Source organism: Mobula hypostoma, chromosome 4 (genome assembly GCF_963921235.1).
Source record: "Mobula hypostoma chromosome 4, sMobHyp1.1, whole genome shotgun sequence".
Classification (NCBI taxonomy): Eukaryota; Metazoa; Chordata; class Chondrichthyes; order Myliobatiformes; family Myliobatidae; genus Mobula; species Mobula hypostoma.
Genome location: NC_086100.1, coordinates 111,506,378 through 111,794,735, shown reverse-complemented (window position 1 = coordinate 111,794,735; position 288,358 = coordinate 111,506,378).

Here is a 288,358-nt window from a genome sequence, read left to right as displayed (position 1 = left end):
TTGAATATTCTAGGTAGGAGCCTGATGTATTTTCTTAAGGTCTTACAATCTATGTAAGCCATAAATTAGGAGCAAGAAATTCCTGCTTCTTTGCAATACCGTGAGTTCAATTTTTCTGATTTTAGACAGTGACAAGGAGGTATAAAGAAGTAAGACAGGTCTGGTGGTGGAGTGGTGTCACAACTATAACCTTACACTCTTCATCAGTAAAACCAAGGCATTTATTGCGGACTTCAAGAAGGGAAAATTGGGAGAGCACATAGAAATTCCTATCGAAGTGTCAGCATTGGAAGAATGAGCAGAGTCAAGTTCCTGGCTATCAACATCTCTGAAGGTCTATCCTGGGCCCAACATATTGATGCAATTACAAATAAGTCATACCAACAGTTATATTTCAGTAGGAGTTTGAGGTGATGTGTACGTCACCAAAGACTCTAACTGATTCCTATAGATGCACAGAGTAGAACATTCTGACTGGTTGCATCACCATCTGCAAAAAAGACACTAATGCGCTGGATTGGAAAAGGTGGCAGATGGTTGTAAACTTAGCTAGCTCTCATGGACACTAACCTCCCTGGCATCGAGGGCAATACCTCAAGAAAGAGTCATCCATCCAGAAGGACTCCAACATCCAGAACATTCCTGCTTCTCATTACTACCATCAACGAGGAGGCTTGAAGACTCACAATCAACATTTTACGAACAACCTCTCCCCCTCTGCCATCAGATTTATGAATGGACCATGAGCCATGAACACTGCCTCACTATTTCGTTATATTTTCACACTCTTTGTTTATTTGTTTATCTACTCTTATTGTAATTTATAGTAATTTTTAATTGCACTGTAGGTCTGCACAAAAGAACAAAATTCAGGACATGTGCCAGTGATAATAAACCTGAATCTGATTCGGTGTTGCCTCTACGCCAGACTCACCCTATCTTACCCATTCACCAGCTCTGCAACAAGAGATTCAGTACTGACATTCAAAAGGAACTTGCATAGGTACTTGAAATTAAAAGAAATGCTGAGATATTTGAACTACTTGCATATCTTTATATCCAGATTGGCAGTTTAACCTTATTTTGTGCTGTATCATGCTAGAATTGCACCTAATGCACTTATGGTAATTACTCTCTGAAGTGGACTTGTATTTTATCAAAACTAAACAAAGAATAGTGATTCAAAAGGCAACTTGTAATAACTCTCAGAGATAGAAATGATATCTTTGCTAACTATAATTGTGCTTTAATGATAACTGAAGATGACTGAGGATTAAGTTTATATTAATTTAAAGTAGGAAGAAAGTTATTTTTCTATAATGGAATAAATTCCCTGAGAGGAGAAATTGACGACGTCTTTTCAATGATTGTTTTGAAAGAGAATAAAGTGACAGGATACCCAGGAATCTTTATCGAACAACATTAAAAACGCTTAATCAATTCAAAAGGATAATCAACAAAGCCAAAAGAATATTCAACCACAATTAGGAAACAAATCGCCAGCTCAGAAAATGGAGGATTGCTGAAGAAAGCAAATGTCAAGGCTGGTAAAAGCAGGCAGGAGAAAAGTGATAGATATGATAGGATGGATAGTTTGAAGTGTGTGCATTTTAATGCCAGGAGATGGACTTAGAGCATGGATCACTACATAGAATGATAATGTTGTGGCCATTACAGAGACTTGGTTGAGAGAGGGAGAGGAATGGGTGCTTAATGTCTGAGAATTTATATCACTAAGACAGACTTAACAGAGTTCTTCATCCAAAACTATCCTCTGCATGTGAAAAAATGTGATGTTTGGATAAGAAGCTTAGCTTGGAAGTTGAAACCTACAGGATTCCAGAAAGTTTATTTTTGGAAATGTAGAAATTTAATTGTGTGCGCAAACGAATACTCAATAAGCTCTCACTGAAAGTGGGGCCTGTCTGTTGATGGTGCTGTAACTATAGTGAGCAGTGGGATAGACCTACACCTTGGAGATCTGAGCATGGGCCATGCTCAATTTTGGCTGCATCTAAACTTTAATGCCATTGCCAATTGCAGGCATGCAATACATTTTTCAGCAGGCAGCTTACCTGATCTGAAGATGGGATAAAGGGTCTGTCAATGCATTACTAGTTCAAGAGTGAAGGATAGGATCAAAATACATTTCTGCAGTAAACATCCCATGTTTGCAATCTATAGCAGTAAATTTGGAAGTCTTTAAATTCCACACCCACAAGTGACTGCCTCCTAAAAGTCTTTTGGACCCCAGGTAAACATCTCTGCTTGTGGTCGATAATCCTGTTTAACGTTCTCCGCAAACGTTCCATGGTTGGTTTCTGAGGAGAAGCAAGAACTGATCGTGCTCAGGCAAGCTGAAATGATAATGATGTCAGGGTCCTAAATGTGAAATCTGACCTTGATTATCATTTTCTTTTTGTGAGAGCCTTTTCAGAGAGGAGCTCTGAGTGTTCGGGTCAAGATCCTCACAAAAGTTGCAACATCAGAAATGCAGGTATAGAATGACATTTTCATTCGTTACACAACTTTATTCTATTCCTAGCATATCTTTACGCACAAACAGAACATTGATGACTTAAGGCTTGCTCCAGTGACTCTGAATTCAGATCCCTCCATCCACCTATTGCTACGATTTGATTTGTATAGCCCTCACTTTAATAAGAGATATTTTGCAACGCATTTTCTGAGCATGGAAACAGGGAGCCTTTAATATCATTTGATTCTGAGAGCCTTAAACTGAAATGCAATGTTGCACTAATTATTTGTCTTCATTTCATTAAGATTATTTCAGGTTGAAACTGGTCAATAATCAGTTATTATAGATCAAATTTACTGCAAATTTTCCATTTTGAGGTTGAAAAGTCTTCTATTTTCCTGCAGCTCCCAAAGTCAATTTCAGGAAAGATAAAAGGGATTTCCTTTGCTATAAGATAGAATTATAGAAATTAAAGCAATCAAATTTTGTTTTAAGTTGACAGTAATTTTTTTGATATGTTACATCAAAGCCTGGGAATGTAATTGCCCTGAATAATTTGCAATTGTGTGTTAGGCAAAGCACTGAATTCTTCTTTAAAAGCTTCTGAAGTAAGCAGTGCCTTTTTTTTACCTAATCAGTAATTAGTAAAATTATTCACTTATTTGCATGCTGCATCTAATACCATTCCATAGTTCTTATAATAGATAAAACATGTCACTTCTGTTGATACAAAGTAAATATTCTAATAAAAAATTTCCTAATTTTCAAACCCAATGCTGCAGTAAACAACAAAGAAATATTATGAAAATGTAAAAAGCAAAGAGATTATTTTTTATTGGTTTTTTTATTTAAAAAAAAGCAAGCCAATCGATCAAAATGCTTGTAAATTATCAAGGACTTTTACTTGTCAATTTTGTGCAAAATGACAGCTTCTGGGATGCACAGCAGCATCCACCCTTAACAGATTGCGTTATTTCTCCTGCAGTTTGTCAGCCAGGCCTCACTTTGACAAGATAATCCAAAACTAATCCACGACGTTCAGTTTTCTTGTTGGCTCTCATGCAAGCTGCTTACACAAATCCAGCTACCTGTCAGACCTCCTGTGTGTGCAAACCTGACTGCCAGCCTAACCCCTTGGGAAAGAGGGAAAGACCTGGGGAATTAACCCCTACTTCCCTTATAACATTCCCTGTAAACATCCCTGGTCTTTATAGGCTAACTGGACTAATCAGCACAAGAGCTGTAAAATCTGCTTCATACACCATTTTAAGAACTGGAGATTTGTACCTTGCAGCTACTGACTGATAGGGACAAGAGCAAATGATAAGCACCTCTGAACCACCAAGTAAATGAGTCACCTAGGGAGAGTCTAATCCCTTTCAAACCATAAGTGCAAATACATTTAACTTTAATCACAGATGCAGAAAGCACAATCCTGTTTAAAATGTGAAATTAGGATTTACTTCTTACTTTGTGTTAAGGCATATTCAATGTCACAAAAATATGCACTTTTCTCTTTGGATTCAACTTCACTTTGTTGTAATTCTAGGCACATCATCCAATCTGATTTAAGAGCTTAAAAAGCTGCCAAGGAAAATGATAACTTGCATGAGCACGATATGCTTTAAAACCAGCTGAGCCTTCCACATGAGTAATGTAATAAAAAGTCTGGTCCTCTTCTCAATCTCTTTATTTTAAAGTTACATGGTCTTGTGTCCAATTTAGTATTTGTGGTGAGGGGGGTGGTTTGTGAGGTGGGGGTAGTGTGAAGTAAAGAGGAAACACATGGGGAGGGATTGAAAACTGTCAGAACATAACAGGGCAGTCTATTGTGCAAACCTGATAAGATAATTTGTTGTACTCTTGATTAAAGAAATTTTATACTTTCTTTTGATGAATCTGCTAAGTAGTTCAGTTTTTCTAACCCCCTTTAAAGACCCTTTCAGTTGTCGAGGAGATTAGAATTTACTCTTTAAATTTTGTTAATAAATATTGGAAAGGTTTGGGTATTTATCTCAATATATCCAATTTGAGATTCCTTCAAACCAAGATAACATTAGCTATTAGTTAAATTAAGGGCTCCTTTTCATTGCTGTAATCACATTTGAAATCCATCCAAAATCCACACCCAAAGAATTATGAAAGTTTACAAATTTATGATCTTTAGAGTATTCCATTCTTTTGCATATACTACCAGAAAAACTTGCTTTCTTCTGGAACCTCAGATGTTAAAAATTACATGCTACTTAAAGGAATATGGTTAAGTTGAAAATGTGACAAAAATCTCCTATTTTAATTATTGTACAACAATAATGGCTGTTTCAACAATGTGTAATTTACAGCTGTTGAAGTTACTTATTTAAATGATGTTATGTGACGGCTGGTTGCTACACTACCTAATTGTTCCATCATGTTTGAATCTAAAAAAAATTTGAAATTTAGCTTTGGAAATACTGAATTATGCAAGTTATGAGATTATTCATTGCAAGGAGAAAACTTTCAAATAACCTGTCCAAGTCAGGCAAATTACAGGAGAAGTTTGAAAGAGATGAAAATGTTGTAAATGTTTATATTGGGCAGAGAGGAGTGTGTGCTGATGATTAGTGCTGGGGCCATAGCAGGGAATACCCAATTACTTTGACTGTGGAAAACACCTTCTGAGATCTCATATGATGTTCTTTTCAAGATAAAAAAGCAAATCAAAATAAAATCATTCATTGAAAACGCAAAATAAAAGGTGAAAAGCAATTTTTACGTTAAACTATACATTAAAGTCCATTTTAAATCAAAAGTTAGATCAGAAAACACTGGAAATATTCAGTAGATTAGGAAATAACTTTCATATTTCTAGCATCGACAGTGTTTATTTAATATCCTAATTTTTAACTGGTTCATAAGGACAAAATTATCCCCCTTGCTTCTCCAATATAAATCAGGCGAAAGGCATTGTTTCATTTGTTTCATGAAATGTTTTAAAGAGAAGCACACCTAAGGGAACTGCCACATCAGATTAAATCTTATAAAGGGAACAATCTTTTAGATTTATTAGTGCATCAAAAATACCTTAGCCCCATTTGGCACATTCCACCCATAAATCTGATAGACAGCAGTAAGACAGAAAGCTCTTGACTGAGGATAGAACTTGATACACCAGATTATTATACTTATATACATGCAGCATATCTTTTGTTTATTCTGAATGCACTCCTTTGAGTGAAAAAAGATGTAGCTTGTCTGAGATTTCCCTCCATCCTGAAATCATAACCCTCTTTGAGCACAAATTGTTTATCCATTGTTGAGACAAATTGATGACAATTCTGAGTTTGTAATGTAATCTTCTTTTAAAAAGAATATGAAGTTTGAATCTCTGAAGGACACAGTTGAAATCAATGTGTGGCTCTTTCAACAAGCGTATCCAGGTCTTCCTGTGCTGCAACCACTATTTCCATCTCAGTATGTCACAAAGAAGTATCTGGATCATCTCCACATCTAATCTGCTTAATATAATTATCTCAGGAGTAGGTGGGGATGGTGATGTGGAGGGTGCGGTTGCTGGTGGTACAGGGTTCTCCGCTGAGCTTCCTGCATACAACTATGATAAAAGATTTGTTCAAGGGTTATAGTTGTTGATTTGAATGAGAAATGGATAAGACTTGGTCATTTTCCAGTTCTGTCAGAGAAAGTCAAGTGCTTGGCACAGGTAATCATGGATGCCTTTGAATTTGCATATATCGTCCAGCTAAATGGAAAGCTCAGGACATTTTTCGTGAATTGCTTTAAAGATATGTCTACAGGAAGTATTGGAGAAATCTGTTCTACTTAAAATGCACATTGTGTAGAACGGTCACTGATGGTAATCATTTGAAAGTCCATAAAGCTATTTAAATTGTAACGAGCATGTTGACCATGAAAAAGTTGACCCAGATCATAGAAGACACTAACAATTGTATTCTGGACTATTTGGGAGTTATGTGAATATAATAGATATTATTTCAAACAAGAACCAGGTTTCAGTTCTTATTGTAAATGTAAATAAGTTCAAGAAGCTTGTAATTAGCCTTCAGCATTTTTGTAAATTGTAAGCAGTAAATTGAAGGCTGCTGAACAAGGCTCTCCACAGACTAAGTGACTGCATATGTAAGAGCCAAATGTTAAGACAATGGAGTTGTGTTAATTGGCTTGAATTGAACCAGGCAACATGGCTAAGTTATTTGCACCATTGTGACTTGAGTGCTAGCTAGCAGACCAGACAGATGTTGTCACTTATCATATCAAAAATGGTCACAGTTTTGTGTACTTACCATATTTCAGCACCTGTCAAGAGACAGGCCTGACAACATTAATTTTGGGTGTCTGGTTCTCTGTCGTCAAAAGGTTTCAGAATGTTTGTGTTAATTTTGTTTCTCCCAAATGTGTATGCATCTTCAGAATTGTCTTATCAGTTACTGCATGCTTCCACTATATATCTCAAAGGAACCATTTGTCAATCCAAAGTATTGAAGTACACCCATGGTTGTGTAGCTAAGTTTCCATCGAACTCAATATATAGTTTGCTGATGACACAACAATTGTAGGCTGTTTCTCGCGTAATGATGAGTTTGAGTACAGACAGGAAATTAAGAACTTGGTGGCATGGTGTGAAGACAATAACCTATCCCTCAACATAAGCAAGACAAAGGAATTGGTTGTTGACTTCAGAAGGAGTAGCGGACCGCATGACCCAATTTACGTCGGTGGTGCGCAAGTGGAACAGGTAAAAAGCTTTAAATTCCTCAGGGTCAATATCACAAATGACCTGACTTGGTACAACCAAGCAGAGTCCACTGCCAAGAAGGCCTACCAGCACCTTTACCTCCTGAGAAACTAAAGAAATTTGTCCTGTCCCCTAAAACCCTCACTAATGTTTATAGACGCACCATAGAAAGCATTCTTCTAGGGTGCATCACAATCTGGTATGGAAGTTGTCCTGTCCAAGACCGGAAGAAGCAGCAGAAGATCGTGAACACGGTGCAGCACATCACATAAACCAATCTTCTGTCCTTGGACTCACTTTACACCGCACGCTGTCGGAGCAGTGCCGCCAGGATAATCAAGGACACGACTCACCCAGCCAACACACTTTTTGTCCCTCTTCCCTCCGGCAGAAGGCTCAGGAGCTTGAAGACTCGTACGGTCAGATTTGGGAACAGCTTCTTTCCGACTATGATAAGATTGCTGAACGGATCCTGACCCGGATCTGGGCCATACCCTCCAAATATCCAGACCTGCCTCTCGGTTTTTTGCACTACCTTACTTTACCTTTTCTATTTTCTATTTATGATTTATAATTTAATTTTTTAATATTTACTATCGATTTGTAATCCAGGGAGCGGGAAGGGCAGAATCAAATATCGCTGTGATGATTGTACGTTCTTGTATCGATTGTTTGGTGACAATAAAGTATAAAGTAAAGTATAAAGTATTCCTGAAATCAGCCTGTCCTTGATTATACATTTTCACTGAGCGAAGTGTGCAGTGTCATGTACTACTGAACTTTGCAGATATGGCCCACAGCCAAATCTTTTATTAATATGCTGTTGGAAATAATGTTTGTTGCACACATTGAGTTTATGGAGAAATATCGTGCAGGACGCAGAAGAACCTTCCTCCTGTTACACAAGTTTTATGTTCATCCTGGAGGACCAAGAGGATCTCCATTTAATCCAGCCCTCAAGGATGGCAAGAACAACTTCATCATTTTTAAGCATTACTAATTCCTGCTGAACACTTTGATATGTTCTGCCCTAACTTTTCAAAGATGCCATGTTCTTTTGCCACAATTCTTCTTGGGCCCTTAGCTCCCAGCAGAGTATAAACCATTGATGACGTCCCATCTCCATCGTCCAAAGTCAATGGTATGGTTGGAGTTCATCAATGTTTCTGTAATCCATTGTATCCAATGTACAGGGGATTGGCCTATACAGCTTCGCCAGAGCCCTGTTGGCCGGCCTTGCCCATTTCCACCTCACAACAGAGATGTAGGGTTGGACTTGAGAGACTTTGATACAATTGTCCCAACAAAACTTTCAGAAAATCAGCTCTAAAGTGTAATGTTTGATAAATAGCTAGAGTTCAGTATAACTGCAGCATTGTAATTCACACACGTCTTATTCCTTATCTCCAATGGCTGGTCTACTGCTCACAAACATCATCTGAATTTATAACCATTGCAATCAACAGAATTTGAAACAGGTCCTCTAATGCTCAGTTGCTCTTTTTAATTTCTGAATCACAAGGAATATTATACCTGCACAAAAGGAACAACCTTTATGTCCCTCCCATCTGCTGGCCTTTTCTAGATAGAAAAATGGATGAGACTACCTGGCATCCGCAGAGAGCCACGTGTAGGCTGTAGACACTCTATCTTCTCTATCTACCTAGTGGGAAACAGGTTAGAGGGAAATATTACCTGCAGCAGCAAAGTGAAGCTGAAGGTGCACAGGATAGATCTGGGAAGTTAAGTGCTCCCAAAGATTCCAATGGCTAAGCAAGTTTTTCTCAGGGTTGTTGCTTTCAATATAATATTCCTGGAAAAATGGCATAAACCTGGATTATTGGTGGGCATTGCTCACAATGTGACACGTGTACTGGGTCAGTGGTATCAGGAAGTTGCACGAAGGCTGTCCACTATACATCTGCCCGTCTTGTAGTATGAGGAGTGGCATTAGTTATGGAGGCAGATGTGGCTGGGTAACAAACATACTGGTTTAAATGGTAGGAGTGGGCTGTAGTTAGATGTACTTTATGCCCAGCACTAAAGAAATGCCAAAAGTTAATTATTAAAAAGGATTCATGAAATCATTCTATAAGCATCCTTTTAAGTGTGAAAACGCTTCAGGTGAGAATATGGGGCCACAAAAACAGTTCTTAAAGAGACACTGCCCTATTTCTGATTCTCATTTCCTCACCTCTTCCCCACCACCCAACTTCCCTGGTCCATCCTGGGAGATAGAAGTTTAAGATTTGCCTACTATTTTGAGCAGTTGATAGTAGCTTTATGAAGGTTAATGTTTTGTAACATTGCTCCTGAATGGAAATTCTGGAGTGAGATTGCACAATTATTGAGATCTATTATTTATTTCATGTAAATGTCTTTTTCTCCGTCATTTGTCAATATAAATGTTAAAAATCTATAAGATAATTAATACATATTGGGTATTCAAACAGCAATTAACATGTTTGTTAATGTCCACATCCACAATTCTGTGCTCATATTTAGTGGAGTTTCTGACAATAAAAATGCTTATAATTTTACTTTGGTTGTGAGATGATCCTCATTGAACTTATTAATCAGGATCACAGACAAGGGAAGGTTTCTTTCATCACAAGCTTTGTTAGGATGATTTATAAGCATGCTTACTTTTATTTCCTAAAGCCACTGAAACTTCCATACACAGCACTCGTTGACATATCATTGTGATCTTATTGATGTTTTAGGCTCAAATTTAGAATTGAGGTAGACAGCTCTTTCCTTGCTAAACCCATTCAACCTAAATTGAACATCAATGTGAATTGCTCCATACTCATTTTGTCAGGCCTGCACAGGCAACACCGTCCAGTTTCTGCCCAGCCAACAGGGGTCACCTGCCACTTGTTTCCAGCTCATCACCTGCAGCCTTTTTAAACCCAGCTCTCATCCACAATCCTTGTTCACTCATTGAACCAGCCAGCCTCAACCAGCTGCTCCTATTCTTCAGCTATCTTGTGCTACGTATCTATTCTCTCTTGTTTTGGGATGCTTGTGGTTTGTTATTTTGCAGTTTATTATTCAAGTGATCACCACCATTTAATTATCTCCACTCCTGCACTGCATTTGGGTTAAGCCTCCTCTACGTTTCCTGACAGGATGAGTGAACCAGCAGTTCACCCAGCAGAGTTTGCTTGCCTGACATGAGTACACTGTCCAGAAGCTGCAGGAAGCCATTGGCTTTCTGCTCGCCACTCTCAACTAACTCTGTCTCTCTACAGCAAATCCTGCGCCAGTCAACCTCCTCCGTTAGAGACCTGGATTCCCGTGCCTGAACCTTTTGTTGGATACCCAGCCTGATGCTGCAACTTCCTGTCCCAGTAGGTCTTGTACTTTGGGCTGCAGCCATCCTCTGAGTTCTATGGGCCGAGCAAAGATTGCCTTCATTATCTCTCTCTAGATTGAATGAGCTTTGATCTGCGTTGCCACTAACTGGGATAAAAAAATCACTATCTGCAATAGATATGAGGAATTCACCTCTGAGATCTGCTGGGTTTTTGATCATCCAGGAAGTGAAAGGAAGGCAGCAGATTGGATACTTTGCCAGTGTCAAGGCTTACATTTGGTGTTGGATTACACCTTGGAATTCAGGATTCTTATGGCGGTGTGTGGCTGGAATGTGGAGGAACTGCTGGCCCTTTACCATCACTAGCCTCCTGGAATGCTCGAAAGACAAGCTGTCTACCCAGAAGAAGCCCAGCCTATTCGATCTGTATGGACAAGCATCTTATGGAATGACCCTCCAGATCATCAGCAAGACCCCAGTTCCATTCCCAGAACCCTTTCCTGCTGCAGGAGCCTCATCAACAATACCTCCAGAATCTACGCAGTTAGGGAAATCTCTCTTAACCTTCCAACAATGTTAACCAAAGTGGAGAAACAACACGTGCATTTATTGCAGAGCAGCTGAACACCGATACATCAAATTCCCACCACGTATTGGAAAACAGCACCAGCTGGTAGAGATGAGAAGCCTTCTATCTAGCAAGCTGCCCCTGGTGGCTTATTTGGGCCCCAAGACCTGATTCATTCGCTCTGTCCTCCTTCACATCCTGACAACTCTGTGCACAGGAGGTGCTGGTGGGTTCCATCACAGTAGGCAACTTCCTAGACCAGACCCTCTGTGCAACTTGGACTCCGTACCAAGCCTATCTCACACCCCTTGTCCATCACGGCTATTGGCGGACATCCCTTGGGGTCTTGGATATATATTATATCAAGATGAGAAGCACTATGCCAATCAGAGAGTTTATGTGTGAATGTGATTAGAAAATTGCCTGTAGGATATTTTAATGCTGCAACTCTGCAGGTAAAAAGACGTAAATTTTACTTTTGAGGGGCAAAGGTAAAGAGACTTTCCTTCACTTTAACTCAAGTTATGTTGAAATACCAATGACATAGCAACATCAGACCTCAGAAGTTGCTATGTTATTTGAACAGAAATGAGTTAATTTGAAGGAAATTGCAATGCAACGTTATTGTAATATATAAACAAACCATGGTCTATCATATTTACAAACAATTTAACCCAGGATAAGCTTAGCAACTTCTCAAGGCCAATAAGGTCCCAGTAAACAAGTAGAATTGTTTATTGCCTCATAGATAAGACGGATTGATCAATGGCCACACAGCTAGTGAAACCAAATAGCTCTTTGAGGTAATTCTAATTCTTAGCACTGATATGAGCTAGACAGCAATAGATATTTTTATATTTTCCTGTTTCAACTTTCCTTCTTGTTTACCATATGCCACTGTTAGTAGGCATCATTTGGGAAAACCAAGCTTTGCAGAGATTCAGAAGTCATGTACTAATTCATTCCCCAACGCTAAGAGAAACAGCTTACTTCCAGCACCTGCAGTTTTTTCATATTTCCATGCACTCTTATCTAATGCAGTGACATTTAAAATAAAATAAATGCAGAAGTACTCAGCTGGTCAGGCAGCATCCGAGGAAAAGGAAATAATTAATGGTTCGGGACTGTGACCCTTCATCAGAACTGAGAGAAAGATAAAAGGTCATTCCAGTTGCTTTTGTTGGTTCCATTACTGGCCTCACCAGGAATACAGGCCAGCTAAAGATAGTAGGTCCAGAAGCTTTCAGAGGGGTAACATTTTCATGTGTTTTCACTGTTTGTATGTGGAATGGAAGCAACAAGGAATCTAACTGAGGTCTCCTCTTTTCAATTCCCTATGGCCCAACAAAGTCACTTCTAAAGCTTCACTCTGTGAGTTCCCTTTGCATTCCTTGTAAGCCGTGTGTAATCTTTTATTCCAAGATATCCCTGGTGCCAGCCTCCTGCTCACCGAACTTGGGTAAGTGTCGCGGTCAATTTTAATATGGTTCCGGTATTAAAATAACCCAAGACATATGAAAATCCTTGAACTGACCTGTAACTGCATGTCAAAATCAAGACTGCAGTTTTGGCACCTCATTGCTTTCGAGCAACTCGCTGATGGGATAGTCCTGCAGGACTTGATATTCTTAGTATCCAGCAGTTACTTGGTGGTGATCATATTGTATCATGTTAGCTACACTTTATATACTAGGAGCAAGATGATTTTTCTTCAAAAATGCTTCCACTCATTGGTTTCGCAACCAAGGAACTTTGTAAAATTGTCATGACTTGGAGAACCACATTGAAGTGGGGAAATGTGAGCAATTGTGACTTTGCTTTTTCCATTTGTAAAGCTGATAAAACATCTCCTGATTCTTTTGTGCAGTCTCCCTCTCCAAAAGAACATGACCTAAGAGCCTGCTATATTAATTTCTAATGTGGAAGCATGTTGAGAAGATGGTGGTAAGCCCAGATGCAGTGGTCACCACTGGTGTGATCAAAAGTGTAGGTGTTTGTTTTGTCCTTTTTACGATCATGAATCATTGCTGGATACTGAGAACATCAAGTACTGCAGGAAAATTGCTCTCATTTCCCCACTTCACAGTAGTGCAGTGAGTTGTACGACAGCGATGGAGCTGGACTTGCGTACAGCTGTTGTGTTATCACCTGGACTTGCCGTGTGTTGTTGGCTGGTGCACAGTGTGAGTGATTGTCTTGGACATTTTTATTGTGATATCAAGACCCCGTTGGACATTGGGAATGTAAAATACTGCGAGTTGAGTTCATTGGATGAGACCAACGGAGGGGGATCTGCGTTACCTTGGTTGTGGCAAGGACTAGGCCTGCGCTGTGGGGTAGCCTCTGGCAGTTGCTCAGTGGTGGAGACACCAGAGGCGGTGTGGGGGAGAGCAGAGGCCTTTGTGGTGCACTGGAATTCATACTTGGATTGTGGGCTGGCTTCTGCCCTCAGTGCTGCCCTCTGGTGTTAGCTCAGTGCTGCCTTCCAGTGTTCATTCTATGCTGCCCTCTAGCGCTCGCTTAGTGGAAGAACAAGCTGTACCAGGACAACTTACCATCAATTCCACAATCATGCTGCTCAGGGTTGTGGGCTTTACATTTTTTTCTTTGTAACTGTGTTTTTTTTGAAATCATGTGCATTGTGCAGTGCTGTTGGTAATGTGTTCTGCACCTTGGCCCTGTTTCATTTGGCTATATACATGTATGGTTGAATGATGATTAGAGTTGAACTTGCTCTTTAGAAAGTTCTACCTTGAATTTATTTCTTATTGGGGTAATGTTCTTTTGGCTCCTGTGCTTACATTAAAACGCAATTGAGTGATGGGTAAATATTATGTCCTGTACCTTTGTCGTCAGTAACAGTTCCAGATGTCTATGTCAAATGTAAGAGCTTTACATCTTGCTACACAGTTATTCATTTTACATTCAAAAAGGGTGGGAATTTGAGGATAATTTTGTTGTTCAATCTGTTCAGTATCTTCATTTCCTGTGAATTCAGTTGCAAATGTTCTATTTTGCATGTTTACAGTAACACTGTTCTGAATATTGCTGAAGGGAAGGAGTTCTCCTACTCATTGTGTATGTATCCTATTATCATACACTTGACTGCTTTGCATCAGCTTCCCTGAAAACATCCTGGAGCAGATCAGTACAATCATGTATGCTGCTGTGTAACTACACTGCAGATATGGGACAGGAAAAGACCTGCCCTCAATAGCAGTAGGAAAACCTTTGATATGATGGACGTTGTCGGCCAGAATGTGTGGCAACACTTGTGGCTGCCCCCAGCACATCCTTGTTGTGCAAGTTTTTAAACACAAATGACACATTTCATTATATGCTTAATGGTATTGGTCCATGGTATAAAAAAGGTTAGGAACACCAGATTTAGAGACATCTCAAAGATCTTTAAATAATTTAAAAATACATAAACATAAATAGGTGAAATTAATGTAATTTACCTTATTCTGATTATCTTTATGAATGTGAAACCTCCAAAATTCGAGTAATTTTGCCAGCTCAAGTGCAGCTGAATCATAAGTCATTCTACGAACTAAGCCAGTGTTGTTAGGTTACTTTCTCTACAAAAGAGTTGTGGCATCCCAGCAGGTTTGTGATTCCACTTCTGCGGTGTGCAGTGGGGAAAACCACTGGCAAGTTCACTGGCTGGAGTCTGGGAACGGGTCAGCGGATTTTGTGTTCAGAAATCCATGTAGTGTGGTTCTGAACTCGCTCTATTTGGATATCAGCAGTTCTTCGTGAAACTACCAGCATTTCCAAGCCTGACACAGCTAATGGATGCTGCAGCATAAATGACAGACTTGTCTAAATGGCTGGAGGCACCAAAGGATTTCTAATGTTGAATAATTTTATTTGATATAACAAATTATTATGAATAATAGTCACAAAATTATTGGTGAACAATTGAATTATAACATCTAACACTAACAGTGAATCTATAGTTGAATATAAGACCATAAGATGTAGGAGCAGAATTAGGCCTTTTGGCCCATTGTGTCTACTCTGCCATTTCATCATGACTGATTCATTTTCTTCTCAGCCCCAATCTCCTGCATTCTCCCACCACCCCTCCCATATCCTTTCATGTCCTGACCAATCAAGAATCTATCAACTTCTGCCTTAAATATACATAAAGACTTGGCCTCCATAGCTGCCAGTGGCAACAAATTCCATAGATTCACCATGCTCTGGCTAAAGAAGTTCCTTCTTATCTCTGTTCTAAAATGAAGTCCCACTATTCTGAGACTGTGTCCTCTGCCTTAAGACTCTCCCACCATAGGAAACATCCTCTCCACATCCACTCTATCAAGGTCTTTCACCATTCGATAGTTTTTAATTAGGTCCCCCTCATTCTTCTGAATTCCAGTGAATACAGAACCAAAGCCATCAAATGCTCTTCCTATGATAAGTAGTTCAATTCTGGAATCATTTTCGTAAACCTCCTTTGAACACTTTCCAGTCTGAACTTCCTTTTTAAGATAAGGGCCCAAAACGGCTCGCAACTCTCCAAGTGAGGCCTCACTGGTGCTTTATGAAGTCTCAACATTCCATCCTTGCTTTTATATTCTACTCCTCTGGAAATGAATGCTAACATTGCATTTGCTGTCCTTACTACAGACTCAATCTGTAAATTAACCTTTAGGGAATCCTGTACAAGAACTCCCAAGTCCGTTTGCACTATTTCCTCACTATTTACAAAATAGTCAACTCTAACATTTCTTCTACCAAAGTGCATGACCATACACTTCCCAACACCATTTCCCATCTGCCACTTATTTGCCCATTCTCCTAATCTGTCTGAGTCCTTCTGTAGCCTCTCTATTTCCTCAGAACTACCTGCCTCTCCATCAATCTTCATATCATCTGCAAACTTTGGAACACAGCCATCAATTTCATCATCCAAATCATTGACATATAACGTAAACAGAATACACAGTATGTCTTTTCTTGGATTATCCATCCTGAACATGAAAGGTAGCTGCAGGACTATAATTGATTTAGTGGCTTAACATAACCTGTTTTTTAGCCCTGATCACTCACCAGTGGCTCTGTTGGAAATGTATATTGTGAGACCATGGTTTGAATTGCATATTGATGTTCACTCTGATTCATGCAAAAACAATAACCATTTAGAAAAGGTAGAGGTCGCTTTGACCAGCTTTGGAATTCAGAAATCACTGTCAGTCAGTAAAGAAGGTGGAACTAGAGTAAACTGAGCAGCACTTCTAATATTAGAACAATAAAGAATGTTTTTCCTTGCTTTGAGACCACCAGTGTTGATTTGTTCTTTGCATAAGAAATATGCAGATATGTATATGCTACATCACCATCTTTCTTTTAACTAGCATAAAATTATTTTATTCTGGATATCAATCATATGAAAAATTAGAGCCCAAGTTTTTCACATCAATATTGAAGAATATCCAAGCTATTTAGCTATGTGTTTAGCTAAACAAAAACTCAATATCTTCTTGGTGAATGAGTTGGACAACAAAATATCTTGCAATAAATTCTATGAGGATCCTACAGGTACTGCATGCAAAGGAATTTCTTGCAGAAACATAGTAAGTCAGTATGAAAAGTCCCAGAGGCAGTGAAAAATGCCAGATTTTGGGCGATAACAAATCACTTGTTGCAACAAATCACATTGCCTGCTATCAGTGGCTGAGTCACAGTGTGACTGATACCTGATTAGCAGAGTGGCAACTCCTCTGCTCTTTGCAAACATTTATATGTTTCATTTATCACATGCCTTGCCATCCTCCATCATGTTGCCTATTTTAAGAACGAATTATAACAATGTTAACATTTCTTATCTTGACATCAGTGGGTGAGGAGTGACAGAATAAGATGCTCAATATTAGCTTGATGATTACATTGTGTTTGCTCCTACTTTATCCTCCAATCGCCAGCTACTAACAGCGGCTATAAACAGAGATCTGCAAGTAAGCCTCTAATCTTAAAGTCAACTAAAATAATCTGATTTTGTGATATGAGCATGAATGAAATACCATTTATACTACAATAACAAACTATCCAACATACTAACAGCTATGTGTATGGATGCATTTGGCAAGAGTCTGAAAAGTACTAATCCCTAACAATAAAAGCCATAGTGATAATCTCTTGTAGAGGTTGTTCTTTCTAATTGATCTGTTTATATAAAGTTAGGTCCAGGCGGGAAGGTGTGATTCATCAGTGCCACGTGAAGGTCGCCATATCAGCTATAAAGAGAATCATTAGCTGTGTGGAGACAAAGGATTCCAGGCATTCCACATTAACTAAACAGAAACCACAGAGGGATGATGTTAACACCACCGTTGTCATAAAACACGCTTTCATTCCCATTCATTTGTTTCAAAGTGACATTCTGCTTGGATACTCAGTCCAAGACATTTGCTCTTTCAAAAAATTATTTTAAATTTTGTTAAGGACATTTAGTTTAGGAAATAATTCAGATGAGTGATATCACCAAAGATGAAAGGCAGCAGTGGCTGGAGTTAAACAATCCATCTGTTTGCCTCATCTCTTTCTTCCCTATTTTTGTTTTGTTGTTTTTCAATCCTTTCCTCAGTGGGATTTCTTTCCACTGTTATATACTGCTCATTTTTTTCTGAGAATCAAAAATTTCACACAATAAACTGGAAACCCCTTCATCAGGACTGGAAAGGAAGGGAAAGGTAGCTAATTTCCCCATCCTTCCCAGTCCTGATGAAGGATCTTGACACGAATTTATTCTTCTCCACAGATGCTGCCTGATTTGCTAAAACATACAGCATAATACAGGCCCTTTGGCCCACAAAGTTGTGCCGAACTTGTCCCTACCTTAGAAATTATTAGGTTTACACATAGCCCTCTATTTTTTTAAGCTCCATGTACCTATCCAAAAGTCTCTTAAAAGACCCTATCGTATCTGCCTCCACCACCTTTGCCAGCAGCCCATTCCACACACTCACCACTCTCTGAGTGAAAAACTACCCATGACATCTCCTCTGTGACTGCTCCCCAGCACCTTAAACCTGTGTCCTCTTGTGGCAGCCATTTCAGCCCTGGGAAAAAGCTTCTGACTATCCACACGATCAATGACTCTCATCATATTATATACCTCTATCAGGTCACCTCTCATCCTCTGTTGCTCCAAGGAGAAAAGGCCGAGTTCACTCAATCTATCCTCATAAGGCATGCTCCCCAATCCAGGCAACATCCTTGTAAATCTCCTCTGCACCCTTTCAATGGCTTCCACATCCTTCCTGTAGTGAGGCAACCAGAACTGAGCACTGTACTCCAAGTGGGGTCTGACCAGGGTCCTATATAGCTGCAACATTACCTCTCGGCTCCTAACTTCAATTCCACGATTGATGAAGGCCAATACATCGAATGCCTTCTTAACCACGGAGTCAACCTGCGCAGCTGCTTTGAGCGTCCTATGGACTTGGACCCCAAGATCCCTCTGATCCTCCACACTGCCAAGAGTCTTACCATTAATACTATATTCTGCCATCATATTTGACCTACCAGAATGAACTACCTCACACATATCTGGGTTGAACTTCATCTGCCACTGTCAGCCCAGTTTTGTATCCTATTGATGTCCCGCTGTAACCTCTGATAGCCCTCCACACTATCCACAACACCTCCAATCTTTGTGTCATCAGCAAACTTACTAACCCATCCCTCCACTTCCTCATCCAGGTCATTTATAAAAATCACTAAGAGTAAGGGTCCCAGAACAGATCCCTGAGGCACGCAACTGGTCACCGACCCCCATGCAGAAAATGACCCATCTACAACCACTCTTTGCCTTCTGTGGGCAAGCCAGTTCTGGATCCACAAAGCAATGTCCCCTTGGATCCCATGCCTCCTTACTTTCTCAATAAGCCTTGCATGGGGTACCTTATCAAATGCCTTGCTGAAATCCATATACACTGCATCTACTGTACTTCCTTCATCAATGTGTTTAGTCACATCCTCAAAAAATTCAATCAGGTTTGTAAGGAATGACCTTCCCTTGACAAAGCCATGCTGACTATTCCTAATCATATTATACCTCTCCAAATGTTCATAAATCCTGCCTCTCAGGATCTTCTCCATCAACTTACCAACCACTGAAGTAAGAATCACTGGTCTATAATTTCCTGGGCTATCTCTACTCCCTTTCTTGAATAAAGGAACAACATCAGCAACCCTCCAATCCTCTGGAACCTCTCCTGTCCCCATTGATGATGCAAAGATCATCGCCAGAGGCTCAGCAATCTCCTCTTTCGCTTCCCACAGTATCCTGGGGTACATCTCATCCAGTTCCGGCGACTTATCCAAGTTGATGCTTTCCAAAAGCTCCAACACATCCTCTTTCTTAATATCTACATGATCAAGCTTTTCAGTCTGCTGTAAGTCAACTCTACAATCACCAAGATCCTTTTCCATAGTGAACACTGAAGGTAAAGTATTCATTAGGTACCTCTGCTATTTCCTGCAGTTCCATACACACTTTCCCACTGTCACACTTGATAGGTCCTATTCTTTCATGTTTTATCCTCTTGCTCTTCACATACTTGTAGAATGCCTTGGGGTTTTCCTTAATCCTGCCCGCCAAGGCCTTCTCATGGTCCCTTCTGGCTCTCCTAGTTTCCTTCTTAAGCTCCTTCCTGTTAGCCTTATAATCTTCTAGATCTCTAACATTACCTAGTTCTCTGAACTTTTTGTAAGCTTTTCTTTTCTTTGTAACAAGATTTATTACAGCCTTTGTACATCACGGTTCCTGTACACTGCGATAACTTCCCTGTCTCTTTGGAACCTACCATGAGGAACTCCACACAAATATCCCCTGAACATTTGCCACATTTCTTCCGTACTTTTCCCTGAGAACATCTGTTCACAATTTAAGCTTCCAATTTCCTGCCTGATAGCCTCATAATTCCCCTTACTCCAGTTAAATGCTTTTCTAACTTGTCTGCTCCTATCTCTCCCCAATGCGATTGTAAAGGAGATAGAAGTATGATCACTATCTCCAAAATGCTCTCCCACTGAGAGATCTGACACCTGACCAGGTTCAATTCCCAATACCAGATCAAGTACAGCTTCTCCTCTTGTAGGCTTATCTACATATCGTGTCAAGCAACCTTCCTGAACACACCTAACAAACTCCACCCCATCTAAACCCCTTGCTCTAGGGAGATGCCAATTGATATTTGGGAAATTAAAATCTCTCACCACAACAACTCTGTTATTGTTACACCTTTCCAGGATCTGTTTCCCTGTCTGCTCCTCAATATCCCTGTTACTATTGAGCGGCCTATAAAAAACACCCAGTAGAGTTATTGACCCCTTCCTGTTCCTAACCTCCGCTCACAGAGACTCCGTAGACAATCTCTCCATGGCGTCCACCTTTTCTGCAGCCGTGACACTATCTCTGATCAACAGTGCCACACCCCCACCTCTTTTGCCTCCCTCCCTGTCCTTTCTGAAACATCTAATACCCGGCACTTGAAGTAACCATTCCTGTCCCTGAGCCATCCAAGTCTCTGTAATGGCCACCACGTCATAGCTCCAAGTACTGATCCACGCTCTAAGCTCATCTGATTTGTTCACAATACTCCTTGCATTAAAATAGACACACCTCAAACCGTTGGTCTGAGCGCGTCCCTTCTCTATCACCTGCCTATCCTCCCTCTCGCACTGTCTCCAAGCTTTCTCTATTTGTGAGCCAACCGCCTTTTCTCCAGTCTCTTCAGTTCGGTTCCCACCACATTTTATGTGTTCGCTTACAACTTCCAGCATCTGCAGCATCTCAAACAAGAGAAAATCTGCAGATGCTGGAAATCTAAGCAACACACACAAAATGCTAGGGGAATGCAGCGAGCCAGGCAGCATCTATGGAAAAGAGTACTGTTGATGTTTTGGGCCAAGACCTTTCATCATGACTAGAGAGAAAAAGATGAGAAGTCAGGGCAAGAAGCTGGTTGGGGGCGGGGTTGGTCGGAAGAGAGGAATAAAGACAAGATGATGGGTGAAACTGGGAGGGAGGGGGAGAGGGGTGAAGTAAAGAGCTGGGAAGTTGATTGTTGAAAGATATACAGGGCTGGAGAAGGGGGAATCTGATAGGAGAGGATGAAAGGCCAAGGAAGAATGAAAAGAGGGAAGGAGCACCAGAGGGAAGTGATGCGCAAGTAAGGAGATAGGGTCAGAGAAGGGAATGGGAATGGGGAATGGTGAAGGGGAAGGGTGCATTACTGCAAGTTCGAGAAATCAATGTTCATTCCATCAGGTTGGAGGCTACCCAGATGGAATATAAGGAGTTGTTGCTTCAACCTGAATGTGGTCTCATTGCGACAGTAGAGGAGGCCATGGACTGACATGTCGGAATGGGAAATGGATATCCCGTTTTTTCTGGTGGACAGAGCATAGCGAAGCAGTTTCCCAATCTACGTTGAGTCTCACTGATATACAAGAGGCCACACCCAGAGCACCAGACACAGTAGGTGACCCCAACAAACCACAGGTGAAGTGGATGTAAAGGCTGGTGCAGTGGTAGGCTACAGAATCTCCAGTGTTAAAACATGTTTCTTACCTTCTGACACCTTATGGATGTTTCAATTTTGTGTCTGAGACATTTGGAGGGGAACATGCAGAATGGATTAAATAATATTTTGTTCTGCCTTTGCCCAAAATTATGTTCTGTGCTGTGGAATAGGACCTTTTTAGAACAATGTAACAGTTAAAACAATGAGCCTTCATCAGCAGCAACAGACTTGCATTCCACTATGATCAGCACATTTATAGCCTGATAAATTCAATGTTGAGGATCAAATAGGTTTCTTTTAGGGGTGTAGAAGGACATGGGAGAAGCTTCATTGGATGTACCTCAAAACTTGGCAATGTGCAACATAAGAGTGCAAAACACCGGTAGCTGAGATGGGGTAACCAACCTCACCAAAATCAGTCAGGCCCAGGTCTAGCTTCTCTGCCACATCCCTTTAGAAATACAGTATACAATGAGCAGTGTCAAATCATCCTGGAACATTCTTAACTTTGAAGGTGACTGACGACTGCAAGTGAGCAACAAAGACAAGGTTACCGCTTTAACCATAAATGCTGAGTAGATTGTTTTTTGTGGCTTCTATTGAAGTCCCAGTTGTTACCTGAAAGAGATATTCAATTCATCTCATGTGATATGATAAAGTGACTGAATGCAGAGGATGAAGTAATATCTATAAGATCTACTGACTGTTGTGTTAAAATTGCATTCCAGAGTTAACTGCCCCACTGGCTCAGCCGTTTGATGACAGTTTTAATGCTGGTATCTGCCCAAAAATGTGGAAAATTCACCAGATATATTTCAGGATAAAGCCAATTGAGCCACTTACTACATCTGCCTGGAATGAGTCATTGGCCGGGCTCCAATATAGTATTTAGCTCACCAAGTTTTACTCATTCTCCCCAATCACCACACAACCTCAGCAAACGCCTGCCAGTATTGAAAGACTGTTTTGAACCTTTATAAACACTGAATCAATATTTGCTGTCATGGTCAGATACTCATTTTTATACTACAACTACCGGGCCCAGCACAGATGATTTGACTCCTTGCTGGCTGTAACTGGTTTATTTCAGGGCAGTGATGGAAGCTCCCTCAGTGCAAGGAACAGCACAGTGCTGTCTCATTAAAGTTACCAATTTAAATATTTGAAGATCTGAACCAAACAAATCTCTGCCTTTGCTGAATAAGTTCAAAAAGGAATGTTGGAGGAATCCCACTGAATTCCTTTTGTCTGAATCCTTCCATAGGCATGCAGGTTGCAATGAAACCCTCTTCCTCAAGTAGTTATTGCATTATCTCTATTTCTTCCAAATGTATACCTACCCTTCTATATGGCAGTCCCCATATCTGTTGTAATGTAAGTCACAGAATGAGGCCATTCAGTCAATTCCAATGGTTACACAATGTGTACACAACCTAACTACACCTTCCAGCAAAAAGTCTGTAAATTTATCAGGTCATGATTCTTCAAGTACACCTTGAAGTACTGATTAAACAGGACAAGGGCTTCTGTCTCTACTACCCACAGTGAAATCCAGACCTCAGCACATTTTACCTCATCTCCTTTTGAATAGTTCTTGTAAAGCTCTGCTTGCCTTTTGTCTTTTCTGCTCAGGAAAATACATTCCATGACCACTTCATTAGGTACCTCCTGACCCTAATAAAGTGGCCACTGAGTGTATGCTCGTGGTCTTCTGCTGCTGTCGCCCATCCACTTCAAGTTTTGATGTGTTGCGCATTGGGAGATGTTCTTCTGCTCACCACTGTTGTAACGTTTGGTTATTTGAGTTACTGTAGCCTTCCTGTCAGCTTGAACCAGTCTGCCCATTCTCTTCTGACCTCTCTCATTAGCAAGGCATTTTCACCACAGAACAGCCATTCACTGTTGTTCTGGTATTTGTTGTTCTCTGCACCATTCTCTGTAAACTCTAGTGACCGTTATACCTAAAAATCCCATGAGATCAGCAGTTTCTGAGAAACTCAAACAACCCCACCTGATCAACAACCATTCCGCAGTCAGTCACTTAAATCCCATTTCTTCCCTGTTCTGATGTTCGTTCTGAGCAATTGAACATCTTGACCATGGCTGCATGCTTACGTGCATCGTGTCTTCCATACTTATTCTAACTCAGTCTCTCTTAATTTTATATACCACAAATATCTCCCTGCTATTTCCTTTTGTTACAAAATAGTCACTCTTGAATTTTTTTCTTCGAAGTTAGTTTCCCAGTCCTTGTAATGTACTGATAAACCATCTTTACGTCCCGCTTAGTGCAATGATATCTTTCCTACCATGTGTTTATCAGAATAATAGGCTTTAATTGTGATTTAATGGAATGGAAATCCCTGGGAAACAATGCATCATACCGTCTATTCATTTGTCAGCAGAGTGTGTCAAAGAACTCTTCAGTTGTGATGCCACTAAATTGAGTGAAGGAAATTAAACCAAGTGCTATTGAAGTTGTTTCAAGATTGTTTAATAAGTAGATTGTTTCCAGTACACGAGTAAAAGAAAACAAAATAATTATTATTGGTGATCTGATGTAGCACATAAATGCATAAAATGTTGAAGAATGTAATAATGAAAACATAATAAGCATAATAATATAAAAACATAAGATAGCTTATATATGTAGATTGACTGCACGTCCATAAAGTGACATTAGGTACAGTAGTGTCTGTACACGGAGTAACTGACAGGAATTGATAAAATAGTGGTGGTGGGGAGGGTGGGTTAGTGGGTGGAGGTGTTGACCAGTCGTACTGCTTTGGAAAAGTAACTGTTTTTGTCTCTATCCTGGTGTGAATGCTATGTAGCCTCCTCCCTGATGGGAGTGGGATAAATAGTCCATTATCAGGGAGGGTGGGATCCTTCATGATGTTACTGGTACTCTATTGATACTTTTCTGTATATATGTCCTTGATGGCAGGTCGGCTGGGGCCAGTGATGTGTTGGGCAGTTTTGACTACCCGTTGTAGAGCTTTCCCATCTGTCACAGTGTAGTTTCCGTATCGTGCAGTGACACAGCATTTTAGGCTGCGCTCTACTGCGCATCCGTAGAAGGGCTTGTGTATAGATATGCATAGTCCTGGTCTCTTCAGCCTCCATGAAAGTAGAGGCATTGGTCAACTTTCCTGTTTGTGTAAGATGTGTTCTGGGACCATGAGAAGTTGTGCGAGATGTGCACTCCCTGGAGTTTTAGACTGCTCTGTTTTCACTGCTGTGCCTCTGATATAAAGAGGAGTGTGAGTGGTGAATTCTCTTGAAGTTGATAACAATCTCCTTTGTCTTGTTAACGTGGAAGAAGTGGTTATTTGCTTGGCATCAGACCTCATGCTGTTCCACTTCGTCTCTGTAGGCCTCATCATTGTTGATGATGAGTCTTACCGCTGACGTATCATCAACAAACGTGACAATGTGATTATTTGGTTGTTTGGCCATGCAGTCACGTGAGCAGATTGTACAGTGATGGGGTCAGCACACAGCCCTTGGGGACACCCGTGTTGAGGATGGTGGGTAGGGTAGAGTATTGTGCATTGTGACTCTCTGAGGTCTGTTCATTAGGAAGTCCTACACCCAGTTGCACAGGGATATATTTAGACCAAGGAGTAGGAGTTTGTTCACCAAGGTCACTGGGACAATAATGCTGAATGCCAAACTGAATTCCAGAAACAGCGTTCTGACATAAGTGTCCTTCTTTTCCAGATGTGTCAGGGCTGGATGCATGATGCATGACAGATGCTATGACGTATTTCGAAGAGCGGTTCATTCGGTAAGTGCATTGGTGACTGTCCAGTGTGGCAGGGCACCAGCTGTTCAAAGCACTTCATGATTACTGTCATCAGTGCCACTGGGCAGTACTCATTTAGTTCCGAAAGTGTAGATTTATTTGGTATAGGGATGATGGTGACAGATTTGAAGCAGGCTGAGATGAGTGAAGTGTTGTGGGCGTCTGGGAAAAGTTTGTCTGAATGACAGCATGCTTCTTATATTTGCTGTTTATTGGAGAAGGCTGTTTAGTTACAACACATTTTCTGGGCATAAATTGTAGAGCTTCTGGTGAAATTCAGGAGATCGGTATGTTGAGAGAAAAAGAAGTGGTATGTATGATCTGAAACCACAGTGTACCTGGGTTTATAGGATGACATCCTACATCCTGGCAACTGGCCAAAACTGAGCTGAAGAATCATGACCACAGCATTGCAAACCAATGTATGGCTATTCACTATGCATGCTTCAACAAATTTGTTGCTGAACTCCATTTTAATTTTTCTTACAGTATATTCAGGTTTGGTTCTTCTGATGCATTTTTGGCTGCTCTTGTTTTATCTCCTTAATTTGAGGTAGTCTAAAACCCTACTGGCTCACACCCTCCAAAACTTATATCACCATTAATTTTTATTTTAAAATCCTCATTCAAATCCCACTAAGACCTTGCCATGGTTAACTCTGAACTTTATAATGCGCAAAGATATTTGTGCTCTTCTAGTTTGGTCTCCAGATAATCCCGTGTGTTATCATTCCATCACTTTGGTTTCACGATCTTTAAACTCTAAATTCTCTCCTTAAATCTTCGCCTCTTTACCTTCTTTAAACGGTTCTTTAAAATGTTCCTCTTTAATCTCCACTAATATTTCCTTTGTCTTACTGCCATATTTTGGGTTGAACTTTATCCGTAGTTTCTTTGGAAATGCCAGCATTGACACTTACTGTGCATTACGCCATTGGTTTTCACTACTGTCAGTCATGCATGTCCCGAGTAGAGACTCAAGAATATGATTACACTCAGATACGGAAGCATTCTTCATCACTGTTTCTGTAACAATTTTGTTTTACCGGTCAGGGTTGTTATCTCTGTGCTGAACCCTTGAATCCAGTGGACTACTCTTGGTCAGGCATCTACCCTTTGACCTGTTTGGCAAGGGTGACTCTACCAAGAGCCAAAGCATAAAGCCCTGACTCCAGCAAACATAGCTCTCTGCGTCATTGAGGCACAAAAGCCTCCAAACCACAACAAGGTTGTGGTCCTCTCGCAGGCAACATCAGCACAGGTACTATTAAATGTTGCAGTCCAGGATTTCCTGGAGGATTTGAGGTCAAATGTGTTCCATGGTAGGCTCCAGAATGGCTCAGATTCCTCAGTAATATAATGGAGATAAACAGTAAAAATGTATGCCTGGTTAGACACGGCAGGATCAAAATAAAACTTTGATTTAATGAGTGATTTTAGAACAAAGTCATTAGAATATACAAAATAGGTAAATTATAGTTCTTTCAGTAAGTGATTAAGTACTTTTTAAATCTGAGTTTCAATATTTCTACATTAACTATTATTTGCTTGTCATATTTTTGACTATCTGTGAATGTCAGAAACACTGAAAAGAAACTGTTGAGAGTATGACAGCTTTTACAGTTTGCTAAGCTTTGTTCACAGATCTCCCCTTCAGGGGCAGCATCTCTGCACAGTGTCATCCCTGGCTCTGCTGCAGTGTGGATCTCAGGCCAGAGAGGGGTCAAGGTCAGAGCATCTGGGCTTCAGCCCAGGTAACACAGGTGCAGACAGACCATGGGTGACATGTATAGCTAGAAGGCAGGTCAGTGTGATACAGACCAAATTTTGTTGATGTATCTGGTTTCCACTCCAGTGATAGAAATAGCATTTTGTTTTTCACTGCATATGGTCACACCCATTTCCAATGAATTTTGTTGTACATATTAGTTATGCATATGGAGGGTTTTATTAGATTAACTTATGTGTAGCATTTTAGCAGAAACAATACAAAGAATGATCTTCAAAATGTATTTCTTTTAGACAATACAGTTGTTTAAAATGTTATGTGTCATGAGTTTCACAATAACAATGCATTAAAAATATAAAGGCCAAAACAGCTTGATGTTTTACTGTTTCCACTGAAAGCCAATTAAACCGTCCGTCTGCAGCAGCTTAGCCCCAGCTCCTGTGTTTGCAACAGAGCTGGAGGTCTGATACTGGTGTATCTGAGCTCCCACTCCTCTGCTGGACTCACTGACCAGCCAAGGAATAGGAAAGTGACTTGTTGTCACTGGATGCATCACCCTACTCCATCAGTTTTACACTGGTGATAGTTGCCATGTGTAGAGTGATCTCATTCACTTGAAAGGAGTTCCCAACCTTAGTTGTAAAGATAAATGCAGGTAAGTAGCTGGTTTACTTTTCTTTAAAATGGTAAGTTGGTTTATTTTTGCATACCAGAATCAGAATCAGGTTTAATATCACTGGCATGTTCTGAAATTTGTTGTCTTTGCGGCAGCAGTACAATGCAATACATAATAATAGAAAAACAAGGAATTACTCTAAATATATATATATACACACACACGTGTGGGCACGTGGCCAAGTGGTTAAGGCATTCGACTAGTGATCTGAAGGTCGTGAGTTTGAGCCCCAGTTGTGGCAGCGTGTTGTGTCCTTGAGCAAGGCACTTAATCACACAATGCTCTGCGACGACACCGGTGCCAAGCTGTATCGGCCCTAATGCCCTTCCCTTGGACAAAGTCAGTGTTGTGGAGAGGGGAGACTTGCAGCATGGGCAACTGCTGGTCTTCCATACAACCTTGCCCAGGCCTGCGCCCTGGAGAGTGAAGACTTTCCAGGCGCAGATCCATGGTCTCACAAGACTAATGAATGCCTTTAATATATATATTAAATAGTTCAATTAAATAAGTAGTGCAAAAATAGGAAAAACACTGGTGAGGTAGTGTTCACGGATGGGTTCAATGCCCATTTAGAAATTGGATGGCAGAGGGGAAGAAGAATTCCTGAATTGCTGAGTGTGTGCCTTCAGGCTTTGGCACCTCCTTCCTGATGGTAATAAGGAGAACAAGGCGTGACCTTGTTGAGGGTGATACAAAACTCAATTCATCAGAACAGTGCATTGAGGTAGTACAAGATAAAAACAACAATAGAAAAAGCGCAGTGCAGATGGACAGGAAGGAATGTGAGGTCATAATCAAGACATCAGACAGGAGAAAAAAATGTGATCTAAGTGACTTTGACCATGGAATGATTGTTGGTGCCAGATGAAGTGGTTTGAGTACTGTATCTCAGAAACTGCTGATCTCCTGAGTTTTTCCACACACTACAGTTTCTAGAGTTCACAGAGAATAGTGCGAAAATGAAAAACATACCCGGTGAGTGGCAGTTCTGTGGCAAAAACACTTAGCTAATGAGAGAGGTTAGAGGAGAATGGCCAGTCTAGTTCAATCTGACAGGAACTTAAATAATCACACATTACAACAGTAGTGTGCAGTAGAGAACCTCTGAATGCACTTGTTAACCCTTGAAGTGGATGGGCTACAGTAGCAGAAGACCGTGGACATACAGTCAATAGTCACTTCATTTGTACAAAAAGCTTCTAATAAAGTGGCCACTGAGTGTGTGTTTCATCAATAAGTATCTGATTACATTTAAATTGTAGTATTACCTTTGTATTCACAAGTTTGTAAGAAGCACTTAACTAGAATTGTTCCCGAGAAACATTTTCAGTAAGTAGAATTGTTCAGTATATCTGAAGCAGATTTTTCAAGATGGCTGTGAGTTATAGACTTCAAATGTTATAAGTAATGGCATTGTCATAATAAATCTGCAAGGATGAAAAGTAATAATTAATTTAAGGTGCCTGTTTCTTATGAATAATGTACATTCATATGATTGAGTAAAAACAAAATGGAGATCCTGAAATCCATTGTAAAATACATTAATATCAATGAAACATTTCAGTGCCAGGTATGTCTATCTGTGACTAACATCAGTTTATATGTGAAAGTTTTCACTTAAAAAAGTACTGTGGGCAGGTGAAGACTTAGATCAAAGACACCAGAATAGGACTGAGGGTTGAAGTAGGACTTCAATTCAATTCAAATTTAATTGTCATTTAACTGCATATGAATACAGCCAAATGATACGGCATTACTATGGGGTCGAGGTGCAAAGACACATTACCAACAGTCACACACAATAAACACACACAAGATCACAATCTTGTGTAGGAGTCCTGAGGCCCACATTAACCCTTCCCATGATATGATGTACTCAAGTCAATAAACCCATGTAGAATATCAGTGAAAATACAGTGATGCAGAATATGCAGGTATTTATAGTCAACGCCCCATTCCCCGCCCACCAATATCATCTGTCGACTGTACCCCGACACCGGCTCGGCGACATTGTGGCTTTGAGGCCCAGTCTGCGTCCTGATGCCTGACTGCCGCTTGACGAATCCATGGCTTTGAGGCACAGTCCTCGCATATACAAGAACATATAAAATATTAAGAAAAACATAAGCAGACAAACATATACGTATATAGTCCAGACTCCGTAGTCCATCTTAGATCTTCAGTTGCCACAACTGCGCTACGCTGCCCCCGATCAAGCGCGATGGCTCGGACGCCTCACCTGCGGCGGCTGAAAAGCCTGTGACCCCGCAGCTTGAGGCCCGAGTCCAGTGAGTGCCACTAAAAAATCCACATTCAGCCACGACAGAGCTTACCGTCTGCCAAGCGAAACCCTGGGAGGGCAGCTCCAACTCCGTTCAGTCACCGCGCCGCGCCATCCCCGGTGAAGCGCATCGGCTTCGTACCCTCACTCTGAGCAGCTGCAAATAGGCAACACCATAGTTTCAGGCCTAGTCCTCACTACGACCGAGGAGAAGCCACCCGCCCCTGCTCGTATCCGATAAATCAGTGAATCGAACTTGCAGTGTACCAGATTAACAATGTCCAAAGGGGCTTGCGATAACAAGAAAAGTGACTGTGACGGCCATTGGCTTTTTGACTGTAAGCCTCCATCGACTCAGGCAGCAGCTCCTTCATTATCTTTGCCAGTGAGCAACTCGCTGACAGTGCAGACCTGCAGTACTTTGGGTTTTTAACATATAGCAGTGTCTTACGATCGCTTAACATACGGCTAAGTAGAAAAGTAACAGCTTTTGTTGATCCCGGAGAAGCTGCAGCGACCAGTTGTGCCGCCATTTCGCTGGAAGCATATTAGACAACTGCCACATATTCAAAGCATGGGCTATAATTCTAAAACAGATTAGGTAATCTGATCTATTAATTAGAAGTTATGGAAGTGATTGTTGGAAATTACCAGCTCTTTGAGTGGGTAGTTTTGTGTCCCAGCTGAAGTGCATGCAGATCTCTGCAACTTTAAATTTACAATCATTCCAGGAGCCATACAAGCTAGTCCCTCACAGAGGTGCTGAGCTCCCAGGGAGCTTGAAACCTGCAAGCTTTGCTCTGGTGGCTGGTCTCCACTAATAGTGATCGAGAAAAGCTGAGTTCTCTGAAGTCTATCGGGTAGGGTGGGCATGCTTTGAATACTACTTTCAGTCTGGAAAGCCCCTGCCTGGAAGGGACAGGCTATTGGGCCTAATTGGGATTGTATGGGTGGAAGTAAAGCCTGAGCGTTTTGGACTTCCTGCCTGTTTCCTTTCAGCCACACAAGAGATCTGCATTTATTATAACCAGATTTTTCCCTGAATACTTTCTCTCACTTCTTTGACGTGACACATTGACTCTGTTTCTCTTTCCATAAATTCTGTTTAACCAACTGAGTATTCCCAGCATTTTCTGTTTTTTTTCATGCTTTCTTTTTAACTAAAAAAAATGCATTTTCTTTCATATGTTTCCACTTCCTCCCAGAGTAGCTTGTGCCTTGTGGTGGGGCATTTACTAGGCAGGGGGCTTAGTGACATGACCAAAGGGCTGCATTCTCAAAAAACAGACACTGTGAGGAATGTTGGCAAAACTTTCCATGATAATTGTTAGGAATTATTCTGGATTTGTGGAATTATGGGTAGTAGATATTAATTAAACTGACAGCCAATCTTTCAAGAAATAAAACCTTTTCACAATTTAACTTCAACAAATATTTTAAGGTCATCAAAACCATTCACTGGATGTGCGATAATCTGAATCTGTACCAATGAAACATCGCAGAGTAATACAATAGCAACAATTTGAACAAACAATGCCGTTGCTGGCGACCCCATGGATACTTATCTTACATGATATACCCTCCAATCAATCCAATGATAATGTTCCAAGAAGTCAAAGAAATGTATTTGATCATTTATTAACAATTAGCAAAACATACAATCTTGAAGCAATGAAACTTATGAAACTAAAACTAGGAACGTTAAATGTACTTGGGCGGACTTAATTGAAGTTAAGTAGAGTTAAGAGATTTCAAGTGTAATTAAGAGAAGTTGAGCGTAATGAAGTGGTCAACAAAAGATACGACATCCGTCCGCCCCCAGCTGTAAAGCTATCCAGAATAAAGCATGAATATGTGATCAACCCTTCACTTTTAACACACCCCAGCCCACCCATGTGACTAATTACCACAATAAACATAATAAATGCACAACACAATACAATGCAGATAGAGAACAGAAACAAATACAATAGATGAATGTTCATGTTAGATAGTACTCACAGGAAAATTCAGAATGAGATCAAGGAACGTATTAAAGTAGACATCTCTTGTATTAAAACATTGTTAAAGATAAATCCTGCCACATAATTTATGCTTCAGGACTGGCCTCTTCTGGCTAGTTGTATACTGTACTAAGGAAACTATTTCTCAACACTATAAGAAAATAGGTATATTTTGGATATAAAGGTTGCTGGTGAACGCAGCAGGCCAGGCAGCATCTCCAGGAAGAGGTACAGTCGATGTTTCGGGCTGAGACCCTTCGTCAGGACTAACAGAAGGAAGAGCTAGTAAGAGATTTGAAAGTGGGAGGGGGAGGGGGAGATCCAAAATGATAGGAGAAGACAGGAGGGGGAGGGATGGAGCCAAGAGCTGGACAGGTGATTGGCAAAAGGGGATATGAGAGGATCATGGGACAGGAGGCCCAGGGAGAAGGAAAAGGGGGAGGGGGGGGAGAAAACCAAAGGATGGGCATGGAGTATAGTGAGGGGGACAGAGGGAGAAAAAGGAGAGAGAGAAAAAGAATGTGTGTATATAAATAAATAATGGATGGGATACGAGGGGGAGGTGGGGCATTAGCGGAAGTTTGAGAAGTTAATGTTCATGCCATCAGGTTGGAGGCTACCCAAACAAAATATAAGGTGTTGTTCCTCCAATCTGAGTGTGGCTTCATCTTTACAGTAGAGGAGGCCGTGGATAGACATATCAGAATGGGAGTGGGACGTGAAATTAAAATGTGTGGCCACTGGGAGATCCTACTTTCTCTGGCAGACAGAGCGTAGGTGTTCAGCGAAATGATCTCCCAGTCTGCGTCGGATCTCGCCAATATATAGGAGGCCACTTCAGGAGCACCGGACACAGTATATCACCCCAGCCGACTCACAAGTGAAGTGTCGCCTCACCTGGAAGGACTGTCTGGGGCCCTGAATGGTCTTGAGGGAGGAATGTGTTGGACCCGGAGGCTGGTTGGCTTTGTGGAACAATCTATGTTCCAAACCTATTCTGGAATCAGTCCCCCACTTTTCCTTCGCTACATCGATGACTGCATTGGCGCTGCTTCCTGCACACATGCTGAGCTCGTTGACTTCATTAACTTTGCCTCCAACATTCACCCTGCCTTGAAGTTTACCTGGTCCATTTCCGACACCTCCCTCCCCTTTCTAGATCTTTCTGTCTCTATCTATGGAGACAGCTTATCCACTGATGTCTACTATAAGCCTACGGACTCTCACAGCTACCTGGACTATTCCTCTCCTCACCCTGTCTCTTGCAAAAATGCCATCCCCTTTTCGCAATTCCTCCGTCTCAGCCGCATCTGCTCTCAGGTTGAGGCTTTTCATTCCAGGACGAAGGAGATGTCCTCCTTTTTTAAAGAAAGGGGCTTCCCTTCCTCCACCATCAACTCTGCTCTCAAGCGCACCTCCTCCATTTCGCGTACATCTGCTCTCACTCCATCCTCCCGCCACCCCACTAGGAATAGGGTTCCCCTTGTCCTCACCTACCACCCCACTAGCCTCCGGGTCCAACATATAATTCTCTGTAACTTCCACCACCTCCAACGGGATCCCACCACTAAGCACATCTTTCCCTTCCCACCTCTCTGCTTTCTGCAGGGTTTGCTCCCTACGTGACTCCCTTGTCCATTTTTCCCCCCCCCATCCCTCCCCACCGATCTCCCTCCTGACACTTATCCTTGTAAGTGGAACAAGTGCTACACATGACCTTGCACTTCCTCCCTCACCACCATTCAGGGCCCCAGACAGTCCTTCCAGGTGAGGCGACACTTCACCTGTGAGTCGGCTGGGGTGATATACTGCGTCCAGTCCTCCCGATGTGGCCTTCTATATATTGGCGAGACCTGACGCAGACTGGGAGATCATTTCGCTGAACACCTACGCTCTGTCTGCCAGAGAAAGCAGGATCTCCCAGTGGCCACACATTTTAATTTCACATCCCATTCCCATTCTGATATGTCTATCCACGGCCTCCTCTACTGTAAAGATGAAGCCACACTCAGGTTGGAGGAACAACACCTTATATTCCCTCTGGGTAGCCTCCAACCTGATGGCATGAACACTGACTTCTCAAACTTCCGCTAATGGCCCACCTCCCCCTCGTATCCCATCCATTATTTATTTACATACACACATTCTTTCTCTCTCTCTCCTTTTTCTCCCTCTGTCCCTCTCACTATACCCCTTGCCCATCCTCGGGTTCCCCCCGCCCTTTTCTTTCTCCCTAGGCCTCCTGTCCCATGATCGTCTCATATCCCTTTTGCCAATCAACTTTCCAGCTCTTGGCTCCATCCCTCCCCCTCCCGTCTTTTCCTATTATTTCGGATCTCCCGCTCCCCCTCCCACTTTCAAATCTCTTACTAACTCTTCCTTCAGTTAGTCCTGACGAAGGGTCTTGGCCCAAAATGTTGACTGTACCTCTTCCCAGAGATGCTGCCTGGCCTGCTGCGTTCACCAGCAACCTTTATGTGTGTTGCTTGAATTTCCAGCATCTGCAGATTTCCTTGTGTATGAATATTTTGGATATTGTGAGTTTGTGCTCTGAAGCTTTCAGACTGGTCACCTGTATTTGTACATTCAAAGGAGTTCTGCTCATCGGTATGTGCTATCATATATAATTCTGTAAAGTTACATGCAGCAGTCAGAATGTTAGTTAAATACCTGATTACAGCCAATAAAACTGTACTTAATTTTGCACTACACACAAAATGCTGAAGGAATTCTGCAGGTCAGGCAGCATCAATGTATTTAGTGTGCAATGCTTTGGATTTCCAGCATCTGCACACTTTCTCTCAGTTAATCTTGTATTGTCTTTATGTTTAAAAAGTATAAAGCATCATGTCGGGTGATTTTTTCCAGAAGGTCGGCTGTGTGGAGTGAAAACTTTATTATATTTCACAGCCAGTCTCCATATGGCTCAGTTTGTAAGTCGCAAAAATAATCACCGGTGATATACAATAAATTACATCACAAGCTGTGATCGAATGACAGAAGATTCAATAAGTCAAGTGGCCTACTTGTTTATGGTCTTACGATGAGTGGACAAGGACTAGTTATTTGGTCAATGAAGTCCGGATATGGCAATGAAATGGACAGTTGAATTACATATGGAAAGAATTACATATGGAAACTTACAGGATTGGTTAGGTCTTGGAGCATGTTATGACCCTAACTGTGGAGAAAAATGCCAGCAAGAGAAAGACCAGGAGATATAACCAAATGTGATTGGAGATTAACTTCTATATTAAATATATAAGAAATAATTTTAAACATAATTAATGAACAATCAATCATTAATCCCTAGTCCCCACAGATGTTGTATCATTGCATGTATGGTGTTCAATGTGCATCTTGCAGTGTTAGGCTTCATAGTCACATCTGGGGCACCAGTAAGGAACTGCTGAACTAATGAGCAAAAAAGACGTAGAAGTGGAGATTGCGTGTTTCCATAGATATAACTAACCTTCATCTACCAGATTCCACTTCCTATAATAATTTACAGTCCCAGAATAAGTTACAGTCACAATGCAGCTTTCCAGGTGGTGCGAGAGTGAGGAATAGGTTAAGTCCCACAACTAAATAGTAGATTGAACAGAAGCATTGCATTCGAAATACATTACATAACATTAATCTTTGGAAATACATGGGCCAATTTTTACCAATGATGCTCGGTAGCATTTATACATGCAGAACAATTTAAAGCAAGGAGTAGGTCCACTGTTAAATACAAACATCCAAGAGCTGGAACCATTCTATCCTCTATTTTCTGAAAAAAAAAGAACCTTTCTGCACGATTCAGCATGGTTGCTTTATTTGTAGAGAATGTGTGAATGTGGGGACATTCTGATAAATGGTCATTAACCTGAAATGTTAACTGTGCTTTCCTTCCTCATCAGGTGCTGAATATTTGCATCTTATGGAAAATTACTAGAATGTATCTATAGAAAACCAAGACTGGAAACTGTTGGTGGGAGAGTTTAATACCTGTATTTAGAAGATAAGTGGGAAGAAGGGTAGGTGGAATCACTGTATCTATTTGAGATGACATTATGGCAAGATAAAGTAAGCAATACTGTGAACAGGAATACAGAAATATAATTTATATGGCTAGAATTAAAGATAAGAAAAGACAAAGATAAGCCAAGATGCATACATTGGAATGCTTTTTATTGACCATATCTTGGCATTCAATACGGTCATCCTCTCAAAAATAATTAATAACCTTGGCCTCAATAAATCCTAGTGAAATTGGATCCTCTATTTCCTTACTCGCATATCACAGTCGTGTTGTCAAGAACATTTCCTCCCCCATCTCCCTCAGCACAGGTGCATCACAAGTCTGTGTGCTTAGTCCCCGCTCTACTCCCTTTACACTTGTGACTGTGAGGCTAAGCACAACGTCAATGCCATATTCGTGCTTGCTGATGAAACCACTGTCGTCGGCCAAATCAAGGGTGGTGACGAATCAGCATATAGGAGGGAGATTGAAAATCTGAGCTGACTGGTGCCACAACAGCAATCTCCATTAACAAGACTGATAGGGAGCCACCAATGTCCTTGAACAGAAAATCCTACAAAAAGAGGTGGACACAGCCCAGACCATTATGGGTAAAGCCCTTCCCACCTTTGAGCACGTCTACATGGAGGATGGTCACATGAAATCAGCATCCATCATCAAGGACCCCCACCACCCAGGTCATGCCCCCTTCACATTGCTGCCATCAGGAAGAAAGTACAGAAGCCTCAGGACTCACACCACCAGGTTCAGGAACAGTTACTACCCCTCAACCATCAAGGTCTTGAACAAAAGGGGATAACTTCACTTGCCCCATCACTGAAATGATCCCACAATCTATGGACCCATTTTCATGACACTTCATCTCCTGTTCTCGATATTTATTTATTTATTGCTTGTCTGTCTTTATTTATTTATCTATTCATCTACTTATTTATTTATGTATATATATCTATCAATCTATTTATTATTTCTTCTTCTCTTTTGTATTTGCAGTTTGTTGTCTTTTGCATACTGATCGTAAGCCAAATTAGTGCGATCTTTCATTGATTCTGTTATGGTTATTGGATTTATTGAGTATTCCTGCAAGAAAATGAATTTTGGGGTTGTATGTGGTGACATATATATACTTTAATAATAAATTTACTTTGAACTTTGAACTTTGAAGAAACATCAATCGCATAATGGGGAAGTCCACAGACCACCCAATAGAGCTGGGGCAGTGGGTAAACAAATATGCAATAAATTAAGCAAGATAATAACAGAAGGCAAAGGCTGGAAGATCCCAACTACCTCAAATAATTATGACAAAAGTGGTAGGTAAAGGAGATAAGCAAATAGTGTTAATTTAACTTATACTTATCCCCAGGGTCTCAGAAGCCCAGTAAAGTGAAATTCATAACTGATAATAGATTAATCACAACAGAGATGAAAAGTAAAAGCATAACAAGATCCAGGAAATAGTGACCATAATATAATAATTTCTTTACACTACAGAAGCAGACATGAGGTTCAATAATACTATGCCAACTCTCAAAGCACAACCATCTCCCATCACCTGATGTTGCCCTGCAGCATATCCTGCCCTGGATGCCCATCTGATACTCCTGTCACCCACTTACATTAATGGTAATATACCGCAGCCACCTTCAGGATTTGGGATGAAACTGGGATTCCAGTGGGAACCAATGCAAGCACAGGAAGAATATGCTCACTTTACAGTCTGTACCCTGGGCTGGGATCACCTGTGAGGGAGCAGAACACCACAATCACACTCTTATAGGATAATAACTGAGTGACCAGCTGATTTTCAAAAGGCTGGGGAAAGAAAATGGATAAAAAATTGTGAAACACTAACAGGTAACAGAAGTGGAAAGGAAATATGGCCGGTGCAGTAGTGAAGTCAGAGTGGAAGTCCAGACTCACAGCTACAGCAACCCGACTTCAATCCTTGCTGCTGTCATCTGTGTAGCATTTGCGGGTTCTCCCTGTGACCATGCAGCTTTCTCATAAGCGCTCGGATTTATTTCGACATTCTAAACTGTAAGTTGCCCTGACTGTATAGGTGAGTGGTGGAACCTGATGAGAGTGGGGGAGTTGGGGGTGGGGAAGGAATAAAATAGGATTAGTGTAAATGGAAGTTTGCTGTCTGGCACGGAGTTTTTGGGCTGAAAGGCCAGTTTCCTGCTCTGTGACTCCTTTAAAACAGCTTACAAATAGGCTACAAAAAAGGGAAGGAGTTATGAACATAAGGAAGTCTGCAGATGCTGGAAATCCAAAGCAGCACACACAATGCTGGAGGAACTCAACAGGTCAGGCAGCATCTATGGAAATGAATAACCAATCGACCTTTCGGGCTGAGACCCTTCCTCAGGACTGAGAAGAAAGGGGGAAAAATCAGAATAAAAAGGTGGGGTCCCCTCGTTCTTCTCTTCCTCCTTTGGTCCAATTTTCTCTCCTGTCAGATTCCTCCTTCTCCAGCCCTTGACCTTTCCCACACATCTGGCTTCACCTATCACCTTCCAGCTGGTCTTCTTCCCCTCCCCTCCTCCCACCTTTTAATTCTCATGTCATCGCCCTTCCTTTTCAGTCCTGAAGAAGGGTCTTGACCCAAAATGTTGACTGTCTATTCATTTCCATGGACACTGTCTGACCTGCTGAGCTCCTTTGGCAATCTCTGTGTGTTGCTTTACAAAAATATAAGCTCAGTGAAAGAACTAGAGCATCCTAGGTTTCAACAGAATACCATGAGCGAATAAAGGCATAAAAGGGAAAATGACAGGAGTTAGGATATAGTATGGAGAGGGCAGGTGAGGCAGCAAGTGAGAAGCAGTGAGGGGGAAACACAAAAAGGGAAAATATGAAGAGAGCAGGAGAAGAAATATTAAGTAAACAATCCAGTTTCAAGGACGTTAAAAAAGCTGTTGCAGTCAGATTGCATTTGGACATTTCAAAGATTAAAATATCAAGGGAAGGCAGACCATGCTGCATAAATTTCATGACTTGTTGGGAAAGTGGGACATAGCTGTTATTATATTAATATTTTAACAGGGAAATAGATATATCCAGGGAAGTATAAATCAATTAACACAAGCTATTGGTAAGGAAATAATGGAATACCTTTGAAATAAAAAAATAGAAAAACATGTTTTAATAAAAATATGTAAGAGTGAAAAATCAACATGGATTTCAAAAAGAAAATCTTGTTTTTCCAATCTTAGAGAATTCTTTAAGCAGGTAATTGGGAGACTAAGTGAGAATATGTTGGGTAAGCATAATATATTTATATACCTAAAAGCACTTCCATAAGGTACCATACAGTAAACAAATAAAAAGAGCTGATATAAATTGACTACTGATTGGAATGTGTATCAAGTGAATATTAGGTACCGACATCATGAGCTGAAAGTCTATTTCTCTACTGTATTGCTCTATGTTCAATGCTCTAAGATGAGAAAGAATGGAAATAGAATCTTGTGACAAGTCACTCCACTCCTTTCTTTTTTCCACTGCATCTTGGTCTAAACAGACATTTTAAAGCATTAATATTTTGCAGTTCTGCGTAGCAGCAATGCACAGAAGAAAGCCCACTGCTCACCGATGTCCATGATAACGTAGAAAGCAACAGAATCTGAATGCATACCTAAACAAGAGGCAACTCACTATTTCAAGCAAATAGGTCGCCACTACCTTCTCAAGGGCAGTTAGGGTTGGGTCGGTAGAATATAATAAAATGAGTAGTGATTTCAATCTAAAATCTAAAATCATGCACTGGAAGAGAATTAAAAAGAAATGAGAATCTTCTGAGGTTATCTGTTGTGTCTGATGCTCCCAATGTGATCTCCTTTGCATTGGTGAGACCAGTTTTAAATTGGGGGACTGCTTCGTTGAGTACCTTGTGGTAAACCATGTATATAGGTTGTAACTGGGTTACCTGTTTGGACATGACTGGACGTGCCCCTCTGCTGACTGCTCCTGTGGCTCCTCCCACAGACCCCTGAATAAAGGCGATTGTGTCACTACTCCTCCCACAGTCCAGGGCAGACATACAGCATGGACGTGGATCCATTTTACTGTTAATAAAAGCCTTTCAGTATTTACTCTACTTTCAGTCTTTTGGAGTAATTGATAGTGCATCACACCTCCACTCCATCCACCAAAAGTGGAACTTCCCGGTGGCCAAACATCTAAATTCTCATTCCCATTCTGACATGTTGGGCCGTGATGTGCCAAGATGAGGCCACCCTCAAGGTGGAGGAGCACCAGCTTTTATTACAGCGGGGTAGTCTCCAATCTGGTGGCATGAATATCAATTTCTCCTTCTGGTAAAAAAATTCCCCCACCCCAATCCCCTCTTCCTCTGTTCCCCACTCTGAACTTTTACCTGGTTTCACCTGCCTGTTATAGCCGTCTGGTGGTACCGTGGTATCTGCACTGGACTTCGAGCTGAGTGGTCACGGGTTCAGATCTGGCCAGCTCCTTGCAATGGTTTCTTTCTGTGCTGGGTTAGGCATTGAGCTAGCAACTCAGCCTTGATACAGAAAATACAGAAGAAAACGGCAAGATTTCCACCCAATATAGCACAAAGTGCTGAGAGGAGCAAAAAAAAAACCCTGCCTATTACTTTCTCCTGGGTCCCCTCCTCCTTTCCATTCTTATATAGTCCACTCTCCCCACCTATCAGATTCCTCTTCCCAGCCCCTTACCTTTCCACCCACCTGGCTTCACATATCACCTTTCAATGAACCTCTTTCCCCTCCCCCTACCTTTTTATTCTGGCATCTTCCCCTTCCTTCTCAGTCCTGAGTACTGTGAACAGTTTTGGGCCTCTCGTCTCAGAAAAGATGTGCTGGCATTGGGGAAGGTTCAGAGGAGGTTCACAAGGATGATTTCAGGAATGAAAGGGTACGAGAAACATTTGATGGCTCTGGGTCTGTACTTGCTGAAATTTAGAAGGATGAAGGGGATCTCATTGAAACCTTTCGAATGTTGAAAGGCCTAGATAGAGTAGATGTGGAAAGGATGTTTCCCATGGTGGGTGAGTTTAGGACAAGAGGGCACAGCCTCAGGATAGAGAGGTGCCCTTTTAAAAAAGAGATGCGGAGAGGAGAAATTTCTTTAGCCAAAGGATGGTGAATTTGTGGAATTTGATGCTACATGTAGCTGTGGAGGCTAGGTCTTTGGTTGTATTTAAGGCAGAGATATTTAGGTTCTTGATTGGACATGGCATCAAAGGTTACGGGGAGAAGGCCAGGAACTGGGGTTGAGGAGGAGAAAAAAAAGGATCAGCCATGATTAAATGGCAGAGCAGACTTGATGGACCAGATGGCCTAATTCTGCTCCTATGTCTTATGGTCTTACGGACCTTGGCCTTTGTTGACTGTTTATTCATTTCCATAGATGCTGCCTGACCTGCTGAGTTCCTCCAGCATTTTTGTGTGTTGCAATAAATATTGTGAGCTGTTTTGGCTGCAAAACATGGATTATCATTGTCTAGTCAAATATTCTCTGACATTATCTGAGGTGATCAGTCTATCTTTTGCAAAATACCCAGTAATGAACATAAAAACTCTTGGAATAGGGATTTATTAATAGAATTAACAGAAATGTTGGAAAGTTTGAAGAAGAAAGCCTAGAATTAGGCAGAATTATTAATAATACACGTCAATGATATATTCACAGATAAAAAGCCATCTCTTCCTAACACCACCATGGACTATGTTTCTTCTTAATACGACCTTGAACAATATTTCTCAGTGTCTCTCTTTCTTTTTCTCCCTCCCTCCTTCTCCTTCTCATTCCTTTTCTCTGTCTGTGTCGGTCTCACTCAACTTGCACTGGGGCTGTTAGGTTTATTTTATTTATTTTGTCATGTGCGTTTTGTGTAATTTATGTTAATTTAAATTTCTGTTAATTTAAGTTTGTGGTGTCTGTAATGTACTGCACTATGCTGCTACTGCAGCAAAAAAAAACTAATTTTCATGGCACTTATACCCTGGGTATTTATGTCAATAAAATTAAACTTGAAATCTGAACAACTTTGGAGTTCAAATTGTATAATCTCCTCCAGTTTTAGGGATTCTAATTATGATATTACTAAGAGTCCAATAGGGCTACCAGTTTATATATTTTTTCAATTAATTCATAGAATGTGACAGTCACAAACAAGGCCAACGTTTATTTTCTAACCCTAATGGTTCTGAGAAGATAGCAATGAGATTACTTCTTGAGTTGCAATGTCCTATAACTTGAAGGAACTTTCATGTTTCATCCCAGCCCTTTATCTTTCCCACCCACCTGGCTTCAAAGGTTCAAAGGTACAACTTAATGTCAGAAATGTATACAATACACATCCTGAAATACTTTTTCTTTGCAAACATCCACAAAAACAGAGAAGTGCCCCAAAAAACAAATAACAGTTAAACATGAGACCCCCAAGTCCCACCCCCTCTAGCTTCCCCCTCTCGTGCATAAGCAGCAGCGAGCAACAATCCCCCGTCCCCCCACCGGCAAAAAGAAAGAATAAGCACCACCACCTAGCACAAGTGTAAGCTAGGCGATAACAAAGACGCAGACTTGCAGTTGCCCCAAAGATTTTGCATTTCATCCGGCATTTGACAAACTACAGGTTCTCTCTCTCCCTAATAAGGGAGAGGGAGGTGTCCCCTATTTTCACAGCGAGCGGGGGAGACATAACAACAACTTGTTGGTTTACGATGTTAAAAGTCCGATCACCTATCTCCTTTGAGCTATCCTTCCTCCCCTCCACCCACCTTTCTATTCTGGTGTCTTCCCCCTTTCTTTTCAGTCCTGAAGAAAGGTTTCGGCCCGGAATGTCGTCCGTTTATTCATTTCCATAGATGCTGCCTGACCTGCTGAGTTCCCCCAGCATTTTCTGTGTGTTGCTTTGGAATTCCAGCATCTGCAGTCTTTCTCAAGTTTGTAACTACAGTCTTGCTGGTTGGTTCAAGAACAAATTAGTGGAAGGGAAGCAACTGCTAAGGGCATAAGACCTTCAGACAGGGGAGCAGAATTTGGCCATTTGGCCCATTGAGTTTGCTCTTCCACTTCATCATGGTTGATATACTATCCCATTCTCCTGCCTTCTCCCTATAACCTTTGATGCCCTGACTAATCAAAACTGATCAACCTCTGCTTTAAATGTACCCAGTGACTTGGCCTCCACAGCTGTCTATGGCCATGAATTCCATAGAATCATCACCCTCTGGCAAAAGAAATTCTTCCTCATCTCTGTTCTAAGTGGATGTCTCTCTATTCCGAGGCTGTGCCCTCTGGTCCTAGACTCCCCCGCTATAGGAAACATCCTCTCCACATCCACTCTATCCAGGCCTTTCAATATTCAATGTTCTTGAACCTGCAGATGTGCAACTTCAGGTTTGTGAAGTTTTCTGTATGTCCCGACGGATGGTAGTAACAAAAAGACGGTATGACCATTTTGATGATAGATGTTGATATTTTGAGGCAGCACCTCCTGCTGATACTTACAACTGTGGGAAGGGATGTTCCTGTGATGTTCTGGATGGAGTCCACTACTCTCTTCAGCTTCTTTTGCTCCTGTTCATCCAAGTTGCTGTAGTAGACCATGATGCAATTTGTCAGGATTCTTTCAATACCATGTCTGCTGAAGCTCGTTACAGTGTTTGATAATACGCTGACCATCCTTAACCTCCTAAGAAAGTAAAGACGCTACCATACTTTCTGTATGATCACATCTATGTGCTGGGCCCAGGGCAGGTCATCCAGTACATTAGCACCCAGGAATTTAAAGCTGCTGACTCTTTCCGTGGCTGATCACCCAATGTAGAGTGACAAGTGTGAAGCATTCAGGGAAGTGACATTCATAACTGAATGCCCTCACTGCAATGACAACCTCGGGGTATTGGTATTAGAAGACACGACTATTCCCATCAGAATCTGCATAAATAAATATTTCTTAACTTCAGTATGATTTTCACAGCAGTGCTGTCTATTTAATACTTCAGTAATATTTCAGTAATCTTGTATGTATATTGGTTGATTAAACATTCTTATTCATTTAAATAATTCATTATGAGTTATATGTTTAAATATGTGAATTGCATATGTCATCGTGCTACCAAGTGATAAATGTGTGCCTCGCTTAAGTAAACTCAAAGCTAGAGCTGCATTTTGGACTCCCATGTCTACCTTTAAATTATTTTAATGTTTTGAGGTTACAAAACATTACAGATCACAATCAATTCTTGTTTGGAAAGTATGTTAGAAATTTTATAGTTGAAACAAGTATGCTTTAATTATTGTTAACTTGGGTTCTTGAATATCTAAACTCATCCATCCATGCGCTTGAACCTAAAGCAGCATTACATCATGATCTGAACAAGAAAAACTTTGGGCTGGGGAAAATAATTTTACTATAGTGAGATGTAGTTTCCTACCGACATGTTTGTCAGCATTGTGTGTTAATGTTAAATTGCTGAGGCTCCACAACCACCATGTCATTTCTTTATTTAATCTGGGGATTACTGAGGACTGGGATGTCATGTATACATAAGAGTTTAAATGTTAGACGAGGGAACTATGAGATTACAATAAACAGTGTCAATTGTTCAAAATACCCACCATCTTCCATTTATTCTTAGTCATATTTTATGTATGTACATCATGCTTAAAGAGCAAAAATCTTTCAACATTACGTTCACTCAGATGCCATGCGTGCCAACACATGGTGCTGCCCTAATATCAAATCACTTGCATACTCACCAATTTAAACTTGCTTTCTAAATATGTGACAGTGGCACCCTTTCAAAGCACTAAATGTATTTACTCTTTTCTAAATCTTAAACTTCTAAATATTCATAGGAAGCCTGTATCTGTTAGGGGTTAGACATGTTACAGGAAGCCCCTGCCAGTGCTGCATTTTGTTGTTGGGATACTTGTTCAGAGAATCAGGAGTAAATTTATTTATTTATTTATTGGGATACAGTGCAGAATAGGCCCTTCCGCCCCTCAAGCCATGCCACCCACCAATCCTCTGTTTTAATCCTAGCCTAATCCTGGGACAATTTACAATGACCAATTAATCTACCAACAGGTAGGTCCTTGGAGTGTGAGAGGAAGCCAGAGCACCTGGAGGAAACCTACGTGATCATGGCGAGAATGTACAAACTCCTTACAGGCACCAGCAGGAATTGAACCCATGTCACTCTTGCAGTAAAGTGTTGTGCTAATCACTATATACTGAGCCGACAGAAAATTTCCTTTCCTTTTGGTAATTTTTCAGCTTCCATTTCTGCTGAGTTTTTGCCAGAAGTTGCATCTTAAAAACTGTCCCTATTTATCTCTAGTAATTTTGTTTTTCTGATTGTATATAAAAACAACTTTTTCAATTACAGACAAGAGCAAATCTGCAGATCCTGGAAATCCGAGCAGCACACACAAAATGCTGGAGGAACTCAGTGGGCCAGGTAGCATCTACGGAAAAAAGTACTGTTAAGGTTGTGAGGTGAAACCCTTCAGCAGGACTGGAGGAAAAAAGATGAGTAGAAGGTGAGAGGAAGGGGAGAAGAAACACAAGGTGATAGGTGAAACTGGGAGGGTGGATGGGGTTCAATAATTTACCTTTCATGTTATAAGAAATCCCAAGGCTTTTCACAGTTTGGCACCAAGATGTATAAAGGTAGAGGACGTAATTGTTAATAAGTATCTTCAGGAGAAATGAGAGTTAAAGAAATAAACACAAAATACTCTGCAGATGCTGGGGTCAAAGCAACACTCACAACACGCTGGAGGAACTCAGCAGGTTGGGCAGCATCCGTGGAAATGATCAGTCAACATTTCGGGTTGAAACTCTTCATCAGGACTGAAGAAGGAAGGGGTAGAGGCCCTATCCTCTGCCTCTGCCCCTTCCCTCTTCAGACCTGACGAAGGGTTCCGGCCCGAAACGTTGACTGATCATTTCCACAGATGCTGCCCGACCTGCTGAGTTCCTCCAGCGTGTTGTGAGAGTTAAAGAAATGCAAGTCTGAAAGAGAGAATTCCATGGCTAGGCATTGGCACTTGAAACATATAATGTCAAGAGGAGTGAGAGTTCAGAGATTGGCCAACAAAGATTGTAGAGGAAGAGAGGTGTTTAGCCTTGGAGGAACTTGAAAGTGAAGATGAAAGTTTTAAAACTAAGCAGAGGGGATCAAACTGAACTTGAGATCCTATCAGCAAATAGTCTGCATATAGGTACAGTATGTCTCGGAGTTAGAATAAACGGAACAAAACCTAGGTCAGGGTGTAAGCAGGAGCTTTTTTGTCACAGTATATACTGTTGCTAACTTGTTTGATAAAAATGAAAAATGTTTTAATACATTTTATCATAAATTTTTAATCTGTTTCTCACAACAAAACTCACTATTGACCTCCTGCTCATTCAGTGTCAATAGCTAAGCTGTTGGATTTTACCACACTCTCTTTGAAAGCTTATAACCGCATTAAGGTTGCTTAGAACATTATGTATTATGCCTTCAGTATGTGAGAACCACAGAGAGAAATGTAAAAGGATTATTTACAATTGTGCCTTTTGGACTTCAGAGAATTTTTCTTCTCTATGAGACTGCATAATAGTCTTGATAATCACCTCTATGATGAACAAAATGTGTTTTAACAATACTCATGTCAGCCTACTAGATATTTAGGTATGTCTTTATCCATGTAAGCACTGATGCACTTAAAACTAAAAGAATTGTGCAATGAAGAGTACCTATTTGAGCCAAGCCCAAGCAGAAGCCACCACCTCCTAGCAGAAGGTTTATTATTGACTCCTTTCCATTCCAAAGCTAATTTTCAATGTATCCACTTAAAATGCAACTACCTCCATGCAGACAGACTGTACTGATCTATATCTTCACTGATTTATTTAATTATTGAGATACAGCCCAGAATAGGATCTTCCGGCCCTTCGAACCGTGCCACCCAGCAATCCCCCAATTTACTCCTAGCCTAATCACAGGACAATTTATAATGACCATTTAACCTACCAATCGATATATCTTTGGACTGTGGGAGGAAACCAGAGCACCTGGAGGAAACCCACACAGTCATGGGGAGAATGTGCAAACTTCTTACAGACAGCGGCAGGAATTGAACTCGTATCGCTGGTGCCATAAAGTGTTGTGCTGATCATAATATACCACCTGTTTTGTTCAAGAAGGTAACAAGTTGAAATGTTTCCTCAAATTAAACCAATCACTGCAGTTTTTTTAAAAGAAGATTGCCATTTCATATTTTTTGTGTGACCCACAACCTGAGAATCAAAACTTAATGATGTTTATTAGTTTTATCATGAAAATGAATGCAATTAAGGGTTCAGTTTATTCTTTTGGCAAAATTATAGATTAGCACCACTGCTGAATAGAATGTAGGCTGTGAAACAAAACCTCAATTTAATATCCAATCCCATGACTAATGTATGTGTTCAATTAGATTACAGTTATGTGTTCTCAGAGGGAATATTTTTGAAAGACCCAACTACTGTAATATAATGGTTAGCACAAAGCTATTTCAGATTGGAGTTCGGATTTTTCTCCCACAGTCCAAAGATGTACTGGTTAATAGGTTCATTGGTCATTGTAAATTGTTCCGTGATTAGGCTAGGGTTAAATCGGTGCATGGGTTGCTGGGTGGGTGGGGAGGGTTTGCTCTGTGTTGTATCTCTAAATATAATAATAATTAAAATAAAATTTCTTATGCTAGCTTCTGGATTTCTGCTCACTGTCTGGTTGGTGTAATTTATGAGTATTTTCAGTTGTATGCAGCTTGTGAAATACTAAGCTTTTAATACTGAAAATAAAGTGTGGTTGTTTTCAAAGATCTTCATGTGCAATCTGTAATTATTTCCAATAGTTAGTTTTCTCAGACGTGAAATAATCCTTTCAGCCTCCCCAGCATCCACAATTGGGTTTTATATTAAGTACGATGACTGGAGAAAAAAAATAGTATTTTTTCCAGTCACAACTGGAACAGCTATCTGCAAACTGCTGATGGTACATTGTTCTGATCTCTGAGAATCGGATTTTTCATTAAACCTTTTCCAGAGGTCGACGCCATTGCTTTCTTTGGCTACAAAGCAGACCCTTTGTCAGGCCTTGGGAAACATTGCTACATATGTTGACAATCTTGAAAAACAAGTTTAGTGCCCTACAAATCCAATATATCTGTGTTTATTAGCAGTATTATGTGCCTCAGGGGCTTTTATTGGGTTCACGACTCAGTGTTTCTGAGACAGTGGTAAACTCTTGTAAGGTCAGCTTTCCTGCTGCTTGTCCCTGTGGGTGTCTACTACAGCATTAATCCAATCATAGCAGCATCCCACAGAGGTACAACTTGATATATTAATAGCCTGTATTTTACCATGACTCCCAGCAGAGATATGACAGTCGGCTCCTTCAGCAGCTTATATCGTCATTCATTCACCTTACATGGGAATTAGCAATTCCCTGTGCAGGCTCTTCTTCAGTCTGCCTTAGAAATAGTCCATGCCTTCCTGCGATCTCTGCATTAGTCTGAATTTATTAGCTGTAAACCCATTTATTTATAGGCAGAGCTACACTAATTTCCGTGCAAGTCCTTAATTCTAGTTTAGTCTGATGTTATTGCGTCTGCAGATTTTATATTAATTTAAATCTTTCGTGTATTAATATGCACATATTTAAACTTCCTTGACTAACATGAAATCTATATGAAATAATGGATAACTGACTGACAGTTACGTGGCTGTTACATCCTCCAATATCAGGAAAAACAAATAGATCCTCATCCTGTTAAATATTGGGGAAAAAAAGACTAGTGTCAGGGGGAACCACTTTTCAGGTGTGATTTCCCCTAAGTTGGGTCAAAGGGCAAAAACTAAGGGCATCTATTGAAGCAGGCAATAGGTTGCTTCAGTATGTGAATCAGAGTAATAAATCCAGTCTGAGCACCCCTCAGAATATTAAGCACAACTAGATAAAGCATGTACTGGACATGTTCTGATGTATTTATTTGTCACTTCGTTGGCCTAATGAAAGGAACATCTGGAAGCTACAAGCCAAAAGTAAGGCTAACAATTTTCAATAATCTTTGCAAGGGCCAGAAGAGATGGGTGTGCTTCTCCAGGGCTCCAACAGTTCTGTATCAGTGGCTACTCTTGCTCCATCCAGAAATAAACCAGACACAACATTTCAGTTACAAATCATCTGGAGGTTTGCCTAGTTCTACCATTACATTATATTCGTTTTACACTTAAGGTAAAAACCTGAAGATTGAAAGGTGCTTGAACAATAGCAAAATTAAGAAAGGATCATATACATAAACTCCTCTGAATCAACAACAGAATCAGAATCAAGTTCATTATCAGTGACATATGTCATGAAATTTGTAGTTTTGTGGCAGCAGTACAGAGTGATACATAACCAACAGTCACAATAAGAAATATTTTTTTAAAAAAATGCAAAAAGAAAGCAAAATAGTCATGCTCTCTTCTTGTTGCTGCCATCAAGAAGAAATTACGGGAGCCTCAGGACTCACACCACTAGGTTCAGGAACACTTATTACCCCTCAACCATCAAGCTCTTGAACCAGTGGGGATGACTTCGCTCGCCTCATCACTGAAATGTTCCCATAACCCATGGACTCACTTTCAAGGGCTCTTCATAACATGTTCCTGATATCTGTCTGTCTATTTATTTATTTGTTTGTTTGTTTATTTATTATTATTATTTCTTTTTTCTTTCTTTTTATGCTTGCACATTTTGTTGCACATTGGTTGTCCACCCTGTTAGTGTGATCTTCTATCAATTCTCTTACAGTTATTGGATTTATTGAGTATGCCCACAAGAAAATTCATCTCAGTATTGTATACATTGACATATATGTACTTTGATAATAATTTTATGTTGAACTTTGAACTTTTGAACTTTGAAATTAGAGAGGCAGCGTTTCTGGGTTCATGGATGTTCAGTTTTTAACAATAGTTATAACTTTTTTGTATTATGCTGCAGGCACAATACTGAGAATATGATGTAGTCTGACCTTATTCGGTTCATATTTGGTTACAACAGAATAAACTGTTTCATAATACAATAGACTCTTCAAGGTGCCTTTGCAGTTGCATTTATCTGATTTTTTTTGCATGAAACATTGAAAATTTGTTAAAGAAATGATAATAATATAGTAGTAAAATAACCCGGACTCTGAAAATAGATAGATAGATAGACAGACATACTTTATTGATTCCAAGGGAAATTGGGTAAATGAGCTGGGTGCTTAGGTAAACAACAGGAATTCTGCAGATGCTGGAAATTCAAGCAACACACATCAAAGTTGCTGGTGAACTCAGCAGGCCAGGCAGCATCTCTAGGAAAAGGTACAGTTGACGTTTCAGGCCAAGACCCTTCGTCAGGACTAACTGAAGGAAGAATTAGTAAGAGATTTGAAAGTGGGAGGGGGAGGTGGAGATCCAAAATGATAGGAGAAGACAGGAGGGGGAGGGATGGAGCCAAGAGCTGGACAGGTGATTGGAAAAGGGGATACGAGAGGATCATGGGACAGGAGATCCGGGAAAAAAGACAAGTGGGGGGGAACCCAGAGGATGGGCAAGGGTTATACGCAGAGGGACAGAGGGAGAAAAAGGAGAGTGAGAGAAAGAATGTGTGAATAAAAATAATTAACAGATGGGGTACGAGGGGGAGGTGGGGCACTAGCGGTATTCCGTCTGGGTAGCCTCCAACCTGATGGCATGAACATCGACTTCTCTAACTTCCGCTAATGCCCCATCTCCCCCTAGCACCACATCTGTTAATTATTTTTATACACACATTCTTTCTCTCACTCTCCTTTTTCTCCCTCTGTCCCTCTGACTATTCCCTTTGCCCATCCTCTGGGTTCCCCCCCCCTTGTCTTTCTCCCCGGACCTCCTGTCCCATGATCCTCTCATATCCCCTTTGCCTATCACCTGTCTAGCTCTTGGCTCCATCCCTCCCCCTCCTGTCTTCTCCTATCATTTTGGATCTCCCCTCCCCCTCCCACTTTCAAATCTCTTACTAACTCTTCCTTCAGTTAGTCCTGACGAAGGGTCTTGGCCTGAAACGTCGACTGTACCTCTTCCTAGAGATGCTGCCTGGCCTGCTGCGTTCACCAGCAACTTTGATGTGTGTTGGATGCTTAGGTGAAAGTTTGCATTGTTAGTTTCCTACACAATGAGCTTCTGTGTTCACCTTTAAACCATGGAGAGACTTCACTGTAGATAAGTGGTTTTCAACAAGGATCCAGACAACCACAGTAACAGTCACTATAGAAATAGATTCTCTGTGTATAATGCCCATTTCATTGTTAGACACTTTAAATGCTTTAACAGTGCAAATGAATTGGTTCATCTTCGATGAATGAGAAGATCTTGAGAAATTTTAATTTGTAATTTGGAGGCAAATGGAAGGACAGAATCAGTGAATTTTTGTGAAGGAGTAAGGTAGGTCGGTTGGTTGAGTGCTGTCACAGCAACAACCTTGCACTTAACATCAGTAAGAGCAAGGAATTGATTGTGGTCTTGAGAAAGGGGATGTTGAGGGAGCACACATTAGTCCTCACCAAGAGATCAGCAGTGGAAAGGGTGAGTTCAAGTTCCTGGGTGTAAGTAACTCTGGAGATCAATTCTGGGCCCAATGTATTGTGCAATTACAGAGAAGTCAATGACAGGAGCTGTATCTCAGTAGGAGTTTGAGGAGATTTGGTATGACACCAACAATCTCACAAATTTCTATAGAGGAGTGAGGAAAAGATGGTGGTGCGACACAGCGTGCATGGCCGTTCCGAATGATATCGTATGAAGTAGGGGGCTGTGCACAATCCTGATTTGATAGAGACAGACGTGAAGAAGCACGGAGAAACATCTGGAGAAACTTCTAAAATGCCTGCTTTGCTGCTGCTGCTGCTGTGCGATTGAGAATCTCCGGAGGGGAGGGCCCCAAATCCTCGGCCTTGCCTATTGCCTGTGGCTGGGGCTGGGGTTGAAGCGCTCAGCAGAGATGGCGCTTGGTGCTCGGTGTCGGAGAGCTGGTCAGAGGCTCGGAGTTTTCGGACGGCCTCGGAGTCGGACTGTGGTCGGATGTTTCCGGGATGCTGCATAGGCAAGTTTGTGGTGCTGGAGGTTTACCATCTGTGTGAAATGATGGGAATTTCAAGTGACTTTGAGATTATACCATGCCCATGGTCTGTTCTTATCAAATTATGGTATTGCTTTCCACTGTTGTAACTATATGTTATAATTATGTGATTTTGTCAGTTTTTCAGTCTTGGTTTGTCATGTGTTTTCTGTGATATCATTCTGGAAAAACATTGTATCATTTCTTAATGCATGCATTACTAAATGACAATAAAAGATGACTGTGTGTCCTTATAATCTAAAAAAATGTACTGTGGAGAGCATTCCAACTGGTTGCATCACTTTTAACTTCGGAATGGCTATTGCTTGCAATTTACATTAAGAACTGAAGACTGGCTCCCACTTATGATAAGAAGCTAAACAAAGAGTATTTGTTGGAAGTTTAACATATTCAAAAACAACACTTTAATCTCTAGAAGTGTCAGCTGCTATGTTTAGGAAGTTGAGCTTGCCCTTGGCCCTGGAGAGTGAATATCCATTGCACAACTATGTGCAACAAATAATGCACTGGAAGATCTCAATGGGTCAAGCAGCATCTGTGTGAGAGAAGGACTTGTTAAACTTTTAGGTCCAATCACTGCAGTGTCTCCACCAGTTGTGTACCTTGCACTAAAATTGAACAAATCACAAGTAAGTGTCTGGCACTCTGATGTGTACATAATTCATTTGCATTGGTAGATTTTAAGAAAAGTATTTTTCTAGATCTGTGATATTCTAGTGAACTTCTGACCCAGGCTGTTTGAGGGAATAATTATTTGATCTGCATGAATTGTGGAACAGTGCCTGATAGGAACCTGCACAATGTCTTGACCAAGAAGTGAAATGTTTTGAAACTCTAGATGAAAAATGTGTGATTACATTTCTAATATTCTCAACAATGAGCTATACATCCGGATAGAAATTTGACTGATCAGGTTTAAGTGTTTTCTAAGTATATTTTAACTTTGAAAACTTTGCTGAGCCATACAATACTTACATGCATGTTGGACAGTTTCAATCAAATTCTCACTTTTAAACTCCATGTACATAGCTCTGTAACAACTTACATAAATTTTAACCAGGCCCATTCTGAAAAAATCACTAAACAATTACCATCAACAGATCACTTGCAATACCAGAGGAAACAACACACTGGAACATTGTTACACCAGCATCAAGAATGCCTACCATGCTGTTCCACGCCCTCACTTCGGGAAGTCTGATCACCTGGCTGTACTTCTACTCCCCGAGTATAGGCAGAGACTGAAGAGTGCAGCACCAGTAGTGAGGACTAAGTGGTATGGATGAGGGAAGCACAGGAGGGCCTGCAGGACTGCTTTGAATTGGTGGACTGGACTGTATTCAAGGATTGATCTTCAAAACTGGATGAGTATGCTGCAGTTGTTACCAACTTCATTAAAACCTGTGTGGATGAGTGTGTGCCTACAAAGACTTACCATACATTCCCAAACCAAAAGCTGTGGATGAGGAGGTATGTCGACCGCTGAAGGCTAGATCTGTGGCATTCAGGTCTGGCAGCACAGGCCTGTACCAGAAAACCAGGGATGATTTGCAGAGGGCTATTTCAAGGGTGAAGAGACAATTTCGAATGAGGTTGGAGGCGCCATTGGATGCACGGCCGCTCTGGCAGGGTCTGCAAGACATTACTTCCTACAAAGTGAAACCCAATAGCATGATGGCAGCAATGCTTCACTACTAGATGAACTCAACACCATCTATACCCACTTTGAAAGGGAGAACACAACTACAGCTGTGAAGATCCCTGCTGCACCTGATAACCCTGTGATCTCTGTCTCAGAGGCCGATGTTAGGCTGTCTTTAAAGAGAGTGAACCCTCGCAAGGCGGAAGGTCCCGATGGAATACCTGGTAAGGCTCTGAAAACCTGTGCCAACCAGCTAGCGGGAGTATCAAGACATTTTCAACCTCTCACTGCTACAGGCGGATGTTCCCACTTGCTTCAATTATATCAGTGCCTAAGAAGAATAATGTGGGCTGCCTTAATGACTATCACCTGATAGCACTCACATCCACAGTGATAAAATGCTTTGAGAACCTGGACCCACTGCAATTTGCCTATTGCCACAATAGGTCGATGGCAGACGCAATCTCAATGGCTCTCCACGTGGCTTTAGACACTTGGACAACACAAACACCTATGTCAGGATGCTGTTCATCGACTGCAGCTCTGTATTTAATACCATCATTCCAACAATCCTGACTGAGAAGCTGCAGAACTTAGGTCTCTGTACTTCCCTTTGCAATTGGATTCTTGACTTTCTAACCACAAGTCCACAATCTGTGTGGATTGGTGATAACATATCCTCCCCGCTGACGACCAACACTGGTGCATCCCAGAGGTATGTGTTTAGTCCATTGCTCTACTCTCTATATACAGATGACTGTGTGGCTAGGCATAGTTCAAATACCATCTACAAATTTGCTGACAATACAAATATTGTTGGCAGAATCTCAGGTGGTGACGAGAGGGAGTACAGGAGTGAGATATGCCAACTAGTGGAATGGTGCCGCAGCAACAACCTGGCACTCAATGTCAGTAAGACGAAAGAGCTGATTGTGGACTTAAGGAAGGGTAAGATGAAGGAACACACACCAATCCTCATAGAAGGATCAGAAGTGGAGAGAATGCACAATTTCAAGTTCCTGGGTGTCAAGATCTCTGAGGATCTAACCTGGTCCCAATATATCGATGTAGTTATAAAGCAGGCAAAACAGAGGCTATACATCACTAGGAGTTTGAAGAAATTCGGCATGCCAACAAATACACTCAAAAACTTCTTTCAATGTACCAAGGAAAGCATTCATTCTGACAGGCTGTATCACTGTCTAGTATGTGCGGGGGGGGGGGGGGCTACTGCACAGGATTTAAAGAAGCTGCAGATATTGTAAAGCTCCATCTTGGATACTAGCCTACAAAGTACTCAGGACAACCTTGAGTAGCAGTGCCTCAGTAAGGCAGAATTCATTATTGAGGACTTCCAGTACCCAGGGCATGCCTTTTCTCACTGTTACCATCAGGTAGGAGGTACAGAAGCCTGAAGGCACACACTCAGTGATTCAGGAACAGCTTCTTCCCCTCTGCCATCCGATTCCTAAATGGACATTGAAACCTTAGACACTAACTCACTTTTTTTAATATACGGTATTTCTGTTTTTTGCATATTTTTTAATCTATTCAACATACGTACACTGTAATTCATTTACTTATTTATTATTATTATTTTATTTTTTTTCTCTTCTATATTATGTATTGTATTGGACTGCTGCTGCTAAGCTAGCAAATTTCACATCACATATCGGTGATAATAAACCCGATTTTGATTCTGATTCTGAATTACTATTAGAAATTGAAATATTTGTAATTTTTGCTGTAACATAATATTAGTCTGTTCTCTTCTATTAAAGACATAGTTCCTGAATACCCTCACACTCTTGAATTATTTGAGATCTTGATATTAGAGAGGTTTACTTGAATTAGCATTGTCATCAGAATCCACTTCAAGTCCACACTGACAATGATGCAGAAAACAGCTTATTTTATGAAAGAGCAAAAATGTTTATTAGTTGTAAGTATATATTTTAATTTCATCCTAGACATCTGAAGTATTGGTCCAAATATTATTACTTACATTTAATTCTTTATTTTAAACTTACCCCAAGTACATTTGACGTCTATCAAGCTTGCTTAAAGTAATATCATTATTTCTGGCAAATTGATTTGCATGCCGTTTTGACCCTTCTGCCAGATTATATGACATCAACAGAAATCAATAAGTGAGGATATATTGGAAGCTATGGCTCATCAGAAGGTGAAAGTTTGCACAAGGAATTAGGTGATATTTGGATGTAAAATTAACCTAGAACTTTCCAAGCAGTTTAAATTGATCGCAAAGAATAGTAGAGTGCCGCATGGAAGTGGCTTTCTGCAGTGACCTTGCCAATATTAGTGATTGATAGCTGACGATCTCCCAGTGCAAATGGTTTGGAAGCTGTCTACACCATGAAGGACACATTTCTCACGTGCCCATTTTCCCTCTCCAATCAATAAATCTCAAGTTCAAGGATCAACAAACAATCCCCTGTAGAAACTCATTACGTTGTGCAGCATAATGGTCGGTATTTTGGGTCAAAACCCTACATCAGGATGGAGAGTAGACAGGGGAGGTAGGCAGGATAAAGAGAAAAGAGGGGGGGAGGGTTTGTGTTTAAGGAGCCCGAGATGATTGGTAGAATGAGGAGGGGTAAAGAATGACGGGGAGATCCAGCCAGTTCAGGGAGGGGGGGAGGGTTTGTGTTTAAGGAGCCCGAGATGATTGGTAGAATGAGGAGGGGTAAAGGATGACGGGGAGATCCAACCAGTTAAGGGAGGGCTGAAGGTGGGAGACACGAAGAAGGTGCATTGTCATGGAGACAGTCAAAAAATGGAGAAAGGCAATGGGGCCAGGTGGGCATAAGGGTTGGTGAAGTGGAAAAAGCTAGGAGGGTGAAAAGTAGGAACACAAAAACCACCAGTGCTAAAATCTGAAGAGTAAGAGATGTAATAATGGGACCCATTATGGGGGAGGCAAAGGGCAGATGGAACCTGAGTCAGAATGAATGATCCAATTGTTATTTTGAGATGTTACTTAAATAATTACTCGAGGATTCAATGTACTCATCCAGCCAAGGTGCCACTCTCTGTCAAAGCCTCCCACACCCCCTTCCCAGCCATGTGGAATTCATGTGACTCATCTTACTGGCCATAGCAGCCCCCAGATCAAAGCCAACTTGGAATCTTCGAAACTCAGCCTTCATCGTTTTTTCATTTCTACAACAGACATGTTTGGAAAACAGTGTGATCCTTACCGAAGTTTTCAGATCATCTAGGCCTGATATTTTGTGAATCCTTTTCCAACATTAGATAAATCCTTCCACCTCTGTCCTGTTTGCACAGCTTCATGAGTCACCCACGACATTCACTGGTCAGGTTTCCCACAGTCCTGTATCTGAAGTGGGAATAATCTCTCACATTTTACATTAATGTGAAATGTTTTTTTAAAATTTAAAACTATAAGATGCTGTAGAGCATAGATGGGGATCATCAAAAACCTTTTCATGATTACACTCCACAATGTAATCAGGCAAAACCAGCCTCCACTGCCCCTGCCATCTAGCAATTACAAGTGTCCACTCCGCAGAGCTCAATTATGCTAGCATAGGCCCTCAGGGCTCACGAAGGAATGGCTAGTTGTCATATTGAGCCCTGCCATTCTTTGGCACCTGAGTTTAAGATTCAAAATTCAAGATTAATTAAAGTCACTTCCAGTACACAAGTGTAAAGGAGAACAAAATAATTGTTACTCTGGATCCGATGCATCACAAAGAAACACAATAAGGTAAAAAAAATGCAATAATAAAAAGCACAATGAATATAAATACAGAAGATAGCTTATATACACAATTTGATTGTATGTCCATAAAGTGATGGTAGGCATAGGAGTGTCTGTACGTAAAATGAGTGACAGGAAATGATAGAGTAGCGGTTGTGGTGGAGGGTATGGTGAGGTGGGTTAGTGGCTGGAGGTATTGGTGGTGCTGGTGTGGTTGCTATGTAGCCTCCTCCCTGATGAGATTGGGACAAATGGTCCACGAGCAGGGTGGGTGGGATCCTTCATGATGTTGCTGGTCCTTTTCTGGCACATTGCTGAATCTATGTCCTTGATGGTGGGTAAGCTGGTGCTGGTGATGCATTAGACAGTTTTAACTAGCTGTCACAGAGCCTTCCTGTTCACTACGGCATACTTTCTGTGCATGTTAGGATGCTCTCTATTGCACATCTGTAGAAGGTTGTAAAGATTAATGTGCATAGCCCAGCTGCCTTCAGCCTCCTCAGAAAGACGAGGCTTTGGTGAACTTTCTTTTGTTACACAGGATGTATTCTTGCGTCATGCGAGGCTGTGCAAGGTATTCATTTCCAAATATTTGAAACGGCGTGCAGTTTCCACTGCTGTGCTGCGGATGTAAAGAGGGGTGTGGGCAGTGCATGTTCTCCTGAAGTCAATAACTATCTGCTTTGTCTTGTTGACTTTGAGGAAGAGGTTATCTGCCTGGGACCAGGGCTCGAAATCTTCCACCTACTCTCTGTCGGCCATCTCACTGTTGCCGGTGACGAGCATCACCACTGCCACGTCATCGGTGAACTTGACACATCTAGGTCCGCTAGTAGCTTTGTCAAGGAGTAACAAATTGGCGGCCACAGATCTGTCAACATATAAGAATGGCGTAAGTATGTTATTGGATTTTATTGTAACAATTTTGGGTCTACTACTATATGACACTGGCACACAGAGGTAGCATTCGGCCTGTCACTGGAGTGCAGTACTGTTGGGTATCGTTCTCATACTGGCACCAACAGCAATTTCAAAGATCTCTTTTACAGTACATGCTGAAGGGACTTCACAGTTCTCTGAATACCATCCCTGTTCTGTACGTGGCACTGGGAAACCGGATGGCCGCCAATAACACACACAAGAGACAGAGAACTGAGGAACAAACATGCCGCTGTTTACTTTACTTCTAACTCATTCCCCTAAAGGCCCTCTCACATTATGCTCAGTACATAACCCACAGGGAAGCTCAACAGCAACCCGTAATGGCCAAAATATATGTGCATACATAACATATCCATGTCCCCACGTTTAAAGATTTCTCCCCCTTCCCAAACACAAACAAGCTACTTAGCCATTATCATCAAATTCAACCAACAACACAAAACACTTTTTTTCTAAACTAGAGAAAGAGGGTAGTCTGCCGCTATTCCCAGACATAACCCTGGGGATTATTCTGCCCCATATGTTGAGGATTGGCGACCAAACCATAGATTCAATCTGTCTGAGGGCTACCTGCTCCTTGGTGGTGTATGTATAGATCTTGGCTTAGGTACTGCTTTGTCAGTAGGGGGCATCTCAGAAAGCACAGGCAATGGGGGGGTGGCACTGGCTGTGTCATTTGATCTTAGTGGAGGTTCGGCAGTCATTGTTTTAGAATCCTGTCCCATTTCTTCAACTGGATCTGATTGGTCAGTGTTGAATTTCAGTCGCCTCAGATGTTGTGGCAACACACACAAAATGCTGGAGGATCTCAGCAAGCCAGGCAGCATCTATGGAAAAGAGTACAGTCGACGTTTGGAGCCGAGACCCTTCAGCAGATTTCTCCAGTCCTACTGAAGAGTCTTGGCCCGAAACATCAACTGTACTCTTTTCCATAGAAGCAGCCTGGCCTGCTGAGTTCCTCCAGCATTTTGTGTGTGTGTTGCTTGGATTTTCAGCATCTGCAGATTTTCTTTTGCTTCAGAAGTTGTGGCTCCTAGTTTCCACTGCGTATGAGACAGGTCCAGTTTATGCCAGTACTGTTGGAGGTATCCACTTTGTTCCAGAGATGTAGATCTGGACAACTACTCTCTTTTCTGCTGTAAAACTTCTGTACTTCACTTTGGCATGTCCCTCTGCTTGGGTTTTCTGTTCTTTTAGCAGTTTGTTTGGTGTTTGCTGGTCTAAGCAGATCAAGCCAGGTGCAAAGCTGTCTTTTTGTCAGTGCAGTGGCTGGAGCCGTTTTGGTGGTGGCATGAGGTGTGTTGGAGTATGTCAGCAAGAAAGTGCTAAGGTATTGGTTGAGGGATCCACTTCCCACTGAAGTCTTGAGGGCTTGTTTCATTCTTTGTACGAATCGTAGCTGGATGATATGGCACTTACTTGATGTGCTGAAGAATGTTTGCTTTCATAAATGCCTTGAACTCTTCAGACAGGAGTTGTGGGCCATTGTCACTTACAAGCTTTAGAGGAAGTCCAACACAGCTAAAAATGGAATGTCGCTCCTCGATTCATTTTTCAGATGTAATGCTCTTCATGATGGCAACTTCGGGCCACTTACTATGTGCGTCCACTACGACCAAGAACTTGTGACCTTCTCAGGTCCTGAAAAATCTATGTGAACCGTCTACCATGGTCTTTCAGGCCATTCCCAAGGATGCAAAGGAGGGAGTTGAGGAACGTCTCTCACTCGCTGACAATGTGGGCATGCTCTTCGATGGTTACATCTAGTCCTGGCCACCAGAAGAAATGGTGTACAATTTCTTTCATGTGCGCTATGCCACAGTTGTCCTGTATATAGCTTGTCAAGCACTGCCCTGTAGTAAACATCCAGTTTGGACCATGAGCTCCTTCCATTGAGCCTGGTAAGGTCTCAATACTATGCTTGGCTCTCCCTTCCTTTTGTGAGTGACCATGTCCACCACTTTAGATGGAACAGGGTCAGTACGTTTGTGCTTCTGGACTTGTGCCGCAGTTATCAGAGCTGTAGGTACTTCGTTGAAGGAAAAGATCTTTATTGGAACTGAAACAGCTAAGGGAAGTCCGGATAGTTCAACAGCATTGGAATGGTGCTCGGACCTCCTGTGTTTTATATTGTAGTGATGTGCAGATAGTAACAGAGGCCAACATTACATTTGACTAGGAAGGAATGCCTCCATCTGGACCAAGAATTAACATCAAGGGATAACGATCTATCAGCAGTGGAAATAGTTAGCCAAAGAGGAATTGGTGAAATTTCTTAACTCCAAAGACAATTGCAGATGCTTCCACTCAATCTGGGCATGGTGGCTTTCTGCCTTGCTTAATGTCCTTGATGTGAAAGTGATTGGATGCACTTCACCCGACAGCATGATCTGCAAGATAACTGCCCCCACACCATGGGGTAATGCATTGCTGGCCAACTGTATGAGCAATGATGGGTTGAAGTGTGTGGGTGCTTCAGATTGTGACAAAGCTTATTTAGTTCTTTTAAAAACCTCTTCACAGTGATCTGTTTGTTACTAGTGTGATTATCTATTTAAAAGCTCATGAAGTGGGGCCAATATGCTAGCTAGTATAGGAACAAACTTTGCGTAGATATTAGTAGTCCTAAGAAAGATCTTAATTGACTTACATTCTATGGTGGAGCCTCCACAATTACCTTCACCTTTTCTAGTGCCTTGTGAACCCCTGATTTGTAGATGACATGGCCCAAATATTTATTCGAAGGTTGAAGGAACTCACACTTGTTCTTCTGGAGCCTTAGCCCCTGTTCCTTGAGTCTTGATAGTTCAACATCCAAGTTTTGTAGGTGCTCAAGCTCATTTTTCCCAGCATTGTACCCCTGTCAGCTTGATCAGGACCTGGTTCATTGCTCAATGAAAAAGTGCAGGAGCCGAGGTGATGCCAAATGGATGCCTTTGGTACCTGAACATTCCTTTGTGAGTCACGATGGTCAACAGTTCCTGTGACTCTAGCTCCACATGCACATGCAAGTATGCTTGGCACAGATCAATCTTGCTAAATGTCAGTTCTCCGGCCGATCCTGCAAAAAAAGTCATCAATGAGGGGAAGACAGTGGTGGTTAGCTGTAAGAACAATGGTTACCCTGAAGTCTCCCCAAAGCCTTAAAGACCCATTCCGTTTTGAGGACAGAAACCACTGGAGTTGCCCATTCATTTACACACACTGGTTCCAATACCTTACTCTGGACCAGCCTTTCCAGTTCAGCCTCTGTCTTTGGTTTGAAGGTGCATGGAGCAGATCTTACCTTCTGTGTTTTGATTTGTGTTGGGCTTAATAGCTAGCTTAACAGTGATTCCCTTCATACTGCACAGTTCTCTGTTGAAATCTTCTGCGTGTTTCTTCAATACCCAGTGGACCAGTGCTCCCACCAGTCAAGTGCACTTCGCGTCATTTGAGTTTGAGCTGCTCCAACAACGAGCCATCCAGAAGCACTGGATAGCTACCTTTAATAATGTACAGTGGAAGCTGATTTCTCTTTTGTTAATCTCCACCGTAACATGTACTACCCTCCCTTACTGAAACTTTCTCACCAGTGTAAGTCCTTAAAGTCAACCTTGCCACTTCTGGGGTGAGATGCTGCAATTTCTCCTTGTAAGCTGTCTCTGACACTAGCGATACTGCAGCGATACTTACTGTGGACCAGTCTTTCCAACTCACCTGCATCCTCACCATGGCTCCATCCAACCGCAAGGTCTCCTGTCTTTGTGTCCTGAAACAGATAAAGCATGAAAAGTCCCGTCAATCACAGAGTGAAAGTCACTCAGTCCATCCTCAGTATGCTCCATCTTGCTCATACATTTCTTTTTGTTTTTCCAAAAGTCATTTTTCTTTATTACAGTGCTTTTGGTCGACAGTGTCTTTTTACTTTTACAGATGTGTTCAATATGTCCCTTTTTGCCAAGCTTTGACAATCTAAATCTTTATACCAGCCTTCTTTTGCTGAATTTCTAGTTTGTCACAACAGTAACAATTATTGCTAATAGGAGTCTTATTCTTAAAATCAGTAGAAACTTTATGAACTTGGGAAGATGTGCTTAATAGCTATGCGTCTTTAGCTGCCGTCTCCATAGATGTACTAATCTCAATTGCCCTCTGTTATGTTAATCTGTCTTCTGTAAGCAAACATTTCTGAATTGCCTCACTACACAGACCACATATGAGATTATCACATAACGTGTCATTCAGCGACTGCTCAAAATCAGTGTTCAGATAATTGCTTCAGTACTGTCACAAACTGTGAAATAGACTCACCTTCCTCTTGATTTCTTTTGTGAAATCTTGAACTCTCAGCAATAATCATTGGTTTAATTGAATAGCAATCCTTTAAGACTTTAACTATGTCCACATAGGCTCATCACCAGGTGTAGCAGGTTGCACTATCCTGCATAATAATTTAAATGTTTTTGCACCCATCAAAGTCAGAAAAATTGGAACACAAAAATCATCTGAAATTCAATTTCCCAGTACAAAATATTCAAATCTTTCAGTGTGTCAACTCCATCGCCCTGTCTTTTCATCATATGGCCCCATGCTTCAAACATTGGTGCCATTTTCAAACAATCCCGTTCTAAAAAAGTTAACAAGTCTTATTTGTCTCTCTCTCTCTCTCTCTCTCTTATTTGTTTGACTTAACTGTCCCATTCTCATTCTCTCCCCTTGGATCCTTCACTCACCTTGCTTCCAGAGCAAGATATTCAAATCTTTCAGGATATGAACTCCATTGCTCGGTTGTTTTGTCATATCCGTCCCTCTCTCTCTCTCTTATTTGTTTTATTTAACTGTCCTATTCTTGTTCTCTCCCCTTGGATCCTTCACACACCATGCTTCCGGCATCCATTTTGTCATGGTGTCTTCTTTTCACTCATCCACATTACACAGTGGTACATTGCCAGTGTTGCACACGGACTTTTCTTGCCAAAGGGAACTAAACAACAAATGTCACGTGAGGTCCTATCATCTCGTCGCCAGTTGTTATGTTTGGGAAGCTGGGTGGCTGTGAGTAACACACAGAAGAGACGGAGAGAAGAGCAACAAAAGTCCAACTGTTTATTTTACCTGTAAGTCGTCTACCCAGAATGCTCTGTCACATTACACCAAGTGTAACACACAAGGAAGCCTGACTGAAACCTGTAAGGATCAAAATATACATGAATACATAACAATCCCAGCAAGAGGTCTCAGCAATCCCGCTCAGAATTTACTTTGGTTAAATGCAGGTATGTGTTCATGAAGTTACAGTGCAGTGTTTATTGAGGGGATGCAAGAAAGGAATTTGATCAGCTTCCTAACTCATAGGGGTTGGAACTGTTTGCTCTATGAGAGGAAGATTTTAAGGAGAACTCAGCTTCAACATAGTTTTACTGAAGGATTTGGAGTTTTGATCTCTGTCTGTCTCTGAATTAAGGGCTCCATAGAGTCCAAGCTACTGCTAAATTTTGATTAGGTCATTCAAATAAAAAAACCTTTCAAGAGAGATGCTACTCTTCAAAAAGAGTGTGGGAGGTGTTGGAAATCTAAAACAAAACAGAAAATTCTGGAAATACTAAGAAGGTCAGACAGCATCTGGAGAAGAAAGGGAATTAACATTTCAGGTAATTGATCTTCTATCATTTCAGAAATATTAAGTGTTTCCCTCTTCACAGACAGTGCTTAAGCTACGGAGTTTATTCAGAATGTTCTACTTTATTAACCACGTGCTTACTTCTGTCTTTAACTGAACAAAAGTTCAGTGGATGATGAAAATAAGTCTATTGTCCAAAAAAAACAGATTAGAAAGTGAGATGAATACTCACCAAATCGTTTGCCTTATTGTCATCACTGGAAATGATAAATCAAAATAACTTTATCGATCCCTGAAGCTGAGAGGGTATATAATAAAGATATATAATGAAACAACTTATTTCCTATTCAGTAGTTTAATACCATTAACTGTTTTGTTTTTGGATGGGTACATGGATCAGAATCAGAATGAGGTTTAATATCATCGGCATACAGTATGTCATGTAATTTGTTGTCATTGTGGCAGCAGTAAAATATAATATGTAATAACAGAGAAAAACATGAATTACAGAAAGTGTATATATATATATATATATATTTATATAAACTAGTTAAATTAAATAAGTAGTGCAAAAAAAGTAGTAGCGCAGTGTTCGTGGGTTCAATATCCATTCAGGAATCGGATGGCAGAGGGGAAGAAGCTGTTCCTGAATCACTGAGTGTGTGCCTTCAGGCTCCTGTACCTCCTTTCTGATGCTACCAATCAGAGAAAGGCATGGTTTGGATGATGGACTTGTGGTGGGTGGGGGGGGGGTCCTTAATGAAGGATGCCATCTTTTTGAGGGATTACTCCTTGAAGGTGTCCTGGATACTACGGAGGCTAGAGCCCATGATGGAGCTGACTGAGTTAACAACTCTCTGCGGCTTATTTTGATCCTGTGCAGTAACCGCACTCCCCCACCCCCATACCAGACAGTGATGCAGCCAGTTAGAATGCTCTCCATGGCATATCTGTAGTAATTTGCGAGTGTTTTTCGTGACATACCAAATTTCCTCAAACTCCTAATGAGTTTGTGCCTTCTTTGTAGCTGAACCAATATATTGGGTCCAGGATAGATCCTCAGAGATAGGGAAGGTTTAGAGTGATACGGGCCAAGTGTGGGCAAAAAAGACTGGCTTAGCCATGATCTTTGTCAGGGTGGATGAGTTGGGCCGGAGGACTTGCTTCTGTGCTGTATTGCTCTTTGACGAGATGATGTGCACTATAGCAAGCATAACATTAAAGATTTTTGCATTAAAATATTCATTGTTAATTTAACTAAATAGTTTGTCAGAACCTGATATTTTTGAATCTGAAATTAAAAATAACCAAGCTCAGAGCTGTCAGATATAATTAGGACATTTGAACAGTGCTCGACCAAATGAATTCATTGCTAAGGACTTCCTGGCTGATATCTTAACGAATGTGACTTTCAACATTTCAACATTTTTTCTGTTAGTTCACAATATCCCACTACTGATAAGCTACAAATGATTGACTATACAAAATTTGGAGCACCAATATATTATTACTTTCTAAAATCATGCAACAGATATTAGTCTGAGCAACACACGCAAAATGCTGGAGGAACTCAGCAGGCCAGGCAGCATCTATGGAAAAGAGTAGAGTGAATGTTTCAGACTGAGAATTTATATCAGGACTCCAGCATTTTGTGAGTGTTGCTTGGATTTTCTGCATCTGCAGATTTTCTCTTGATTGTTGTTAGAAATTAGTCTGAGCTTCTTTCAGAAACAGAATGAGAATTACAGATGTGGCATTCCCAACAAAAAAAGTATGTTGCTTCTGACATCCTCTCCAACCTCACTGGAAGAGAACGTTGTTGGCAGAAATTCTGTACAAAGTGGCAGGAGGCACAGAGGATGACCCTGGGGAAATTGTGACTCTTGCAAATTGTGCTTCTTTGATTCCTAACTCTATAGGAAGGTGATGTTCAAAAGAGACTTACATCTTGATTGTTGGTTGAGGAGGTTATTATTTTTGTTTATCAGATGGGCATTGTATCAAAAGGGACAATTAATGGGCGCTGGGTTCGAAGTTCAGGTAGCTTGGTGTTAACTTTGCATGGCCACAGATGCAATCAAAAAATAGGTCCTGCAATTTTTGCCACATTCAGATTGTATGCAGTCTTTCCCATGTCAATCCAATATAGCTTGTGCCTATTTTTTTACACGATAAATGGATATAGCATAGACCAGCTTTTGCTCCATAAGTCTGGAAATTTAATTCAACCTTTAAAATCTATACAGATAATCAAAGGCAGTAATGTACAATAAGGTGATGTAATTGGTGCTGTGCCTGGAGTTCTTTAAAATCTCATAATTAATGTGGTGCTTCATGTCATTTTGATGTGAGGGTGATTAACAGAGTGGAAAAAGATAACCAAACAAAATAAACAGCTGCAAATATAACTAAGATATGTGACATTTTGTACGTTATGTAATATTAAATTGTAACAAGAACAAGATATCTGCTGCAACACTGCCTAAATATTCATTGGCTGCAGCAATCTTTAACAGGCTCTCACTGTCTACCTGATAACTATGTTTAATCCTAACACACTGCAATGCTACATTAACACCAAAGTGACCCTGTAACATCTTCCAATTATATCAAATGTTCTCATCTTCTGAACTCTTTCTGCACTCTTTAGTATGCATTCTAAACAGCAACCCCAGGTGCTGGAGGATTGCCAGGGAGGAAAGATGGGAACAGTGAAAGAGACATCCTGTTTGTACATAGTTGGGGAAAGGTGGAGGCAGATGGAGTGTGTGATTGAGTAGGGAGCTGGTGGAGGGTGGAGCACTTGTATTCAAACTTTAATCTTACTTCAAATACATAAGTGGTAGATGTCTACTCTGGGAATTGTCTGTCAGGGCAAGTTCTTATGCCATTTTTTTTTTGTTTCTGTCATCAGTTATAGAGTCTCCTACCTGTCCAAATGAATAATAAGCCCATGGAGAAGTTGGCTTCGACCTTGGAGAGAGGGAACTTCATGAATAAAATATCTTCATGAAAAAAATTTCATTTACAATGCGTGTGGTTGACTTCATAGAGAAAGTAAGTTAAATATATCGTGAGCTTTGTGAGATTGCCATGAAACCCTTTGTAAGTTTAGATAGTACATCACTGGGCAAGAGAAAGACACACACACACACACACACACACAAATGTATTTCTGAATATAACATGTTTGTTATTTTTTATTGAACAGTTCAACATCACAATCATTAACGAAAGTCTGAGATTGGAAATAAAGTTGATGTCTGCCTGTGACCACTGCAAAAGGCCAGCAGGATTGTCCATGGCTTTCCCGCATTCAAAATTCCACTCTTTCTCATACTTAGTGTTAACTCACAGGGTAATACTTATACTGAATTCAGGAAAGAGTATGGCAGCTTCATGATCACTACACACCTCAAATCTCAAACAATGCCAATACAACAATGCAAATTAGAAACTGGAAAATTATTACCAGAATATCTATACCAGAAAAGTGAAACTAAAGTCATAGTCATAGAAGAGTACAGCACAGAAACAAGTCCTTCAGCCCATCTAGTCTGCACCAAAACATTCAAACTGCCTATTCCCATCGTCCTGTACAAGGTCCGTAGCCCTCCATACCCCTACTATCCATGTACCTACCCAACCTACTCTAAATTTTGAAATTGAGCTTGCATGGACCATTTGTGCTGGCAGCTGGTTCCACACCCTCATAAACCTTCTGAGTGAAGAAGTTTCCACTTGAGTTCCCCTTAAACTTTTCACCTTTCATCCTTAACCTATGACTGTTAGTTGTCGTCCCACCCAAAAAAATTGTAAACAGTTAGAGGATTTGTTGTGACATATCTTCCATTGATATGTGTATTAATTATTTTATATTTTCAAACTTTTAGCTATTACAATTAAAGTGGGTATTTGTCAATTCACAGGCAGTAAAATACTAAATCATATCACTACTCTTTACATATACATTAGTCAATAAAACTGAAATGCAAACAGCAAATACAAAAGAAAGTTAGACAAGAGAACAAAAGCAAACATTTTGTGCAGAATTCATTAAAACGACATGGCCATGACTTAAACCAGAAATCATAGACAGAAATAGGATCACAGAAGTTTGCGGTACTAAAGGTCAATCCATTGCATCTGTACCAAGTCTTTGCTAGAGCAATCCCAACCTAATCCTCCTGCCCTATTCTTTCCCCTAGAACTCTGTTTGTCTTCCTCTGGTTCAAATGTTTATCTTCTATCTCTTAAAACATGCAATAGTCTCTTATGCAATTATTCCCTGTAGTAAACAATTCCATGTTCTAACAACTAACTGATCATTTAAAATTCTCATTCTTGTTTTTAAATCATTCTGCGGCTTCACCTCTTCTTAGGTCTTTAACCTCTTCTAGCGATTTAGCCCTCTGAGATCTCAATGCTCTTCCAGTCTTGTCTCTTGTACATCCCTGATTTTCAAATCTCCAGCTTCAGTGGGCGTGCCTTCATCTGACTGAGTTTGAAGCTCTGGAATTTCCTCTCTGAGTCTCTGCGTTTTCTCCTCTAAAACACTCTGTAAAACTTACCTCATGTTTCTTCATGTGTTCATTTTGATAAAGCTCTTCAGGATGTTTTGTTACCTGAAAGGAGCTAAATAAATTCAAGTAATGTCTGTTTTTAATTTAACAATATTTTCCCCATCACCACTGACTCTGAGAGACACTTTTATCTGTATGATAGAAAAGCTTTTTCCTTTTCACCCATGAAATCACTTACTTTGTTTCTTCAGTGGAAATGGAATACATTTCCATAATCTCTTTTTATCTTAAAAAATTCTATTCACATTTTGCATTCTGGAGAATAGATGTTGCATGCTCTCTCATCTTGTACAGACACTTTTATTCAGACTTATCAATGTTAAATGCAGAAGCAGGCCATACAGTCCATTATGGCTGTGCTGACCTATTAAATAAAGTGTAATTTGCTTTCTCTCTACTCTAAAAGTTAGCCAGAACAGTGCTGATTCCTTTTATTCAATGTAACCTGTCATCTTCCCCACAGGAATGTGGTTTAACAGAATATATGCAGGAAGAAGAATCAATAGAGGGATATATTAACAGAGAAAATCTTGTTAGAAATTATTCAGTAGTTATGAAATTGAGTGGATTAATCAAAATGAGAGGCAGTTCAGTTTTATTGACTAATCTATATGTAAAGGGCATTGACATGATGCCATATTTTACTGCTTGTGAATTGACAATTTATCCACTTTAATTTTAATTGCTAAAAAAATTGAGATATATAGTAATCAAAATGCATACCAATGGAAAGTATGTCACAACAAATCCTCCAACTGCTTACAATTTCATTTTTCTGGTAGAGATATTCTGGAGACAAGTTTGTTATAATTCAAAGCTCACTGATACTTAGAGCCATCAAACTGAGTCATTAGATGTGGAACAACATACAAAGGCACTGGGGGAACTCAGCAGGTCAAGCAGTATGTATGGAAGGACATCAACATTTGCTGTTTTGGGCTGAGACCATTCTTCACTATCAATAGATGCTGCCTGACCAGCAGAATTCCTCCAGTGTCTTTATTGTTTCAGATTTCCAGCATCTGTAGTCTCTTGTGTCTCCAGCTGGGTGTGAGACATTCTGTTTCTGTACCATTGTGATTATACAGGGAAGACCATAAACAATCATGTTAAATGGCCCTTATTGAAATCCTCGTGATGAGATTAAGGAAAGGATTTTGTGCTCATCCCCTGTATTAATACATCATTAAAGACATTTCCTGCCACTAAGTGGACTGTTCAGGACATGCAAGAGAAAATTTGCAATTGCTGGAAATCCAAGCAACACACAAAAAGAGCTGGAGGAATTCAGCTAGCCAGACAGCATCCATGGAAAAAAAGTACAGTAGACATTTCGGGCCGAGACTTTGACTGTAGTCTTTTCCATAGGTTCTGCCTGACCTGCTGAGTTCCTCCAGTATTTTGTGTGTGCTCTTAAGGACATGTTCATTTTGTCACTTCATGTTCTGACTGTTTAGTTCTGCAAAATTACCTGCTTTCATTCAAATTGTTAAAATTAAGTAGGTAAGTATAGCCAACTAAATATGTAAAAAATCCTTTATTGATGTCTTTGTGCTTAAAAAATATAGAAAATCACAGTTTTGTTGAGTGTGGGAAAGAGAGGAGCAGATTCTCCAGGAGGCATGTTTGTGATGAATAAAGAGCTTTTACTGTATATCTACCAGCTTCATCATCTCCAGTGACACAGTACATAGACAAAACAATGGTTATTATTCTTACGACAATCATTTTGGATATGCTTCCACTTTTTCAAGGTAAATCCATGTCAATATTCATATCTATTAAGATCAGCAACAGGTATTTGCATTCTGAAATCTGTACATTAGGAAACAAAATGAATGGTGTTTATGTGTTCAGTCTGGGTTTCTATGGATATTCTGTTGAGATTAAGGTGGATAATTAACTGAAGCTTAGTGACAGTGACAAATAAATTGTTTTGGCAGTTAGATTTATAATTGCAATCTGCATAATAAGCAATAAGCCATTTTGCCAAGCCATCTAATCAGGTGAAGTTGTTGAGATTGAAGGTTAATTTATACATCTGTATTAAATACACATTCAATTTACTGACCTGTCTTGTAATGGAAGATATTTCAAAAATCAACATAATTAAACTTAGTAACAGGAATTTTAGGGAGTAAAATACGTTTTCTCTCTGCTCGAAAAATCAGCCCTGATCATTGCCTGAACAGTGCTTATTCTTTTTACTCAATGTAACCAATCATCTTCAGAATCAGGTTGATTATCACCGGCATGTGACATGAAATTTGTTAACTTAGCAGCAGCAGTTCAATGCAGTACATAATATAGAAGAATAAATAAATAAATAAATAACTATATAACAGTATACGTATATTGAACAGATTAAAATCATGCAAAAACAGAAATAATATATATTTAAAAAGTGAGGTAGTGTTCACAGGTTCAATGTCCATTTAGGAATCGGATGGCAGAGGGGAAGAAGCTGTTCCTGAATCGCTGAGTGTGTGTCTTCAGGTTTCTGTACCTCCTACCTGATGGTAACAGTGAGAAAAGGGCATGCCCTGGGTGCTGGAGGTCCTTAATAGTGGGTGCAGCCTTTCTGAGACACCGCTCCTTGAAGGTGTCTTGGGTACTTTGTTAGCTAGTATCCAAGGTGGAGCTGACTAGATTTACAACCCTCTGCAGCTTCTCTTTTGGTCCTGTGCAGTAGCCCTCCCCACCCACACCCCTCCATACCAGACAGTGATGCAGCCTGTCAGAATGCTGTCTGTGGTACATCTATAGAAGTTTTTGAGTGTCTTTGTTGTGTCATGTGTGACGCCAAGCAGAGCTACCGGACGGATGATGCTAATAAGAGAGATAACGGAAGACAATGGAGAAACATTCAAAATGCTAATAAGAGAGAAAAGAGAGATTAACGAGAAAGAAACACAATTCAGATATTGACAGACCATTTGCTTTGAACCTGACCTGTTTGAAGTTTTCTGGACAGGTGATACCCCAGCAGGGGGATAAAAAGTGCAGGTTTGCTAAGGCACGACATGCCACGAGACCCTGGAAAGAGCAGTGTGCCCCCACAAGTGGGTGGAGTTTGGAGGACTGGTTCACGGGAATTGGTCAGAGGCTCACAGGGTGTAAAGGTACGATCGGTGGGAACCTGGGGTGTGTGTCTGCCCTTGCCTGGGTGCCGGGTTCACCACGGAAGAACGATCGTATCCGGAATGGAGGGGTCACAGTCGGTGACCACAGCGGGATCAGAAGACATCAAAGGGTCTGCCTGAAACCAACTGCATCTCTCACTCTCTCTCTCTCTCTCCCTCTCTCTCTCTCCAATGGTACAACAACAGTGACTACTTCGAACTGCACTAAATTGAACTGAACTCTGCTTCACTTAAGACTGACCATTTTATTCCTAGACTGCGATAGAGCTTGGTTGATTCCTATTACCCTATTTCTGTGTATATGTGTGTATTATCATTGCTAACCTGTTACATTTATATCCTTGTGATTAGTGTGCTGTATTACTTATTTCTTTAATAAAACTTTATTAGTTCCTAGTTATCACAGAGTCCCACGAGCATTCCATTTCTGCTGGTTTGGCAACCCAATTACGGGGTACGTAACATAAGTGGGGATCTCGTCCGGGATTTTGAATGCCAAAATTGGGCCTGGGTAAATTGATTGGGTGAAAATTCTCGAAAGAAAAAGAAGGGCAAACAGCAGAAATGGAGATTGATGCCAACGTTGGAGGCATTAGAGGATGCCAGGAAATCAGAATTGGCGACTGTTGCCAAACGGTTGAATCTTTTTAAGGGGAAGCCGGCAATGAGGAGAGCGGAGATGCACAGAGCTATCATTGAGCATGATGTATCTAAAGGTGTGTTTCCCCACGGGGAGCTGGAGGTGGTCTCTATGAGTAAACCTGGTGGAGAGGCAGTGCAGCTGCACATGGAAAAATTAAGACTGGAGCACGAGTTCTGAGTAAAGCAATTAGAACGAGAAGAGAAGCAGTTAGAACAGGAAGAGAGAGTAAGGCAGTTAGAATGGGAAGAGAGAGTAAAGCAGTTAGAATGAGAAGAGAGAGAGAAGGAAAGGGAGTTTGAGCTGGAGAAGTTAAGGATGGCGCTAGAGAGGGGCCAAATGCCGAACCAAGGTGGAGGGTTTAGGGCAACCCAGGAGGTTAGGTTGGTTCCCCCATTTGAGGAGGCCGATGTTGATCGGTACTTTCTACATTTTGAAAAAGTCGCTGCAAGTCAGGACTGGCCAAGGGATAAGTGGGCTCTTTTGCTTCAGAGCGTACTTAAAGGGAAGGCTCAACAAGATTACTCAGCGTTGTCAGCAGAAGATGCCCAGAGGTATGATGTGGTAAAAGAGGCAATACTCAGGATTTATGAGTTGGTCCCGGAGGCATACCGTCAAAGGATCCGGAATGTGAGGAAGCAGTGGGGCCGCACGTATTTAGTGTTTGCCCGTGAGATGCAGATGTATTGTGAGCGTTGGTGCGCCTTGAAAGGGGTCACTGGGAATTATGACAGACTGCTACAGCTAATACTGACTGAGCAATTTAAAGGTTGCGTCCCTGAAGGTATGAGGCCCTATCTACATGAAAAAGAGGCAGAAACCTTAGCCACAACTGCTAAGTTAGCGGATGAGTACGCATTAACGCACAAAGCAAAGTTTACCCCGAGTAAGAGCTACCAGAAGGGTAGTCAAGAGGGCGGAGAGAGTCCGCCGGAAAAGTCAGAAAGTAAGCCGGGGACTAGTGAGAAGGATAAGGAAGACAGGAAGCAGTTTGGTAGGAAGTCTCCTGGGGTCATATGCTATAATTGTGCGAAAGCTGGTCACTTTGCGTTCAGGTGTTTTGCCCCAAAGAAGGAGACAGGGAAAGGAAAAACGACGACTCCGACTGGCTGTATTGAGCCGGCAAACAAACCTCTAGGGGAGAAGAGGTCTGATAGAGTTCAGGAAGGGCGCGAGAAGTTTATTTCGGCCGGATTGGTGTCGGTGAAGGAGGGGTCAAACCCAGTTCCAGTACGGATCTGGAGAGACACTGGGACTTGTCAGTCATTGATCTTATGGAGGGTGTTAGGTTTTAGTGCAGAGACCGAGATTGGGGAGGTCAGTGTGATAAAAGGGATTGGGAAAGGGACTGAAGCAGTACCTTTGCACCAGATACACCTAAAAAGTGACTTGGTCTCTGGACAGATCACGATAAGGGTGAGGCCCGAATTACCGATGGAAGACGTGGAGGTCTTACTCAGTAATGACCTTGCAGGTGGAGATGTGTACCCAGCAGTAAAGCTGACGAGCAAGCCTGCCAGGACTGAGGACCCGCCCATGGACTCACAGGTTTATCCCGCTTGTGCAGTAACTCGGCGCATGTCGAGAAAGGCTACTGAAGCGAATGTGGATTTAGCTGAGACGTTTTTACCAGCCTTGTACCAGGAGGGGTTAGAAAGTGAGAAGAAGGAGCATAGTGGAGCGGAAGGAAGTGAGGGAGCTGAGATAGATTTATCATTAACGAGGAAGGAATTTATACAGGCACAGAAACAAAACGAGGAGCTGATGGTTTTGACGGAGACAGCTCTCTCCGAATCAGAAATAAAAAGGGAACCAGTGGGCTATTATGTGAAGGAGGGAGTACTGATGAGGAAGTGGAGACCAAGTACCGTGCCCGCAGATGAAGAGTGGGAGGTGGTACACCAGATGGTAGTGCCAAAAATTTATAGGGATGAGATTTTTAACCTGGCCCACAAGATACCCCTCGGTGGACATTTTGGAGTGAGGAAAACAGTCGATAGAATTATGACAGAGTTTTACTGGCCGAACATGAGGAAGGATATTATTGAATATTGTAGACGATGTCATTCCTGTCAGGTGGTAGGTAAGCTGAACCAGGTCCTGCCTAAAGCGCCCCTTCGACCGATACCTGCTTTCGGGGAACCTTTCTCCCGAATAAGATTTTGTCGGTCCCCTGCCCAGAACTGCGAGTGGGTGAGAATATGTGATGACTATGATGTGCGCCATCACCAGGTTTCCGGAGGCTGTGCCCGTGGAAAGCGTGAAGGCTCCTGCAGTGGTAAAGGCGCTTGTGAAATTTTTCACTATGGTGGGGTTGCCAAGGGAAATCCAGTCAGATCAGGGGAGTGTCTTCACATCTCACACATTCCAACGGATGTTGGATGAGATGGGAGCAAAGCAGATTTTGGCCGCGTACCACCCGGAGTCCCAAGGGGTGTTGGAAAGATTCCACGCAACATTAAAGACCATGATTAAAATTTATTGTCACGAGAACGCTAGGGACTGGGATGATGCCTTGCCTCTCCTGTTATTTGCCGTAAGGGACACGGTTCAGGAGTCATAGGGGTTCAGCCCATTCGAGCTCGTCTTCGGTCATCGGCCCAGAGGACCTCTGACCTGACTGAAAGAGCAATGGTCCAGTCCGACAGTACAAGTCGATGTGATTGATTATGTTTTAAGATTTCATGAGAGGCTTAAGACAATCTGTGACCTTGCCAAAGAAAATCTACGACACTCCCAAACTAAAATAAAACAGTGGTATGATAGACGTGACCGCGAACAAGTGTTTCAAGTGGGCGTTAGGGTCTTAGTACTGTTTCCAGTGGTAACTAGCCCCCTCCAGGCGAGATTCTGCGGTCCGTACAAAGTGATTAAAAAGATAGACTCTTTGAATTATGTTATTGAAACGCCGGACAGACGTAAGCCGACCTAATTAGTACATATTAATATGTTAAAAGCTTACCACGATCAGAAAGCAGATCTAGTCAGTGTTATCACAAAAATAAATGAGGCTGGGGTGCCAAATGATAAGGGGAAAACGCATCTTGAAAAGATAAATATGGTGCCGACCAGATTGGAGAACTCTGTTGTTTTGGCCAACTTTGCTGATAAGGTTTCTCACTTAACCCCTGAACAGAGCGAGCCGCTGATAAAGCTAATTAACCGGCATGCAGATGTATGTCCGAATGTTCCGAGGTGATGCAAGGGGAGGGAGGGTACATGATGTTGTTTTTACATCAGACCAGCCTATTAAGCACCACCCCTATAGGATGAACTTGGAGAAGGGCAAGCTAGTGGAGAAAGAAATTGAACACATGCTAGCCACAGGTATTATTAGGCCATCCAAATCAGAATGGGCTTCTCCCTGTGTGGTTGGCCCGAAACCCAATGGGAACATACGATTCTGTACAGATTACAGAAAGGTGAACGCCATCACAAAAACTGATGCTTACCCCATCCCAAGGGTAGACGATTGCATCGATAAAGTAGGGAGGGCTAAGTACATCACAAAGATTAATTTACTGAAAGGGTACTGCTGTGTTCCTTTAACCAACCGGGCTAGAGAAATCTCAGCATTTGTCACTCCACCCGGGTTATACGAGTATAATGTTTTACCTTTTGGCATGAAGAACACCCCAGGGACCTTCCAAAGGATGATTAATTCAGTGATAAAAAGGTTAAAGAACGCAGAAGCGTATATTGACGATTTAGTGGTCTGGAGTGACATGTGGGAGCAGCACATTGTGGCAGTAGAGGAACTGTTTAAATGGCTGTCTGAAGCCAACCTGACAGTGAACCTCGCGAAAAGTGAGTTCGGCCACGCAAAGGTCACTTATCTGGGATTTGTGGTAGGACAGGGGCAGCTGGCACCGATGCAGGCTAAGGTGCAGGCTATTTCTGAAGTTCCCATCTCAACAGACAAGAGAGCCCTGAGAAGGTTCTTGGGGATGGTGGGGTACTATCGGAAGATTTGCAAAAACTTTGCGGATATTACCCTCCCTCTTACTAAGCTCTTGCCGAAGAATGCGAAGTTTGTGTGGAACGACCTTTGTCAACAAGCCTTCGAGAGTCTGAAGGCGATTCTGTGTCACCACCCTGTATTGAATGCACCTCACTTTTCAAAACCTTCTCCTTAACAACAGATGCTAGTGACGAAGCAGCATGGGCGGTGCTGTTGCAGACAGACAAAGAGGAGATCGAACACCCAGTGGCTTACTTTTCTAAGAAGTTTAATGTCCATCAGAGAAATTATTCCACTGTGGAGAAGGAATTACTGGCAAACATATTGGCATTACAACATTTTGAGGTTTATATTTGTCCGGAATGGAAACCACTGATAATTTACACTGATCACAATCCATTAGTGTTTTTGGCCACAATGAAGGATAAAAACAAACACTTATTAAGTTGGAGCCTGGTATTACAGAAATTTGATATTAAGATAAAATATATGAAAGGAACTGACAATGTGATTACTGATTGTCTGTCAAGGTGTTAAAACTTAAAGTTCTCTGTATTAGCCGAATAGCTGATGACTATCTGTATATTCATGCCCATAATTTTTACCCCAGTAAGAATCCTTTTAAGGGTGGGGGTGTCATGTGTGACGCCAAGCAGAGCTACCGGACGGATGATGCTAATGAGAGAGATAATGGAAGACAATGGAGAAACATTCAAAATGCTAATAAGAGAGAAGAGAGAGATTAAAGAGAAAGAAACACAATTCAGATATTGACAGACCATTTGCTTTGAACCTGAACTGTTTGAAGTTTTCTGGACAGGTGATACCCCAGCAGGGGGATAAAAAGAGCAGGTTTGCTAAGGCACGACATGCCACGAGACCCTGGAAAGAGCAGTGTGCCCCCACAAGTTGGTGCGTGTTTGGAGGACCAGTTCACGGGAATTGGTCAGAGACTCACAGGGTGTAAAGGTACGATCGGTGGGAACCTGGGGTGTGTGTCTGCCCTTGCCTGGGTGCTGAGTTCACCACGGAAGAACGATCGTATCTGGAACGGAGGGGTCACAGTCGGTGACCACAGCGGGATCAGAAGACATCAAAAGGTCTGCTTGAAACCAGCTGCATCTCTCACTCTCTCTCTCTCTTTCTCTCCCCAATGGTATAACAACAGTGACTACTTCGAACTGCACTAAACTGAACTGAACTCTGCTGCACTTAAGACTGACCATTTTACTCCTAGACTGCGATAGAACTTGGTTGTTTCCTATTACCCTATTTCTGTGTATATATGTGTATTATCATTACTAACCTGTTACATTTATATCCTTGTGATTAGTGTGCTGTATTACTTATTTCTTTAATAAAACTTTATTAGTTCCTAGTTATCACAGACTCCAACGAGCGTTCCATTTCTGCTGGTTTGACAACCCAGTTACGGGGTACGTAACAGTTGACATAACAAATCACTTCAAACTCCTAATGAAGTATAGTCACTGCCTTGCCTTCTTTATAGTTGCATTGATATGTTGGTACCAGGTTAGGCTCTCAGAGATCTTGACACCCAGGAACTTGAAACTGCTCACTCTCTCCACTTCTGATCCCTCTATGAGGATTGGTATGTGTTCATTCGTTTTACCTTTCCTGAAGTCCACAACCGGCTCTTTTGTCTTACTGATTTAGAGTGCAAGGTTGTTGCTGTGACACCACTCCACTAGTTGATATAGCTTGCTCCTGTACACCCTCTTCTCTATCTGAGATTCTACCAACACTGGTTGTATCATCAGCAAATTTATAGATGGTGTTTGAGCTATGCCTAGCCACACAGTCATGGGTATTGAGAGAGTAGAGCAGTGGGCTAAGCACACACCCCTGAGATGCACCAGTGTTGATCATCAGCAAGGAGGAGATGTTATCACCAATCCGCACAGATTGTGGTCTTCTGGTTAGGAAATTGAGGATCCAATTGCAGAGGGAGGTACAGAGGCCCAGGTTCTGTAAGTTATCAATCAGGATTGTGGGAATGATGGTATTGAAGACTGAGCTATAAGATGAACAGCATCCTGACATAGGTGTTTTTATCGTCCCAGTGGTCTAAGGCCGTGTGAAGAGCCATTGAGATTGCATCTGCCGTTGATCTAGTGTGCCGACAGGCAAATTGCAGTGGGTCCAGATCCTTGCTGAGGCAGGAGTTCAGTCTAGTCATGACTAACCTCTCAAAGCATTTCATCACCATTGATGTGAGTGCTACCGGGCGAAAGTCATTAAAGCAGCTCACATTATTCTTCTTAAGGCACTGGCTGCCTTTTTGAAGCAAGTGGAAACTTCCATCCACAGCAGTGAGAGGTTGAAAATGTCCTTGAATACTCCCGCCAGCTGGTTGGCACAAGCTTTCAGAGCCTTACCAGGTACTCCATAGGGACCTTCCACTTTGCGAGGGTTGAATCACTTTAAAGACAGTCTAACATCGGCCTCCGAGAAATAGATAACAGGATCACCGGCTGCAGCAGGGATCTTCACAGCTGTAGTTATATTCTCCCTTTTAAAGTGGGCATAGAAGGCGTTGAGTTCATCTTTCCTACAGGAATATGGCTTAACAGAATATTTGAGGGAAGAAGAATCAATAGAGGGATATGGATTTGTCAGGCTGAATCAGAGGAAGTTTCTGCCTTGTCTCAGAGCCTGAATCAGGTATCCCAATTTGTCAGTGGGCCAGTGCTATTTATGGTTACAAAGGAGTTGTGACAAAATTTACTCTGCACAGTTCAAGGTAAGACATAGCTGTATTGCTAAAACAAAATGGTCAATACTTGACAGGATTATGTCCTTCTTTAACTTTAAATTCATTTTATGCTCCCACTGGGGCTATTGATTTTGGAAGCCAATGAACTTTACGCAGATAACTAAAACTTATAGCAAGTGCTACTGTATATTTTCTTGATCAACCAATTTCATTTCTTTTACAATGGAGAAACATCAACATTAAGAAGGTGAAGGATGATTCTGCTGTTTGACAAATTCTCAAAAGACTCAAGGTTTAATAATTACATCCATTGCCTTTTGCATTTTGGTGTGATTCACATAGAACATAGAATAGTACAGCACAGTACAGGCCCTTCGGCCCACATTGTTGTGCTGACCCTCAAACCTTGCCTCCCATATAACTCCCCACCTTAAATTCCTCCATATACCTGTCTGGTAGTCTCTTAAACTTCACTAGTGTATCTGCCTCCACCACTGACTCAGGCAGTGCATTCCACACACCAACCACATGGATAAGAAAGGATTCCAATTGATAAATGTTTAACTTGTTTCCAACTATTACCACTGAATTTAGGAATCAGAATCAAAATCAAGAATTGGGTTTAATATCACTGGCATATGTTGTGAAATCTATTAACTTTGCGGCAGCAGTACAAAACAATACATGATAACAGAGAGAGAGAAAACTGAATTATCTTAAGTATTTATATATTAAATAGTTAAATTAAATAAGTAGTGCAAAAACTAAAAAAGTAGTGAGGTAGTGTTCATGGGTTCAATGTCTATTCAGGAATGGGATGGCAGAGGGGGAGAAGCTGTTTCTGAATCACTGAGTATGTCTCTGCAGGCTTCTGTGCCTCCCTTCTGATGGTAACAATGAGAAAAGGGCATGTTCTAGGTCAGCCTTTCTCAATCTTTTTGCCCTGGAGGAACCCTTGAAGTAATTCTTAGGACTCAGGGAACCACTGCATAAAGTTTATTCAATCTAGAGCTCATGGTACATTAGTATAATTAATAAATTGTAGATATAATAATCCAAAAATAATTGTCAATGCTCTTTTGAGGAGAGAATGAATTCTTAGCCAACCTTTCTTGAAAAAAAAGACAGATAGTTAAGCTTAGCTTATCTTTATTGAAATTGCTCTTTCTTTCTCTTTCATAAATTTTAAAATCTCATCAGGCAAACATAATAATTTTCTCAATTCTGGGTCAAACTTGAGATAAGGACACACGGATTTCACCTTCAGCTAAATGAAACGATTTCTGTTCTTGCTCTTGATGCTTGTTTAAAAAAGAAGCTTGCTCACACATGTAAGAAGTTGAAAACTGCAGCAAAATGTTCATTCCTTCCCTATGAATGACAGGATACTCTTCTTTCACAGAAATCCAGAACGTGACCGGATCAGGTCCGTAAATCTCACCTTCAGTGCATGATCAGACTGCAGCTCACAAAGTTCTTTCTCTTCTCTTAAAGTCACGTTCTCAGACTGAGCAGAAGATTCAGAGAAAGGGTCCCTCACCCAGTCATACACTTGTGTTGAAAGGGAGGAAAAATACTGTTCAATTTTGTTCTGCAGTTCTTCCAGGCGATTTTCAATAAGACTCAAGATTTTCTGATATCCTTCCTCACTCTCAAGCCCAAGCAGCAGTGGAAGAATTTCAAGATTTCCTTTTGCAGCATGATTTTTCCAAAGATTCGGTCTCCTTTTAAATACAAGAACCATGTCACTTGAATTCAAAATATTTTCTCCAGGGCCTTGCAGAGACTTAGTCAACTGGCTCATATGATGAAAAATGTCTGCCAAGTAGGCTGGCATCTGCGGCCATTCTTCATCTTCAAAGCACTTAGCAAAATCTGGCTTTTTATTTTCTTGAAAGTACTCCTGCAATTTACCTTTCAGCTCAAGCACCCCAATGAGAACTCTTCCTCTGCTAAACCACTGGATTTCCCTATGTAGCAGGAGATTGGTGTTCTCTTTGTCCAGGTTTTCACACAGGTTTTTAAATATTCTCAAGTGAACTGGTCTTAAAGCTACTAAATGACTTGCTTCCTGAATCTTTTTACTAACTGTGACTTTATTTTCAAAAGCTTAAATCTGTTTATTTTGAGATTCAACTAGTAGTTCAAAATAATCAGTTGGAGGGAAATATATCATTTTGAAGACATCTGATTTGCACATTCTGGCTTTTATCTGTCTTATGGCTAGGAGGGCACTTCTGATTAAATGGAACGATGATGTTCTGCCTATCCATGCTCAGTGGTTACGTGATGTTATGGCATGCTTAAATTTAGAAAAGATTTGTTGTTCAACTTCTGAATCTAACCAAGATTTTCAAAATTCGTGGGGGTTGTTTTTAAATTATTTTCATAATCTTTGATTTCCCGTTAAAGTACAGAAGCTGGTTAATAGCATATTTTATTATCTGATAAAGTTTTTTTTCTTTACCGATCAGCTTCGACTTTGGTAGTGGATATAGATTTTTTTAATATAAAATTGTTCATATTCTAACATACGAATTAATCTAATCTATATGAATACAGTATAGAGTAAGGAGTTGGTTAATGTGATTCAAGATAATGTATCTGGCATTATTATATTTTTTCTTTTGTTTTATAATATGTATTTTCTTGGACTCTGTATTCTTCTATGTAGAAATTAATTAAAATATTGAAAAAAAGAAGAAAATAATCAGGACTTTTACATGTCATATAGCTGTGATTTGTAGTTAAGTGTTTTTTTCAATTTTGCTGGAGCCATTGCTACATTTGTAAGCTGTTTGCCACAGACTAGGCACAATGGAATAGGACAATTTGGATCACCAGTCAATGAAAACCCACTGATAAGTAGCTTTCATTGTAAAGATATGATACTGGTGGATTACTTTATTCCTGCCCACTGCTTTTGTCTCCAGGACCCAGAAGAGGCTGGTAGACTTCCTCTGGGGCAACAGGAGGCATTGGGTCTTGGCTACAGTCCTGAGTGTTCCGATGGCAGAGGGCGGGTGGTCAGTCATTGGTGTGTGTGCGCACCCAGCTGGCAGCTCTCCGCCTCATGACCCTGCAGAGATACCTGTATAGTGACCACCCTCCGAGCTTGCATGCACTGGCAACGCGCTTTCTCCGCTGGGGACACAGCAGCATTAGTCACGTCACCTTGGGGAACTGCCTCGCTTTTGCCAAGTGCTGTTGAGGGTATGGGTCTAGTCTCTCCCAGACTGGGTGCTCCTGCGCTGGTGGGGGATGGCACTGTATCTGCGAGGGGGACTGGTCCCTATCCAATCACGGTGGGTGTTGAGGGGACTCAGGGAAGCGGAGAGGTTCCGGCTGCACCACCACCTGATGGGCCAGAGGTGCTCGTCGGACCCAGGCCTCGGAATACCACACGGGCAGGAGTCCCACACAATGTGAGTTGTCTCACCAGGATGCCCACCGTGCCCGTCCGTGACACTCCAAAGCGTTTCTTGTACGGGCTGCTCCCGCACACCTTTCATTTCCTTGTCTTCGTCTGCTGACCAGACTCACCTTGGCAGTCTGTGTTACCATCCAACAGCGGAGGAGGTCCCCAGTTGAAATCTCTCTACACAGGGGATCTTGCCCCTGTACATTGGGGACCTGGGGTGGGAGGTGTTGCATAGGGCAGTACCATACAACAGGTTTTTAGGCAGGTTCACTGACACCTGGCCAGCTGTCCATTCTGTAGCGGGAGGAGTCAGTGTACCACATTTATATGGAGTGTGAGAGGATGCATCCCCTGTTTGAGTTTCTGAAGGGGCTGCTGCATAGGTTTTGGTCTTGCTTCAGCCCTGCGCTCCTCGTCTACGGCTGCCTAGTACAGAAGGGGGCGGGTCACGAGAAGGATCTACTGGTGGGCTTGGCCAATATGACCATTCACGGGTCTAGGCAGCGGAAATTTGAAGGCTCTGCCAAGGCAGCCCGCCTACCCCTCTTTGAGGATACGTTTGTGCCCGGCTGTCCTTGGAGAGGAAGTGTGCAGTCATAATGGGTGCAGTGGGGGATTTCGGGGTGTGGTGGGACCCCAGGGAACTGACTGTTTTATAGACAGCAGTAATCATATTTTAATTTGAATTTATTTACTGTCTTATAAATACTTAAAGTTTGTACTTTGTGTACCGCGTCAACAAACTTTTATAGTTTCGCAAAAAAAAGACGGACCTTTTTTGTGTCTGTTGTTGCACAGTAAAATGACTCAGAAGATTGTAGTACTTCATCACTAACCTTCTCAGAATCGTCCGTAGGCCCAGGCCTAGAACCCTTCTCTTCCACCTCACACCTCCTCTTCAAAGGTCGCCACACTGAACTGTCTTCAGAATGAATATTTCCCTCCAATTTTCTATTTCACCAGCAGAGACTGTTCACTTCCATAAATCAATTGGCAGCGCGTAAGGGGAAATAGACTCAACCAAATAAACACAGTCCTATTGTGCACTGCCATACTGGGCTGAGATTGCTAACGGCCAGTCTGGTCACTTCCCACTACTGCGAGCACTTGTTGTGACGAGTAAAGACTTCCGTATCACCAGTTCAGTGTCTATCTGGTGACTTTGGTCAGTGTCACAACAGGCCTGAGCTGTAAGGTGGCAAGCATTTATGCCATTGCTGTACAAGGTAAAGACCATCTTAAATAAGAGAGAGTCTGATATCTACATTTGACATTTAATGACATTACCATTGCCAAGTCTGTCAACATTAACATCCTGAGGGTGACCATTGACACGAAATTCAGTTAGGCTGACTACATAAATACAGTGGTTATAATAACAGGGCAGAGGTTGAGTATCCTATCGTGAATGGCCCAGCTCCTGACAGTTCAAAGCTTTTCTACTATCCCGAGGCAAAGTCATAATTCTGAGGGAATGCTTTCCACTCACCTTGGTGAGTGCAGTTCCAATAACACTTCTGAAACTCAAGACCATCTGGGACAAACCTCCTGCTTGAATGACATCCCATCTGCTACAATTAGCTCTCATTCCCTTCGAATGGCTGCTATACTTACATCAAAAAAAATCACTAAAGCTACATATCTAAATTGCTCCAGTATTATTTTCCAAATGCAAAACATCTCACTACAAAGAAGGATAGGGCTATAAATGTATTGGAAAACTGCCACTAGCAAACTTGCCTCCAAATGGGACAACAGCAAGGCCTGGAAATATTAGATTAGGTTAGATTAGATTCAACTTTATTGTCATTGTGTTGAGTACAGACACAAAGCCAATGAAATGCAGTTGTTAGCATCTGACCAGAAATGCAAAACATAGTGTTATTTACAAAATAGCTGCGAATAAATAGTAAGTGCTACAGCACACAAATATAAAAGTACTGAGACAGTACAATACGGATGCAATACTGCTCAGCGCTGTGATGTGAGGTTCAGCAGGGTCACAGCCTCAGGGAAGAAGCTCTTCCTGTGCCTGCTGGTGCAGGAGCAGAGGCTCCTGTAGCGCCTACCAGTTGGGAGGAGGGTAAAAAGTCCATGGTTAGGGTGAGATGCATCCTTGATAATGATTTTCACCCTGCCCAGGCAGCGTTTATGGTAGATGTTCTCGATAGTGGGCAACTGGGTGCCGATAATCTGCTGAGCAGTTTTCATCACATGCTTTGTATCTGTACTCAGCACAATGACAATAAAGTTGAATCTAATCTAACCTAATCTAATATTTCCATGTCTTGATGTTGTCTCATTTGGAGGCAAGTTTGCTGGAGTGCTTTGCCGTCCGATACGGCAGTGGTCCCCAACCACCAGGCCGCAAAGCATGTGCTACTGGGCCACGAGGAAACGATATGATTTGGCGATATGAAACAATATGAGTCATCTGCACCTTTTCTCATTCCCTGTCACGCCCACTGTTGAACTTTAACGCATGTGAGGTTATTACCCATGCGAGGTCATCAGTGACCCAAGATGCAAATGACCCAAGACGTGCAAAGGAATGGGTCCGTGACCCATTTGTGAATGTTTCCGGTGAATCTTCCATGTCAGCACGGGAAAAAGATCACCTCCTCAAACTTGCAAATGACAGTGGGCTGAAAAGTATGTTTGACATAACATCTCTGAAGGCATTCTGGATCAAGGTCAAGGCTGAATATCCTGAGTTAGCCACGAAAGCACTGAAAATGTTGCTTCCATTTCTGACATCATATCGCTGCGAAGCGGAGTTTTCTGCAAAGAATGCAACGAAAACTAAATTGCAGAATAGACTGGACATAAGGAACCCCCTTCGAGTATCGCTGTCTCTCATCACCCCTCGATGGGACCATCTTGTTGCAGGGAAACAAGCCCAGGGCTTCCACTGATTCAGCGATATTGGTGTGTTGCAATGATTTTATATGTTCATACGAGGAGAATATGCGTTGTGTGTTTAATAGCCAAACGTTACTTAAAATGTTATGATGCTATTGACTTATAAGTGACTTATAATTCAGTGGTCCCCAACCTCTGGACTGCAAAGAATGCAACGGTACAGCGGTAGCCAGAATGCACCCAGCGCATCTTTAAGAAAAAAGCCGAAATAAACAAGTTAATTAATTAGGTGTCGCCTGGCACGTAAATGTCAGCCCAGATCAGAGGCGATTGCTAATTGCGTCGCCTTTGATCTGGGCTGGCATTTATGTGCCGGCCTGCACCTAATTAATTAGCTTGTTTATTTCGGCTTTTTTCTTAAAGATGTGCTGGGTGTGTTCCGGCCACCGCTGCATTCTTCACGACAATGTATCGGCCCCTGGCCCGGAGGTTTGGGACCGCTGTTAGAATTGACTTATCACTATATTCATGCGAGGAAAATATGCACTGTGTGTTTACTATTAAATTCGTTAGATAAACCTCTTTAGAAACAAAATTGAGTGTATTAGCCACTTATAAGTGACTTATAGTTGACTTATCACCTATATTCCGTTCGTGATTAACACACACCCGCCCCCCGCCCCCCCACCCACCGGTCGGCTGGTCCGCAAGAATATTGTCAATATTAAACTGGTCCGCGGTGCAAAAAAGGTTGGGGACCCCTGCAATACGGGACAATTGCCATACCACACTGAGATGCAGTTGGTGAGTATGCTCTCAATGGTACAGTGGTAAAAGTCCATCAGTATCCTGGGACAGAGGTGAGCTTTCTTGATGCTCCGTAGGAAATAAAGGCACTACTGCACCTTTTTGATCAGGATGGAGGAGTTCAGGGACCAGGTGAGATCCTCGGAAATGTGGACACCAAGGAATCTGAAGCTTGATACACGTTCCACTACAGCTTCGTTGATGCAGATGGGGACGTGTGTGTGACTCCTAGCATGCCTAAAGTCCACAATGATCTCCTTGGTCTTCTGTGTGTTAAGGGCCAGGTTTTGTTTGCACACCACGTGTCTGGACCTCGTCCCTGTAGGCCATCTCGTCATCCCCTCTGATCAGGCCAACCACTGTGGTGTTGTCTGCGAACTTGATTATGGAGTTAGAACAATGTACAGGAATGCAGTCATAGGTGAAAAGGGAGAACAGAAGAGGGCTCAGCACACAGCCTTGAGGCACGCCGGTGTTCAGGATGAGAGTGGAGGAGGAAAGGTTGTATAACTTAACTGATTGGGGTCTGTTAGTCAGAAAGTCCAAGGTCCAATTATAGACGGATGAGCTGATACCAAGCTGGCGAAGTTTGGCGATCAGCTTGGAGGGGATCACAATATTGAATGCTGAACTAAAGTCAATGAACAGCATTCTGTTGTAAGAGTTGGGGTTGTCCAGGTGGGTCAGGGCAGAGTGAAGTGCCGTGGAGATGGCGTCCTCTGTTGACCTGTTGGTGCGATAGGCAAATTGATGGGGGTCCAGGGTAGAGGGCAGACAGGATTTCAGATGTGATAGAACCAGTCCCTCAAAGCACTTTGTAATGATGGGGGTGAGTGCAACTGGGCGGAAGTCATTCAGGCCCGTGGCAGTGGAATGCTTCGGCACTGGCACGATGGTGGCAGTCTTGAAGCTTGTGGGGACAACTGTCTGGGCCAGCGACAGATTAAAAATGTCCGTGAAGACACCGGCCAACTGCCCTGCACAGACTCAGCACACGGCCAGGTATTCCATCTGGACCAGCTGCCTTCCGTACATTCACCCTGTTCAGGGTGGCGTAAACATCGGAGGTGGAAAATGAAAGAGGCAGTTCACCAGGTGGGAGATCCGTTTTGAGGGTGACCTCCTTGTTCTCTCAGTCAAAGCAAGCATAGAAGTAATTGAGCTCATCAGGGAAGGAAGCAGAGCTGGAAGGGGGCACAGTACTAGGGGATTTGAAGTCTGTGATGTCCTATATGCCATGCCACATGCACCGGGGGTCCGAGGAGTTGAGATGCTCCTCGATTCTCTGTTTGTATATGTGTTTAGCCTGAGAGATTCCCCTCCTCAGGTTGGCCCTGGCTGAGCTGTAAGCCTCTCGGTCTCCAGACCTGAAGGCTGAATCTCTGGCTTTGAGCAGGAGGCGAACTTCTCTGTTCATCTATGGTTTCTGACTGGGGAAAACTTTTATTTGTTTTTGTGATGTCACTCTATCTACACACTTGTTGATGTGCTCAAGGACAGAGTTGGTATATAAAACAATGTTAATCTGAGAGTCTCTGGTGGCATGGGCAGCAAACACACTCCTGTCTGTGTGCTGGAATTGGTGCTGAAGAACAGAGTCAGCACCCTCCAGCCAGATCTTAATAGTCTTCATTGTGGATTTCACACGTTTAATGACCGGGCTACGGGCTATACTTGGGAAGCAGAAACAATGAAAGATGGTCGGACTGTCCCAGGTGGGGGAGGATAGTGGCTTTGTAAGAGTCATCCGCATTTGTGTAGACATGATCTAAGGTTTTATTGCCCCTTGTGGTGCATGATACATTTTGGTAAAATCTTGGAAGCACAGTACGTAGGTTACAATGGTTAAAGTCCCCAGCAACAATGAAGGGTCGATCTGTATGCAATGTCTGCAGCTTGCTAATAGGGACACTGAGGTCTTTCATAGCTACTTTAGCATTAGCATCTGGTGGAACATAAACTGCGATAGCAATGATGCATGTAAACTCTCGAGGTTGATAAAAAGGTCTGCACTTAATAATCAGGTATTCCAGATCAGCAGAGCAATAGGTGTCAGCAATGGTAGAGTATAAATGGTATGCATAAATCACCTCCCCTACTTTTACCTGTCGCTGTTGCAGCTCTGTCAGCCCTGAAGACCGTGTGCCCTTCCAGTTCCACCACATTGTGTAGGACATCACTGTTTAGCCATGTCTCCATAAAAAACATGATGTTGCAATCCATAAGCCTTCTTTTTTTTCCATAACCCTTCTTTGTGTGAGTGTCCAATATTTTGCTAATATCATGGATTTAAATCCTGGAACTCCATATCCAACACCTTTGTGGGGGCACCTTGACAGAAAGTCCACAGCAATTCGAACTGGCAGCTCGCCACTCCCTTCTTGAAGTCAATTAGATATAGGCAATAAAGCTAGTCTTCCCTACAATTGTCAACATCCTGAAAAATGAACAGAAAGTAACAGCGAGTTTCTTTAATCACATTCACTGGTGTGATCATTAGGTCAGATCTTGCCCTTTCCAGAAGGTGCCAGCAAGGTCAGAATTGTTGTCAGTTTAGTTATGATTTTTTTCTCTGAAATACATCAGCCACTTTCACTGCCACAAGCTCTTATTCTATATGTATTCTGTTACTGAAGTTAGATTTACTGGATTTAAATATGCCAGGTGCTGCACTGAGAGTGAAAGTTGTCCCTTGGATAATTACTCTGATCCTCCATATTCAAATCCAGTGATTTAATTATGATGCCATCCCTGCTGTCAGCATGCTGTGCTGATATTCTACTCGGGGAGTTCAGCCACGTCTTGGTAAATAGATTCTGGGATAAAATCTTGTGACATATACAGAGACCAGAAAGCTCACCTCTCATGAAAGAGTGGTTAATTGCTTCTGCATAAACCAATTTTTGCTTTGCCAGCCTACTTACACCTTTGTACTCTCATCAAACACACTATGAGTTTGTCTTTGTAGAAACTGTTGCAACTAACTTGATGTTCATTGCAGTTGCAGCAAGATCTGGCCCAGGGGCTTATAAAGCACCATCTAGCAGAGCACTGGAAAACATAGAGCAGCCAGGTTGGAGCCCTGCTCCTTTGTGCTGAGTTTGACTATAGCCCAACGTTCAACCGTTTGTTGCACTTGGCTTCATTACTTAGATCCAAGGTTAGGTTACGTTCACTTTTGTTATCATCCTGTGGAAAGCTGCACTGAGAAATGCTTGTAGGTATTGATTGATGGCAGAATTGATTTTGTTATGATGGTTACAACATTTAACACTCTACTAATGCTCATTCTCCAGGTTTTATGCACAAAGAGGATCACTTGAACATTGTGTTGAGTAAACCTCCAGAGTACCATGTTCCTGCACACAATTTATAGTTTCTGTGGAACTCATGAAAATAAATTGGATACATAAAGAGATAAAATTAGAGGTGACATCTGAGCTCCGATTGAATAATTGCTGAATGGTTTTGAAATCCTTTAAATGAGTAACCATTACACACAAAAAAACAAAATGTTGTAAATACTGAGCTGTATCTGCGAACAGAAAAAAACCTGTTAGTCTGAATCCCTTCATCAGCTCAACAATACACACAAGAGATTCTGCAGATGCTGGAAATCCAGAGCAACACACACAACATGCTCTTCCAACGGGATCACAGCTTAGTCATGGTTTGGAGGCTTGTGTGCCTGAATGATTGGGAGAGTTATGCTGGCTGGACTCAGGGGTTTATGCTTTGGCTCTTAGTAGGGTCACCCATGCCAAACAGGTCAAAGGGTAGAGGCCAGACGAAGAGTGGTCCACCTGTCCTCCAGGTTCAGGGATTCAGCTCAGGGCTGGCAACCCTGACTGGTTAAACAGAATTGTTCTGGAAATAGCAATGAAGAATCCTTCTTCATCTGAATGTGATGGTATTCCTGAGTCTCCACCTGGGACTTGTGTGAGTGGAGCTACTGACACGATGAAGGAAGCCCTGAACACTGCCAGGGATAGAGGACCTTCGTTACTGCCATAAACACCAGCGGTGTAAAGGAGAGTAAATCAGTAAGTATACACAAAATGCTGGAGGAACTCAGCAAATCAGGCAGCATCTATGGAGGGGAATAAGCAGTCGACATTTTGGGCTGAGACCCTTCATGCTTGGCCTGAGACGTTGAATGATTATTCCCCTTCATACCTTCTGACCTGTTGAGTTCCTTCAGCAACCGTATCAGCAAGAGTAACTGGAATTTTACAGTGAAAAAGATTAACTTTTGATGAAAATGTGTATAATTTTGCATTCTTACCATTTCATAACTATTCCACTAAAACTAAGTGAATGAGTTTCCTTGCCAAATGTCAATCATGGCTGGAGTTGGAAACTACAGCAGGAAGCTTCACCTAAGTTGCTAACAATTTACTGCCCTTCTTTAAACAGAGTCCACTGCCAAGAAGGCCCATAGCGCCTTTACTTCCTGAGAAAACTAAAGAAATTTGGCTTGTCCCCTAAAACCCTCACTAATTTTTATAGATGCACCGTAGAAAGCATTCTTCTAGGGTGTATCACAACCTGGTATGGAAGTTGTCCTGTCCAGGACCTGAATAAGCCGCAGAAGATCGTGAACATGGTGCAGCACATCAGATAAACCAATCTTCTGTCCTTGGACTCACTTTATACCGCACGCTGTTGGAGCAGCGCTGCCAGGATAATCAAGGACACGACCCACCCAGCCAACACACTTTTTGTCCCTCTTCCCTTCGAGAGAAGGCTCAGGAGCTTGAAGACTCATATGGCCAGATTTGGGAACAGCTTCTTTCCAACTGTGAATGGATCCTGACCCGGATCTGGGCTGTATCCTCCAAATATCCGGACCTGCATCTCGGTTTTTTTGCACTACCTTACTTTCCATTTTTCTATTTTCTATTTATGATTTATAATTTAAAATTTTAATATTTACTATTGATTTGTACTCCAAGGAGCACGAAGCACAGAATCAAATATCGCTGTGATGATTGCACGTTCTAGTATCAATTGTTTGGCGACAATAAAGTATATAGTGAAATCACCAATTTGGCAAAGTTGGACCAGTGGAATGAGAGAATGGCTAAAGAAGTACACACAATATTCTGGAGGAAATCAGCAAGTCAGGCAGCACCTACGGAAATGAATAAACAGTCGACGTTTTGGGTCGAGACCCTTCTTCAGGACTAAAGAAGTTCCAGGTCCAGTGGTTTATTTCCGCATTGATCAGCATCTGTGCTCACCTGTGCCTTTTGGGAAAGAAATGAGCATTAGCTGGTAGAGGCTTGCTTTATTTCTCTTTCATTTGACACACATAACATTGTTACTGTGGATTATTGCATTTTCTGCTGTTATTTCCTAAATGAAATCGAAAACCTAAAGGCACAGATCTTTGTGGGCCAACAAATAATAATAAGTCAGAGTACAGGAAGGATTTAGAGAGCCTAGTGACATGGTGTCATGACAACAACCTTTCCCTCAATGTCAACAAAACCAAAGAACTGGCCATTGACCTTAGGATGGGGGGGGGCTCCTGTTTACATCAATGGTGTTGACATTGAGAGGGTTGAGAGCTTCGAGTTACTAGGAGCGAACATCACCAATGCCTCTTTTTCCTCAGGAGGCTAAATAAATCTGGCATGTCTCCATTGCCCTTACAAATTTTTATCGATGTACCACAGAAGGCATTCAGCCAGGTAGGCAACTGATCTGCACGTGACAGCAAAAAACTGCAGAGTGTTGTGGTCACAGTGGAGCACATCACTGAAACCAGCCTCCACTTTATGCTCTCTATCTGGACTTCTTGCTGCCTCAGTAAAGCAGCCAGTATAATGAAAGACCTCATCCACCCAGGACATCTTCTCTTCTCCCTTCTGCCATTGGGCAGAAGATACAAAAGGCTGAAAATATATACCAACAGGTTTCAAGAACAGTTTCGACCCCACTGTTAATAGACACTTATCTACTAAACTGTTAATGAACCCCTTGCATGATAAGGTGGACTTTTGACATCATAATCGACCTCGTTACAAGCTTGAACTTTATTGTTTAGCGGCACTTCACTTTATTCTGCACTTTGTTATTGTTTTACTATGTTCTACCTCAGTATTATATGTAATGATTCGATCACTAAGAACAGTATTAATGGCAAGCTTTTCATGGCATTTCGGCACATGTGACAATATCAGGCAATACCCATAATGGCATTTCCATACATAAGGTAAAGTATTTGCAGCACCTACTTCTGAAGCCAGAACTTCCGAAGCCGCTCTCGGGTTTTTACGGAATCTTTCTTCAGTGTAGTTTAACACTGAATTCTCAAAGAGTCTGGCAACAGAGCAAAAAAGAGCTCTCATATCTCAGCTGATCAGGTGGGAGGAGAAGATGGCGGTGCGACACAGCGCGCGCAGCTCTCTGGTGAAATGATATCATATTTGTTAAATAGGGTACCGTGCACAATTCTGATTTGATGGAGACAGCAATGAGAAGCATAGAGGAACATCTGGAGAAACTTCTGAAATGCCCAGCTTGCTGCCGCTGCTACTGTGCAATTGAGAATCTCCGGAGGGAAGGCCCCAAAATCCTCAGCTTTGCCTGCTGCTGGCGGCGGAGGATGGGGTCGAAGCACTCGGCAGAGATGGTGCTCGGTGCTTGGCGATGGTGGGCTGGTCAGAGGCCTGAAATTTTCGGATGACTCAGAGTCAGACTGTGGTCGGGCATGGCAGGAAGAGTCGATGTGGGACTTTCGAGAGACTTTGAAATTTTTTTACCGTTCCCATGGCCTGTCCTTCGTCAAGTTATGGTATTGCTTGCACTGTTGTAACTATATGTTATAATTATGTGGTTTTTGTCAGTTTTTCAGTCTTGGTCTGTCTTGTGTTTCTGTGATATCACACCAGAGGAATATCGTATCATTTCTTTATGCATGCATTACTAAATGACAATAAAAGAGGGCTGTGTATCCTCATAATCTAATCTAAAAAAATCTAATAAATATCCTGCAGCAAAAGAATCTCCATTAGTCTATAGGGAAATGAATGGCTGCAAAGGGAACAGAGTTTCAAAAGACCTCAGCAGGCCAGGCAGCATCTATGGGCACTTTTTATTCTGTAGCTTCCCCTTTCCTTTTCAGTCCTGAAGAAGGGTTTCAGCTCGAAACATCGACAGTTTATTCATTTCCATAGTTGCTGCTTGACCTGCTGAGTTCCTCCAGCATTTTGTGGATGTTGCTCTGGATTTCCAGCATTTGCCGAATTTTTTGTGTTCAGAAGATGCCCTCCAAGTCCAAAACAGGGAGATAAGAATAAGAAGCATCTCTCAACAGGAGCCACATGACCATAAGACATAGATGCAGAGTTAGGCCAATCAGCCCATCGATTCTGTTCTGACATTCAGTCATGGCTGATTTATTATTCTTCTCAACCCCATTCTCCTGCTTTGTCCCCGAAACCTTTAAAGCCCTGACTAATGAGGAACCTATCAAACACAGCTTAAATATATCCAATCACTTGTCCTCCTCAGCCATGTCTGGCATTAAATTCCACAGATTCACTACCCTCTGGATGAAGGAGTTACTTCTCATCTCCGTTCTAAAGGGACATCCTTCCACTCTGATGCTGTGCCTTTCAGTCCAGGACTCTCTCACTATTGAAAGCTCCTTCTCTGTCAAGGCCTTTCACTTGTACTTGGACTGCTTCATAATCAACTTGAGTGCCTTTCCATAGCATACGACTTCATAAGCATGTAAGTAATCTTGGCATTGGTGAGCTTATGTATTTGAAACATACATTCCAAATTAATATTCTTCACCTTCTTCCTGGGCACTGAGCTCCCAGTACAGTATAGACGATTGATGGTATGGTTGGAGTTCATCAATGTTTCTGCAATCCACTGTATCCACTGCACTGGAGATGGGTCTGTATAGCTTCATCAAAGCCCTGTTGGCCGGCCTTACCTGATTCTACCTCTCAGGACAGGGACATAGGGTTGGACTTTGAGAGGCTCCAAATTAACACTCAATGCACAAGTGAAGACAAGAAGGACTTAAATTATTGGAGGGGACAGAAACTGCATTAGGATTGCCAAAAGGTTGCATTTGCATGAAGTTCATTTGTTCTAAATAGTTTAAGCCAACCACATTAAAACTATGTATTGAGATGATTCTATGAAAAGAATAAAAGGGAATGTATAAAAATGGATGTATTGCTTCACATAAAATGGCAGCAGCTCAAGATGCATCCTTTCAGGTATGAATTTTGTAAAAATACATTTTTAAAAATGGTGAAAACTTTAAAAAAAATACAGAATCAGTTAACAATACATTTAACTTGCAAAGCAAACTGACCTGAATGGTGTGGTATTTGCAGTACTGCACTGCTTGATGTACTATTTGAGTTGAGACATTATGGTAACTGCCAGAGTATTGTTAAGGGAATCTGGACTAAATTTATCATCACAAAAGTGACCAGAGCAGGTGTGTTGATCCTGACGATGGTAATGATTATAAATTTGGTTTTACTCTTTGCTTTCCATAAATATCCCTTTAAGTAAGCCATATCCATTTGTGTCTGGGGGCCCAGCAGTTTTGTTTTTCTGACACAAAGACCATTCAAGCGCTTTGTCCTCCACTTTATCTTCAACATAGGTTTACACAAAGGTCACAAATGAAGCATGTCTATCTACTCCTGTGGTCTGTAGTCTGGTAAACATTTATACAGTGAAGAGGTCCTGATGGCAGTTCACAAGGCTTTAAAATGGGTAAAACGCGGAAAGGAAACTCACTTGAAACTTTACATCCATTACTGTAATGATCTTATTTTTGTCTCCAGGAACATATAATACCCAGATGACAGTCTGAGCTATCTTAGGTTTCAATATATCCATTCAGCTAATGCTTTTGGATGTCATGTTGTTTAATTGTGATGGTTATTCTATGCCTGGCTCAAATATCAACAAGATCCAGATAGGCAGAGCAAATTTCTGCATTCTTTCTTTTTTTGTTTTAAGATAGAATGAATGCTGGCAGCAAAACAATATTGGGGAAAAAAAAACTGCAGATACAAAACAAGAAAAGGTTCAAAACTATAATTTTGTTGTGCATTTACACATACACTCTTGCCCCCAAACACTTACTGTGCACATTCCTGATACAATTTTAAATGGCTAAAATCATTTGGGAAGACAGTTTCTTTGTTGGGGATGAATTTCAGGGTGACAGTAAAACTTGGCAGACATCTATGATTCAGTTACACAACTGAGCAGAAGTGAAGCTAGGTTTTCCTCACAGATTCTTCGGATGATGAAACACAATACCTTATAAATATTATTACAACTATTTGATAGTCTGCATCGATCAGAGATTAACTTCCTTTCTGGTTTCTGTGCACAGACTCAGAATTAATACATATTTTGATTCTATACCAACACAGATCTATGCCATTTGTTTCCTTGCACGTGGGCGGGGGGGAGGGAAGGGCTAATGTTCTTGTTGCCATTTGCGTGATTTGTTTTTTTTTTGTCTGTGTGGGAGGATGATGTTTTTCTTTGTTTCGTGGCTGTCTGTGGAGAAGATGAATACATACTTTGATAATAAATGTACTTTGAATCCATTGAACTGCATACTCATCTGTAACTTACATCAATTACAATTATTTGTTACAAGCTCCCTCCATCTTTTATTCAGAAAGAAATTGATTTTATTACAAAGTTTTATTTCAGTTAGATTACATATTGAAATCCTAGTGCTAGTATTTAATTGACTGTTTAGAGATTAAAACAGTTTTTTGTTTGAAAGCTACACAGTCTTGTATAGTTTTCAGAGGAAGTTGCACTGCAGACGAAGTTTCAGGATGAATAAGGATTTCACAAAGCTCCTTTTTTCTGAGCCCATGTACTGATTGAAGATGGCCTGAGGGCTTGTGAGTTATTTAACTACTAATTTAGGATAAAGTACTCAAATAGATGTATCTATCTATAACCACATGACTGCAATATAAGAAGAAGAAACTTCCAAGTTAAAATTTCCATGCTTTTATTAATCTCTTTGTAATCTCAACTTGTTTTGCTGTAAAATATTCCAGCTCTGTAACTCGCTAGAAACTTTACATCTCTCTGAACTTATCTTCTAATCCTACCTTCAGTTCCCTGTTGGTTTTGTCAGAGTAAAGCTCTTTGATGCATCTTGGGATGTTTTTGCACCTCTATGTTTTCACCCCATGAGATGATGAAATGCAAGTTGTTGCAGATTGACTGTTTTAAACCCTGAGGAGCAAATGTAAAGGTTTGGTGGACTAATTCCCTCCACCTCTGCCTCAAAACAACACCATAAACTGGATAAACTAGTTCTGTAAGATAGCAATCAGTAAATGCCAGCAAATCAAGAATGACAAATGGCAAACTATACCCAGAAATGTCAAAACCTTATCTGAAACAATGGTGGTTTGTCAGTTTGAGAGATGGTGCCACAGCCCTTCAAAAGGAAGCTACTTTCAGACATGTTGGAGAACATAGCCTGAATTGATAGATGGTGGACGAGCTGAAAACAAAAAGCATGTCTCAAACAGGAACTTGAAGCAGGACCAGGAAGTGTCATTAAAGTATTGTTCTTATATCCATGGAAGAAGTTATTTCTACAGTGGGATGAAGTCCAGTTTCAGAACTTACAAGTTACTAACAGATATTTAGTTATTTTAGTGGGCGTTGCATGTTTTGGATGGAAATTTGAAAACATGAGCCAATTCAATAAACAAATGCTTCAAACTTAAACTGTGAGAAGTCCATCTCACAGGCAAAAATACAGCATTAAAACAAAAAATAACTGATCACAAATAACATATCTCAGAAACAGCGTTTGCTTTTTATTTAATTCTGCGCCTCCATAGAAGCTGATTTTTTTAACTAGTAGTTTCACTTGAGTTGAATCAAAGATTTATACATTGTCGTGTTGTGTAGGAATAAAACCAACACTTTTAGTTTACAGTCACTGAATTAGTAGAAAACCTAGTTTATTGTTTGGTATTTTGGATTATTTCCATATTGCAAAATACAAACGTTTGTCGATCACTTATCTCTCTATCACAGTAAAAACCACATTAGCCATTATGTTACATGTGCTTTTTGAATTTTCTTACCATTTATAGAACTGAAGCTCCCTGCATTTGACTGGAAAGGGGTGGTAAAAAGCTGATGAACACAAATAAATAAAACCTGATCTGCATAATCCCTACCTGACGCAAACGTGTCAATCAGGTCACATCTGAGAACTATGCCTCAGATCTCCGACACAAGCAATTGTTGCGCTCCTGGGCGAAAGCACAACTGTCACAAGAGATCGGAGTCCTGCTAACATTACATCAGGGATTCAGCAGTTTACACAGATCAGACAACCTGGCCTGTTCCCTCAAAGACAAGTTCACATACATTCACTAAGGAAACAATCAAACCACTTTTGTCCAGACAAGAGACAAGCTAGAAGCAATCTATATAAGTGAAAGCAGAAAGTTTCTTTTTGAATATCAGGACTGTGAGGCATCAATTACATTTTTGTGTTTTACAATTACAGTTATGTTTTAGGTATCTTTAAAATAGCCATTAGATACAGTGGGAATCACAATTTTTGTTTCAGATACACTAACATTTGTCCATCAACATAGTTGTACAAAGGCAGTATATTAAAGCGGTCAGTTTCATTGACTGGGTGAGAATGCTGGTCAACTATGTGGTGTGCTTTTGACCTTGGACGGGGAATTTGCAGCCTTAAAGTCCAAACGTTCTGGGAAGAAAATGTGTACATGACAGAGTCTGAGACAGTTTGATGGAGCTACAAGCCACCCTGTGTGAACAACACTCACAACACACTGGAGGAACTCAGCAGGTTGGGCAGCATCCGTGGAAATGATGAGTCGACGTTTCGGGCTGGAACTCTTCGTCAGGACTGAAGGGGGGAGGGGCAGAGGCCCTATAAGGAAGGTGGGGGGAGGGTGGGAAGGAGAAGGCTGGTAGGTTCCAGGTGAAAAACCAGTAAGGGGAAAGATAAAGGGGTGGGGGAAGGGAGGCAGGGAGGTTGATAGGCAGGAAAGATGAAGAAGGAATAGGGGAAAACACAATGGGTAGTAGAAGGAGGCGGAACCATGCGGGCGGTGATGGGCAGCTGGGGGAGGGGGCAGAGTGACATAGGGATAGAGGAAGGGAGGGGGAGGGAATTACCGGAAGTTGGAGAATTCTACGTTCATACCAAGGGGCTGGAGACTAACTAGACGGTATATGAGGTGTTGCTCCTCCAACCTGAGTTTAGACTCATCGTGGCAGTAGAGGAGGCCATGTATGGACATATCTGAATGGGAATGGGAAGCAGAGTTGAAGTGGGTGGCTACTGGGAGATCCTGTCTGTTTTGGCGGATGGAGCGGAGGTGCTCGACGAAGCGGTCCCCCAATCTGTGTCGGGTTTCACCGATGTAGAGGAGGCCGCACCGGGAGCACCGGTTGCAATAGATGACCCCAACAGACTCACAAGTCAAGTGTTGCCTCACCTGGAAGGACTGTTTAGGGCCCTGAATGGTGGCAAGACAGGAGGTGTAGGGACAGGTGTAGCACTTACGTTTACAGGGATAAGTGCCGGGTGGGAGATCTGTGGGGAGGGACTCAGGTTAAACTCAGGTTGGAGGAGCAACACCTCATATACCATCTAGGTCGTCTCCAGCCCCTTGGTATGAACATAGAATTCTCCAACTTCCGGTAATTCCCTCCCACTCCCTTCCCCTATCCCTGTGTCACTCTGCCCCTCCCCCAGCTGCCTATCACCTCCCTCATGGTTCCGCCTCCTTCTACTACCCATTGTGTTTACCCCTATTCTTTCTTTACCTTTCCTGCCTATCACCTCCCTGCTTCCCCTCCCCCACCCCTTTATCTTTCCCCTTACTGGTTTTTCACCTGGAACCTACCAGCCTTCTCCTTCCCACCCTCCCCCCACCTTCTTTATAGGGCCTCTGCCCCTTCCCCCTACAGTCCTGACGAAGGGTTCCGGCCCAAAATGTCGTCTGATTGTTTTCACAGATGCTGCCCGACCTGCTGAGTTCCACCAGCGTGCTGTGAGTGTTGCTTTGACCCCAGCATCTGCAGAGTATTTTGTGTTTGCCACTTGTGTGAAGCTGTGGTGGAGCTATACAGCATTGAGTGAGGCAGTTTGATGCAGCTGTCCAGCACTGTGTGGCACTGCTGGATACCACCACTTTGACTCTGTATTGCAGCTACCCACCATCGTTCTCAGTGATTGGAGTCATCAGCAACTTTAGGAACCTTACCTTCAATGCATTAATCCAAGTCATTTATATAAATTCTAGAAAGTAAAGGCCTCAGCATGAATTCTATGATACAGCAATCATTATACATATATTACCAATAGGCCTGCATTGGGCATGTGTGATATTTCAATGGAAAATTGACTGCCCAGTACCATATTAGCATAATTCAACTACTTATATTCCAGTTCAGCCCACAACAAACATATCCGTGAGCTGCAGCAATGTTTACCCTTGAATCCTTTGATAGTCCGTGCTGACAGGATCGTAGCACAAATGCTCCTGCCAGCGAGAACTACTGTAGAGTGAAGGGAAAGGAGGAGGGGTATCCATTCCAGATGACCATGAAAGCTCACCGATCCCTCTGCTTCCTCAGGAGGCCAAATAAATTTGGTCTGTCCCTGTTGACCTTTACTCACTTTTACTGATGCACCATAGAAGGCATCCTGTCTGGATCCTTAACGACTTGGATGGCAACTGTTCTGCACGTGACACATGAAACTGCAGAGAAATGTGGACACGGCTCGGCACATCACTGAAACCAACCTCCCCTCTATGGACTCTGTCTAAACTTCTCTCTTCCCCAGTAAAGCAGACAGCATTCTCTCTTCTCCCATTGGGCAGAAGGTACAAAAGCCTGAAAGCACATAGTACCAGGCTCAAGGTCAGTTTCTGCCCTGCTGTAATAAGATGATTAAATGTTCTTTAGTAGAACAAGACGGACACTTGACCTCACAGTCTACTTCGTTATGATCTCGCTCTTTAATGGTTACCTGCACTGCACTTTCTCTGAAGCTGCTACACTTTATTCTGCATTTTTATTGTTTTACCATCTTTTACCTCAGTGCACTGTGTGATGATCTGATCTGTATCAACAGTATGCAAGATAAGATCTTCACAGTATCATTGTGAAAATAATAATCCAGTACTAATACCAATATCAATATATATGACTGTCCACAAGTCCTACAAATCCACTGGCATTATACCATACTAAAATAAGCCCTAGTCACATCAAACATTTGGTGAAAGGTTTTTGACCTATAGCCTTATTTCTGTTTACTTACCCAGATGCTTCCTGATGTGCTGAGCATTTTCAACAATTTCTACATCTGTTTCAAATTTACCATCCATGGGTCCAAAGGAAACATTGCTCTTGCCTCACAACATGGCCGGCAGTGGCAAACCCCGCCCCTCACGCAACAGACCCCACTTACATCCATCTCCACCCACAACAAGGCCCACCCCTGAGACACACGTGCAAAATCCACCCACAACTGTCCTTACCAGTAATAAGCCCCATTCAAAACAATACACCAACAGGAATATCAATATAAATCTCCACATTGACATGCAGCGAGTGGATGGAGCTTATCGCTCTACCTCAGTAGGCTCCATCCACAGCAACAGCATTCAAAGCAAACCCCAGCTACAAGCCATGCCTCAGAGCCTGACCACCCACAAACCCATCAACAACATGCCCGTATGCAACCAGCTCCCCTGGTAATAAGCCAGGCCAATAAAATGCTCCAAGCACCATCTACCAATAGCCGAGCCTACACCAAGTCTGATCCACAACATACCATTCACACCAAGCTATGCCACGATATCCCCACCCACAGCAAACATCACCTATATAGCAAATCTTTTTGTAACAAGTTCCACCCCCTCAAGATAAGTTCTACTCACAATATTCTCCTTATTTTTGAAATAGAATGTTGGTAACTCCAAACCCCAAAGTCAATTCACGTAACCCCTAACACTAAACCCTCTTTTTGCCTGGCCCAGATCACTTTTCCCCAGCAACCCACCCTTTCCCCTGAGACTTTTCCTACGTTTTATTTTTGATTCTTTGCTAATTTCTTTAAGTGGGCAGCATTTACAGAAAACCTTACGGGTTTTCTAAAAGAGTTGGTATACACACAGTATCCAGCTTATTAGGTACATCCTGTACCTAATAAAGTAACCACTGAGTGTATGTTCATGGTCTTCTGCTGTTGTAGACCATCTGCTTCCAGGTTTGATACGCTGTACGTTCAGGGATGCTCTTCTGCATACTATTGTTGTAATGTGTGGCTGTTTGAGTTACTGTCACCTTCTGTTGGCTTGAACCAGCTTTAATGTCTCTCATTAACAAGGCATTTTCACCCACAGAACTGCCCTCACTGGCTATTTTTTTCATTGTTTTTCATACTGTTCTCTGTAAAGTCTAGAAACTGTTGTGCGTAAAATTGTCCCAGGAGATTAGCAGCTCCTGAGATACTCAAACCACCCCAAATGGCATCAATAATTATTCCCTGGTCAAAGTAACTTAGCTCAAATTTCTTTGCCATTCTGATGTTTGGTCTGAACAACAGTTGTACCTTTTGACCATGCCTGCATGTTTCTATGCATTGAGTTGTTGCCATATTATTGGCTGATTAGATATTTGCATTAATGAGAAGGTGTACAAGTGTTCCTAATAAAGTGGCCACTGAGTGCATTTCAAATGACTTTGCTATCACGGAGATGGGTGGGAGAAGCCAGAATATACTTTTGGTGGGGTCTTTGGGACATAGCCCTTTAGACTAATTTGACCTGAGGGATGCATGAAGTTTTGTGTTGTCTCCTCAATCTCCCCCAGCTCACTGATTTGATTTAACCTGAATTTTCACAGGCAACATTATTTTCTAATGTCATCTCCTAAACATTAAAAAATAGGTGAAATCTGGAACAACCCTGAAAGCTGATAAAATAGCTGAATGTGCTTGTAACTCAAATACACTTCAACACTTAGTCAAACTCAGGACAGAGATGGTCTCTTAAATTCAGAACTCTAAAGTTTCAAGCTGTGCCCCTATTGACAAGTTTAATGAATTTATTGAAACAGGTAGGGTCAGTAATTCAGGGTTCACTGGCTGTGGACCTCATTCACTCTGTTCAATTTGTAGGGGTCAGTGTGCAGAAATAATCAAACATTGTTTGTGCCAGAGCAGGCAGCAGTATCTTTCCCCTTTCTCCTGTCTACCTCAAGGTCATGAACGGATTCTAAGATTTTCCATATCATGCAAAAGTATTTTCAGTTTCTACAGATTACAATACTTTTTGATGGACTTTACACTACAAAAAAACAGCAGCATACTGCTGTGGTAAGCATTGAAGAAGGATGGTGTTGTCTGTGGGGGGAGGGAGTCCGCTGACTCCGGTCCCTGGATGAATAATCTACCCATTGTTGCTTTGTAATCGTGTGGTGGCTGAGGAGCCTGTTCTTCAAGAAGGGATAAAGTGCAACAGTTTCAAAGATCTCGTGCAGTCGCAACCTGACAGGAAATTCCACTAATGCACTGCACCTCATTCTGCTCTGAGTGTGGTGAGAACTTCTCCCCAACAAAAAGTCTCAGCAGCTAAAAGCAAATTAAAAACGAGGCTACATCTTACTGGGAACTCTGGGCTCTTTTCACTCATCCTCAGTAGTGTCAACCCCTGCCCCCATTCCACTCTCCATGGCCCCCAACACTCACAACACTCCCCCAGCTTTTCCAGTTCATCTCTTGACAATTAATGTCCAAGCTGTTTCATTTCCTCACTCAGCAGATGCTTCTATTATCCAGGCAGATTATCAATTGCAGCTTTGTTTACACTTCCTGTAGTCCCTGGGGGTAAACCTGCAATTATTGCGTGCTTCAAAACCTTCAGATGCACTGAGAACCCTGTGCATGTGGGCTGAAGCGACCAACAATAGCGCTCAAGCTACATTTTATTGGAAAAGTTTCAAATGACATGCATTGGAAATGGCAGTTTTTAAAGCAAGGGGAAGCATAACCAAAAACCCTTGGAGAAATGCCATGGAGAAGTCAGAGAAATGCCATGGAGAAGTCAGAGAAAATCATCTTGATGCTGAAACACTAAGCGGAAAGGGGTTTTTAAACAGACATTTTAAAATGAAAAATGTGTCACAGTCTGAAACCCGTGACCAAATGGAGAGAGTAAGGCAGAGAGAAAGCCTGGAGTGTAGGCTGTTAGTTAGATAATTGGAGACGACCAATGATAAGAGCATAGGAACATAAGAAATAGGAGCAGGAATAGGCCATCTGGCACACCGAGCCTGCTTCGCCATTCAATAAGATGGCTGATCAAGCCATGGACTCATCTCCACCTACCTGCCTTTTTCCCTAACCCTTAATTCCCCTATGATGTACAGTTTTACCCCTGACTACACACTTACAAGGAGTGAATGGGAATTTGGGAAGTGCAGGGAGGAAAGCAAGGAGTGAATGAGAGTTTTGGAAGAGTAGGGACAGAACTAGATTAGTATAGGGACCCCTTCCTCAAACATTCTTACATTGGCAAGTCAGAATTTCTAAGCTACTGCAAAGCTCCTGTCATTAGGTGTATCAGCTGTTGCAGCTGGAACCTGAGCTCTTGTTTCTTTATTAAACCATTGACCGTCAAGAACATAAAACCAAGGCCTTAGCTGACCTCTTAGGTAGATGTAAAAGACTCTTGAAGATGAACTAGGGAGCTTCACCTCAATATCCCTGCCAATATTTTTGGTTTCTCAATTCTGTGGTGAGGACGATGGATGGAAGTAGTCATGTACTGATTCCCTGTATCAATCTGGGAATGCTTCTTTTCTGTCACTCCCCTTCAAGGGCTAGAGTTCTCCGTGAACTGCAGTGAGCTCTACAGGAATTGCCCCGGACAGCATTAGAACCCGATCCCAGGCGCTACCTTCACTTAAACTGGGACTGAGGATTTTTCTGGCTCTAGCTTGGATTATTTTAGCAATCCGGATTGTGAAGAGTTCAGTGATGCCCTACACACTCACAAGCAGTTCATAGCAGGTTAATAAATGCATTCTAACCAGACTATTTCAGAGGATCTATCCTGGGCCCAGCATGTAAGTGCAATTATGAAGAAAGCACAGCAGTGCCTCTAATTCCTTAGGAGTTTGTGAGATTTGAGACGTCATCTAAAATTTTGACAAACTTCTATAGGTGTGTGGTGGAGAGTAGATTGACTGGATGCATCATGGCCTGGTATGGAAACACCAATGTCCTTGAACGGAAAAGCCTACAAAAAGTAATGGATACAGCCCAGTCCATTTTGAGTAAAAACTCTCTCCACCATTGAGCATGGAGCTCTGCTACAAGAAAACAACATCCAGTACCAAAGGTGCCCTTCATCTAGGTGATGTTCACTTCTCATTGCTGCCATCAGGAAGAAGGTAAGATGGAAACTGCAAGCAGTTTCAGACTCCTGGGAGTTCATATTACACACAACCTCTCATGGTCCCAGAACACATCCTACAGAGTCATGAAAGCTCACCAACACCCCTCCTTTCTGAGGAGGCTTAAGAAAGCTGGATTTTGCACATGTAAACTCCCATCATTCTACAGATGCGAAACCCAATAGCATGAATGGCAGCAATGCTTCACTACCAAATGAACTCAACACCTTCTATGCCTACTTTGAAAGACAGAATACAACTACAGCTGTGAAGATCCCTGCTGCACCTGATGACCCTGTAATCTCTGTCTCAGAGGTGGACATTAGGCTGTCTTTAAAGAGAGTGAACCCTTACAAGGCGGAAGGTACTGATGGAATACAGGTGTCCCCCGCTTTTCGAAGGTTCGCTTTACGAAACCTCACTGTTACGAAAGACCTACATTAGCACCCTGTTTTCGCTTTCAGAAGGTGTTTTCATTGTTACCAAAAAAAATCAGCGCACGGGGAAAATCAGCGTGCGAAAAAATCAGCGCGCGATAAAAGGCTGTGCGCGAAAAAATCAGCGCGCGATAAAAGGCTGTGCGCGAAAAAATCAGCGCGCGATAAAAGGCTGTGCGCACCCTGAGCAGCCGCTCTCTCCCGGATTCGGAACGGCATTGCTTAAACACGTGCCTGTGAGCAGCCGTTTGCAAGATGAGTTCTAAGGTATCGGAAAAGCCTAAAGGAGCTCGTAAGGATGTTACACTTAGCGTAAAACTAGACATAATTATGCATTTCGATCATGGTGAACGAAGAAAGGACTAAGTGAGTTTGGCTTGTGGAAGCTGACGAGCATGATGTTGAAGAGGTTTTGGCATCCCATGACCAAGAACTGACAGATGAAGAGCTGATGCAATTAGAAGAGGAAAGGATAACAATCAAAACTGAATGCAGTAGCGAACGGACCAAAAGTGAAGTTGTCCAGGAACTGAACGTGAAGCAACTGCGTGAGATTTTGCGCTGCAATGATAAAGTACGACTTTAATTTTGAAAGGGTACATAGGTTTAGGGGATATTTGCAGGATGGCTTGAGTGCTTACAAAGAACTATTTGATAGGAAAATGTGCAAGGCTCAGCAGTCAAGCAAGCCTTCCACATCGGCCACAGCAGACGACGAACCTCGGCCTTTGACATCAAGGTGGGCAGTCATAGGAGAAGATGAGCTGCCTGCTCTAATGGAAACAGATGACGAGATGACACCCCAGTGTCCCACCGCCCTGCGATTCGCGGAGAATGCAGCGGTAGTCGGGAGGCACACAGCGCACCTTTAAGAAAAAAGCCAAAATAAACATGCTAATTAATTAGGTGCTGCCCGACACATAATTAATTAGCATGTTTATTTCAGCTTTTTTCTTAAAGATGTGCTGTGTGTCCCCCGGCTACCGCTGTACCCCTGCATGCTTCGCGATTCGGTATCTGTCAGCGGCCTGGAGGGTGGGGGCCACTGCACCACCCAACCTGTGAAGACTCAGCCTAACACATCACCATCAGTGTGCTCTGTGCTGTCCCAATTCCGGTAAGTGATACTACACTGTACATACATTATTTCTACTTTATATCGACTGTGTATTTTTACGTGTTATTTGGTATGATTTGGCAGCTTCATAGCTTAAAGGTTACTGGAGACAGTGTTTCTGCCAAGAGCGCTTGCGTGACATTTTGGCTACGGAGAACAGTGCAGTAATGATTGTGGAAAAGTATTTCTACTTTAAACAGGCTGTGTATTTATCATATCATTCCTGCTTTTACTATATGTTACTGTTATTTTAGGTTTTATGTGTTAATTGGCACGATTTGGTAGGTTATTTTTGGGTCTGTGAACGCTCACAAATTTTTCCCATATAAATAAATGGTAATTTCTTCTTCGCTTTACGTCATTTCGGCTTACGAACCATTTCATAGGAACGCTCTACCTTCGGATGGTGGGGGAAACCTGTACCTGGTAAGGCTCTGAAAATCTGTGCCAACCAACTAGCGGGAGTATTCAAGGACATTTTCAACCTCTCACTGCTATGGAATGAATTTTCCACTTGCTTCAAAAAGGCAACAATTATACCAGTGCATAAGAAGAAAAATGTGAGCTGCCTTAATGACAACAACCTAATAGCACTCACATCGACAGTGATGAAATGCTTTGAGTGGTTGGTCATGACTAGAATGAACTTCTGCGTCAGCAAGGACCTGGACCCACTGCAATTTGCCTATCGCCACAATAGGTCAATGGCAGATGCGATCTCAATGGCTCTGTACATGACTTTAGACCACGGGGACAACACAAACACCTATGTCATGATGCTGTTCATCGACCATAGCTCACCATTTAATACCATCATTCCCACAATCCTGATTAAGAAGTTGCAGAACCTGGGCCTCTGTATCTCTCTCTGCAATTGGATCCTTGACTTCCTAACCGGAAGACCACAATCTGTGCGGGTTGGTGATAACATATCCATTTCGCTGATGATCAACACTGGTGCACCTCAGGGGTGTGTGTGCTTAGCCTACTGCTCTACTCTCTGTATACACATGACTGTGTGACTAGGCATAGCTCAAATACCATCTATAAATTTGCTGATGATACAACCAATATTGGTAGAATCTCAGGTGGTGATGAGAGGGCGTACAGGAGTGAGATATGCCAACTAGTAGAGTGGTGTCTCAGCAACAACCTGGCACTCAACGTCAGTAAGATGAATGAACTGATTGTGGACTTCAGGAAGGGTAAGAGGAAGGAACATATACCAATCCTCATAGAGGGAACAGAAGTGAGGAGAGTGAGCAGTTTCAAGTTTCTGGGTGTCAAGATCTCTGAGGATCTAACCTGGTCCCAACATATCGATTCAGATACAAAGAAGGCAAGACAACAGCTATACTTCACTGGGAGTTTGAAGAGATTTCTTATGTCAACAAATACACTCAAAAACTTCTATATATGTACCATGGAGAGCATTCTGACATGCTGCATCACTGTCTGGTATGGGGGGGCGGGGGGAGGCTACTGCATAGGATCGAAGGAAGCTGCATAGGGTTGTAAATTTAGTCAGCTCCATTTTGGGTACCAGCCTACAAAGTACCCAGGACATCTTCAAAGAGTGGTGTCTCAGAAAGGCAGCGTCCATTGTTAAGGACCCCCAACACCCAGGGCATGCCCTTTTCTCACTGTTACCATCTGGTAGGAGGTACAGAAGCCTGAAGGCACACACCCAGTGAATCAGGAACACCTTTTGGACACTATCTCACTTTTAAAAATATATAGTATTTCTGTTTTTTGCATGATTTTTAATTTATTCAATATACGTATGTATTGATTTACTTATTTATCTATTTATTTATTAATTATTATTATTATTTTATCTTGTGTTTTTTCTCTCTTCTATATTATGTATTGCATTGAACTGCTGCTGCTAAGTTAACAAATTTCACGTCACATGCTTGTGACAATAAACTTGATTCTGATTCTTAGGTGCGCAGTAGAGAGCATCCTAAAAATCTGCATTACTGCATGGTACGGCAACTGCACTGCAACAGACAGTGGGTAGACACTGCTCTACAATCGGTAGTCAAAACTGCCCCAACACATTCGCTGGCACCAGTCTACCTGCCATCAACAACGTATACTGTATACAGAAAAGCGCTGCAAAAGGGCCAGTAACACACCGGGCTTATGGACAGTTTGTCCCACTCCCTTCAGGGAGGAGGCTATGTAGCATCCACACCAGGATCACCAGACTCAAAAATAGTTACAGTACTTCCCCCAAGCAATAAGACTGATCAACACCTCCACCCACTAACTCCACCACTACTTTATTGTTGCCTGTCAGTTACTTCATGTACAGCCAGGTGTTAGTTTATAGTCATACAATCAAACTATGTATATAAGTTTACTTAAGTATTTACTGTATATAAATTGTGTTCTTTAGCTTTTGTGTTTTTTTGGTGCTGCAATGGATTCAGAATAACAAGGATTTCGTTCTCCTTGCACTTGTGTACAGGAAATGACATTAAACAATCTTGAATCTTGAATCTCAGGAACCACGCTACCAAGTGCTGGAACAATTATTACTCCACAGCCATCAGGCTCTTAAACAGTAGGAATAACTTTACTCTACTTCGCTTGCCCCATCACTGAACTGTTCCCACAACCTATGGACTCACCTTCAAGGACTCTACTAGTTATTTTCTCAATATTTATTGCTTATTTACTTATTAAAAAGACAGAGTACATGGCGTTTAACTGCGAAAAAGGTACTCTCAAGACAGTAGAGAATGATACCATTAAGAAAGTCTTTGACTACAAGTACCTCGGGTCAAGAATGGTGAGTTCGGAGAAGGACATAAAGATACGGAAGGCACTGGCATGGAGGGCTATGAACGACATGAAGGAAATCTGGAAGTCGAACCTGACCAGAGGGCTTAAAAAGAGGATTTTCATAGCAGTCATAGAGTCCATTCTCACGTACGGATACGAGACGTGGACACTCACTAAGACTATGCGAAAGTGTCTAGATGGTTGCTATACACGAATGCTCCAGATGGCTCTTGTCGTGAGTTGGCAACAGCACATGACGAACGTCGAGCTCTGTAACAACCTATCGATGCTCACCACTAAAACCGAGGCGAGAAGACTGCAACTAACGGGGCACTGTCTACGCCACCCCGAGTTACCTGCCAGCCTGGTCATCATATGGGAGCCCAAGCACGGGAGGATGAACCCTGGGCACCCTCCCAAGACTATGGTCAACATGCTCCTAGAAGACAGTGGTGCGGCTAATGTAGATGAACTGAACACACTGATGAGGGAGAGGGAGAAGTGGAGAGTCTGTCATTGTGCCCGACGCCGGCCCCCTAGGCCTAAGTCGACGTAGTGGTAGTAGTACTTATTATTAATATTTTGTATTTTTTCTCTCATTTTTTATTTGTACAGTTCGCTGTTTTTGCACATTAGTTGTTGCTCGTCCTATTGTTGATGGTTCTTCATTGATCCTATTGTGTTGCTTGTATTTACTGTGAATGCCCGCAAGAAAATGAATCTCAGTATCGTATATGGTGACATATATGTACTTTGATAATACATTTACTTTGTACTTTGAACTTTTGAACATCTCCACCTGAAATACTGCATCCTCAACATCAATAGCTGCTATATAAACACACCAGCAACAAATCTTTAACCAAACAGGATGTTTCTTTCGTTCTGGCAGGACCTGAGTGCCAGCTGTCACATAGTCAGAGGCTTCCAGCTCCGACTCCAATTATGAAAACATTAAAACAAATAGCTGTAGTATAACAGTCCCATCACCGACAGCAAATATAAAAAGTCACGCAGAAAATCTGCAGTTTAACAGAATCTATGCCTATATCCGTATAAGCACAATAAAAACAACAATGTCTGTTATAAGAACTTTTGCCCACATTATAAACTAGTCCAAACTTGTTCTTGCAATGCAACCCATTTTGGAATCTTCGTCAGTAATTTAACCCAATTGGTCATTTACAACTATAATGCCGTCCGCTCCATAATCTGCAGTTACACTACAACATTATGAAAAATAATGTACAGATGCAATATGTACATCTGCAATATAACATTCACTGGAACTTGCAACAATAATATCATCCACTGCAGATCCCACACCTGTTAGAGAACTTCTCTGTAATTTACATCTGTAATAGAGCCTGCACTGGCAATATAACTCACTTCAAAATGTCCCCAGGAAACAGTTGCAGAATCCAAAACCTGCACTTGAGATGTACCCACAGCTGCATCCACAGAATTATTTCAGTGACCTCACTAATCATGACTCCAGGACCAAGCTCTTTTTTATATTCAACATTTTAGTTTCGGTGTTACACCTTTAAGAAATGTTAGGTTAGAGTGTGTGAACAGTGAAAACTGGCGCCCTCTGCTGGCTTACATTGTCAAATCTCACTAGATTGTCTGTTAACCAACCAATCCTATTATTTTTATAAAAGTATATATTTTTGCACCATAATTTTGCAGAGATCATTTGTGGCATACAATTTACTTATGAGGAGCAAATTCTGTTGTTATGTGAGGAAAGTTATTATATAAATTGTGCAGCTGAATATTTCACAGTCAGAAAATGAAGCGGTTGCCTTGGTTTTATTACTCTGATGGGGTTGTGAAGGTTTGAAAAGGGGGAAAGGAAATGTCAATTCATTGAGTCAAAACCCTGCATCAGGACGTAAAAAAATGAACCAGCTGGACTTCGCCTCCTTCTGTTTGGATCACTGAGCTCTACAAGTGCACCTCAGGGGCACAGCCTTCTAACTGAAAGATGAGAGTCATAGAAAACTATAGGACAGAAATGGTCCCTTTAGTCCATCTAGTTCATGCTGAAACATGTAAACTGCCTAGTCCCATTGAGCTGCACCCAGACCTTAGCCCTTCATTCCCCTCCCACCCATGTACCTATCCAAAGTTTTCTTGAACGTTGAAATCAAAATTGCATCCATCATTTGCACGGCAGCTTGTTCCACACTCGTACCACCCTCAGAGAGAAGAATTTTCCCCTCATGTTCCCTTTTGTAATTTCCTTTGAGGTCAATAAAGAATCTACCTATCTATCTATCTATCTATCTATCTATCTATCTATCTATCTATCTATCTGTCTGTCTGTTTGTCTATCTATCTATCCATTGATCTAAAACATTTCACCTGCCACCATAACCCATGACCTCTAGTTGTAGCCCCACCCAACCTCTGGAAAATGCCTGCTTGCATTTCCCGTCTCTATACCCCTCATAATTTTGTATACCTCTATCTAATTTCCCCTCAGTCTTCTACGTTCTAGGGAATACAGTCCTAACTTATTCAGTCTTTCCTTATAACTCAGGTCCTCCAGACTCGGCAACATACTTGAAAATTTTCCCTGAACTCTTTCAATCGTATTTACAGCTTTCCTGTTGGTAGGTGACCATAACTGCAGGCAATACTCCAAATTAGGCCTCAACAACATCTCATGCTTTATATTTTATTGTCGCCAAACAATTGATACTAAAACGTACAATCCTCACAGCGATATTTGCTTCTGCTCTTCCCGCTCCCTGGATTACAAATATTAAATATTAAAAATAGTAAAAATTAGTAAATATTAAAAATTTAAATTATAAATCATAAATAGAAAATAGAAAAATGGAAAGTAAGGTAGTGAAAAAAAAAAACCAAGAGGCAGGTCCGGATATTTGGAGGGTATGGCCCAGATCCGGGTCAGGGTCTGTTCAGTAGTCTTATCACAGTTAGAAAGAAGCTGTTCCCAAATCTGGCCAAACGAGTCTTCAAGCTCCTGAGCCTTCTCCCGGAGGAAAGAGGGATGAAAAGTGTGTTGGCTGGGTGTGTCGTGTCCTTGATTATCCTGGCAGCACTGCTCCGACAGTGTGCTGTGTAGTGAGTCCAAGGACTCACTTCGATGTAACATCCCAACTCATGTACTCAGTACTTTGATCTATGAAGGCTGATATGCCAAAAGCTTTCTTTACGACCTTATCTACCTATAACATCACTCTTGATGAATTTTGGACCTGTATGCCCTGATCCTTTTGTTCTACCACACTCCTCAGTGCCCTGCCACTCATCATGTAAGGCCCACCCTGGTTGGTCCTCCCAAAGTGCAACACCTCACACTTGCCTGCATTAAATTCCATCTGCCATTTTTCAGCCTATTTTTCCAGTTGATTCAGATCTAACTGTAAGCTTTGATAGTCTTCCTTACTGTTCACTACACCCCAAATTTTGGCATCCAGTTGCTGATCCATTAAACCACATTATCATCCAGATCATTGATATAGATGACAAAGAGCAATGGACCCAGCACTGATCCCTGCATACTCCACTAGTCACAGGCAGACGCTCCAGTCAGAGAGGCAACCATCTACTACCACTCACTTGCTCCTCCTGCCCAGCCAATGTCTAATCCAAATTATTAGCTCACCTTGAATGCCAAGAGACTGAAATTTCTTGATCAACCTCCCATGCAGGACCTTGCCTTGTTGAACTCTATTAGGCAACATCCACTTCATTAACTTTCCTTGTAACATCCCTGACAAACTCCATAAGATTGGTTAGACATGACCTAACACGCATAAAGCCATGTTGACTATCCTCAATCAATCCCCGTCTTTCAAATACTCATATATCCGACCCCTTAGAATGCCTTCTAATAACTTTCACACTTCTAATATCAGGCTCACTGGCCTATAATTTACTGGTTTGTTCTTAGAGCCTTTCTTAAACAGCGGAACAACATCGGCTATCCTCCAGGCCTCTGGGACCTCATCTGTTGGTAAGGATGATTTATCTCTATAGGGCCCCAACAATTTCTGCAATTGCCTCCACAGATTCCGAGGGATTGTCAGGCCCTGGGAACTTGTCCACCCTGATTTGTCACAAGACAGCAAACACCTCCTCCTCTGTAATCTGTATTGGGTCTATCACTCTGCTGCTGCTTTACCCTCATCTATAAACTCTGTGTCCGTCTCCCTAGTAAATACAGATGCAAAAATCCATTTAAGATCTCTCCCATTTCTTTTGACTCCACATATAGATTAACATTCTGATCTTCCAGAGGACCCTTGCAATCCTTTTGGTCTTAACACATCCATAGGAGTCCTTAGGATTCTGCTTCACCTTACCTTTTAGACCTCCTGATTTCTTTCTTGAGTGTTCTTGTGTATTTCTTATACTCCTCAAGTACCTCATTTATTCCCTCCTACCTATACCTGTTATATACCTCTTTTTTTCCTTAACCAGGGTCTCAATACCTTTTGAAGGCAGATTTCCCTGGGCCTGTAATTCTTGTCTTTTATTCTGTCAGGCACATGCAAACTCTGTACTCACAACATTTCACTGTTGAAGGCCTCCCACTTTTGCCAGAAAACAACTTGTCCCAATATACACTTCCCTTTCTGATACCACCAAAGTTGGCCTTTCTCCAAGTTAGAATTTTAACCTGAACATGAGACTTTTCATAATTACCTTGAAACTAATGGCATTATGATTATGAACCGCAAAGTGATCCCCTACAAAAACTTTTGTCACCTGCCTTACCTTATTCCCTAATAGGAGATCAAGTATCGTACGCTCTTTCATTGGAAGGTCTATATACTGATGAAGGAAACTCTCCTGAAAACATTTGACAAACTCTATCCCATCTAGTCCTTTTACAATATGGGAGACCCAGTCAATATGTGGAAAGTTAAAAATCGCCTACTATCACAGCCTAATGTTTCCTGCAATGGTCTATTATCTTGCTACAAATTTGTTCCTCTAAATCCCATGGACTGTTGGGTGGTCCATAATCTAGTCCTATTAACATGCTCATACCTTTCTTATTCCTCTAACAACTCACTAGATGAGTTCTCCAGTCTGTCCTGATTGAGCACTGCTGTGACATTTTCCCTGACAAGTAACACCACCTCTTCTCCTTTAATCACATATAAAATTATGAAAGGGTTAGATAAGATAGGGGCCAGCAAGTTGCTTCCACTGGTAGGTGAGGCTAGAACTAGGGAACGTAGCCTCAAGATTTGGGGGAGTAGATTTATGCCATGGATGAGGAGGAAATGTTATTCACAGAGAGTGGTGAATCCATGGAATTCTCTACCCAATGAAGCAGTGGAGGCTACCTCAGTAAATATATTTAAGACAAGGTTAGATAGAGTTTTGCGCAGTCGGGGAATTAAGGGTTATGGGGAAAAGACAGGTTGGTGGAGATGAGTCCGTAGCCAGATCAGCCATGATCCTATTGAATGGCAGAGCAGGCTACTCCTGCTCCTGTTTCTTACGTTCTTATGTTTCTCCCCCTCCCGCTCTGTCACGTCTAAAACAACGGAAACCCGGAATGCTGAGCTGCCAGCCCTGCCCCTCCTGCAGCCAAGTCTCACTAATGGCTACACTTTCATAATTCCAGGTGTTGATCTATGCTTTGAGCTCATCTGCCTTTCCCAAAATACTTGTTGCATTGAAATCAGAACACTAGTCCCACCATGCTCAACCTTTTGATTCCTGACTTTGTCTGAGGTTTTAACAATATCTGTGTCCAAAACCACTCTACTATCTGTTATGGCACCTATCTCCTTACAACTCTAGTTTAAACCTACTCCGTGCAGCACTAGCAAACCTTCCAGCTAGGATATTAGTCCTTCAGCAGTTTAGGAACAAAACATCTCTTTTGCACAGGCAACACACATCAAAGTCGCTGGTGAACGCAGCAGGCCAGGCAGCATCTCTAGGAAGAGGTACAGTCGACGTTTTGGGCCGAGACCCTTCGTCAGGACTAAATGAAGGAAGAGCTAGTAAGAGATTTGAAAGTGGGAGGGGGAGGGGAAGATCTGAAATGATAGGAGAAAACAGGAGGGGGAGGGATGGAGCCAAGAGCTGGACAGGTGATTGGCAAAAGGGATATGAGAGGATCATGGGACAAGGCAAAAGGGTCTCACTTTTCCTGGAAGAGAGCCCAATGGTCATAAAATCTGAAGCCCTTCTTCCTACACTAACTTGTTAGCCACGTGTTAAACTGTATGATCTTCCCATATCTGCCCTCACTAGCATGTGGCATGGGTAGCAATTGTGAGAACACAACCCTGGAGGTCCTGCCCTTTAACTTAGTACCCAACTCCCTGGTGTCACTTTGGCGAGCCTTGTCCCTCTTCCTCCCTGTGTCATTGGTACCTATATGGACCACATCCTCTGTCTGCTCACCCTCCCATTTAAGAATGGAGGAGAATCAAAACTGAACTCAACACTGGGCTTACAATAGGAAAATATTACAGATGTTATCAATCTAGGAGAGAACACAAAAGAGCAAGAAATATTCAGTAAATCAGGCAGGAAAAATGGAGAAAGTGCTTTAGGTCTATTATCTTTTGCCAGCTCGGCCTGCCAGTAAGTTTAGAAGCCCACATATTTGACGAGCATACTGTATTACAGCCACTGGCTTGAGTCCAGCGTTTGCTGAGGGCAATATGGATGTACTTGCCTGCCAACTGTGACTTAATTGTGTTTAGGCCAAAAATTACAGATACTTTTCTCAGAAGCAATAGAATGTCATTCAAGTTTGTTATACGCATAATTTTTCCATCACTTCTCCATTAAAATGATCATAAATTACAAGTAGCGTGTTTCCAAATGGCTCCTTAGACCATCTGTCCTTTTTGGACTAGACTTCTGAACAGCAATATCGGCAAAGCCCTTTCATACTAATGCAAGGTTTACTGGTATTTTGCTCACTTTTTCTGGGTCTAGGCTTTAGATGCGAAGCTAAGGGTGTACCATTTGCCCTGCTGGCGTAGGCCAGCCCCTACATCCGAACTATCCGTGCGGACTCAGAGCTACTAATGAAGAATGTACAGGCTGTATCGGATATGTGTGAGAAACGTACATAAGCTTATTCAGGTGCTCTTCACAGACTGCGTACATTCTATACACAGCCCAGACTACTGTAAGTTAGATAACACAATCCCTTAAGAGGATGTTGATGATTATAAGGCAATAATTATTACAAATAATACAGATACTACAAACATCAGTTTATCTTAATGCATAAGATTTGTTTTAATACTCTCTCACCAGTTTGGCTCATCATGAACAAGGGACTTCTGTTCAAGAAAAGTAGTTCCTTAATTACTCAGTATCAAAGTTTTAGATGGTCAGGTGCAGACCACCTTAGAAAAAGTTATAAAAGAAGCACCAATCCCACTGTGGACACTGGAGTTAGAGGAAATTTCCCTTGTATCTACATTGAAACTAAACCATACCACACAGGAGATTAGTGTGCAAACTTAAAGCACATGGTATTGGGGGTAAGGTATTGGTGTGGGTGGAGAATTGGTTAGCAGACAGGAAGCAAAGAGTGGGAATAAATGGGACCTTTTCAGAATGGCAGGCGGTGACTAGTGGGGTACCGCAAGGCTCAATGCTGGGACCCCAGTTGTTTACAATATATATTAATGACTTGGATGAGGGAATTAAATGCAGCATCTCCAAGTTTGCGGATGACACGAAGCTGGGTGGCAGTGTTAGCTGTGAGGAGGATGCTAAAAGGATGCAGGGTGACTTGGATAGGATGGGTGAGTGGGCAAATTCATGGCAGATGCAATTTAATGTGGATAAATGTGAAGTTATCCACTTTGGTGGCAAAAATAGGAAAACAGATTATTAACTGAATGGTGGCCGATTAGGAAAAGGGGAGGTGCAACGAGACCTGGGTGTCATTATACACCAGTCATTGAAAGTGGGCATGCAGGTACAGCAGGCGGTGAAAAAGGCGAACGGTATGCTGGCATTTATAGCGCGAGGATTCGAGTACAGGAGCAGGGCGGTACTACTGCAGTTGTACAAGGCCTTGGTGAGACCACACCTGGAGTATTGTGTGCAGTTTTGGTCCCCTAATCTGAGGAAAGACATCCTTGCCATAGAGGGAGTACAAAGAAGGTTCACCAGATTGATTCCTGGGATGGCAGGACTTTCATATGAAGAAAGACTGGATGAACTGGGCTTGTACTCGTTGGAATTTAGAAGATTGAGGGGGGATCTGATTGAAACGTATAAGATCCTAAAGGGATTGGACAGGCTAGATGCAGGAAGATTGTTCCCGATGTTGGGGAAGTCCAGAACAAGGGGTCACAGTTTGAGGATAAAGGGGAAGCCTTTTAGGACCGAGATTAGGAAAAACTTCTTCACACAGAGAGTGGTGAATCTGTGGAATTCTCTGCCACAGGAAACAGTTGAGGCCAGTTCATTGGCTATATTTAAGAGGGAGTTAGATACGGCCCTTGTGGCTACGGGGGTCAGGGGGTATGGAGGGAAGGCTGGGACAGGGTTCTGAGTTGGAGGATCAGCCATGATCATACTGAATGGCGGTGCAGGCTCGAAGGGCCGAATGGCCTACTCCTGCACCTATTTTCTATGTTTCTATACCATGCCAAGAATTGCCTCTTTCTGGCAGTATAACTCATCCTTCATTTTAATGATCTACAAGGAACTGTAGATACTGGAATCTGGAGCAGAAAACCATCTACCAGAGGAGAAAAAGGTATAGTCCACATCCTGGGAAGATACCCAGCATCAAAGAGGCCGATGGTCCTGATACAGGGAATCAGCCTGGAAAATCATTCATCCCTTTGCCTCTTCACCTCTGAGTTTCTCCAGCAGCTTGTTTTTTTGCTCAATGATCCACCTTGGGTTGTTGGATACAGAAAGAACCCAAATAAGATGGACCTAGCCTACAAAGCAGTCTGAGATTCCCATAAACAGCACAGCTGAGAGTGGGCGTTGGGCCTGCTCTGGTGCAAGCACCAGCCTATGCCTTATGTTAAGTACTGTTCTTTCAGAGAATTCTGCTGGTAACATCAGAATATGCTGCAAGTACTCAGTAGTTCAGGCAGTATTGGTGGAATAGAAATAGAATTTATTTTGTAAATGGGGGACATTTAATCAGAACTGGGAAAGCGAGAAAACTAATTAGTTTTAAACATTAGAGAAGGTGAAGGAGGGTTGGATGGGAGGATGGGATGAAAGAAATATCACAAGAACTAGTGCACAAAGATCCTAAGACAAGGAGTGTTAAAGTATATGAACAGTGAGAAAGAAATGCAAAAAAGCCAAGTTTGAAGGATTGTATGTTCGGGAGGTTACACTAAGTAACTGAAAGGGAAATGATCCAAAATCACAGACGATGATGCAGAAAAGGTCTGATACAGACAGAAAAAGTGAACTACCTGAATTTGTCCAATTTCATATTGAGCCTATAAGGCTGAACATGCACAGACTGAAGACGAGTTCCTTAAGCTTATGTTAGGAATCGTTATTGCAGGAAGGTATAGACAGAAATATCAGAATAGGAATGGGATGGAGAATTAGTATGTCAGCTAGAGGGGGCTTTTATCTGCTTCTGGCTTGTGTTTGGTTTCTTCAGTGACAAAATCTAAAAAAAATGGTGCTTAGTAGAGCTCCAACGATGTCGGGGCAATCTTGACATCAGGTGTGCAGCTGGTACGTTCTCTCTGTGACCATGTGGGTTTCCTCTGAGTTCCCTGGTTTCCTCCCAAGGGCTGACATTCCTGACTTTGAGCTGGTTAACTTGCTGCTATAAATTGTCTATAGTGTGTAGATGTGTTGTAAAAACTGGGAGTTGATAGAAGCTTGGCAAGAATAAAACGGGATTAGTGTGGGATTATGATAATAGTGTGTTTGATGGTCAATGTGGATTTAATGGGCCAAAGTGCATGTTTTAGTACTGCTTGACTGCATGATATTCCATGATCCATGACACCACATTTTGACCTCTGAATGCAGCACATTAAAATGGAAGAAGGGTCAGTGAATCACTACTTTTCCCAGAGGATGTAGCATCTCCGGCAGTTGTATGGGAGACCCACGCTAAAGTTATGCCATTATGCACTCTCACCCTTTCAAACACTCACTAATTTGCTGACACCAGTCAGAGATGTTCTGAAAACCTAATGTTCAAATGGAAATACGGATTTTCTTTTCTCTCTGGTGGGTCTGAGGGGCTGCTCACACTTGCTTTTTTTAGTGAGATAATCCCTAAAGTATAAGGTAAACTTGGCAGCTTGTTCTAGATACATTTCTGTGGTAAGTAAATTTCTGTTTCAAAAGAACTTCTGTTGATAACATAAGGCAGAAAACTCTGGAAACACAAGAAGGAGGCAATGCAGATTAATGAGATACTCAATAGTTTTAACTCTCTGCTCACAGTTGTTGTCTGTGGAGATAATGGCCAGCAGGTGGCAGCATCCCCTGCTCAATTACAGTCAGGGTCTTTTCTGCCATGTTAGAGCTTCCTCTACTGGCCAAAGGTAGAACTTTTACCTGTGACTCCACAGCTAATCTAAGGAGGCACAGATGTGAGCAAAGAATAAATCATGTCCAGAAAAATAGGAAAGGGATATTAAGTGACTACATTTAATCCTCAGATAGAAACACACACACACACAAACATGTAACCTGATATATGGTATCCTACCTGCATGCAGTATTCCAGCTTGGGCCAATATTTGTCCTGGCTTACTTTTGTTTAAGCAGTGTAGTATAAAACAAAACAAAAACAAATGGAAGCATAGATAGATGCACATTTAAATAAACAAGTTTTGTTTCTGCTTTAAGTACAGAAACCAATCATTGGGTTCTGGAACAGCTAACCACAACAGGTAGATTACATTGCCAAATTAAATCTAATAATGTAGCAAATCAGCAAACAATACCATTGCTACAAAGCACCATTACGTGCATTTACAAGCAAGTACTGTTTTTTGTCAAATGAAGTATGCGTGCACTCTATTAATCAAGTGCTAAACTCACTAACAAATAGACAACTTCAGGTTTGTATTGTTTATGGCTATTACAAATGCTAAACTCACACTTTATATTTGTTTTCTTCAGTCTGACCTTTTGAACAAAGTTTTAGGGATATTATTTGAGTGTGAAAGTACCTCCAGAGACTCACGGGTTTTAGGGGTTTGACCGAAAAGCCCATCAGATCTTTCCGCCCACAAATACTGCTCAACATATTGAGTTTCTCCAGCTGTTTGTTTTTCACTCCAGGTTCCAGCTTCTGCTGTTCTGTATCCCATCTAGAATCTCTGCAAAAAAATCTTAATTTGCGAGGCCCAAGAAGAGGACGAGTCTTTAGTGATGTTTAGGATATGCTGCTTTCTAATGCTGGCAAGGGCAATCCCAATAAGAAAATGAATGTAAAACCAATGAATTCTCTGCTTCTTGCGTGTGAATTCTTCAGAAACTAGCAAGATCAATGTTTACTGTACTCCTTGGAGCCTAGAGCAACTGGAGTGGATACTGAGGATAATCCCTGATTTTGGAATGGGCAAAGTTTATCATCTATAGAGGCGGGCTGTAATTGTGAGGTTGAGGCAGAAGATTCATCTCTAGGGGGAACATAGATGGGTCTGGGATGTGTGGCAGGGGATCCTGCTTGTCCTGGTCCCTGAGGACTCAGGGCCTGTACTCACTAGGATTCAGAAGAATTCTACACAGCCACAGAACAAAGGGATGTCCATTTGGGACAGAGATGAGGAAGAATTTCTTCAGCCTGAGGGTGGTGAATCTGTAGAATTCGTTGCCACAGGCAGATGTGGAGGCTGAGTCATGGGGTATATTAAAGATAAAGGTTGATAGGTTCTTGATTAGTCAGGGCATGAAAGGATATGGGGAGAAGGCAGGAGACTGGGGCTGAGAGGGAACATGGATCAGCCATCATGAAATGGCGGAGTGGACTTGATGGGCCAAATGGCCTAATTCTGCTCCTATATCCTATGGACTTATGGTCTGTTTGTTGTGAGCTACTTGGATGCCATACTGTTAAAAACACAAATCTGCTTGCTGAGGCATGGTTTGACATGTCCATCAATTTTCTCTCTGCATTGATCACCCTAGCCCCTCCTGACACACACATACACACACACAGACACACACACACACACACACATTCACACACACACACACACAGACACACCCACAGGCCCACCTGCTCACACACACACACACACACACACACACACAGACAGACACACCCACAGGCCCACCTGCTCACACACACACACACACACACACACACACACACACACACACACACACACACACACACACACACACACACACACACTCAGACAACAGACATACAGACACACACAAATACACAGACAGACAGACAGACAAACACACACAAACACGTACAAACAACATCCAGACAGACAGACACAGACACTGCGCCCCCCCCCCCCCCATTTATCAATGGAAGGAATAACAGATTTAGTTTAAGGAAGCTTGGTTGCAGTCAGCTTTGGAATATCAGAGAGGCTGGAGCATGTTGCTGTAAGAGAAGCATCCAATTTTTATTTGGTCATGTTCTTGGACTATTGTGCTAGTTTAAAGATTATCTTCGATTGTCTGTGGCAAATGTGTAAACAACTTTCTAAGTCTGGGCTTTATCTATTTCAATATGACAGAATTGCAGAAATGGTAAACACTTTGCAGTTTATTCATATCTAGTGATAGAGTCCAAAAGTGAATTCTAGTTTATAGGTTTTAGGAACCCAGTCAAGATGAGAGGACAAATGATCAGGCAACCAGCAAGGAGGTGAATCACTGAAGAATGTGTGTCTGTGCAATCATGAAGGCATGCCAGTGGTTCTACACTAAAGACTCTTACAAAGTTCTATAGTTGCATGATAGAGACCATTCTAACTGGTTACATGACAGCCAGATATGGAGGAACCTATATCCTAAGCCCAGGGTCAGAAGATGCTGCAGAAGGTTGTAGACTCAGCCAGCTTCATCGCAACCCTCCCCATCATCACGGACATCTTCACGAGATGGTGCCTCAGGAAGAAGCATCCATCACTGAAGACTCTCTCCATCTGGGACATGCCCTCTTCTTGCTACTAGCATCGGGGAGGAGATAAAGGACCATGAAGATCCACACTCAATGATTCAGAATCTGTTTTCTCCCCTCCATCATCAGAAATCTGAACAGTCCATGAACCCAGGTCACTATGTCATTATTCACCTTTTACACTTTTTTCATCATTGTAACTTATAATAATTTTATATCCTTCCAATGTATGCTGCTATGAAACAATAGATTTCATTTAATCTAAGTCAGTGATAATAAATCTGATTCTGATTCTGGATGCTGTGGCTGGAAAGAAAAACATTATTTAGTGGCGCAGTCGAGAGGGAGAACTGCCGAAGGCTTGGGCAGGATTACAGAGATCAAAGACACTTCTGGGATTTGGTAGGATGAAGCTGTTGAGCTAGTATAAGAAGAAACTGAAAACTGGAATCTCAGGATCATTTACTAGGATACAACACGCCAAAAGAACTGCTGCTGGACATGGGCTTCCCACATATTCTATACTAAGCCTTTTTTACTCGGTATTTCCTCAGCCGTGCTACACAAGTGATGAAACCTCTCTCCTTTCTTTCATTTAAAACCCATTGCTTGGTGCAGTAAGGATCAGTTATGCAGTGTCAGTTTAATTCCTTATCATTCATAGAGTTCACCATGGTAAATTATTACACCTTAAGATATTACAGATTCAGCCTTTGTAAATCTCATTAAAACAACCCATATGCTTCCATATCCTGCAGGGGCACTTTGACTTTCTTTACTCTTGTCAGATGTCCTCTTGGAATCATCAGAGGACATCAAACTTCAACCCAGTGACTCCTTAATTGAGAAGTAAAATAGGAATATCCATGGCCATCTAATAATTCACAAGATCCCGTTTGGATCAAACTGGTTTAGCTGATTTGATGTTCTGTTATAAATATCTGCTTGAGAGGAAATCGGCTTTATCGTAATCATATTTCACATCCACTTCTCCGTCCCTTCTGAATAATAAATTTATAAAGGAATGCAAAATATTGCCCATTCTTGGAGGGGATTGCATAGTGCAAACTGGAAAAAAAGGAATCTGGCCAGTAGAATCTGACCATGAGGGAGTTACAAGTAGTCAGTTTAAGATTAAACATCCAATGCATCCTCTCTACCCTTCACTAGAGTAACTCATGGAATTCATTATCTGCATGAATAATACTGGTAAACTTTACTTGTATGCATCACATGGATCAGTTCCAGAATATTATTCCTGCAACCGTTACTCTCAATTTGCCCATGATACCTTGTTTTTTTTTTCTTAAACCTTACTCTAGAATTACTTGAAACACATTTGATCTCTGTTTCTTGCAAGGACATGATGTTTCCCTAATCCAGTGTCATACTTGCTCCACTTTTCTGACTGAATATGTACTTTTTTTCTACCATAATGGCTTAAGGAATCTTTCACCTTGCATGAGCCAGTGTGCAGTGAGTAATGCACAGATTGAGTGGGTTATTTCAAGCAGCACTTCCTGTGTAAGCCTGCCTAAACACTGCAAAGGGAACACCTTGGTCTTGGCAAACAGCCACTTTAAGCAATATTACATGCTCAGTTTTCATGTTTGACTTCAAAGAACTTCTGTACAATTGTTCCATGATCAAAACTATTGTGAGTTGCCCACCAAGTTTGTTTATTTAAACAGGACTTAAGTTCCAGTGTATTTTTTGAACAAAAAGGGGACGATATCAGTTGTGAGCAGGTTAGACAGACTGAAATATTCAGGGGCTTTAGCAAACTGTGTGAAACGAAATCCTAAAAGAGTTCCAGGCAGATTCCACACGTCTGAAAACTTCTCAGCATAACTACCATGATGAGCATTTTTCAACAGCTTACTGATGGATTCATTGAATTGAAAGTGATCAATGGATAGTGATTAGTAATGAATCCTTCTGTTACCATATGGTTAGGTTATGCAATGTTCTCAAGCCTGCTCTGCCACTTTATGGAAATTAAATATTTAATAGGACTTGACATCACAATGTTGTAGCTATCCCTTGACAAAATGTCATGGGCATTTTATTTTAGCTCTTCAAGTTTTATTAACTAAGACCTGAAGACAATTAAACATGAATAGCAAACCAATTGCAAACACTCACCGAGCCTAGTGACTAAGAGAGCCATCAGCAATTACAGTCCTTCCTGCATTACAATCTGAAATCACTCTAAAAGCCTCAGCTGATTTTTCAATGATTAAATGTACATCAGTATTACATCCTACAAATCCACCAGTTTCACATAAAGCTTAAAAGGGATGAATATTGATCTTCTAAAGAGGATTTGTTTTGCTCTATCCAAAGATCAACTACTCCAAGCTTTTCAAGGATCTGCTCAGCTCTTACGGTGAAAAGCTACTGCACACACAACTGTAGACTTGACATTTTATTCTGGAAGAAAACCAAACAGTAAATTCAATGCAATAATCCTAGATAAATTAGATGATCACTAGTGAAGCAAAGACAGTAAAGTGGTCTGTACAAAATCCATAGATGATTAAAAATAAAAGAGTATGTAAAGAATCCACTTCATGAAACTATAGTCAGCCAATAGGTGCCGACTCACCTCAAGAAACTACCTGAGATGATGAATGTGGCCTACCATCATATGTAGCTCAAATTTTGAATCTCACATTGCTCTGTTTCTCCTATATTTCAAGCACTTATTCGGGGCTCAGTTTCATCAATTAGAGCCCTGGATAAAGTCAGTTGACATGCTTTTCTTAGCATTTAAATCTTTATTATTGTATAAGTCCTGAAGATAAATCAATACAATTAAATCTTTATTATTGTGTAAGTCCTGAAGATAATTCTGTACCCAATGCCCCTACTCTGTTGCTGTGTTGCTCCAGGGCAGCACAGTAGCATAGCGGTTAGCACAACGTTCTATGGTACAGTTGATCTGAGTTCAATTCCCACCACTGCCTGTAAAGAGTTTATGCGTTTTCCCTCTGACCATGTGGGTTTCTCTGGGTGCTCTGATTTCCTCCAACAGTCCAAACACGATTGGTATGTAATTGGTCATTGCAAATTGTCCTGTGGATTAAATTGGGGGATTGCTGGGCGGCACAGCTCAAAGGAGTGGAAAGGCCAATTCTGTGCTGTATCTTAATAAAACAAAATAAACCAGTTGGCGCCTGGGGCTTTGTCTGTGTCGTGAGTTCTTTTTTTCAGTGCAGGCCAGTAGCAAACAATCGGAAGAAGTATCTGAGTTGGTTCCCATCTGAGAATTGCTCAAGCCAAACTGAATGTTCGTCAGGGAATGGCAGCAACCCAGAGTTTCCATTGTTTTGTAGGTTTTAGCATCACTAAACAACTAGGTCAACTACTTTTGAGAAGCTGTATGAAAGTCAAATCATAAGGGCTATAATAGTCTGGAAGCATCTGTGCTTAATATGGTAGTAGTGACATTTGCTGAGATCCATCTCCAATAAATTGCTTTTGTCGTAATTCAGTAATTCATAGCAGACAAGAACAGGAAGAGAAAGGCAAATGAAACTATGCAGACTCAGCAAAATAGTTCCGTTGTTACATTTCTTTTGCTGTTTTAATTAAAAATAAGTGGTTTAACGTTTTGATTAAGATACCAGATTCAAGGATGTGATATGAATGTATTAACTACTGCACTAAAAATAGTCACAGAGATATGTAATCTTCTCTAGGTCTCCTTCCTTGCAAGGTGACACTGATGAATCATGGTGACGTGTTGCAGGCAGCTTACAAAACTGCGAAATACACTCCTTCTGAACTGCTCTCACTCCTATCTTCAGCCTGTAATTTCCTTTTCAATAGGTTTCAAAAGGTACATCTATTGTCAGAGAAACGTATACAATATACATCCTGAAATTCTTTTTCTTCGCAAACATCCATGAAAACAGAATGCCCCAAAAAGTGAATGACAATTAAATGTTAGAAGTCCAAAGAACCCCTCTAGCTCCCCCTCCTTGCAAAGCAATGACTGCCCCCCCACCAGCAAAAAAGCATTGGCAACCCCCACTGAGCACTCAAGCATGCAGCAAAACATCAATAAAGACACAGACTTGCAGTACCCAAAGACTACTGGTTCACCTGGTAATACAACATACCACAGACTCTCTCTCTCTCTCCCGAATAAGAGAAAAAGAGGTGTCACCATTTCACAGCGAGAGGTGAAACATAACAAAACAACTGGCCGATTTATGGTGCCAAAAATCTGTTGCGTCTCTTTTTCCGAGCTCTGTGCCCAAGGAACTTGGGTCTCTGGGCACACAGTCAGCTCACTGCTTTCGATTTCCCATCTCCCATGACGCACTAGGTGGCGGCACCAGCCTCGAGTCCGCCGGCCTCAAGTGCCACGAACATCTGGCACCCTGAAGGTGCACTGCTCTTCCAGGCCATGTCCTTGGCGTATCGAAAAGCGGCCAAAGAACAGGTCCCATTTCCACAAAGAACCAAAGTCAGCGTGTAAGTCCAGCTCAGGGTCTTCAGAAGAACCCTGAAAAGAAAAAAAAGAGATATTAAAGATAATTTACTTAGTTTTGAACCATCTTGATGAACTAGCAATTTCATGATATTCTGACATTCTTGGCGGACTTAACTCTCAAGCATGCAAGAATGGCACCTTTAAGCAGACGAAGGTATATCAGCATGACAAAAGAGAGAGAGGAGGGGAAAGACTCCAAGCCAGGTTAAAACAAGCCTAAAACTTCCTCTACCCAGCATCTTCTTAGCAAATGTACAAGACTGAGGACCCAAGGACAAGATTTCTGTATTGCAGGGAAATGAGGAATTGCTGCAATCTCTATTTCACAGAGACTTGGCTCACTATGGACATGTTGGATACATCGTTAAGTATTGAGGGCTTCTAAATACTCAGGGTGGACTATGTTGCTGATTCAGAGGAGGCAAAAGGTAGAGGTTTGTGTTTCAAGATAAAAACTTCATGGTGCTCAGACGCATCGGTCTTGTCATACTTTTATTCCCCCGACCTGGAACATCTAATGATTAAATGCTGATTGTTCTATTCACCAGGAGAATTCTCCTCTGTAATCCTGACCAGAGTTTACATACCACCAAAGACAACGTTAAGCTGGCCCTTGTGCTGCCATTAGCAAACAAGAAACAGCCTACCTCGACACCTTTCAAATCATTGCCGGCTTATTCAATCAAGTTTGTTTGAAGAAATCTCTGTCCAGTTATCACCAACATATCAATTGACTTGGATCCTCTCTAATTTGCCTACTAGAAGTCCCAATACAATCCTCAACCGCTTCTAAACTTTGATTAGAAATGTCTATCGTTCCATGTCTAGACCGTATTTTGGAAAATTTGATCATTTGGCTGTCCTTCTCCTGCCTGCATACAGGGAGAAGCTAAAGAGCAAGGCTCCGGAGTTAAGGATAACAAAGAGGTGGCCACAGGTAGAGTAACGATGGGATTGCTTTGAATCGGTGGACAGCAACATATTCAATGACTCACCAGAGGATCTGAACTAATATGCTACAGTTGTCACAGACTTTATTAAAACAATCAAAGACGAGTGTATCCCCACAGAATCATTTGAAATCCTACCTTACCAGAGGCTCTGAACGAACCATGAAATCTGCAATCTGCTGAGGGCCAGATCAGTGGCACCCAGGCCTGGTGACCAGCTAAATACATGAGGTCTAGGTGTGATCTCCGGAAAGCGAAGTGGCAATTCCAGCCCAACTGGTATCACTGAAGGATGCTCAACAGCTGTGGCAGGTTTAAATGCTGTCACCTCCTACAAAGTGAAACCAAGTGACATAGGTGACAAGAAGGCTTTGCTCTTAGATGAGCTCGATGCCTTTTATGCTCACCTGGACTATTAAAATGTGGAGGCAGCCTCAGAATCTCAGACAGCCCCCGTGACCCTGTGATTTCTGCCTCTGGGGCCAAAGTTGGAGCATCTTCAGGAGGGTGAACTCACGGAAAGCATCTGGCCCAGACAAGGTTCCTGGCCAAGTACTAAGGACCTGTGCCGATTAACTGGCTGAAATGATCACTGATATTGTTAACCTCTCACTCTGGCAGTCTGAGGTACCCACCTGCTTCAAGCAGATTTCATTTATACTGGTGTCTAAGAAGAATGTGGTAATTTACCTCAATGATTATCATCCAATAGCAATTACACCCACTGTGATGAAACATATCAACTCCTGCCTGGGAGGTGACTTAGATCTGTTCCAAGTTACCTACCATCATAACAGTTCAAATGAAGATGGCATTTTATTGGCTCTTCACTCAACCCTGGAGCTTCTATACAGTGAAGATACATACACTAGGATGCTTTTCATTAACTACAGCTTGGGTTTCATTGTTACCATTCCCTCAAAACTAATCAGTAAGCTTCAAGACTTTGGCCTTAATACCTTCTTGTGAAACTCGATCCTCAATTTCCTTACTTACAGACGCCAATAAGTCTGGATTGGCAAAAACATCTCCTTCACAATCTCCGTCAGCTCAGGTGCACATAAGGCTGTGTGTTTAGTCCCCTGCTCTACTCGCTTTATACTTATGACTGTGAAGCTAAGCACAGCACCAATGCCATATTCAGATTTGCTGATGACACCATTATCATTGGCTGAATCAAATGTAGTGACAACTCTGGCTAAGTGGTGCCACAGCACCAACCTCTCACTCAATGCCAGCAAGACCAAGGAGCTGATTATTGACTTCAGGAGGAGGAAACCAGAGGTCCATGAGTCAGTCCTCATCAGGGGATCAGAGGTGGAGAGGGCCAGCAACCTTGAATTCCTCACTGTTATCATTTCAGAGGACCTGTCCTGGGCCCAGCACGTAAGTGCCATTATAAAGAAAGCACGGCAGCATCTCTACTGTTTTGAATGTTTGCAAAAATTCAGTGAGTCATGTGTAAAACATTGACAAATTTCTATAGCTATATAGTGGAGAGTATATTGACTGGTTGCATCACAGCCTGGCATGGAAACACCAATGCCCTTGAATGGAAAAGCCTGTAAAAAGTAGTGGATATGGCCCAGTCTATAATGGGTAAAGGCCTTCCCACCACTGAGTATATCTACTTGAAGTTCTTCTACCATGGTCTCGCATTCAAGGACTCTTCATCGTATGTTCTCAATTTTTTTCACTTGTTTATTTATTATTATTATTTTTTTTTCTTTTTGTATTTGCACAGTTTGTTGTCTTTTGCACACTGGTTGTTTGTCCGTCCTGTTGAATATGGACTTCCATTGATTCTATTATGGTTCTTGGACTTCCTGAGGATGCTTTCAAGAAACCAAATCTTAAGGTTGTATATGGTGACTTATATGTACTTTGATAATAAATTTACTTTGAACTTTGAACTCTGAAATGATATTCAGGATCCTACCAAACAGAGTACAGATCAGCAATACAGAATATGAATACTGATAGTTCAATAGATGAGAAGAAAGTAAGCTTGAGGATTTATTTGCATGTGACCATCAAATGAGGACTTAGAGAAATTGAGAACTGCAGCTCCAAGTTACTTTTTCTGGTCCATTAGAAACTGATTAACAGTGAAAACATTCATCTTGAATCCAAATTCATCACTTTCATTAAATATTCACCTCTCCTGCGGTAAAGGGTATGAGAGAAGATAACGAGAAAATTTAATCCTAGAAAATGTATGTTCTGGCTTGAAGTTGAAAAAGATGAACCAGTTTATAGTTCAGTACAGGAAAGGTAAAGGCCCAGGAAATAAGGAAAGGATACCTAAGTCCTCAGTGGAAAGCAAAAACAGTTGGGTTAAAACTATAAACATAAGAACTTTCACAGATGCTGGAAATCTAGAGCAACACGTATAAAATGCTGGAGGAACTCAGAGGTCAGGCAATATCCATGGAGAGGAATAAGCTGTCAATGTTTTCGGCCAAACTCTTCATCAGGACTGGAAGTGAAGAGGGAAGAAGCCAGAATAAATTGGTTTATGCTACACAGTGATGTTAAAGTGGTTAACTTGTTTTTTATATGATGTGTATTGTTGTAATATATCTATTATATTCAAATATGAAGCTTATTTTTATAGTCTTGAACTGAGGATATGAAGAGACAAGTCAGAGGGAGATCTAGTAAAGCTGTATGTGGTGTAATGGAGTTACATTATGCTAGGTACTGGACAGGTTGGACATCTTTATGAGTATGTGTCCCAGCAATGTAGAAATCGGGAACAAGCTGGAGGTCCAATGCCAGCACACTGGATGACTCAGTTGCCTGTTTTTCCACTTCCTTGATTGCTTAATTCCTCCTACATTTTCTGCATGTTCTTCCAAATTTCCAGCACCTACAGAATTCCTTGAATTTATCATTTCTTTCCCATGAGAGGTTTTGACCTGAATAATTGCTTCCCACTTCTTTTTCCTCAGATGTGGTGTAACCTGTTGGTCTCAGCGGTTCTTGGTGGAACAGCAGACCATAATTCTAGATCCTTTATCCTTTTTCATTCATTGTTTTGAATTTTGGAATGGAGATTATGTTCAACATCTGTCTGGACCTGGAACTTTGCTGGATTCTTTCTCCAATTCTAGAGCACATCATTTTTCTTTGGCTATTGGTGTTTGTTAGTACAAAGCTGGAAACCTCCTGATCCATCCAGCATCAGTTCTGTTCAAGGTTGAAAGTTCATTTATTATCAAAATATAGATACTATACACAACCTTGAGGTTCATCTTCTTACAGGCAGCCACAAAACAAAAAAACCTCAAAAGGAACTATCATTAAAAAGACTGTCAAAAACCCAATGTGCAGAGAGAAAAAAAAACAAATTAAACAAACAATAAGTGTAAGCAAATAGCATTTAGAACTGATGTTTTACAAAAAACACAAAACCAGGCATCACTGCAGCTGGAGCAGACCACAGCCTCAGTTCATTGCAAAGCCGAGTAAACTTTATGAGACTACAGACACAAAAGCAGGCATCTTGGACTGAAAAGTGAAAATCTTTATTGAATCAAATGGAGTAAAAGGTGTATAAAATATCATACAATTGAGAATGATATGTAGCTACCTGCTCTAATAAAATTAATTAATTTGTCTATACTGCTGTAAAGTATTAAATATGCGGAATAGCATAAACTTATCCAGAAGAGTTAAACTTTATTCAATTTTTTTAAAATCAAACTTTTGGCAAGACATTGAAGGGAAAAATAACGTCATGCTTCAAATATGTTCAATCGTGCTGAAAAGAAAATAAGAATTTAAACAAGCTGACTAAATTAGGAGTTGGGTGAAGCTAGTATTCACCAGATGTTCAGAGTAAAGCGAATCAGAAACAGTTCCATGAAATATTATCTATATCTACATGCAAGTATACAAAATTAAACAGCTGGGTAACGATTAGCCAATTCAGCCTTCAAACATTAACCAAAGAGCAGAATTCCAGAGGTGGGCTAAGGGTAACTCCCTCTCACATTACTGTTGCTGTGGGTTGAGTGTGGCATCAAGACACCCTGGTACAGACGATGGGCATCGCAGAGAAAACACTGCAGTGGCTGGAATGATACTCTGTACAAATGAAGATGGCTCTAGTTCAGCCCCAGCACATCTCTGTAAGAGTCTGCCAGGATACTGTCCAAGGCCCAACTGTCTTCAGCTGTTTCATCAATAATCTTCCAACAATCATAAGGTCAGAAGTTAGGATGTTTGCTGATGATTGCATCATTTTCAGTTCCATTTTCAGCTTCTTCCCAAATGCAGCAGTCCATACCTGCGTGCAGCAAGGCTGAAACAACAATCAAGCACGGATTGAAAAGTAGCACGTAATATTTATAGCATAAAAGTACTACACAATGACCATTTCCAGCAAGCCAGCTCCTCTTAACAATCAACGGCAAAACTAAAGTTGGAAACTCAACTCTTGACACTCCCAAGGCCTTTCCATATCGGTGCGTTGGGGCACTGGGCAGGAGTATGATAGAATATCAAATGGAGTTTGACTGGACAAATACAATATAAACAACTCAAGAAGCTTAACAAGATCCATGACAACAATAGATTAACATCTGACCATTCAAACCAAACATACAATCCCTCCAACAGTGGATAGTTTGTTTACTAACTGAACTACTGATATTGATGTAAAGCATAATAATGGTGATATTTGGATAGACATCTTCAACTTAAGGTACCTTATTGAACTATATATACATATACAGTGTGTATATATATGTGTGTATATATATATATATATATATATATATGCATACGTGAAAAAACTCTGACACAGACAATTTAAAAAATTTATTCATTTATGTGATGTGGGTGTTGCCATCTAAGCCAGCATTTATTGGCCATCCCTAGTTGCCCTTGAGAATGTTTGTTGACTATTTAAAATGCTTAGCACTGGAAACCAGCAATCTTGTTTAGGTTTTGCATTATTAATTGTTACACTTGTTAGACTTGACCAAGTACTACTCTCAAACACAAGTGCTTTCATTACCTTTGCTGACCTAGCCAGATCGTTAAAGCACAAGATTTGTCTGTCTCAAATTCCACATTGAACTTTTTCTTCCTATTTATTTATCTATCGATCTATTTATTTATTGAGATACAAAGTGGAATTGGCCCTTTTAGCCCTTTGAAACACGCTGCCCAACGATCCCCCAATTTAATCCTAGCCTAATCATGGGACAATTTACAATGACCAATTTACCTACCAACTGGTTTCTCTTTGGACTTTGGTAGGTGACCGGAGCACTTGGAGGAACCCCATACAGTCACAGGGAGAACGTACAAACTCCTTACAGGCAGCAGTGGGAATTGAACCCAGGTCACTGGCACTGTAAGGCGTTGTGCTAACCATTATGTTACCATGCCATGTTGTTAGGGTTCATACTTTAAACTTTAGTACATCTGGTGTCATAATGAGCTCCCTGAGGCTCAACTTACCTATTGCAAAGCTATGATCATTCACCTCAGATTGACATGACCAAATCTGATTCCTGGCACAATGTTGGCCCATGTTCCTTGCCTCAAACCACATTCTCAACAAAATAAATACCAAAGTTCAGCCAGGCACTTTTAAGAAAGCTTCACTTCAGTAACGTATGTTGAGCCTCAGGGAGTTCGCAGCAATCAAATTTCATGCTTTATATATTATTGGCCATAATCCATAGTTTGTTTTGGTCAATACGAAAAATAAACTTGTGTACAACTCTACCTGTGTAAATGAAGAAAAATGAAGTAACTGATGTGAAAATTGCTCTAATTACTCATTTTGTGCAGTGTATATTAAAAGGATTAACATTTTGCAAAAAAAGTGACTTACTGTTAATGGGTTTTCTGATATCAGAATCAATCAGTTTAGTCATTTGTACAATAGGAAAAACATCTCCAGTACATTTTGAGTTTGCTTGATATAAGAATTATGAATAAGTAGAATTTGTTATCCCATTTCATATACTACTTTACTTCAGCATTGTATTAGAAACAAATAAAGGTTAAGCACAACGATAACTAAAACCCTTATCGTTTGTTGTGGTTATTTGAGCCATTAGAACATTTGGGCAGCCTTGGACTAGGCAGCACTTAGTCTAATTGCACAACATTTCAGCACATGGCAATGAAACATACATAGTATACATTACATCCACTATTTTCATTAACCTTCAAAAGGGCACACTAAATAAAATAATCACTTCTGCACTTTGCAGCACATTAGTAAACTACATAGATGTTACACAAAAGCATCCAAGACCAGAAATGTAGCTACATTAGCTAAAATTATAGTATTAAGAAGGTGCTAAGATTTTGCAGAATTTTTTTCTTGAACTGAATAACAATTAAATAAACACATGGTATTGCTGAACGGAAATCTAGATTAACTTTGCCCGAGAAGCTTTTACTTGAAAATAATGCAGAAACTTTCAGTCTTAGAGATTATTTTTGTGATTAATACTCTAAGATACCCCCAGGGGTGCCCGAGAGCAGGGGAGGATGAGTACCCCAGTCGGATGGACATAACGACATCAGACCCAGGCAATGAACAAACGATGATGAGGAAGCAGTGTGCATGTGGCAAAATCTGCAAGAACGGTCGTGGCTTGAAGATCCACCAAGCGAGGATGAAGTGTTTGGCGGGAGCAGGAGCAGCAAAACGCGCAGATGTCAAACCTGGTGAGACGAAGGAGGGGCCAGGCCTGGAGTCACCCCATAGTGCCCGGAACCTCCAAGTGTTGCAAACTAATCTCTCTACCATGAAGTCTAACAGGAGGCGGATCAAATGGCCTGCAGCTAACATGGCTTCACTGTAGAAGTAGTTTGATGAAGATGTTAACCAAATTCTGGAGGCAACGGCAAAGGGAGGGGTTGATAGGAAGCTGCAAGCCATGACAACAATTATTGTCAGTATCGCAGCTGAACGGTTCGGAGAAGAGGAGAAGGAAGGCTCCAAAACATCTTACTCAAAGAACCAAAGAGCATCGAGGATCCACAACATCAGGCAGGAGATGAAAGCGCTGAAGTCCCAATACAAGGAGGCAGGAGAAGAGGAGCGCATTGGCTTGGCCCAGCTGATGTGCATACTACGAAAGAAGATCAGGGTCCTCCGCCGGGCAGAGTGGCATCGGAGGCGGCGTCGTGAAAGGGCCCGAAAACGTGCTGCCTTTATCGCCAACCCCTTCAAGTTCACCAAGGAGTTGCTGGGGGAGAAGCGCAGCGGGAAACTGGCCTGTTCGCAGGAAGACATAGACCAACATCTGAAGAAGATGTATAATGATCCTGAAAGAGAGGAGTTGGGAGAGTGCGACATCCTAATAGACCCACCTGAACCGGATGTGCAGTTTGACATGTCAGAGCTGCAACTAAAGGAAGTCAGAGAGGTCGTCCGCAAAGCAAGGGCAAGCTCGGCTCCAGGACCAAGCAACACCTCGTACAAAGTGTACAAGAACTGCCCCAAACTCCTGCTGCGTCTGTGGAAGATCCTGAGAATCTTCTGGAGAAGGGGGAAGATCCCAGAACAGTGAAGAGTGGCTGAAGAGGTGTGGATCCCAAAGGAGGAAAATGCCACCCAGATAGATCAGTTTTGCATCATCTCCCTGCTGTGTGTCGAGGCGAAGATCTTCTTCAGTGCAGTTTCTAACCAGCTGTGCACCTGCCTAACAAAGAACACCTATATTGATACATCAATCCAGATGGGTGGCATTTCAGGGATGCCGGGCTGTCTGGAGCACATCGGTGTGGCGACACAGCTCATCAGGGAGGCCAGAGAGAACAAGGGCAACCTGTCAGTGTTGTGGCTCCACCTGGCAAATGCATATGGCTCCATTCCGCACAAGCTGGTGCAGCTCACACTGACCAAATATCACATCCCCAGCAGAATCAGAGATCTTATCGCTGATTATTACAGCAACTTCAGGATGAGGGTCTCTTCAGGAGCAATTACATCAACCTGGCACAAGGTGGAGGTCGGCATCATCACAGGGTGCACTATCTCAGTGACACTGTTCTCCATAGCCATGAACATGCTCACTAAGTCTGCTGAACCAGAGTGCAGAGGGCCCAGAATGAATTCTGCTCAACGGCAACCACCTATCAGGGCATTCATGGATGACCTCACAGTCACCACAGAATCAGTCCCAGGCTGCCGGAGGATTCTGCAGGGGCTCGAAAAGCTGGTGGAGTGGGCCTGGATGCATTTCAAACCTGCCAAATCAAGCTCGATGGTGTTGAGGAAAAGGAAGGTGGAGAACAAGTTCCGGTTCAGCATCGCAGGCACAGCCATCCCATCCATCACAGAAAAGCCAGTCAAGAGCTTAGGCAAAGTTTTTGACAGCTCTTTAAGGGACACAACATCCATTCAGGCAACCTGCACCGAGGTGGGTGGCTGGCTGAAATCTGTGGACAAGTCTGGCCTACCTGGAAAGTTTAAAGCCTGGGTGTATCAGCTTGGCATTCTTCCCAGAATCCTGTGGCCCCTCCTCGTCTATGCAGTTCCCATCTCGACAGTTGAAACCACCTCAGGAGATGGCTGGGGCTGCCAAAGAGCCTGAGCAGCATCGCACTCTATGGACACCACAACAAACTGCAACTGCCCTTCAAATCCCTGGAGGAAGAATTCAAGGTAACAAGAGCCAGAGAAGCGCTACAGTATAGGGACTCAAGTGACCCGAAGGTGGCTAAAGCAGAGATCCAAGTAAGTACTGGCAGGAAGTGGAGGGCAGAGGAAGCTGTTCAGGAGGCAGAGGCGAGGCTGCGTCACAGGAGGCTGGTGGGAGTGGTCGCACGAGGCCGAGCTGGGCTAGGATCCTTTCCAACTCCCCAAATGGACACCAAAGGGAAGGAAAGGCGTCGTCTAGTTCAGGAGGAGGTGAGAGCAGTAGTGGAGGAGATGAGAGCCTGCAAGGCGGTGGGAATGAAGCAACAGGGAGCTTGGACAAGATGGGAGAATGCGGTTGAGAGGAAAGTGACCTGGGCTGATCTTTGGAAAGCTGAACCACACCGCATCCAATTTCTCATCCAAGCAGTGTACGATGTGCTTCCAAGCCCATCAAACCTGCACACATGGGGCAAGACAGAGTCATCTGCGTGCCCACTGTGCTCCAAGTGAGGAACCCTGGAGCACATCCTCAGCGGCTGTGCAAGGGCACTTGGTGAGGGACGGTACAGGTGGAGGCACGATCAGGTCCTGAAGACCATCGCTGAAACCATCAGCGCAGGAGTTGAGTGGGCGAAGCGGTCCCGACCCTCCAAGCAGACCATTGTCTTTGTCAGAGCTGGGGAGCAGCCAATACCCGCCAAAAGAACATCTGCAGGCATTCTGACCCCTGCAAGGGACTGGCAGTTGTTGGTGGCCCTCGAACGGCAGCTGAAGTTCCCCAACCATATCGCAGCCACCACCCTGCGACCAGACACTGTCCTAGTGTCTGAGTCTACTAAGCAAGTGGTGCTGCTGGAGCTGACAGTCCCATGGGAAGATAGCTTGGAGGAGGCCTTTGAAAGGAAGCTCTCCAAGTACACAGGACTGGTCAGCAACTGTCAGCAGGCTGGATGGAGAGCGAGGTGTCTCCCAGTGGAGGTTGGTTGTAGGGGATTCATAGCCCGTTCTTTAGTTAGAGCCTTCAGCATCTTGGGCATCGAGGGAGAGAGGAAGAGGAGAGCCATCCGCAGTACCACCGATGCAGCAGAGAGGGCCTCAAGATGGCTGTGGCTCAAAAGAGGGGAGTCATGGAGTCATAAGTAGCTAGCCATCTGGACACAAGCTGGGGTCTGATCAGCCCCAACTGGGTCACCTGGAGGAGGTTGTATGATGTTGAAAGACCCGAAACACCCGATGATTCCAGGAACATCACTGAAGATGTGTCCAGAAGCATCAGTAGATGTATGTACACAGCTACAGTACCTGTTGGTGATGACTTTCAGTTTTGGAGATGATTTTTGCGATTAATACTCTACAGTACTTGCTGGTGATGCTTGATGTTATTATGATCACATGGCTGCATACTGAAAATACAGACTTTGAAATGGAGCAGCATATTAGTTAAAATATTCTGACAGCTGTTAAGGAAAAACATTTGCCACACATGCAGTGAAAGATTGTAGGGAGTACTTGAGAGGGAAAGACACAAGGTTTCTCTACACTGTGCTCTGCTACTGGTGGGAAAGATGGTGCTCAAGGGGCCAGTGTCTGTGGTGCACACAGAATCAGGGCATGCAAAATATACAGTCTGAAGTACGTACAAAAATGGATTTAGATCAAGCCTTGGAGGAAGTACAAAAAAGATAATAACTTTGGGGAGAGTAAATGGGCAATAAATAGATGCTGAAAGTACAGAAGTTCATGTGGAACAGCAAGTAAGGAGCAGCCCAAAGGGCTTCGGTGAGTATAAGTGCAAAGAGGTTTGGTGGGAACAATGTGCATGCAAAATATGAAAAACTGCAGTGAGTACAAAATAAACTGAAAGTACAAAAGGAACTGAAAAGTGTGTGGGCTGAACCAAGAATTCAATTAATTTCTTTCCTATAGCGATGCATAAGAACATAGAACATAAAGGACAAGGACACAGAACAGGCAACATCTGTGGAAAGAGAAAGAGAGCCAACAATTCAAGTTTAAAACCCTTCATGGAAAGTGGTTCATTCCAAATTTCTAGCATTTGTGTTTTGTTTTATTTTCAGCTCACTTGGGTGGGAACTTGCATTCAGAATACTAATTTGAACAAAATTCAAAGTCAAAGTTAAAGTAAAGTCGAAGAACAATTTATTATCGAAGCATGTGTATGTTACCATATACTAATAAGATTCACAGGAAAGTTAACGAATACAATAGCATTCATGAAAAACTATGTATGAGTAAAGATTGACACACAACTAATGTGCAAAAGAAGACAGATTGCACAAATTAAAACATAATACTGAGAGTATGAGTTGTAGAGATGTTGAAAGTGAGTCTGTAGGTTGTAGAGTCAGTTCAGAGTTGTGGTGAGTGAAGTTATCCATACCGGTTCAGGAGTCTGCTGGTTACAGGGTAATAACTATTCCTGGGCTTTGTGGTTGATCTAATAAAGCTAATAAGCAAGATACTGTTGTTTAAGTTGCAATTAGGAAATATAACATGGAATAGTACAATACAGAAACAGGCCCTTCAGCCCATTATGTGACAGTTAATCACAGTGTCCATTTAGACTAATGTCAACTCTGTCTATGGCCTATATCCTTTCATCCCGCCCTGTTAATCTGCCTGATAAATAACTCTTAACTGTTATCTTATCTGCTTCTATCCGCCCTCCTGGCAGCACTTTCTAGGTACCTGTTGTTTACTGTGCAAAAGCCCGCCTTGTAAATTGCTTTTAAACTTCATCCCTCTCACTCTGTGTTTGTGTGTTTAGCCCCCTGTTCTACTGACTTCATGCTTATGATTGTGTGGCTAAGTGCAGCTCTAATACTGTATTTAGGTTTTCTGATGACACCACTGTTGTTGGCCAAATCTAAAGCAGCATATAGGAGGGGCTCTGAAAATCCAGTTGAGTAGTGTCACCACAACAACCTCTCACGCATTGTCAGCAAAACCAAAGAGCTGATTATTGACCACAGGAAGAAAAAGCTGGAGATTCATGAGCAAGTCCTCATTAGGAGAATGTATGTGGAGTGGTTCAGTAGCTTTAAATTCGTTTGCGTCAATATATCAGAGGATCTGTTCTGGGACAAGCATATAAGTGTCATTAGAAAGAATGACAAGCTTCTATAGGCATACAGTGGAGAATATCCTAAGTGGTTGCATCACAGCCAGAAATGGAAAAGGCTACAGGAAGTGGTAGATACAGCCCAGTCCATCACGAGTGAAACTCTCTCCTCCATTAAGTACATTTGCCTGGTGCACTACCACAAGAAAGCAGTATCCATCAACAAAGACTCCCACCATCCAGTCCATGCTCTCTCATCACTACTACCACTGGGCAGGTGGTTCAGAAGCACCTATCGCCCTCCAACCATCAGGCTCCTGAACTGTCATGAATAACTTTATTCACCACTCCTCTGAACTGATTCTACGATCTACTCTTTTCAACTCATGTTCTCAGTATTATTTTTAGTTGCATAGACCGTCCTCTTTTGCACACTGATGTTTGTCAGTCTTTGTCTGTGTATAGCTTTTCATAAAGTTCTATCGCATTTCTTTATTCTTGTAAATGCCTGCAAGAAAATTAATCTCTAGGTAGCATATGGTAACACATACATATGTAGTTTGATAATAAATTTACTTTAAACTTTGAACTTACATTTAAACCCTCTAGTGTGTGTTATTTCCACCCTGGGATAAAGAGTTTCTACCATATCTATGTCTCTTTAAAATTTATATACTTCTAACAGCTTGCCCATCAGCCTCTGATACTCTAGATAAAAAACCCAACAACAATCCAGGTTTATCCAAACTCTCCTTGTAGCTAATACTCTAATCCAGATAACAACCTGGTGAACCTCCTTTGCCCCCTTTCAAGTCATCAATATGCTTCCTGTAATACAGAGAGCAGAATTGTACAAAGTACTCCAAATATGTCATCAGTATGTAAAGTCGTCTAAGCTGCAACACGGTTTGTCACTTTCTATCCTCAATGCTGCAGATGAGGAAGACACGAATGCCATATGCTCAATCTACTATTTTATCTGCTCCACTTTCAGTAAGCTACGGACTTGTGTCCCAAAATCCTTTTAAATCTAAATGATCCTAATGCTTCTGCCATTTACTTTCCCCTTACATTTGGCTTGCAAAAGTGCAACACCTCACATTTGCTCAGATTAAACTATGTCCCCCATTTCTCTAAACGTTTCCAACTGTAGTATCCTTTTGTGACCTTCCCTACTATGCATAACTTTGGCAATTGTCATGTTTCCTGCCACTTACTAAACAATCCAGTACATTTCCATCCAAAAACATCATCACAGCAACACAGATTCCTGCAGAACATCGTAAAACTCCATTCAGAACAACACACCTCAACTACTGCCTTTATCTTCAATGAACAGGTCAATTTTGAATCTACTCTATCTACCCTCCATGGATACCATGTGCATTAATCATTTGGATCAGCCTATTATGAGGAACCTCAAAAAATATTAAAGTCAATGTAGATAATACCCACAATCCTACTCTCATTATCAGCTTTTGCCATCTCTTCAAAAAACTGACTCACGACTTCCCTTGCACAAAGCCAGGTTGACTATCCTTAATAAGTGTATGCTTTTCCCAGCATGAATCAATCCTAGCCCTAGGAATCTTCTCCAATACTTTCCCTACCACAGATGTAAGGCTTATCAGCCTGTAATTTTCTGTTTTGTCTCTGTTGTCCTTCTCTAACAAAGGAGAAACATTGACTTTTCTTCAGTCCTCTGGGGCATCACCTGTAGCTATATTTTCAAGCTCCAGCTCTCATTTCTTCCCTCTCTGAATGACTAGGATTGATACCATCAGGTGTTAGAGACTTATCCATGTTAACACTCCTTAAAAGACCAAACAGCCCCTCGTTCTTCCTCCATATACTCTTTAGTAAGAACCAATGCAAAGTCCTCAAAGTCCCTAAGGCATTCTACAAGTATGTGAAGAGCAAAAGGATAAGACGTGAAAGAATAGGAATTATTAAGTGTGAGAGTGGGAAAGTATGTATGGAACCGGAGGAAATAGCAGAGGTACTTAATTCTTTAGTTAGAGCCTTCAGCATTTTGGGCATCGAGGGAGAGAGGAAGAGGAGAGCCATCCGCAGTACCACCGATGCGGCAGAGAGGGCCACAAGATGGCTGTGGCTCAAAAGAGGGGAGCCATGGAGTCATAAGTAGCTAGCCATCTGGACACAAGCTGGGGTCTGATCAGCCCCGACTGGGTCATCTGGAGGAGGCTGTATGATGTTGAAAGACATGAAACACCCGATGATTCCAGGAACATCACTGAAGATGTGTCCAGAAGCATCAATAGATGTATGTACACAGCAGATGAATACTTTACTTCAGTATTCACTATGGAAAAGGATCTTGGTGGTTGCAGTGATGACCAGCAGCAAACTGAAAAGCTTGAGCATGCAGTTATTAAGAAAGAAGATGTGCTGGAGCTTTTGGAACGCATCGAGTTGGATAAGTCGCTGAGACCAGATGAGATGTACCCTAGGCCACTGTGGGAGGTGAAGGAGGAGATTGCTGAGCCTCTGGTGATGATCTTTGCATCATCAATGTGGATGGGAGAGGTTCTAGATGATTGGAGGGTTGCAGATATTGTTCCTTTATTCAAGAAAGGGAGTAGATATAGCCCAGGAAATTATAGACCAATGAGTCTTACTTCAGTGGTTGGTAAGTTGATGGAGAAGATCCTGAGAGGCAGGATTTATGAACATTTGGAGAGGTATAATATGATTAGGAATAGTCAGCATGGCTTTGTCAAGGGCAGGTCATTCCTTATGAGCCTGATTGAATTTTTTGAGGATGTGACTAAACACATTGATGAAGGAAGAGCAGTAGATGTAGTGTATATGGATTTCAGCAAGGCATTTGATAAGGTACCCCATGCAAGGCTTATTGAGAAAGTAAGGAGACATGGAATCCAAGGGGATATTACTTTGTGGATCCAGAACTGACTTGTCCACAGAAGGCAAAGAGTGGTTGTACAGGGGTCATATTCTGCATGGAGGTCAGTCACCAGTGGAGTGCCTCAGGGATCTGTTCTGGGACCCTTACTCCTCATGATTTTTATAAATGACCTGGATGAGGAAGTGGAGGGATGTGTTAGTAAGTTTGCTGATGACACAAAGGTTGGGGGTGCTGTGGATAGTGTGAAGGGCTGTCAGAGGTTACAGTGGGACATTGATAGGATGCAAAACTGGGCTGAGAAGTGGCAGATGGAGTTCAACCCAGATAAGTGTGGAGTGGTTGATTTTGGTAGGTCAAATATGATGGCAGAATATAGTATTAATGGTAAGACTCTTGGCAGTGTGGAGGATCAGAGGGATCTTTCGGTCCGAGTCTATAGGATGCTCAAAGCAGCTGCGCATGTTAACTCTGCCATTTGGTATATTGGCCTTCATCAATCGTGGAAATGAATTTAGGAGCCGAGAGGTAATGTTGCAGCTATATAGGATCCTGGTCAGAGCCCGCTTCTCCTTTGTCCTGGAGTGACCTCTCTCCAGCTACCCTCTTGTTTTGACTGTATGTATAAAATGCCTTTGAAAGTCTCCTTAATCCTACTCTCTGATGATATTTTATGGCCCTGTTTAGCCCTCCTGATTTCCTATTTAAGTTTTTTAGAATCAGAATCAGAATCAGGTTTATTATCACTAGCATGTGTTTTGAAATTTGTTAACTTAGCAGCAGCCGTTCAATACAATACGTAATATAGAAATCAATCAATCAATCAATCAATCTATTACAGTAAGTATATAAATGTATTTTGAAAAAATAAAAAATAGTGCAAAAACAGAAACAAAAAAAGTGAGGTAATGTCCAAGGGTTCAATGTCCATTTAGGAATCGGATGGCAGAGGGACAGAAGCTGTTCCTGACTCCATGAGTATGTGCCTTCAGGCTCCAGTACCTCCTTCCTGACAATAACAGTGAGAAGAAGGTATTATCTGGATCATGCATGTCCTTAAAATGGACGCCGCCTTCCTGAGGCACCGCTCCTTAAAGATGTCTTGGGTACCACAGAGGCTAGTACCCACGATGGAGCTGACTTACCTTAGGACTTTCTGTAGCTTCTTTCAGTCCTGTGCAGTAGTCAACCCCCAGCTCCCTCCCCACCCACACCTCCACCCCCACCCCCACCCCCGTATCAGAGAGTGATGCAGCCTGTCAGAATGCTCTCCATGGTACATCTATAGAAGTTTTCCAGTGTTTTAATTGACAAATCAAATGTCTTCAAATTCCTAATTTAATATATGAGGGATGATTGATAAGTTCATGGCCTAAGGTAGAAGGAGTCAATCTTAGAAAACCTAGCACATTTATTTTTCCTACATTTACACACTTGTCCAGCGGTCATGGAGCATATGGATCCCTTCTTTGTAAAAGTCAGCGCCTTGGACCTCCAGAAGTGGTCCACAGCAGGGGTGATTGATAAATTTGTGGCCTAAAGTAGAAAGAGATGAGGAGAAGCTTCAAACTTACTGCATTTTCACTTAAAGAGTTGAACTGCACATGCATGTAATGACAGCTGTATAACTCTTGTTAGGAGGGAGGAGAAGATGGCAGTGCAACGCAGCGGGCACGGCCGTTCCAAATGATATTGTATGTGTTAACTAATGGGCTGTGCATAATCCTGATTTGATGGAGACAGCCGTGAGAAGCACGGAGGAACACCTGGAGAAACTTCTGAAATGCCCGCTTTGCTGCCGCTGCTACTGTGCTATTGAGAATCTCCGGAGGGGAAGGCCCCATATCCTCGGCTTTGCCTATTGCCTGTTGCCGGGGCTGGGGTCGAAGCGCTCGGCAGAGATGGTGCTCGGTGCTCGGTGTCGGAGAGCTGGTCGGAGGCTCGGAGTTTTCAGACAGACTCAGAGTCGGACTGTGGTTGGATGCTTCCAGGATGCTGTATCGGCAAGTTTGCGGCGCTGGAGGTTCACCGTCTGTGTGAGATGTTGGGACTTTCGAGAGACTTTGAGACTTTTACCGTGCCCATGGTCTGTTCTTTATCAAATTACGGTATTGCTTTGCACTGTTGTAACTATATGTTATAATTATGTGTTTTTTGTCAGTTTTTCAGTCGGTTTGTCATGTGTTTCTGTGATATTATTCTGGAGAAACATTGTATCATTTTTTAATGCATGCATTACTAAATGACAATAAAGGAGGAAAAGAGGACTGCGTGTCCTCCTAATCTAATCTAATCTAATCTAATAACTCATCTCCTTCTGCTGTAGGCCACGAACTTATCAATCACCCCTGCTGTCGACCACCTGGAGGTCCAAGACGCTCTCGTTACATGCACGTGCAGTTCAACTCTTTGAGTGATAAAGTAGAAAGTTTGAAGTTATTAACTCATCCCCTTCTACCTTAGGCCACAAACTTATCAATCACCCCTGTGGAGCACCACTTCTACAAAGGAGGGTTCCGTACGCTCCACGACTGCTGGACTAAGTGTATACATGTAGGAGGGGACTATGTTGAAAGTTAAATGTGCTAGGTTCTCCAAAATTGACTCCTTCTCTTCTACCTTTGGCCACAAACTTATCAATCACCCCTTGTAGCTGTGGTCTTACCTTCTTTAGAGCTGCATTGAGATGTTGGACCAGGTTAGCTCCTCAGAGATCTTGAAACCCAGGGGAACTCAAAACTGCTCATTCTCTCCCCTTCTGATTCCTCTGTGAGGATTGGTATGTGTTCCTTCATCTTACACTTCCTGAATTTCACAATCAGCTCTTTCGTCTTACTGATGTTGAGTGCAAGGTTGTTGTTGTGATATGACTCAACTAGTTAGCATAGCTCACTCCTGTATGCCCTCTCGTCTCCATCTGAGACCCTACCAACAATGGTTGTATCTTCAGCAAATTTATAGATGGTATTTGAGCTATGCCTAGCCACGCAGTTATGGGTATAGAGAGAGTAGAGCAGAGGGCTCAGCACACACCTGTGAGGTATGCCAGTGTTGATCGCCAGGAAGAGGATCACCAATCTCCACAGATTATGGTCCAGTTTGGAAGTCGAGGATTCAATTGCAGAGGGAGGTGCTGAGGCCCAAGTTCTGTAACTTCTCAATCAGGATTGGGGGAATGATGGTGCTAACTGCTGAACTATAGTCATCGAACAGCATCCTGACATAGGTGTTTGTATTGTCCAGGTGATCTAGGGCCGTGTGAAGAACCATTGAGATCGCATCTGCTGTAGACCTATTGTGAGAATATGCAAATGGGTCCAGGTCCTTGCTGATTCAGGAGTTCATTCTTGCCTTGACCAACCTCGCAAAGAATTTCATCCTTGTAGAAGTAGATACTGCTAGGCGATAGTCATTAAAACAGCTCACACTAGTCTTGCTTCCTTTATATTTCTCAAAGCTTCTGCCTGATTTCAGATTCCTAATTCATAAGAATCATTCTACTCTTCTTTTTGACTAAATTTACAACAATGTTCATCATCCAAGGTTCATTAACCCTGCCATCGCTGTCTTTCCTCCACACAAGTATATATTGATTCTGAATTCTGACCAGCTGGCCATTAAATGACACCTATGTGACAGGTTGGACTTGTCCAGTAACAGCAACTCCCTATCTACTATCCTCAGGTCTTGCCTAATACTGCTGCAATTAACCTTCCTTTAATTTAGCATTTCCTCCAGAGGTCCACTCTTATTCTTATCCCTAACTATCTTAAAACTCACAAAGTTATGATCGCTGTTCCCAAAATACTCCCCCCACTGAAATGCCAAACAGCGGATCAGATCATCTCTGAAGACAAGCTCCACTATGACCCCTCCCTATCTGGAATATCTTTATACTCTTTCAAGAAACCATCCTGGACAAACCTAACAAATATGTCCCACTTAAGTGTCTAACACTAAGGAAGCCCCAGTCAATACCGGTGAGATTAAAAGCACTTACTATGACAACACTATCGCTTTCATATCTTTCCATAATTTGGCTTCATATCTATATCACTATCTTCAGCTGGCTGTTGGGAGGCCCACTGAATTCTATCACACTGACTCACCTTTTATATTCCTGAGCTCTTTCCATATTATCTCACAATAAATGCCAAGTGTTCTCGAGTGTAATGAGGCAGACAGGAGCTGTAGGAGAGCGTGACAAAGATTCCTACAGAAAGCAGTTAATAGAGGCTTTGGATTGCTAGACTGCGACTTCAGCATCTATTAATGTGGTTTCTGGATGCTACTCTCTTCTATCATCAGGGGATCAGGGGGTATGGAGGGAAGGCTGGGGCAGGGTTCTGAGTTGGATGATCAGCCATGATCATAATAAATGGCGGTGCAGGCTCGAAGGGCCGAATGGCCTACTCCTGCACCTATTTTCTATGTTTCTATGTTTCTATCATAGCTTTTTTTACATAGTAGGGGAATTAAGGATTGTGGGGAAAAGGCAGGTAGATGGAGCTGAGTTTCCAGACAGATCAGCCATGATCTTATTTAATGGTGGGGCAGACTTGATGGGCCGGATGGCCTACTCCTGTTCCTATTTTTTATGTTCTTATAGTATGTTAATAGATCATGGTATGTAAATCAATCACAGCACGTAAATACACATACATTTATCTGTTGCCTAAATGCAAGAAACTTTGGGATATGTGCATATGTCTGGCTGGATAGAAAGCCCCAAATGGTCTTTCTGGTCTTTCATAGACTAGACATTCACAGAGCCCAACAATGGAGAACAGAAATGCTGGAAGCATTCAGCAGATCAGGCAGCGTCTGTGAAAAGAAGAACAGATAATTTTTCTGGTCCATGATCCTGGTAAAGGGAGAAAACTAGTTAGTTTTCAGTGACAGAAAAATGGGGGAACAAAAGGAATTGCTCAGAAGCAATAAGACCAAATGAGTTAGCTTAGCAGTTAGCATCAGACTGTGCTTCTTTGTCAAATAACAAGGCTGTAGGTCATGCCAAGCAGGGTGAACTGTACCGGTGGGAAGAGAAAAACTGATCCAGGCAGAAGTAGCCAGTACTGATATAGATAGAAAGAAAGAGTGAGTTATGCAAAACTGAAGAATTCAATATTGAGAAAGTGATTTGTATTTAATTCTTCTTGAATAGAGAAAAACAGCAGTGAGGGATTAATGTCAATAATAATTTTGCAAACTGAACGTTGCATGTGTTTTAAAGTTTTGAAATAACTTTCTAATCGCAATGAAGATAATTTTAATTGTTTCTGAATGATTATAAATGTGACAAATATTCAGAAACATTCTGAGATTTGGCAGCCAGCTCAGTCAGTCATCCGAAGAACAGCAATTTTGTGGACAGTGCTTGTTCTGTTCCTCCTCTCTCCCAACACAAATAATTAACATCAAAAAAGGTCCTACCACAGATGATTGTGTTGGTGTCACAAGGGAACCTCCTGGTAGGAAATTTCTACAAAAAGTATTCAGGACCTGCTGAAAAACTTTGTCTATCACATTTCATAAACTACGTGGGCCTAGCTGGTAGATGCATGTCATAGTCATAGTCATAGTCATACTTTATTGATCCCGGGGGAAACTGGTTTTCATTACAGTTGCACCATAAATAATAAAGAGTAATAGAACCATAAATAGTTAAATAGTAATATGTAAATTATGCCAGTAAATTATGAAATAAGTCCAGGACCAGCCTATTGGCTCAGGGTGTCTGACCCTCCAAGGGAGGAGTTGTAAAGTTTGATAGCCACAGGCAGGAATGACTTCCTATGACGCTCTGTGTTGCATCTCGGTGGAATGAGTCTCTGGCTGAATGTATTTCTGTGCCCAACCAGTACATTATGTATTGGATGGGAGACATTGACCAAGATGGCATGCAACTTAGACAGCATCCTCTTTTCAGACACCACCGTCAGGGAGTCCAGTTCCATCCCCACAACATCACTGGCCATACGAATAAGTTTGTTGATTCTGTTGGTGTCTGCTACCCTCAGCCTACTGCCCCAGCACACAACAGCAAACATGATAGCACTGGCCACCACTCACTCGTAGAAAATCCTCAGCATCGTCCAGCAGATGTTAAAGGACCTCAGTCTCCTCAGGAAATAGAGACGGCTCTGACCCTTCTTGTAGACAGCCTCAGTGTTCTTTGACCAGTCCAGTTTATTGTCAATTCGTATCCCCAGGTATTTGTAATCCTCCACCATGTCCACACTGACCCCCTGGATGGAAACAGGGGTCGCCGCTAACTTAGCTCTCCTCAGGTCTACCACCAGCTCCTTAGCCTTTTTCACATTAAGCTGCAGATAATTCTGCTCACACCATGTGACAAAGTTTCCTACTGTAGCCCTGTACTCAGCTTCATCTCCCTTGCTGATGCATCCAATTATGGCAGAGTCATCCGAAAACTTCTGAAGATGACAAGACTCTGTGCAGTAGTTGAAGTCCGAGGTGTGAATGGTGAAGAGAAAGGGAGACAAGACAGTCCCCTGTGGATGGGAATAGTGTGTAAAGTATGTCATTCAACAGGGAAAGCAAAAAAGGCACAACTTTCTGCAGCAAATTCGGAAGATGAAAGACCATTCTTCATTCAAGATGATAAGATGAAAGATATTTCCTGACAGAAGCAACCTGTCGCTTTGAGATAGGGAGTAGACATTATTGTGGCAGGGATTGTTGAGAGTGAGTTTCTCCTGAACAGCACCAGGTGCTGGAGCAATCGACAGACCTCTGATACTTGTGCACATTCTATTCACATATGTGCACTTGCTGCCGGTGTAACCAAATGAAATAACATACAAGGAAATTCAGCTGCAGACTTATTTAATTGCAAATCTGTGGCTCAAGAACAGGTACCTATTTTTCAGGTGCTGTTTGAAGCCAGAAAATTGTTCTTAGTGTTTCAATTAGTTCTTGGCATTTCTTCAGAGTAGATATTGACCTCTACATCTGTTACAGATTCCTAAGACAATTTGACTGGGTCTGGAATTTATCCACAGTCATTATTTGTGAAGAATTAATTTAGCACATCTGTCATTTCCTGACCTTGCATCATATTCTATCCAATATATTTCTTAAAGCAGCCTGCTTATTCACCAATATTCTCTCAACTTCTTGCATCACTTAAAATATGAATACCACTTGTTCAAGTCTGCATTCTTCTTTTTTATTGTCATAACCTTACCAACACTTCACAATATTGTTATTCCTATTATTCATAATAATCATGGCCAGAGCATTGAAAGCTTGTTCTTTGGCATTTTCTTATCCCTGCTTTAGATATTACTTACAACTTCATCTTTTCACCAAGTAATATTTCTTCAATCAGTAATTGCTATTTGCACTTGCATGTTGACAATTACAGTATATTAGGTTTGGTTTGTTTTGGTTCCAATTCATATTACTGTAGGCAAGCACGCTTAATCAGAGAGTACATTGGGACTAAAATCTTTTACACTGCTTCTTGTCCACACCATTGGCCTTACAGTATTTGCTTTGAATGTCGTAATCTACAATTTTGACTCTCCTGGATATCTGTGATTGGGACACAATGCTTAATTGCAATGGCCCAATGATTTAAGGCTGCGTCCACTCACTGTAGAGTTTCTGTTACATCACCAGAAAAAGGGAAGAGAGCAGGCCAGGAATAAAATTCCCAGTTTAGTTCAGGAAGCAAGAAGAGATGGAATATCCACAAATCAACTGTAAAATGAGAGTGACCAAAGATTTTGGAAGAAAGAAAGCGGCTCAAGAGTTAGATCAGTTTCATCTTCTGGTGAATGTATGGATTGCCTAGTCTTCATTAAGTTGCTATACATAACAAACTTTGTGGTGATACATTTTTCACGGCATAACCTTGGTATTGCAAATAATCTGCAGGTTAAAGAACCCGCTGGTATAATCAGTGTATAGACTGTTCCCTGTGCAGGGTGAAATGGCAATAATCTACCTTGTTGTAAGTGTGAGCAGTTACCATTCTAAGCTTCTGCATTACACATGGTGTCCATCAGATGGCATTTTTTCTCCACACGTTCACTTTCGCAAATGTGCCCCAATCTGTTTGCTGGGTGCTTTTAAAATACGTCGAGTTCTTATATTGCAAATAAATGCTGTACCTCCTTGTCGGCAACTTCAAACCTGTCATAAAATAGATTCAAATTTGTGCTTTAGGTAAGACGGGACTGAAATCATCTACAACACAATTTAATAGGAAAGAGATATAAAGCACAGTAACATTAAAATAACTAGCATCTATGACTGTAAAGATGAAAATACCATTAATGCTGGTGACCATTTTCATAATCCTTAAATAGGTGAGCCAAGATGTTAGGAACTTTCAAGGAATAAACACAAGCAGCCAGATCACACTGTAGCGAGTAGTCAGGATGACCGCATGCAGTGCAACATGCAGTTAAATGTACTTTTGCAATTAGTGTCCAATTACATATAAATTACATAAGCAGAAGTTACCCAGGCAACAGAAAAGGAACTGTTTTAAATAAACCATTACTTGAATACTAGTTAAGCTCTCAATTACTATTCATGTACAATTCACCTTTAAGGGAGTTGTAATGTTTGTTATACTTTATACTGTATATTCAGTTCTGCTGATCACTGTGCAAAATAAAATGTTTGGAACCAATCTGGAATTGCATGTTCCGAAGACCACTGGGGAGAAAAAAACCTTGGAAATTAATTGCAAAAAGGTGTGTAGTCAGTAGATGGCGCCAGATACTCAAAACAGTTGAAGTCTTCAGCCTCTTGCATCCAGATATTCTGACTCATTAAAAATGAATGCAAAAATGGCAGAATGTGTATCATTTCTAAAAATTCAATGGATTTCCAGAAACACATACAAGGATGGCGATGGGTCATTAATCTCCGGCCTGTCACTCTGCCTGGCAATTTGCTGCCGTTGCTGTTGGCAACAGCATTGTTGATGCCTGCACTCCTCAACAGAGAACCTCCATCATGACTGCCTGGTACCACCCAAAGCGGGTCAGCACCAGTGAAAGAGGAGCAGGAGCCACTGAGGTTCAGGAACAACTTCACCACTTATCCGACAAAGTATGCTGAAGAATGGCACAGCAACGGACAAGAGCAGGCTCTGAGATCTCCAACGTATCGAGCCTGGAAGAGAGTATTCAGAAGGCAGAGAAAACAAGTAGTAGTGACAGCCTGTGCAGGAGTCAAACCTGAGGACACATAAGGTGTGGGAACTTTGAACTCATCTTCAAGTGTCATCGTCCACCAGCAGCACCATTCCCTCCACACAACACCCAGAACAGCAGCACTAATCGCAATCAGTTAGAATTGATCAAAATTCAAAGTGAATTTATTCTCAGAGTACATAGATGTCACCATATACAATCCTGATATTTATTTTCTTGTGGGCATACTCAATAAATCTATAGAATAATAACCATAATAGAATCCATGAAGGATTGTCTAACTTGAGTGTTCAATCAGAGCACAGACAACTAACTGTGCAAATACAAAGAAAAGAAAACATAATAATAAATAAACAAGGAATAAATATTGAGAACATGATGGGGCAAGTGAAGTTGAGTGAAGTTATCCCGTTTGATTCAAGATCTTTATGGTTGAGTTGTAGTAACTGTTCCTGAGCCTGGTGGTGTGGGTCCTGAGGCTCCTCTACCTCCGTCCTGATGGCAGCAGACAGAAGAGAGCACGTCCTGGGTGGTAGGTGTCCCTGACGATCCATGCTGCTTTTCTGCAACAGAGTTTCAAGTAGATGTGCTCAGTGGTTGGGAGGGCTTTACTCATGATGGACAGGGCCGTATCCACCTGGGATTGAGAGTTTCATCTCACCTGCACATATTTAGCATAGCTTCTGGACACATACACACATGCACTTCCTAGCTTGTACACACTGCTAGTCATTACAGCCCAGGGCTGTAACTCAGGAATCACCTGCACACCTCTCCCTCACTCATAGGGCAAGATTGCACAAAACTGACCTTGGATGCAGAGGATAAGCATTTACACCCTTTCCATGTGGTGGAGGTAGTGTCCGTGACGATTGAAACAGCCATTGCTAAGAACTGCGTTTTGTAATTCTGACTCACAATATGATGTATCAGGAGCTGAAATCTTTGGAAGTGACAGCTATCTTTTACTTCGTCCTCCTCTTTCAGCCCGCAACCTCTCTTTCTTATGTTGTGAGATGCAGAGAGTGAATGATGCAATTCTCTCCCAACCTTCCCTCCCTATCTGGAATCTTCCTTCACAGCCATTACGCCAGACACCAGCTCAGCATCATGTAGATGACAGCTCAGAAGTGGTATCTAGGCAGAGCTAGCAGATGGTTGAAGCTTGGTGGTTGCCAGCAGCTCCTCAAGGTTGGAGGATTCCATAGGTTTGATTACCTGACATTCAGGAGAGGATGTTCCCACTGTAAGCATATAAGCAATAGCATCTCCTCTTTACTGACAATCAACACTGGCGAACTTCAAGGATGAGTGCTTACTCAGGGAGTCCTGCCGAAGGGTGTCAGCCCGAAACGTTGACTGTACTTTTTTCTGCACAGAGCTCAGAGCAAATCCAATCCAATACAGAATATGACAAAGTAACATAAGAAACAGGAGTTGGAGTAGAGTTCATGGACACTAAAGCCTGCTCCAGCATACACTAAGACCTTCAAACATAGCTTCAATACCAATATCCTGCTCTGTCCTGATACTCTTTGACTCCCTAAGCATTTCAAGTGGCTGCTATTCTCTCCTCTAAATATATTCAGTGACTCTACTTCCACAGCTCTTTGGGATAGAGAACTACAAATTCGCAACCCTCTAAAGGATAACATTCCTCCTCTTTTTTGTCTTAAATGATCGGTTGCTCGTTCTGAAACTAAGCATCCACATTCTAATTCCACTGTGATTTTTCTTTCGAGACACTATATTGATTCTTCTTATGAACTTCAGTGTCTTATGAACTTCTAAGTGACCTGTTATTACTTCCTAAATAGTGGATTCTATCATTTTTCCAATGGCAAATGGTGGGTTAACTGACCTAATGTCTCTTGCTTTCTGTCATAGCACTGCTTCATCAGCAGTATCAATAATACAGCAGTGTGTGATGGCTGTTAGTAGCTGATGATATCTGAGTTTCACCTGTCATATCAGCAGGTCCAGCCAGACTCTGAGAGCCGCAGAAGAAGCCAGGCACTCAGATTGCCACCAATGTGGCTTTATGTATCAGTGTTCAAAAGGGCCTGGAGAGTGTCACAGGGAGAACCTCTCTTCCTGCCTCCTTCATTCACCTTTCTCCTTTTGCATTTCCTTTTCGTCTTTCCGTCATTCGCTGTACAATGATTTGAAAAGCTCATGATGAGAGTCATTGAGAGATGAAGCATGAGAATAGGTCCATTAGCCCATGAGTCCACACAGTCCACCACCCACCCATTTGCACTAATCCATCTTTGGACTTCCGATCAAGATGGCGACAGCATACAATGCTCTGTCAGTCGATATCTTCTGGATAGATCACGAAACCATATATTTCACTTCTTTTATGGCTTTTGCGTTTGTTTTTCATCTTAGATGCGATTCTAGAACTGTTGGAGCTCGTGATTTGCAGTTTGGAGATCGTTTGGGTGTTTCAGTGCTCTGCAGTCTCCGAGAGGATTCCAGGAGGCAAAGACAGCATGTGGAAACCTCATGGCAAAAAGGCTGTGAGCCGACATCTGACTCCATTTCGCTGATTAAAGCTTTCATGGTTCGCTGGTTAAAGCAACGAGGGAGATTGAAATGCCAGCTGCCTGCCTTTTTATCGCTGGGGGATTGCTCTGCTACAGAGAAGGGAGATTGTCTTTTTATTGCTGGTGAGATCATTCTGCTACGGAGAGGGGGAATGTTGCCCAGGTTTTCTGCTTTTGGATGTGGACTTGGACTGCGGATTTTTTTCAGTCTTATGCTTTTTTTTGTGTTTTTCGCCAGACCTTTCTCGTTATTTTGTGTGCGGGGGAGGGGATTTGGGGTTGATGTGCCTGTTCAGGTTTTGTTTGTATTTTTTGTGTGGAGAGGAGGAATTTGGTGGTGGTTGATTGCGCTGCTGTTATTTTTTTTTTGTTAGATTTGTGCCTATCTGGAGAAGAAGAATTTCAGAGCTGTATATTTTGATAACAAATGAACCTTTGATAGTTTCTCCCTTTATTCTCATCATTCACCCCTTAGATTCCATACAAATCATCTATAACGTGGGAGTAATTCATGGTGACCAATTAACTAGCATGCCATTGGAACGGTGGGGAGTGTGTGGGTGGAGCAACAGCTCACAGAGGAAATCTATGCATTTACATTGTAACTTAAATAAATAAGCCATTAAAAAGTGAGGTGGTGTTCATGAGTTCATGGTCTACTCAGAAATCTGATAGCAGAGGGGAAGAAGCTGTTCCTAAAATGTAGTTTGGGAAGAAAATCAGAGGGATTTGAGGTCCATCTGAGAGATAACAGGCTACAGGGAATGGGAAAGGAATTGATGAGATCCTCTAGAATTGCAATTGGATTTGGTTTACTATTGTCAAAAGTACCGAGATACAGCAAAAAGCTGTGCAGATTGATCAGATCATTTACACACTGCGTCGAGGTAGAACAAGGTAAAACAATAACTATGCGGAATAGCGTGTAACAGCCACAGTGCAGGTAAACAAGAAGGTGCAAGACCATAATTCAAGATTCAAGATTGTTGATTGTCATTCTTCAGCACATGAGTGTAAAGGAGAGCGACATGAGAGTTACATCAGTTCTGGTGCAGCATAAAAATACACAACAACCATAAAGAACATGATAAAAAGACAATAAATATAAATACATGGGAATAGCTTACGGACTGATTGAAGAGCATATATATGAAGTGAAGATAGGTAGAGGAGTATCTGTACTCCGACAGGAAAGTGGTGTGAAGGGGTGGGTTAATGGTTGAAGGTGTTGATCAGCCTGGGGGAGGTAACTATTTTTGACTCTGGTGGTTGCTGCATAGCCTTTTCCCTGACAGGAGTGACATAAACAATCTATTATCAGGATGGTTGGGATCATGCTATCGTTCGCCTCTTTCTGACATCTTTCTGTGTAGAAGTCCTTGATGGCAGGTAGGCTGGTGCCATTAATGCGTTGGGAAGTTTTAATTAGCCATTGTAGAACCCTCCTGTCTACCGCAGTGCCATTTCTGTACCACACAGTGATGCGGCATGTTAGGATGCTCTCAATTGTGCATCTGCAGGTCATGATAACTGATGAGCACAGCCCAACTCTCTTCAGTCTCCTCAAAAATTCAGGCATTGGTGAGCTTTCCTGATTGTGTATGAATCTCCCTGGTTTCCTTGGCTGCATATGTCTAGGGAAGACAACCTCCGGCCCCGCCAAACTTGTGAGATTGAGGTGCTCTCGATGCTGTGTAATTTGTTACCTTGTTACAAACTAGTGCCACAAAATAACAAACAGTACACCATGTACAATTAAAAGATTGCCTTTATGATTCTTAATTTGACTGAAGGGATAGTAAAGAAAATGACAAAAAAGAGAAAAGGGCCCATTTTAATGAAACAGTCAAATGTGCACAAGTTGGAGCTCACGGTTTCTCCATAATCACCGATCCTCAATCAGTCTTGCCACTGGCTTTGTGGATTCACGGTCCCGCTCTGGGTCGAATCCTACGACTTCTTCTCTGCTGTGTCTTCCCTCTTCCTCCCCTCTTGAACAAAAGCCCCAAGCCCAGCCTTAGTGTGCCTTACCAGAGAAACATTCCCTTAAATCTACCATCCTAATTGAATGGCACACAGTTCTCATCTCTTATCTTCATCAATACCCAAACAAGCTGAAAACAGAACAGACAGCTCTTACAGAACTGCCAAAATGGAATACATACAGCATAACAGTAAAATATGAGCCAGGGTATTACATGTAGAATATATCATGGGGAACTGAGAGGTTGTTTGTGATGTGCACTCCCAGGAGTTTGAAACTGCTCATGGTTTCCACTACTATGCTGCTGATGTGAAGAGTGTTGTGAGTTGCAAATTCTCCTGATGTCAATAACTGCCTCCTTTGTCTTGATAACACTGAGGAAGAGTTTATTTGCCTGGCACCACACCAGGCCTCAAGCTCTTCCACCTCTTCTCTGTAGGCCATCTCTTTGTTGAGCATCCTATATGAGGTCTGTTGGATAGGAGGTCCAACACCCAGTTGTACAGTGATATATTTAGACCAAGGAGCGGGAGCTTGTTCACCATGGTCTTGGGATAATAGTGTTGAATGCTAAACTGAAATCTTGAGACAGCATTCTGACACAAGTGTCTTTGTTTTCTAGGTGTGCCGTGCCCAGGTACATGACAGATGTTATAACAACTGCTGTAAAGCGGTTCTGTCAGTAAACATACTAGTGAGTGTTCAGTGTGACAGGAATGGAGTTTTTGATGTGTCCCATTATCAGTCATTCAAAGCACTTCATGTTAATTGGTGTCAGCGCTACTGGGCAAATAATCTGTTAGTTCTGAAGCTAAATGAGGTAGATTGTGAGTTCAAGAGTCCAATTTATTGTACTAGGGAACTATTTTATGGTCTTATAACAGTGGGGTAAAGGCTGTCTTGAGTTTGGTGGCACATGTTTTTGACTGGCTGAATGACATTCCTCTATTTTGGAAGGAAATATGCAACACACAAACAGGTCACGGGAGGGTGGACAGCCCTGTCCAACACCAGGCTTGATCAGGAAGATACCTGTTTCCCACCCATTGATTTGGACGGCACTACAGATACACATGACGAGCTGCTGCACCCAGTTTTTGATTTCCTCCCATTTTGGAGAGCATGTCCATCATGTATGTGTGTGATATCCTCTTGAAGGCCTGCTACTAGTCCAAATTGACCAGGCAGCTATTCAGTCTTTTGTCATGTACATGGGCAATTATAATTTTTAGCAATGTAAGGATGTCAAAGATTTTCCTGAGGAATAGGATTCAAGGTCCACTTGGATCATTTGTCCCGCAATGAACTTGATGTGATTGGCAATGATCTTGGAGAGGATCTTGTAAACCACATTCAACAATGAGATGGGCCTCCAATTCCTTTACTTTTAGTCCTGTATGTGACTTTGTCCTATCTCCCTCAGCTCTCCAAAACTGATAATTCTCATAAAATTAGAGAGATACACTCAGTGGCCACTTTATTCGGTACACCTGTACACTTGCTCACTAATCCAAACATCTAATCAGCCAATCATGTGGCAACAACTCAGTGCATGAAAGCATGCAGACATGGTCAAGAGGTTCAGTTGTTGCTGAGACCAAACATCAGAATGGAAAAGAAATCTGAGCTAAGTGACTTTGATAGTGGAATGATTGTTGGTGCCAGATGGGATGGTTTGAGTATCTCAGAAACAGCTGATCTCTTGGTGTGAATGGTGAGAAAACAAAAAAAAACATACAGTGAGTGGCAGTTCTGTGAGTAAAATTGCCTTGTTAATGAGAGAGGTCAGAGGAGAATGGCCAGACTGGTTCAAGCAGTCTGTAGCTCAAATAATCACATGTTACACCGTGAAGATCATCTCTGAATGCACAACACATCGAACCTTGAAGTGAATGGGTCACAGCAGCAGAAGATCAAGAACGTACCCTCAGAGGCTACTTTATTAGTTACTGGAGATTCAGAATAAAGTGGCCCATCAGCCCATTAAGCCTGTGCTGACCTTCAAGCACCCATTACACTAATGTTACTTTAATCTCATTTTTGTTGCTTTTTCCACAGCCTCATCAACTCAACCTCAGATTGTTTTGTTGACCTGCATAGTGGCCAACTGCCCCTCGGAACACTGGTGTTTGGGATGTGGGAGTAAACTGGACCAGCCCAAGGAGACCCATGCATTCACAGGGGGAATGTGTGGGCTTTCCACTGTCAGCAGCTGAGGCTGGGATTGAATCTGGGCATCAGGCGCCGTAAGGCAACAACTTTCCTAGCTGCATCACCATGCCACCCAAAGCTAGAAGCCGCGGTTTAAGCTAAGAAAGATATTTGTAGCTGGCGGGGCATGACATAGTCTCGTACCTGGCCAGCTTTCCCTGTGGGTGGTGGAGGCCATATTGAACACTCTGGGTTCTGGACCGTTCCATGTGGCAATAGCTGAACGATGCAGAGACTATGAGACTGAGCTGTCACTCAGAAGTTTGCGCTTGACTAACAGAGGACATAAGTGTTGAGCAGACCAGATATGAGGCATCCTACTTAGACTTTGGCAAAGTTTTGGACAAGGTCCAGCCATAGCGTCACGACAGAATGATCAAAAACAAGCCGTCAGAACAGGAGGGCAGCAAAGTGGATCCAAAATTAGCTCAGTGGGAGGAAGCAAAGGGTAACGGTTGATGTTATTTTTGTGGAAGGTCATTGGCCATGGGGTTACACATAGCATAGTATCCAGTGTTCTGCTGTTCTTTGTTCAGACCCAGATGTAAGGACGTGATTCAGAAGTTTGCAGATGACAGTGAGAAGCAATGTTTCTGACTGCAGCAGGATGATCAGAGAACAGGCAAATGGAATCCAATGGAGTGAGCTGAGGAAACTCATGGTCAGTGGAAGCAAATCAGAGGAGTCCTTATTATAGATGCAACAAACCTTCAAGGTGGCAGGGCAGGTTAATGAGGAGGTTAAAAAGGAACAAGGGTTGTTTTCTTTCCTCATCTAAAGCATTGAATTTAAAACCAATAGATATTCCATTTCTCATGATATGATAGGCCATTCGGCCCATCAGATTCATTCCAGCTCCCACGCTATCAATCCCTGTCTACAATATATAACCTATAACTGGGCGGCATGGTAGTGTAGTGGTTAGCACAATACCTTACAGTACCATTGGCCTGGGCTCAATTCCCACTGCAGCCTGTTAAGAAGTTTGTACGTTCTCCTCGTGACTGCATGGATTTCCTCCGGTTTCCTTCTGCAGTCCAAAGATGTACCATTTGGTCGGTTAGTTGGTGATTGTAAATTGTCTCATAGTTAGGCTAAAAACAGGGGGTTGTTGGGCGGCGTGTCTCGAAGGGCTGGAGGGGCCTTGTATCTCAATAAATATACAAATAAATAATCTCTCACATAACCATCAACTCTAGTCTGATTCTCACCACCCATCCACACTATAGCCAATTTGAAGTGCCAATGAACCAACCACCAGTATCTCTTAAGGAAACCAAACTGCCCCAGGGAAGCTGGCATGGTCACAGGAAGAGTTGGAAACTTCACACTGTCAGCACTGGAGAGCAGGATTGAACCCAGGTCACAGGAACTATAAGGCAGTTACTAGCACTGCCACTGCAGCACCCAATGGTCAAACAAAATGTATTAACTGGATACTTATCTCCATCCTGCTCAGGTGAGCCCTCAGTAATACCTAGTTCTAGTTCCTCCCACAAAAAGAAACATTCTCTTCATGTTCCCTGCAACAAACTTCCTCATGTTTGCAAGTGTGACAAGTGCTACACTTCCCCTACACCTCCTCCCTCGGCACCATTTAGACCCCCCAAAACAGTCCTTCCGGGTGAGGCAACACTTCACCTTTGAATCTGTTGGCGTCATCTGTTTCTCCTGGTGCTCCTAGTGCGACCTCCTGCACATCGGTGAGACCTGACATAGTTTAGGGGACCGCTTTGTCGAGCACCTTCTCTCTATCTCCTGGCTTTCTCCCATTTCAATTTTGACTTCTCATTCCTATTCCAATACATCTGTCCATGGCCTCCTCTATTGCCATGATGAAACCACACTCAGATTGTAGGAGCAGCGCCTTATATTCCATCTTGGGAGCCTTCAACCTGATGGCATGACCATCAATTTCTGTAACCTCTGGTAATTTCTCCCCCTGCACCTCTATTCCCATTCCCTATTGTGGTTTCCTCCACCCTTCTCTTCTCACCTGCTCATAACTTCCTTCTAGTTCCCATCTTCCTTCCCTTTCTTCCATGGTCCACTGCCCTCTCCTATCAGATTCCTTCTTCTTCAGCCCTTTACCCCTTCCACCTATCAGCTCCCAGCTTTTTACTTCTTCTCCTCTCTCCCACTCTTTCCCCTCGGCTGGTCTCGCCTGCCAGCTTGTACTCCTTCACCTTCCCCCACATTCATATTCTGACTTCTGTCCTCTTCTTTTCCAGTCCTGATGTAGGGTCTCAGCCTGAAATGTCGACTATTTATTCCTCTCCATAGATCCTTCCCGGTCTGCTGAGCTCCTCCAGCATTTTGTGTGTCGTAATCTGGAACTCTCATGACCTTATGCTGAAACATCTCAGGCAGAGAGGCCGCACTCTGGAGCACATCTCTGGGGCACACAATATCCCGAGTGCTGGTAATGGGAGAATGGATGCTGATACCCTGCAGGAGAACGGTATTTTCTCACTGGATAATGTTACCACGACTGGTCGGCATTGGTCTTACTGAGTAGTAGTTTCCAGATCATGCGACTGATGTTGATGTGTAAACATGCAGTCACCTCCCATGTGGCAACAGTCTGCTCCTGGCTGTGCTCCCAGTTTTGAAAGGCTCTCTTTTTAAAGAGCAAAATTCTGCTCCTGCTGGCAGCAGCATGTCCCTAGATGATAATTCCCTGCTCTTACCAAATGACAGCCAGCTCCCTGGGGTTAAAGCAAAGCTCTGAATAGGAGAGAAATGATATTCGAATGGAGTGCAAAAACTTTGGATGGCCTTAGAGGAACCAGAAACTTGTAACAGTAAAAATGCCAGCAAGCACTGGGATGGGCATGACTTCCACACACCAATGGTATATTCCCGGAAGAGGGCAGGGATGGGCTCCTTCCTGCTTCATGCTCTAATAAAGTTAACATACTTATCCGTATGCATCAGCTGCAACTTCCCAGTATATAGACTTTCCTATTGATGTCTACTTATGAGTCTGCCGGGCAGACTGATGTGTACCATCTTCATCTGCAGATCTGGCATTTCAGCTTTGTCCTACCTGCAGCCTGCTGGTACCAGGCGACTCTGCATATGAAAGCTCCAATCCAACTTGCTCAGCTCTCATGGCACAAAAATTTAAGCAACTACAATAGGACCAGGGCTCTGTGCCATCCAAGGGCCCAACTAGCTCTCCCAGCGTGCTGAATCCAAGGGTCTGCAATGTTCCCGATCTGTCCTGATGGGTCAAGTTTATGCTGTAGGCAAAAATTGTCCAGGAGGTTAATGGGAAAGTTACTCTGAGAGCTCTCTAATCATCTAATCATATGGTAGATATACTTTACACACACACACACACACACACACACACACACACACACACACACACACACACACACACACACACACACACACACACACACACACACACACACACACACACACACGCACACATACACACACACACACACACACACACGCACACATACACACACACACACGCACGCTGCTGGTGATGTGTGCATTGAACAGGATGAGGCTAAAGTGTGAGAGAATGTCTGGCAGTTAGGGAAAAAGTTACTTCTATTTAATAAGCATCTACACACGTCATTTGTGTGAATGTCGCAGTCCTGTTTTTACAAAGCTGTGAAGCACAGACCCCACCATGAGAAGACAAACCTTGACAGATCATGAAATCATGGAGCTTCTTGCTCCCGACTGTGGGGTGAATATGTTTCTGCTGCCTTGTCCTGCTGTTTGTACTTAGAATCATAGTCATAGAAAAGTACAGCACAGACACTGCCACTTCAGCCCAATTAGTCCATGCTGGGCCTTTTAAGCTGCTTACTCCCATCGACCTGCACTGGGACCATAGCCCTCTATACCCCTACTATCTATGTACTTATCTAAACTTCTATATAACCATATAACATTTAACAATTACAGGATGGAAACAGGCCATCTTGGCCCTTCTAGTCCGTGCCAAACTTTTACTCTCACCTAGTCCCACCGACCTGCACTCAGCCCATAACCCTCCATTCCCTTCTTGTCCATATATCTATCCAATTTAACTTTAAATGACAACATCGAACCTGCCTCAACCACTTCTGCTGGAAGCTCATTCCACACAGCTACGACTTTCTGAGTAAAGAAGTTCCCCCTCATGTTACCCCTAAACTTTTGCCCTTTAACTCACAACTCATGTCCTTTTGTTTGAATCTCCTCCACTCTCAATGGAAAAAGTCTATCCACGTCAACTCTATCTATCCCCCTCATAATTTTAAACACCTCTATCAAGTCCCCCCTCAACCTTCTACGTTCCAAAGAATAAAGACCTAACTTGTTCAACCTTTCTCTGTAACTTAGGAGATGAAACTCAGGGAACATTTTAGTAAATCTCCTCTGTACTCTCTCAATTTCATTGACATCTTTCCTATAATTCAGTGACCAGAACTGTACACAATACTCCAAATTTGGCCTTACCAATGTCTTATACAATTTCAACATTACATCCCAACTCCTATACTCAATGCTCTGATTTATAAAGGCCAGCATACCAAAAGCCTACTTCACCATCCTATCCACATGAGATTCCACCTTCAGGGAACTATGCAGCATTATTCTTAGATCCCTCTGTTCTACTGCATTCTTCAATGCCCTACCATTAACCATGTATGTCCTATTTTGATTAGTCCTACCAAAATGTAGCACCTCACATTTATCAGCATTAAACTCCATCTGCCATCTTTCAGCCCACTCTTCTAAGTGGTCTAAATCTCTCTGCAAGCTTTGAAAACCTACTTCATTATCCACAACTCCATCTATCTTAGTACCATCTGCATTCTCTAAAACTTTGAAATTGAGCTAGCATGCAGCATTTGTGTTGGCAGTTCATTCCACACTCTCATGACCCTCTGAGTGAAAAGGTTTCCCCTCATGTTCCTATTAAACTTTTCACCTTTTCACTTCTGGTACTCTTGGTGCAGGGGACTTGCCTCAGCCTCAGATCTATCCATGAGGTCTATACCTGCTGAAGCCTGGGTGAGGAGAGGTTCTGATCACTGCTGCACTTCTTTTGCTTGCATCTACTTCTACCAATTCTGTGGCTTAATGGAGGGTGATCTTTACGAGATCAAGGCCCTGGTCTCCATTAATACAGAAATACTTCAGCCTGTGAGTAATATTGAGCCCCAATTCATTATGCATAAATAAGATAAAAAGCAGCATGTTTGCTTAAAACATGCATTGGTATTTTAGGAACAATCATAATGAAGTACCATCTCTGAAGTGGACCAATGTAATTTGGCACAGTTTCAGTGTAGTTCAGTGTCTCTTCTTAGGAGTGATACAATTTACATACAATACATAATTTGTTCTCTACCTCCACGTCCTTTCTTCTTTTTCAGCAGTTCAGATTTCACAACAACTCCAATAGTTAATAGAAGCTTCATAGTTTGACCAAAATAGTCAAAGCAATTTTTTTTCCATTTTCAGCAATCAGCCTACAAGCCATGGATTCTATACCTTCAGGAAAAGTGGACTTGCGAGTAAAAGTGATCATTAATTCTACAGATCCAGCTATCACTTCTTGATCTCTCACTTTTATTGAACATAGAACACTACAACACAGTACAGGCCCTCCAGTCCAGGATGTTGTGCCTACATTTTAACCTACTCTGAGATCAATCTAACCATTCCCCCCTGCACAGCCCCAATTCTACCATTACCATTCAGGGCCCTAAACAGTCCTTCCAGGTGAGGCTTCAACTGTGAGTCTGTTGGGATCGTTTACTCTGTCGGGGCTCCTGGCGTGCCTCCTTTATATCGGTAAGATCTGACGTAGATTGGGAGACTGCTTCACCAGGCGTCTGTACTCCGTCCGCCAGAACGGGCGAGATCTCCCAGTGGCCAACCACTTTAATTCCACTTCCCATTCCCATTCTCATATATCCTCTTCCACTGTCGTGATGAAGCCACAATTAGGTTGGAGGAAAAACACCTTGTATTCTGTCTGAGTAGCCTTCAACCTGATGGCATGAACATTGATTTCCCAAACTTCCAGTATTGCCCCCCGTCACCCCTCTCCTTCAACATTTCCCATACCCTTTTCCCTCTCTCACCTCATCTCACCGATCAACTTCCCAGCTCTTTACTTCATCCCTCTCCCTCCAGGTTTCACCTATCACCTGGTGCTTCTCCCTCCCCCCCACCACCTTTTAAATCTACTCCTCAGCTTTTTCCTTCAGTCCTGCCGAAGGGTTTTGGCCCGAAACCTCCACTGTACTCATTTCCATACATGCTGCCTGGCCTGCTGAGTTCCTCCAGCATTTTGTGTGCATTACCCCAATTCTAGTAGCATTTTTTTATCATCTGTGTGTCTATATCTAAGAGTTTCTTAAATGTCCCGAATGTATCTGACTCTAACACCACCCGTGGCAGGACGTGGCACCGACCATTTCCTCGGTTAAAAAAATATCTCTGCCAATGCTTTCCTCTAATCACCTTAAAATTGTGTCCCCTGGTATTAGCCATTTCTGCTCTGGGAAAAAGTCTCTGGCTAGTGCCTCGATCTATGCCTCTTATCATCTTGTACGCCTCTTATCCTCCTTCATTCTAAAGAGAAAAACACTATGAGAATTTATGAGAATGATCCTGAGAATGAAAGGGTTAACATATGAGAAGTGTTTGATGGCTCTGGGTCTGATTTCGCTGGAGCTTAGAAGAATAAGGAGGGCATCTCATTGAAAGGTCTGGACAGAGTGGATGTGGAGAGGATGTTTCCAACTGTGCAAGAGCCTGCAGCTGGAGGGTACAGCCTCAGAATCGGAGTCCCTTTTGAACAGAGTTGAGGAGAAATTCACTTAGCCAGAGGGTAGCAAATCTGTGGAATTCATTGCCACAGATGGCAGTGAAGGTCAAGTCTTTGTATATACTTAAAGTAGAAGTTGGTAGGTTCTTGATTAATGAGGGAATCAGGTTATAGGAAGAAGGCAGGAGAATAGACTTTAGAGGGAAAATAAATCAGCCAAGATCGAATGGTGGAGCAGGCTCTGTAGGCAAAATGGCCTAATTCTGCTCCTATGCCTTATAGTCTAATGGCATTACAGTCTTAAAATAGGAACTCCATCAAAAGAGAGAAGGGAGAAAATAAAGTTTTTGAACTTGGGACTTCAGTATTTGAAAACAAATCTAGGAATAGTAGATGTGAAAGATTCAGAAGTAGGTTGAATCTGCAGAGGGTTCAGGGGATAGACTGACCAGGAAAATAACATTATTTCAGTCTGAATAGGTAATCTGGTGTCTGTTGAGTTCTAATATGTCTCAAGGATATCAAAAGCTATAAATCTGCCAAAAGGCGATTTTCTGATATGTGTTACTCCACTTTCCTCGTTATCGCTGACATTTTTATCAATGTAGAAAATTGAGGGATGGCAGCAAATGAGACCAAATTCAGCACCTTTAACCATAATAACATATTAATTGGACATTGCTAAAGTTCTTGAAATGCAAGGCAAACAGAATCACACACATTGATGCTGGAAATCCAGAGCAACGCGAAGTGCTGGAAGAACTAGCATTATTAATTAGGTTAACTGGCAAACATATTCCACGTACACCAAGATTAAGATGGTGTGCTTCTGAAGTTATTTTCAGGGATAAAAGTATCAACTGAGTGAAACAAAAGTGTGGGGTATTCTCTCCAAAAGGCTTTATCATTGTGTGGTGCCAAAAATATCAAACACAACGACTGAAAAGGATAAAAAGTTACTGTTGTTTGAACAGTTAATGTAATTAGCTTGAAAGCCAATGAAGAAATGGAAAAGGTTTGGGGATATTTTTCTTATTTACTCATTTATAGAATGTGGATGTGGCTGGCAATACCAGGATTTATTGCTTGTGCATGTCTATTCCTAATAACCTCTGAGTCAGGAACATCAGTGGGTCTACATTTGCCAGACTAGGTAAAGTCAGATTTCCTTCCATGAATGATCTTAATAAGATAGATGGGTTTTTACAACAGTCTTGTAGTTTCATTGACACCATCTGCAATACAAGCATACAATTCTAAACTTAATTATGTGGATTTGTATTTTTTAACTACTATGGTGGGATCTAGGTTCACACCTTTAGATCAAAGTTTCAGTCAGTTGGGTAGCAGCCCATTAACTCAGGCACATTTCAGTTGTAATCCTGATAAATACACCATTCTCTGACAGGGAGAAATGATCAAGTTCTTGATTGATTAAATATTTTTCAACATGATCAGGCTGCAATGAGCTAAAAAAAAAGGGGTAAAGGCTCAAGCAACTTCTGTCAACCAAGGATGAACAATTTGCATACAAGATGTTTTCATTCAAGAAAGTGGAAGAAGTCATTAATGTTAAGACTGTTGAACGATTCATAAAAGCTTGAAATTTTTGAGAGCTTTTAATGCTGTTGATTCATGATTAGAATGAGTTATGCTTGGCATCAGGAAAGCCAGCCAAGTATTGGACCAGAAACAAAATGTAGAACTCTGAAATAACACAGAAAATAGCAGGTACACTCAGTACATCAAACAGCATCTATGGAGAGAGAAGCAGAATTGAAGTTTCGGGTCATGTACCCCAGCACATATTCTGTCACACCTGTGGAATATCTTCAGAGTGTGAGGAAAAAGGTTAGCTGAGAAAAATAGCACAAGGAGGAGATGCAGTGAAAGCCGAACACCTTCTAATAAACAGATAAAATGAGGAAACCATGAGTGCATTGAAAATAGTTCGGAGGAAGAAAATCAACCTGGAGTGTCAAAACAAACATAAACTGCCAACAGTAGGTTGAACAGAAAAGTGCATATACATCAGCACCTCTCAAAGAATGTAGAACCTGATCATAAATTTATGTAAAAGCAGTTCGGATGGCTATAAATTTAGGAAGAAAAATCATTCCGTAAGTTTTTTTGTCATAAGAAGGGTCAGTGAAAATGCAAATGTTAAAGTGTGGATTAAAAGTACCCAGTTGTCCTTTTTTCTTAAAAATTGTGCGAATGTAATGCAAATTTCAAGTAATATGTTTGTCCAAAGTAGGAAAATTATTAAAATTGCATGAGGAATTTGTGATGCATAACCTCAGAAAGAGTTACCGAAGTGGAATGCCAACAATCTATATTGATCCAAAAGAGTTTAAGTAAACAATTAAGAAGTCTCACCTTGCACTATCACAACCAGAGATTGCAAGAATGCTCATAAATGTCGAAGTTATTTTTGCACTAGATGCAAAATATGTATCCTGGCAAGTTCAGTTGGCCACAGAATCAATACTCCACCTAATAACAGCCTAGGCACGGCAGAGATAGTTGAGGTGATTATGTTAACTGTAAAAGGAGAAAAGCTATGGGGGAGCACAGAGAGAATGATCCTTGATAAAAAGCTTTTAAGAAAGTTTTGGGAATGTCAGTCAAAAAAAGAATGTCTGAAGCCAAGAAAGAAAGCAAATGTAGAAATGGCATAGATAGGGACTAGAAACTGGCTTTGCATGTACCTTTAAAACTGATATTTGACAACTCTCTGCTTCTTACATCCCAATTTACTGCTGTCATCGGCATTACAATGCATTTGGAAACTATGTGGGGTAATTGGACTTCAAGGAAGCACATAGACTTTGTCTCAGTTTTGACTTCTTCTTGTGTATTTCTTTGAGCTTAAGCACTTACTGAGGATGTTAGATTTCACGTGTATTAAGTAAGTGTTAAGAATGCCAAACCAGGTCATGACAAGCATCACTAGATGCTCATGTAAAAGGCTCATCCACCCACTATATATCTGCCCTGATTTTCATTTCTGTTGGCATAAATGTAAAAGTAAAACTAATAATAAGATATAGGAGCAGAAATAGACCATTTGGCCCATTGAGTTTTCTCTGCCATGTCATCGTGACTGATCCATTTTCCCTCTCAGCCCCAATCTCCTGCCTTCTCTCTATATCCCTTCATGCCTAGACTAATGACGAATCTATCAACCTCCGCCTTAAATACACCCAATGGCTTGGCCTCCACAGCTGCCTGTGGCAACAAATTCCACAGATTTACCACTCTCAGGCTCAAGAAATCCCTCCTCATCTCCATTCTAAAAGAACACCCCTCTATTCTGAGACTGTGTCCTCTGGTCTTAGACTCCCCCTCCAAAGGAAACATCCTCTTCACATCCACTCTATCAAGGTGGTACCCTTGGGAATTTTTTCTTGGCGGACAAGCAGATTTCACACACAATTAAATATTACTCCTATTAATAGTTAACACACTAATTAATCACAGATTTTGCATGTTACACAGTTGTCTGGAACTCACTTCTATCTGCAGATGTACAAATGTTCCTTACCCCTGTTATCCTGGATCCTGAGGTTTGGCTGCATACCTCACTACCAATCTGGTTCCCCAGCTCACATTCTGAATTAATGAAGCTGGATCATCAAGGTTGCTGAATGATTGGATGCTGGATTAGCAGAATTATACTATAATTAGAAGAGATTATGTTTGACAAGTGAATCAATATTATACATTTTACATTGTCAACCAAAATTTAAAATTTCTCCATTTTCACCTGCTTTAGAAAGTATATGCAAGAATTTTCTGTTCAATAAGAAACATATTTATGGCTTTCTGAAGTTCACATATAAATCAAATGGACAGGATATTAGACAAGAGAGGATTCAGGAAAGAGTAAATCCAAAAGCAGTAAAGGAAATGTCAAAGCTGTTAAGCAGACTAAAATGTGATACAAAAAAGAAGCTGAAGTGTCCAAGAGGTTAACTAAAATGTTACAATGACCGACGAGGGAAGATGAAGATATTGGATGTACTTTCTTTCTTTTTCCAATATTTTTTATTGTTATCTATATAGAAGAGTACAGAGTCCAAGAGAATACATATTATAAAACAAAAGAAAAAATATAATAATACCAGATAAAGTATATTGAATCATATTAATGAACTCCTTACTCTATATTCATATAGATTAGATTAATTTGTGTATTAGAATATAAACAATTTTTAAAAAAAAAGAGATCAACACCCACTACCAAAGTTGAAGCTGTTTGGAAAAAAAAGGAAAAAATACTAATCAGATAATAAAATATACTATTAACCAACTTCTGTAATTTAACAAGAAGTCAAAGATTATGAAAATAATTTAAAAACAGCCCCCACTAATTTTGAAAATCTTGGTTAGATTCAGAAATTGAACAACGAATCTTTTCTAAATTTAGGCATGCCATAACATCCCGTAACCACTGAGCATGATAAGGTGGAACAGCATCCTTCCATTTAAACAAAAGCGCCCTCCTAGCCGTAAGAGAGATAAAAGCCAGAATGTGCAGATCAGATGTCTTCAAAATGATATCTTTCCCTCCAACAATACCAAATAGGGCAGTCAAAGGATTAAGCTTCAAATTTACTTTAAAGAGTACAGGAAAAGTTTGGAATACTTTCTTCCAATATTTTCGAAGTCTTGGACTTAGGATGTACTCTATCTAAATATGTTAAGTATTCACAACAAAAAGCAAATTAATTAATAGCACATGATTGAGGAAAAGGTTTAGCAGGTTTAGAAACTAATCTGGATATTTGCCTTTGAAAATGATAAATGAAATGGATCCTCTAAATAAGGATAAAATAACTACAGCAGATAGAAACAATGCTAGTTCAGATGATCAAGTTAGCCACAGGTCAAGAAGAGCCGACATAAACTCAAGAGATTCTGCAGATGCTGGAAGTCCACAACAACACACACTAAACGCTGGAGGAACTCAGCAGGTCAGGCAGCAGCTAGGGAAAAGAATGAACGGTCATTGTTTCAGGCTGAGATCCTTATTCAGGTCGAGAAAGGAAAGAAGATGCCAGGGTGAAAAAAAGTGGAGGGAAGGAAGAAGGATAGCTAGAAGGTGATAGGTGAAGCCAGGTGTGTGTGAAAGGGAAAAGGTTGGAGAAGAAGGAATCTGATAGGAGAGGGGACCGTAAGAGAAAGGGTAGGAAGAGGGGACGCAGGAGGTGAAAAGCCGATGAGAAGAGCAGGGAATAGAAGAAGAGGGGAGGGAGAGGGCATTTTTTTACCAGAAGGATAAATTGATATTCATGCCATTAGGTTGGAGGCAACCGAGACAGAATATAAGGTGTTGCTCCTCTACCCTGACAGTGGCTTCACCTGGCATAATAACAGGCCATGCACTGATATGTCAGGACAGGAATGGGAATCAAAATTAAAATTTTTGGCTGCCAGTAAGTTTGGCTTTAGGCGGATGGAGGAGGAGGTGTTTGATAAAGTGGTCCCCACAATTTTCCAATATCTCACCAATGTAGAGGAAGCCGCATTGGGAGCACCAGATACAATAGACAATCACAGGTAAAGTGTTGCCTCTTCTGGAAGGACTGTTTGGGGCCCTGAAAGGAGGCAGGGGAAGAGATAAATGGACAGGTGTAGCATTTTGGTCACTTGCACAGATAAGTGCCGGGAGGGAGATTAATGGGAAGGGACGGATGGATAAGGGAGTCATGGAAGGAAGTGACTACATAAGTTTTCATTGCCCTCCCTAAGAACAGATGTTTTGTCAGACAGTGTACAAATCAAGAAAAGAATGGTGTGTATAACACAAAATCATAAGGCCATAAGACATAGGAGCAAATTAAGCCATTCAGCCCATCTAGTCTGCTCTGCCATTCCATCATGACTGATTTATTTTTCCTCTTAACCCCAGATTCCTGCCTTCTCCCCATAACCTTTGACACCCTATCTAATCAGGAACCCATCAACCTCTGCTTTAAATACACTTAATTCTGGAATAATTTCTTTTCCTTTGGACATTCCAACTTCTTTTTTCACCAACTCCCTCTCCCAGGATGTTACCTGCCACTGTGCCCGTCTCTGTCATCCCTGACCCATCCCCAAGAGGGTTGCAACATGGGATCAATCTCCAACTCTGCCTGATGCTGAGGACACATCCAGGTCCTGTTTTTGAATGGGATTGTGGTGCTGCTGGGGTCTCATGTCCTTGTGTTGAGGGGGATTGCAGTTTTTGTGGTCTCACAGGTTTTGATTGTGAGGACGACATTAGCAATGGTGCAGTACCACTCTTTATATCATATTCAGTTAGGGAACCCTCCAACTCCATGGCATGAATTTCTCCTTCTGGTAAAAAAAACCCTCTTCCTTCATACCCTTGAATGGACAAGGGTATTACAGAGGGAATGATCCCTGTGGAAAGCGGGAAAGTGGGGGTGGGAGTGGGGAGGTAAAGATAAGTTTAGTGGTAGGATCCTTTTGGAAATGTCGGAAGTTGTGGAGAGTGATGTGTTGGATGTGGGGGCTCATGGGGTGGTATGTAAGGACAAGAGGAACAGTATCACTGCTAAGGCAGCGGGAAGATGGGGTGAATGCGGATGTTCGGCAAATAGAGGGGATGTGGGTGAGGGCAGCATCAATAGTGGAGGAAGGGAAACCTTTTCTTTGAAGAATAAGGACCCCTCTGATGCCCTGAAAAGCAAAGCAACACCCTGGGAACAGATGCGGCAGAGGCAAATGACCTGAGAAAAGGGAATAGCATTTTTGCAGGGGATAGGGTGGGAAGAGGTATTGTCAAGATAACCATGAGAATTGCTAGGTCTATAAAAGATGTTAGCTGATAGTTTGTCTGCAGGTATGGAGACAAAGAGATTGAGAAAGTAGACGGAGCTGTCAGAAATAGGCTAAGTGAACTTAAGCGCAGGGTGGAAGCTAGAAGCAAAGTTGAGGAGCTTGACGAGTTCAGCATGGATGCATAAAGCAGCACTAATGCAGTCGTCAATGTAGAGAGGGAGGAGTTGGGGAGCATTACCGGAGAAGGCTTGGAACATGGACTGTTCTACTTAGCCAACAAAGAGGCAGGCATAGATCGGGCCCAAGAGGGTGCCCATGGCTACCCCTCGAGTCTGGAGAAAGTGGGAGGAGCCAAAGGAGAAATTGTTGAGGGTGAGGACCAGTTCTGCCAGGCGGAGGAGTGTGATGGTGGAGGGGAACTGGTTGGCTCTTTTATTGAGAAAGAAGCAGAGAGCTTTGAAGCCTTCTTGATAGGGGTTAGATGTTTATAGACTAGACATCTAGGGTTGCCAACTCTCCCGTATTAGCCGGGACATCCCGTATATTGTCCCATACGGGACTACCCTTGTCCCGTATTTCCACCACTAAGGTAAAGCATTCCTATGAAACCTTTCGTGCCAAAATGACATAAAGCAAAGAAGCAATTACCATTAACTTATATGGGAAAAATTTTTGAGCGTTACCAGAACCAAAAAATAACCTACCAAATCATACCAAATAACACATAAAACCTAAAATAACACTAACATATAGCAAAAGCAGGAATGATATGATAAATTCACAGCCTATATAAAGTAGAAATAATGTATGTACAGTGTAGTTGGGAAGATTAAGCCAAAACTGATTTGTAGAAAAAAATCGGCACGTACACGCATGCGCAATGCACACACAGGTGTCCGCGCAAGGCTTCATGGTCATGGTAGTCTTTCTCTGGGTAAACACAAGGGTCCCGTATTTGACTGTTACTTTTGTCCCTTATTTGGGAGTGAGAAAGTTGGCAACCCTATAGATATCCATGGTGAAAATGAGATGGTCAGGGCCATAGAATTGAAAGTTAGAGAGGAAACTGAGAGCATGAGAAGTGTTGTGGTTGTAGGTGGGAAGGGACTGAACCAAGGGGGATAGAATGGAGTCGAAGTATGAGGACACGCGTTCAGTGGGGCAGGAGCAGGCAAAGACAATAGACCTACTCGGACAGGCAGGTTTGTGACTTCTTACACGACGTCCACATCCCTGCATTCTCTGCACATTCAAGTGTCTAAGAGTCCCTAACCTTATCACCACAAATATATTGTCACACCCACACCCCTGGTCCCTATCTTCATCATCACCCACCCCCACACACTCCACAGCATTTGGGACCTCTACCCTCTTTTAATCAAAAAGTAACATAAACAATAACGCACAATCTCAATAAAGGTGAGTGGGACTGGAGCAGGGAATGAAGATGGGGGCCATATCAAAGAGCCTACTGAGGCTGAATCATCAGTCAAGAGAACAGTAAACATAAGGGAAGAAACAATCCCACTGACCACAAGCTGACACCCGAATATAGAGCATAAAACAGTACAGCACCATATAGGCCTGTCAGCCACAATGTCGTGCTGACCTTTTACCCTTATCCAAGATCTTACCCTTTTCTCCCACATAGCTCTCCATTTCTCTCTCATGCATTCACTTAATTAAGAGTTTCCTAAATGTCCCTAATGTATCTGGCTCTACCACCACCCCGGCAATACATTCCATGCATTTGCCACTCTCTGTGTGAAACAGGTTACTTGGAAACACATAATAATATCTGAGATTTACTAGAAGTCTGTTTTTCTTTACACAATGGCCACTGCAGACCATTGGGCACTGTGGTAGCATAGCAGTTAGTGTGACACTATTACAGCAACGGGTTTGGAGTTCAAGTCCAATGTCATCTGTAAGGAGTCTGTGTGTCCTCCCTCTGTGGAATGCGTGGGTTTTCTCTGGGTTCTCCAGTTTCCTCCCACAGCCTAAAGATGTACCAATTAGTAGCTTAATTGATCATTGTAAATTGCCCCATGACTAAGCTAGGGTTAAATCAAAGGTTACTGGGCGCCGGAGCTCGAAGAGCTAGAAGGGCCTATCTGCACTGTATCTTTAAATAGAACATTAACTTTAAAATTTAATAGACTGTGGTTATCAACAACGCCACCCAAAAAAAAAACCATGACTTCTACCACTGAGAAAGACAAGCACAGCATGCACATGGGAAAAACAGCAGCCCAAATCGCACAGCATTCTGTTTTTTGAAATTATCTTCAATCCTTTATTGTTGAAACTAAAGCCTGGAACTCCCCATTGTATAGTACTGTTGGAATACTTTCACCAGAGGACTGCAACAGTTCAATGTGGCAATTAAATGCAAGCCTTGCAAGCAATGTCCGGAACTTGAAAATGAATATTAAAGAGAAAACCTTTATCAGATCAGCTGAATGCTTATGGTTCTCTAAAGCATAGTTTCAACTGTTTTAGATTTTCTTATTAATCCAAGACCCATAGTCCTAATATTGATCCCTGCGAGCAGCATTAGTAACCGCTCATCACATAGAACACTTACCCCGATTTGGAATGCCAGGATTGCTCTTCACCTCTACACTATGGAAAGAAAATGATCATTAAAATATCAGTGGCAATCTTCTCTTTTTTCCCATAATCTCCCTCTGATTTCCAAGCTGTTGACTTCCTATACTTGTCAATGCATGTTCAACACATAACTTGGGTACAATACTTGGAATTCTCCTGGGCATGACATACTAACTTTAATATCTCTAGACTTCAAGTATTTTCCCTTTTCCTTTACTACAAGCGTACAACAGCTCCCAGAAAAGTGGAGCAAGTCAGCCAGTATCCAAGGAGGATGCATGGAGGTTGGTTAGATTGAGAACAGACCATTTCTCCACTGGTTCAGATTAGTACCCACAGCAAAGGCTGATTAATTAGATATTCGTGAATAGCTGTCATGATATTCTTGTTGGCCCATCTTTTACTTCTGAATTAAAAATGAGAAGCTACTCATTACTTATTTAAGAATAGAAATAAAAGTAATTTTCTCCTTGTTTGAATATATTTCATGCAAATAGATACTCTCCCCCCAAACAATCAGCTTAACAAATAGATATAATAACAACTCAATTATAATAAATACATGCATCAGCATTATGTGTCAAGCTTTATAATTAGACTATGGTATTTGTTGGCTGATTTGTACATTCAGGTATAAAATGCAAGTTGATTTAGAGATCAGACTCAAGAATTATAATATATTTTTATGTTATGGCTTCATGCTTTTGAGTAATTATTTCTCAGCAGCTATGTCCTAATTATGACTTCACTTTTTGCCTCCGTCCTTTTTATATTTAATTCTCTAACAGACAATTATTTAATTGATGTTTAATCTTCTCATTATGATTGTTGATTTAACATAAACCTTCTGTGCCTCTCCATTTTTTTTTGCCCACCAAACCCAACTAATTCTGTGAATTCTAGCAGGTTAAGTAGCATTTATGGAAAGTGAAAAAGAATGAAAGTTCTAGGTCAACAAGCTTGCTGATTCGTTCCTGGCAGATGCTGCTTGACCTACTAGATATTTTCTGCAGTCTCTGATTGTATTTCTGGTTTCCTATAGCTGTGTTTTTTTTTGCTTGTACAACTCCTTGACGTCCATAAGTGTCTCAGTTTTAATGTTGTTTCACATGACCATCTCCCAAGCTGCAAGGATTATGTAACAACAAAAGGGACAGAGCTTACTTATTATGAATACCATAAAAAAACCTAAATTTACAGCAAATGTGGAAGAAAAATATGTGGAACATGGTGAAGGTAGATTTCTATCAAAGTATGCAAAGATCCAAGCTGGGGCAGAATTGAGTTTAGTTATTATTACTAAGCAGAAAGTGCTTGGGAAACTGAAAGATCTGAAGGTACAAAGCCACCTGGACCAGATGCACTACGCTATAGGATTCTGAAAGAGATATCTGAAGAAACTGTGGAGGGATTGTTAGTGATCTTTCAAGAATCGCTAGATTCTGGAATGGTTCCAGAGGACTGGAAAATAATAAACGTCACTCCAATCATTAAAAAGGGAGGGAGGCAAAAGATTAGAAATTATAGGTCATTTAGCCTGACATCAGTGTTTGGGAAAATGTTGGAGTTTATTATTAAAGATGAGGTTTCAGAGTACTTGGAGGCACGTAATAATAAATGCAAAAGTCAGAATAGTTTCCTTAAGGGGAAATCTTGCCTGACAAGTCTGTTGGAATTCTTTGAGGAAATAACAGGCAGGATAGACAAAGGAGAGTTAGAGAATGGTGTTTATTTACATTTTCTTAAGGCCTTTCACGAGGAGCTGCACACGAGGCTGTTAAATAAGATGAGAGCCCATGGTATTTCAGGAAAGCTACTAGCATGAACAGAAGATTAGCTGACTGACAGGAGGCAAAGATTGGGAACGAAAGGGGCCTTTTCTGGTGCGCTAATGATTAGTGGTGTTCTGCGCAGGTTTGTGTTGGGACCACTCATTTTCACATTATATGTTAATTAACTGGATAGTGGATTTGATGGCTTTGTAGCCACGTACGCAGATAATACAAAGATGGGTGGAGGGGCAGGTGGTGTTTAGAAAGTACAGTGTTTGCAGTAGGACGTGGACAGAAGAGAAAGAATTTCTTCAGCTGAAGAGTGGTGAATCTGTGGACTTTATTGCCACAGACAGCTGCGGAGGCCGAGTCTTTGGGTACATTTAAAGTGGAAGTTGATAGGTTCTTGATTAATAAGAACATCAATAGTTATGGACAGAAAACAAGAAAATGGGGTTGAGAGGAATAATAAATCAGCCATGATGGAATGGTAGTACAAACTCAATGGGCTGAATGGTCGAATTCTGCTCCTGTGTCTTATAGTCTTATGAGCATACAAGACCTCCTGAAATAAATTTTTGTAATCTTATACATAGTTGACTAAATCAGCACTCACAACACGCTGGAGGAACTCAGCAGGTCGGGCAGCATCCATGGAAAAGATTGGTCGACGTTTCGGGCCGGAACCCTTTGAAACGTCTTGCTTTGACCCCAGCATCTGCAGATTATTTTGTGTTGACTAAATCAGACCTAATAATATTTGAACCAGTTTGCTTTTTTGAGGAATGTGTACGTTATTGTGACACTAAAGAGCACTCAATGGAATAAAATATACTATATATTGGAAGACATATATAAATATTACCTGCAGAATCACTAGCATAGTATTCCTATATACTTAAATAAAGCAAGCGTCCTTTAAAAATGCAGCATTTTCCTTCTGCCCTCTCAAGGCTTTGCAGCAAAGCTGTTCCTTTTAACAGAGCTCTGTACATTTTTGTTCTTCAGCTAAAGGAAGGTTGCTAGGCTTGTGGTTACTCTAAACACCACATAAATAATCCATTCTGTGGTTAGCCATAATCCCAGACAGGGTGTAGACTGGACATCCTTCTGGTCTGCCAATAGATACCGCAATCTCTAGTATTTCAATCAGATCTAAAAGTTCTTTACTATTGTGGATACTTCCCAGTCATTTCAAAGTTCAGTGTGGAGCAGATTTACGAGGCTTAGCACACGAGAGTGAGATTTATTAGCTGAGCAGGGGATAGTGTTTGTACATTATCTTGTACTAAAGGTCATGGAGAAACCTTTTGGTAGAATGGAGATATGATTCATCAAGAACTGTAATAAACTAAGTTTAATGATACTGATGGTTTAATGTTTCTAATATAGGGTCTAGTACTTCTTAAATGGAAACATTATATCTTTTTGACTATGATTCATGCAGATGACCAAAACAAACCAAAAAGATGGAATCTATTAGCTTTTATGTAATATTCCATTCGCAAATTTAATTTGCAGTACTGTTTATTCTGAACTGCCCACCAGTCCCGTCGTGACGTGAACAAAGTCACTGGAGAGACACTGAAGCTAATGGATATAAAAGTGTTTATTCAACAAAAACAAGCAGCAGGCATTGTAACTCGAGACACTCTTGGAAGAAGATTCCTGCTCAATCCAATATTATATGACAGTTTTATATGCTGAAGATCAAATGTAACAGCAGGAAAATTCTATAGTTGCAATGTATCTACAAAGCTTCCTTTAAATTACATATAGTTTTCAAACACCTCCTTCTTTGCACCCACACTCCAGGCACCCAAAATGAATGTTAATTGCCACTAACTCTAGGCCGCATTCATGTGCAAGCAAGCATCTAAGGTCTAACTGTTCTGAGCTGTGTTTTAAATTCAATCTACAATACACATTCCAACCTCAAGTTTGGTTGCTAATAAAACTAATAGTTGCTATTTACTCTAACTCCAGAACACATCTTAAAAATTTCTTCCAATTATTATCTTCCTTACTTATCAGATTCCAGAATCTCCAGCACTTTGTTGTTTGCACTCATCAACTTCCAGCCTCCATCCACCCCTGGCCCCATCTTCCCATTTTCTTTCACCTGGTCTGGTTCCACATCACCTCCCCCCTACACCCTCAATCCCGATGCATACTCTTCAACCAAAGTCCGCCTCCACCAATGCGCCCTGACCTGCTGAGTTCCTGCAGCCAATTGACCTTTGGCTTCAGGTTCCAGCATCTGCTTTCTGTTGTGTCTCTCAGAGAGAGGATTTTTTCCCTCTCATCACTGACATACAGTAGGTCACTTGAATGCATCAGAGAAGCAGAAAACTAGCAGCAAAAGAAGTTTTTTTAGGCACTGATGAGGCTTACTATCTAACTAAACTATCTCCGCTTTGGGAAACACTTGCAATTAGTAACAAAACCATAGATGTTTAAGGCTGTTTCACTCGTGTAGTTGTTTCAGGTCCTAAAATTGAGTCTAAAGATATCCTGCAAATAACCTAGAGAGAAATTATCTCTCAAATGCTTTACACTTTTGTGTTAAATCCCTTTGAACAACATTTCATCTTTCTATATCGAAATTATGAAATATGTGCAGTATCATTCAGAATAATTTAATTTTAACTAACAAAGAAATTTTTCAAGTGTATTTTGAATTAATGAGAAATAATAGGCATCATTTGGCTTTGTTATGATATAAATATATCATAATTCATCAAGTAATCAAATTACACTTAAAATATTTCGGTAGTTGAAACAATAAAATTATTAGAGATAATGGCAAATACATAATAATGTGAGCTTCTTATTCATATTATGATAAAATAGAACAGGATGTTTTCCTATTAGTCTAGCTACACCTTTTTCGGTGTATTATTTCATCAATGGCTTTCAATGAGGCATTGAAATTCAATGGATGAAATATACTGTAAAACTGTGTCAGTAGGAGACATTTTTGTTATCCAGGCATCTACAGAACATGTTTAACTTTCTTTGGATGCATTAATTAACATTGTGTATATTTCAGTGGGATCATCTTTCATATTCTAGACTCAATGTGCTGCAGGCACAATTCTACGCAATCCCTCCTTACAACGAACTTCCAGCCCACATAGGAAGAAGTTTTGTGAAACTCTAAGGCAAATATATCTTTTCTGAGGTAAAGAGGTCAAGAAGAGCTTACAGCACTTCAAGTATGATCTCATGAGTACTGTATTATGGCAGTAAAACTTATATACAAGTACTCCAGCCTTCTAAGTGAAAGACTATCATATTATTTGCTTTACTATATATTTGCTCAGACACTTATGAATATATTGTGATTCACATTTAGAGTGCCTGTATCCTTTAGAGTAACTATTTTCTTCAGTTTTTCATCATTTCAAAAATATCTATTACTATTTTCCCTACCCAGTGAATAACTTCATATTTCACCATCTTGTTAAATGTAACCTTCTTTCCTTTGCATTAATCCACTTACATCAGATTTCAGCCTATTTTCATTTTCCTCACAGGTTGCTTTCTTTCTTAACGTTGTCATGTTCACAGATTTGGACACAATAAACTCAGCATTTTCATCTAAATTGCTGTTCCTGCTCTTGCTGAGTACTTTGACAAGATCCCTTTACATGTGTTTTACCCAGGTGTGATATACTTTTGAAGCCAACTAAGCAATAGAAATTGGATCCAGGCACAAATCCATCACCTGCCTGTGCTGGTGATGCCTCCCTCCCAGATGCGGTAAACAACTTCTACACTCATTTCGAGGAGGAAAATGATGTGATAGCAAGGAAGACCACTTGTCCTTCCCAATGACCAGGTGCTGTGTCTTACCATGGCTGATGTGAGGAAAATTCTATGCTGGGTCAACCCACGGAGGACTGCTGGATCAGACAATATTCCTGGCAGAGTGCTCAGAGGATACGCAGACCAGCTGGCAGATGTTCTCACTGACATCTTCAACACCTCCCTGAGCAGCGCCGTCGTTCCTATTTGCTTCAAGGCCGCCACCATCGTCCCTGTCTTCAGTGTCCTACCTCAACGACTACCGTCCCATTGCGCTCACATCCATCAACATGAAGTGTTTCGAGAGGTTCGTCATAAGGCACATCAAGACCCTGCTGCCCCCTCACTGGACCCCCTGCAGTTCGCTTATCGTCCCAACCGCTCAACAGACAAAGCCATCGCCAGCACCCTCCACCTGGCCCTCACCCACCTGGTCAAAAAAGACACGTACATTTGAATGCTGTTTATAGACTTCAGTTCAGCATTCAACACAATCATTCCTCAGCACCTGACTGGAAAGCTGAAACTGTTGGGCCTGAACATCTCCCTCTGCAACTGGATCCCAGACTTCCTGACTGTCTGGATTGGGACCTCAGTCAGTCCGGATTGGGAGCAGCATTTCCAATACTATCACACTGAGCACGGAGGTCCCCCAGGGCTGTGTGCTCAGTCCACTGCTGTTCACTCAGCTGACCCACGACTGTGCAGCAACACACAGCTCGAATCACATCATCAAGTTCGCCGATGACACGACCGTGGTGGGTCTCATCAGCAAGAATGATGAGTCAGCATACAGAGAGGAGGTGCAGCGGCTAACGGACTGGTACAGAGCCAACAACCTGTCTCTGAATGTAAACAAAACAAAAGAGATAGTTGTTGACTTCAGGAGAGCACAGAGCGACCACTCTCCGCTGAACATTGACGGCTCCTCCGTAGAGATCGTTAAGAGCTCCAAATTCCTTGGTGTTCACCTGGTCCCTCAACACCAGCTCCATAGCAAAGAAAGCCCAGCAGCGTCTCTACTTCCTGCGAAGGCTGAGAAAAGTCCACCTCCCACCCCCCCATCCTCACCACATTCTATGGAGGATGTATTGAGAGCATCCTGAGCAGTTGCATCACTGTCTAGTTTGGGAATCGCACCGTCTCGGATCGGAAGACCCTGCAGTGGATAGTGAGGCAGTGAGGTCAGCTGAGAAGATCATCAGGGTCTTTCTTCCCCCATTACACTGCACACTGCACCCGTAAATCCAACAGCATTGTGAAGGACCTCACGCACCCCTCATACAAACTCTTCTCCCTCCTGCCATCTGGCAAAAGGCACCGAAGCATTCGAGCTCTCATGACCAGACTGTGCAACAGTTTCTTCCCCCAAGCCATCAGACTCCTTAATACCCAGAGACTAGACTGACATTTACATCATTATTAAATTGTAATTTCTCCTCTACTGTGCCTATTGTCTTGTTTATTATTTATTGTACTGCCCTGCACTATCTTGTGCACTTTATGTAGTCCTGTGTAGGTCTGTGATCTAGTGTAGTTTTCTGTTGTTTCATGTAGCACCATGGTTCTGGAGGAACGTTGTTTCATTTTTACTGTGTACTGTACCAGCAGTTTATGGTCGAAATGACAATAAAAAGTGACTTGACTTGACTTGAAATAGAGCTTTATTCATGTGCTCACACACAGTTGATCATGCAATACTTACCTTAGCTGCTACCTATTTGTCGCGAGTCCCAACACTCTCTATTATACTTTGTCCAGTCGCTGGTGTTTCGCTGGGCTCCTGGAGTCCAGGGCTCTCTGCTTTTCATGATGATTGGGCTCCTGTCTCAAGTGGTGCCAGGCCTTCGATGGAGCCTTCACTGACTGACTTGACTGTCTGCTGCTGAGGTTCTTCACTGCTGACCACCAGGGTGGGGTTATCACTACCCCGACTTGCTGGTGAGAGTTCGTTACCCCTGCTATAGCCTTTAAGAAACTGTGTGTCTTAGCAAGTTGGGAGGGGTTCTTTTAGTCACGTCAAAGGGTAACTAGTTTGAGGGAAGCTTTGAATGTGTTCCTTCAAGTAAGGTAGATGCAGGCAAATCTCTGTCATTACACTTTATTTCTTTCACTGGACCAACATTTATACTAAATATTCCAGCCACTAATCAACGGACTTGCATGTGGTCAGCAACACTTATTCTTGCCGTAATCTGCGAGCTCAAACTGAATGTCTGGCCGAGCTGGTTTTTAAATTTGGATCTTCCACTAAGGTCAGCTTGGCCAGCCTTCCCATGATTCCCAGCACTCTGTTCCAAGAAGCTGTTTGGCCGCAAAACCAATGGCATATATTGCAAACAATCAAGGCCAAGTTCTGATCTTTGCAGAACTCCACCAGTCCCGGTGTGAACATCCAGAAAGTTACTCATTCATTCCTACTCTCTGTTTTTCCAACTCTCAGTGTTGCCAAATAATATATTATCTTCATTAAAATCAAATGAGAGGGGGGGGGAGGGGGGGGAGAGAGAGAGGAGAGAGAGGAGAGAGAGGAGAGAGAGGGGAGAGAGGAGAGAGAGGAGAGAGAGGAGAGAGAGGAGAGAGAGGAGAGAGAGGAGAGAGAGGAGAGAGAGGAGAGAGAGGAGAGAGAGGAGAGAGAGGAGAGAGAGGAGAGAGAGGAGAGAGAGGAGAGAGAGGAGAGAGAGGAGAGAGAGGAGAGAGAGGGGAGAGAGGGGAGAGAGAGAGAGAGAGAGAGAGAGAGAGAGAGAGAGAGAGAGAGAGAGAGAGAGAAAAGATGCTGGAATCTGAAGCAATCAATGGAGAGTCTGACAGATAGAGGAATGCAGCCTGTATAAAGATATTGGGGGAAGAAGTGGAACAAGAGCTGGCAGATGATAGGTGGATCCAAGTGAGCAGTGCAATAGGCAAATGAGGAAAGCTGGAGGAATGACCTCATTTCAAGTGAGAGGCAATCAAGTTTATTTTTAAACTCCAATAATGATACATCTGCTTTCTCCTCCTTTCCTACCCTGTTAATTATAATCCCAAGAAACTCTAGAGAGTTTATCAAACGCTTTCTTTCGTTCACAAATCTAGGCTGACATTTTGATTTTGCAGGTATCTACAAAACCCATTTCCAGAAAAGTTGGGATACTTTCCAAAATGCAATAAAAACAAAAATCTGTGATATGTTAATTCACGTGAACCTTTATTTAACTGACAAAAGTACAAAGAAAAGATTTTCAGTAGTTTTACTGACCAACTTAATTGTATTTTGTAAATATACACAAACTTAGAATTTGATGACTGCAACACACTCAACAAAAGTTGGGACAGAGTTAAAATAAGATTGAAAAGTGCACAGAATATTCAAGTAACACCGGTTTGGAAGACTCCACATTAAGCAGGCTAATTGGTAGCAGGTGAGGTATCATGACTGGGTATAAAAGTAGCGTCCATCAAAGGCTCAGTCTTTGCAAGCAAGGATGGGTCATGGGTCATCCCTTTGTGCCAAAATCTGTGAGAGAATTGTTAGTCAGTTCAAAAGGAACATTTCTCGACGCAAGATTGCAGAGAATTTAGGTCTTTCAACATCTACAGTACATAATATTGTGAAAAGATTCAGAGACATCTCAGTGCGTAAAGGGCAAGGTCGGAAACCACTTTTGAATGTGTGTGATCTTAGAGCCCTCAGGTGACACTGCCTAAGAAACCGTCATGCTACTGTGACAATTATAGCCACCTGGGCTCAGGAGTACTTTGGAAAACCATTGTCACTCAACACAGTCTGTTGCTGCATCCAGAAATGCAACTTGAAACTGTATTACTCAAGGAGGAAGCCATACATCAACTCTATGCAGAAACGGGCGTCGAGTTCTCCGTGCCAAAGATGAAAACGACCATCCAGATTGTTGTCAGCGAAAGGTGCAAAAGCCAGCATCTGTGATGGTGTGGGGGTGCATCAGTGCCCATGGCATGGGTGAGTTGCATGTATGTGAAGGTACCATTGACTCTGAGGCATATATTAGGATTTTAGAGAGACATATGTTGCCATCAAGGCGACGTCTCTTCCCGGGACGTCCATGCTTATTTCAGCAGGACAATGCCAGACCACATTCTGCATGGGCTACACTAGTGTGGCTTTGTAGACACAGAGTGCGTGTGCTTGACTAGCCTGTTGCCAGTCCAGATCTATCTCCTATTGAAAATGTATGGCACATCATGAAGAAGAAAATCAGACAATGGAGACCACAGACTGTTGAGCAGCTGAAGACTTATATCAAGCAAGAATGGACAAAATTTCCAATTGCAAATCTACTACAATTAGTATCCTCAGTTCCAAAACGATTAAAAAGTGTTATTAAAAGGAAAGGTGATGTAACACAATGGTAAACATGCCTCTGTCCCAACTTTTGTTGTGTTGCAACCATCAAATTCTAAATTTGTATATGTTTACAAAATACAATTAAGTTGATCAGTAAAACTATTGAAAATCTTTTCTTTGTATTTTTGTCAGTTAAATAAAGGTTCACGTGAACTAACATATCACAGATTTTTGTTTTTGTTGCATTTTGGAAAATATCCCAACTTCTCTGGAAATGGGGTTTGTAGTTCCCATTTCCATATTAATTGGTTGGAGCATTTTTCCAGCCCTGATCCCAAACCCATTTGGTTCTTTTTGATTTTTCATTTCCTTCTTTCCTTGAAGATCAGGGTTAGTTTTGGCACTTTTTGATCTAAGAGATCTTTCTAAACTTTTGAGGATTCTGGAAAATCAAAACCAATTCAATCACTGTCTCCATAGTTACCTATCTTAAAATTCTGGAATATAAATCATTAAGTCCAGGAAACTAGTTGGCTTTTTTTCCAATTAATTTCTCAACCAATATTTATTTGTTAATACCAGCTTCCCATAACCTTCCTCCCATTGTACTCACTGTTTCTCTAATGTTACTGTTCCTTGTTCTGTATCTTTGATTGATTTCTCTTTCTCATTTGTTTAGGATGATTAGCTGTCCACCGTATCTGATGATGACGGTAAATTTAAGTGGGAGTATTGTAAAGTGGAAAAACTGTAGCACTGTGGTACTCCCACTTACTCAACCTTGGAAGCCTTGGTCCAGTGGTACAAGTGTAACGTCTGAGACCCCAACTGACTCCTGTTGCCTGGGGTGAATAGCCGCCAACCCCGCCAAACAGTGCAAATGCTTTAGTGTGGATATGGTGTGAGGCACCCAAATATCAGCCACGACACAAATATCAAACAACGTACAAGGTGCGAGTACATAAATACACTTAATAGTAATTATTGGTGATGGGTTAGTAGAAACAACTAAAAGAAAAGGTGCCACATAAGTAACTTTTCAGTCTCGTGCACATATTTTAATACGTTGCAGCTCACGCCTCCGGGTCCATCCACAACGTCCTTCCAAGACTCCGGCCACCATCTGAACAGCCGAGGCCCGGTTTCTGCCGCCCTGGAACCGCGATCCGTTCCCGTACATCCATTCTCTCCGCTCTCCTCCCGAAAAAGCCAGCGATCCTCAGCTCAGTGCACACACACAAGATAACATAACATGACTTCCATCGGCTAGCAAACCAATACAATTTCCATTATCACTAAGACCCAAACATGCATCCACAGAGAACTCCTTACTCAGCAGTTAACAGTACGAGAAACCATTTTAGATTAACACTTCAGAGAAGCCATTTTGTAATAGGCAATTAACAGGTAACAGTCCATCTAATATTACTGAGAACCCTACATTCTCCCCCCACTGAATTAAGTCATGCCCTCATGATGCTCAAGTAATTTGCCATCTCTTCCTGCAGAACACACGGTCCAATCTACGTGCAGAAAGCAGTGACTTGACTCCCCAAAACAGTAGAGATCACACCCTGTTCTCTGGGTGCTACATAGGCCAACCTCTCCAGAGGGTTCCGACTTCTCTGAGACCTACATACCCCCTCTTCTAATTCTTCCACCTCTGACACTACAGGGGACCCTTTGAAGCTACGAGGTGAACCCTCCCTTGAGAGGCCACCCAAGCCTCTCTGCACCTTGGAACCCTTTATTTCTGGTTCAGGCCCTACATCCTCTCCTTCAGCACCCTGCGGTACCACAGTCTGCCCCTTACTAGCCTCTCTTACCCCCCGTCTAACCCAGAGGGGGAAAGGCCAGGAGTCTCTTCCTCCATCACGGGAGCATCAGCGAACGCCAGAATGTACCAACCATCCCAGTCATCATCCTCCGAGTCAGTATCCCTCACAGGGGCTGGGCTTAGACCCATCTCTCCTGGGGTAGGCGTGTCCCCCACCCTGCGGGGACGCAAAATCCTGGTACTGGGTGCAGTCACCTCGTCAGGCTCCTGCTCTACCTGCACATCTTGCCCCAGGGGCAACAGGTGATTCCGATGGAGAATCTTGACAGGCCCCTTTCCATCCTCAGGACGCACCTAGAAAACCAGTAGGTTTGGCATCTGACTCTCCACCACATAGGGTGTGGCTGCCCAGCGATCAGCCAGCTTGTGTTTTGCCGGTAATCCCAGATTCCTGATGAGGGCTCGGTCTCCCGGTAGGAGTTGAGAGAACTTTACTTTCTAGTCATACCTCCTCTTATTTCCCCCGATTCTGCCGGGTGACTGCCTCCTCGGCCAACTCGTACGCTCTTTTCAGCTCTTTCCTCATATCAGACACATACTTCAAGTGAGGCTTCGGCGACACCTCATCCGCATCAGTCCTGAAATAGAGGTCAATGGGCAACCTTGCCTTGTGCCCAAACATAAGATAGTAGGGCGAGTAACCAGTAGCTTTGTTGCATGTACAGTTGTAACAATGAACCAGATGCCCAATATGTCAACTCCATCTGTTCTTTTTGCTGATCTCCAGAGTACCGAGCACGTCTAGCAGTGTCCGGTTAAACCTTTCTGGCTGGGGATCACCCTGCGGATGATAAGGCGTGGTCCTCAATTTCTCAACCCCCAGCATGCCCAGTAACTCACAGATGAGCTTACTCTGAAAGTCTCTTCCCTGGTCACTATGTATCTGCCAGGGAAGGCCATAATGCACAAAATACTTCCCCCATAACATTTTCGCCACTGTGGTCGCCCTCTGATCCTTGGTAGGAAAAGCTTGCGCATACCTGGTGTAGTGGTCCGTGATGACCAAGACATTTGCCGTGTTGCTGGCGTCGGGTTCTATGGACAGGAAATCTATACACACCAGATCCAAAGGCCCTGCACTCTGCAAGTGGGACAAAGGGGCAGCCTGCCTGGGTGGCGTCTTCCGTCGTATGCAACGAATGCAGGACTTGCAGTACTCTTCAACCTCCATCCTCATTTGGGGCCAGTAAAACTGATCCTTGAGCAATCCATAGGTCTTTTCCACTCCCAAATGTCCAGAGTCATCATGGAGGGACTTCAACAAACCTTCCAATACTTCTCCGGCAGGACGAGCGGCCAAAACCGAGGTCGGTTCGGGGGTGACGTTACCTGGTACAACATTTGGTTCTTCAACCTCAACTGAAGCCATCCTCTCAGTAACAGGGACACTGAACCGTGCTTAGCCTTCTCTGCCCGTGTCACATCCCCCTCTTCCACAGCATGCCAGACAGGGCCAATGTCCGGGTCATCTTGCTGGGTAGCGGCCACTTCTCCAGGGCTTAACCCTGGCAGCTGCGTGGTCTTCAGAGCAGTCGTGTCACAGTAAACTTGGTGCAGGGCGTCTTTGGACGCCTCCAATGAGTCCACTGCTCGATCTGGCCTCTCCTTCTCCTCAGCCTGCATGGTGATAGCAAACTGGCACATTGCCTTCACCTCAGATGCAGGAACACAGCTCCTCATGCCCCCGTTGGGACAGGGCATACACGTCGACATTTCGGCTTCCAACCTGAAATCATATACAGACAAGGCTGCCAGCCACCGATGGCCCTGTGGCATCCAGTTTTACTGAGGTCAGGATGTAGGTGAGTGGGTTGTTGTTTGTCCTCACCTCAAACTTGGCTCCATAGAGATGGTCACTCAGCTTATCCACCACCGCCCATTTCAACGCCAGGAACTCCAACTTGTGAGTGGGATAGTTTCTCTCAGATGGTGACAAACACTACAGGCCTCAGCCTAGCGCCCTGATCCTGATATAAAATGGCCTCTAACACCTCACGGCTGGCATCTGTGTGTAGCACATAGGGCAATCGGGTGTCCGCGAAAGCCAGTACCGGCGCCTGATTCAGCATCTCCTTCAGTGACTGGAAAGCCGCTTCACATTGGTCATCCCATCTCTGTCCAAAGGACTCTGACGGGTCAAATATTCTCCCACCCCTTGTCCTTTCCTCTTTCCCCCTCTGTCCCAGGGGAGCGTAGCCACGCAGAAGCTGGTTCAAGGGATGACTCACCTTGGCGTAACCCTTCACGAATCTCCGATAGTATCCACAGACCCCCAGGAACGAGCGCAGAGCAGTCACGGTCTAGGGGCCTCGGCCAGGTGGTCACCGCTTCGATCTTTGCTGGGACTATAGCTACTCCATTCCGCAAGGCGATGTGTCCAACATAGCTAACAGATGTCTAGCAGAACTGGCACTTGTCCAGGGAAAGTTGTAACCCTTCCTGCTTCAGCCGGTTGAGTACCTTCATTAGTCTCGCTTCGTGTTCTTCTAAGGTGGATCCAAATACTATGAGGTCATCCAGTTATACTAGCACTTTGAGCAGGTTCATATCCCCCACTGTCTTTTCCATGACCCTCTGGAAGGTCACAGGGGCCCCCGATATGCCCTGAGGCATACTTTCGAACTGGTAAAATTCCAAAGGGCATATGAAGGCCATCTTCTCCTTATCGGCCTCACTCATCGGGATCTGGTAATACCCACTCCTCAAATCCAACACTCTAAACCACTTTGCCCCACTCAGACAGGCCAGCGCGTCTTTGACACGGGAAATTGTGTACTGATCAGGGACCGTGTGCCTGGTCAGTGTTCTATAGTCCACACACATACGAACCTTCCCATTCTTCTTCCGGGCCAATATGATAGGAGATGCATAAGAGCTACGGAACTCCGTGATGATCCCAGCCTCTTTCAACTTACCCAAATGCTGCCGCACGTCTTCCACATCTGCAGGGGCCAGTCGCCGTGATCATTCTCTAAATGGAGTATCCTCAGTCACCCGTATGGTGTGGCGAGTGCTCCTGGAACAACCCACATCAAATTCATCAAGGGAAAAAACATCTGTCATCGTCAACATCTTCTCCACCAGCCTCTGCTTCCAACCCTCCGGCACAGGTGATGTCCCAAAGTTAAAAGCTTCAGCCGGCAATTTAGGCCTTTTTCCCGACTGCTCTTCCCCAACTGACCTCACGGGGGCACTATGCATCACCATCACCAGGAGCAAACGCGCCAGAGGCATTCCTTGCTTAAAGGTGGCGTCCTGTGCAGTCGTGTTGCTGACGATCACCACCATCCTGCGTGCCTGTCCCACAGAGGGCTTCTGCAACTCGGGTCTCACCAGTACCCCAGCAGGGAATCTCTTTTCTTTTCAAATCTTTTTATTGTTATATACAGGAAAAATAACATGAGTACATCGAAGTAACAACACTTACAATGCCTTAAAAAAAGCATTATCTTAAAGATTGAAAAAAAATTTTGTGATAACAAAAAAAACCTACTAAGCAGAAAAGTGAGAGAAAAAAAGAACCCATTAGGTGTACAACCCTGGAGCCATGCGTCATACAAAAAGCTTCTAAAAATAAACATCAAACCGCCAACAAGAAAAGAAAATATACTAAAAAAAATTTACAATTAGATCGTGGAAAAATTATATCAGTTAACTCAAATGATAATAATGAGCAAATGAGCCCCATCTTTTCTCAAAATCAAATAAAGGTTCAAAGGTTCGACTTCTAATTTTCTCCAAACTACGACATAGCATCACTTGAGAGAACCATTGTGACAAAGTGGAAGCTGATGTTTCCTTCCACTTCAACAAAATGGCCCTCCTAGCTATCAATGTAACAAATGCAATAACATGTTGGTCAGACATAGAAATACCATGAATATTTTGGGGAACTATTCCAAAGAGCACAGTTAATTTATTCGGTTGTAAATTAATTTTAAGTGCTTTAGAAATTGTTGAGAAAACCGACTTCCAGAACTGTTCCAATATAGAACAAGACCAAAACATATAGCTACACTGACACATCTCAGTTTTACATCTATCACAATGACTATCAACATTAGGAAAGATTTTAGAAAGTCTCTCCTTTGTCAAATGATAACGATGTACAATTTTAAATTGAATCAATGAATGGCTAGCACAAATTGAAGAAGAGTTAACCAACTTCAATATCCGCATCCAATCCTCCGTCATAGAAGTCAAATTAAGTTCCTTTTCCCAATCCTGTTTAATCTTAGATAAAGGACGCTTATCCCATTGTAATAATAAATTATAAATTCTTCCAATAGAACCCTTAATCCCAGCAGGGAATCTCGACTCCCCCTCGAGATCTTCCGGGGTGTCCACTAAAAGGGCTTCACCCTCAGGCACTCCCGGAAATCTAGGGATTCCCACAGCTCCCGCTACTTCACCGGGCCGTACCACCCTGGTCTTCGACTGGGCACACCACACAGTGCCTTGTTCACAGGCCGCATCCAGAACAGGGTGTCCCCACGCTTCCACAAAAGCAGCTCGGAACACTGGGTGCACTGACAGGTCTTCAAAAAATCTTCACCCGTCTTCTCCTTACAGGCTCCCAGGAATCCCCGCACAATAGGGGTGTTGGTCCCCACCACAATTGACACACCCCCATTCTCACCGGGGTCTGGGAAAACCAGTACCAGGGCCTCATGAGCCTCAGACACCCCCACCTCAGCTTCCAGGAACTCCAGTTTCACGGACAAATAGCCATCGTATGGGTAATCACCATCACTGATACCCCAAATTTCCAGTGCACTGAAAGGTGTCAAGGGTAAATGCGCCTGATACTGATCATAGAACGACCGGTACAGTAATGTGACCTGTGACCCGGTGTCAAGTATGGCTTTTGCATCTATCCCCTCTATCCGTATCGACACGCTGGACTGGGGTCCCACCAGTCCTTCTGGGATATGGTCTATTCCTCTCAAGGTCTCCGTGGCACATTGTTGGGAATGTATTTTCCCCAGAGACTCCAGTCCGCTCCCTCACTGAGTCTCTTCCAAGTTTCCCACCCCTCTTCCTGCTGGGACACCTGTGGGCTCTCCCTCCGAGGGGCTCCCTGCCGTTCACATTCCCTCCTGAAGTTCCCCTCTCCCCTGCAGTTATAGCACACGCCTCGCCTTGCGGGACCCTGGCCTCTGCCCCTTCAGGGAGGGGCCTTCTCCGCTAGTCCCCTCCTGCGGAGAGACTCTTTGCTATCTCCCGCGTGGAGCTGGCCCCAGTCATTTCACCAGAAGGAGCTACTACCGAGGACTGCACGGTACTAACGGAGCCTTCTTCTGCTTCCAATGCGTCCTCCTCCTCCCTTACCTCTCTGAGCAACTGAACAAAGCTGGGGGGGGGTCACATTCCACTATGAGCTGGAGGCTCATAGCGATTGCATCATGCCTCTGTACTCCCCTGGCTACCTACTTGATCCTAATCCGATCCACCTCCTTCCCTTGAATGACCCCCTGGCGCCTCAAGCAATTTAGCCTTCGCTCTAGCTGGAAAAGATGCTTAGAAAGCTTTTCCCCTTTCTCCTGATGCAAATTCTGAATTCCCCTTAAAAGCTCCACCGTGCGCCCCTCCCCCTGCCGTTAGCCCAAAAGCTTCCTCTAATGCTTCTAGGCACTCCTTCCAAGAAGCCAAGGGCTGGTTAGCTTTCACGCCTTTTACCACCTCAGCTGCTACTCCTCTCAGACTTTCTCCCAATCTTTGCCGCTTCTCCTCCTGGGAGCACTGCCACTCACCTAGCAACTGAGAGGTATGTTCTATCCATGATTTATAATCATCCTACCCTTCAGGGATGGGGGACCTTCCTAAGAAAATTCTGAATTTCTGATGCGGACCCACCACCCTGTTCACCAGGGAATTAATAGCTGAGGCCAACCCAGAGCCCTCCCCCTTCCGTGGGGAATGAGAACCAATTACATTCTCCAAATCTGACCACTCCTTTTCTTCATCCTTCAAAATGATTGGACCTGCTCTCTAAAATCTCCGTCCCCAGCTTCAGGCAACTCCTTTGGGCCTTCAGACCCTTCCTCCATGATAGTGTGCACGCCCCATAGCCCTGCCTCACCGAGGTCACCGATACACGGCAGCCGTCCCAATTCCTTGACATCAGCACCAGTCCGTACCAGCACAAAGGCTGAGTCCCCCGTTTTACCAATCTTTCTGCTTACAATTTCAACCTTACCGATAGCTTTGACTGTACTCAAACATCAAATTAACATATCGTCTGAGGTACACATATCCACCCCACTTAATATGCAGGCATGACTAACTGGTACTTCCTCGATCTCACACCAAAATTCAATCTTATCCGCGTCCATCTTTTCTAATTTAAACTGGGCAACTTACACTGTATCCAATAGAATTCAAACCCCGGATGAGCCCCCTCAGTGTAACGTTTGAGACCCCGACTGACTCCTGTTGCCTAAGGTGAATAGCCATGAATAGCTGCCAACCCCGCCAAACAGTGCAAATGCTTTGGTGTGGATACAGTGTGAGGCACCCAAATATCAGCCACGACACAAATATCAAACAATGTACAAGGTGCGAGTACAGAAATACACTTTATAGTAATTATTAATGATGGATTAGTAGAAACAACTAAAATAAAAGGCGCCACATAAATTTATCAGTCTTGTGCACATAATATTTTAATACGTTGGAGCTCATGCCTCTGAGTCCATCCACAACGTCCTTCCGAAACTCCGGCCACCATCTGAACCCCCGAGGGCTGGTATCTGCCACCCTGGAACCCTGGTCCATTCCCCACATGTCCATCCTCTCCGCTCTCCTCCCGAAAAAGCCAGCGATCCTCAGCTCAGCACACACATACAAGATAACATAACATGACTTCCATCGGCTAGCAAACCAATACAATTTCCATTATCACTAACTATAACCCAAACGTGCTGCCACAGAGAACTCCTTACTCAGCAGTTAACAGTACAAGAAACTATTTTATTTTAACACTTCAGAGAAGCCACTTTGTAATAGGCAGTTAACAAGTAACAGTTCATCTAATACTACTGAGAACCCTACACAAGTAATCATCATAACTGGGGTCCTCCCTGGTTGCTAAGCAATGACCATGAATTCTGTGCCTTATTATGCTCTTCGTTCTCGATGAAGTGTTACAGAACAACCTTTATGGCTGTTGGACCAATCTGATGGAGCTGATATCACATGCCGGGACAGAAACCCCCCTAATCTCACAGGAGTATGAGGCCCACCAGTTACCCTCACCTGATTTAGCCCAGCTGTTGAAGTAGTGAATCAGGGTGTGGCCACTGTCACATGCAAGCGGCTACTTGGAGCCAGAGGTGAGAGCTGAGTATCCAGTGAGGGCCAAAGGTGAGCGTGCTGACCCAGAATGGAAATGACAAGCACTTGCACGAAAGAAGCCACCCCTCCTTGATTACATTTTATTGTATTTCTTCCTTTTGTACCTGTGAGATTATATACATATTGGTGTGGCATGGTACACACATTGGAGTGGTTAGCACAATGCATTACAGTATAGACGACCTGGGTTCAATTCTCGCCGCTGACTGTAAGGAGTTTGTATGTTCTCCCTGTGACCGTGTGGTTTACTCCGGGTGCAAAGTCCAAAGACGTACTGGTAAGTAGGTTAATTGATCATTGTAAGTTATCTCAGGATTACACTAGGGTTAAATGGGGGGATTGTTGGACAGCATGGCTTGAAGGTCTGGAAGGGCCTACTTCACGCTGTAGATCAATAAATAAATAAGTAAATAAATAAATTCATTGCAATCTCTTCATTTCATAAGTCTACAGAAAATTTTACTGTTCATTTTTTTTATAGGCTTAAACATTCTTTCTTCTCTGCCTTCATCAATTTCTTGGCAAAATTCTAAATTTTCCCACCCCAGATTACTCTTTGAAGAATTATAGTGTTGTACAAATATATGATGTCTTGACAACATTAAAAGCCTTTCATTGTAATTCTACATTTTTTATTGCTCTTATTGATGTTCAGATAACTTTTCTCCTTCAGGCTTTTATTCCAAAATGAAAAACATGCTTGTTTAAATATTTGACATTGTAAAAGTGACGGTAGAAAACAGTCATATTTTCCAATCTAATGGTGAATTATAACCACATGCATATGAGCTTTACCTTAAACACAAAAGATTCTGCAGATGCTGGAAATCCAAAGTAACGTACACAAAATGCTGGGGAGCTCAACAGGTCAGGCATCATCCATGGAAATGAGTAGATAGTCGGCCTGTCAGACCAAGAAACCTCTTCAAGACTGGAAAGGAAAGGGGAAGGTGCCAGAAAAAAAATCACTGGGGGGAGGGGAAGGAGGATAGTGAGAAGGTGACAAGTGAAGTCAGGTGGGTAGGAAAGGTAAAGGGCTGGAGAAGAAGGAACCTGAGATGAGAGTGGACCATAGGAGAAAGGATAGGAGGAGTGGACCTGGGGGAGATTGTAGGCAGGTGAGAAGAGGCAAGAGGCTAGAGTGGGGAACAGTAGAAGAGGGCAGCAAGAGGGAATTTTTTTTACCGGAAGGAGAAATCATCAGTTTGGAGGCTACCCAGAATGAATACAAGGTGTTGCTCCTCCACCCTGAGGGTGGACTCATTTTGGCACAAAAGGAGGCTCTGGACAAACAGGTCAGAACAGGAATAGCAATTGGATTTAAAATGTTTGGCCACCGGGAAGTTCTGCTTTAGGCAGTTGGAGTGGAGGTGCTCGACGAAGTGGTTCCCCCATTTACAATGGGTCTCACCAGTGTAGAGGAGGCCACTTCAGGGGCACTGGGTACTATAGATGGTCCCAACAGATTCGCAGGTGAAGTGTTGCCTCGCCTGGAAGGACTGTTTGGGGCCCTGAATGGAGATGAGGGAGTAAGTGAATGGGCAGTGGTACCACTTTAACTACTTGCAGAGATAAATGCTGTGAAGGAGATTACTAGCAATGGACGAATGAACAAGGGAATCACGGAGGGAGTGATCTCTGCACAAAGAGGAGAGAGGGAGGGAAGTAAAGATATGTTTGGAGGTAAGATCCTTTGGAAATAGGAGAAGTTGTAGAGAATAATGTGATTGGGTGATAGGAAAGGACAAGAGTAACTCAATCACTGTTAAGGCACAGGTAACTAGGTTGATCATGGATGTTTGGGAAATGGAGGAGATGCTGGTGAGGACAGCATCAATAGTGAAAGAAGGGAAACCCTATTCTTTGAAGGAGAACACTTCAGATATCCTGGAAATGAAAACAATGTCATGGGAACAGATGTAGAGGAGACGAAGGAACTGCAAAAATGTAATAGCATCTTTATGGGCGATAGTGTGGGAGGAGGTATAGACAAGATAACCGTAGGAATTGGTAGGTTTATAAAATATGTCAGCCAACAGTTTGTCTTCAGAGATGGAGACAGAGAGAACAAGAAAGGGAAGGGAGGTGCCAGATATAGACCAAGTAAATTTAAGGGCAGGGTGGAAGTTAGAGACAAAGTTGATGAAATTGATGGGCTCAGAATGGGTGCATAAAGCAGCACTAATCCAGTCATCAATGTAGCAGAGGAAGAGTTGGGGAGTATTTCTGACGAAGGATTGAATATGGACTGTTCTACATAGGCAATGAAAAGGAAAGCACAGCTGGACCCCATGCTGCTGCCCATGGCTACGCCTCAATTTTGAATGAAGTGGGAGGAGTTGAAGGAGAAATTGTTGAGCGTGAGGAGCAGTACTGCCAGATGGAGGATAGTGCTGTTGGAGGGGAACTGATTGGGTTTTTCATTGAGCAAGAGCTTTACCTTGCTCAGTTTTAAGATCACAGCTTCCTTATTAACCAAATCACTCTTAAACATAAAAGAGAATTTTATTACATTAGATCGTAAGACATAGGTGTGGAATTAGGCTAATCAGCCCATCGAGTCTGCTCCAACATTCAATCATGACCGCTGCATTTTCCCTCTAAACCCCATTCACCTGCCTCCTCCCTACAACCTTTTGTGCACTTACTAATCAAGAACCTATCAACCTCCACTTATATATACAATGATTTGGTCTTCACAGCTATCTATGATAATACATTTCACAGATTCACCACCCTTTGAATAAATCTGTTCTAAAGGAACGTCCTGTTCTGAGGCTGTGCTCTCCAGTCCTAGACGTTCTCACCATTGCAAACATACTCTCCATGTCCACATTATCCAGGCACTTTGATACAGGTTTCCCCCGCCATCCGAAGGTAGAGCATTCCTATGAAATGGTTCGTTAGCCAGAATGTCGTAAAGCGAAGAAGCAATTACCATTTATTTATATGGGAAAATTTTGTGAGCGTTCGCAGACCCAAAAATAACCTACCAAATCATGCCAAATAACATATAAAACCTAAAATAACAGTAACATATAGTAAAAGCAGGAATGATATGATAAATACACAGCCTATATAAAGTCGAAATACTTCTCTACAACAATTGCCTGCACAGATCTCCGTAGCGAAAATCTCACGCAGGTGCTTTCGGCAGAAAATCTCACACAAGTGCTGTTGGCATAAACGCGCTCTCCAGTAACTTCGAAACTATGAAGCTGCCAAATCTACCAAATAACATGTAAAAATACACAGCCTATATAAAGTAGAAATAATATATGTACAGTGTAGTATCACTTAACGGAATTGGGAAAACAGCGCCGAGCACACTGACGATGGTGTGTTAGACTTGTCGGAGTTTGGGTGGTCAGTGGCCCCCACCCTCCGGGCCACTGACCCGATACATTGCCGCGAAGAACGCAGCGGTAGCCGGAAGGCACACAGCACATCTTTAAGAAAAAGCTGAAATAAACGTGCTAATTAATTAGGTGCTGCCCAGCACGTAATTGTCGGCCCAGATCAGTGCCGATTGCCGATTGCATTGCCTCTGATCTGGGCCGACAATTACGTGCTAGGTGGCACCTAATTAATTAGCATGTTTATTTCGGCTTTTTTCTTAAAGATGTGCTGTGTGCCTCCCGGCCGCCGCTGCATTCTCCACGAATCGGTACAGTATCTGCCCGGGGCCAGGGGGTTGGGATGGTGGGACACGGGGGTGTCATCTCATCGTCGATCAGGGCAGGCAGCTCATCTTCTCCTATGACTGCCCGCCTCGATGTCGAAGGTCGAGGTTCGTCGTCTGCTGTGGCTGATGTGGAAGGCTTGCTTGACTGCTGAGCCTTGTGAATTTTTCTATCACACAGTTCTTTATAAGCACTCAAACCATCCTGCAAATATCCCGTAAACCAATGTACCTTTTCAAAATGCAGTTGCTTAACTTTCGCTACTGCATTCGGTTTTGATTGTTATCCTTTCCTCTTCCAATTGCATCAGCTCTTCATCTATCAGATCTTGGTCATAGGATGCCAAAACCTCTTCAACATCATCTTCGTCAGCTTCCACAAGCCAAACTCACTTTGTCCTTACTTCATTCACCACGATCGAAATGCTTAATTATGTCTAGTTTTACGCCAAGTGTAACACCCTTACAAGCTCTTTCAGACTTTTCTGACACCTTAGAACTCATCTTGCTAACGGCTGCTCGATGCAACGTGTTTAAGCAATGCCGGCGAGAATGCCGTTCCGAACCCAGGGGAGAGTGGCTGCTTGGGGCGCGCACTGATTTTTTCGCGTGCTGCCTTTCTTCGTAACAGTGAAAACACCTTCTGAAAGCGAAAACAGGGTACTAATGTAGGTCTTTCGTAACAGTGAGGTTTCGTAAAGCGAATGTTTGAAAAGTGGGGGACACCTGTATTCGGTAGTTCTCAATGAGATACCCCTCATTCTTCTAAACTCCAACAAGTACAGACCCAGAACTGTCAAACACTCCTCATAGACTCAACCTTTCATTCCTGTACACCTCCTCTGAACTCCTTGCAATGCCAGCACACAAGGTGCCTTAGACAAGGGGCCCAAAACGGTTCACAACACTTCAAATGCAGTTGTCATAAGAGGGGCATTGGCCTAAATGCAAGACACAGACACTGAAGTACTAGGAACAGGACTTGACTGGAGAGCTGGGACAAGAACACAGACTTGGACTCGGACATTGGCTAGGCAAGCGGGACCAGGACAAGGAACTGGGAACTAGAAGCCTGGGCTTGAACTCCGAGCTGGAGACTGGAAAAGGACCCAGAACCTGGGTCTTGACTCGGGCTCGGACCCCAGAACTAGGAGAGGACATGACATGGCTACAGGACAGGACATGGATTGGGTACTTTGAGGTGAGGACATGATGAGGCTTGGGTCCTTCGAGGCGAGGACATGATGAGGCTTGTGTTCTTCGAGGTGAGGACACAATGAGGCTTGGGTTCTTCAAGGCGAGGACATGACGAGGCTGGGTCTTCAAGGCGAGGACATGATGAGGCTTGGGTTCTGACTCCAAGCCAGAGACTGGACAAGGACCCAGAACCTTGGTCTTGACTTGGGCTCGGACTCTGGAACCAGGTGAAGACATAACGTAGTCTTGGGAGACAGAACTAGGCGCGTCTACAGGACAGAACGAGAGACTCCTGGGCAAGACGAGGGAACTCTAGGACAGGACGAGGCACGTGGACAGGATGAGGCATGTGGACAGGATGAGAACACGAAGCATTGACTTGGTACTCAGGAACAGCCGAACCTTGGACTTAGGATGACAGGAACGCAGAACACAGAGCCTTGGACTTGAGAGACAGGAACACAGGGACATGGAACACAGAGCTGGGACCCCTCATTGGGAACAGGACATAGGGCCGGGACTCATACACAGAATGCTGAACACGACGAGACAGTTACCAACACTAGGTAGTGGCAAACGGCTGGACCTACCTAACAAAGGCGTGGCCACAGAGACGGTTCCCAACACTACATAACGGCAAGCGGCCGGACCTACCTAGCAATGGTGTAGGCATAGAGACAGTTCCAACTCAACGATAGACAGTTCCTTATCTTGACAAAGCAAGGCTCCAGTCTCACTCCAGTGGTTGAACTTGACAAGGTTGCAGGGCAAGGCTCCAGACACAGGCTGCAGGGCAACGCTCTTGGCACAGGCTGCAGGGTAAGGCTCCGGGCACAGGCTGCAGGGCAACGCTCTTGGCACAGGCTGCAGGGTAAGGCTCCGGGCACAGGCTGCAGGGCAACGCTCTTGGCACAGGCTGCAGGGTAAGGCTCCGGGCACAGGCTGCAGTGCAAGGCTCTTGGCACAGGCTGCAGGGTAAGGCTCCGGGCACAGGCTGCAGGGTAAGGCTCCGGGCACAGGCTGCAGGGCAAGGCTCTTGGCACAGGCTGCAGGGCAAGGCTTCAGAAGGAAGGGGAAGGGAAGGGAACAGTCCAGCCTCAGGGTAACAGCAAAGATGCCCTGGCTTACCCAGCAGAGGCAAGGACAGGAAGGGACAGATCCAACTGCAGGGTAACGGCAAAGACAGCTTGACTTACCCCACAGAGGCAAGGACAGGATACTGACGAGACAAACCAGCAACCACACTCAAATCCAGGGACACTTATATTGCCAGACCCAAGACGAGCATCAGGTGCCTATGATTAAGCCCAACTGAAATGAGGGACAGCTGGAAGACCCGGAGTCCGGAGTCCACGGACTCAATTGTGAACCGGAATGCGGACTTCATGAACCAGACCATAACAGCGGTATGACCAATATCTTATAAAGTCTCAGCATCACATCCTTGCAATTATAGTCTAATGCTCTCAAAATGGATGCTAACATTGCATTTGCCTTCCTTATCACTGATTCAACCTGTAATTAAACCTTTAGGGAATCCTGCATGGAGTCTCCAAGTCCCTTTCACCTCTGAACTCTGAATTTTTTCTATCTGGAAAATCCTCTATGCCTTCTATAAAACTGCATCATCATAGACTTTCCTATACTGTATTCCATTTGCCCATTCTCCTAATCTGTCTATTTCCTTCTGCAGACTCCCTGCTTTCTCAACATTACTTGCCCCGTTATCATCTTTGTATTGACCACAAACTTGGTCAAAAAACCATCAATTCCTTCATCCAAATCATTGACATATAACAAAAAAAAGAAGTGGTCCTAACACAGACCCCTGTGGCATACCTCTATTTACTGGAAGCCAACCAGAAAAGGTGCCCTATATTCGGACCCTTGGCTTCTTTCCAGTCAGCCAATCTTCTACCCATGTTAGTATCTTTCCTATACCATGGGGTCTTATTTTGTCAAGCAGCCTTATTTGTGACGTTTTGTCAAAAGCCTTCTGAAAATCCAAGTAAGCAACATCTGCTGACTCTCCTTTGTCTATTCTGCCTGTTATTTCTTCAAAGGATTCCAACAGATATGTCAGACAAGATTTCTCCTTAAGGAAACCATGATGACTTTAGCCTATTTTATCATGTGCCTCCATGTACTCCGAAAACTCATCCCAACATCTTCCCAACCACTGAAGTCAGGCTAATTGGCATAAAATTTGCTTACTTCTGCCTCCCTTCTTTCTTAAAGAGTGGAGTGGCATTAATAATTTTCCAGTTTCCAGAGCCATTCCAGAATCTAGTAATTCCTGAAAGGTCACTACTAATGCCTCCATAATCTCTTCAGCCACCTCTTTCAGAATCCTGGGGTGTAGTCCATTGATCTAGATGACTTACCTACCTTCAAACCATTCATCTTCCCAAGGGCCTGCTCATTAGTAATACCAACTGCACTCACTTCGGCCGCCCTCTTGAATTTCTAACACTCTTGAATTTCTGGCATACTGTGAGTGTCTTCCACGGTGTAAACTGATTCAATATACTTGAGTTCAATCACCGTTTCTTTGTCCCCCATAACTACCTCTCCAGTGCCTGTGGTCTGATATTTAATCTCATCTCTCTCTTATTCTTTATAGATCTGAAAACGATTTTTGTCTCCTTGTCAGTACCTCCAGTTGAACTTTGTCTCTATGTGTGTTTCCCCCTAGCCGTCAGTCTGTGGTTTTGTATCGCCATGTGCTCTTGCTTGTTTTCATGCCCCATGTGCTCCTGTCCCTGCTCCTGCTCTACTCTGGCCCCTGTATGACTGAGTACTCCACCTCTCACTTGTTTCTCATTATCACCTGTTTGTTGCCAGATTGTGCTAGAAAATTTTCCTGAGCCTTTCCAGCATTTGTATCTGAACTCTGTTCGTCTGAATATTGATTCTGGTTTCCCGATTTCTCCGGAATTTTTGATCTCCGCCTGAACTGTGATGCCGACTTTGTTGCCCCTCTGGATTTGAAAACACAAAATAATCAACAGATGCTGTGATCAAAGCGACACTTTCAGTACACTGGATGAACTCAGCAGGTCAGGCAGCACCAGTCAGAAATGATGAGTCGATGTTTTGGGCCGGAACCCTTCGTCAGGACTGAAGAATGAAAGATGGGGAAGGATTTGAAGAATGCTTGTAGCTTCAGTTGAAAGACCAGTAATTTGAAAGACAAAGGGGTGGGGGAGGGGAAGCATAGCCCTGAAAACAATGGGTAGTAGAAGAAGGAGGCGGAACCATGAGGGAGCTGGGGGAGGGGGCAGAGTGACATAGGGATAGAGGAAGGGAGGGGGAGGGAATTACCGGAGGTTGGAGAATTCTATGTTCATACCAAGGGGCTGGAGACTACCTAGACGGTATATGAGGTGTTGCTCCTTCAACCTAAGTTTAGCCTCATCATGGCAGTAGAGGAGGCCATGTATGGACATCTCTGAATGGGAATGGGAAGCAGAGTTGAAGTGGGTGGCTACCAGGAGATCCTGTCTGTTGTGGAGGATGGAGTGGAGGTGCTCGACGAAGCGGTCTCCCGATCTGCGTCGGGTTTCACCAATGTAGAGGAGGCTTCACCGGGAGCACCGGATGCAATAGATAACCCCAATAGACTCACAAGTGAAGTGTTGTCTCACCTGAAAGGACTGTTTGGGGCCCTGAATGGTTGCAAGAGTTGAGGTGTAGGGACAGGTGTAGCACTTACGCTTACAGGGATAAGTGCCGGGTGGGAGATCAGTGGGGATGGACATGTGGATAAGCGAGTCGTGGAGGGATTGATCCCCGTGGAAAGCGGAGAGGGGTGGAGAGGGAAAGGTGTGCTTAGTGGTGGGGTGCTGTTGAAGGTGGCGGAAGTTGTGGAGGATAATGTGCTGGATCCGAAGGCTGGTGGGGTGGTAGGTAAGGACAAGGGGAACTCTGTCCCTGTTGTGGTGGTGGGAAGATGGGGTGAGGGCCAAAGTGCGGGAAATGGAGGAGATGTGGGTGAGGGCATCATTGATGACGGTAGAAGGGAAACCACGATCCTTAAAGAAAGAGGACATTTGAGATGTCTTGGAATGGAAAGCCTCATCCTCGGAGCAGATGCGGCGGAGACAGAGGAACTGGGAATAGGGAATGGCATTTTTGCATGTGGTGGGGTGGGAAGAGGTATAGTCGAGGTAGTTGTGAGAGTCAGTGGGCTTGTAGAAGATGTCAGTGGACAGTCTGTCTCCAGAGATGGAGACCGAGACATCGGGAAAGGGGAAAGAAGTGTCCGAGATAGAGCAACTGAAATTGAGGGCTGGGTGGAAGTTTGAAGTAAAGTTGATGAAATTGACGAGCTCAGCATGGATGAAGGAAACAGCACCAGTTGAAGCAGCACCGACTCCCTTATCTACACGTCCATCCCCACTGATCTCCAACCAGGCATTTATCCCTGTAAGCGTAAGTGTTACACCTGTCCCTACACCTCATCTCTTGCAACCATTCAGGGCCCCAAACATTCCTTCCAGGTGAGGCAACACTTCCCTTGTGAGTCTGTTGGGGTCATCTATTGCATCCGGTGCTACTGGTGTGGCCTCCTCTACATCAGTGAAACCGACGTAGATTGGGGGACCGATTCATCGAGCACCTCCGCTCCGTCCGCCACAACAGACAGGATCTCCCCAGCAGCCACCCACTTCTACCAATTGACGACTACATTGGTGCTGCTTCCTGCACCCATGCTGAGCTCGTCAATTTCATCGACTTTACTTCAAACTTCCACCCAGCCCTCAAATTCACTTACTCTATCTTGGACACTTCTCTCCCCTTTCTCGATGTCTCGGTCTCCATCGCTGGAGACAGACTGTCCACTGACATCTTCTACAAGCCCACTGACTCTCATAACTACTTTGACTATACTTTTTCCCACCCTGCCACATGCAAAAATGCCATTCCCTATTCCCAGTTCCTCCGTCTCCGCCGCATCTGCTCCGAGGATGAGGCTTTCTGTTCCAGGACATCCCAAATGTCCACTTTCTTTAAGGATCGTGGTTTCCTGTCTACCGTCATCAATGATGCCCTCACCCGCATCTCCTACATTTCCCTCATTTCGGCCCTCAGCCCATCCTCCCACAACCACAAAAGGGACAGAGTTCCCCTTGTCCTTACCTACAACCCCACTAGCCTCCGGATCCAGCACATTATCCTCCGCAACTTCCGCCACCTTCAACAGGACCCCACCACGAAGCATATCTTTCCCTCTCCACCCCTCTCTGCTTTCTGCAGGGATCGGTCCCTCCGCGACTCCCTTATCCACACGTCCATCCCCACTGATCTCCCACCCGTCACTTATCCCCGTAAGCGTAAGTGCTACACCCGTCCCTACACCTCATCTCTTGCAATCATTCAGGGCCCCAAACAGTCCTTCCAGGTGAGACAACACTTCACTTGTGAGTCTGTTGGGGTCATCTATTGCATCCGGTGCTCCTGGTGTGGCCTCCTCTGCATCAATGAAACCCGACGCAGATTGGGGGACCGCATCGTCGAGCACCTCCACTCCATCCGCCACAACAGACGGGATCTCCCGGTAGCCACCCATTTCAACTCTGCTTCCCATTCCCATTCAGATATGTCCATACGTGGCCTCCTCTACTGCCATGATGAGGCTAAACTCAGGTTGGAGGAGCAACACCTCATGTATCGTCTAGGTAGTCTCCAGCCCCTTGGTATGAACATAGAATTCTCCAACTTCCAGTAATTCCCTCCACTTCCCTTCCCCTATCCCTATTTCACTTTACCCCTCCCCCAGCTCCCTCATGGTTCCGCCTCCTTCTTCTACTACCCATTGTTTTCAGGGCTATGACGTCAATGCTTCCCCTCCCCCACCCCTTTGTCTTTCAAATTACTGGTCTTTCAACTGAAGCTATAAGCATTCTTCAAATCCTTCCCCATCTTTCATTCTTCAGTCCTGATGAAGGGTTCCGGCCCGAAACGTTGACTCATCGTTTCTGACTGATGCTGCCCGACCTGCTGAGTTCATCCAGCGTACTGAAAGTGTTCCTCTGGATTTGCTACTCAGTAAATATCACAGTGCGCACAGTACTTGGTCTGCGGTTGGGTCCCTGCTTCAGTGTCCTGACACTCCTCTGTTACATTGGCTAGCTTAACTTCATATTTCATACTTTCTCATCTTATGGCTTTTTTTAGTTGCTTTCTGTTGGTTTTTAAAAGCTTCCCATATTATATGCCCTCTCTTTTGCTTTTATGCTGGTTATGACTTCACTTTTCAGCCATGGTAGAGTCATCCTCCTTTAGAATACTTTTTCTTTGGGGTGTATTGATCCAGCACCTTCCAAATTGCTCCCAGAAATTCCAGCCATTGCTGTTCTGCCGTCATCCCTGTTCATGCCCCCTTCCAATCTACTTTTGCCAGCTTCTTTCTCATGCCTCTGCAATCTCTTTTATTCCACTGTAACACTGGTACATCTGACTTTAATTTCTCCCTATCAAACTGTAGGGTGAATTCTATCATATTATGATCATGGCCTCCTAAGGCTTCCTTTATCTTAATCTGCCTAATCAAATCTGGTTCATTACACAATACCCAATCCAGAATTGCTTTTCCCAAGTGTGGACAAGCACAAGCTTTTCTAAAAAGCCTTCTCGTAGATATTTTACAAATCCCCTCTCTTAGAACCCAGCACCAACCTAATTTTCCCAATCCACTTGCATGTTGAAATTCCCCATGACTATGGTGCCCTTTTTACATGTGTTTTCTATCTCCCATTGTAATTTGTACCCCACGTCTTGACTACTGCATGGAGGGCAGTATATACTGTTACTTCCATCAGAGTCTTTTTACCCTTGTAGTTTCTTAACTTCACCCACAAGGATTCTACATCTTCTGCTCTCATGTTGTCTGTTTCTAAGGATTTAATTTCATTTTTTACCAGCAGAACCAATCCACCCACTCACTCTTCCTATATGCCTGTCCTTCCAATACAATGTATGTCCTTGGATGTTAAGCTCCCAATTATGATCTCATTTCAGCTATGAGTCGGTGTTGCCCACAACATCAAACCAGTACTACAAGATTGTCTATCTTGTTTTGTACATTGTGTGAATTCAAATATAACATCTTCAGTCCTGTTTTCATTACACTTTTTGATTTTGTCCCCATGTTACACTTCAACTCATCCCACTGACAGCAATTTTGTCCTATCATCTGCCTATCCTTCCTCACAAGACTTATTACAAACTGCATGTACTTGCATACCAACTGCCCCATGCTCATCCTGATCCCTCTGCCAAATTAGTTTAAACTCTCCCTCACAGCTCTGGCAAACCTGCCCACAAGGATATTGGTCCTGCTCAAGCTCAGGTGTAACCCAACCCTTTTGTACAGATCATGCCTTCCCCAGATGAGATCCCAGTGATCCAGGATTCTGAAATGCTGTCCGCTGCATCAATTCCTCAGCCACGCATTCATCTGAAAGACCATCCTATTTTTACCCTCAATGGCACGTGACACAGGCAGTAATCCAGAGATTCCTACCCTTGAGGTCCTCTGTTTCAGCTTTCTGCCTAACTCCCTATATTCTTTCTTCAGGACCTCATCCCTTTTCCTACCTATATCGTTGGTACCAATATGTACTACAACTTCCAGCTATTCACCCTCCCCTTTTAGAATGTTGAGGACCTGATCTGAGACATCCCCTGACCCTGGCATCTGGAGGCAATATACCATCTGGGTATATAATTCACGTCCACACAATCTCCTGTACGACCCTCTAAGTGAAGAATCCTCTATCACTACTGCACACCTCTTCTCCCCTCTTCCCTTTTGAGTTATAAAGCCAGTGTCCATGCCAAAGACCCAGTCACTGTGGCCTCCCCCAATAGTACCCAAAGTGCTATAGTTATTATTGAGGGGAACAGCTACAGGGGTACTCTTCACTGGCTGCCTATTTTCTCTCCCTCTCCTGACAGTCTGCATCCTGCACCTTTGGGGAAACTACCTCCCTGTAGCTCCAATCTATCACCACCTCAACCTCCCAAATGAACTGAAGATCATCCAGCTACAGTTTCTTAGCATAGTCTCTAACATGCTGCAGCTCGTAGCATATTGTGCAGATGTATTTATCAGGGAGCTCCCAGAATTCCCACATCTCATTCTAATCCTGGGTCCATTTTCACTGCACTAGTAGACAAAAAAATTATTGGAAACTTACCACTTTAATGTTGACCTATTCACACAATAGCTGATCTGCTTACATCTTGCTTCTTTTTATTACGTTCAAATTGAATATAGAAGAGTATCTGGTAAAAACGTTTACCTATGAGGTCAACATAGATTGAAGATCTAAACATCCTGTGCTAGCGAAACTTCTTAAAAATGGTTTCTTTAATGGAGAAATTAGATGTAAGGAACAACTAAAGTATGTTTCAAATAAGCATTCAACTGTTAGTCATAACTGCTTAGCTCCCTGTTTTATACTGATCAACAACCATTTGATATAAGAGTAAAAACATTGCTCAGAAGTATGTGATTCTATGGCCACATTCACAATCACTTTTAAGAGCTCCATGACCACTGAAAGTATACACAACACCCTATGAAACACACAATCACATGTAATATACTGCATATCTATTATCATCATCGAATCCTTTAAAATTCTCATCAAATAACTTTTAAAAATTAAATTTAGCTACCTTATTCGGCAAATATATATGAAATAAAGAAGAAAGAATATCTCCTGGCTGGAGTGAATGCAGAAGGCTCATTTGGCTAACAGCAATGATTACACAAGTTCTTCAGTGCTCTAGGCTACCTACAGCCCAAACACCAAAGTTTGAAGCCACTTGTGAGCAGATCCTGTTAAAACCCTCAGACTTGGTAGTTAAGAGCTTCAGTCCCAAGTCCACAATTTCATCTTGCACTGAGAAGAGAGAGATATACTAGGACTCCTCAATGAGGCTATCCGTATTCATGAATGGAGATAAATCCAACTGCAGAGGACTACTTCATATACTTGAAAACCAAGCTGCAAGCTAATGCTGGCTTCAAACTGAAGCATACAAGAGGATAGGCCTGACACTCGGCATCCCTATGATAAAGATCCTCTCCTAACTATCCCCCTCTTCCATATTACACAGTATCACCTCCCAACACCTTATGGTGAGACACTGAAGAATTTGAACTACTGCCCATATCTTGGGAGCACCTCTCTTACAAATTTACTTCGTTATTTCTTTTTCATAATCAAATCTTCCTTCCAATTGCTTTATGACCTATCCGATTGGACATTCAAACGCATACTTCTTTATCCACAGTCATCAGTGTTGTTGGTTAAGTTGATACACAGTACAGCTTTTTTTAAAGAGTGGTGGTTGATTGTAAGTTCTTTCACAGGAGGAAACATCCTCTTCAGGCATCCATCCAGTTCAGACATCTCAGCACCTTATTTGTTTCAATCAAGGCCACTCTCACTCTCTAATTCCTGGAAACACAGTCCTGACGTATGAAGATCTTTCCTCATAAGACGACCAATTCATTGCCAGTTTTACTCTAATGAACCTTCTCTGAACTGTTTCACTATAATAATATCCTTCCTTACATAAGGAGACCAGTGAAGTACACGTTACTCCAGCTGTGAACATCTGCAGATATAGCTGCAGAATCAGCCAACTCCATCACTAGTACAACCCTCCTTACTATCGAAGGCATCTTCAACAAACAGTGCCTCAAGAAAACAGCAACCATCAGTAAGGATCCTCACCATCTGGGGCATGGCCTCATCTTGTTAGCATCATCGGCAGAGGAGGTACAGAAGCCTGAAAACCCACTGATTCAGAAACAGTTTCTTCCCCTCCACTATCATGTTTCTGAACGATCCACAAACCCATGGACTCCACTTGATTATTTCCTCTTTTTGCACTATTTATTTATTTTTAAAATTAAAGTAATTTTATGTTTTTGCACTGTACTGCTACTGCAAATCAACGGGTTTCACATCATATAAGTCAGGAATAATTACCCTGATTCTGATTCTCCTTCTGCTTACCAATGCACTACGGAACTGAAACATGACTTCTGTAATTTTGCATTAAATTCCTTCAGCAATAGTTTTCCTAATTGTTTCCTGTACCTGTATACTGCTGCACAAATCATACACCTATACTCTTATGCAATTTCGAGTTTTGCCTCTTTTCACTGTTTAGACGATGGGCTTCCTTTCTAATGTTTCCTGCCAAAATGGACAGTTTCACATTTTCAGACATTCCACAATCCTTTATTAGTGTTTACTTGAGCCGTAAATTTAGGGCTGATTTGGCCATAATGTTATTCCACAACATTGAGAGCCTGATTGTTACCTCATAGGATTAGGGTTACCCCAAATCATACCATAAATGTCTATGTCTATGTCTATGTGTTTTGCGATGAAAGGGCTTGCAAGATAGTGAATGTCACTGAAGTAGTGTACTTGAGAGTGAGTTCAGACTCCATGGGTTGATGGTGTGACATTTCAGTGAAGGAGCATCCAGAGTATATGGTTTAAGAGTTCAAAGACAGTAGGGGTTCGGATGGTAAGGGTTCAGAGGATGATTCTAAATTCGAAGGCTGAGATCATGAAGGTTTTGAAAGTGTGTGCTCAGGGGGTTGACTTGTTTGGTTATAGGTGAAGAGAAAATTAAACCCTTCATTATGTAAGAATTCAAAGTGCAACTGTACAGGGTAAGAAATGGCAGGGTGCAAGTGTTCAAAATGTAAATGCAAAGACTGAGAGCACTCAGGATCTGCATATGAGGGTTCAGAGTTCGAGAGTTCCAAGTGTGGGACTTTACATCTGGGGGGAGCAAACAGGGCAAGGGGAATGTATAATAAATGCCAGGGTACTCAGTGAAGAGAAATGGAGAGTCAGTGGCTGTATCTATAAGCCCCTGAGTATGTCAGGATTGGTTCATAAAGGTAACTAAAAATGCATATAAGATACTCACCTTAATTGACCAAAGCATAGAATACAAGAGTATCAAGATCATTCTCCAACTACGTACATCAACTATTATTTAGACTATAACTGGAGTACTGTGCATATTCCCAACCATCACATTACAGGAAGTTGATAATTCTCCGTGGATTGTCACCTTGTCATGGTGGAGAAGCTTGTGTGGTCCTGTGATCTCGAGAGCAATGCTGTCTGGATCTATGTTCCTGGTAGGCTCACCCATGGCGGTAAGGTCGAGGGTGAGGTCCCTGACAAAGAACAATCCAACCAAGACCTCAACGGTGGAATAGGTGGACGAAATTACTTCGAACTCAACGGCTGTGAAGGCGGATGAAGGCTGCAACAAATCCATCAGCTCCAATCGTCGTGGTTTCCATGTCATTGGAATTGGTTGATTTGTGAACCGATTGTGGAACCGTGTGCTTCTTGGAGTGCAACATCAAGTACACGTTAAACAAATACACGCACAGGCATCTTCACTCTGTGGGCCACTTCCTCAGAACGAAGACCATCATCCTCGACCTCGAGGGATAGCCACGATGACGACATCGTGTTTGAAACACAGAAAATCTCAGTTTGTTAAAACAATGTGATTTAGTTTCAGTGTAATGCCTGTCTGAAATGGATTGAAATTAGAAAGTTAAATGTTCAAGTTTAATTGTCATTCAACCAATATATGAATAGCCATGAATACAGACAAATAAAACAGCATTACTCCAAGGTCAAGGTGCAAAACACAGTAATAAGAGTTACACACAGCAAAAGGCACATACAGCACATTTAAGAGAACAAACATATATAATATATTAGTAAAATAGAGTCACAAAAATAAAATAGCAACAGCCTGAGTCCATGAATGATGCAGAAGTCTGCAGTTGAACGCAATATGGCTAGTCTTCTACCAAGTGAGCACTGGAGAACGGCACTGACTCTTGGATGTCGAACCACACCACCTCCAGTGGAGCACACCACTCTGCCGCCTCTCTCTTGGGTGGCTATAAACATGCAATACTGCAGCTTGGGGCCTAGTCCTTGCTACGATCGAGGCCAAGCAGCTCCCCTGCCGTCCGTCCCTGCTGTTTTCCAATAAATCAGTGAATTGGACTTGCAGAATTCCACATTAATAATGTCCAACATGGTCTTGCCATCACAAGAAAAGCAACTAAGATAATCACTCGCTTACCAACACCTCTCTGATGCAGGCTGCAGCACGATCCGCAACAAATCCAGCTCTTTCAGTTTCTCTGCCAACAAGCAACTTGCAGTAATTTAAGGTTTTTAATGCCCAGCAGGATCTTGCGATTGTAGAAAATACATTTATAAACGACAATAACATCTTTTGTTGACCTCGTAGAAGCTGCAGCGACTGAATGTTTTGCCATCTTACCGGAAGATAAGATTGACGTGGTTGATTCCATTAATGTGGTTTGCAGCTGGACATCTGAAATGTCAGTTAAATTAGTTGGTTAAAAGCCTTGATTACCAATTTAATGTATAAATATTATCATTATTGAATAGCATGAATATACAAATTGAGCAGTGTAAAAGTGATATCCATTTTTTGGCAGGGATCTATGAGTGTTGTTCCAACAGAGGCTTGCTGATTAACTTTCGTGAGTTTCCACTTACAAATAATCTCTTGTTTCATATGATTGCACCCTGTTTTATGTTCATACATGCACCTGCAGCTGACGGTTCTAATGTTACCTTTCAGGGTAATTTGTGTACGACATTACTCGATTTTATTTTTGGTCTCATATTTGTCAGAGACATTAATCAAAGTAGAATTTCAGCTGCATGGTTTACACATTTGTACTTCAGTAGTTCTCAGTTCATTTTACAGATGGCACAGTATTGGGTGTCTCCTGGAATGGAGAGCTCTCTCTATTTTGTTCCTTTATTTCCCTATTATATACAATAGCATTCATAGTGAAAGCTAAGGAAGTGGTCAAGGCTCAGATTCCTTTCATCTGGATTGAACCCATTTTCGGTGTGTTAAAACATGGCCGCATATAGTGTTTGTGCCCAATCTGGTCCACTGCAAAAAAAATTGCAAATTTGGCCAAACTCTAGTATGAGGTGTCATTAGGGTGGTTCCCACTCAGAGACAGAACCTAGTATCTCAGCCAATTTCATGCCTCTCCTGGCACTTGGTTGTGCAGCAACCAGAGAAAGAGTAACAGTCCTTACGGCCACACAGTCCTTGGACACTAGACCACAGCGACATACACAGAGGTTAGTGGGGAGGGAGGTGAAAAGCTTCTACAAACACTGGTCAATCTGATACATTCACAGAGGAATGTCCAGGGTGTCAAGAGGTCGAGAAACCTATCACTGTGAGTGAAGATTACTGGGCAATGGAGCACTGCTGATAGAAACTGAGAAATGTCATAATCTCACAGATACGGCAAGGTGAAGTGGAAATCCTCACAGGAAATATATCTTATGGTGATGTTTGGGTTCTTTAGTGTGGTGCCATTCATCAGGGAATGTTGTAGGAAGCCATTGAATTAACTGGAGGAAACCTACAACTATTAATAACTCAGAGCAGATGGAGCAGGTGATCTTCTGCACCATTTGAGCACTTACAGCTGATTATTGGTGTAATTGTCGATGAAAATGATTATAGTCACTAACTGAATAATTGGGAATTTTTACTCTGCAGGTAATTTGTAAAATTTACAAAAACTGCCTCCCTTGTTGGAAATCCCTTTCTATATCCCATGTGATTAAAGTTTTCCTTCTTGGCTTATCTGTGGATGATGAGCTGAGACATGCCCTAATGGCCTCCTTCTTCCTCCAGCCTCTCTTTCCTCTCTGGCTCTGCAAGCTGCTGCTCAGGCTGTAGGACTGCCGACTCTTCCGTGGGACTGTGAGAGCTCCTATCTCTGATTGCCAAGGCTGTAATACATTCTGCAGGTGATGGCAGAATTGTAGGAATGTAAGCACATCAAACTTGATGACTATCGACTAAAGATTTTTTTAAAGATTAAAGAAGTCATTACAACTCCTTTATTGACAAACAAACACAACATTAAACGTGGTTAAAAAAATCTTCACATAATTACACCATCACATCAGAACCGCCTCTTTAGGTGAAGCCCAACTCAATGTCGGTGGTTTTGAATATGCATGTTTCCACCCAATGCATTACCATCCACCACCTGCTCCCATGGCTTCACATGACCTTGATCGGGGGTGGGGGTGGGTTAGCTGGTGCTACATCTTGCCCAAGGGTGACCTGCAGGCTAGCGGAGGGAAGGAGCACCTTGTACCTCCTTTGGTAGAGACGTATCCTCATAATAAACCATACAGTGAAGATAACAGAGACACTTACTGAATTGTTGGTCTAAACAGAATCTAGAGAAATCTCCAAAGACCTGTGTCAAAATATTCCAAACTCTCTGATAAATGGGTAGTGAGTAATTGCCACTTACACAAACTAGGTTGACTCCTACTGAAATAGTCCAGTCCACAATGGCTCTCTGGTATCTACACATCAAGTCCCTCAGGAATGCAGGTAATAGTAGCTCGCATTTTACACAATGAATCTCTTCCCATTCGGAGAAAGTAGAAACATATGATAAAAATCCTGGTCTGCTATGTTAACTTGCACTGTATCTGTTTCTGCAACATGAATATGCTGTCTCTATTTGGGGAAGAACAGAATGCAATTCGGGCTGAAGGCCATGTGCAATAATACTAATTGTAGGCCCCATAGCCTGTTCTTTCAGCAGTCCTGAGTTTTGCTCCATTTTCTGTACTATCTTCTGTATTTATTTCACTACAACCTTTTTTATGCAATGAACCATTAAGCAAGGGTCGCGGTGTGCACAGGTGTGCGAGTGTGCGAGTACAGAGAGAGGAGGGCGGAGGGGGTACAGGTCTCTCACACACACACACACACACACACAGGAGATGGAGGGCGAGGAGGGAAGAGAGGAAGGGGAGGGAATGGAGGTGGGGAGAGGGAGGAGAGGGAGGGGAGTGGGGGGAAGGGAGAGGAAAGAGGGGTGAGGAGGGGTAGGGGAGGGGAGGGGAAGGGGAGGAGTGGAGCAGGAGGAGAAGGAGGGGGAGGGAAGGGGTGGAGGAGGGTGTGAATCAGGGAAGGGGTGGGGGAGGTTTTGAGGGAGAAGGAGTGAGAGGGTGGAGAATGGAAGGAAGGCTCCCTCACAAGGTCCCTGGTGAGGAAGGGGAGGGTGTGTGTTGGAGGGTGAAGAGGTGGGGGATTGAGGGATGTGATAGGGTGGGGGGAGAAGGGGATGCGAAGGGTATGTAAGGAGGAGTGGGAAGTGGAGGGGTAGTTGATGGAGGAGGAGGGTGTGCAGAGAAGGAAGAGGAGTGGTAGGAGATGGAGGGGGAGGGAATCCGTGGGAGAGGGGGATGGGAAGTGTGTGTGGGAGGGGAGGAGGAGGAGGAAAGGGTAGGAGTGGGGGAGGAGGAGGGATGTACTCTCTCACTGATGGACCCAGGACAACCATGACAGGGGCAGGGGGGAACGTGAGGGAGGGGAGAGGCTGGGTAGGGTAGGCTAGGGGCCGAAAAGATGGCGTGACTGGTGGAGTCATTGGGAGTTGCTCTGGAACTGGTCAGCACTGATCATTCAACAAACCATTCAGCGTGTTCTGATCCAAGTAGTTCGGCCAGCTCATTGGCTGACACTGGGCTGGCCCACTGGGTGAGCCAATCGGTGGCGCCATGCTTGGGTCTTTGGAAAAGTCAGTCAGTGCTGTTGTACTTGAGCCATGGGAAAAGTTGGTCAATGCTGCCTGAGTGGAATCATTCAGCGAGCCAATTGGTGTTGTTGTTGAATCACTGGAGGATCCAATTGCAAAGTCATACTGAATTTGTCAACAAGCCAATCAGAGATGACATCCTAGTGTCAATCAATGGGCCAATCCGGTGTTTTGCATTGGAATTGTGATGAGTCCATCGGTGTAGCCGGATGAAGCTGTTGGGCTGGAGTCCGATGATGTGGAAGCCAATGATATCACCCTGTGGGGGTTCTTATATGGGCCACTCAGCAGGGTTATTGGTAGGAGTCAGTCAGTGATGAAGATGGAGATGAGCCAATGGTTGACAGCAGGCCTCTGGAGCCAACAGATGATCACAGATGATAAGCGAAGGCTGAAGAGGAGCCCATCACTGGGTGTTATGGGATGAGACAATCACCAGTGAGACAGGCCAGGAACTAATAGGCTGCTGGTGGAACACATCATAGTGGTGGAATTGGTCATGCAGCACAATGAGATCAAAACTCTGGAGCCGATCACCATCACTGTAGGAACAACACCAGAGCCAGTTGTAGGAGCATTGCTACAGAACCTGCTGGAGATGAAAGAGTCCAGGGATCAATCACAGTTAAGGTCTAGGTTAACTAAGTCGGTGATGTCATCATCCTGGAGCCCATCACAGAAACCCGTCTGGAAACATTGGTTGATGTTGATGTCCTGTAGTCAACCAGAGAACTTCATTTGGATGGACATTTGGTGATATCATCATCTTTGAGTGAATTTTGTCAGATAGTTTAAATAACCTTGAGGTAGCGGGGTAATGAACGGGGAGGGAGTAGAGGGGAGGGGGAAGGGGTTGGAGGGATCCGTATATGAGCCAGTCTCATCTTCCTGCATTGGGCCCATATCCCACTGAATCTTTCCAATCCATGTACCTTCCTTTCTCATACGTCCAGTTCCTCGGAATACCTTCTAATAACTTCCCACTGCTGATGTCAGGTTCACTCTCCTCAAGTTCATGGTTTATTTTAGAGTCTTTCTCGAACAGCGGAACAACATTAGTTATCCTCCAATCCTCCGGTACCTCACCTGTCACTAAGGATGATCTAAATATCTTTGCTAGGGCAGCTGCAACTTTTGTACTTGCTTCACACTGGGTCCAAGGGAATACCTTGTCAGGCCCTGGGGATTTATCCGCTCTAATTTGCCTCAAGACAGCAAACACCTCCTCCTCTGTCATCTGTATAGGATCCATGAGCTCACTGCTGGTTTTACTCACGTCTATAGATTCTATGTCCATCTCCCCAGTAAAAACAGATGAAAAAAATACATTTAAGATCTCCGCATCTCTTTTATCTCCACACATCGATTACCATTCTGATCTTCTGCTCTTAAAATATCTGTAAGTATGCGTTGAGATTCTCCTTCACCTTGTCTGCTAGGGCAACCTCATGCTTTGCTGTTATCTTTCTTAAGAGTTCTCCTGTCATAGAGGGGACGCTGGGAGGAGCCCAAATGCAAGATACAGACACTGAAGTATTAGGAACAGGACTTGACTAGAGAGCTGGGACAAGAACACAGACTTGGGCTAGGACATTGGCTAGGCAAGCAGACCAGGACTAGGAACTGGGAACTAGGAGTCTGGGCTTGGACTCTGAGCCAGAGACTGGACAAGGACCCAGAACCTGGATCTTGACTCAGGCTCGAACCCTGGAACTAGGCAAGGACATGACGTGGCTACAGGACTGGACATGGCTTGGGTTCTTCAAGGCAAGGACATGACGAAGCTTGGGTTCTTCGAAGCGAGGACATGATGAGGCTTGGGTTCAGACTCCGAGCCAGAGACTGGACAAGGACCCAGAACCTAGGTCTTGACTTAGCCTCGGACTCCAGAACTAGGCAAAAACAGGACTAGGTGAGGCTACAGGACAGAACGAGAGACTCTTGGGCAAGATGAGGAAACTCCAGCACAGGATGAGACACATGGACAGGATGAGAACACAAAGCCTTGACTTGGTACTCAGGAACAGCTGAGCCTTGGACTTGGGACGACAGGAACCTCAGAACCTTGTACTTGGGATAACAGGGACACAGAACACAGAGCCTTGGACTTGTGGAGGACAGGAACACAAAGCCTTGGTCTAGAGCATGGGAACACAGAGCCTTGGAACGTGAGAGACAGGAACACAGGGACATGGAACACAAAGCCAGGAACCCTCCTTGGGAACAGGACTTGGGGCCAGGGCTCTACACAGAATGCTGAACACAACAAGACAGTTCCCAACACTAGGTAGCGGCAAACAGCCAGACCTAACTAGCAAAGGCATGGACACAGAGACAGTTCTCAACACTAGGTAGCGGCAAACAGCCAGACCTACCGAGTGAAGGCATGGACACAGAGACAGTTCAAAACAACAGTAGACAGTTCCTTATCATGCTCCAGCAGTTGAGCTTGACAGCAGTGCAGGCAAAGGTTACAGACAAGGTGAGGTTACAGGAGGAAGGGGACAAGAAGGGATTCAGACAGGGGATTTTGACAGGAACAATCCAGCAACTGAAGCTGAACCAAGGAGCTATTTATGTTGCCAGCCCAAAATGTGAATCAACTGCCTTAATTAGAGCACCCAACAGAAAAAGGGAAAACCAGAAAACCTGGAATAAGGAACGATGGACTGGACCGTGAACCGGAATCCGGACTTCACGGACCGGACCATGACATCTCCTGGACTTCTTAAACTCTATAAGTACCTCATTTGTTCCTACCTGTGTATACCTGCTATGCATCTCCAATTTTTTGTTACCCAGGGCTTCAAAACCTGGGTAACAAAAAATGTCTTGAAAACCAAGGTTCCCTAAACCTGTTATCTTTATCATTTATTCAGACAAGCACATTCAAGCTTTGTACCAAGTACACTTTTGCCAGAAAACAGCCTGTCCCAATCTCTACTTGGCAGATCCTTTCTGATAGCATCAAAACTGGCCATTCATCAGTTTAGAATTTCAACCTGTGAACCAGACCTAGCCTTTTCCGTATTTACTTTGAAATTAATAGCATTGTGATCACTAGATGCAAAGTGATCCTCTACCCAAGCTTTTGTCACCTGCCCTTTCTTATTCTCGAAAAGGAGATCAAGTATCGCACACTCTCTCATTGGGATATCTGTGTACTGATCAAGGAAACTCTACTGAACACATTTGGCAAACTCTATCCCACATAGTCCTTTTACAGTATGGGAGTCCTCATCAATATGTGGAAAGTTAAAGTCACCTGCTATAACAATCTTACGTTTCTTGCAATAGTTTGTGATCCCTACAAATTTGTTCCCATTAAGTCCTGTGTACTGTTGGGTGGTATATAGTATAGGGCCAATAACATAGTCATACTTTCCTTATTCCTCAGTCTCACCCATAAAGCCACAATAGACAAGATCTCCAGTCTGTCCTGACTGCTTGCTCCTGTGACATTTTCCCTGGCTAGTAATGCCAACCCTCCCCCTTTTAATCCCTCCCACTATCACATCTAAAAAATTGGAACCCCGGAATATTGAGTTGTCAGTCCTGCCTCTCCTGCAACCAAGTCTCACTAATGGCTACAATATCATAATTCCATATGATCCATGCCCTGAGCTCATCTGCCTTTCCTACAATACTTTTTGTATTGAAATATACACAACTCAGAACATTAGTCACACCATACTCAACCTTGTGATTCCTTACTTTGCTTGAGATCTTAACAACATTATTCTCCACGATCTGTTTTGGCACTCTGGTTCCCATCACCCTATAAACTCCAGTCTAAAATGCCAATGCTGTCATGGACCGGTCCGTGATATCTGCATTCCGGTTCACGGTCCAGTCCGTGGACTCAGGACTTCGGGTCTTCCAGTTGTCCCTTGTTTGATTGAGTTAAGCATTGGCACCTGATTCCCATCTTGAGGCTTTGAATATAAGTAGCCTTGGGGTTGAATGTGGGCTGCTGGTGGGTAGAGTTGCTGGAGTGGTTGTGGCAAGAGAGTGTTGAGTTGTGACTGGAAAATAGCAGAGAGAGAGAACATCAAGGAAAGAGCCAAGCTGTTGAAAGAAGTTTTTGGTGAGAATGGAAGTGAACTACAGATGGAGGTTGGTGGGAAAGAGGAAGAAAAAAAACGCAGATCTATGGGATATCAAATTCTGATGAGTCAGTGGATGATCAAAGCAGGACAGCAAAACAATGGAAAGAAGATGAGATTAAAGTATTGATAAAACTAAGTGAAGATGGAGTGTCATTTGATGATTGGAACCTGATTCGTTTGACGAAGATACTCAACAAAATTATAGGCGAGATTAAAGGAACAACGATTTTACGAAATGCATCGCTATTAGTGATTTGTCGGGATAGTGCTCAGCAAGGTAAAGTGATAAGATTATGTAAAATAGAAGGCAAAGAAGTATAATGCTCAATACCCAACAATAGTAAGTGGACTGGAGGAGTTATTTCAGGGATACCAAAAAAAGTTACAATGGATGAGATTAAACAGAACATAAAAGGAGCAAAAATTATTGAGGCCAAGCATTTGAAAGTTACAAGAAACGGGAAAAAGTGTGATAGTTTATCAGTAATGATTAACTTTGATGAAGAGAGATTGCCAACTAACATTTACTTAGGGTATATGTGTTATGCGGTTAGAATATATATACCACCGCCTTTAAGATGCTATAAATGTCAGAAATTCGGGCACATTGCGGCAGTCTGCAGAGGAAAACAAAGATGTGGGAGATATGCTGGAAAACATGAGTATGGGAAATGTGAAGCGGGCGCTAGGCTGAAATGCTGCAATTGTGGCGAGGAACACAGCGCAGCTTACCGAGGGTGCATTTATAGCAAGAAGGCGGCTGAGATACAATATGTAAAAGGAACTCAAGGAATCAGTTATGCAGAGGCAGTGAACGAATTTGATGAAAAAAAGGCTGTCAAGCAAACAAATACAGGGAATAATAAACTGGTAAATTGTGAGAGCTGTAATATGAAAAATAAGGATACACTATTAATGAGTAGAAAGGAGTTTGTGCTTTTTATGGTGGATGCAATTAATTGTCCAGCGCAAACAAGCAAAAGAACTGAGAAAGTTAAAATTGTCGTCAAGTTTGCAGAAAAGTATCTTGGTATTAAAGGAATTAGGTGGGAAGAAGTCAAAGAAATGCTGAATGGAGGATCCAACAGTTCACAGGCAGGGGAGATGGAATTTTAATGGCAGTATATTTATCGCAAATGGTCAAGAATTTAAGAAATGTTTCAGAACTTAAGGAAAATCCTCAGATTTTATGGTTGAAGCCCAGGGTAAATGTGCAGAACTCCAACAACAAATAGAAGTTCCCGACAAGAACAACCGTGAGTTGGAAAGAGATTGGAAAATGGAAGAAATTATTACAAGGATACAAAAGGAAAAGGAATTTGTTGCAAAGTGAATTATCTACATTCAGATTATAAAATGAAAACATGGAAGCAAATGAAGAAGAACTCCGAGGTCTCAGTAAACAACTGCAGGCTACAATCCAAGAAAAGGAAAACCTGAAAAAGCAGATAGACTTGGAAAAACAGCAATTTTAAAAGTATAACGTGCGATAATTACTATTCTTTCACAAGACGATTTTAGTCTTACAAGTGATGTAGATGAAATCAATGTAATTGAGGTAGTGCAACTACGCAAAAACATGTGACATAATTAGGGAAGAATAGCAGTTTGCGGCATTATAGAAACATAGAAAATAGGTGCAGGAGTAGGCCATTCGGCCCTTCGAGCCTGCACCGCCATTTATTATGATCATGGCTGATCATCCAACTCAGAACCCAGCCTTCCCTCCATACCCCCTGACCCCTATAGCCACAAGGGCCATATCTAACTCCCTCTTAAACATAGCCAATGAACTGGCCTCAACAGTTTGCTGTGGCAGAGAATTCCACAGATTCACCACTCTCTGTGTGAAGAAGTTTTTCCTAATCTCGGTCCTAAAAGGCTTCCCCTCTATCCTCAAACTGTGACCCCTCGTTCTGGACCTCCCCAACATCGGGAACAATCTTCCCGCATATAGCCTATCCAATCCCTTTAGGATCTTATACGTTTCAATCAGATCCCCCCTCAATCTTCTAAATTCCAACGAGTACAAGCCCAGTTCATCCAGTCTTTCTTCATATGAAAGACCTGCCATCCCAGGAATCAATCTGGTGAACCTTCTTTGTACTCCCTCTATGGCAAAGATGTCTTTCCTCAGATTAGGGGACCAAAACTGCACACAATACTCCAGGTGTGGTCTCACCAAGGCCTTGTACAACTGCAGTAGTACCTCCCTGCTCCTGTACTCGAATCCTCTCGCTATAAATGCCAGCATACCGTTCGCCTTTTTCACCGCCTGCTGTACCTGCATGCCCACTTTCAATGACTGGTGTATAATGACACCCAGGTCTCGTTGCGCCTCCCCTTTTCCTAATCGGCCACCATTCAGATAATAATCTGTTTTCCTATTTTTGCCACCAAAGTGGATAACTTCACATTTATCCACATTAAATTGCATCTGCCATGAGTTTGCCCACTCACCCAACCTATCCAAGTCACCCTGCATCCTCTTAGCATCCTCCTCACTGCTAACTCTGCCACCCAGCTTCGTGTCATCCGCAAACTTGGAGATGCTGCATTTAATTCCCTCATCCAAGTCATTAATATATATTGTAAACAACTGGGGTCCCAGCACTGAGTCTTGCGGTACCCCACTCGTCACCGCCTACCATTCTGAAAAGGTCCCGTTTATTCCCACTCTTTGCTTCCTGTCTGCTAACCAATTCTCCACCCACACCAATACTTTACCCCCAATACCGTGTGCTTTAAGTTTGCACACTAATCTCCTGTGTGGGACCTTGTCAAAAGCCTTTTGAAAATCCAAATATACCACATCCACTGGTTCTCCCCTATCCACTCTACTAGTTACATCCTCAAAAAATTCTATGAGATTCGTCAGACATGATTTTCCTTTCACAAATCCATGCTGACTTTATCCGATCATTTCACCGCTTTCCAAATGTGCTGTTATCACATCCTTGATAACTGACTCCAGCAGTTTCCCCACCACCGACGTTAGGCTAACCGGCCTATAATTCCCCGGTTTCTCTCTCCCTCCTTTTTTAAAAAGTGGGGTTACATTAGCCACCCTCCAATCCTCAGGAACTAGTCCAGAATCTAACGAGTTTTGAAAAATTATCACTAATGCATCCACTATTTCTTGGGCTACTTCCTTAAGCACTCTGGGATGCAGACCATCTGGCCCTGGGGATTTATCTGCCTTCAATCTCTTCAATTTACCTAACACCACTTCCCTACTAACATGTATTTCACTCAGTTCCTCCATCTCACTGGACCCTCTGTCCCTTACTATTTCTGGAAGATTATTTATGTCCTCCTTAGTGAAGACAGAACCAAAGTAATTATTCAATTGGTCTGCCATGTCCTTGCTCCCCATAATCAATTCACCTGTTTCTGTCTGCAGGGGACCTACATTTGTCTTTATCAGTCTTTTCCTTTTTACATATCTATAAAAGCTTTTACAGTCCGTTTTTATGTTCTCTGCCAGTTTTCTCTCATAATCTTTTTTCCCCTTCCTAATTAAGCCCTTTGTCCTCCTTTGCTGAACTCTGAATTTCTCCCAGTCCTCAGGTGAGCCACTTTCTCTGGCTAATTTGTATGCTACTTCTTTGGAATTGATACTATCCCTAATTTCTCTTGTCAGCCACGGGTGCACTACCTTCCTTGATTTATTCCTTGATTTTATCTAATGAGCGCATTAAGCATTCACGAGGAATTGCAACTACAGAGTGGTGTTAATAGAGAACTAGATTGTCTAAAGTAGAGAACTCCAGGACATACTTGGTTGGAACACCACAAGTCTAGCAGGTGGCGGTAATGCACTGAAAGCTGGTTGCCAACTGCCATAAAACAAAAGAAGAAGAAGCAGCAGCAGTGTGGGCTGCTTGTTTGTCTTGTTAGTTCCCCTTGGAGCAACCTGCTGACAGAAGGCTAGTGAAACCATTCGTGATCTCTAGGCCTGGCTGGAGGACCACTGCTTCATGGAGCCTTGTTGCCACTCGTTGGAGTAGTCTTTGCGGTATGGATTCGGCTGTTTTCTGGGCCAGCTGAGTGGCTGTCAGCCACTCAGAGCAAGATAGGGATCTGGCTGTCTCCATAGCCAGCTGAGGTTGCTGGCTGAACTGAGACTTGGAGCTTCCCCGGAGCAGAGAAGGAACTGTCTGTCGTTCTCTGCTGTTTGTCTCTTCTTGTCCTTGCCTCCGTGGGGTAAGCCAGGCTGTTTTGCCGATGCCCTGCGGGGGGATCTGTCTTGTCTTGTCCTCGCCTCCGTGGGGTAAGTCAGGCCATTCTGCTGTTACCCTGCCGAGGGTCCTCTTTTGTCTTGTCTTGTCCCACCTTGTCTCCATGGGGTAAGTCAGGCCATTTTACCGTTGCCCTGCGGGGGATCTATCTTGTCTTGTCCTTGCCTTTGTTGGGCAAGTCCAGCCGTTCTGCCGTTACCTGACAGAGGGACCTGTCCCACATTGGTGTGGAGATGAAGCTGAGTCCCGGCTTGTCTTAGGATAAGTCCTGGCACTATGTCTATGTTCTGTCCTGTCTCATGTTAGTGTCATGTTAAAGATGAGTCCCAGCTTGTCGAATGATATGTCCCGGCTCTATGTTGATGTTCAGTTCCCAGCCTGTCTGTGAGCTCCAAGGACCCCAGCCACAAGGATCCCGCAGCCAAGCTCCAAGGACCCCAGCCACGAGGATCCCGCAGCCAAGCTCCAAGGACCCCAGCCACGAGGATCCCGCAGCCAAGCTCCAAGGACCCCAGCCACGAGGATCCCGCAGCCAAGCTCCAAGGACCCCAGCCACGAGAGGATCCCGCAGCCAAGCTCCAAGGACCCCAGCCACGAGGATCCCGCAGCCAAGCTCCAAGGACCCCAGCCACGAGGATCCCGCAGCCAAGCTCCAAGGACCCCAGCCACGAGGATCCCGCAGCCAAGCTCCAAGGACCCCAGCCACATCCTGTCTTGAAGCCATGTCATGTCTTTGCCTGGTTCTGGAGTCCAAGCCTGAGGCAAGCCCCAGGTTCTGGGTCCTTGTCCAGTCTCGGGCTCTGAGTCCAAGCCTTGTCTCCTCGTCCATGGTTCCTAGTCCTGGTTCCGCTTTCCCTAGCCCAAGTCTGTGTTCTTGTCACTGCTCCTTGCCTGAATCCTGTCAAGTCCCTACTCTAGTCAAGTCCTGTTCCTTGTACTTCAGTGCCTTTGTCTTGCATTTGGGTCCATGACAAGCGCCCCATTGTGACACATGCAGCACAGGCAAGCCTTCCCAAGAGGATATTAGTCCCCCTACAGTTCAAATGGAAACTGTCTCTTCTGTATAGTTCCCACCTTCCCTGGAAGAGAGCCCAACAATCCAAAAATCTGATGTCCTCTCTCCTGCATCAACTCCCTAGCCATGTGTAAAACTGTATGATCTTGCTGTTTTTGGCCTCTCTAACACATGGTATGGATAGCAGTCCAGAGATCACATCCCTGGAGGTCCTGTCCATTAACTTAGCACTTAACTCCCTGAAAGCACTTTGCTGAACCTCATCACTCTTCTTACCTATGTCATTGGTACCTACATGGACCATGACATCTGGTTGGTCACCCTCTTGTTTAGGAATGCTGTGGATTCAATCCAAGATGGCACAGTCCATGGTCCCCAGGAGGTCCCGGGAATCTTGTTCTGGTCCACAGAAACTCCTTTCAATTACCCTAATGAATCCCCAACCACAACAGCTTCCTTCTTCTCCCTTTTATTTGCACCATCAGACTCAGTAACAGTGACCTGACCACTGACTTTCCTTTGCTAGGTCACCCCCCCCCCCCACCCCAACAGTATCCTGAAGCAGTGTACATATTCTTAAAGTGGATGGCTACAGGGGTACTCTGCACTGGCTCTGTAACCTCTTTCTCCTTCTTAACTGTCACCCAGTTTCCTCGGTCCTGCACCTTGGGTGTAACTACCTCTATATGCCCTATCTATCACCCCCTCAGCATCCTGAATGATCTGGAGTTCATCCATTTCCGGCTCCAACTCCTTAATATGGATTGTTAGAAGCTGTTGGTGGATGCACTTCTTACAGGTTAAGCCATCAAGGACACTGGAGATCTCCCTGCCTTTACACATCATGCCAAAAGAGCATTCAAATATCCTGCCTGGCATCCCTGCTATTCTAAGTGTGCAAATATAAAGAAGGAAAACAATAAATAAACTGGGGAAAAGAAAAAAAAATCTACCTACAGCATTTCACCTTTTCTCGCTCAAGAGCCTACACATTTAAGCCTCGAAGAACTAATGCCACATGTAACCACTCTGCCATTGTCCACTCCAACAATAGCCCTTCCAATAAAGGCCATTCCATTTGCCCCTACCTTATTTTAATTTATTCTTACGAATTAATACTAATTGCTGATTGGCCATCACTCAAACTGCTGCAAATCTATGTATTCAATTGGTGGACCTGAGTGAGTTACATCTTGTCACGCATACTCATTACTGTAAGGTGAACATGAGGGAGAGACCCTTCACTCAGAGGGTAGTGAGGGGGTGGAATGAGCTGCCACCATAAGTGGTGGATGTAGTGTTGATTTTTAACATTTAAAAGAGAAATTTGGACAGGTATGAAGGACCATGGTGCAGGTCGATGTGACAAGGCAAATTAATGGTTTGGCATAGACTAGATAGGCTGAAGGGCCTGTTTCTATGCTGTGGTGTTTTATAATTTTAATGTCTCCACAAGAATCTGTGTCACAGAATAGCTCCAAAATAGAACGTGTGCTCCTCCATGGCTCAGTTGGAGTAGAACGTAGAAGATAGAACATAGAAATTTACAGCAGATTACAGGCTCTTCAGCCCACAACGTTGTGCCGACCATATAACCTACTCTAGACACTGACTAGAATTAACCTTATCGCATAGCCCTCTATTTTTCTAAGCTCTATATACCTATCTAGGAGTCTCTTAAAAGACCTTATTTTATCTGCCTCTACCACCTTCACTGGCAGTGCATTCCATGCACCCACCACTCTCTGTGTGGAAAAACTTACCCCTGACGTCCCCCTTGTACCTACCTCCAAGCACCTTAAAACTATGCCCCCTCATGTTAGCTATTTCAGCCCTGGGAAAAGCCTCTGACTATCCACGCAATCAATGCTTCTTATCACTTTATACACCTCTATCAGGTCACCTCTCATCCTCTGTTGCTCCAAGGAGAAAAGGCCAAGTTCATTCAACTTATTCTTACACAGGATTCTTACCATTAATACTATATTCTGTCTTCAAATTTGACCTACCAAATGAACCACTTCACTCTTTTCTGGGTTGAACTCCATTTGCCACTTCTCAGCTGGTTCTACATCCTTTTGATGTCTCGCTATAACCTCTGCCAACCCTCCAGTCTATGCATAATACCCCCAACTTTTGTGTCATCAGCAAACTTACAAACCCACCCTTTACTTCTTCTAGGTCATTTGTAAAAATCATAAAAATGAGGGGTCCCAGTACAGATCCCTGCAGAGCACCACTGGTCACCAACTTCCATGCAGAATATGAACCATCTACAAGCACTCCTTGCTTTCCTTGGGCAAGCCAATTCTAGATCCACAAAGCAAGGTCTCCTTAGACCCCATGCCCTTACTTTCTGAATGAGCCTTGCATGGGGAACCTTATGAAATGCCTTACTGAAATCCAAATACACTATGTCCACTGCTCTACTTTCATCAATGTGTTTTGTTACATCGTCAAAGAATTCATTCAGGCTTGTAAGGCACAACCTGCCCTTGACAAAGCCATGCTGATTATGCCTAATCAGATGATGCCTCTCCAAATGCTTATGAATCCTGCCTCTCAGGATCTTCTCCAACACCTGCCCACCACTGAAATAAGGCTCACTGGTCCTGCGTTATCTCTACTCCCTTTCTTGAACAGGGAACAACATTTGCAACCCTCCAATTCGTTGGACTTCTTCCATCCCATTGATGATGCAAAGATCTTCGCCAGAGGCTCAGCAATCTCCTCCCTCTCTTCCCACAGTAGCCTGGGGTATATCTCATCCAGTCTCAGTGACTTACCTAACTTAATGCTTTTCAAAAGCTCTTGCACATCCTCTTTCATAATGTCTACATGCTCAAATATTTCAGTTCACAGTAAGTCATCCCCACAATTGCTGAAGTCCTTTTCTCTGGTGAATAGTGAGGCAAAGTATTCGTTAAGTACCTCCACTGTCTCCTCCAACTCCATGCACACGTTTCCACTATCACACTTGATTGGTCCTATTCGCACACTGCTCATCCTCTTGCTCTTCACATACTTGTCAAATGCCTTTGGGTTTTTCTTAATCCTGCTTGCCAAGGCCTTCTGCCTTAGTTCTACAATCTGTGTCGGTCTCCCAAGTAAATACTGATAGCAAAAAATCCATCTTCCCCCTGTCTTTTGGTTGCATGCATAGATGACCACGCTGATCTTGAAGAGTACCAACTTTGTCACTTGCTATCCTTTTACTCTTAGGATAGTTACAGAAACTCTTGGGATTTTCTTTCACCTTCTACAGCACTGCAACCTCATGTTCTCTTTTACCCTCCTGATTTCTCTCTTAAGAGGTCTCCTTCATTTCTTATACTCCTCAGGTGCCTCATTTGATCCTAACTGTCCTTCCTTTTCTTAACCAGGGCCTTAATATCCTTCGAGAACCAGCATTCTCTAAACCTGTTACCCTTGCCTTTTTCTCCAAAAGGAACATACAATTTCTGTGATCCCAATATTTCACTTTTCAAAACCTCTCTCTTACCAAGCACCTCTTTGCCAGAAAACAACCATGCCTGCCAGATTCCTTCAGCTGTCACCAAAATTGGTCTTTCTCCAATCCAAGGACCAATCCTATCCTTCTGCATAATTATCTTGAAACTAATGGTTCCATGTGGTTTTCATAACCGTGGGAGGTGCCATTGAAAGCATTTACAGGTAGGGGGAGGTAGTAGTGGGGATAACCTCCCCCTACCCGTAAATGCTTTCAACAGCATCTGTTTCAAATAGCCTCTGACAACCAGGTCCAGCTCCTGGCCTTTACATGTGGCTTGCCTAACAAGACCAGTGGAACTGTTCCTCCTGACAGAAGTATCAAAGGCAGGTTATTGGTGCCTTAAAACTAATCGCTTTGGGCTGACAAGGCTTGTCAACCGTGTTTGGCAGCTTATCTAAAACAGGAAAACTCTGACCTCAAAACTCCAATGCCTTGTGGCTGTACCCACAGTTTGGGCTTTGATTCATCCTACAGAGCAACAGCTGGCTCTCCAAATCCTGCAGTTCTGGCTTGCGTGTGGGCTTACATATCACATAGACAGCTAATCAACAAATATTCATCGTCACCAAGAAGGACGTTAGAATGGCCTTCCTGAAGGTAAATCCAAGGAAGGCGACGGGCCCAGATGGCATCCCAGGATGGGTTCTCTGGGCCTGTGCGAGTGAGATAGCTGGAGCGTTTGCTGACATCTTCAACTGCTCCCTGCTTCAGTCTAAGATCCCCTGGTGTTTTAAGAAGGCAACGATAATCCCAGTGCCGAAGAAGAGCAAGGTGTCATGCCTGAATGACTATCGACCTGTGGCTCTGACATCAATTGCTATGAAGTGCTTCGAGAGATTGGTTATGGCACACATCAACCACAGCCTACCGGTCAACCTCAACACATTGCAATTCGCCTACCAGAGCAACAGATCAACGGCAGATGCCATCTCTCTGGCCCTACATTCCTCCTTAGATCACCTGGAGAATAAAGACACATACGTAAAGCTCCTTTTCATTGACTACAGCTCTGCCTTTAATACCATCATTCCAAATAAACTGATTCCTAAGCTCCGGAACCTGGGCCTTGGCACTCAGATCTGCAGCTGGATCTTCAACTTCCTCACAGACAGGACCCAGGGTGTAAAAATAGGGGACAAGCTCTCCTCTACAATCACTCAGAGCACCGGTGCCCCACAAGGCTGTGTACTCAGCCCCCTGCTGTACTCACTGTACACCCATGATTGTGTAGCCAAGTTTCCATCAAACTCAATACATAAGTTTGCTGATGACACCACAATTGTAGGCCATATCTCGGGTAATGGTGGAATCATTTTCATGAACATCCTTTGAACCCTTTCCAATGCCAGCACACCTTTCCTGAAATAACAGGCCCAAATCTCTCACAATACTCCAAATGAAGCCACACTATTGCCTTATAAAGTCTCAAACTGACAACTTTGGTCTTATTCATCTTGAAATAAATGCAAACATCTTATTTGCCTTCCTGTCCACCAATTCAACCTGCAACTTAACCTTTAGGGAATCCTACACGAGGACTCCCGAGTCCCTTTGCATCTCAGACTTTTGAATTTTCCTTCCATTTAGAAAAACTTCTTCACTTTTATTTCTTCTATTAAAGTGCATGACCGCACAGTTATTGACACTGTATTCCATCTGCCAATTCATTACTCACTCTCCTAATCTGCAACCTCTCTGCTTCCACAAAACTAGCTGCTCTTCCACCTATCTTCTTATCATCTGCAAACCTGGCCACGAAGCCATTAATACCATCATCAGAATCATTGACATACGGTATAACATAAAAAAGCCGCCCCAACGCAGACTCCTGTGGAATACCAATAGTCACCAGCAGCCAAGTAGAAAACACTCCCCTTAATCCCGCTCTTTGCCTCCTACCAATAAGCCACCGCTCTATCCATGCTATATCCTTCCCCGCAATACCATGAGCTCTTAACTTATTAATCTTGCCTGATGAACCTGTTGGAATCCTTTAAGGAAATTACAAGTAAAATAGATAAATTGGATGCAGTGGATGTTGTATATTTGGACTTTCAGAAGGCCTTTGACAAGGTGCTATACACAAGGCTGCCTACCAAGTTAAGAGCCCACGGTATTACAGGAAAGTGACTGGCATGCTTAGAACAATGCTGATTGGTAGGAGTCAGTAGGAGGGAATAAAAGGATCCTTTTCTGATTGGCTGCCAGTGACTAGTGGTGTTCTGCAAGGGTCGGTGTTGGGACCACTTGTTTTAATGCTGTATATCAATGATTTAGATGATGGTTTTGTGGCCAAGTTTGCAGGTGATATGAAGATTGGTGGAGGGGCAGGTAGGATTGAGGAAACAGGTAACCTGCAGAAGGACAGATTAGGAGAAAAGGCAAGAAAGTGGCAAATAAAATACAGTGTTGGAAAATGCATGGTCACGCACTTTGGCAGTAGAAATAAATGAACGGATTATTTTCTAAACTGGGAGAAAATCCAAAAATCTGAAATGCAAAGACTTGGGTGTCCTTTTGCAGAACACCCTAAATGTTAACTTGCAGGTAGAGTCGGTGATGGGAAGGCAAATGCAATGTTAGCATTCATTTCAAGATGTCTAGAATACAAGAGCAAAGATCTAATGCTAAGGCTTTATAAAGCACTGGTAAGGCCTCACCTTGATTATTGTGAAGAGTTTTGGGCTCCTCATCTAAGAAAAGATGTGATGGCATTGGAGAGGGTTCAGAGGAGATTCACAAGGATGATTCTGGAAATGAAAGGGATATCATACTTTATACTTTATTGTCGCCAAACAATTGGTACTAGAACGTACAATCATCACATCGATATTTGGTTCTGAGCTTCACACTCCCTGGATTACAAATATTAAATATTAATGATATTAAAAATAGTTAAAATTAGTAAATATTAAAAATTTAAATTATAAATCATAAATAGAAAATAGAAAAATGGGAAGTAAGGTAGTGCAAAAAAAAAAAACTGAGAGGCAGGTCTGGATATTTGGAGGGTACGGCCCAGATTCAGGTCAGGATCCATTCAGCAGTCTTATCACAGTTGGAAAGAAGCTGTTCCCAAATCTGGTCGTATGAGTCCTCAAGCTCCTGAACCTTCTCCCGGAGGGAAGAGGGACGAAAGGTGTGTTGGCTGGGTGGGTCATGTCCTTGATTATCCTGGCAGCACTGCTCCGACAGCATGTGGTGTAAAGTAAGTCCATGGACGGAAGATTGGTTTGTGTGATGTGCTGCGCCGTGTTCGCGATCTTCTGCAGATTCTTTCGGTCTTGGACAGGACAACTTCCATACCAGGTTGTGATGCACCCTAGAAGAATGCTTTCTACAGTGCGTCTATAAAAATTAGTGAGGGTTTTAGGGGACAGGTCAAATTTCCTTAGCTTCCTTAGGAAGTAAAGGCGCTGGTGGGCTTTCTTGGCAGTAGACTCTGCTTGGTTGGACCAAGTCAGGTCATTTGTGATATTGACCCCAAGGAACTTAAAGCCTTTGACCTGTTCCACTTGCGCACCACTGATGTATATTGGGTCGTGTAGTCTGCTACTCCTTCCGAAGTCAACAACCAATTCAAAGTTGCTGGTGAATGCAGCAGGCCAGGCAGCATCTTTAGGAAGAGGTACAGTCGACGTTTCAGGCCGAGACCCTTCGTCAGGACTAACTGAAGGAAGAGTTAGTAAGAGATTTGAAAGTGGGAGGGGGAGGGTTTGATCCAAAATGATAGGAGAAGACAGGAGGGGGAGGGATGGAGCCAAGAGCTGGACAGGTGATTGGCAAAGGGGATACGAGAGGATCATGGGACAGGAGGTCCGGGGAGAAAGACAGGGGGGTGGGGGAAACCAGAGGATGGGCAAGGGGTATAGTCAGAGGGACAGAGGGAGAAAAAGGAGAGTGAGAGAAAGAAAATGTGTATAAAAATAAATAACAGATGGGGTACGAGGGGGAGGTGGGGCATTAGCGGAAGTTAGAGAAGTCGATGTTCATGCAACCAGGTTGGAGGCTACCCAGATGGAATATAAGGTGTTGTTCCTCCAACCTGAGTGTGGCTTCATCTTTACAGTAGAGGAGGCTGTGGATAGACATGTCAGAATGAGACACATTTTAATTCCACCTCCCATTCCCATTACCTGAAATACGGCCTACAATTGTTGTGTCATCAGCAAACTTATATATTGAGTTTGATGGAAACTTGGCTACACAATCATGGGTGTACAGTGAGAAACATTTGATAGCTCTAGGTCTGTACTCATTGGAATTGACAAGGTTGATGGGGACCTCATTGAAACCTTTTGAATGTTGAAAGGCCTAGACAGAGTAGATGTGGAAAGGATGTTTCCCATGGTGGGGGAGTCTAGGCCAAGAGGGCACAGCCTCAGGGTTGAGGGGCATCCATTTAAAGCAGAGATGCAGAGGAATTTCTTTAGCAAGAGAGTGATGAATTTGTGGAATTTGTTACCAGAGGCAGCTGTGGGGGCCAGGTTGTTAGGTATATTTAAGGTGAGCTTCATAGGTTCTTGATTGGACACAGCATCAAAGGTTATGGAGAGAAGGTTGGGGAGTAGCTGAGGAGGGGGAAAAGAGATCAGCCATGATTGAATGGCAGAGCAGACTCAATGGGCCATACAGCATAATTCTGCTCCAATGTCTTAAGGTCTTATGTGGGGCACTTTGTCAAAGGATTTTTGTGAATCCATCTACAGAATGTCCACTGATTCTCATTTCAATATCCTGTGTGCTATTTCTGCAAAGAATTACAAAAACTTTGTCAGGCAAAATTTTCCCTTAAGGAAACCATGCTGCCTATGGCCTATTTTATTGGGTGCCTCCAAGTGCTTAACAAATAACTACAACTGTTCCCAACCACTGAGGTCAGACTAACTGGCTTATAATCTTTTTTCTGCCTCTCTCTCTTCTTGAAGAGTGGAGTGAAGTTTGCAATTTTCCAGTTCTCCAAAACCATGTTAGATTATATTTATTCTTGAAAGATCATTACTCTTGCCTCCACAATCTCTTCAGCCAGCACATTCAGAACCCTGGGCTGTATACCATCTGGTCCAGGTGATTTATCAACCTTCAGACCTTTTAGTTTCCAAAGTGCCTTTTTCTTCTTAGTAATGTCAACATTACTCGCTTCAGCACCTGACATACTTAAGCTTCCAGCATACTGCTAGTGTCTTCCACAGTGAAGACTGATGCAAAATACATATTCAGTTCATCCACCATATCCTTCTCTCCAGAACATTTTCCAGCAGTCCAAAATCTACTCTCACCTCTCTTTATATACCTGAAGAAACTTTTGATATCCTCTTTAATATTATTGTCTAGCTTACCTTCATATTCCATCTTTGAGTCTTTTTTCAGTTGTCTTCAGTTAGTTTCAAAAGTGTCCCAATCCTCTAACAGTCTTGTTGTTCCTGGAAAAGGAGGAAAAATTAAATTCACTGGTTTATAACTAGACAATGACAGAACCATGTACACTGAAAGTCACGGATTTACTTAGGCTGAGAATCTGTCCACACACTCTTCACTACCCTGTCTACTTGCGTTGCCTCTTTTAGGGAACTCTATACTTCTACCCATTGGTCTCTCTGTTCTCCCTGGGCCCTGACATTCACTCTGTATGTTCTACTTTTGGTTAACTTCCCAAAATCATGCATGTCCAGTTAAGTTGCACCTGCCATTCCTTGGCCCACATTACCAGGTGATCTCCATCCCATTGTAACCTCAGACAACCCTCACTTTCACCACACGCTCATTTTGATGTCATCCAGAACCTCACTAATTGTTCATCCTGAAATTTTGGAACATAAATAGAAACATCTGGATAACCTGTCACTGGATCTTTTGAAGCATCTGTGTAGATATGTAAGAATCCATACTGTCTGCCTTGCAGATATTTGTTTCTGGTCTGTCTGTCTGTATCTTGTTTTACGGCGGTCGGCATCCAGCTTAATGGTGCATTACCACCACCCTCTGCTCCGGAATGTGCTCTAGACATATATTCTAAATCCCTTCACCCAATCGCGCACACACACACACACACACACACACACACACAAACCTACACTTTACCCTCCCATCTTTGACCATCCTAGTACCCTATTCCTGTTTATCCGTCATATCCTATAAAAAACCCCTGTACCCCTTAAAAATGCTAAAAATACCTGGACTTGTGCTCTCTCACCCATGCCCAGCAACCCTTTTAATGTGAATTCCTGCATCCCAAACTCCCTTAATTTAATTCTCATCATCTCTCTCTGTATCCCATACTTCCTGCAACACAAAACTACATGTTCTACTGACTCCTCTTCCTGACATTCCTCACACAATCCTGTCTGGCGTTTCCCTATCATTTTCAATGTTTTGTTTAATGCACAACGCCCCAGCTTTAACCTAGTCCACACAATTTCCTCTCTTCTGTTTCCATTACCTACCCTAGTAACTGCAACACTCTTTTGTATTTGATATAAATGCCTCCCTTTCCCCTCCCTGTCCCATCTTTCTTGCCACATTCGGTTGACTTTTTCCCAGATTACACACTTAAACCTCTGCTTTACTGATATTAATGTGCATTTCCACATTTTCTTTCTTTAACACCCTCTTTGCCAACTCATCCACCCTCTCATTTCCCTTCACCCCTACATGTGCTGGAACCTATAGAAATTTTACCTGACCTCCCTGATTTGCAATTCTTGTAACTAACTGAAGGACTTCATAAAGTACATCTTGCCGACTGTTTGTGTGAAAAGACCTTAAACTTGCTAGAACTGAGGATGAATCTGAACATATCAATGCTTTGACTTGTCTGGCTTTCTGCACCCATTGCAATGCAACCAACACCGCTATCATCTCCACTGTAAACACCACTAACTTATTAGATGTTCTTCTGCTGATTCCCATTTCTTTTGCTGGTATAACCACCCCAAACCCTGTCACTCCTGTTTCAGGTTCCTTCGCACCATCCGTATAAATGTGAGTATAATCACTATACTTTTCCATCACATGACAGTTAAATGCATTTAACAAATCTGTTTTATATCTTTCTTTCCGTTTTACCTCTAACAAATACCAGTCTATGTCAGGCCATACAAGCTTCCATGGAGCTACAAACAGATAAACTACTGAAGGACTTATCCTCAGATCAAACACTCCACATTCTTTCGCGATATCATTCCCTACCCGACTAAAGGTATCCCTCTGAAACCTCCCATTTTCCCAGCACTCCTGCAACACTCCTTTAGCAGGGTGAGAATCATTGTGTCCCTGCAAGTTAGCCCAGTAGTTTGCCATCAGTTGCATCCTTCTTAGTTCCAAAGGCATTATTCCTATTTCTACCTGTAGGGCTGACACTGGTGACGTTTTAAAAGCCCCACTGCACACTCTCAAGGCCTGAGCATGAATCACATCCAGTTTCCTTATAAGGGACCTAGCTGCTGATCCATATGCTATATTTCCATAGTCCAACACAGATCTCACTAAAGCCACAAACATTTTCTTCAAAGCTGAACAACTTGCTCCCCATTCTCTACCAGTCAAACATCTCATCACACTTACTACTTTTTTACATTTCTCCTCAACTTTCCTGATATGGTCTGCCCATGTTAATCGTGAATCAAATATAACTCCCAGAAATTTAAATGATGCAACCCTATCTAATTCAACCCCATACATCCTTAACTTCTTCCCTACCTCAACTCTTTTCCTGGTAAAAAATACAGTCTGAGTTTTATCTACTGAAAATCTACATCCCCAATCATAACCCCACTCCACCACTTCATCAATTGCTTCTTGTAGTTTCCTGATTATATGGTCCATGTTCCTGCCTCTTTTCCACAAGGCCCCATCATCCGCAAACAGTGACCTACCTATATGCACTGGTACCTTTGTGAAGACATCATTGATCATAATGATGAAAAGTAACGGGCTAATCACACTACCTTGAGGTGTGCCATTTTCCACTACGTACTGTTTTGATAATTCTGATCCAATCCGAACTTGAATTTTTCTACCAAACAAAAAATCTTTAATCCAATTAAAAACTCTCCCACCAACCCCCATCTTGTGCAGTTTAATTAATAATCCTTCCTTCCACATCATATCATAGGCTTTTTCAATGTCAAAGAACACTGCCACTACTGACTCTCTATTTGCCTGGGCCTTCCTTATTTCAGTCTCTAACATTATCACTGAGTCCATGGAATTCCTTCCCTTTCTAAAACCACTCTGGTAACTTGCCAGCATTCCCCTTTTCTCAAGCTCATATGATAACCTTTCTGTTATCATCCTTTCCATTATCTTACATATACTTGATGTTAATGCAATTGGTCTGTAGCCAGTGGGTTTTGACGGATCCTTGCCAGGCTTCCTTATTGGAATTACTACTGCTTCTTTCCATGCACTTGGTAATCTGCCCTCCTCCCACACTCTGATATAAAAATGCAGCAACTTCAAGAGCGCTCCTTCTCCTAGATTTTTTAGCATCACAGAGCATATCAGATCTTTCCTTGGGGAGGTTGGTCTCGATCTCTTTACTGCTCTCACCATTTCTGCTAATGTAAATGGATCATCAATTATATCATCTGTCCCTTCCCTCCTGTTTAACACACCTGGGTGTTGGCTCATTATTCTTTCCCTTCTCCTTCTCCCTTCTTCAGACAAATTTTCTGAACTGTGTATCGGTACAAATGACTTGGCCATGTTTCTGGTCTCCAGGTAACCAGAGTTTAAATCTTGTGGTGATGCTGCATCTCATTGTGATGTGTCCCATTCGTGTCAGAATGGCTTTGTGATGTCGCTGAGTGGTCACACCTCAACAGCTCTGTGTTTACTACAAGTGTTGCTCATTGGCTGGGTTACAATGACGTGATGAGGATGAAAGGAGTAACTGGCTTTCATAGTGACCCTGGGTCTGCGACCTTGGGAATGGTAGAAGTGGGATTGTTCACTTTCCTTGCCCCTTGTCCAGGTTAAGGGAGATTCAGTGTTAAAATAGAGTTTGCAAACAAAGAATTGGCTAACACATTTGCAAACCTTGTTCTTTTCAAGAGCACTGCCTGTAAATAGTGTCCCATTTGTGAGTGTCACATTCCTGGGGACTCTGGAAAACGCTGTCACTCTTGGGTGAAAGTAACTAATAAATCTGCCTCATCTATTCCAACAGCCAATTTACCTCCAGACCTTAAATAATTGATGTGTAAAATTATATTTCCTTTCATCACTTCTATTTATGAAATAGCTACCTTCTACTAGAACACAAGCAAGATAATGGAGACCTTCAGCAGGTCTGGCACCATCTATGGAGAGGAATAAACTGTTGCTCTTTCATCCTGGGACCCTTCATTCTACATTCCCCTGTTCTTGATCCCACTGCTGATGTGAAGAGCTTCCTTGACAGCAGATTGTTGGGAGAATAAGTGAAAGGGTACAGGCTACAGGGAAATAGTGTGGGAATGGGATTGCCTTAGTGCCTGTAAAGACTAAAACCATAACACCATAAGAGATAGGAGCAGAATTAGGCCAATCAATGCATCAAGCTGGCAAGACCAAGGAGCTGTTTATGGACTACAAGAGGGAGAAACTATGAGTCAGTACTCATTGGTGGATCAGAGTTGGAGAGGGTCAGAAACTTCAAATTCCTGAACATTTCAGAGGATCTGTCCTGGATTCTGCAACAAAGTGTCATTGCAAAGAAAGCATGGCAGGGCTGCATTGTAGCCTGGTATGGGAATTCCTATGCCCTTGAACAGAAAACCTTACAAGAAGTAATGGATATAGCCCAATCCATTATGAGTAAAGCCTTTCCCACCATTGAACACATCTACTCGGAGCATTGCCATAGGAAAGAAGCATCCATCATCAAGGTCCCCACCGTCCAGACCATGCTCTCAGGTTTCCCTTAAATATTTCACCTTTCACACTAAGCCTATAATCTCTAGTACTAGTCTCACCCAACCGAAGGGGAAAAAAAAACATCAACTTCATTAATAGCTGTCTGGTTACATTTACCCTACCTATGCCCTCATAATTTTGTATACCTCTATAAGATCCGCCCTCATTCTCCTGTGCTCCAGAGAATAAAGTCTTAACCATGTGGTGAGGCTGTATTTGGAGTATTGTGTACCATTTTGGTCACCCTGTTGTAGGAAAAACATTGTCAAGCTGGAGAAGGTGCAGAAAAGATTGACAGGGATGTTGCCTGGACTAGAGGGCCTGAGTGCCGGAAAGGATGGCTACACCGGATCATTATTACCTGGAATGCAGGATAATGTGAGCAGAAGTTTATAAAATCATGTGGAATATGGATAAGGTGGACGGTCATGGACTGGTCTGTTTGTCTGCGAACTGCCAGGAACTGCACCATTAGTTTATGGAACATGTCACTGAGGGAATGGGGATATACAGTATATTTAATTTATTTTGAGTAACTGTATGTTTGCTTACTGTCTTAAATGTGCTGTGTATGTCTTGTGCTTGTTGTGTTGTGTATCTTTTGCACCTTGGCCCCAGAGGAACACTGTTTCGTTCAGTTGTATTGATGTATTGTTGGAATGATATTTAAACCTGAACTTGAACTCTTTTTCCCAGGGTTGGGGAGTCCAAAATTAGAGGGAACAGATAGAAGATAAGAGGGCAGAGATTCAAAAGAGAGGTGAGAGGTATCTTCATAACACAGAGGTTAGCGAGTACTTGGAATGAGCTGCTGGACAAGGTTGTCAATAGCCTCCAAGTACATTTGCAATATTTCAGAGACACTTTGACTGAGACAGGAAGGGAGGGTCTTGGAGGGCTATTGTTCGAACATGAGCAACTGCGACAATCCTGTGGTCCCCATGGTCCAGTTGGACCAACGTGCCTGTCTGCATGCTGTGTTGCTCTATGACTCTATTCAACATTTCCCGAAAACTCAGGATCTCAAGTAATGGCAATTTCCACATAAACTTTCCCTGCACTCTTTCAGTCTTATAGATATCGTTCCCGTAGGCAGACGACCAGAAATATACTCCAATACGCGAGATTTGGCCTCACCAACATCCCAACTCTTGTGATGTAACTTTTGATATCTTTCCTTGCTGTCTACTCTGCCCCCAGTCTTGCTGATGTCTGTAAATGTGCTGATCCAGTTTCTCACATTATCACCCAGACTGTTGATATAGATGACAACCAACAAAAAACCAGCACAATCCCTGCAGCACAACAGTAGTCACAAGCCTCTAGTAAAGGGATACATTTCTTGGGAACTCTTCAAAAATCTTTACGATTGGCTAGATATGACCTACCATGCACAAAGCCATTTTGATTATTCCTAACTAGGCCCGCCTATGCAAATATAGTAGATTTTTGTTAATTGGTCCAATTAATTGGCTGCCTCAATTAGCTGAAATTTCATGGAAATAGTTTAAAAAAGACAAACTACCATTTAACTGATTAACAAATTTTGCATTTAAATGAAATACAGAACAAATTAGAACACTACTAATCCTACTACAGTATGATAAAACTGTGTATTAGTTCCTAATAGTTAATGACAGAGGAATTTACACAGGGTACGTTGCCGTGTTCTTTTGATTGACTGCAAATGAACAAAATCAGTGCAGACACTTATAGTGTAGATAATGGACTGCCTTCATTGCCTTCCTGCATGCAGTAATCTCGTAATGCAACAATAAGTTTCCCGGCAGCCTGTGCAGTCACTAGCTCAAGTTCAGATGTGTCACCTTCATCACAAGGTGTAGTGTCTAAAGGCCACACAATTGCATGTGACTGTCACAGTTAGAAAATGTATGGTAGCAGTCTTCAGTCCAGCTGTAAAGGCACTGTGTCCCAAATAAACAAAGGGAATCCCGGCTATTCTCGCAATTAGTTTTTGTTCTTTAAGAGTTGTCCCGGTTGCCCCAATTAATTGGAATCCACTGTATTTATTAATCCTGCCCTTTATAATGTCTTTCAATAATGTACCCATGACTGACATCAGGCTCACTGCCCTATAATTTCCCAGCTTTTTCTCAGAACCTTTCTTGAACAATGGAACAACCTCAGTTAACCTCCAGTCCGCTGGCAGCTCACTGTGACCAAGGACATTTTAACTATTCCTGCCAGGGCCTCTGAAGTTTCTGGATTAGCCTCCCACAAGGTCTAAGGGGACAGCATGTTAGGTCCTGGTGATTTATCCACCCTAATTTGCCTGAAGACACCCAGCACCTCCTCTTCTGTAATACAGACAAAGTCTATGACCTCACTACACTTTTGTCTCAGTTCTACAATCTGAGTCTGTCTCCCAAGTAAATACTGATGCAAAAAATCCATCTCTCCCCTCTCTCTTTTGGTTCCAGGCATAGGTGACCACGCTGATCTAAAAGATAACTTTGACTAACTTTGTCTCTTAAGATAGTGATAGAAACCAGTGGGATTTTCTTTCATCTTGTACGGCACTGCAACCTCATGTCCACTATTATCTCCTGACTTCTCTGTTAAAAGATCTCTTTCATTTCTTATACCCCTCACGTGCCTCATTTGATTCTAACTGTCCTTCCTTTTCTTATCACCGGCCTCAATAGCCCTCGAAAACCAACGTTCTGTAAACCTCAAACAACAGGAATTCTGCAGATGCTGGAAATTCAAGCAACACACATCAAAGTTGCTGGTGAACGCAGCAGGCCAGGTAGCATCTCTAGGAAGAGGTACAGTTGACGTTTCAGGCCGAGACCTTTCGTCAGGACTAACTGAAGGAAGAATTAGTAAGAGATTTGAAAGTGGGAGGGGGAGGGAGAGATCCAAAATGATAGGAGAAGACAGGAGGGGGTGGGACGGAGCCAAGAGCTGGACAGGTGATTATCAAAGGGGATATGAGAGGATCATGGGACAGGAGGTCCGGGGAGAAAGACGGGGGTGGGGGAACCAAAGGATGGGCAAGGGGTATAGTCAGAGGGACAGAGGGAGAAAAAGGAGGGTGAGAGAAAGAATGTGTGTATAAAAATAAACAACAGATGGGGTACGAGGTGGAGGTGGGGCATTAGCGGAAGTTGGAGAAGTCGATGTTCATGCCATCAGGTTGGAGGCTACCCGGACGGAATATAAGGTGTTGTTCCTCCAACCTGAGTGTGGCTTCATCTTTACAGTAGAGGAGGCCGTGGATAGACATGTCAGAATGGGAATGGGATGTGGAATTAAAATGTGTGGCCACTGGGAGATCCTGCTTTCTCTGGCGGACAGAGCATAGGTGTTCAGTAAAGTGGTCTCCCAGCGGAACAAGTGCTACACATGCCCTTACACTTCCTCCCTTACCACCATTCAGGGCCCCAAACAGTCCTTCCAAGTGAGGCAACACTTCACCTGTGAGTCGGCTGGGGTGATATACTGCGTCCGGTGCTCCCGATGTGGCCTTCTATATATTGGCGAGACCCGACGCAGACTGGGAGACCGCTTCACTGAACACTTTCTAATCTCTTACTAACTCTTCCTTCAGTTAGTCCTGATGAAGGGTCTCAGCCTGAAACGTCGACTGTACCTCTTCCTAGAGATGCTGCCTGGCCTGCTGCGTTCACCAGCAACTTTAATGTGTGTTGATTCTGTAAACCTGTTAGCCTTGCATTTTTCTCCAAAAAAAACATACAAATTTTGTGCCCCCCATTTCATTTTTCCGAACCTCCCACTTACCAAGCATCTCTTTGCCAGAAAACAACCTATCCCAATCCATGCCTGCAAGAACCCCTCAGATGCCACCAAAATTGGCCTCTCTCCAATTTAGCATCACAATCTGAGGACTAGTTCTATCCTTGTCCATAATCATCTTGAAACTAATAATTCTTTCAGGTTGTCATAGCAAGGGGGTGGGAGAGGGTAGTGGGGGTAACCTCCCACTACCTATTAAATGTGCTCAATGACATCCATCTCAAATAGCCTTTGACAACCATGTCCAGCTCCTGGCCTCACACACTTCAGTCACCTGTCCTGTCCCGATTCCCAAGAAGAGAATCAGTACTTTTTAAATATAAAATAAATTATATTCATAATAGAAATGATATTTACAAGTACAAACCATTCAATGCCTTTTCACTCTTTACCTATATGGTCAATGCATCAACTTCCAGGGTGCCAATAAGAAGGCAACTTGTGCGAGTAGCTCTGATGGAAAACATCAAATATTCCTTCTTTAGATGGCTACAGCTGAACCCCACAGCTACAAAGTTCAAAGTAAAATTTATGATCAGAGTAGATATATGTCACGCCACACAACACTAAGATTGTTTTTCTGTGGGCATTCTTAGCAAATCTATAGAACAGCAGCTGTAAACAGAATTACTGAACAACAAAGTGTGCCAATGCAAATGTAAATAAATAGCAATAAATAACTGGAACACGAAATAACAAGATAAAGAGTCTTTAAAGTGAGGCAATCGGTAGTGCAAACACCAGAAATAGAATGAGTGCAGTTATCCCCTTTTGTTCAAGAGCCTGATGGTTGAGGAGTAGTAACTGTTCTTGAACCTGGTGGTGTGAATCCTGAGACTCTTGTATCTTCTGCCTGATGGTAGCAGTGAGAAAAGAGCATGTGCTGGGAGGTGAGGATCTTTGAAGATGGATATGGCTTTTCCATGGCAATGTTTCAGGTAGATGTGCTCAATGGTTTGGATGACCTTTCCTGTGAGGTACTGGGCTGAATTCACTACCTTTTATAGGATTTTCTGCTCAAAGGTATTGGTGTTCCCATGCCAGGCTGTAATGCAGCTGGTCAGCATATTTTCCACCACACATCTATAGAAGTTTGACAAATGTTTTTGATGACATGCCAAGTCTCTACAGACTCCTGGGGAAGTAGAGGCAATCTTCTGCTTTCTTTGCAATTATACAGTATTTATATGGTGTGCCCAGAACAGGTCTTCTGACATTGTGACACCCAGAAATTTCACATTACTGACCCTCTCCAGCTCTGATCCTCTTATGATTACTGGCTCATGGACCTCTGGTTTCCCTCTCCTGAAGTTTACAATCATGTTGTCATGTTGTCGACATTGAGTGAGTTGTTGTTGTTATTATACCACTCAGCCAAATTTTCAATCTCCCTCCTGTATGCTGATTGATCACCACCTTTGATACAGCCTACAACAGTGGTGTCATCAGTAAACTTGTATGTGGGGTTGGGGCTGTTCTTAGCTACACAGTCATAGGTGTAAAGCGAGTACGGCAGGGGTTAAGCACACACCTCTGTGGTGCTCCTGGGCTGATGGAGAATGTAGAGGAGATGGTTTTGACAATCTGAAGTGATGGCGGTCTGCAAGTAAGGAAATCCAGTATCCAACTGCATGAGGGATATTGAGGCCCAGGTCTTGGAGTTTACTGATTAGCGTTGAGGAGATGATGGTATTAAATGCTGAGCTGTGATCAATAAAGAGCATCCTAATGAACACACCTTTACTGTCCAGATGTTCCAGGGTTCTGTGAAGAGCCAATGAGATGGCATCTGCTGTGCACCTGTTGCTTCAGTAGGCAAATTGGAACTGATTCAAGTCACCACTCAGACAGGAGCTGATAAGTTTCAACAGCAGCTTCTCAATGTATGTAAGTGCCACTGGACATTAGTCATTGAAGCAGGTTGCCATACTCTACTTGGGCACCAGTATGATTGAAGTCTGCTTGAAGCCGGTGGGTACCACAAACTGGCAGAGTGAGAGGTTGAAAATATCTGTGAACACACCTGTCAGTTGGTCAGCACAGGTTTTCAACACTCAGCCAGGTACTCTGTCCGGAATGGATGGATTTCTTGGATTCACTCTCTTGAAGGCAGCTTGGACATCATTTTCAGATACCGAGACCAAAGGATCATTGGGTGACATGGGAGTGCGTGATAGTCCCTCCCTTTTCTGATGGTCAAAGCAAGCATAAAAAGTATTGAGCTCACCTGGGAGCAAATCTCTGCTGTCCCCTATGTTGGTAAATTTAACTTTATAGGAGGTTATGGCATTCAATCCTACCACAGCTGTCGAGTGTTCCTTCTTGATTCCTGCCCCATCTGGAATCTCCTCTTCGCCCGTGAGATGGTTTTCCGGAGATCATCCTTGCAGCTCTTGTAGCATTCTTGATCTCCAGACTTGAAGGTCTCTGATGCAGCCCTCAGCAAATTCCGGATTTCATGGTTACAGCCATAGACAGCACAGTATGTAACATCTCTCTGAGGCGTTTTAAAAAATGGAGACTTGGATATCCTTCCCATTCTGTTTGCAGCGATAAAGCTTGCTGGCTTCACAATTTACAAGCAAGTTTGGACTGCTGATTCTTTCTAAAGCAGAGGAGGTAGAGTATGCTTTAAGATTAACTGCTTGTGATGTAGAAACGTGGGATTGCTGTCCTAGTCCTACTCGCCCATCCTGGAACTTTGAGTATCAAGTGTCTATTTTAGGTACCGTTGGACTTTTCAGCCATCATCTGAGACCATAAGATATCAGGGCATAATAGGACTATTTGGTCCATCGAGTCTGCTCCACTATTTCAACATTTCCCTCTCAGTCCCAATATCCCTCCTTTCCTTGTATCCCTTCCTGCCCAGAAATCAATAATCTATCAAGGTCTGCCTTAAATATACTCAATGATTTTGCTTCCACATCCAGCTGTGGCAAAGAATTCCACAGATTCAACACTCTCTGGTTAAAGAAATTTCTCTGCATCTCCATTCTAAAGGAAAGCCCTCTATTCTGAGGGTGGTGTCCTCCGGTCTTAGACTTCCCACCATAGGAAACATCCTCTCCACATCGAGACTTTTAACATTCAATAGGTTTCAATGAGATCTCCACTCATTATTCTGAACAGGCCCAGAGCCATCAAACATTCTTCACATGATAAACATTTCAATCCCAGAATCATTTTTGTGAACCCCCTTTGAACCCTCTCCAATGCTAGCACATCTTTTCTTAAATAATGGACTTATACCTCTCACAATATACCACCAGTGCCTTATAAAGTCTCTACCTTACATCCTTGGTTTTATACTCTAGTCGTCTTGAAATGAATGATAACATCACATTTGCCTCCCTCACCACCAACTCAAGCAGCAAATTAACCTTAAGGGAATCCTGCACAAGAACTCCCAAGTCCCTTTGAACCTCAGATTTTTGATTTTAATAATAGTCTGTGTTTTTATTTCTTCTACTAAAGTGCATGACCATAAATTTCCCAACTCTGCATTCCATCTGCCACTTTCTTACCCACTCTCCTAATCTGTCTCAATCCTTCCGAGCCTCTCTGTTTCCTCAAAACTACCTGATCCTCCACCTATCTTTGCATTGTCTGCAAGCCTACCTACAAAGCCATTAACTTCATCATCAAAATCATTAACATATAATGTAAAAAGAAGTGGTCCCAACACAGACCCCTGTGGAATACCACTAGCCACTGACATCCAACCAGAAAAGGCTCCCTTTATTCCCACTCTTTGCCTCTTGCCTATCAGCTAGTACTCTACCATGCTAGTTTCTTTCCTGTAATACCATGGGCTCTTAACTTGTTAAACAGCCTCACATAAAAATCCAATGATTCTCCTTTGTCTATCCTGCTTGTGATTTCCTCAAAGAAATCCAACAGATTTTGTCAGGCAAGATTTTGCCTTAAGGACGCCATGCTGACTGCGACCGACCATATGCCTCCAAGTAACCAGAAACCACATCTATAACAATCCACTCCCACATCGTCCCAACCAGGTTAGGCTAATTGATTAAGCTAACTGGCTTATAATTTCCTTTCTTCTGCCTCCATCCCTTCTTGAAGAATGGAGTGAAATTAGCAATTTTCCAATCACCTCGATCCATGCCAGAATCTCTTCAGCCACCACTTTCAGAACCCTGGGGTGTAGACCATCTGGATCAGCTGATTTATCTACCCTCTGACATTTCAGTTTCCCAATCATAAGAACATACGAACATAAGAATTAGGAGCAGGGGTCGGCCATCTGGCCTGTTGAGCCTGCTCCACTATTCAATAAGACCATGGGTGATCTGGCCATGGATTCATCTCCACCTACCTACCTTTTCCCCAACCCTCAATTCCCCTACTTGTCATGGTCCGGATCGGGGTCCCTTTAAATTTACTTTGTTTATGTTACGATCTGAACCATTGACTCCCTGTTTCCCTTTGGTTCCCTGTTTTCCTGTGTCCCTCGGCTTTGGTGATTGGAGGCAATTTACTCTTGACTGAACCGGTAGTTTATAGTCTCCAGCTTTCAGCTGTTCGGTGCGAGAGCATCTGCAAAGTCACCAAAGGTACGGCGAGCCAATGTCAACTAGCCGGAGCAAGCCTAGTCTCCGCCCGAAGCGAGTGCCAGTAATTCGCCTTTCCTCACCGGAGCAACCCTGTCAAGTTACCTCGCCAAAGCGAGCCTGCAAAGTTTCCTCACCGAGGTGGGTCTGTCAGTTAACCCTCCGGAGGGAATCAAGAACCGCTGTCTACTGTTCCCGGGCCGAATCGAGAGCTCGCCACTACCCAGAGGCTCCAAGTCAAGTCCTGGCTCCAGGGGCATTCAAGTACCGAGTCAAGTCCTGGTCCTGGCGGCATCCAAGTACCGAGTCGAGTCCCGGCCCTGGCGGTATCCAAGTTCCGAGTTGAGTCCCGGCCCTGGCGGCATCCAAGTTCCAAGTCAAGTCCTGGCCCTGGTGGTCTGTGATTCCTGTCCTATCCCTCTGTATGAATCCCTTCTCTGCCCCTCTCGCTTCTAGCCCTCGTCTGCAGCCCTTGCCTGCACCTCGGTCTAGTTCTTTCGCCGGCGCTAGATAGGTACTGTCTGGTGTTCTTTCATGTTGGTCTTTTCTTGTCCTGTCCTCGCCTCCGTGGGGTAAGTCAGGCCGTCTTGCCGTTGCCCCGCGGGGGGTCATGTCTTGTCCTGTCTGGCCCTCGCCTCTGTGGGGTAAGTCTGGCCATTTTGCCGTTGCCCCGTGGGGGGTCATGTTTTGTCTTGTTTTGTCCTCGCCTCCGTGGGGTAAGACAGGCCGTCTTGTCATTGCCCCACGGGGGGGTCATGAGTCCCGGCCCTATGTCCTGTACCCAAGGAGGGGTCCCGGCTCTCTGTTCTGTGTGTGAGTCCCAGCCCTATGTCCTGTACCCAAGGAAGGGTCCCGACTCTGTGTTCTGTGTATGTGTCCATGGTCCCATGTACCTGCCCTCCCGAGACCGAGGCTCTGTTTTTCCATGTTCCTCCTCTCCCTAGCCCATGTCATGTCCATGCCTGGTTCTGGGGTCCGAGCCCGTGGCAAGACCCAGGTACTGGGTCCTTGCCCAGTCTCTGGCTCGGAGTCCATACCGTAGCCTCTTCATGTGTCTCCTCTAGTTCTGGGATCCGATTCCGAGTCCCAGCCCAGACCCCTAGTCCCAGCCTAGTCGTAGTCCTGAGTCCTTGTCCAGTTCTCTATTTCCTGCTCCTGCTTTGCTCTCCTGGTATCAAACAATAAACTAAATCTAATTAATCTCACAAGATGAGTCTTGCATTTGGGTCCACCCTTGCTCCCAATGCCCCCCCATTGTGACACTACTATGAAAAAATCTATCCAACCTTTTCTTAAATATATTTACCGAGGTAGCCGCCACTGCTTCATTGGGCAGAGAATCCTACCACCCTCTGGGAAAAGCAGTTCCTCCTCATCTCCATCCTAAATCTACTTCCCGGAATCTTGAGGCTATGTCCCCCAGTTCTAGTCTCAACTGTCCTGCCTCTATCTTATTTTTCCTTTTCATAATTTTATATGGTTCTACATGATCTCCTTTCATTCTTCTGAATTCCAGTGAGTACAGTCCCAGGCGACTCAATCTCTCCTCATAGTCTAACCTCCTCATATCTGGAATCCACCTGGTGAACCTCCTCTGCACTACCTCAAAAGCCAGTATATCCTTTCTCAAGTAAGGAGACCAGAACTGCAGGAGGTGCTCCAAGTGCAGCCTCACCAGTACCCTGTACAGTTGCAGCATAACATCCCTGCTCTTTATTTCAATCCCTCTAGCAATGAAGGCCAACATTCCATTGGCCTTCTTGATATCCTGCTGCATATTCAAACCAACATTTTGTGGTTCATGCACAAGCACTCCCAAGCCCCTCTACACAGCAGCATGCTACAATTTTTACCATTTAAATAATTTAAATAATAACCTGCTCTTTCATTTCTCCTTCTAAAGTGGATGACCTCGCACTTACCAACATTGATATGAATAGGAATCGATATGGGTAGAGCTGTATAACACTAAGGGGCAGAAAACGCTGGTGGGATTTGTGTACAGGCCACCTAACAGTAGTAGTGAGGTTGGGGATGGCATTAAACAGGGAATTAGAAATGCGTGCAATAAAGGAACAGCAGTTATAATGGGTGACTTCAATCTACATATAGATTGGGTGAACCAAATTGGTAAGGGTGCTGAGGAAGAGGACTTCTTGGAATGTATACGGGATGATTTTTTGAACCAACATGTCGTAAAACCAACTAGAGAGCAGGCCATTCTAGATTGGGTATTGAGCAATGAGGAAGGATTAATTAGCAATCTTATCGTGAGAGGCCCCTTGGGTAAGAGTGACCATAATATGGTGGAATTCTTCATTAAGATGGAGAGTGACAGAGTTAATTCAGAAACAAAGGTTCTGAACTTAAAGAAGGGTAACTTTGAAGGTATGAGACGTGAATTAGCTAAGATAGATTGGCAAATGATACTTAAAGGATTGACGGTGGGTATGCAGCGGCAAGCATTTAAAGATCGCATGGATGTTCATCCCAGTTTGGCAAAAGAATAAATCGGGGAAGGTAGTGCACCCGTGGCTGATGAGGGAAATTAGGGATAGTATCAATTCCAAAGAAGAAACATAGAAATTAGCCAGAAAAAGTGGCTCACCTGAGGACTGGGAGAAATTCAGAGTCCAGCAGAGGAGGACAAAGGGCTTAATTAGGAAAGGGAAAAGAAATTATCAGAGAAAACTAGCGGGGAACTTAAAAACTGACTGTAAAAGCTTTTATAGATATGAGAAAAGAAAAAGATTGGTTAAGACAAATGTAGGTCCCTTACAGACAGAAACAGGTGAATTGATTATGGGGAACAAGGACATGACAGACCAATTGAATAACTGCTTTGGTTCTGTCTTCACTAAGGAGGACATAAATAATCTTCCCGAAATAATAGGGGACAGAGGGTCTGGTGAGATGGAGGAACTGAGGGAAATACATGTTAGTAGGGAAGTGGTGTTAGGTAAATTGAAGGGATTAAAGACAGATAAATCCCCAGGGCCAGATGGTCTGCATCCCAGAGTGCTTATGGAAGTAGCCCAAGAAATAGTGGATGCATTAGTGATAATTTTTCAAAACTCTTTAGATTCTGGACTAGTTCCTGAGGATTGGAAGGTGGCTAATGTAACCCCGCTTTTTAAAAAAGGAGGGAGAGAGAAACCGGGGAATTATAGACTGGTTAGCCTAACATCGGTGGTGGGGAAAATGCTAGAGTGAGTTATCGAAGATGTGATAACAGCACATTTGGAAAGCAGTGAAATCATTGGACAAAGTCAGCATGGATTTGTGAAAGGAAAATCATGTCTGACGAATCTCATAGAATTTTTGAGGCTGTAACTAGTCGAGTGGATAGGGGAGAACCAGTGGATGTGGTATATTTGGATTTTCAAAAGGTTTTTGACAAGGTCCCACATAGGAGATTAATGTGCAAACTTAAAGCACACAGTATTGGGGGTATGGTACTGATGTGGATAGAGGATTGGTTGGCAGACAGGAAGCAAAGAGTGAGAATAAACGGGACCTTTTCAGAATGGCAGGCAGTGACTCGTGGGGTACCACAAGGCTCAGTGCTGGGACTCCAGTAGTTTACAATATATATTAATGACTTAGACGAGGGAATTAAATGCAGCATCTCCAAATTTGCAGATGACACGAAGCTGGGCGGCAGTGTTAGCTGTGAGGAGGATGCTAAGAGGATGCAGGGTGACTTGGATAGGTTAGGTGAGTGGGCAAATTCATGGCAGATGCAATTTAATGTGGATAAATGTGAGGTTATCCACTTTGGTGGCAAAAACAGGAAAACAGATTATTATCTGAATGGTGGCCGATTAGGAAAAGGGGAGGTGCAACGAGACCTGGGTGTCATTATACATCAGCCTTTGAAAGTGGGCATGCAGGTACAGCAGGCGGTGAAAAAGGCGAATGGTATGCTGGCATTCATAGCAAGAGGATTTGAGTACAGGAGCAGGGAGGTACTACTGCAGTTGTGGAAGGTTTTGGTGAGACCACACCTGGAGTATTGTGTGTAGTTTTGGTCCCCTAATCTGAGGGAAGACATTCTTGCCATAGAAGGAGTACAAAGAAGGTTCACCAGATTGATTCCTGGGATGGCAGCACTTTCATATGATGAAAGACTGGATCGACTAGGCTTATACTTGTTGGAATTTAGAAGATTGAGGGGGGATCTTATTGAAACGTATAAAATCCTAAAGGGATTGGACAGGCTAGATGCAGGAAGATTGTTCCCGATGTTGGTGAAGTCCAGAACGAGGGGTCATAGTTTGAGGATAAAGGGGAAGCCTTTTAGGACCGAGATTAGGAAAAACTCCTTCACACAGAGAGTGGTGAATCTGTGGAATTCTCTGCCACAGGAAACAGTTGAGGCCATTTCATTGGTTATATTTAAGAGGGAGTTAGATAAGGCCCTTGTGGCTAAAGGGATCAGGGGGTATGGAGAGAAGGCAGGTACAGGGTTCTGAGTTGGATGATCAGCCATGATCATACTGAATGGTGGTGCAGGCTTGCAGGGCCGAATGGCCTACTCCTGCACCTTTTTTCTATGTTTCTATTGTACTCCATCTGCCAGACCCTTGCCCACTCACTAAACCTATCTGTATTTCTCTGCAGACTCTCTGTATCTTCTGCACAATTTGCTTTTCTACTCAATTTAGTATTAAGAGCCAATTTAGATACATTACACTCGGTCCCCTCTTCCAGATCGTTAATGAATATTGTGAACAGTTGGGGGCCCAGCACTGACCCCTGTGGCACACCGCTCACCGCTGATTGCCAACCATAGTAACTCTCATGTATCCTAACTGTCTGCTTTCTATTAGTTTACCAATCCTCTTTCCATGCTAATAAAGCACCCCAACTCCATACATCCTTATCTTATAGATAAGACTTTTATGCAGCACCTTGTTGAACGCCTTCTGGAAATCCAAGTAAGTATAAGAACATAAGAAGTAGGAGCAGGAGTAGGCCATCAGGCCCATCGAGCCTTTCAGCCATTCAATAAGATCATGGCTAGTCCATTGTCCTCCAAGGGTCCTATGTTCACTTTAGCCGCCCTTTTCGGCCTTATATAATTACAAAAACTTTTACTATCCATTTTTATATTTTGTGCTAGTTTATTTTCATAATCCATCTTCCCTTTCTTTATGGCTCACAGTGATTCTTAGTTGCTTTTAAAGATTTCCCAATCTTCCATTTTCCCACTACTTTTGGCGACTTTGTACGGCTGAACTTTTAGTATAATGCCTTCTCCCACTTCTCCCACACCAATCCCTGAGCCACGTATTTAACTCTCCAATCTTCTTGACCCTCTGCCAATTTGCTCAGGTCGTAATCCAGAGACTACCACCTGTTTTGGTTCTGCTTTTTAATTTAGTCCCTGGCTGCTCAAATTCCCTCAGCCGAACCTCTTCCCTCATTCTACCTATGTCATTGATACCCACATGGACCACGACAACTGGATCTTTCCCCTCCCACTGCAAATCTCTCTGTAGGGCAGATAAAATGTCCTGAACCTGGGCACCAGGCAGGCAACACAGCCTTCGGGACACTCTATCCTCGTGACAGAGAACTCTGTCTATTCCCCTAAATATACTATCCCCATTTACCACTGCATTTCTCTTCTCTCCCCCTGAGCTTCAAACACTGTGGCACACCAGGGAAGGGTCCTCCATCAGTTATAGGCTCCTGCAGTACTGTCTCTTGGATCCCACTACCTGCCTCATTCAGAGCCACACCCTCTTGTCCCTGACCACAGACCGAATAATTAATGGATGTGGCTACCTCCTGAAACAGAGAATCCAGGTAACTCTCCCCCTCCCTGATGTGTCACAGTGCTTCAAGCTCAGATTCCAGGTCATCAACTTTGAGCCTGAGTTCCTCAAGGAGCCAGCACTTGCTCTAGATGTGGTCACCAGGAACGACAATGAGGTTCGTCAACTTCCTCATCATGCAGCTACACCACATCACCTGATCCTGCGTCATTCCTACAGTGTTTAATTAGCTGTAATTTAGTGACTTCTTATTCAACCACTACAAAAGCCTTACCTGCTACTTACCTGTGCCTGCCCACTGAAGCCTCTTGAACCAAAGCCTCAAGTTTCCACTCCTACACTGGTCCACTCACAAAATGGCCGTTCCACTTTGACCCTGCTTTATCTTTACCCTGCTAACGAATCGCGAATCAATTGGTCCACCGCTAATGCCTTCTCTGTAGTAATGGCAACTTCACTCAGTTCAGCAACTGACACACTTGAAATTCCGGCATACAGCTCATGTCTTCCACGGTGAAGACTGATGCAAAATACTTATTCAGTTTGTCCATCTGCCATTTCCTTCTCCTCCATTACCATCTCTCCAGCAGTCCAAAATATACTCTTGCCCCTCTTTATATACCTGAAGAAACTTTTAGTATCCTCCTTAATATTATTAACTAGCTTAGCTTTCATATTCCATCTTTGTGTCTTTTTTTTAGTTGCCTTCTGTTAATTTTGAAAGCTTCCCAATCCTCCATCTTGTTATTCTGGGAGAAGAAGGCAAAAGTAAATTCACAGGTTTACTACCAATCACTGACAGGACCATTTACACTGAGAGTCGCAGATTTACACAGCATGAGAATCCATCCACACCTTCTTCACTACCCTGTCTACCTGTGCGCCTCTTTCAAGGAATTCTATACTTCTACCCCTTGGTCTCTCTGTTCTACAGCTCTTCCTGGGCCCTGTCATTCATTCTGTATGTTCTAGCCTGGTTTCCCAAAATCATACTTCTCCAGTTAAGTTCCACCAGCAATTCCTTGGCCCAATTTCCCAGGTGGTTTCCATCCTATTGTAACCTCAGACAACAGTTTACACCACACTCTCATTCTGGTGTCATCCGCAAACTCACTAATAGTTCAACCTGAAATCTTGAAACACAAACAGAAGCACTTGAATGACCTGTCACAGGATCTTTTGAACCATCTGAGTAGAAATGTAAGAATCCATACTATCGGCCTTACATACTGTATATCTATCTGCCTCTGGTCTCCAGGTAACCAGAGTTTAAACCCTGTGGTAATGGTATATCTGATTGTGATGTGTCCCACTCATGTAACAGTGGCCTTGTAATGTCAGGATTTGACCTCTCCCTGATTTGTCACACCTCAACATCTCCAAATTTAGTAAAAGCCTTGCTCATTGGCTGGGTCACAATGACATTTGAGGGTGAAAGGAATAACTGATTTTCATGGTGACCCTGTGCCTGTGACCTTGGGTATGATAGAGATGGGACTGTTCACTTTCCCTGCCCTTTGTTCAGGTTAAGGGAGATTCAGTGTTAAAATTGTGCTTGAAAACAAAAATCGGCTGACACATTTGCAAACCTTGTACCTTCCAAGAGTATTGCCTGTAAATAGTGTCCCACTTGTGAGTGTCACATTCCTGGAGACTCTGGGGTACACTGTCACTCTTGGGTGCATGGAGCATATGAATTTGCCTCCACTATTTCAACAGACATTTACCTCCAGACCTCAAGTAATTGAAGTGTAATTTCCTATCATTACTCCTAGTTTATTTACCAAATATCTTCATTCAAGAGAAAGAGAAATTTTTTTTTTAAAAAACATGCAGTGTATTGAAGTGAACAACAGCATTCTGAAACAAAATTGAGTCCTCAGATCAGAACCCCGGAGCAGCCCACAGTAGGCCCAAAGCCTTGCACACAAGTTCATCAAATTAGTGGACATCAAGCACAGTAGCTGGGGCACTGCTCATAGCCCCAGTGCCATGAAGATGACCACAACAGAGAATGAGGGAAATCGGCTCTCGCTTCCAATCTGGGCCAACATTTAACTTGTCTCAACAATGCATTGAACCTCACACAAGGACCCAGGCACCGCTGCAGCAAAAGGCTTCAGGCCTAGATCATGCCACCTGGTGACACACTCTAGGCCTAGATTCCATCGCCCAGCTTGAAGCCACTCTCAAGCTCTACAGATCAGCTGGCTCCCAGAGCGATACAACCTCTCTCCAGGCCCAGTTGAACGAGCACTGAATGTATTCTGTCTGGGCCCCAACTTCTCCTTCCAGCACCCAGAGCAATCTATGTTTCTACGTTTCTAACCTTGCTCCCAGACCAGTTGAGGGAGCATTGAATATACTCTGTCCGGGCCTTGACTTCTGCTTTCAGCAATAAGTGTGAACCAGCCTTGCTCCTGGGCCAGTCATATGGGCATCCATCTACAACAATTGTGCAGTGCATCATCTCTGCTCTTTCCCTGAACTCGCTTTGCCACCGTTTACCCCTTGACTGGTTTGCATCAATAATTTAACACAATTATCCTCAGAAAAAGTACAAACGTATGTTTAGTGATGTTTTTAGTTGTATTTCTTAGCTTTGTGACTACTGTTACATACCCCGTAACTGGGTTGCCAAACCAGCAGAAATGGATCACTCAGTTGGAGTCTGGATTACTAGAACTAAGAAAGTTTTATTAAAGAAACAAGCGACACAGTACTCTAATCAAAAGGATAATAAATGCAACAGTTCAGCAATGATAAACACACATGTACGCAGAATTAGGATAACAGGATCAATCAAGCTCTATCGTCGTCTGGGGTAAATGACCAGTTTCAAAGTGACACAAAGTTCAGTTCAATTGAATTAAGTTCAGTTCACAGTAATCGCTGCCATGGGAGATGGACAGTGGGGGGGGGGGGGGAGGAGAGAGAGAGCAAAACGAATGAATATTCAAACGGCTTCCACACAGACCTTCGATATTCTTCGCAGTCAGCTTTCAGGCGAGCCCTTTGTGATGTCTTCTGAGGTCACCGACCGTGACCCCTCCGTTTCCAGATACGATCGTTTCCCTGCCGTGAACCTGGCACCCAGGCAAGGGCGGACACACACACCAGGTTCCCGCCGACCGTGCCTTTCCACCCTGTGCGTCTATGGCTTGGTCCCGCGACCACCCTTCCTAAACTTCCAACCAACTTGTGGGAGACGCACCGCTTCCAGGGTCTCGTTACCTCGGGGTGTCGTGTGTGTCCTGCCTTAGCGAACCTGTCCCTTTTTATCCCCCTGCTGGGGTATCGCCTGTCCATCACTTCAAACAGTTCAGGGTTCAAAGGGGAAGTCGATCTTGACAGCTCTCCTTCCGTAAAACTCTCCCGTCCCTTCATTAACATCTCCAAATGCTGCTCCATTGTTTTCCTTATCTCTCTTTCTCCTGAAGACAGGTGACAGACCAACTGCTGATCCCACTGGTGCCAGCACAGGCCAGCTAACATCTTAATCTATGTGTATTCTCATCACACCTCCCACCTTTAAGGGTTTTTACCGGGGTAAAAATTACAAACATGAATACATTATTTGATACACACAAATACACATCTTTATCAGCTATTTGGCTAATACAGCGAATTTGAAGTTGTCAACACCTGACAGACAGTCAGCCATCACATTTTCTGTTTCTTTTATATGTGTTATTAATAATCCCTTAGACCAGGCTCCAACTTAGCAAACTTCATAGTGGCCAAAAAGACTGATGAATTGTGATCAATGTAACCTCTCATTGGGTTTCGTCCCGGATCACAATAACAAGGGTCGTCCCATTCCGACTTAGTTTTCTTTCGCAAGGGCTTAGTAGGAGGGGGAGGGGTAGTAACCGCAGAGTTATTGCAAAACTTCCTACAGTACCCCACCATCTCCAAGAGCCTTCTGAGGGCCCTCTTGTCTGTCGGGGTTGGGATGTCAGAGATAGCCCGCACTTTAGTGTGCATCGCTGCCAGCTGCCCCTGTGTCACCACAACTCCCAGGTAAGTGACCTTCGTGTGGCTGAACTTATTTTTTTCAAGGTTCACTATCAAGCTAGCTTCAGACAGCCCTATTACATTGCCAATACACACCTCTGTGTTCGTCAGCCCTTTCATCACTGAATTACTCATTCTATAGGGCTGTTGCTCACTAGGCTGGCCTAGCGTAACAAACACCACCCAGGGTCCCAGTTCTTTGCATCGCCTCGGGACAATCAAACACACGTGTGCGAGTCGTTTAATTACTTCTCCTAAAGAGTCGCTTTGTTCGGGGATTAAGGGAGAGACCTTATCAGCAGAGCTGGCCAAAACAATAGCCATCTCCCATCTGGTCGGTACCATACTCATCTTTTCAAAATGTTTTTTTTCTCTTATCAGGAGGACCCTAGCTTCATTGATTTCTGTGCTAACACCGAATAGGTTTGTTAGCATATCAAAAGCCTGTGACCGTCTCAGTTCGCGTCTGCCATGATCAATAACATCCTTCCTCCTGGGCAGCCGGTAAACCTCTTTCATGATTCCACCAACTGTTTCCTCCAGCACCGCAAAATGTCCACTGGGGGAAACCTTGTGGGCCAGGTTAAAAATCTCATCCCCATACCTCTTCTGCACCACCCCCCATTCCTCATCTGCGGGTACGGTACTTGGTCTCCCTTTCTTACTTAGCACTTCCTCCTCCACACAATAGCCTACTGGTTCCCTTGTTAATTCTGCGTCAGAGAGAGCTGTCTCCGCCAAAACCATCAGCTCCTCGTCTCGCTCCTGCACCTGCACAAATTCTTTCCTGGCTAATGCTAAGTCTATCTCAGCTCCCTCACTACCTCTTGTTTCACTACACTCCTTCTTTTCACTTTCTACCCCTTTCTCGTACAAGGCTGGCAGAAACGTCTCAGCTAAATTTACTTCGGCAGTCCCGTGATGAACCTGTGAGTCCATGGGCGGGGCCTCAATGCTGGCAGGCTGACCTGTCAATCTCACGGCTGGGAACACGATTCCCCCGGCGAGGTCATTACCGAGCAAGACTTCCACGCCTTTCATCGGTAATTCGGGCCTCACCCCCATCGTGACTAGTCCAGAGACCAGGTTGCTTTGTAAGTGTATCTGGTGCAAAGGGACTGCCTCTGTCCCTTCCCCAATACCTTTGACCTTGACCTCCCCAGTCTGGGTCTCTGAGCTAAACTCTAATACATTCTTCAATATCAATGACTGACACGCTCCCGTGTCTCTCCAGATCCGCACTGGAACTCGTTTTAACCCCCCCTTCACTGACACCAATCCGGCCGAGATAAACCTCTCGTGCCCTTCCTGAACTTTGGCAGACCTTTCCTCTCCTAGCGGTTCGTTTACCAGCTCGATACAGCCAGTCAAAATCGCCGTTTTTCCTTTTCCCGTCTCCTTCTTTGGGACAAAGCACCTGGACGCAAAGTGTCCGACTTTCCCACAATTATAACAGACGACCCCAGGAGACTTCCTACCAGACTGCTCCCGGTCTACCTTATCCTTCTCACTAGTCCCCAGCTTACCTTCTGACTTTTCTGGCGGACTCTCCCCGCCGTCCTGACTACCCTTCTGGTAGCCTTTACTAGGGGCAAACTTCATTTTATGCGTCAACGCATACTCATCCGCTAACTTAGCAGTTGCGGCTAACGTGGCTGCCTCTTTCTCATCTAGGTAGGGTCTCATACCCTCAGGGACACAACCTTTAAACTGCTCAATCAGGATCAGCTGTAGCAGTCTGTCATAATCCCCCTCTACCCCCTTCGAGGCGCACCAACGCTCACAATATGTCTGCATCTCACGGGCAAACTCCAAATACGTGCGGTCCCACTGCTTCCTCGCATTCCGGAACCTCTGCCGGTATGCCTCCGGGACCAACTCATAAATCCTGAGGATGGCCTCTTTCACCACCTCATACCTCTCGGCATCTTCCGCGGACAAAGCTGAGTAAGCTTGTTGGGCTTTCCCTTTCAGTACACTCTGAAGCAAATCAGCCCACTTATCCATCGGTCAGTCCTGACTTCTAGCAACTTTTTCGAAATGGAGAAAGTACCGATCCACGTCGGTATTGTCAAATGGGGGAACCAGCCTAACCTCCTGGGTCGCCCGGAACCCTCCACCTTGGTTTGGCACGGACCCCTGCTCTGCCCTTATCTTTAACTTCTCCAGCTCGAATTCCCTTTCCCTCTTTTTCTCCTCTCGCTCCAATTGTCTCTCTCTCTCTCTCTCTCTCCTGCCTTTCCAAATCTCTCTCCTGCCTTTCTAACTGCTTCTCTTCGTGTTCTAACTGCCGTACCCGGAACTTGTGCTCGAGTCTCAGTTTTTCAAGCTGCACCTGTACCGCGTCTCCAGTAGGTTTTTCAATAGACACCACCTCCAGCTCCCCTTGGGGAAACACACCTTTAGATACATAGTGCTCTATGATAGCTCTGTGTATCTCCTCTCTCCTCATTGTCAACTTCCTCTTAGCAAGATTCAACCGTTTGGCCACAGCTACCAATTCCGCTTTCCTGGCACCTTCTAATGCCTCCAAGGTCGGCGCCTTTATAAATTCCTCAACCTCCATTTCTGCTGTTTGTCTTTTCTTTCTTTTGGGAATTTTAACCCAATCAATTTACTCCGTCCCAAATTTAGCGTTCAAAATCGCGGACGAGAACCCCACTTATGTTACGTACCCCGTAACTGGGTTGCCAAACCAGCAGAAATGGACCACTCAGTTGGAGTCTGGATTACTGGAACTAGGAAAGTTTTATTAAAGAAACAAGCAACACAGTACTCTAATCAAAAGGATAATAAATGCAACAGTTCAGCAATGATAAACACACATGTACACAGAATTAGGATAACAGGATCAATCAAGCTCTACCATCGTCTAGGGGTAAATGATCAGTTTCAAAGTGACGCAAAGTTCAGTTCAATTGAATTCAGTTCAGCTCGCAGTAATCACTGCCGTGGGAGATGGACAGTGGGGGAGGAGGAGAGAGAGAGCAAAACGAATGAATATTCAAATGGCTTCCACACAAACCTTCGATATTCTTCACAGTCAGCTTTCGGGTGAGCCCTTTGTGATGTCTTCTGAGGTCACCGACCATGACCCCTCTGTTTCCAGATACGATCGTTTCCCTGCAGGGAACCTGGCACCCAGGCAAGGGCGGACACACATACCAGGTTCCCGCCGACCGTGCCTTTCCACCCTGTGCGTCTATGGCTTGGTCCCACGACCACCCTTCCAAAACTTCCCACCGACTTATGGGAGACGCACCGCTTCCAGGGTCTCGTTACCTCGGGGTGTCGTGTGTGTCTTGCCTTAGCAAACCTGTCCCTTTTTATCCTCCTGCTGGGGTATCGCCTGTCCATCACTTCAAACAGTTCAGGGTTCAAAGGGGGAGTCGATCTTGACAGCTCTCCTTCCGTTAAACTCTCCCGTCCCTTCATTAACATCTCCAAATGCTGCTCCATTGTTTTCCTTATCTCTCTTTCTCCTGAAGACAGGTGGCAGACCAACTGCTGATCCCACTGGTGCCAGCACAGGCCAGCTAACATCTTAATCTATGTGTATTCTCGTCACACTACAAAAAGCTGTCAGACAGTTTCAGTAGCACCATTTACCTCTATATGCTCTACCCTCATTCTCCTGCGCCCCAGAGTATAAAGTCCTAACCATACGGTGAGGCTGCATTTGGAGTATTGTGTACAATTTTGTTCACCCTGTTGTAGGAAAAACATTGTCAAGCTGGAGAGAATGCAGAAGAGATTGACAGGGATGTTGCCTGGACTAGAAGCCCTGAGTACCAAGAGAGGTTGGCTACACCAGATCTTTATTACCTGGAGTGCAGGATAATGTGAGGTGGTCTCACAGAAGTTAATAAAATCATGTGGATGGTCGTAGTCTGGTCTGTTTGTCTGTGAATTGCCAGGCACTGCAACATTAGTTTGCGGACATGTGACGAGGGAATGGGGCTCTAATTGTAATTTATTTTGAGTAACTGTATGTTTGCTTGCTATCTTGAATGTGCTGTGTCTGTCTTGTGCGGTATTGTGTTGTGTATGTTTTGCACCTGAGCCCTGGAGGAACACTGTTTCATTTAACTGTATTGATGTATTGTGGAATGACAATTAAACCTGAACTTGAACTCTTTACCAGGACTAGGGAGTCCAAAACTAGAGGGCACAGATACAAGAAAAGAGGGCAGAGATTTAAAAGAGACCTGAGAGGTAACTCCTTTGCACAGTGGCCACTGAGTACTTGGAATGAGCTGCCGGTGAAGGTTGTCAAGACGGTACAATTGCAACATTTAAGAGACATTCGGATCGATACAGGAAGGGAGGGTTTTGGGGGAATATTGTTCAAACATGGGCAACTGCGACAATCCTGTGGTCCCCATGGTCCAGTTGGATCAAAGTGCCTGTCTCCATGCTGTGTTGCTCTACGACTCTATTCAACATTTCCCAAAAACTCAGGATCTCAAGATCTGACAACATCCATGTTATTTTTACCTGCACTCTGTCAAACTTATAGATAGCTTTCCCGTAGGTTGTTGACCAGAAATGCACACAATACTCGAGATTTGGCCTGACCAACATCCCAACTCCTGAGATGCAAACTTTGATACCTTTCCTCGTTGTCCACTTTGCCCCCAATCTTGGTGTCATCCACAAATTTGCTGATGCAGTTTCCCACATTATCACCCAGATTGTTGATATTGATGACAACCAACAACAGAGCCAGCACAATCCATGCAGCACATGCGTAATCAAAAGCCTCTCACCATAGATAAATTTCTTGGGAACTCTTCAAAAGTCTTAAGATTGAATGGTCATGACTTACCATTCACAAAGCCATTGTTATTATCCCCAATCAGGCACTGTTTCTGCAAATACAGTAGATTTTGGTTAATTGGGACATACTGGACCTAATTCACTTTGGCCCAATTAATTGGCTGCCCGAATTAACCGCAATTACATGGAAATAGTTTAAAAATGAAATTATGCACTTAAATGAAATACAGAACAAATTAGAACACTACTAATCCTACTATAGTATGATAAAACTGTGTATTAGTTCCTAAAATTAGTTCCTTTTTTGGATCAGGACTATAGAGCATCGTGGGAGCTGAATTCTGAAGGAAGGCAGTTTTTTAAAAAAACTTCTTCAAGTGCAAGAAGGACGAGACTGCGCAGGTGCGTGATGTCAACAGGACCGCGCGGAGATTTTAAAAGGAGATCACTCTATACAGCGGGCAGCTGTCAGAGCGGGCAGCGGAGTGAGGGGGAGCAGAGTGTAGGGCTTTGGCTTCAACGGGCTTCGGCGGTAAACGGGAAGAGGCGAGAGCGAAGCGCCAACATGAGGAATTTTGCAGATGCTGGAAATTCAAGCAACACACATCAAAGTTGCTGGTGAACGCAGCAGGCCAGGCAGCATCTCTAGGAAGAGGTACAGTCGACGTTTCAGGCCGAGACTATTCGTCAGGACTAAATGAAGAAAGAGCTAGTAAGAGATTTAAAAGTGGGAGGTGGAGGGGGAGATCCAAAATGATAGGAGAAGACAGGAGGGGGAGTTATGGAGCCAAGAGCTGGACAGGTGATTGGCAAAAGGGATATGAGAGGTTCATGGGACAGGAGGCCAAGGGAGAAGGAAAAGGGGGTTGGGGGGAAACCCAGAGGAGGGGCAAGGGGTATAGTCAGAAGGACAGAGGGAGAAAAAGCAGATTGAGAGAAAGAATTTGTGTATATAAATAACGGATGGGGTACGAGGGGGAAGTGGGGCATTAGCCGAAGTTAGAGAAGTCAATGTTCATGCCATCAGGTTGGAGGCTACCCAGACGGAATATAAGGTGTTGTTCCTCCAACCTGAGTGTGGCTTCATCTTTACAGTAGAGGAGGCTGTGGATAGACATGTCAGGATGGGAATGGGATGTGGAATTAAAATGTGTGGCCACTGGGAGATCCTGCTTTCTCTGGCAGACAGAGCATAGGTGTTCAGCAAAATGATCTCCCAGACTGCGTCGGGTCTCGCCAATATATAGAAGGCCACATCAGGAGCACCGGACGCAGTATATCACCCCAGCCGACTCACAGGTGAAGTGTCGCCTCACCTGGAAGGACTGTCTGGGGCCCTGAATGGTGGTAAGGGAGGAAGTGTAAGGGCATGTGTAACACTTGTTCTGCTTACAAGGATAAGTGCCAGGAGGGAGATCAGTGGAGAGGGATGGGGGGGGACGAAAGGACAAAGGAGTCGCGTAGGGAGCGATCCTTGTGGAAAGCGGGGGGGGTGGGGAAGGGAAGGATGTGCTTAGTGGTGGGATCTTGTTGGAGGTTACGGAGGAAGTTACGGAGAGTAATATGTTGGACCCGGAGGCTGGTGGGGTGGTAGGTGAGGACCAGGGGAACCCTATTCCTAGTGAGGTAGCGGGAGGATGGAGTGAGAGCAGGTGTGCGTGAGAGAGAAGCGCCAACTCTTTTTTTCTCGCTCCCCCCCCCCCCCCGGCCTTTCGCAAATCGGCCCGGACAGACAGGAACAGCAGGGCTCACGCAGCTAATGTTACGAGCTAACGGTTTAAAAAGTTTGTGTGTTTGGCAAGGTAAGTGGGTGAGTAGACTTATTTTTCCTGTTTCATTCCTGTAGAATTAGGTAGCATGTCTGCAGGGTTAGTGCTTTGTTCAGGGTGTCAGATGTGGGAATCCTGGGAGACCTCCAGCCTCCCTGATGGCCACATCTGCGCCAGGTGCACCGAGATGCAGCTCCTCAGAGACCATGTTAGGGATCTGGAGCTGCAGCTTGATGACCTACTGCTTATCAGGGAAAGTGAAGAGGTGATAGACAGGAGCTACAGGGAGGTAGTCATCCCTAGGCTACAGGGGGCAGAAAACTGGGTCACTGTCAAGAGAGGGAAGGGAAATGCCCGGATAGTGGAGAGCACACCTGTGGCTGCCCCCTCAGCAACAAATATCTTGTTCTGGATGCTGTTGAGGGGGATGACCTGACAGGGGACGCCCACGGTGACCGGGTCTCTGGCACTGAGCCTCACGCTGTTGTTCAGGAGAGAAGGAGGGAGAAGAGGAATGCGGTAGTCTTAGGGGATTCCATAGTCAGGGGAACGGACAAGAGATTCTGTGAGCCTGATAGAGATACCCGCATGGTGTGTTGCCTCCCAGGTGCCAAGGTACGGGATGTCTCAGATTGGGTCCTGAATATTCTAAAGGGGGAGGGTGAGCAGCCAGTTGTCTTGGTACATGTTGGTACCAATGACATAGATAGAACAAAGGAGGAGGTCTTGAAGAGAGATTTCCAGGAGTTAGGAAGGAAGCTGAGAAGCAGGACCTCCAGGGTAGTAATCTCAGGATTACTACCTGTGCCACGTGCTAGCGAGGGCAAGAATAGTAGGATCAGGCAGATGAATACGTGGCTGAGAGACTGGTGTAAGAGGCAGGGCTTCAGATTTTTGGATCATTGGGATCTCTTCTGGGGGAAGTTTGACCTTTTCAAAAAGGACAGGTTACACCTGAACCCGAAGGGGACCAATATCCTGGCGGGAAAGTTTAATAGAGCTGTTAGGGAGGGTTTAAACTAATTTGGCAGGGGGATGGGAACCGGAATGACAGAGCAGAGGAAGGGGAAAACAGAAATAAATCTAAGATATTGAGCAGGTAAAGATGTCAGGAAAGACAGGCAGGTGATGGGGCAAATTTGTAGCCATTGGGATGAGTTGCAGTGCAATAAAGGTTGCAGTGAAATCAAAGCGAGAAGTATCAAATACTGGTCTTAAGGTGTTATACTTAAATGCACGCAGCATAAGGAATAAGGTGGATGATCATGTCATACAGCTACAGATTGGCAGGTATGATATTGTGGCTATCACTGAGACGTGGCTAAAGGATGCATGTCTCTGGGAGCTGAACGTCCAAGGATACACGGTGTATCGGAAGGATAGGAAGGTAGGCAGGGGGGGAGGCGTGGCTTTATTGGTAAGAAATGATATTAAATCATTAGAAAGAGGTGGTATAGGATCGGAAGGTGCAGAATCTTGATGGGTTGAGCTAAGAAATCACAGGGGTAAAAGGACCCTGATGGCAATTATTTATAGGCCTCCAAACAGCTGCAATGATGTGGACTACAAATTACAACAGGAAATAGAAAAGGCTTGTCAGAAGGGTAGTGTTATGATCATTGTGGGGGATTTTAACATGTGAGTGGATTGGGAAAATCAAGTCGGCACTGGATCTCAAGAGAGAATTTGTAGAATGTCTGTGAGATGGCTTTTTAGAACAGCTTGTTGTTGAGTCCACTAGGGGATCGACTGTACTGGATTGGGTATTGTGTAATGAACCAGAGGTGATTAGAGAGATTGAGGTGAAGGAACCCTTAGGAGGCAGTGATCATAACATGATTGAGTTCACTGTGAAATTTGAAAAAGAGAAGCCGAAATCTGATGTGGTGGTATTTCAGTGGAGTAAAGGAAATTACAGTGGCATGAGAGAGGAACTGGCCAAAGTTGACTGGAAAAGGACACTGGCGGGAAAGACAGCAGAGTAGCAGTGGCAGGAGTTTATGCTAGAAGTGAGGAAGGTGCAAGACAGGTATATTCCAAAAAAGAAGAAATTTTCAAATGGAATAAGGATGCAACCGTGGTTGACAAGAGAAGTCAAAGCCAAAGTTATAGCAAAGGAGAGGGCATACAAGGAAGCAAAAATTAGTGGGAAGACAGAGGATTGGGAAGTTTTTAAAACCTTACAAAAGGAAACTAAGAAGGCCATTACGAGGGAAAAGATTAACTATGAAAGGAAGTTAACAAATAATATCAAAGAGGATACTAAAAGCTTTTTCAAGTTTATAAAGAGTAAAAGGCAGGTGAGAGTAGATATAGGACCGATAGAAAATGATGCTGGAGAAATTGTAATGAGAGATAAGGAGATGGCAGAGGAACTGAACAAGTATTTTGCATCAGTCTTCACTGAGGAAGACATCAGCAGTATACCGGACACTCAAGTGTGGCAGGGAAGAGAAGTGTGCGCAGTCACAATTACAACAGAGAAAGTACTCAGGAAGCTGAATAGTCTAAAGGTAGATAAACCTTCCGGACCAGATGGAATGCACCCGCGTGTTCGGAAGGAAGTAGCTGTGGAGATTGCGGAGGCATTAGCGATGATCTTTCAAAAGTCGAAGGATTCTGGCATGGTTCCGGAGGACTGAATGATTGCAAATGTCACTCCGCTATTTCAGAAGGGGGCAAGGAAGCAAAAAGGAAATTATAGACCTGTTAGCTTGACATCGGTGGCTGGGAAGTTGTATGGAGTCGATTGTCAAGGATGAGGTTACAGAGTACCTGGAGGCATATGACAAGATAGGCAGAACTCAGCATGGATTCCTTAAAGGAAAATCCTGCCTGACAAACCTATTACAATTTTTTGAGGAAATTACCAGTAGGCTAGACAAGGGAGATGCAGTGGATGTTGTATATTTGGATTTTCAGAAGGCCTTTGACAAGGTGCCACACATGAGGCTACTTAACAAGATAAGAGCCCATGGAATTACGGGAAAGTTACATATGTGGATAGAGCGTTGGCTAATCGGCAGGAAACAGAGAGTGGGAATAAAGGGATCCTATTCTGGTTGGCTGCTGGTTACCAGTGGTTTTCCACAGGGGTCTGTGTTGGGGCTGCTTCTTTTTACATTGTACATCAACGATTTGGATTATGGAATAGATGGCTTTGTGGCTAAGTTTGCTGATGATACGAAGATAGGTGGAGGGGCCGGTAGTGCTGAGGAAGTGGAGAGTCTGCAGAGAGACTTGGATAGATTGGAAGAATGAGCAGAGAAGTGGCAAATGAAGTACAATGTTGGAAAGTGTATGGTTATGCACTTTGGCAGAAGTAATAAATGGGTAGACTATTATTTAAATGGGGAAAGAATTCAAAGTTCTGAGATGCGATGGGACTTGGAAGTCCTCATACAGGATACCCTTAAGGTTAACCTCTATGTTGAGTCGGTAGTGAAGAAGGCGAATGCAATGTTGGCATTCATTTCTAGAGGAATAGAGTATAGGAGCAGGGATGTGATAAGGCGCTGGTGAGACCTTACTTGGAGTACTGTGGGCAGTTTTGGTCTCCTTATTTAAGAAAGGATGGGCTGACGTTGGAGAGGGTACAGAGGAGATTCACTAGAATGATTCCGGGAATGAGAGGGTTAACATATGAGGAACGTTTGTCTGCCCTTGGACTGTATTCCTTGGAGTTTAGAAGAATGAGGGGAGACTCATAGAAACATTTCATATGTTGAAAGACATGGACAGAGTGGATGTGGCAAAGTTGTTTCCCATGATAGGGGAGTCTAGTACGAGAGGGCATGACTTAAGGATTGAAGGGCGCCCATCCAGAACAGAAATGTGAAGAAATATTTTTAGTCAGAGGGTGGTGAATCTATGGAATTTGTTGCTAAGTCATTGGGTGTATTTAAGGCAGAGATTGATAGGTATCTGAGTAGCCAGGGCATCAAAGGTTATGGTGAGAAGGCGGGGGAGTGGGACTAAATGGGAGAATGGATCAGCTCATGATAAAATGGCGGAGCAGACTCGTGGGCCAAATGGCCGACTCTTGCTCCTTTGTCTTATGGTCTTATGGTCTAATAATTAATGACAGAGGAATTTACACAGGGTACGCTGCCATGTTCTTTTGATTGACTGCAAATGAACAAAATCAGTGCAGACACTTATAGTGTAGATAATGGACTGCCTTCATTGCCTTCCTGCATGCAGTAATCTCGTAATGCAACAATAAGTTTCCCGGCAGCCTGTGCAGTCACTAGCTCAAGTTCAGATGTGTCACCTTCATCACAAGGTGTAGTGTCTAAAGGCCACACAATTGCATGTGACTGTCACAGTTTGAAAATGTTTGGTAGCAGTCTCCGGTCCAGCTGAAAAGGCACTGTGTCCCAAATAAACAAAGGGAATCCTGGCTATTCTCTCAATTAGTTTTTGTTCTTTAAGAGTTGTCCCGGTTGCCCCAATTAATTGGAATCCACTGTATTTATTAATCCTGCCCTTTATAATGTCTTTCAATAATGTACCCATGACTGACATCAGGCTCACTGCCCTATAATTTCCCAGCTTTTTCTCAGAACCTTTCTTGAACAATGGAACAACCTCAGTTAACCTCCAGTCCTCCGGCAGCTCACCCGTGACCAAGGACGTTTTAACTATTCCTGCCAGGGCCTCTGGAGTTTCTGGATTAGCCTTCCACAAGTTCCAAGGGGACAGCTTGTTAGGTCCTGGTGATTTAGCCACCCTAATATGCCTGAAGACATCCAGCACCTCCTCTTCTGTAATACAGACACAGTCCATGACCTCACTACACTTTTGCCTCAGTTCTACAATCTGAGTCTGTCTCCCAAGTAAATACTGATGCAAAAAATCCATCTCTCCCCTCTCTCATTCGGATCCATGCATAGATGACCACGCTGATCTTAAAGGTAACTTTGACTGACTTTGTCTCTTCCTATCCTTTTGCTCTTAAGATAGCGATAGAAACCATTGGGATTTTCTTTCATCTTGTACGGCACTGCATGCTCATGTCATCTTTTACCCTCCTGATTTCTTTCTTAAAAGGTCTCTTTTAATTCTTATGCTCCTCAATTGCCTCATTTGATCCTAACCGTCTTTCATTTTCTTATCCGGGGCTTCAATAGCCTTTGGAAACCAACATTCTCTAAACCTGTTAGCCTGGCCTTTTACTCCAAAAGAAACATACAAATTCTGTGCCCCCAGTATTTCACTTTTGAAAACCTCCCACTTACCAAGCATCTCTTTACCAGAAAACAACCTATCCCTATCCATGCCTGCAAGAACCCCTCAGATGTCACCAGAACTGGCCTTTCTCCACTTTAGCATCACAATCCAAGCACTGGTCCTATCCTTCTCCATAATTATCATGAAAATAATGGTTCCTTAAGGTTCTCATAGCTGTGGGAGGGGAGGTGATAGTGGAGGGTAACCTCCCACTACCTATTAAATATTCTCAATGGCGTCCATTTAAAATAACTTCTGACAACCATGTCCAGTTCCTGGCTTGCACATGTGGCTTGACGAATAAGCCCGGTGGAACCTCTTCTCCTGACAGGAGACAGAGCAAGGGCGGAATACTGGCAGCTTATAACCTGTTGCTTCAGTCAACTGTCGTTGGTAGCTGATCTGGAGAAGGAAAACTCTGATCTTAATCTCCACTGCCTTGTGGCTATACCCACTCATGGGGCTAGCTTTTGAAGTAAACACTGAAGAAAAATCCAGAGTTTGGGGATCATAAGGCAATCCCATGTTGAGCTCTACGCAGACTGCAAACTCCTGAGACGCCTCTGGTTCGAAACTTTATCGATCTTTCCATATCCTACAGCCCTGGCTTGTGTCTGGCTTACATATGACACAGACAGCTCGAATACAGGAACCCTGGTTTATCCTGACCAATGGAGGGACTCAATGGAATTATGATCACTAAATTCAAAGCGTTTCCCATCACACACTTCTGTCACCTGTCCTGTCTCGATTCCCAAGAGGAGATCCTGTAACTTTTTTAAAAATATAAAATTTTTCATAATAAATACAATATTTACAAGTATAAACCATTCAAAGCCTTTTCACTCTTTGCATATGTAAGGTTTCACGACTAATGTATTGGCCTCTCTTTATTATTTCACTGCTAAGTCAATGGTTTCTCTGCAGCAGCAATGTTCGGGTTATGACTAGAGATAACGTGGCTTTGGATTGTGTGCTATCCAATGAGAGGGATGTTGATCTTTCTTGTGTGTCTGGGAGCAGAGATTTCGTGGTCTTTTGTCGGGGACAGATGAGGAGAGAAGATGCAAATGGAGAGAGTTGGAAGACTGCCAGACAGAGTGGACTTGGAGCGAGGATCTGAGGGTCGGCTGCACTCAGAGGAGGTCAACGGGGAACAAATGAACGGAACCATGAGCTCCAACATTGTGCATTAGACTGTTTCATGAGAACGGGCCCTTTTTTTTGTTTCATTACTAACCATATAGTCAAATTAAGAATTATAAAGCTCAATTCTTTAATCGCGTATTGTGTACTGTTTGTTATTTTGTGGCATTGATTTGTAACAGGGGACACATCGCGCAGCATCCACCTAAACAAGATTTCATAAGTTTCGCTGGCCAGGGGCTGTCTTCCCCTAGATTAAGCCACTAGCTGAACCGAGAGTTACAATTGTGGGGGCTCACCCCGGATTGATTTCATTGACTGCTGTGTGATTACCCTGAGCTTTGAATCAGTGGGGTAGATATTCGTACTCCGGATGAATTGTTATTTCGCCTGTTAAGTACTGTTAAAGTTGCGATTGCGGGGTGGAGGTCTGATAAAATGGCGGGTTCAACTCTCTTTTTAATGTAGACCAGTGCTGATGTAGTGGTAGCTGGGGGTGGAGAATTCAAAAGCAGGGTTCTATCATTTCTGAGGAGTGTGTGGAATGAATGGTCAGATTTGGAATGTCTAATTAGTTCCTGTCCCCCACTGAAGAGTGAGAATTTAGAGTTAGTATTCGCCCTTACCTCTCTGGTGAATAAATGGAAAAATGCCCAGGTTCAAAGTCCTAGCTATTTTCTGGAATAACGCCCACCCTGAAAGGGGAAGAGGAGTGTGAGACTTGGGTGGGGCAGACCTCTCAGTTGCTAGATGAGTGGCAGTGTTCTGATGACATAAAGCGACAGGGATTGTTTGAGAGTTTGACTGGGCGGGCTGCTGATGTTGTGATAGCCTCAAGTTGCGGTATCCCCTAGCAACTATGAGTGATCACATACGAGCACTGGAAAATGCCTTTGGTCCGACTGGAAGCCCAATGGAGCTCATGGTGGGGTTTCAGAACATGCGTCAAGAGAAGGGGGAGAAGCTTTCTGCTTACATTTTTCAGCTGGAGAGGTAGTTAAATTGCTTGCAACGCAGAGGGGTCATTCGGGTGGCTGAGGTAGATCAGTTAAAAATTGACCAGATAGCCAGGGGTGCCCAGTCCCAGGACCTGATTGCTTGGGCTCTCCAACAGTCTCGTAAGATACCCTACGCTCCCTCTTTTGTTGAGCTGATCAGAGAGGTATGGGAGGAGGAGAACGTGTCGGAGGTGCTGGAGGCCTCAGTCAGCAGGGTACAGTCCTCGGTAGTGGTCCCTTGCGGTGAAGTGATCACAGATAGCCTACCCCAGGGAGCGATAGAGAAGATCGTCGCAGATTTGAGAATGGAGATGTCTTGGCTGTTATCAGCGGGTGTGACCCCTGCCCATGTGATGGAGCTGCTGGGAGAGGTGGATTCTCTAAGGGGACGAACAATGCGGAGGGCTGCTGGTAGCAGGTGTCACACGGGAAGGAGAATGAGCCCTCGGGTATGTAAGCAGAGAGAGTAGTTGAGAAAACTTAGAGGAGATGCATTGAGGGAACAGCCTGGTGTCTCTGGGGGAACACATTCCCAGCAATATACCAAGAAACTTCCGAAAGCGAAAGGCCCTATTCCTGAAGGCATAGTGGGACCATGCTCCAGTGTGTCACTACAGATAGAGGGTATTTAGCTAAAGCTTGTTTTACAACCAGCATCATGAAGCATTTACCATTGACCCCATTCAGGGCACTGGAGACTCGGGGGCTTAGTGCCAGTGATTATTCATACAATGGTTATTTGTCCGCGAAACTGGAGTTCTCGGAGGCCGATGTGGGAGTGTCTGAGGTCCTTGATACATTGGTGTTGGTTTGTCCGGACCCTGTTGAGAAGGGCAGTGTTTCAATCCTGGTGGGGACCAACACCTCTCTTATGTGGATGCTCATGGGGGCCTGCAAGGAGAAAGCTGGCGAGAGCTTTCGGGGAACATTGTTCATGCACCTGGTGTTTTGAGCTGCTTTTGGGGAAGTGTGTGGTTGCATTAGGTTGGATACCGAACTTAGAGGAGGGACTGTGTGGTCGAAGCCAATGGTGGTATGGCCCAGAGAAGTAGTGAGAGTGATGGGGACCCCCAAATTTCCCAGAGTGCCTGAGGGCAAGGCCCTCTTAGTGCACAATCCGGAAGATCATGAGGGAAAGTCGTGAAATCCTGCTGGGGTACTGATGAGGCCCGAATTGTAGAAACCGTCAGTTATACAGGTGAGCAAGATGGCAGTGATTGTCAAGAATACTACTAAGAGGGACGTCACCTTCAAGTGGAGGATGCCCTGGCACATCTGTTCCCGGTGACCGTAATGTCTAATGTCCCTGTGAGACAAGCCGGGGAGAAACCATTGGAAAAGCGGGTATAGTTGACTGCTGAGTCAATCAACTTTGGGGACACCCCGGTTCCTGCGGGTTGCAAGAGGAGGTTGGTAGAGAAGACATTGAAGCTGGAAGGTGTCTTTTCCACGACGATTTTGATATGAGTTGTTGCAAGAGCACTTCTTACACTATCTGGGTGACTGAGGATACTCTGTTTAAAGAGAGGTCACAGAGACTGGCCCCTGAAGAGGTGGAGGATGTTCAGCAGCATTTGTGTAACTTGAAGGAAGCTGGGATCATCACTGAGTCCCGAAGCCCCTATGCATCCCCAATAGTAGTGGCCCAAAAGAAGAATGGGAAGGTGCGGATGTGTGTGGACTATAGAACTCTGAACAGGCGCACCGTCCCTGACCAGTATATGGTCCCAAGGGTCGAAGACACCCTGGCTTGCCTGAGTGGTGTGAAGTGCTTCAGTGTGCTGTACTTGAGGAGTGGATATTACCAGATCCCCATGAGTGTGGCCGACAAAGAGGAGATGGTATTTATATGTCCTCTGGGATTTTTCCAGTTTGAAAGGATGCCCCAGTGCATATCAGGAGCTCCTGCGACCTTCCAGTGGGACATGGAGAAGACAGTGGACTTGCTTGAGGTACTGGTTATCTGGACGACCTCATAGAGTTTGGATCCACCTTGGAAGAACATGAAGCGAGGCTGCTGAAGGTGCTGGGCCACCTGAAAGCTGAAGGGTTAAAACTTTCCCTGGACAAGTGCCAATTCTGCCAAACGTCTGTTAGCTATGTTGGGCACATAGTCTGATGGGATGGAGTAGCTAAAAATTTGGCTAAGATAGAGGCGGTGATCACTTGGCCAAGACCTCAGACTGTGAGTGCTCTGTGCTCGTGCCTTGGTTTCTGTGGTTACTATCGGCGGTTCGTGAACAGCTACGCGAAAGTGAGTCACCAGTTGAATCAGCTTCTGTGTGGCTACCCTCCCTTGCGAAAGAAAGGAAGGGGGGAAAGGATGGGAGGGGGATAAAAGGACAGGATGGTGGAGAGTATCTTAGCCCGTCAGAGCCCTTTGGACCGATGTGGGATGCAAAATGTGAGGAGGCCTTTCAGTTGCTGAAGGAGCTGCTGACCCAGGCACCGGTGCTGGCTTTTGTGGACCCCCGATTGCCGTATGTACTGCACACTGGTGCCAGCCGAGAGGGTTTAGGGGGTGCTCTGTATCAGGATCAGGGCACTGGTTTGAGATCCATTGCATTTATCAGCTAGAGTTCGTTACCCTCCGAGAAAATCTATCCCACGTACGAGTTGGAGTTTCTGGCATTGAAATGGGCTAAGCTGAGTGAGTACCTCTATGGTGCCAAGTTTAAGGTGAGGACGGATAACAATCCCCTAACCTATATCCTGACCTTGGCGAAACTGGATACCACAGGCCACAGGTGGTTGGCAGCATTGTCTGCCTATGATTTCAGCCTGAAGTACCAGCCGCTAAGCAGGAACATTGATGCTGATGCTTTGTCCCGATAGGTGCATGAGGGACTGAACAGGGACGAGGACTGGGAAAGCATTCCTGCTCCAGGGGTGAAAGCCATGTGTCAGTTTGCCATCACTGTGAAGGCAGAGGGAAAGGAGGGGCAGGATCGAGCGGTGGATAAATTGGGAGCTTCTGCTGAGTCCATTCCCCAAGTTTACTCTAACCTGACTGCTCAGAAGACAAATCAGCTGCCAGAATTGAGTTCTGGGGAAGTGGACTGCTGGCTGGCTAAGCCCTATGTGGTGGAGAGTCAGATGCCAAACCTACCAGTTTTCTGGGTGAAACCAAAGGATGTGAATGGGCCTGTCAAGATTCTTCATCGGAACCACCTACTGCCCCAGGGACAAGAGGTGCAGGTAGACTTGAAGCCTACACCTAGTAAGGAAATGCAGGGTGACTGCAGGGCCCAGAACAGGAGAGGTTAGGCCGGCCCCCACCCCTGAGAAGGACACAGATTCAGAGGATCAGGACCAGGATGTGTGGTATATGCTGCCTTTTGCTCACCCCATTGATTGAGGAAGAGACCTTCAGCCCTTCTCCCGCTGTCAAGTGAAACAGTAGCTGGGGGGCTATCTGTGGGCAGCCTGGGTTGCAGCAGGAACCTGCAAGGGATGAAGTGGGGCTTGGCAATGAGACAGAGGGGTTAGAGTTGCAGGTGGGCACGAGTAATAGGTCGGTGGAGGCCAGGTAGACTGGAAGTATCCCCTGTAGTGTCTGAACCTGAAGAGTCAGGTGAGGGGGTACAGAGGTCTCAGGGAATTAGGAGACCACTGGATAGGCTGGGCTACATAGCACCAGGGGGAAATAATGTGACCCCTCCCTTTTTGGGGAGCTATGTCACTGCCTTTTACACCTGGATTGGACTTTGTGTTTTGCAAGAAGGGTTGGCGAATTACCTCAACGTCATGAGGACATGACTAAATTTGGTGGGGGGAGAGAGTAACATGCTGTAAAGTTTCACTGCTAATGTAATGGCCTCTCTGTAATGTTTCACTGTTAAGGTAATGGTTTCTCTGTAGCAGCAATGTTTGGGTTATGACGGGAGATAACGGGGCTTTGGGCTGTGGGCGATCCAATGAGAGGGATGTTGTTCTTTCTTGTGGGTCTGGGAACAGGGATTTCGCAGTCTTTTGTCAGGAGAGATGAGGAGAGAAGATGTGAATGGGGAGAGTTGGTAGACTGCGGACAGAGTGGACTTGGAGCGAGGGTCCGAGGGTTGGGTACACTCGGAGGAGGTCGACGGGGAATGAATGAATGGAACTGTGAGCTCCAATGTTGCGCATAAGACTGTTTCATGAGAATGGGTCCTTTCCTTTTTTTCATTACTAACCCTATAGTCAAATTAAGAATTATAAAGCTCAGTTGTTTAATTGCATATTGTGTACTGTTTGTTATTTCAGGGTACTGATTTGTAACAGGGGCCACATCACGCAGCATCCACCCAAACAAGATTTCTTAAGTTTGACCAGGCCGGGGGGCTGTATTCCCGTAGATTAAGTTGCTAGTTGAACCGAGAGTTACACATATATTGTCAATGCATCAACTTCGATGGAAATCATCAAATATTCCCTTTTTAGATGGCTACAGTTGAAATCCACAGCTATGAAGTTCAAAGTTCAAAGTAAAATTTATTAGCAGGGTGCATGTAACATGCTGTAAGGTTTCACTGCTAAGGTAATGGTTTCTCTGTCGCAGCAATGTTTGGGTTACGACTTAGAGATAACGGGGTATGTTAGCCAATGAGCAGGATGTTGTTCTTTCTTGTGTGTCTGGGAGCCAAAATTTCACAGTCTTTTGCCGGGGAGAGATGAGGAGAGAAGATGCGAATGGAGAGAGTTGGTAGACCGCTGGACGGAGTGGACTTGGAGTGAGGGTCCGAAGGTCAGTGACGATCGGAGGAGGTCGTTGGTGGACGAACGGCTTATCAGTGAGCTCCAACCTTGCGCATTAGACTGTTTCATGAGAATGGGCCACTTTCCTTTTTCTGTTTTCTTTACCATTGTCATAAGGTGGTGGCTGGGAATGGACCCAAGTGCAAGACACAGACACTGAAGGATTAGGGACAGGACTAGGATACAGGGTGAGGGCAAGGACATGGACATGAAAACCGGGAACCCGGAACAGGACTGGACAAGAGAGCAAGGAGCCCAGGCTCGGACTCCGAGCCAGGGACTAGACAAGGACCCAGTACCTGGGTCTTACCTCTGGCTCGGACCCCAGAACTAGGCAAGGACGAGGCTTGGCAGGCAGGCAGGACGAGGTTGGAGTCTTCAGGCTTGAGGCTAGAGGCGAGGCTTGGAAGGAGGCAGGAGGCTGAAGTCTTCAGGCTTGTGGCTAGAGGCGAGGCTTGGCAGGAGGCAGGAGGCTGGAGGCGAGGTTTGGCAGGAGGCAGGAGGCTGGAGTCTTCAGGCTTGAGGCTAGAGGCTAGAGGCTAGAGATGAGGCTTGGCAGGAGGCAGGAGGCTGGGGTCTTCAGGCTTGAGGCTAGAGGCTAGAGATGAGGCTTGGCAGGAGGCAGGAGGCTGGGGTCTTCAGGCTTGAGGCTAGAAGCTAGAGACTTGAGACGAGGCTTGGCAAGAGGCAGGAGGCTGGAGTCTTCAGGCTTGAAGCTAGGCAGGCTCCTCCTGGGAAGAGCGCGGTTCACCTGGGCAGGGCGCGGATCACCACTCGACGGAGGCAAGGGACAGGAAGGGACAGAATCAACTGCAGGTAACGACAAGACGGCCTGGCTTACCCGATGGAGGCAAGGGACAGGAAGGGTACGGGGTGGCTCCAGGACAAGACTGAAGGTGAGACGAGGTGAGAGTTACCAGCAAGACCAGGCAAGGCTTCAGGCAATGCAGGGGGAAACGAGAACTTCAGGTGAGGCGAGAGTTACCGGTAAGACAAGGCAAGGCTTCAGATGAGGAAACAGAAGACAGAGGAAGGGATACAAGGAGTAAGGACAAGAACAATCCAGCACCCACGCCCTGGTCTCGGAAGGTATTTATGCAGCCAGCCCCAACGAGCATCAGCTGCCTCAATTAGAGCTCAACAAGAACAGAAACAGGGGAGACAGGAAAATCTGGAGTAAGGGCCGATGGACTGGACCGTGAACCGGAATACGGACTTCACAGACCAGACCATGACAGCTAGCCATGTAGTCAAATGAAGAATTATAAAGCTCAATTGTTTAACCACATATTGCGTATTGTTTGTTATTTTGTGGTACTGATCTGTAACAGGGGATACATTGCACAGGACCCACCCAGACAAGATTTCTTAAGTTTAGCTGGGCCGGGGTTGGGGGGCTATCATATATGTTACTGCATACAACCCCTAAAAATCTTTTTCCTGTGGATATACTTAGCAAATCTATAGAACAGTAATTGTAAACAGGATCAATGAACAATAAACTATGTAAATGCAAATATAAATAAATAGCAATAAATAACTATAGCATGAAATAACAAGATAATGAGTCTGTAAAGTGAGACAATCGGTAGTGCAAACACCAGCAATAGAATTAGTGTAGTCATCCCCTTTTGTTCAAGAGTCTGGTGGTTGAGGTGTAGTAACTGTTCTTGAACCTGGTGGTGTGAGTCCTGAGACTCTTGTACCTTCTATCTGATGGCAGAAGCAAGAAAGGAGCATGACCTTAGTGGCGAAGATCTTTAATAACTGCTTTTCTTTGGCAACATTTCAAGCAGATGTGCTTAGTGGTTGGGAGGGCTATACATGTGATATACTGGGCTAAATTAATTACCTTTCATAGGATTTTCCACTTAAAGTGTTCCCATACCAGTTCGTACACATTTCACCACGCATCTGTAGAAGTTTGACAAGGTTTTTGATGACATGACAAATCTTCCCAGACTCCTGTGGAAGTAGAGGTGTTGTCATGCTTCCTTTGCAATTATATTTACATGATGTGATCAGGTGGGTACTCTTTGGTAGCGATGCCCAGGAATCTAAATTCATTGACCCTCTCCACCACTGGTTCTCCTATGAGTACTGCCTCATGGACCTCTGCTTTCCCTATGATAAGCCTTTCAATCTCAGAATCATTTTTGTGTACCTCCTTTGAACCCTGTCAATTCCAGCACATCTTTTTTTAAATTACAGGCCCAAACCACCAACAGTACACCAAGTGAAGCCTCCCCAGTGCCCTATAAAGCTTTGAACTTACATCCTTGGTTTTATATTCCAGATGTCTTGAAATGAATGCTAACATCACATTTGCCTCCCTCACCACCATCTCAAGCTGCAAATTAACCTTAAGGGAATCCTGCACAAGGACTCCCAAGTTCCTTTGAACCTCAGATTTTTGATTTTCTCTCCATACTTCACTCAATCGTAGGACTCTGGAAAGAGTGATACAGACAGCCCAGCGCATCTGTAGATGTGAACTTCCCAATATTCAGTACATTTACAAAGTCAGGTATGTAAAAAGGGTCTGAAGGATTATTGGGGACCCGAATCACCCCAACCACAAACTTTTCCAGCTGGGAAATGGTACCGCAACATAAAAACCAGGACCAACAGGCTCCGGGACAGCTTCTTCCACCAGGCCATCAGACTGATAAATTCGTGCTGATACAATTGTATTTCTATGTTATATTGACTGTCCTGTTATACATACTATTTATTATAAATTACTGTAAATTGCACATTGCACATTTAGACTGAGACATAATGTAAATATTTTTACTCCTCATGTATATGAATAAAGTCAATAAAGTCAATTCAATACATTTGGAAAATAGCCTACGCTTTCATTTCTTTTACTAAAGTGCATGACCATAAATTTCCCAACACTGTATTCCATCTGACACTTACTTATCCACTCCCCTAATCTGTCTCAGTTCTTCTGTCGCCTCCCTGTTTCCTCAAAATGACCTGCTCCTCCATCTATCTTCGTGTTGTCTGAAAACTTGCCCACAAAGCCACTAACTCCATCATTAAAATCATTGACATATAACATAAAAAGAAGCGTTCCAAACACAGACTCCTGTGGAATACCACTAGCCACTGATGTACAGCCAGAAAAGGCTCCCTTTATCCCCACTTTTTGCCTCCTGCATATCAGCCAGTACTTTCTCACACTTCTATCTTTCTTGTAATATCATCGGTTCTTAACTTGTTAGGCAGTCTCATGTGTGGCACCCTGGTCAAAGATCTTCTGAAAGTCTACGTGCACAACATCCAATAATTACAAAATCACAAAATTCCTCAAAGAATTCTAACAGATTTGTCAGGCAAGATTTTTCCTTGAGGAAACCATGCTGACTACAGCCTATTTTATCATGTGCCTCCTTCTCCCTCCTTACTACCTCTCCAGAATCATTATGCAGTAGCCCTATATCTACTCTCGCCTCTCTTTATATATCTGAAAAAACTTTTGGTATCCTCTTTAGTATTATTGGCTAGCTTACCCTCGTATTCCATCTTTGTGTCTTTTTTTAGTTGTCTCCTGTTAGTTTTGGAAAGCTTCCCAATCCTCTAAGTCTTGTTGTTGTGGAAGAAGAAAGAAAAACTAAATTCACTGGCTTACAACTAGACAATAACAGGAACATTTACACTGAGAGCCACAGATTTATAGAGCATGAGAATCTGTCCACACCTTCTTCACTACTCTGCCTACCTGTGTCGCCTTTTTCAGGGAACTCTATACTCCTACCCCTGGGTCTCTCTGTTCTACAATTCTCCCTGGGACCTGTCATTCACTCTGTATTTTCCACTTTGGCTTAACTTTTCAAATCATACATGTCCAGTTAAATTCCACCAGCAATTCCTTGGCCCACTTTCCCAGGGGGTCTCCATTCCATTGTTACCTCAGACAACCCTCGTTTTCACCACACTCTCATTTTGGAGTCATCCGCAACCTCACTAATTGCTCAGCCTGAAATTTTGTAACATAAATAGAAAAACCGGAATGACCTGTCACTGCATCTTTTGAAGCATCTGAGTAGATATGTAAAAATCCTTACTATCTGCTTACATATAACTCTCTGCCTTTGGTCTCCAGGTAACCAGAGTTTAAACCCTGTAGTGATGCAGCATCTCACTGTGATGTGTTCCACTCATGTCACAGTGGCATTCTGATGTCAGGATTTGACCTCTCCCTGGCTGGTCACACTTCAACACCTCTGTGTTTAGTAGAGGCTTTGGTCATTGGCTGGATCACAATGACATGATGAGGGGGAAAGGAATAAATAGTTTTCATATTGACCCTGGGTCCATATCCTTGGATACGGTAGAGGTGGGATTGTTCACTTTCCCTGACCCTTGTCTGGGTTAAGGGAGATTCAGCAGTAAAATTGTGCTTGAAAACAAAGCATGGCTGACACATTTGCAAACCTTGTCCCTTCCAAGGGCTCTGCTGTAAATAAAGTCCCATTTGTGAGTGTCACATTCCTGGAGACTCAGGGGTACACTGTCACTCTCAGCTGAACCTAACATATGAATCTGTCTCAACTATTCTAACAGATATTTACCTCCAGACCTTAAATAATTGAAGTGTAAAAATATATTTCCCTTCATCACTCCTAGTTTATTTAGCAAACGTCTTCATTCTAGAAGAACAGAGGCAGAATCTGGAGGCATTCAGCAGGACAGGCAGCATCTTTGGAGAGAAATAAACTGTTGATATTTTATGCTGAGACCTTTCATTCTACATCTCCTGCTCTTGATCCCACTGCTGAAGTGAAGAGCTTCCCTGACAGCAGATTGTCAGGAGAATAAATGAAAGGGTACAGGTTACAGGGAAATAGATGTAGGAATGTGATTGCCTTAGAGACTGCATGGACTAAGACCATAACAGCATAAGACACAGCAGCAGAATTAGACCAATGAATACATCAAGTTCACAACACCTATGCACTTGAACAGAAGAGTCTATAATATGTAATGGATGTGGCCCAGTCCATCACGAGTAATGTCCTTTCCACCATTGAGCTATTCTACATGGAGCACTGTCACAGGAAAGATCCCCCAACACCCAGACTATCTCTCAGCTCCCCTCTTCATACTTCACCTCTCACCCTTAACCTATGATCACTCGTTCTAGTCTTACCCAATCCAAAGGGAAAAAGCATCCACTTTATTAGTAGGTGCCTGCTCACACTTACCATATCCATAATCCTCTTAATGATTCAAGATTTCAGTATGTTTATTATCAAAGAATGTATAAATTGTATAACCTTCAGATTTACTTGCTCACAGGTAGCTTCAATGCAAGAAACGTAAAAGAACCCGATTAGAGAAAAAAAGAATGAAAATAAAAATAAAGAACTAACACTGGATGTGGAAGAAAAAGAAAAAAAATAAATTAAAAATCAAACCATGCAAACAATTGAAGTGAACAACAGCAGATTCCTGAACCAAAATTGAGTCCTCAGATCTGAACGCTGGAGCAGCCCACAGTAGGCCCAAAGCCTCTCTTATCAGTTCATTATACTGGTGGGCACCAAGCACAGCAGTCGGGGTAGTCTTTCATTGCCTTAGTGCATGGGATTTTGACCACCGTGGAGAACGAGCGAATCAGCTCTCGTCCCAACTAACGTCTTGTCTTTTCAGTCTATTTGGGCCAGTGTTTAAATTACCCCAACGGCAGAACAATGAAAGACTCTGGCGCCTTGGAGAGAAGAGTGAACATCATGGAGAATGAAGGAAATTGGCTTTTGCCCTCGATCTGGATTGGAGCAAATTGTCTAAACAATTCATTGAACCTCTCACTAGAACCCAGGCACTGCTGCAGCGAAAGGTTCTGGTCGTAGATCACACCACCCAGCAACTCACTCTGGGCCCAGATTCCGACACCCAGCCCAAAGCCACTCGTAAGCTCTTGAGATCAACTTAGCTCCAGAGTGATGCAACCTCACTCCTGAGCCAGTTGAATAAGCACCGATTGTACTCTGTCCAGGACGACTTCTCTTTTCGGCATGCGAAGCATTCCAACCTCACATCTGGGCCAGTTGAATGAGCAGCGAACATACTTTCTCCAGACTCAACTTCTCCTTTTTGCACCCAGAGTGATCCAACCTCACTCCCGGGGCAGTCGTATAGGCATCTGACCTCCATCTGAAACAATTCTATAACACATCTTTTCTGCTTATCCACTGAACTCCCCCCACCATCGCTTGCCCCTTCACTGTTTGCATCAATAACTTAACTCAATTTACCTCAGTAAAGGTATTTTTATTGATAATCTTAGTTGTATTTCTTAGCTTTTTGACTACCAGAAGCTGTCACAAAGGTTCAGTAGTGCTATTTACCTCTATAAGATATGCCCTCATTTTCCTGCGCTCCGGAGTATAAAGTCCTAACCATGTGGTGAGGCTGCATTTGGAGTATTGTGTACGGTTTTATTGGCCGTGTTGTAGGGAAAATATTGTCAAGCTGGAGAGAGTGCAGAAGAGATTGACAGGGATGTTGCCCTGAGTAGAGGGCCTGAGTGCCGGAGAGGTTGGCTACACAGGATCTTTATTTCCTGGAGTGCAGGATAATGTGAGGTGGCCTCACAGAAGTTTATAAAATCATGTGGAATATGGATAAGGCAGATGGCCATCGTATGGTCCATGTTTGTCTGCAGACTGCCGGGAATTACACCATCAATTTGTGGGACATGTGACTGAGGGAATTGGGCTCTATATGTAATTTATTTTGAGTAACTGTATCTTTGCTTATTATCTTGAACGTGCTGTGTCTGTCTTGTGCTGTGTTGTGTTGTGTATGTTTCGCACCTTGCTCCTGGAGCAACACAGTTTCATTTAACCATATTGATGTGTTGTGGAATGATGATTAAACCTGAACTTGAACTCTTTCCCGGGCTGGGGTGTCTAAAACTAGAGGGCACAGATACAAGAAAAGAGGGCAGAGATTTAAAAGAGACCTGAGAGGTAACTTCTTTACACAGTGGCCACTGAGAACTTGGAATGAGCTGCCAGAGAAGGTTGTCAAGACGGTACAATTGCAAAATTTAAGAGACATTTTGACTGATACAGGAAGGGAGGGTCTTGGAGGGATATTGTTCAAACATGGGCAACTGCAACAATCCTGTGGTCCCCATGGTCCAGTTGGATCAAAGTGCCTGTCTCCATGCCGTGTTGCTCTATGACTCTATTCAATCTTTCCCAAAAACTCAGGATCTCAAGATCTGACAACATCCGTTATTTTTTTCTGCACTCTTTCAAACTTATAGATATCTTTCCCATAGATCAATGATGAAGATTGCACACAATACTCTAGATTTGGCCTCACCAACGGCCCAACTCTTGTGGTGCAACCTTTAGAATTTTTCCTTGCTCTCCACTCTGCCCCAGTCTTGGAGATATTCACAAATCTGCTGATCCAGTTTCCCACATTGTCACCAAAATTATTGATATAGGTGACAAACAACAACAGACCCAGCACTGATCCCATGGAACACTACCAGTCATACGCCTCTAGTCCAGGACAAATTCCTTGGTAACTTTTCAAAAAGGTTTAAGATTGGTTCAACAAGACCTACCATGCACAAAGCCATTTTGATTATCCCTATTCAGGCACTGCCTGTCCAAATACAGTAGATTTTGGTCAATTGGGACTCATTGAGTCTAATTCACTTAGTCCCAATGCAGTGGCTGCCCCAGTTAGCTGAAATTTCATGGAAATAGTTTGAAAAAGACAAACTACAGTTTAACTCATTAACAAATTATGTATTTAAATAAAATACAAAACAAATTAGAGCACTACCAATACTGCTACAATATGATAAAACTGTATTAGTTCCTGATATTAACTGACAGAGGAATTTACACAGGACATGCTGCTGTGATCTTTTGATTGACTGCAAATGAACAAAATCAGTGTAGGCACTTAGTGTAGATAATGGACTGCCTTCATTGTCTTCCTGCATGTAGTAATCTCGTATCCAACAATAAATTTCCTGGCAGCCTGTGCAGTCACTAGCTCAAATTCAGGTGTGTCACCTTCATCAAAAGATGTAGTGCTAAAGGCCACACAATTGCATGTGACTGACACTAGTTAGAAACTGTTCAGCAATAGTCTCCTGTTCCAAATAAAAGGCATTGCATCCTGAATAAACAAAGAGAATCCAGACTATTTTCTCGATTAGTTTATGCTCTTTAAGAGTTTTTCTGGCTGCCCCACTTAACCAGAACCCTCTATATTTATTAATCCTGCCCTTTAGAATGTTTCCTTATAATTTACCCATGACTGACATCAGGCTCACTGCCCTATAATTTCCCTGTTTTTTCGTAGCACCTTTCGAAACAATGGAACAATGTTAGTAATCCTCCAGTCCTCCGGCAGCTCACCCATGACTAAGGACATTTTAACTAATTCCTGCCAGGGCTTCTGGAGTTTCTGGATTAGCCTCCCACAAGGGGTCCAAAGGGACACCTTGTTAGGCCCTGGTGAATTATCCACCCTAATTTGCCTGAAGACTTCCAGCATCTCCTCTTTTGTAATACAGACACAGTCCATGACCTCACTACACTTTTGCCTCAGTTCTACAATCTGTGTTTGTCTCCCAAGTAAATACTGATGCAAAAAATCCATCTCTCTCCTCTCTCTTTCAGTTCCATGCATAGATGACCATGTTGATCTTCAAGAGGACCAACTTTGTCTCTTATTAACCTTTTGCTCTTAAGATAGGGATAGAAACTTCTGGGATTTTCTTTCATCTTAAACGGCACTGCAACCTCACGTCCCCTTTTACCTTCCTGATTTCTCTCTTAAAAGGTCTCTTTCATTTCTTACACTCCTCAGGTACCTCAATTGATCCTAACTGTCCTTCCGTTTCTTACCCTAGGCCTCAATATCCTTCAATAGCCAACATTCTCTGAACCTGTTAGGCTTGCCTTTTACTCCAAAAAGGACATACAAAATCTGTGCTCTCAATATTTCACTTTTGAAAACCTCCCACTTACCAAGCATCTCTTTGCCAGAAAACAACCTATCCCTATCCATGCCTGCAAGTTCCCTTCTGATCCCTATTAAATGCTCTCGATTGCATACATCTCAAATAGCCTCTGATAACCAAGTCGAGCACCTCGCCTTCACGTGTGGCTTAGCTAATAAGCCCAGTGGAACTGCTTCTACTGAGTGGAGAAGGGGCAAAGGTGGTTACTGGAGACTTAAAACCCATCATTTCAGGCAAACTTTGATCTCCAACCTCTGTTGCCTTGCGGCTATACCGACTAAAGAGGATGGCTTTGGGAGTAAACCCTGAGGAAGTGTCTGGAGCTGAAGTCCCTAAGGCAATCATATGTTGAGTTCTACACAGACTTGCAACTCCTGTGACGCTGCTAGTTCCAAACATTATCAGTATCTCCATTTCTTTGGATTCATCAGCTTCATGGAGAAGGGGGTCCTGCTACATGGGCAACAGCGTGCTCTTCATATCCTACAGCTCTTGATTGTGTACTGGTTTATGTATCACGTAGACAGCTAGGACACAATAGACACAGTTGATCCTAACCAATGGAGGACCTCAATGGAATTATGATCACTAAATCTAAAGTGTTCTCCTGCACACACTTTGGTCACTTGTCCTCCCTTGTTTCCCCAAGAGGAGGTCCAGTACATTTTTCTTAAATAAAATAAACTATATTCAAAATAAAAAGAAGATTTACAAGCATAAACCATTCAATGCCTTTTCATTCTTTACATATATGGTCAATACACCAACTTCCAGGGCACCAATAAGGTGACTCATGTGAGTAGCTCCAATGGAAATCATCAAATCTTCCCATTTTAGACTGCTACTGCTGAAATCCACAGCTACAGCTGTAGACAATACCATACATAACATCATTTTATAGCATTTGAACAAATAGAGGCTTGAATATCCCCTGCCATGACTGGTGTCCTGTTGCACTCACCTCAATAATAAGAAAATATTTTGAGAAGCTGATCAAGGACTACTTGCTACCACCTATACTGGACCCCCTATATTTCACCTACTGACACAACCAATCGACAGATGACACAATAGCCACAGCTTTGCACACTGTCCTTAACCACCTGGAGAGAAGGGATGCTCATGTGAGAATGCTGTTCAACACCACAATTCCCTCCAGGCTCGACAAGAAGCTCAGAGACCTCGGCCTTCACCCTGCCTTGTGCAGCTGGATCCTGGACTTGCTGTCAGATTGCTGGTAGGTGGTAAGAGTGGGCTCCCTCACCTCTGCCCCTCTGACCCTCAACACAAGAGACTGCAGGTCTGTGTCCTAAGTCCCCTCCTTTACTCTTTGTACACCCATGACTGTGTCGCCACACACAGCTCCAATCTGCTAATTAAATTTGATTGACCTTATCTCAAACATTGATTGGCCTTATCTCAAACAATAATGAGGAGCCTACAGAGAAGAAGTCATCACCCTGACACAGTGCTGTCAAGAAAACAACCTCTCCCTCAATGTCGCAAAAACAAAGGAGCTGGTTGTGGACTACAGAAGGAATGGAGACAGGCTCACACCTATTGACTTCAAAGGATCTGGGGTTGAGAGGGTGAACAGCTTCAAGTTCCTTGGGATACACCTCACCAAGGATCTCACTTGGTCTGTACATACTGGCTGTGTGGTGAAAAAAGCACAACAGTGCCTCTTTCACCTCAGACGGTTGAAGAAGTTCAGCATGAGTCTCCAAATCCAAATGACGTTCTACAGGGACACAATTGAGAGCATCCTGACTGGCTGCATCACTGATTGGTATGGGAACTGTACTTCCCTCAGTCACAGGTCTCTGCAGAGAGTGGTGCAGAGAGCCCTATGCATCTGTGGATATGAACTTCCCACTGTTCAGGAGATTTACAGTGACAGGTACATAAAAAGGGTGTGAAGGATCACTGGGGACCCAAGTCACCCAAACCACAAACTGTTCCAGGTGCTATCATCCGGGAAATGGTACCGCAGCATAAAAGCCAGGACCAACAGGCTCCGGGATAGCTTCTTCAGACTGATTAATTCACTCTGACACAATTATATTTCTATGTTATATTGATTGTCCTATTGTATAGTATATCTTACTGTACATACTATTTATTACAAATTACTATAAGTTGCACATTGCACATTCTGACAGTGATGTAACATAAAGATTTTTGCTCCTCGCGTATGTGAAGGATGTAAGAAATAAAGTCAATTCAGTTCAATTCCGGTTGCAGTGGTACAGCTCACTGGCTTCACAATTCACTGCTGAGGTAAGACTGTTGAGTATGCTTCATGAGTAACTTCTCGTGATGTAGACACGTGAGAGTTCTGTCATATTCCTACTCACCCAGCCTGAAACAGTTAGCAATCAACTGATGTCTATTTCAGGTGCCGTGGCATTTTTCAGCCATCATCTTAGACCATAAAATCTTTGGGCAGAATTAGGCCATTTAGCTCATTGAGTTTGCTCTACCATTTCATCATTTCCCTCTCAGTCCCAGTATCCTACCTTTCCCCATACCCCGCTTCCTGGACTGACCAATCAAGAATCTATCAACTCTGCCTTAAATATACCCAATGATTTGGCCTTCACAGCTGCCTGTGATGACAAACTCCACATATTCACCACTGCCTGTCTAAAGAAATTCCTCCTTGTCTCCATTCTAAATGGACTTCCCTCTTTTCTGAGGATGTGTCCTCTGGTCTTAGACTTCCCTACCAGAGGAAACATCCTCTGCACATTCACTGCATTGAGGCCTTTCAATATTCAAGAGATTTCATTGAGATCTCCCCTCAATATTCTGAATTACAATGAGAACAGCCCCAGAACCATCAAACTCTCCTCATATGACAACCCTTCCAATCCCAGAAACATTTTGGTGAACCTCACTTTAACCCTCTCTAATGTCAGCACATCTTTTCTTAAATAACGGGCCCAAACTTCTCACAATACACCATGTGAAGCCTCACCAGTGCCGTATAAGTCCCAACATTACATATTTGCTTTCATATTCTAGTCATCTTGAAATGAGTAATAACGTTGCATTTGTCTTCCTCTCCACCAACTCAACCTGCAAATTAACCTTTGGGAAATCCTACATTAGGACTCCAGAGTCCCTTTGAACCTCAGATTTTTAAATTTCCTTTCCATTTAGAAAATAATCTACACTTTTATTTCTTCTACCAAAGTGCATGACCATACATTTCCTGACAAAATATTCCATCTGCCATTGTTTATCCCCTCTCTTAATCTGTCTAAGTTCTTCTGTAGCCTACATGCTTTCTCAAAACTACCTGTCCCACTATCTACATTTGTATCATCTGCAATCCTTGCCACAAAACCATTAATTCCATCATGGAATCTCAGGGTTGTATGTGGTGGCATGCATGTACTCTGATAATAAATTTTACTTTGAACTTTGAAATCATTGACATATAACGTAAAAAGAAGTGGTCACAACACTGTGAAACACCACTAGTCACCAGCATCCAACCAGAAAAGGCTCCCTTTAATCCCACTCTTTACTTCCTGCCAATCAGGCAATGCTCTATCCATGTTAGTATCTTTCCTGTAATACCATGGGCTCTTGTTAAGCAGCCTCATGTGTGGCACTTTGTCAAAGGTCTTCTGAAAATTCAAGTGCACAACATCCACTGATTCTCGTTTGTCTATCCTACATGTTGTTTCTGCAAAGAATTCCAACAGTCCTGTCAGGCCGGATGTTCCTTTCAGGAAACCATGCTGACTGTAGCTGATTTTATCATGTACCTCCAAGTACCCCAAAACCACATCCATAACAATCTACTCCAACATCTTCTCAACCACTGAGATCAGCCTAACTGGCTTATCATTTCCTTTCTTCTGCCTTCCTCTGTTCTTGAAAAGTGGAGTGAAATTTGCAATTTTCCAGTTACCTGGAACCATGCCACAATCTGTTGATACTTGAAAGATCATTACAAATACCTCCACAATCTCTTCAGCATCACTTTCAGAACCTTAGGGTATAGACCAAGTTGTCAAGGTGTCTTATTTACCTGAAGTCCTTTCAGTTTCCCAGGCACCTTCTCTCCAGTAATGCCAACTTCACTCCCTTCTGCACCTGATACTCTCGAACCACCGGCACACTGCTAGTGTCTTCTGCAGTGATGTCTGACGCAAAATACTTCTTCAGTTCCTCCACCACTTTCTTGTCCCCCATTTCTACCTCTTCAGTGATCTGATATGCACTCTCTCTATTCTTTTACTCTGCATATACCTGAAGAAGCTTTTTGTATCCTCTGTATTATTATTGGCTAGTTTATCTTCACATTCCATCTTTTGCTTCTTTATGATTTTTTTAGTTGCCTTGTTTTAGTTTTTGTAAGCTTGCCAATCCTCTAACATCCTACTAATTTTACTTGTTATGTGCCCTCTCTTTGACTTTTACGTTGGCTTTGACTTCTCTTGTCAGCCACAGTTAGATCATCCTGCCTTTAATAATTCATATTTAAGGCAGGCATTGTTTTAAGGCAGTTCATGATCAATCAGGGCATCAAGGTTACTAGGTGAATGCAGGAGAATGTCGTTTTAGAAGAAGAATAAAGCAGCCATGATGGGATGGCAGTACAGACTTGATGGGCTGAATGGCCTAATTCTGCTCCTGTGCCTTATGGACTTATAGGCATCAATTCATTCAGAAGGTCCTGCTTGAGGTGAATGCATCCAAGACTTCGATGGAACCTTCAAATATGCAGCGGGATGGCAGAAGTTCCTGAAGGATTTCCGAGAAAAGAGGAATGAGGGACCATTGTCACTGCTAAAGGCGCAGCCACGTTTTAACATCCCTACCCAGAAGGAACGTGTGATCACAGTGCACATATTCAACCCACATGTGCCCACTGTAGACTCCTTCATCTTCCTTGTCTGTCACATTGAGGGTACAGGAAACTGTGGACATTAAGGAGGTATCTGGGATCTGGAGAAGCAAGCGCCAGGTCAGAGTAAAGCTGACAATGGACTCGAATGGCATGATCATCCACCCTCCATCAGTCTTCACCATCAAAATGAACCGTGGTTACATGGTGTATGCTGGTCTGGTCAACCCAGGCTATGCTGAAACTGTAGCAAATCAGGACATGTCACAGCCCAATGCAGTGCAATGAATGGCAAAAACTGCAATCAGGAAGGCCATCAGACAAAGGACTGCCAGAAGAGTAAATTCTACGAACTCTGGCGAGGCTGGTCACCTCTACAAAACCTGCCCAACACTTTGCAGTTCCTACGCATAGGCAACAAGAAGAGGAGCTGGCACCAATAGTGCCCAGGCAGATATCAATGTGCCCACCAACAGCACAGAGGCCACGGCCAGCACTAAAATACAGACTGTGACCGAGGGAAGCTGAATCACCTCGAGTTCCTACATCCTCCCCACTGACCGAAAACTCCAGGATCCTCCACAGGACAAGGAGTCCATGGAGGAGGGGTGAGCAGAGGGACAAGAAGAAGAATGGCAGGTGCGAAGA